Source organism: Hemicordylus capensis, chromosome 6 (genome assembly GCF_027244095.1).
Source record: "Hemicordylus capensis ecotype Gifberg chromosome 6, rHemCap1.1.pri, whole genome shotgun sequence".
Taxonomy (NCBI): Eukaryota; Metazoa; Chordata; class Lepidosauria; order Squamata; family Cordylidae; genus Hemicordylus; species Hemicordylus capensis.
In genome coordinates this window covers 50,567,994-50,856,351 of record NC_069662.1, presented here as the reverse complement: position 1 = coordinate 50,856,351, position 288,358 = coordinate 50,567,994, and the positions used below count along the sequence as shown (strand labels likewise).

At 44.6% G+C, this 288,358-nt stretch overlaps 2 protein-coding genes across 6 annotated transcripts; both read left to right on the top strand.

Annotated features, from left to right (window-relative positions):
- Nucleotides 1–56,925: 56,925 nt before the first annotated feature.
- Nucleotides 56,926–272,944, top strand: ZNF385C (zinc finger protein 385C). 5 transcript variants are annotated; one of them, XM_053265676.1, is made up of 9 exons: nucleotides 56,926–57,130; nucleotides 150,320–150,571; nucleotides 241,747–241,889; nucleotides 254,792–254,902; nucleotides 258,806–258,971; nucleotides 260,435–260,776; nucleotides 267,789–267,976; nucleotides 269,756–269,854; nucleotides 272,487–272,944. In XM_053265676.1, the coding sequence occupies exons 2-9, from the start codon at nucleotides 150,322–150,324 to the stop codon at nucleotides 272,706–272,708; spliced, it is 1,521 nt and encodes a 506-aa protein (XP_053121651.1). In that variant the 5' UTR covers nucleotides 56,926–57,130; nucleotides 150,320–150,321; the 3' UTR covers nucleotides 272,709–272,944. The 5 variants fall into 5 exon arrangements, with proteins under 5 accessions (XP_053121651.1, XP_053121649.1, XP_053121650.1 ...); XM_053265674.1 differs by having other exon boundaries at nucleotides 56,928–57,130; nucleotides 269,756–269,869; XM_053265675.1 differs by lacking the exon at nucleotides 56,926–57,130 and adding an exon at nucleotides 101,557–101,783 and having other exon boundaries at nucleotides 269,756–269,869.
- On the top strand, nucleotides 204,754–216,177 carry C6H17orf113 (chromosome 6 C17orf113 homolog). Its single transcript, XM_053265680.1, has 3 exons — nucleotides 204,754–205,158; nucleotides 208,849–209,504; nucleotides 211,938–216,177. Exons 2-3 carry the CDS (start codon nucleotides 208,982–208,984, stop codon nucleotides 213,473–213,475), a joined length of 2,061 nt encoding a protein of 686 aa, XP_053121655.1. The 5' UTR covers nucleotides 204,754–205,158; nucleotides 208,849–208,981; the 3' UTR covers nucleotides 213,476–216,177.
- Nucleotides 272,945–288,358: the final 15,414 nt, after the last annotated feature.

Here is a 288,358-nt window from a genome sequence, read left to right as displayed (position 1 = left end):
TAGTCAGGCAACAGAAAGAGAGAGAAAGGGCTTTCTTTTTCTCTTTCACTCTCCCTGTAGTGTTTGATTCATGATGGCTGTTTCACACATGTTTCTCAACCTTGAGCCCTAAGAAGCCCACCTTGGGCACAGTTAGGCTTGACTTGAAGCTGAAATTGTCTGAACATCACACCAGCAACCTCTAACGGGAATCAAATTATATTCAGTCAGAGAAGGAGGGAGGTGTGGCTGCTTACCTTTGAATCCCAGTTGGGCATTGGCAGAGCTGCCTAGAGTCTGATTAGCTTTTGGCTCTGTCTTGTGGATGGGCAGAGCTGGCCCACTAATGAGGCATAGAGAGGCAACCAGCTCAAGTGGCAGAATGGTGAAAGTGGGGGGGTTCATGGGGGGCACCCTTTGCCCACTGGCCTGCCCTCTCTGCTGGCTCCCCTCTCAGAGATGGCTTATTGCCTATTGCCACTTGAGGTGAGTCTCAGTGAGCCACCCCACCCACTGGGCCAGAGGCCAGCACTGATGCCATGCCTCCTTCCCCTCGGCAGCCTCACCTTCAGGCTGACACTACTGCTTGCTGTATTTGGGCAGCATTCGTCTAGTTCAGGGCTGCTCAACTTCAGCCCTTCTGTAGATGTTGGCCTACAGTTCCCATAATCCCTGGCTATTGGCTGCTGTGGCTGGGGATTATGGGATTTGTAGTCCAAAAACAACTGGGGGGCCAAAGTTGAGCAGGCCTGGTCTAGTTTCACTAGCTCCTGACTCTTGCTGCCGCCACCCACAATGCAGCCAGTTTGCATGCTCTCTTGCTCTCCCTCAGTGTTTCTCCAGCACCAAGCTTGTCCACTTTGTCTCTTGGGGGAGACAGCAGGAGAAATTGAGCCAGTTGCTGGTACTGGTGCAGTGGTAGCAGCAAGAGGCAAGGCCCACCCAGACTGGTGAAGTTGGATGGACGCTGCCTGCTCATGCGGCCACTGCTGTGTGGACAAGCTTGGTGCTGGAGGGGGGAGAGAGTGAGTCAGTCGTAGCAGCAACTACAGGCCAAGGACAGAGCACACACACACACTCCAGAAGATGAGGCCAGTGAGGGGGAAGAGAGGCAGCATCAATGCCGGACTCTGGCATAATAGGCGGGGCCAGCAACAGGAAGAGAACAGGGACATCAACAGAGGTGAGGCGGGCTGGCAGCAGCAAGTAGGGAGGTGATGCTTGTGTGGGAAGAGGAGCTCACACTCAGCAGTCCATGGCACACTTGCCACCTGAGGCCATCAGCTCACCTAGCCTCATGAGTGGGGAAGAGCAGGGGGTACCACACTGCCCCAGGCACTGGGTGTGTGTGTTGGCTTGCTCTGGGTATAGACTTTTGGACTTGAGGAATTGAACTGGAAGGTCAATTTAGCCGTAGCCCTTAGGTCCTAGGGTAAAAAAAAAAAAAAGACTAGACAACGTAAACTCCTGGTATTAAATGAAAGGCCACCATTAACCATGACTCTATAGATGTAAACAGAGATATTATTCTATCATTTCATCTCTATGGGGGAAGTCCTGTAGGCCTTTCATTGGCAATTTAGAGTAGCAGCTAGTTTAATTTAGTACTGGGATTGCCAATAAAGACTGTCTTGGTAGAGACTGTACTCTGTTTCCTTGAGCGATCTGTTTTTCTTTTAGCCCACGTCCACCCATCTGCACAATGACAATATGAATGACCTTTCTTTGACAGAATCAAGATTAATCCCACCCACTAAATATCTCTACACCCCTACCTCTTAATGTATGTGGCCACTAGAAAGGAAACTGTGTGTATGCATGTGCTTTTTTAAAAAAGGTATATATATGAAAAATAATGCCATTCTACCATGTATTATTGGAATAGGGCAGGCTGTGCATCTAAATGAGCACACCAATATGTTTTACATACAGAACCACACTGTATGGCAAAGCAGTTTAGCTTGCATGAAAGGACTTTATAAAAGGCAGAGAAACCAAAGGATTGTGTAAGCAAGAGCACCAGGAGACAAATCAATCAATGCCGCAAAGGAAGACTGTAATGTTCATTTTTTTCCCCTACTGGGTGTGAAAGTGGCGGGAGAAGGAGGGGAAAAGACTCTCGCATGCTCTGCTCTCCAGATGTTCTAATAATATTAGTTCTGCAAACAGAACTTGCCCTGGAGCAAAAGACGTTCCACTGTATGATGCAACAGGCTGACTGACTGGCATTCTCTCTCTCTCTCTCTCTCTCTCTCTCTCTCAGGGCAGTGGGGAGGCAAGGCACAGCTAGCCAGTGTAACTGTTGCTAGAAATCAAGGTGGTGTTTCCCCCCACAGTTAGTCAAGCATGGCATGAAACAGGCACCATTCCTCAGGATGTGTCCATCCCACAGCCATCCCTTCTTAAAAAGGTTTAGTAGATTCTTGCAGTGCTTTGAAAACTTGTTTGACTCAAGGCAATAATGAAACAAAAAACATGAGTGTATATGCCATAGGCAACCTTCAATTCATTTTCATAAGAACATAAGAACAGCCCTGCTGGATCAGGCCCAAGGCCCATCTAGTCCAGCATCCTGTTTCACACAGTGGACCACCTGATGCCACTGGAAGCCTACAGGCAGGAGTTGAGGGCATGCCCTCTCTCCTGCTGTTACACCCCTGCAACTGGTACTCAGAGGCATCCTGCCTTTGAGGCTGGAGGTGGCCTATAGCCCTCCGACTAGTAGCTGATGATAGACCTCTCCTCCATGAAGTTATCCAAACCCCTCTTAAAGCCATACAGGTTGTTGCCTGTCACCACATCTTGTGGTAGAGAATTCCACAAGTTGATTATGCATTCTGTGAAAAAAAACCTTCTCTTTGCTGGTCCTAAATTTCCCGGCAATCAATTTCGTGGGATGACGTTCTAGTGTTCTAGTTTTATGTAAGAGGGTTCTAGTGTTATGTAAGAGGGAGAAGAATTTCTCTCTATCCACTTTCTTCACTCCATGTATGATTTTATAGACCTCTATCATGTCTCCCCACAGTCGTCTTTTTTCTAAAGTAAATAGTCCCAGGTGTTGTAGCCTTGCCTCATAAGAAAAGTGCTCTAGGCCCCTGATCATCTTGGTTGCCCTCTTCTGTATCTTTTCCAGTTCTACAGCTGCCACACATTGAGTTGACACTTTCAACGAGCTGTCCACCACGACCCCAAGATCCCTCTCTTGGTCAGTCTCTGACAGCTCAGATCCCATCAGCATATACTTGAAGTTGGGTTTTTTTGTCACTTTACACTTGCCAATACTGCACTGCATTTGCCATTTTGTCACCCACTCCCCTAGTTTGGAGAGATCCTTTTGGAGCTCCTCACAATTTCTTTTGGATTTCACTAACTGAAAGGGTTTGGTATCATCTGCAATTTTGGCCACCTCGCTGCTTACCCCTACTTCTAGATCATTTATGAACAAATTAAAAAGCACCGGTCCCAGTACAGATCCCTGGGGGAACCCCACTTCTTACTTCCCTCCATTTATACCTACCCTCTGTTTCCTGTCTTTCAACCAGTTAGCAATCCACACATGTACTTGTCCCCTTATCCCATGACCGCTAAGTTTCCTCAGGAGTCTTTGATGAGGAACTTTATCAAAAGCTTTTTGGAAGTCCAGGTATACTATGTCAACTGGATCACTTTGATCCACACACTTGTTGACACTCTCAAAGAACTCCAAAAGGTTGGTGAGGCAAGATTTACCTTTGCGGAAGCCATGCTGGCTCACTCCCAGCAGGGCCTGTTCTAGGTGCTTTACAATTTTATGCTTGAGGATGCTTTCCATCACTTTGCCTGGAATGGACGTTAAGCTAACCGGCCTGAAATTTCCTGGATCGCCCATGGATCCCTTTTTGAAAATCAGTGTTACATTTGCCACTTGATTCTCTCAATCAACCTTGAGAATTGAGGCTTTTTGAAGGAACTGGTGATTTTTTCTTAGAGGTCTCTAACTGTTCACAGAACGACAATTTCCAGGGTGCTTTGACTGAGAACTATTTCTGCTAACTGAGCATAGACAGTTATATGAACCCTTTTTCTTTATCAATTCGTTGTTCCAATTAGTTTTGTGAAGCCTCACAGTTTAGGTATGTTCCCTTTTCCCCTTGTAAGTGTTTTGCATTCAGTCCTTTATATTTTTTGTAGTGTCATGGTTTCATGTTTTCATTTATCTTAGCTTTATTTATGGAAAATTGCCTCTGATGAAGCCTTTCGGCGAAACAGCTATTGTCCCGGGCCAGCTGTCGTTTGGCCATTCTCCTGGCACCACTCAGCTCCTATCGTCTGCTGTTATCAGCCACCTCAGCACATGTTGTCTGTTCCGTTTGAAAGTAAGCATCATCAGCTGAACTTCAGGCATTCATGACATCTTCCTGAGCACATTGGTCCCTTCCTCTGGATTTTAGCATTCACTATTTGCTCTGCATGTACATTTTATATTTCCATATTCGAAGACATTTTGGACTCCATTTGGACATCTGCACATATGGTTTTGCTTATTTTGTTGCTGCATTTTGTAATTTTATATGGCCTTATGTTTATCCATGTTCACATGTGTGTTACCGATGTGGCTGTCTGCTATAATGTTTGTTGATAGCTGGTTTTTCATATTTTCATAATACATTTATATATTATTCCTTACTGCATTTATTATTTCTTTTGTCCACGGGTTTCTTGCCAACTGAGCAAAGAGGCAATTTTTAAAAGTGGTGATCCTCTTTATTTAGCAGGGGGAGAGCAACTGGTCCTATCCATCCCTAGCACAGCATCCCTCCAGTGGCTGTTGCTGGTGTCTATCATATGTTTCTTTTTTAGATTATGAGCCTTTTGGGGACAGGAAGCCGTGTGTGTGTGTGTGTGTGTGTGTGTGTGTGTGTGTGTGTGTGTGTGTAAACCACTTTGGGAACTTTTTTTGAAAAGCGGTATATTAATATTAATGTATGCATGTTCTATGTCTTTACATTTAAGATGCAGACATGTTCTTAAAAGGGAGTGTGTGTGCCCCAAAGGGTTCTATGTGGCAGCTCTGTTATCTTCTGCATTCCTCCTCTTGCCCCCACCCCCTGCCCCTACGCCTCAGTTGACCAGGGACATCATGCCAGGCAGGGGCGTATCTAGGCAGGGCACGTGCCCCGGGCGCCACTTGAAGGGGGGGTGCCATTTCTTAAAATTAATTATTTTTTTAAAAAAAGCCTGCCGAAAACAAAATGGCCACTGTGCATGCTCAAATGGCCTCTGTGAGGCCCTAGGCCATACCAGGCCTCACAGAGGCCATTTGAGCATGCATGGTGGCCATTTTGTTTTCAGCTGCCATTAAAAACTTTTTTTTTAAATGGCCACCGCACATGCTCAAATGGTCCCTGTGAGGCCCTAGAGGCCAGCAGGGGGAAGGGGGAACCTTTGAAGACCCCCCATGGCCTTTAGGAAGCCCCCCAAAGGGGCTATGGGTAATTTTTTTAAAATAATTAATATAATATAAGTCACTGTACACATATTCAGATATGTGAATTGTATGTGACCTTCAGACTTGTATTTTTCAGCTGATATTATGGTAAAGTTATCTGAAAGATGGGTGTCAGATATTTGGACAGGGGGCGCAATTTCAATGCTTGCCCTAGGCGCTATTTTCCCTAGATATGCCTCTGATGCCAGGGGAGAGGGGGGGGTTAACTCTTCTCTCCCATGGCTGTTTATCTGATCTGAAAGGACTGCCACCTCCTCCCATGTGAACCTGCATGGGTACTAAAATCCTCCCTGGAGGCCCTTCTGCAGGTGTCCTGCCATGTGAGGTGAATTGTGTGACGACAGGCCCTTCGCTCTTGTGGTTCCCTGCCTGTAAAAGGCTCTCTCTAGGGAGGCCCTCCTGCTACCAACCCTGATATTTTTTTTTCTCAACACCAAGTGAAAATATTTTTGTTTACTTCAGCTCTTGAGTGCATCTTGGGTCCAAACCAAATCATGTTAAGTGCTTGTTTGGCCCTGTATGCCTGTTCTTTTGTAAATTAAATATCAACTGCTGTTGGGGGGGAGGTTATTAGAATTAGAGCCACAGCATGTGAGGAGGAGGTATTTAACTTTTCCCTGTCATGCTGCAATTCTGACTAACCACCCCGCCCCCCGCCGCCGCTCAGTACTCCAGCTGCTATTATCCCTGGGAGAAGAAAGCTTCCACTGAAGCATCCCTCCTGAGGCTAACAGAGCTTTGTGGGTGAAATTTTAATCAGGACTGCAGTACAAGGGGGAAAGTCTTCTATACCTTCTCACTGTAAATGGCGGTCCCACTCATCATTGGGCCTGTCCCATGATTGCTCTAACTCAGGCCTGCTCAACTTAGGGCCCCCCCAGCCAGGGGCGGAGCCACCATTGGGCCAATGGGCTCAAAGAACCCGGGCCGCACCCAATCAGGGGCCACGCCTCGTGGCCCTGACACACTCCCTGTGTCTGACATCAGTTGCGGGGGGGCTGGTTTAGCTCCCAAGTGGGTGCCGTGCAGCGCCTTCGGGAGCAAAACTAAGGCTGGCACTGCATTTGCAGTGCAGCCAGGAGTGGCTCTTCCCTGCAGGGAAGATCTGCTCCTAGTTGCACTGCAAAAGCAGTGCCAGCCTTAGTTTAGCTCCCGAAGGGGCCGCACGGCACCCGCTTGGGAGCTAAACCAGCCCCCTCACCCCGCATCTGATTTTGGAGCCAGACCATGCCCCCCGTGTCTGACATCAGATGCGGGGCGCGGCTAGCCCTTGTGTCTGATGCGGGGGGCAGGGTCAGCGGGGCCGCCACCGTGGCCACACTTGGGCCACTGGTGGTCAGGTGCCGCGCCTGCCCTCAGCTGTTTTTAAACTTCAGGTCCCATAATCCCTAGCCACCATGGCCAATAGCCAGGGAATAGCCAGGGATTATGGGAATTGTAGGCCAACATCTGTTGAGCAGCCCTGCATAACTGATGCAAACACAAAAGGTCAAGTATACATTTAACATGAAATGTAATTTGATCCTTGATGCAATTAATGTTTTGTTCTGGCTTTGGTATTTTTGTTGATAACTGCTTTTGTTTGTAAGTAAACCACTGTGGAATTCTATCCAGTATCCTTCACGTTTTGTTGTTTAGACATTTGTCCCAGTGGGGATCCTGTGGAGAGTGTGTTGCGGGAAGGCAGTTGAGTGAGAGGGAGGGAAAAGGGAGGGGAAGGGAAAGGAGAAAATGGAGTTGTTCCTGAATAAACACTTAGTTCAATCTATATAAGATTACTTTGTGTTTGTGAGGGAAGCAGCTATAAAACACTTTGTGAAGTTTTTACCAAAAGAAGAGGTATCTCACACATGCTCACCAAAGTTGCTATTAGTTCTGGGAAAGGAAGATGGCTACTGAGAGTGTACCTGTCTTTTCCCCTACTCTACCACAGAACTAATAGCAGCTGAGGGACACACACACAGAGAGACACTCATTTCCCCTCAATAGGATTAGGAGTCCCATGCAGCTACTTTGATGTTTGTTTGTTTTTTGTTTTAAATAGAGAATCCTGATTGTGGATTTCTCACCTCACCTCTAAAAGTTATTATGTTTCCACCAGCCTTATGTAACTTCTGTTCTACAGCACTGAGCAGTGCTTCCTTTCAAAAGATGAACAGTACTAGGGCTCCAGCCTGCCTCCTGCATGACTTCCACAATGCTCTAGGTTTTTCTGTCTCTGACCTCGGCTGGTTTTCTTCCTATCTGGGTGATCTCCCATTCAGCACTTTTATCTTTTATTCTGTACCTTCCCGCTGCCCTGACTCCACTGCAGTCCCTCGGGGATCTGTTCTCAAACCTCTATTATTTTCTCTTGACACACTGTCTTTGGGTTATCTCATCAAATCCTGTGGTTTTTTAAGTACCACCCCTCTGCCATGTTGATGGCTCTCCACTCTATCTGTCCACCCAGAACTTCCTTCCTTCCTCCAAGCATCTCTCCAGTTGCCTATCCAATATCACTGCCTGAATGCTTCACTTTGTTTGCCTCCCTGTCTCTTTGATGCCTCCCTCTTTTTTGCTCCCCAAACATTGTGTGATGTTTTTAATCATAAGCCACTTCAGCCCAGAATTGAGTGGGAAAGCAGCTGACAAATGCCTGCAATATATCAAATATGCCACTGAGTCCTACAGTGTGTTGCTGTACAACACAAAAATATGGACCTTTCCCTCTGTCTCCTCAGTGAAGAAATAGATTCACATCTAGTTTCCCACTTTGACAATTGCAGCCTTCTCCTTTCTGATCCTGTCAGGGGCATAGCAAGCTTGTAGTGGGCCCAGAGATTAAATGCTGACCCCCTCACTGAAGCTCAGCTCCTATGTGCCACAATAGAACATCATCCTAAATTATTGTGGACAATGCAAGTCATTTAATGATACTAGAGAAAGACATGCTGTTCTGGTAGCTCCAGGTCTTAACACTCACATCAATTCCAGAGGATGAATACAACTGAAGGAAGCCCGGGCAGGTGTGCGGCTGGAGGAGTCAGTCATCTGACAGTGGGTGGGCCCCCAGACAACTATCTCCCCTTGCCCTATTATAGTTATGCCCCTGGATCCTGTTTTCACACCCAGGAACATTCATAGATAACGGGCTTTACTGTGTGTTTTCTGCAAAGCTTTACTGTGAGTTTGAAGCTGCACCAAAAACCCAATGCAAAAAGTGGATTTTTTTTACTCTGGATATAAATCAGGCTACACTCTTAATGCGGAATGAAAAACCCGAATTGTGTATGAAGTGCTCCTTGATAGTTCGCAGGGACTTTGGGGTAAATTTGGCCGATATGTGAATGCACACCTCCATTCCGAAGGAGATGCGAACTAAAAGCCGGTTGTGAAAAACTTCCTGGCCGTCTCCCCTTTGTCCAGAACTCTGCTGCCAAAATAATTCATCTCTCTCATTGTTCAGGCTATGTGATGCCCCATCCTTGCCAGGTATCATTCCTCTTCGTATGGGCTCATTTTTGTTTCTGATGCTTAGTCAAACAGACCTTGCAGGTTTTTTGAAAGACCATTAATATCTGCAAAACCTAAGAACAGTGATGGCAGTAAAAAATAGAACACACACAAAATAGATAAAATTAATAAAAAGATAAAAAAGATAAAGATAAAAAGATTAAAATAGAACACACAAGGAATTGGTGTACACACAGCAGTGAATAATGCCTCTGTCATACCTACCTTCAACTCTCTATAAAGTCTCCAACAAGTGCTGTAGGTGGTGGTACTTTTGTTAGAAACATTTTCTTGCACTTAAGTTCATAAACAATAATGCATCTATTAATCTTGGTTTCACTTAACATATTCCCTTATTTAGCGGGGGGAGAGTAATTGGCCCTATCCACCCCCAGCACTGTACCTCCAGTGGCTGTTGCTGGTGTCTTTCTTGTGTTTCTTTTTTAGATCGTGAGCCCTTTGGGGACAGAGATCCATCTTATTTATTTATTATTTATCTTTGTAAACCGCCCTGAGCCATTTTTGGAAGGGCGGTATAGAAATCAAATAAATAAATAAATAAATATTCCGAACTCCGAAAACCCACCTACCCATTCCAGAAATGTGTCACATTTCTGTTTCAATAGTTCTCGGGAAGGGGGAGGTGGTGGGGAAAGGAATGAAATCAGGATAATTATAATGTCATAATCCACCCTGAGTCCTTATAACAGGACATGGAAAAACGTATACAAATTAACACCTCAGAATATGGCTGTTTAAAGATCCTGTACCAGTGGCTAGGCCCTCCTCAGCTCCAAGTGAGACAGCTCTCTACTGAAAAGTATGTTCAGCAAGATACAGAGCTCTGTTACCTCCCCTTGGGAATGAAATGGGCTCCATTTCAGTTCTTCGCTTCAGTTTCATCCTTGCAGTTTCAAGCTGACACAGACTTTTCTTCTTTTCCGTGGACAGGCCTGTCACTCAAGGGCAGCCACAGATGACCTTCTGCCAGAACGGAATGGCAGGTGCTGCTAATCAGTCATGACTTCCACACCAGAGAGGGGCATGCAGAGAGGCACGTTCTCATGAGCAGCCAAGAAAGGACTAAGGCAGCCAAACCTGGGCTTGGCTGCCTGTGAGAACTGCCAGGAGCAGACCAGACTATGAAGTCTGGTTGTTAAATGGCCCTGTTTAACTGACTGTGTGTCAGCACCAGTTGCTTTCAGTTGGCGCTTGTTGGAAGTGAAGGACTCTGCGCTGTCTCATGTCTCAATGACATGAGGGGGACAGACTAGTGAGTCAGAGGGCTAGAGGGGTCAAGACATTGGTCATCCCTTCTCTACTGCTCTGACACTATCCCTTTGATATGTAGATTGCTACTCTCAGGGACTTCCTGCCTGCCTGCCTGCCTGCCTGCCTTGCACTCCCTCTTCCTCTTTCCCTTTCTTCTCCCTTGCAACACCCACGCTCCTCTCTTCCTGCCCCATGTGTGCAGAGATGCAGAATTCATCCCTCTGCATCCAGCTAGCTAGCTAGATTAGAGATCCTATCTCTCCACTTTACTATCTAGAATGGAGTTCACCAATAAAGACTGCTTATATTGATTTGAAACTATGAACTGGCTACAAGTTTCTTTTACTCTCAGCATACATGCATGCCTAGGCAGACGCCGCTGTGATGTGCCTCAGTGCACTCTGCTGTATTGGAAGGGTATCTCTTACCGGAGAGAATTCCCAACAGTCCAGCTGTTAAACAGCCCTGTTTAACTGACTGTGTGTCAGCACCAGTTGCTTTCAGTTGGCGCCCACCCATTGCCTTGTGGTTACCCACAATGGGATTTCTGGGGGTTGGGACAACACATCCCAGGCCCCGCAATTCTGCACTGCCTGGGGTAGCAGTGGATCATCTGGGGGTGCGATCTGCAACTGGGACCCAATCGTTTGTGGGGGAGGTAAGCTTCTATAGCCTTCCTTCCTTCGTGCCCTTCTGCCTGGCTCCCTGATCGTGAGAAAGGGCCCTGACAGTTCTAGGGGAGATGGGAGAAAATCCAAGGTGCCTCTTTCTCTCTCTTTCCTCCAGCACATTGTATGCCAGACAAGCTTCCTTGGCATATGCTTCCAATGTCTCTCTATGCCAGCGGTGGTGGGGGCATCTACATATTACAGAACCTCACGGAAGATGCTGTTGAAGATCTTGGAACACCTGTGGTTACAATGCTAACAAAATATATCAGCAACAAAAGAAGCTGACGAGTGAATGACTTTAAGGTCCTGAAAAACTGCTGCTGCTTGAACATTTTTCTTTCCTGCAGCCAGTTGAAGTTCCCCCTTCCCCTGCCCTGCTCATATCCCTTCCACCCCAAAGAGGCAATTCAAAATTGACTGGCAGTTTGGGACAAATGGCCTTATTAATGGCTTTTAAGCAACGAGCTACAGTAAACATTCATTTTGGGATGTTTAATAGCTTTAGTTAGAGCTAAATCAAAGCTTAATAGCTTTAGTTTGACTGCCAGCATCTCTCCAGGGTCTAAGACAGGGGTCTTCCACAGCCCTACCAGGAAATGCCAGGGATTGAACTTTTACATACAAAGCATGAGCTCTACCACTGAGCTATACACACATGGACAAATGTGTTGGTACCCCTCCACGAAAAAAGAAGAACCCACAATTGTCTCTGAAATAACTTGAAACTGACAAACGTAATTGGCACCCATCATTGTTTATTCCGCATTTAACAAAAATCAGGCTTTGCTTTAGAGTTTTGATGCAACAGAATATTTCAAATAATAACACAAATGAAAATGGCATAGACAAAAATGATGGAACCCTTAATGTAATATTTTGTTGCACAACCTTTAGAGGCAATCACTGCAAACAAGCGATTCCTGTAGCTTTCAATGAGACTTCTGCACCTGTCAACAGGTAGTTTGGCCCACTCTTCCTGAGCAAACTGCTCCAGCTGTGTCAGGTTTGAAGGGTGCCTTCTCCAGACTGCATGTTTCAGTTCTTTCCATAGATGTTTGCTAGGATTCAAATCAGGGCTCATAGAAGGCCATTTCAGAATAGTCCAATGTTTTGTCCTTAGCCATTCTTGGGTGCTTTTAGCTGTGTGTTTTGGGTCATTATCCTGTTGGAGGATCCATGACCTGTGACTGAGACAGCTTTCTGACACTGAGCAGTATGTTTCGCTCCAGAATGTCATTAAAAAAAAAAGCCAGACTGGAATTTGCTAAAATGCATATTGACAAGCCACAATGCTTCTGGGAGAATGTCCTTTGGACAGATGAGACAAAACTGGAGCTTTTTGGCAAGTCACATCAGCTCTACGTCCAGAGAAAAAACAATGAAGCTTTCAAAGAAAAGAACACCATACCTACTGTGAAACATGGAGGAGGCTCGGTTATGTTTTGGGGCTGCTTTGCTGCATCTGGCACAGGGTGCCTTGAGTCTGTGCAGGGAACAATGAAATCTCAAGATTATCAAGACATTCTGGAGCGAAACGTACTGCCCAGTGTCAGATCTAAGTAGACATCACCTGTAGGTCACCGTCATTTCTCATTTCAGAAATATTTCCTATATTTCTCATTTTAGAAATACAACCTTGTAATGGTTTGAAAGGAGTTTCAGTGTCAAGCCTTTGTGCAAGGAATCCTAGGAATGGTAGCTTGATGGAGGTGCTGAGAACCCCTAGTTCCCAACCATCCCCAGGGTTTTGGAAAAGGACTATTCAACTGGTCTGTGATGAAGATATTGTTTGTTTGTTTGTTTGTTTGTTTATTAGATTTATATACTGCCCTTCCAAAATGGCTAAGGGCAGTTCACAGCATGATAAAAACAATTAAAACAAATTAACAATTAAAAACTGTTAAAACACAATAAAACAGCTAAATGCACTGAAAATCAGGGCAACAATTTAAAACAATTTAAAACAGTTAATCATTTAAAACCCTGGAAGGCCAGGCCAAAGAGGTAGGTTTTAAGGACTCTCCTGAAGGACAGCAATGATCTCAAATGACGAATTTCTACCGGGAGTGCATTCCACAGCCCAGGAGCAGCTACAGAGAAGGTCTGCCTCTGCGCCGCCACCAGACGAACTGGTGGCAACTGGAGACGGACCTCCTTAGATGATCTTAAAAGCATATCTTTTAAGAGTTCTTTTACACGATCCCCACTGCACCTTAAGAGTCCCATCTGGAAGGTTCATCTGGACTACTATTGGACACTCGTGTTCAAGAAAGACAACTCTCTTCAAAACATAAACATTTCTCTACAGCAGGGGTGTCAAACTCAATCACATAAGGGGCCGAAATCTAAAACACAGGCTAAGTCGCGGGCCGAATTTTTAAAGATACTTAGTCTTAGTAGTAGAAGTATAGATCCTTCCTCACCCTGAGACACCATATCACATGCCATCCTCGTGCATTAATCATGTTCTGAAAATAACAACAAGCTCCATACCTGTGTAGTTGCTACTGGCAGCAGGTGCAGGATCAGGACTCTGGCACGGTCGTGCCTAGTGCTGGGTCTCAGCAAGGAAAGGGTGTGCAGAAGCAAGGATATGAAGAAGCAACTTAGCTCACTGTTTGTGACTGGGTCCTTCTGCCTGTGGTGCGGTCAGGCACTTGTGTGGAGCGCCTTGCTCCTACCTAGCTTTTACACTGGGACTGGGTCCTTCTGCCTGCAAATGGGTACTGAGGCAGCGCGGTCAGGCGCTTGGATGCGGCACAGTCACCGCGGGCCACATAAAACGGCCAGGCGGGCAGGATTCAGCCCACGGGCCTTGTGTTTGATATGTGTGCTCGACAGGATTAAACCATCTATTCCAGAAACTCTGTTTTCAGCAGGGGTCAGCCAGATGGCTCTGGGAAGCTAACAAGCAAGTCTTGACTGTGATGGCCCCACCACCTGCTATGTAGAGGTATACTGCCGCTGGACTTGGAGGTTGACTGGACTTGGAGCACGCCAATCCGAATTCACCCAGGATCAGGAATCTTAAATCTGAACTCCAGCTCCCAATCCAAAAAAAGTTGGTGATCTCCAGTTGGCAGTGCGCATCACAGATGGATATGAGGTTAGCGCACTGCCAACTGGCGATCACCAACTTTTTTTTGTTCGTACAACATGCTCTGTGGGAGCACACATGCCGCACAAATCTAAGATTTAACAGTTACCGGTCATTGGTCATTGAACCAGTCCTTAGTTATCTTGGCTAATAGTAGTAATTGATTTATCTGTCATCCCACTGGAGTAGATGCAAACATGTGGGAGAGAGCAAGGAGCTTCACCAGATTAAAAAGAGAGAAGGATAAATTCACAGAAAATATCTTAGAACTTCTGGTGCTCCACGGTGAGGTGAGGAAGGCCCTTTTCCCAGGGAGTTTTGTGTCTGGATGTAAGAAACCCAGATGCAATCGCCACTCAGGGCTGGTTTTATACACTGAGAATCCAGAAGCTATAATCTCAGGATAATTGTCCTGAACTGCCAATCCTCTCTTCCTTTCTGCCTTATTTCTTACAAACTACTTTGGTTATAAAAGTCACCTTAAGTGGTACTGTGGGGAAATGCTTGACTAAAAAGCAGAAGGTTGCCGGTTCGAATTCCCGCTGCTACTATATCGAGCAGCAGCAATATAGGAAGATGCTGAAAGGCATCATCATCTCTAACTGCACGGGAAGAGGCAATGGTAAACCCCTCCTGTATTCTACCAAAGACAACCACAGGACTCTGTGAGCACCAGGAGTCGAAATCAACTCAATGGCACACTTTTTACCTTTACTTTGGTTATATAGGCCACTATGTTTATCCAGTAGGACAATCCCTGTTTCCTAGACAAACAGCGATCTGTAAATAAACCAAAGTGATTTACAAGAGATGAAATGGAAATAAACAGAGGTTTGACATTTCAGGATATGTATCTCAAGATTGTAACCTCTCATTGTGTCAAACCAGCCCTGAGTTTGCTATCTGCTCAAATTATTGTTATCCTGACATGAAATAGAAGCAAGGGAAGAACAACAAGGTGTGTGGATTGCACATTAGGATTGCTGTCAAATCCCACACACAATGGAAATTGGAGGGGGCACATTTGGATATTGCTGTTTTGTAAAAACCAGGGGGAGGGGGGGTTGTGAAATTGTGAGGGGGAGGGAATTTAATGAAATCCACATTGCTCCTTTGAGAACCATTGCTCATTGGCCCACAAAACGCCCTGTGTTCTTACAGTCTCCAGAATACAAAACCCATGATGGAATGTGACCATGAATGAAATAAACACATGTGAAAACATTGTAGTGAAAACTGTCTAAAATCAGAGCAGAAATATGTTGCTCTGTTACAAGGAGACTGATATTCGGACAGAATTCTCTGGGAGTTATGCAAATCCTTTATCAGACTACCAATTGCAATGCAGGGGGCAGGGGAGACTGTTCCGTATGAAAACATAGCTACTCTTCACTGGGGAGTTGTCCATACTTCCACTGCACAAGGATTATTTTAAAGAGTTTTGGTCCATTGCAGTCGAAACCAGTGGCTGCTAGGACACCTGCCTTGCTCCCATTCAGCTCCACTTCAGTTTCTTGATTTCTAGAAAATCAAGGCTGGCTGCAAGTGGGGGTGGGTGGGGGGATCTGCCTTTCAAGTGCCTTCAAGAGCAAAGATTTCTGAGCACATCAGGTTTTCTCACTTAGGGAAGAGAGCAATGCATAATGCCCAAACTTCTGATCAGCAATTACTGCCTTTAGAGAGACCTCATTTGTGTATTCTCCCTGCAGAGCCCCAGACACTTAGAAGCATTTTCTGTAGTTTTTGGAGGTTTCTTTTTTTAAAAAAATTATTTTAATGCATTTCTGGAAATTTGATAAGAGGTATTTTTGTTTCAGGTTCTTTCTCCCCTCCGCCCTCCTTTGGTGCATTTCACTTACCAAACACCTGAAACTGACTTGTTTTCTACAAGATAGAAGAAGGGTTTTGTTGTTGTTGTTTTGGTGTTTGGGGGGGGCATCTTTTTGCTGGCTGAAATCCTGACGTCCTATGGTATCTGAATATCAGTTTTTACCAGTCTTCTCTCTTCCCTCTCTGCCACCGATTCCCTCTGTGACCTTGAGAAGGTTACAGACTCTCTTCCTCTGACTTTCAGGAAATGGAGAACCAAAGCATTCTTGATTATTCTCCACCCCAGCCCACATTCTCTCTCTGCTCCATCCTCCTGCATTGTGTTGATTTCTCCTTCTGACGATCTTGTGATCCTGTAGTGCATTCCTGGCCCGCCTCCCCTCTCATTGTGTTCCTGTTATCTGAGAAATGAATTATTAATGGCGCATAAAATGGAGGCTGGCCAGGGGCCAGGGGATGGCGCTAATCAGGAGCTAATTGAGGAAGAAATGAGATACTGTTCCCAGCCGCCCAAGCGTGGGGTGCGCAGCAGCCTGTCACCAAAGGTGACTCCATCACAATTTCTAAGCTCCAGGGATGGCAGAAAACAGCCCGTGGGACACCCTGGGCATAGCTGGATAGAATCCAGCTCAACACTCCTTCCCTGGTCCTGCCACCTCTCCTTTACACTCACCTTCCCATTTATCTTCTCTGTGGTTTACCTTGCAGGCTTCATGTCAGCCAGTGGTCAGTGAGGTTTTGCCCTGGAATCTGTTTTCCAATGCCACAGATCACAACATATTTACCTGCGAGCATGTGCAAAATGCCTTTTGTTCCTTAGCAAATAATTACTGCTTGCCACCACATATCTGAGCTCAGGAATTAACTGAAGTAAGAGGATGTGGTACAGGACTGCACAACTTTGGCCCCCTGGCAGCTGTTGAACTACAACTCCCATCACCCCCAGCTAGTCAGGATTGATGGGAGTTATAGTCTAGCATCTGCAGGCAGCTGAAGTTGTGCAGCCCTAGTGTGGTACAACCTTCTTGGCCCACAGCACCTCTCTCTTTTAAGGAATCAACCACTGCTTACCTGGAGACATTGTCTTGATTCACACAATCATTTGAATCTAGGTTTAATGTGAGTTACTGGCATTAGCATAATTGTGTGAACCCAGACCGAGGTGGTTTTTGGCCTGAGATGAAACTGAGATCCCTGCCTTGGCATGGGTTCACACCATCATGCTAATGTTGTTAACCCACATTAAACCTAGATTCAAATGATTGTGTGAGCCAGGTCAGGCCTTTAGCTCTTAAAACTAGAATTTCTGTGATTCAAACTTACCTGGATCTTACCACATTAAGGAAAACTTTGGATGTACATTCTGGAAGAAACACACCTCAAATTATAAGCAACTAAGGATGGAAGATAGAGCCAGCATATTGATTCATCGACCAAGCTCTGCCTTGTGTCATTCACAGCTAGGCTTTGCTGCAACCTCTTTGTAACCCAGAATTGCCTAGAACAGGGGTGACTAATCTGAGGCTCTCCAGTTGTGGGACTACAAATCCCATCATCTCCAAGCACATATCCCAGCTGGGGGTGATGGGAATTGTAGTCCAACAACAGCTGGAGAGCCTCAAATTAGTCACCTCTGTCCTAGAGTATGTCTTGCTCTCTGTTGTTACGACAGACTTTGCTTACCCTCCAAAAAAGGTTTATCCAATGAGAGCTTTGTGGGTGGGGGGGTCTTCCCCTCCAGCAGACAAAAATCTCTGGCCATGCTGAGGTGTTAGAAGGAGCACATTTCCTCTTTGTAATGTTTGATTATTCAAGAGAAATCCTCCTCCTGGATTGCTGCTGTTATCCCCGTGTCCATTTAAAGGGAACACACGGATCTCCATTTTAGCATCATCAGAAGGGTAAAGGGAGGTGCTTCAATACATGGTGAGGATTGTTACAAATTGTGATATAAAATAAAATTAGGTTTATTCTGCTGGGAAACAGTTATTTCTGGAGCAGACGTAGATTCGTCCTGCCTGACATTTTCTTAGCCCCGAAGGCAGAGGTAACCTTCAGGAAACGGAGAGTAGGATCTGCTTGGCAGCAGAAAGTCTGAGAAGGGCACAAGGGAGAGGTGGGTGGAATCTAGGGAGGCAGGGGAAAGTGGGGCGGAGTGACTCTGAAAAGAGCTGGCTCAAGCTATTTTGCTACCCAGGGCAAAAATTTATTTTGCCATGCCCCACCCCCACAAGAATAGGGATGGGTCCCCCCCCTTCCCTGATGGGTTTCCTGATTGTAAGCACTTCTCCCACTACCCACCAACAGGCCCATACAAGTGAGTGGACCCCTTTGCTCTGCTTCAACAGACAAAACAGGCCCCAAATTGGGGAAACCGCTGGGGATAAGCACACAATTGCCCCCACACTTCAGATCTTGTTTTCCTAAGGGTCGAGATTTTAGGGAGAAGAGGAGGAAGAATGGTTTCTTCCCCAAAAAGAGGAAACTGTATTATTCTGCAGGCTCTGGAATTCAGTCACTCCGGACATCCACTTGTGGTGCCTCTTCACTGGGACCAGTGCTGACTCTAGAGGGAGAGTCAATGTTGCCTAGGAGTTATTCTTCAAGTTATCAGACAAGGTATGTACCTATAAGGGTTTATGTCAGTCCCCCAGTCCCCAAAACTGATTTTAACACCAGGGTGCTTTCCAGATTTCACATTACAACAGTGTCACTATGTGTTTGTTAAGTCACATCGGAAATGTGAACGGGACCTTGCTGACAGCGCAGGGACTGCAATGTCAAAACACAGGCAGTACGGAAGCACACTGAATGGACACATAGTGGCACTGTTGTAGCATGCAATCTGGAAAGTTGCAAGGTGCCGTTCACATATCCAATGCCTTCTTTTGGGTTTTATGTTTACATTACAGTGCTACAACGTTGCAAAAAGAAAATCTGTATTTTCCCATTGTAGGAGGTTTGGTTTGCGCAAGCTAGAAAAGACTGCTTCCCCTGCTGGTGGCTTTGCACAACAACCTTTATTTACAGTTTCAATATGATCCTGCCACGCCAAAGTAAACTACTGCTGTTGTGGCGTGTAATCTGGAAAGCACCCAGGGCTGTGACCTGGAATATGCGAAGTAGTAAAGCTGAGGAACAGAAAAAAGCAAGGCATGCTGATGAAGAGCCCCGAGAAGCCCAAAAGCTTGTATGGCCCAGTGCCCAACAGCAAGCCATTCATTAAAACTCTGGCTTACAAATCCTATATACCCCCACCCCACCCATCCAATCTGTCTTAAAACTTCTCCTGCTGACATTTTTAAGTTGCAGGGTTTGGGTTTTTTTTAAAGTTGCAGCAATCTGTGACTGAAATGAGGTCATTCCTAAGGCGGGGGGGGACGTCCCTCCAAAATGGGTCTGTCGTTTCGCAGTCAACGTGCACAATCGGAATGGAAAGGGGAGGAATGGAGGTCAGCAGTAATGAAGTCTTCTGGCATTATCGATTATATCAGGGAGATGCTAAGCTTGCCTCCTCTCTGCACCATTCTGATAATAGCTTTGCTGCGAAGAAAGTGAAAGGTGCCAGAGAGCTTTTGAACATGAAGGGAGCAAACCTGTGTGAGCCCGCCCCCTTTGGTTCTTCCATTACTAGGTCTTGATTGCAAGCCGTCCTAGTGCTGTATCCAGGAATGCCACTGAAGCAAGCTCCCGAGCGAACATAAATGTATTTTCCTTTGGGTTATTTGTGCATATGTGTGTCTGCTGCAAAGATGAGAAAGCAAAAGGAAGGCATTGCTGAGGAGGGAAAAGCACATTAAAAAGCCCTAGCTATGTTGCCCTGCACCCTGGCTGCATTTGCTGATGGTTCCTCCTCTTGATTTTCTGAGCCCACCCCCTGTGTTTCTATTTCTAATCTGCACACACCCCACAAGGTGCAAACCATGAGGACTAGAAAACTGTTTTTGCTGTTTGCGGGGAGTTGACATTCTTGGGATGTGATATTCTGAAAGTGTGTTGTATGGCTGTTCAGCACAGGGAGGAACAGGCAGGGCCAGCCTGACTTCTAACCAAGAGCAGCAATGCTGTCAGCTCTTTAGCTGCGGTGACAAAGAGAACTGATTTGCTCCTCCTGTTCCATTGTCACTTTCACGCCTGGGTGGGTATGTAAGCAGCAGCAGTCTGTTGAAATCTGGCAGTCCCGGTGAATGAGCTGTGGGAATGAAGAGAGTGAGGCAGGATGGGTGAAGAGGACACAGTCCACTTTTGCACCGTGTACAAGGATTAAATTGGCAATATTAAATATTACTGAATATTTATTAAATATTACTGAATAAAGTCGGGAAACCTTCCTCCTTGGGGAACCCTGTGAAGTGTAGTTCTGTAAGACTAGGGATTTCCAACAGAGAATCCACAACACCTTCAATCCCCAGAATTTACATATATCCACAAATATATATCAGCTTAACTGTCATCATGACTTCTCCCAAACTGATAAGTTTATTTATTTTTGCTTGCTTTAACCTTTCTATCCTTTTCTTCCTCCAAGGAACCCAGTGTTTTTATGTTTATGCCCACAACGAGCTTGTGAGGTAAGTTAGGTTGCGAGATAAGTGACTGGCCCACAGTCACCCAGTGAGTTTCATGACTGAATGGGGATTGGAAGTCAGGCCTCCCTGGTCCTAGTCCAGCACTGTAACCACTACATGGTGCTTTGTCCCTGTTGTATCAATTAATTAAGTTAATGCTTCAGTTACCAGCTCACATGCAGAGCAAGAATGCAATGGTGCAGTGAGAGAGCAGCCTATGGAACTTCCCAACTTGCTGCACCGATGCAATTGGGAAGTGGCCATCTTTTATGCCCTCCCCTTCCCCAGGAAGCCCTTGCTGCCACCCAAAAATATGTCCCCAAGGGCTATGCAACCCTCTGGGATACTGGTGCATCCTTGCTTTGTATGTCAACTGCCTGTTTAAGTATCCCTCGGAGTTGAGTTTCAGAAGCAAAATGTGGGGTGGAAAGATTAAAATCCTGTTTCTGAAATAGGCTGAACTAAATAGGCATGAAATTTCCTTTCAGTTGTAGTAGAGATCACTTGACCTTCCTTCCTCCATTACCCAGCATCTGACCTGCCTTGCTTGTTCTCTTACCTCCGTTTCCTGAATGGCTTTTCGTGTTTGGGCAAATTGACCAGAATGATTGCCTTCCCCTCTCACCTAGTAGGATCCCCTGACCCTCAGAGCTAAACTGGAGATGTGTGAGCACATCTTAAACGTATATATATGTAGTGGTTAGAGTGCTAGACTAGGACCGGGGAGACCTGAGTTCAAATCCCCATTCAGCCACGATACTAGTTGGGTGACTCTGGGCCAGTCACTTCTCTCTCAGCCTAACCTACTTCACAGGGTTGTTGTGAAAGAGAAACTCAAGTATGTAGTACACCGCTCTGGGCTCCTTGGAGGAAGAGCGGGATATAAATGTAATAATAATAATAATAATTAATATATATTTTAAAGCAGCTGGAGGAGGGAGCAGCCAAAATGAGGACTGTGGCACCACCCGCTCCCCTTTTGACTTTCCCCTTGCATCACAGCCAACCCCCTGCAACTGCTATTTGCTATGAAGGGGAACACCTACAAGGACCAGCCTTGGATCCTTTCGCTCTGTGTACCCCTCATCCAGCTGCCGGGCATCCTGCCTTGCAAGATTGGCGCAGGGCTTCCAGCAGTTCTGACTCTGCAAAATTAAACCTTGAGAAAACCTCCAAAACTTACGGTTCCCTCTCTGGCTCGCTCTGCAATGTGAGCTGTTGCTTGCATAAATATTTATACAGCCGATGTTCTTGCAAACCTAACGCTTTATCTGGAATTTTCATTTTGGCGATAAGTGTAGATAATGTATTTATAATTAATGGAGACCTCAAATCCCATCTTTGCATAGCCTACAAGCTTTCATCTATAACTGGGAGGTACGGCAGGCTTCCAGCATCCAGCTTTCCTTATCAGTTCTCTTTTTAATTTTTTTCTTCCCTTCACCCGTTCAACAAATGAACACACTGCAGTTTACCACTGCATCAGAGGGGATGCAAACTTGTTTGAAAATATCCATTGTGTGGAGAGATGTGTCCTTTAAAACAGCTTGGGTTTTTATCTCTCCCCCCCCCCCGCCCACTGCACCCTTTCTTTTAACCCACTGTGCACTCTCTAGAACCCAAAGGAAAGAGTTGTGATATGCAAGGACAAGGCAGAGGACTGGAATCAGGGATATTAATAGTTTAATGAGACAGATATTATGTACAGACAGGCCAGTGCAGACTGCTTTTCAGTGCTGTTTGTTAGCCCCGCCTCTACTCCAGGACCGGAATCCAATTAACTATTCAAAAGCTGGCCTGGATCAAGGAATGGGTTAACCAAAAGCACCACACACCCTACTTCCCTAGCCCTCTTCCTCTTCACGATATAATGCACAACAAGAACATATATACAGACATCTACCCACACACCCATATCTATGTGGGAGTGTGATGTTCTGATCTTGGCAGATCTCCAGCAATACATTTCAGAGATGGGGAGCAGCCCAGGGGGGTTGCTGAGGGGCACCAAATGCTGTATGGTGGGGGGCCAGCCCCCTTTCAAAACCAACCTTTGCAAGCTTTGAAAGTGCATGGGAAGCAGTGGGGGAGGGAATGTTGCTAGGAGCCTCCTCTCCTCTCCTCATGTTTCTTGCAAGCTTTGCCAGGGGTGTGGGGAGATGTTGCTATTCACAGGGGTCTCGAAGAGCTGCTCTGAGGGTGGCGGCGGGGGGGGGGACATCTGGACACCCTGCCTAGTGCCCCAATAATCTGCTGCCCGAGGCAAGTGCCTCATCTTGTGTCATGAGAGGGCCAGCTCTGGAGCAACCCCACTCAATGTGTCCCAACTGTGAATGGCTTTCTTCAGGCCTGTGGGTAGCTGAACCTCTGAGGAATACACTCCAGCTTGGGGGTTCTGAGGGTCATCAGCCTGAATTGGAGTCTGAAATGCGGCAAGCAGATATGTACTGCAGTGCCAGCCAGGCAAAGGCAGAAGGTAAGGTTTCCAGGTCTCTACAGGTAGGAAGTGGAGCCTGGTGGAAGTAGCCTCCTCTAGTGGATGACCTATGGCCAAAGCATGACAGGGCGAGTGCATCCCTGTTGGTTCTGCTAGACCTCTCAGCAGCATTCGATACCATCAAACATGGTATCCTTCTGGACCGCCTCGAGTAAGGGGACTGGAGGAACATGCTTTGGAGTGGCTTTGGTCCTTTCTTCAGGGGGAGGGTCCAGAAGATGGTGCTGGGGGACTATTGCTTGCCTCCTTGGCCATTGGCCTGTGGGATCCTGAAGTGTTTGGTTTTGTGCCCCATGCTGTTTAACATCTACGTGAAACCGCTAATCCGGGGACTTGGACTGAATGGTCAGCAATATGCAGATGACACTCGACACTATCTCTCCTTGTCACCTGATCCTAAGGAGGCAGTGGATGTCCTGAATTGGGGGGCTGGAGGCAGTGATAGGTTGGATGTGGACTAATAAACTGAGATTGAATCTGGGCAAGACAGAGGTGCTGTTATTAGGATCGGGTGCTGTTGGTCCTTAGAGTCAGGTGGTGCTCTTGGTCAGTGGGAAAGCCAGTCGGCATGAGGGGATTCGACTGGTTCTGAATGGGATTGTGCTCCCCTTGAAAGAGGAGGTGCGCAGCTTGGGGGTTTTGCTAGACCCAGCTCTGCTTTTGGAAGCTTAGGTGGAGGTGGTGGCCTTTGCACAGCTTTGACTAGTGTGCCGGCTGCATCCCTTTCTCAAAAAGGAAGATTCGGCCATTGTTACCCACACCTTAGTCACATCACGGCTGGATTACTGTAACATTCTCTAGGTGGGGCTGCCCTTGACAAATATTCAAAAAGTGCAGCTAGTGCAAAATGCAGCAGCTAGGATGTCAGTATTCATCCAGATACAAAAACCATTTAAAATAGCAACTCGGAGAGGAAGCAAAGGGAAAACTTAGAGTTATAAATTAAACAAAATTATCACCTTGGAATGCCTTATTTGGGTGGCACCAGAAAGAAATGCCTTGGTGTCATACCTTGGCAGCCTGATTGGTATCATTCATCAGAAAGAACACAAGAAACTGAAAACTCCGTGGAATTTTATAATCAGGAGCTATAAAGTTCTGCCTAGAATCTCTGTATAATGGGCACTTCAGCAGGACATGAGCAGTAGATTCAACCTGCCTGGAACCACAGAGGCAGTTTCTTTGGGCCAAAGGAATCTTACAGTATCTCCCCTCAGTGGCAGTTGAGGGGATAGATAAGCCGGTTAAATTACCAGCATCTCTGTGGAGCCTGAGTTCAAAATACTACACCTACTACCACTACTACTACAGTTCAACAGGCTTCACCTGGGTGGACATCTTTGCTGTTTTCCCCTAAGTCCCCACACCTTTTAAAAAGAAATAATCTGGCTGGATGAAATAAGTGAGTAAGAACTCTGTAACATGAAGAAATAATTAGTGCCCAAGAGCATATTCATTTCCTTCCATTGCTGAGAAGCCATCGTTTGATCCCTGTTCAGTTTATTGCGATCTTTGATCAAATATACAGAGTTCAACCCAGACCCAGATAAAGACAATATTGGTACCGATATATATAATACATATAGAGACTATTACATAAAAGTAGAATAAAATAAAATAAGAAAAGGGGGGGAAGGAGGGGGGAAAACACCACCCTTAATCACAGCCATACAGAATCCAGTTTCCTGATGCGAAACATTGGTGTGATTATCAGAGAGAAGCAAGTTTATATAAAACTCATCAGAATTATTTGGATATCTAAAAACAGGAGTAACATATCTAAAACTTAAGTCATGATACCAAGAGCAATACCAGAGCACATGGACAACTGTCTCAACATCCATTCCTGCAAGGGCATGGTCTCTCCAGATAGGGGACTCTCCTGAACCTACCCTCCAATACTACCACAGAGGGAGCTTGATCCCATGAATCTAGGATTAGGAAGAACTGTGTTCTCAAATCAGAGGGCATTTTTTGTCCAAGCAGGCTTGAGGCCTCTCACTGCTCATTTTCACAAGTCAACATTGCTGTGACATATTGTTGACTACTGCAACATGCTCTGTGTGGGCGGCTGCCTTTGACCGTAGTCCAGAAACTGCATTTGGTAGATAATGCGACTGTCAGGTTGGTCTCTGGGTCATCTTGGAGAGATCATATTACTCTTATATTAAAAGAACGACACTGGCTGGCTGCCAATAGGTTTCCAGGCAAAATACAGGGTGCTGCTTATAACCTATGAAGTCCTAAACAGCTTAGGCCCTGGGTGCTTAAGAGAACGTCATCTTCACCATGAGCCCCATCACCCATTGAGATCATCTGGAAAGGTCCATCAGCTATTGCCACCAGCTTGTCTGGTGACTACACAGGGACGGGCCTTCTCTGTTGCTGCCCTGAGACTCTGGAATGCCTTCTTTGCTGAAATAAGAGCCTTCCCATCTTTGACAACTTTATAAAAGCCCTTAAAGACTTATTTTTTCACCCAAGGTTTTTAACTTGATCGTGGTGTTAAATGGTTCTGTTTTTGTCTTAATTTGTTTTACATTGTTGTAAACCACCCAGAGACGGAAGTTTGGGGTGATCTACACATTTTATTCATTGACTGACTGATTGATTTGATTTCTATACCGCCCTTCCAAAAATGGCTCAGGGAGGTTTACACAGAGAAATAATAAATAAATAAGATGGATCCCTGTCCCCAAAGGGCTCACAATCTAAAAGGAAACATAAGATAGGCACCAGCAACAGTCACTGGAGGTACTGTGCTGGGGGTGGATAGGGCCAGTTAGGGCCCTGCTAAATGAAAAGAATCATTACGTTAAAAGGTGCCTCTTTGCCAAGCTAGCAGGGGTTTGATAGATAAATAAATAAATATCTGCACTTCTAAACAGACAGAAGGCCTCCTGTTACGTTCCTGAAACTAACTTCTCCATGTCAAATAGCTTTGCTCCACAGAATCTCAAAAATGGGACTACTAAGATTAGGCAATGCGAAGGTGGAGAGATGTTGTTTGTTCTGGAAGGAAGATCACCTTTGAACCCCTCTTGTCACTTTCCAGATGCTTTGATGATTACTAATAGCAGACCTCTGTCCCTGCTTTTCTCCTCTTAGCTGCAAGGAATGAGGAACCAATTGTCTGCCCTTGTCTCAATTTCCCCCCCAGGGCCATCCATTACTCAGCAAAGCCCCTCCAGCTTTTCAAGGTGTCCTCTGCGTGCTTTTGTCCCCATGACTTTCATTAAAAACCAGGCTGTGCCCAAGTCCCCAGGAAAATGGAAGAGGATTGGAATAGGAACGTGTATCAGTGCAGAGAGCCTTTGCTGATTTGAGAGATGGAAGATTTCTTTACACATCAGACTCAGCAGGTAGTGAGCTTGTAGTCCATTTTAGCTCCCAGCACTGGCACCCTATGGTGTGCTAGTTGCGTGTAATCCACCACCAGGCTTGTCAGAAGCTGGCCTCTGTAATACTGGCATCCTGGGCAGAGTGCCTTTTCCCTTTTAGGGGACAAAGTTTTACCAAAAGCTACCCAAGCATGTGCAGAGCATCTTCCCCACAAAAGCGTGATTTTTCTTTCAAAAATCTCTCTGAGCATGTGCAGAGTGTTTATTCTTTCAGTTAAAGTAACTGGATTCTCACTGCTCATGTAACACAAGCATGCCAGAGAGAGGGCTATGCTAGACCCTGATCCTTGCCTATGTATAGGAATGGTAGAGGATATGGAGAAACATTAAATCATGTAAACTCCAGCCACTAGTCTGAAGTAGTACAGGCCACACATGGCCCTGGTTCACACAATCATTCAAATGTAGGCTTAATGTGCGTTACCAACATTAGTATGATAGTATGAACCCACACCAAGGTGGTTTATGGCCCAAAATGAATCTGAGATTCCTACCTTGGTGTGGGTTCACACAATCATATTAATGTTGGTAACCCACATTAAACCTAGATTTGAACAATTGTGTGAACCGGGCCAAGGGCTTATCACCATAGTGAGAATTAGGACTTCAATTTAACTTGTAAGGTCTCATCCTCAGTGAAAATGAAGTTTAAGTACTCACACAACTGTGTTTACTCATTCTCATCCTGTATCTTTGCCGCTCTCCGCCCCCTGTTGTCTCTGTTGGGGTCCTCCCCGCTACCAAAATGTAGAAAGGAAGCTCCTCGTCAGGGCATTCCAGTTGTTCCAATCTAGGTTTAATGTGGGTTACTGTCATTAGCATGATTGTGTGAGCTCACACTGAGGTGGATTATGGCCCAAGATGAAGCTGAGATATCTGCCTTGGCGTGGGTTCGCACCACCACATTAATGTCAGTAACCCACATTAAACCTAGATTGGAACAATTGTGTGAACCAGACCAAAGTCAACAAGATTAAGTGAGATGGGGCAATGGTACATGACAGCTTGATATGTTTGTAGCTGTTCATTAAATGCTGTGCTACTATGCATAGCTGCCAACAAGTCACCTGCCTTGGAAACCTTTTCTCCAGTGACTGCAATAGCAGCTAGACAGCTTTCACTTTCATGAAAACAAACACCCACACATGAACAACAGGGTGGGCTGGAGCAATTGGTTAGTCTCCAAAGTGTGGGTGGGGAACAGTGGATTGAAGGTTTGTTCACTCTGTGCCCTGCTGTCCATAGCAACAACACCTTCTTTTCCCCTGGGAACCATCACTGGAGCTTTACTTTGGTCTCTGTTGGCGAGTCAAAATGGCAAGATTAAGGTACTCTTGGTGGCCTCTTTACAGCTGTGGAACTGAAGCCCTACAGGCATAGGTGTCCGCAGGACGTTTTCCAGAGGGGCAGGCAAAGCCAGCAATTCTGTACCCACTTGCCTGGGAGTACACCTCATTGAATTAAATGGGAACTGGCTCAATCAGGGGGCAACTGCCCCCTCCTGCTCCCCCTCCAGACGCCTACAGGAAGAAACAGGACACACAAATGAAAACAAGTATTTATCCACTCTTTAATTCTAAGAAAATATCTCCCAACTACTGGACAGCAAAAACAAAAATGCTTTGGTATATGCTAAAACAGTAAGTGTGCTACATGTTCCATGCAGTGTTTATTACAGGAAAGTATGAGTTTTTGGTTGGAAGGAGTTTTTAAGAGAGTTGAAAGTAGTTTGAGAGAAATATTGCTTTCCCATCATGTATACACATTTGTTGTTTCCCATCATTCCCCCATTCAAAGAAGTTTTGTTGGTTTTTGAAACAATACAACACATTGTTTCCAGCCTTATTCCTTTGCTCTTTTAAAAGGATATACTGGCTTAGTCAGACACCTGGAGAGCTGTTCTTCTTCAGATGACTCTCTTGCATTCATTTAGCATAATCCATTTGCCTTGTCTGTGTTGTTAAGATGGACCATCCCTTAGAAGGTGTATCCCCTGGTGAAAGCTTTCCCCTTATTATGAGGTAGGGAAATAGTTTCATTGATTTGAAAATCTGGGTAAATTCAAAATTGATTAATATTGTCATCAAATTGATTGACAACCTTGATCAATATATAAATAAATGCTCCCAGTTCACTGAGAGGCATTTACAAAAACCACAGGTGATAAGCCCCATCTTAACTGAGGCATTCTTTTTTGCCTCTTGCACACAGAATGTAATATCTCAACTAAGATGGTGCCTGTCATGACACAGGTGTGTGTCCTCTAAAAACAAAGACAACATGTCTTTGTCCCTCAGGGGGGGAAAGAGGGATATTATTTTATTCATATTTATGTTTATACCTATTTAACTGACTAATCTGTTCCAACTCATACAATTAATAGACTAAATGTCTCTTGTGACAGCCCCTAGCTTTCACTGTCTTTAGTGAAAAATGGAGTTCTCATAGTCATTTAAACCAGACACTGCATGGCAGGGAATGAAGCTGGATTTCCAAGCCTAGGTATTGATCGACTATACCTTCTTGCAATTGTGACCAAGGTGTCTGTTTCAGAGCTGTGATGAAGGCAGGCAGAGCTATGGACTGGCTGTTGGATAGTGTTTATTCATACAGCTAAATGGGTCGGCCTGCTCTTCTTGGCTTGCTGACTTGAAGAAGCTGGTGTCCCCACCCTCCCCTCTAGTTAATCCGGCTTTGAAATCGTGACGTGTTTATATCGTTCCCTATTTTTAAAGAAATTGCAAAGGTTATTAAGTCCCTGACAGCGTTCACTTTCCGCAAAATACATGACTCAACGAGCAATTAGGGGCTTAGCAGCACACACAGCACTGAGGAAGCAGCTGTCTTTAAGCTTGTTGGCAATGTCCGAGCACTGAGTGCTAGAGGCTGAAGGGAATGGATCGCTGCCTGGTGTGAGATTGTATTGGGAAAGGGCGGGGTGGGGAGAGATACAGGCAGGTCATGGACCCCATCAGATTAGCATTTGGGGACAATGGCAGTTTCTTCCTGGGTCATTTCCTGATTAAAAATAACTTCTGTACTCACAGGGGTGGGAGTACAGAGGGGGGCCAGACCCTTACCATGTGAGGTGGCTCATCTAGACACTGTTTTTAGAAGATTACAGGGGAAACGTGATTTGGCTGAAATTGCATGGAGGCCATGACACTGGGCTTCATAATTTTAGCACCAGGGACATTGCTGGATACTTAAAAGATCCGGGCCCGGGGCTCACAGCTCCCTACGCCCCTGCCCCCCGCCCGAGACTTAAACTCAGTCATTAGGGCTGCTGTTAAAGACACAGGATCCATTGCTGTTCTTGGTTCTATCACCATTAGGAATGTGCAGGAATCGGTTCAGAGGCCCTTTTATGGACCTCCAAACCGATTCGAAGGTTTGGCCAGTTCAACAGACTGGAGGTGCCCTCTCACGTGCACGTCACCCATACATACACAGCACTTCCAATCTGGAGGTGGCAAGGAGGTACGCTGCTGCCCCGCGGGACTGTTTGTAAGCACAGTGCCAGGGGGGCAGGGCGGAGGTGTATGTTAAGAACACCCTGCCTGCTCCTTAAAGGTAACACACACATCCCTGCCATTGAACCAGCCATCGCCAGTTCTGTGCACATCCCTAATCACCATCTCGACAATCTCTCAACAGTTTGTACAGCAGTGGCTTCATAGAGTATGTTCAGTCACAGAGAAGTTTAATGCTTAGGTCTTGGGAGGCCACAACTTTGCCTGGGACAGATGAGTAGCATGTAAATATGCATGCTGTGAGGAATGTGTAATGTCCCATAAAAGGGGAACACCAGAAAAATATGAACAAATCTGGTTGTTTGAACAAGAAGCTTTTGATTACAGTTATAATACTCAAAGAGATCCAAAGTTATAATCCAAACTACCTGGCTTTAGAAGGCTATTAATTTTCCTACTAATCCAAATGTTCTCTCTCTCTCTCTCTCCCTCTCCCTCTCCCTCTCTGCCCTTTCACTGTGCTTCCTGGTAGTATCATTCAGTCACTGCTTTTTTGCTTGGTGTTGCAAACATAATTGCATCACTACTTCCATAGCAGTGTGTTTCTGTGCACACTGCTCGCACTATCCAAAAAGCCTATAGTCTAGGTAAGAACAGTGGCACTAAAAGCAGTCCACATGTGTAGTCATTGTGCAGTTATACCACTGTTCTCAAAGTCAGAAAAACCCTGTTTCAACCTTGTTGAAAAACCTTGTCAGAAAAACCTTGTAAGAAAAACAGTTATACCACTGTTCTCAAAGTCAGAAAAATCTTTAAACCTTGTTAAAATGTGACAATTGTGTCATGTGACTGACAGTGGACACACATACACACCCTGTAAAGAGTGGGCAAACCAAGAGTGACTATCCCATACAGAATACGCCATCTGGAAATGCCTTTTCTCTTCTGTTGTCCCAGTTCAACTGTTACACTTCCCCTTTTCCCTCCCTTGTTCATACCCTTGTCTTGTTCATAATCTATATATATAACTAGTATTTTTAAGCCCGTTAAAATAACGGGCGCTAGCTGGGTTGTGTAGTTATGTCTGTTAGATCTGTATTTCCTCGGGCTGGTTCTTCCTCGCCCGGTCTCTGCCGCCTCTGTCCTCCCCGGTCCCCACTTCTCCTCCTCCGTTTCAGCGGCAGGGCCGGTCCTGCCGCTGCCGCATCTGCCCTCCCCGGTCCCCGCTTCTCCTCCTCCGTTTCAGCGGCAGGGCCGGTCCTGCCGCCTCTGCCCTCCCAGGTCCCCACTTCTCCTCCTCCCGGACCGGGAGCCAACATGGTTCCATCGCCGCTCCCTTTCCCTTCTCTGCAGTCTGGGCCGGACCCACTGTTGCCGCCATTTTGAATCCACCGCTGCCGCCTTTCCTGCAGTCGGGCCGGACCCGCCGCTGTCTTTTCTCCCCTTTCTTTTCTCCCCGCCGCTGCTGTCTTTTCTCCCCGCTGCTGCTGCCTCGTATGTTCCAGCGGCAGGGCTGGTCCTGCCGCTGCCGCATCTGCCCTCCCCGTAGTCCGTTCTCGGCCCGCCACTCTCCTCATCATGGCATGTGCTCCGCGCATGCCCAGAACAGCTGAGGAAGACACGGGCGCAGAGACACGGGTGCACACACAGGCTCTTTATTATAGAGGATTCTATGTGTGTCCCAGCGCCCAGCTGATTGGCTGGGCAGCAGACGCGCCTGATTGGCTGAGGCACACCCAGGAGGATTGGTCGCTGCGGCGGCAGCGGGCCCAGCCGCGGAGGCAAGGCCTAGGAGGGGAGAAAGAAAGTGGCGGGCGGCGGCAGAAGTGGCCATGGAGAAGAGAGGCGGATGGGCCCGGAAGTGGAGACTGGGGCAGAAGGTGGGGAAGAAGAGGTAACCGCCGGCCCCAAAGAGCACACAGATGCCAATTATTAATTGGAACTCATGTTAACTTACCTGGAAGTTTTAAGCACCACAGTTTTACGGCAAGGTTTTTCCTTTTAGCTATCTCCTCCGGAATGGAGGGTGCAAGTACACATATCGGCCAGATTTTTCCAGAAGTCCCTGCAAGTTATCGGGGAATAGTCCACACATGCAATTCGGGTTTTCCACTTCGCCTGAGTGTAGCCTGATTTATCTCCGGAGTAAAAAAACTCCACTATTTTCAGCCGTTTTTTTCAGACAGCTTTAGGTTTGCAGTAAAGCCTCCCAGTAAACCCGTGGTAAAATCTGCTGTGCAGAATACTTCCTGAGGTTGGGAGTTGGGAGGGGCAGCCTGCATATAGCACTGAAGAAAGATTACTAATGTTTTCATTACGTGCTGATTCTTCCAGTGGCCACTCGAAGCCCTTCTCTGCCAGCAGAGAAGCTGCTCATGAGCACAGGCTCCAGCTCCTATTTCAAGTGGTAGCTGGGGACCCTGCCAGCAGATCTACCCACAAGGAAGTGCCCAGCTGCCATTTGCCCCCATTGGGCTCTTGTTCCTTTATTTCCCCTGTGCTAATTGGTGTCCTTATGGACTGCCAGTGTGCAAAGGAGAATAGCACAGAAGCAAAGGACATCGACTGAGACTTAAAAGGCAAACAAAACAGGACAAGAAGCAAGAGCCAGAAGAGTCTCTTGCGGGGTGGGTGGGGGGAAGTGCTCTGCAGATGGCAGCACAAAACCCAGAAGCCAAAAAGGATGTTCCTCATAGGACAGGGCACCTGCTGTCATGGGGACCGGCAGCTCCTGTGGCTGGGTTTGTGCCAGGGCTGCTGTTCTATCCTGTGCTAATCCTGCTGGTACATTTGGACTACCCACAATTTGTGCAGAGATTGGCATAACTGATGTCTCAAGGTGACGACAGATGTCAAAATAAGAAGAAGAAGTCACAGTGGGTTCTGCACCCATAGCATGAGCACAACTTACTCTCAGCAGTGCAATTTACATTAAAGACAGGCATACTAGTGAATCTAGTGTTTGTTCAGCTGTCGGTCCTGCACTCTCTCCTATGCTTTTGATCACTTGCCCACCTTCAAATTAAAACAGTGCATGTCAACAGACTCATGGATATATGCAATGCATGTCAATTCATTCATGTATATCTTTTCCCTCCCCGCCCTCACTTTGAGGATTTGGGTGGAAAGGGGGGTTTGTGATGTCACAGGCACCAGCCAACAGATGCCCTCTGCAGGTAGGTTTTCCCCTTGAAGTGCTTCTACAGTAAAAACCAAACAAACTGTGTAACTTTTTCTTTCTTCTTAAAGGCTCACCTTAGGACAGAAGACAGTTTACAAAGCAGCAAAAGGGCTTCCACCAATTCCTTGGCAATACATTTGTATGCATTCTCACTTGAGAGCATCCAGCATGCTGAGTCAGTGTGCCAAAGCATTACAATTGCTAGAGAAAGCTGACATCCAGAAGCACTCACAGCAGCACTCTTTTCTGAGTGCAAGTTTTTTGCACTGTGTTCTGCCTCTGTTTGTACTGCTACTTTATCCAGTTGGGTCCCATTATCTCCTCTTAATCTCATCACCAGGCTGGAATCTAATTAAAGAAAGCTGTACATATATGCAAACAGTAAGCCTAACAGCCTGGATCCTGGCAGGGGTTTTCTAAAACAATAAAATTAACAGCTGCAAATAATTACATGTGCACCAGGTGGAATGAGCTAGTGCTGCTAAGCTGGTACTTACACCCTATATGCATTGGACACATGCTTTATTTGACATTGGCAATGCCAAAACTTAAAAAAAAAAAAAAAAAGAGGAAAATTTCTTATACTTTTTCACACAATGCATAATAAACTTGTGGAATTCTCTGCCACAAGATGTGGTGACAGCCAACAACCTGGATGGCTTTAAGAGGGGTTTGGATAACTTCATGGAAGAGAGGTCTATCAACGGCTACTAGTCGGAGGGCTGTAGGCCACCTCCAGCCTCAAAGGCAGGATGCCTCTGAGTAGGGATGTGCACAGAACAGTTCAAAGGTGGCAGGGGTCTCTCTTTAAGAACAGGGGAGGGTGCACTCCCCCCCCCGCCGCCGCTTTCCCCCTGCCAGCATCCGTGTTTTACAAAGTCAATTGGGGCAGCGGCATACCTCCTCCCTGCCGCCCCATTGCCCTTGTCTTCGGGTCATATCCGCTACTGCACCCTCTCCTGCTATTAAAGACAGACCCTCGCCTCCTTCGAGCCTCCCCACCGTGGTTCTGTGCACATCCGTACCTCTGAGTACCAGTTGCAGAGGAGTAACAGCAGGAGGGAGGGCATGCCCTCAACTCCTGCCTGTAGGCTTCCAGTGGCATCTGGTGGGCCACTGTGTGAAACAGGATGCTGGACTAGATGGGCCTTGGGCCTGATCCAGCAGGGCTGTTCTTACGTTCTTAAAAGGACTCAAGGGCCAATATTTGCACTATGCTATGACAACCCCAGGTTTGCTACCAAGGGTACATTCAACAGGGAGATGAAATAGACCTTTATGATACATATGTCTGCCAACAGGTGTTTGTCACATTCATCACAATAATAATACGGTAATAATATATGAAGCCACTCTGAGAAGCTAGGGGCAACATTAGAGGTCGAGTTATTACAAGTGCAATAAATGGGCCTCTACTACTTTTGTCATCACAACAATCTAAATCTATATCAGCAGAGGCTCAGCTTCCAAATAAAGCTTGAATTCTGGGTCAGTTCTTTTGGTTGGTTTTCTGTTGGCTCCAATACCTATTGCAAGCAACACCACTAGATGGTGTGCCTGTGCAAGGGGTCTTGGACATTCCTTTTCCTTTTTAGGTGTAGAACCAATGTTCACACTTAGAGAAGACATTCCAGCCACATGTGGTTAATTTGGGGATGTGGTGGAGCTGAAATTAAATCAAATGTGTTTTAAATTGTGCAACATTTAAAATGTAAAGGCTTAATCCAGCCATTTGTAAGCTTGCATTCGGAGCTTAGAGGAAGTGCCTATTGTAGGGGTGGAGCACTTGCTTTTTTCAATTATTATTTTAATATAACAGTTGGATATACAATGGATCCTCATCAAGGAGACATCCCAAGTCCCCTGTCAAATCACATCTGTGTCCATGGAATCTGCCAGAAACATCATACAACCATCACTTCTTGAGCTGCGGAGACACAAAAACGTGAATCCCATTCCTAGCACAGATTTTCATGTATTCACATTGTTATAGATGGGGATGTTCAATTAGATTTTGTTTTTATCCAGGCCCTTTAAAAAAAGAGATCTCAAGCCTCGCCTTCTAACTGATTGGCTGTGCAGAATTATTGCCTGGTTTCTCATGTTTTCAAAATGGATTTGAAATGGCTGGGCTGCCATTTCATCTGAAAGAGTGCTTGTTGAGAGCCTAGCCTGGCTGATTGATGTTTCTGCAATGAGAGTTAATGGTTGGGACATACCTAGAAATTTCTCTTGAGTGTTGTGAAGGAGAAAACTACCAGAAGGGGAGGAGGCAGGTGTGTGTGTGTGTGTGTGTGTGTGAGAGAGAGAGAGAGAGAGAGAGAGAGAGAGAGAGAGAGAGCGCCCAGACCAGGAGAGAAGCACAGAGTTAAGTGAAGGTACTTCAGGGGTACAGGCCACCCCCCTCTCTCTGGGGATCTGATGTTGGGTCCCAGGCCTGCTGCTACCTAAAAGAAAGTGCATGCCACTTGCCTCCTCTAATGCTCTCTATAAAGCAGGGCTGCTCAACTTTGGCTCTTCTGCAGATGTTGGCCTACAACTCCCATAATCCCTGACTATTGGCCACTACGGCTGGGGATTATGGGAGTTGTAGTCCAAAAACAGCGGCGGGGGGGCTAAGCTGAGCAGGCCTAAAGCAAGTATTACAAAAATTATGTAAGTCTCCAATGCCTCTTTCTTCCAAAGGAAACCAAAACTGGGTCTCAAGGCCCTTGGAACTTCTCACGGTTCTGGGAAGTGGGTTGTCTGCAACAATTCTTATATTGTTGCCCACTTATTTATTTAACATGTTTCTATACTGCATTTCAACAAAAGGTTCACAGAGCAGTTTATGTAGAGAAATGAAAAAATAGTTCCCTGTTGCAACATGGTTTGGAATCTCTATTTATTTATTTTTGTTTACGTGCCACAAGGAGATACCAACAACAGCCTCTGGAAAATATGCTATGCTGGAATGAATAGGAATCACTCTTCCCCTTGCTTAACATAAGAGAACCTCTGCTTGAAAGGTGCCTCTTTGCCCAGTTAGCAGGCTTATCAGTCATTTTTCCTACAAAAGGAGAGAAAGGTACTAAGACTGGGAGAACATATTGTTAAAGGGGGGGGGGGGCGGTTCAATTGTCCTCAAATAATTGAAAACACATCTTTTAAAAGGGCTTTTTAATGTTTCATCTCTGTTTATATCTAGTAGGTTCTTTAATTTCAATAGTTCTTAGTTTTAGCTTTAAAAAAAATTGTTGTGGTTTTAGCCTGTTTTTTAACCCATTTGTCTTAAATCTGGTTAACTTTTAATCTTATTTTACATTGTGTATTTTTATTAATGTTGTGAGCCCCCCCGATCAGTAGTGTACTGGAAGGGCGGGGTATAAATATTTTAAATACATAAATAAATAATAAATGGTTTAAACTTTAGAGTGGGAAGAGAAGGCTGGGAATGGGCAGAGGTGCACCTAGGTAATTTTGGAGCCTGGATCTAAAGACCTTTGGAGCCCCCTCCCCCTCCACTGCAAATTAAGCATCATCATCATGCTCTGCCGGGTGACCACCAGGGGCGTATCTAGGGTTGGGCAGGCAGGGCACGTGCCCCGGGCGCCACTTGAAGGGGGCACCATTTTTTAAAATGAAAAAATAAAAATTAAAAATGGCCACCAAAAACAAAATGGCTGCCACACATGCTCAAATGGCATCTGTGAGGCCCTAGGCCAGGCATCCCCAAACTGCGGCCCTCCAGATGTTGCTGAACTACAACTTCCAGCATACCCAGCCACAAAAAATTGTGTCTAGGGATACTGGGAGTTGTAGTTCAGCAACATCTGGATGACCACAGTTTGGGGATGCCTGCCCTAGGCCATACCAGGCCTCACAGAGGCCATTTGAGCATGCATGGTGGCCAAAAAAAGATTATTTAAAAAATGGCCACCACACATGCTCAAATGGTCCCTGAGAGGCCCTAGGCCTTGCCAGGCCTCACAGAGGCCATTTGAACATGAGTGGCAGCCTCCAAAATGGTCACCACACCAATCTTTGCAGGCCCAAACAGGCCCAAAAATCAGCCCATGATGGGCTGCGGTGGTGAATTAAGAGGCCAGTGGGGGAGGGGGGACCTTTGCAGACCCCCCCCCAGCCTGTAGGAAGCCCTTTGAAGGGGCTACGGGTAATTTTTTTAAATTTAATATAATATAAGTCACTGTACACATATTCAGTTTGGTACTATGTACATGTCTTAATAATATGGCTATTAATGGTGAGTTTGTCTTTGAATCAGTGTGAAATCCTTAGTATTAAGGCCACCGAGAGTTTCTTGCTCTCTTTCTCTCATTTTAACTGTCTTTCTGAAATACTAGAATATATTCCAAGCAGTGACACAGTTTACTCTGCATATCCTTTAATTATTTTCAGAGTATCTGGGAAAAAGCAAATTCTCCATTTATTTTTTAAACTTATGTAATAGTGATGCTACAATGCATAGTAGAGAATTAGACAGGCACTTCTGTTTAGTTTTCCAAGTACACCTCCACATAGTATTTGGGTATTTCATGAGCCCCAGCATACTGAAATTTGTAGTTTTCCAGCTAAATAGTTTTTGAAATATTAAAATATTAATGAGCTTGACTTGTATTTTTGAGCTGATATTATGGAAAAGTTATCTGAAAGATGGGTGTCAGATGTTTGGACAGGGGGCACAATTTCAGTGCTTGCCCTAGGTGCTATTTTCCCTAGATACGCCTCTGGTGACCACACCACCTGGGACAGACTAAAGAGGATTGGGGGGGGTGCCTAGGGGTGTGGAGGCCCTGGACTTTGGCCCTGAAGTCCAGGGGTAAGAGTGCCTCTGGAAATGGACCCTATAGAAACTGGCCTTCTTGCTTCTGGCTTCTGAGGTTTAACCTCTTCCCTTGGCAGGGACGATGACCAAGACATTTTGCTGCTCTTGGGGTCAGACAACCCAAGCAGCTGCCTAGGGTTAACTCCTGCTAACTTGGTAAAGAGGCACCTTTTTAACGTGGTGATTCTCTTTATTTAGCATGGATTAGTGAAGGGTGTGTCTAGGAGAATTAAATATATAGATGGCTCCCTGTCCCCAAAGGGCTCGCAATCTACAAAAAGAAAAAATAGACATCAGCAACAGCCACTGGAGGGATGCTATGCTGGGAACGGATAGGGCCAGTTGCTCTCCCCCTGCTCAGTAAAGAGAATCTCTACTTTTAAAAGGTGCCTCTTTGCTTAGTTAGCAGGGAGTGGCTTTAGGGTGATGTCTGCGGTGGCAACATCCTGACGAAAGGCAAGGCCATCTTGTGGGGGGAGTGGAGAAAAAGGGTTGTGCTGGCAAGGGAGGAAGGGCAAATGTTGGCATCAGGGGGTGAGGCTGGCACCATTTGGGCTAGGACTGACCCTGTTGCAGCCACAGGCGAAGGACAATGTGACACCCACCCCTTTGTGAGTGGGTGCTCAGCGTTCTCAGGATTTGTCAGGACAGTGACATGAGCACTCTCAGCGATCTTCCCAAGCTAGGCAGTTGTGGTGGGGCATTCCTAACTCAAGCCAAATAGCTGAAAGGAAAGGTGTCATCCAGCAGGGTGGGAAGGGGAAAATTAACAGGGCACTCCAGTGGGGCAAGGAAGGGCAGCACCAGTGAACTACAGGATGGCACTCAGGGTGGCAGGGGCTCAGCACTCATGCCTGAGTGAAGAGCTGGTCTTGTGGTAGCAAGCATGACTTGTCCCCTTAGCTAAGCAGGGTCCACCCTGGTTGCATATGAATGGGAGACTAGAAGTGTGAGCACTGTAAGATATTCCCCTCAGGGTATGGAGCCACTCTGGGAAGAGCATCTAGGTTCCAAGTTCCCTCCCTGGCTTCTCCAAGATAGGGCTGAGAGAGATTCCTGCCTGCAACCTTGGAGAAGCTGCTGCCAGTCTGTGAAGACAATACTGAGCTAGATAGACCAATGGTATGACTCAGTATATGGCAGCTTCCTATGTTCCTATGTGGTGACTGTCTCATGGAAGGGGTCCTGTTGTCCTTCAGAGAGCCTGAGAAAGAAGCTAAAGCCCTGAAACTGGGTCAAATCCTGAGAGCTGGCACCACTAGGATGTAAATGTGCAAAGAGAACACAAGAAAAGAGGAGCAAAGGAGGTGTACTGAAGGACAAGTAAAGCGAAAACCAACAAGGCCACAGGGGCCACTCCCTTAACTAGAGAGCACTCAGAGGCGTAACTATAGGGGGGGCAGGGGGGGCATGTGCCCCGGGCGCCATCTTTTCTGGTCACGTGGGGGGCGCCGCCATGACCAAATTCTTTTTTTAAAAAAATTAATTTGTTGTTAATACAAATGTTTCCTGCTCAGTGCAGCAGCGCTGCAGCAGTCAAGGGAACGCGTCGGTGCCCCCTTCCCCACGAGTGGTCCCTTCCGCGCCACCTGCGGGCCCCCCCCCCATTGCTTTGCTGGCGCCTGGCAGCCAGTCAGTGGCCTGGCTTGGCGGCAGCGGCGGGCGCTTGTGAGGAAAAACCTAAGTATAATGTAGTATGTTGGGGGGGCGGTGGGGGGGCGTGGTGGGGGGGCGCCATTTCAGTGCTTGCCCCGGGCGCCGTTTTCCCTAGTTACGCCTCTGAGAGCACTGCTTGTAGAGGAGCTGGAGGAGCACAAGGGCAGCAGCAGGACAGCTTAAGATGTAATCGCAGAGAGCTTGAGGTTAACATCCATAAAGAATCCTTTTCAAGTGTGCCTTGTAGATTTCTCCCACTTATTTGCAAGAGGTCACTGCAGCAAGCTAACTTTCCCCCAAAGCAGACACCGCTGATACCTTTGCAGCATGCTTCTGCTTTTGCCAGATATGCAGAGGAAAGTGGCCTGCCCAGATCTTGAAGCCCCATGAATCTGTACTGCAGAAGTGCCAGGTTGCAGACAGCTGCTTGAGACTTGCCATTATGCATGCTTGGAGAGATTTGTTATCAAAATAAGGTTCTGCAAAGCAGAAATGAAATGACATCTCTGCAAATAGGATGTCAGAGTGAAGAGGCAGATCAGTGAAAGAACTAGGCCAGCCCAAGGAGACCGTGGACGGCACAAAGCAAGGGAGTGTGTGACGCACCAGCAAGATCCCTGATTCTCATATTCCTCTCTTCATTTGATTCAGGATACCTGTTGGAATGGAACTTTATTTCCTTACTCTATGAACACATCTGTTTCCCCCCTTTGTGAGAGCTTCATGTCAGTCTCTCCACATCACCTTCAAGCTTCTAGTCCTCATTTAAAAACAGCAGCCAAGTTCTTCACCACTTTTTATAAGAATATGCTGTATTCTACCAAGAAAACCACATGGCTCTGTCTGTGGTCGCCAGGAGTCAACACCAACTCGACAGCTCTCCTTTCCTTTAGTTTTCAGTTTATCCGAGGTGGTTAAATTTATCAGTTCTGAACCTTGAAACTGCATCTCCTTTATATCCCCTTCTCATTCTTTGCATACCAGACTAGTTCATGCAGTCAGCCCACTTCATCTCCTTGTGCCAACCTTGTGCCATCCTGCTCCCTGTGCCCAAAACAGCTCCCCCTTCTCTATTGTCACCTTCCCCTTGCTTTGCTTCTGCAAAGTTGCTCTTGAATCACATTCGCTCCACCTGCATCTCTGTTGTCCACGTGCATCTCTTTTTCTTTGCCCCATCATCATTCATAAATACACAAGACAGACCCTTGCTCAGACCAAAAAGGACAAATATAGCCCAGCATCCTGTTTTCAGCAATGGCCAGTCAGATGCCTCTTGGAAGCCAACAAGCAAGTCAGGAAAACCCAAACCCAAATCAAATTTGAGTAAATTTGCCCCAATTCCATTCGAAATCACCTGAATTTGAATTGATTTGAATGGATCTCCGCTCTGTTCCATGGTTCCAATTCAAATAGATTAGAATTTGATTTAAATTCGAATCAATTTGTGCAAATTTTGTGTACATCCCTAGTTGCATTTACAGTCTAGTGGGACAGGACTTTTCACAGTGCTTTATTTCTTGGGAAAGTGGCATACCAGGTCTCAGGTCTGTCTTGGAAAGAACACTCCCTGATGTGTGGGATTCTGTTTACTCAATGATGAGAAAAATATGCTCTGCACCTCGTAAGGAGTACTTTCAGCTATTATTTATATATATAGCCCAGGGTTATGCCCTGGCGCTGACAGCAGATGCTGTGGCTGAGCCCTGGTGCAAATTAAACCTTAGGAACATAATTAAGCCTTAGGAGCCATATAAGAACATAAGAACAGCCCTGCTGGATCAGGTACAATGACCATCTAGTCCATCATCCTGTTTCACACAGTGGCCCACCAGATGACTCTGGGGAGCCCACAGACAAGAAGTACATGCATGCCCTTTCTCCTGCTGTTGCTCCCCTGCAACTGGTACTCAGAGGCATCATGCCTCTGAAGCTGGAGATGGCCCACAGCCATCAGACTAGTAGCCATTGATAGACCTGTCCACCATGGATCTGTCTAAGCGCCTTTTTAAGCCATCCCATGGCAAAGAATTCCACAGATTAATTATGTGCAGTATGAAAAAGTACTTCCTTTTGTCAGTCCTAAATTTCCCAACCTTCCGTTTCATAGGGTGACCCCTGGTTCTAGTGTTGTGAGAGAAGGAGAAAATTTTCTCTCTGTCCACCCTCTCCACTCCATGCATAATTTTATACACCATGCCTCCCCTTAGTCCTCCCCTTTTCCAAGGTAAAGCGCCCCAGATGTTGTAGCCTAGCCTCATAAGGAAGTTGCTCCAGGCCCTTGATCATTTTGGTTGCCCTCTTCTGCACCTTTTCCAATTTTACAATATCCTTCTTAAGATACGGTGACCAAAGCTGTACTCAGTACTCCAGATGTGGTTGCACCTTAGATTTGTATAAGGGCATTATACAATTATATTAGTATTTTTATTTTCAATCTCCTTCCTAATGATTCCTAGCATGAAATTAGCTGTTTTCACAGCGGCTGCACACTGACCAGGCGCGTAACAATGATAGGGCAAGGGGAGACAGTTGTCTGGGGGCCCCACTGCCTGGAGGGGCACCCCAGAGGCACCTCATGTGACTCCCCATTGCCCCCTGCCCAGCCCCATAGCCTCTCAGCCACTTGCCCTCTTCGCCCTCTCTCCTGCTTGTTCTGCTGGCCGCAATCGAAGCAGCAGGCAAGCTGCAAAGAGCTCCTTTTCTCCCGCCTCTCAGCTGATCGGCGGGTGGGCGGGGCTTCCACGGAGGCCTCCTTGTAGGCCGCAGTGAAGCCTGAACTCGAGTAGGGCCCAAGCCAGCCAGGAAGGAGGAGGCAGCCAGAGTGTTCTCGGCAGCAGAAGACCCCTTGCTGCCCTGCTTAACCCAGACCAGCATTTGCCAGGTAGAGTGTGAACTCCTTTTTGTGGTTACCTTTCCCGCCCCCCCCCCCCCATATATAGGGATCTGCTTGCCATAGGGCTTGGATGGTGGGGGGGAGGGACTGAGAAGTCTCTGAATATTTATTTTGAAACAGCTTGGAAAATTTGCTGACTTAAAAAAACTATCTAAAAAGTCCTATAAGTGGCTTGTTTCATGGCAGAAAATTGCAAAAACTTCTGGAACAGTATTTTATTAATTTTATTTATTCATTCATTCATTTATAAATGCACTTATGTTCAAGTTGTTTTGCAACCCAGAAGGTCTGAGTGAGAACTGTGAAGCATGTGTGGTGCTTTTATTTTATTTTTCTTGTGTGTGAACTGCTCCCCAATAACTTGCAGGGACTTCAGGGTCAATCTGGCCAACATGTGAATGCAGCACCTCCATTCCAGAGGAGATGTGTCTTAAAGGGCTTTAAAGGCCTCCTGTGAAAAACCTCCTGCAATCAAACTTGACTGAATTTGTTCAGAATTCTGAGAAAACAAACATAGGTTCACCCTGCATGGTTGAAAGTCTCCTTTGCTAATCTGCAGCGAGGGGGCCATTTTAATCATTCATCTTTCTAGTGTGTTCTAGGCATTAAAAGTAATACAAATGTATAGTACTCAATGTATATCACTATATATTGTGACGTGTGTGTGTATTCAGTGAAATGTATTTGCAGGCAGCATACTTATTTTGGAATATCAGACTTAAATCCTTGGGGGCCTGGGGTGTGCGGAGGCCCTGGACTTTGGGGGGGGGGGGGGCATTTTAAAATCTTGTCTCTGGGCCCACTCCAACCTTGCTACGCCCCTGACACTGACGACGCTTTCTACTAACTGTCCACCACGACCCCAAGATCTCTCTCCTGGTCAGTCACCAACAGTTCAGATCCCATCACCAACTATGTGAAGTTGGTGTTTTTTGCCCCAATGTGCTTCACTTTACACTTGCTTACATTGAACTGCATTTGTCATTTTGTTGCCCAGACCCCCAGTTTTGAGATAATCTTTTTGGAGCTCCTCACAATCTGTTTTGGATTTCACTACCCTAAATAGCTTAGTGTCATCTGCAAATTTGTCCACTTTGCTGGTTACCCCAACTTCTAGATCGTTTATGAACAAGTTAAAGAGCACTCGTCCCAGTACCGATCCCTGGGGGACCACACTTCCTACCTACCTCTATTGTGAAAACAGTCCATTTATTCCTACTCTCTGTTTCCTCTCCTTCAACCAGTTACCGATCCACACATGAACCTGTCCCCTTATTCTATGACTGCTAAGTTTACTCAAGAGCCTTTGATGGGGAACTTTATCAAAAGCTTTTTGGAAGTCCAAGTAGAATATGTCAACCTGATCACCTTTATCCACATGCCTGTTGACATTCTAAAAGAACTCCAAAAGGCTAGTGAGGCAAGACTTTGCCTTGCAGAAGCCATGCTGGTTCTCCTTCAACAAGGCCTTTTCTTCTATATACTTAACAATTTTGTCCTTAAGTATGCTTTCCATCAGTTTACCCTGCACTGAAGTTAAGCTGACCAGCCTGTAATTTCCCAGATCCCCCCTGGATCCTTTTTTGAAAATCGGCGTCACATTGGCTACTTTCCAGTCCTCTGGTACAGAGCCCAATTGTAGGAACAAGTTATATGTTTTTGCTAAGAGATTGGCAATTTCACATTTGAATTCCTTCAGAACTCTTAGGTGGATGCCATCTGGCCCTGGTGATATATTGATTTTTAGTTTTTCAAGACAGTTTAGAACATCTTCCCTTCCCTTGTCACCTCAAATTGGCCCAGTTCCTCAGCTGCTAAATTTGAAAAGCTAATTTCTAGAGAGGGTATATGGTCAGTATCCTCCACCGTGAAGACAGATTCAAAGAACTCATTCAGCTTCTCTGCAATCTCCTTATCTTCCTTCATAATCCCTTTCACACCCTCATCATCTAAGGGTTCAACCACCTCCCTGGCAGGTTTTCTACTTCTGATATATTTAAAGAGGTTTTTGTTGTTCCCCTTGACACTTCTAGCTATATGCTCCTCAAACTCTCTTTTTGTATCCCTTATTGTCTCCTTGCATTTCTTTTTCCAGAGTATGTGCTCCTTTCCTGTTCTCTTCATTTGAACAGGACTGCCATTTTCTGAAGGAAGTCTTCCTCCCTTTTATAGCTTCCCTGACTCTACTTGTTAGCCAAGCTGGCATCCTCCTGGACTTGGTGGTACCTTTCCTCCTTCTTGGTATACATTCCAACTCTGCTTCTAGTACTGTCGTTTTAAATAAGTGCCATGCTTTCTGGAGTGATTTGACCCTCCTGGTTTTCCCTTTCAACTTCCTCTTACCAGTCCCCTCATTTTTGAGAAGTTTCATCTTCTGAAGTCCAACTCATCTGCACCACTCAGTAGGGATGTGCAAATCAGCTCAACATCGAGGCAGTTTGACATTAAACCAGTTCGGTTCGACTGTTCAGGGTCAAACCAAACCACTTCCTGTTCGGTCCGACCCTGGACTGAACACCTCCCGACTGTTTGGGGGTTCGTGGACCTCTTTTTTTTAGGAGGTGGCAGAGGGGTGTCTGTGGAGGTTCCTCCTCCTTCTGCCAGCCCTCGCTATGGCGGTCAGCTCTTTGACCGTTCGGCCACTCTTTAGCCATTTTTCGGCCTTCTCCCCTTGGCGCAGTGGCCATTTTGAAGGCCGCAAGCCTGTGCAATTGGCCTCTGCATGGCACACCTCTCTGCCTCCTTGAGCTTCTCCAGGTCAGCCACCTTGACCTCAAGGGAACAAACTTATTCCCTGAGAACCAAGAGCTCTTTGCACCAAGCACACACTCACAACTTCTGCCTCTCAGGCAGATAATCATACATGTGACATTCTGTGCAGTACACTGGGAAGCAGCCCTCCCCTGCTGGCATTCTACCTTCATAATTAGTTTTATTGGCTATTTAGAGTATATGGGGTTTGAAGCTGAGTTGGGTCATTGGTCCATCTAAGTATTGTCTACACAGACTGGCTTTGCTCTAGATTTTTCTTTGGTCTTCAGCTGATTGGTAATGCCCTGACCCTGGGTTGACCAACCTGAAGTTCTCCAGTTGTTGGACTACCAACATCCCCAGCTACAATATGTTGCAGCTGGGGATGATGGGAATTATAGTCCAACAATACCTGGAGAGCCTTAGGTTGGCCACCCCTGCCCTGACCTACAACAAGTCACACCAGTAACACCACCATCATGACTTTCTTTTTATTTCTTCAGTTGTGTTTTTTTCCACAGGTAAAATGAAAGGAGAAAGGAGAGGTGGGGTGGGACCAGATGCAGTGAACAATTAGTTCCTTTACCTTTCATGGCTGTGCAAAAGAGGGACTTTCAGGGTGTGCAACTTTTCTCCCTTCTGTATGACAAGCTGCATCTGTTGCAGATGGAGTTCCAGTGCATCGACCTTTTGCACCAACTATCCTAATGACCACTAAGGGCATTGGTAGTTAGTAAGGGTCTCCTTACCTGTCCCTGCTGGCCTCTACTCTATTACCCCTGTCTTGACTCCTCAGGTGAGTCAGTCCACTTCCTTTCCTCCTAGAGAGAAGATGGTAACATCTCTCTCCCTACCTATTCTGATAGATAGGATAGATCTTTCCTATCTTAAGGGAGTTGGGTCTTCACATAATGTGTCCAAAGTATGATAGTTTGAGCCTGGTCATTTGTCATGGCATCTAAATATCCTTTCCAAGGCCTTCATTGCAACCCTACCAAGTGCTAGTCTGGGGCATATTTCTTGACTGCTGGATCCTTTACTGTTTACAATCCTAAAAGGCAGAAGCTATCCACCACTTCAGTGTCTCCATTGTCAGTTCTGAGGCTGGTTGCTGTACCTGTTGTCACTAGTTTAGTCTTCTTTACATTTAATTGTAGCCCCATTTTCACTATGCTCCTTGACTTTCATTACTAGAGCTTGCAGATCATCCACATTCTCACCTGTCAGAGTGGTGTCATACAGTACTACAGCCTTTTTCGGGAAACAATGGCATTGCTTCAACTGTAACAAAGCAGGGCATTTGCATGCCAATTGCCCAGAACCTAGAGGCATAAAATACAGAAAGAATCATAGAGGAGGAAAACAGACAATGAATCCAAAGAATCTGTGCCAGAACCAGAAGCAGGTTCAGAAGGGGATACAGATTCAGAAGGGGCTGGACAGCCTGAGCCAGAACTGAGGTGCTCACAGAGGCCCAATAAAGGTGTTCCACCAAAAAGTCTCTCACCTTTGACCAAAGGAGGAGAGATACAGGAACCCACCACATGGCAAGATATAGAAAAGATGCCAGTTGATGAAGCTGAGAAATGGAGAAAAGCAGCATTAGAAGAAATTGATTTCCTGCACAAAAATGAGACTTGGAGACTTGTGGAACTTGTGGAAGAAAGACTGTGGGATGCAAGTAGGTCTTCAAAGTCAAGCAGGATGCAGAAGGGGATACACAGCGCTACTAGGTAAGGCTAGTAGCCAAAGGATACTCTCAAATCGATGGTGAGGACTACTATGAGACCTTTGCACCCGTTGTGAAACACACTGCAATTAGGACACTGCTCAGCATGGCAGCAGCCAGAAAGATGCAAGTTGACCACTTGGATGTAAAGACTGCCTTCTTTCATGGGGAATTCGAGGAAGACATTTTCATGCAACAGCCACCAGGCTTTGAGCTACTTGGAAAGAAAGGGCTTGTGTGCAAACTACAAAAGAGCATCTATGGCTTAAAACAAGTAGCCAGAGCATGGAATGAGAAACTGAATCAACTGCTACTTAAGGAGGGGTCCACACAAGGAAAAGCTGGCCCCTGCCTATATTCAAGATTCAGAGACAATAGATGGACTTAATCCTGACTTTCGTGGATGACTTGATTATTACACATGAGGAAAAACAAGGCAGCCATGAGATTGAACAGCACCTGAACAAGGAAATAGGGGTGAATGAACTTGGAAGTATCTCCTATTACCTTGGCATCCAAATAGAAAGAGAAGGGGATGGGACATTCCTTCTCAACCAGAAGCAAAAGATAAAGGATCTGCTAGAATACCTGGGACTGATAGATGGCAATGAAGTCAGTACACCAATGGATGCTAATTTCTGGAAGCAAGATGAAGACAGCGAGCCTTTACCAGCCAACAATCAATACAGAAAGGCAACTGGAAAGCTTCTGTATATAGCTATAGTAACAAGTCCAGGTATTGCTTCAGCAGTGGGAATCCTGAGCAGAAAAGTAAGTGCACCAACCAGCAATGATTGGATTGCAGTCAAAAGACTGGGAAGATACCTAAATGTTACTACACACTTCACAGTGGAGATTCCAGCAAGTAGCAATCCCAGACTAGTGGATACATGGATTCAAACTGGGCCGAAGACAGAACAGACCGTTAAGTCCAAAAGCGGACACCTATTCTTTTATGGAGATGGAGCCATAAGTTGGGCTAGCCGCAAGAAGTCACTTGTTGTGCTGTCATCCACAGAAGCAGAATATATTTCCGCAGCTGAAGCGTGCAAGGAAATGGTGTGGATACACCAGCTGCTATTGGACTTTGGGATTTAGGTGTCATGGGCATGCTGGAAGACTCCGAGAAGGAGCTGGAGGAGGGGACAGAGGTTACAGCAGAGGAGGGAGGGCAAGGACCAGAAGTTACAAAGGAGAGTGGGTCCGACACACAGGGAGTTGAAACTGAGTTAGAACCGGGTGAGGCAGCTCTAAGTAAGTACATTCCCATAAAGTATCACTATGTTTGAGACATACAAGAAAAAGAGGCAGTCCATTTTGACTACTGCCCAACAGAAGAGATGGTGGCAGATAGATTGAGTGAGCCACTGCCCAGAGACAGATTCCAGATGCTTTGTGAGAAGATGGGAGCCATGAGCTGGCGTGACAGGCAATGAGAAGGGGTGTTGGAGATGGAGTTCCAGTGCATTGACCTTTGCAACAACTATCCTAATGACCACTAGGGGCACTGGGAGTAGAGGTAGTTAGTGAGGATCTCCTTACCGGTCCCTGCTTGCCTCTACTCTATGACCGCTGCCTAGACTCCTCAACTACTTCCTGTAGTGAGTCAGTCCTCTTCCTTTCCTCCTATGGAAACATATATCTCTCTCTCTCCCTACCTATTCATTATGTAGCTGAGAGATAGGATAGGTCTTCCTATCTCAAATGTAAGGTAAAAGGTAAAGTGTGCCATCAAGTAAATTTCAACTCCTAGTGCCCACAGAGCCCTGTGGTTTTCTTTTGGTAGAATACAGGAGAGGTTTACCATTGCCTCCTCCTGCGCAGTATGAGATGATGCCTTTCAACATCTTCCTATATTGCTGCTGCCCGATATAGGTGTTTCCCATAGTCTGGGAAATGTACCAGCGGGAATTCGATCCGGCAAGCTTCTGCTTGTTAGTCCAGCATTTCCCCACTGCGCCACATAAAGTGACCATATCTCAAATGTTCTTCACCAATAAATCAATTTAGTTTTAGACTCTACAGTGATCTCCATGCATGTTACAACTAATGCTGTAACAACTAAACTCTGCACTCTGTAACTGGAGTGGTAGCTTCCTTGGTGCTTTGCTAAATAATCACAAACCCCAACAGCATCTGCTAAAATTCCACTCGGGGGTGAGAGACCAGGACCTCTAATAAAATACACAAAGCCCCACCCCCTGACTCCCTCCAGTTCTTACTAAATTGCCTTTAGCCTCCTAAAAACAGTTGCTAAGGGAACTGGCACAGAAGGTAAAGGGGGCTGGCCCCCCTCTGCACCTCCTGCAATCAAAGCACTGTTATTAACACAAAGTAGGACTTGCCCTGGACATAAATGGTTGTAGAGCATTTTAAAGGAGTGAAGCTGCATACAAGCAGCAGTTCCATCTAACTCCCAGCTCTGTAAGTAAGGCATTGTACAATCTTGCTGTCAGCCTCCTGACAGCTAAGGTATGAGGCCCATTACAGCATCTGTAATTATTTATAGAGAAAGAGAAAAACACATTGCATAACTTAAACAAAAAATCAGATTACACAGCAAAGGGACACTCCCTGTTTCTAGGGAAGGGGTTTTAAATGATGGTGATGGTGATTATGATAAAACAATAATTAAAAACAATAATGAAATTATTTCTAACTGCCAGCAGCTCTTTATTTCCTTGCTGGTGCACTTAATTTCACTTTATTGCTGTTTAATGAACTCTAAAGTACTTTAAATGAAACCACATAAAATGTGGAATTATATTTAGGGACTCTGGAGGAAGTATAACATGTCCTCCAATGTATGGTGGTACAGGCTTGGAACACATATACCTAATTAATGTAACAATTTTTGTGCCATCTGGAAACTGCACCTTAGCATTCTTTGTGATATCATAGAACATGCTAGGGCCCATCCTTCAGGCTGCATGCTTCAACTGATCGCAGAAGCTGTACCCTAATGAGAAAGTTGTGTGCCAGCATCTTTCATGATGTTTCAGAGGTTGCTTAGGTGCACCTCTGTGATAATGGGCTGCAGCTGCTAATGTGAAGCATCACATTACCAGTATCACAAGGGATTCTAGTGCATATCTTTTAGTCTCCATGCCATGTCTTCTTTGGGTCCAGCCCTGCTCCACCAAGAAAGGAGATAATATCATTTGTGCCCACCATGTCAATCAAGAACCTAGAAGCCAAGTAGGCAGGCATACACAGCATTAGCATTCAGTGACTGGGTTGGAAGAAAGAATATCTAGGTTCAAAGGCAGTGTGCCAGTGGATTCCAGTTGTTGGGGTACAACAGTGAAGGACGGCTATTGCCCATACCCTCCTTGTGGGCTTTCTAGAAGCATCTGGCTGGCCACTGTGCAAAACAGGATGCTAGACTAAATGGATCTTTGGTCCAATCCAGCAGAGCACTTATGACAACAAGGCCATCGAGTCTAACTGCTCCCCCACCCCTGTCCGTCCAAAATCTCCTTGTCTGATCCAGACCACAATGTGCCACAAGCAGGTGCCCCACCCAAAGTATGGCTGTGCAGAACCGGTTTGGAGGCCCTTTTACGGGCCTCCAAACCAGTTCAAACCCTCTCTGGCTCAAAGGTTTGATGGTGGAGGGATGGCTTTAAGGGTGAGGGTGGGTGCACTTACCTGCCCCATGTTTCCCCTGCTGGCACACAAGTCCATAAGAGCCCGTCAGGGCGACAGCGAACCTCCCTGCTGCCCCATGCCACCATTTACCAGATGTAGCCGCAAGTAGGAAGTGCAACTGTGTGCGTCGCTCATCTGCGTGTGCACATAGCACTCACGTCACCCACCCCCACCCTTAAAGCCACCCCCTCCCCGCCATCGAAATGGCCCCCGCCAGTTCCGTGCACATCAAAGTCCTTTCAAAGTTGGTGGTAGTCTCTGTGTGCCCTACACAGCCACTGGTAGACATGGAGGAGGGCCTGCTTCCTCCTCTGGTCTCTTGAAGGATCACTGTGTAGAAATGGTCTTCAACCAATCAAACTGCTTGCTAACTTTTTTTTTTTTTTTTGGCTTTCTGATGGTTGTGATGATAGATATTTAGTGTACTGCAAAGTATCAGCCAATGTATTAACCTATGTAACACACACAATTTATGTAGCATTTTTATATATTTTTATGCATCTTTATGAATTTTTCATAGTATGTAATGTAAAACTTTTGTAACTTTTAGGGTTGTTTTTTAAAAAATGTATTTCATGCAAATTGTAAATGATTATTGAGAGTGCTATGTAGAGTAGTTGATTTTAATAAAACCATTATGGGTAGAATTCAGATGGAATTCCTTCCTGACTCCAAACATGAAAATTATTCTGAATAAAAGCAAATTGAGTAAATCTCACAAAATTCCACAAGTGTTAAACGTCACCCCCAAACATTTTATTTCAGTTCAAGGAAGTATATGATGCCTCAGAGGAAGAGGACTCCTACAAGAAGTCTTGAGTGAGGGTTGACTCCAAATATTCACTACAATTAAGGCACTAACATTTAATTTGAAGCTGTGGGCCTTCAGGATGCAGTCATCTAAAATGTAACCATGAGATGATTTGTTTGTATGTTTGTGTGTATGTGTTGCCTGATATGTGTATCTCTAGGTGGGTGTACACAATTCAAAACACAACAAATATAAAACAGAGTAAAAACAATTAAAACAATTTAACAGAATAAACATTTAAAACAATGTCATGGGATAAAAACAAACAGTTTAAAATTAATTTCAGTTAAAAACCTGAGAAAACAAGTGTGTTTTTAGAGTCTTCCTAAAAGCAAGCAGTGATGGAGATGCTCTTATTTTGACAGGGAGCATATTCCAAAGCCCCAGGGCAGACACATAGAAGGCCCGGTCCCAAGTCAGCACCAAATGAGTTGGTGGTAACCATAACTGGACCTCTCCAGATGATCTTATAAAAGGCTGCTCAACTTTGGCCCTTCTACAGATGTTGGCCTACAACTCTCATAATCCCTGGCTATTGGACTCTGGGGATTGTGGGAGTTGTAGTCCAAAAACAGTTGTGGGGACTAAGTTGAGCAGGCCTGTCTAAATAGGTGGCAGAGTTCATGACAAAGAAGACACTTTCCTAAGTACCCTGGAGCCAAGCCATTGAGGGCTTTATAGGTAAAAATAAGCATTTTGTATTTTGCTTGAAAACAAACTGGTAGCCAGTGCAGTTCTTTTTTAAACTGTGTTTTGTGGTCCCTTCTGGTTGTCCCAGAGACCAGTCTGGCTGCCACATTCTTATACCAATTGGAGTTTCTGGACTATGTACAAAGGCAGCCCCACACAGAATGCATTACAGTAGTCAAGCTTGGAGGCTACCAGCATAACACCACTGTTAAGGAATAAAACATATTCATAATATATTAAGAGAATAATGTATTTATTATTAATAATAATTATTATTTTTTTTTCAATAAAAAGGTTCTCAATGTGGTTTACACAGCAAAAGGAATAAGATGGTTCCCTGTCCCAAAAGGGCTCACAATCTAAAAAGAAGCACAAGATAGACATCAGCAATGACCACTGGAGGGATGTTGTGCTGGGGCTGGATAGGGACAGTTTCTGACCCTAACCCAGTTAGCAGGGGGTTTGAGAACTGAGCAGAGATTGGTTCATTTGCCTATGGGGAGAAGGGGATTTGAGGGGGGGAATTGTCCATCCAGTGGATTTTTAAGCATTGAACTTTTGGACGCTGTAGAGTAATTAATAATGAAGCAGCTCAGCAAAAGGAGTCAGTGGAAGGAGTTTTAAATAAAACATTTAGTAGCCAATTTACTCCTACTTAAAAAGCAAACACCCTCTTTCCCGGAACAAGAAAGGGCAATATATACACATATAATAGGGATTCCAAAGCTGGTTGATTTATTAGTTGGTTTTGCAGAATTTGTTATGCCTGAATGGAAAACTGTTGGCTACTCCCAAATGTGTTACATGTTGGAAAACATTACACACACACACATACACACAATCACACACAGTAGCACCCAAGTCAAGACTTTAGAAGCCTGAGTGTGGTTTGCTAAACTTGCCAAAGGTGCCTGTTGGGTCAGCGTCAGCAGCTAAAGATTCTGGAGATGTTTGCTTGAAGTCCTGGAGGGCAGTGCGCTTATGAAAGGCCTTTCAAAACAGACCCTGTCACTGTTCAAAATTATTGAGTGGCTCTAGTCCAGCACAGTTGATATAATGTGAGCCTTTCATCACCTCCAACCACACAGCTCAGAACTCCCAACCCCAACCAAGTCATCCTGGATTGTCAATGGCAGACTCTGTGTGTTCTGCACAAGCTCCTTTCCAGTGAGGGTCAAGTATGTTTTTCCCTGGGACAGTATTTCCCAAAAGCACGCTCTGCTACCGAGGCTGGAGTTTCTTCCTCCAAAAGATCTCACCTTTCCCACAGCATTCAGAGCAGGGCTGTAGCAAGGTTGGAGTGGGCCCTGGGGGGAAAGTGAAGATGGGATGGGCTCTGCCCCACTCCATCTTTTTCAGAGAGGTGTGAGAGAGATTTTTTAAAAAAGCAAGGTGGAAGGCAGGGGCCCAGGGGACATTTATCCCCACACATGTAGCTACACCCCTTATTCAAAGTTTGTTCTTTCCTATAACCAACAACCAAAAGTATGTGTGGCATATGGGTTGTTTTTAACAGCACTTTGATTTGCAGGCATTTGTGTGTGACCATGTTTATCTCTTTCCCATGAAAAGCTTCACCTGCTGGTTCCACAGATCAAGGTGCTGAGACACAGAAGCCGGCCAGGCAGTATTTTTCTGGACTACTGGCAACTGTAATAGATGGGAGACTGGCTGTAGATCCTTCTTGTCCCTCAATAGACAAAGGAAGGATACACTTACATAAATGCAGAAAAGGCAACAGAATGCAGTAGCTAGTGCAGCATTCTACTTCAGATACAAATCAAAATTCCTAGCCAGGTGACAACGTAAAGCTGGGCAGGTAATGGTGAGCCCCCATAATAGGAGGACACTTTGTTTCCGCCAACAACAATGTATACCCATCAGGACGAAATAGCTACCGAACCTATTAAAACAGATATATGTTGAAAGGTTTGCAACTTCAGCCAATTTATGTAATGCATACATATTTACATAAAATAAATAAGATTCAGAGAATAAGCTTTGTGGTCCAGTGGATTTTGAGCTGGACATGGACTTTGGATCCCACCTCTGGCATGAGTTTACTATATGACCTTGGTCATGCCACTCTCTCTCCCACCCATCTGTAAAATGGAAGAGTAATCTACGGTGGGGCTGGGTGGTGAGTAGCAGGGCTTCTGTGTAGCCCTACTGATGAGTGCTCAGTGATGGAAATTTGCATCTGTTGAATGTTGACCTGTCACACAGCCGTTACATGCAAACTGCTTCTGACAAAAAAACCCACAGGAGGGGTGGAGCCACCATTGGGCCAACGGGTTCAAAGAACACGGGCTGCCGACCAATCAGGGGCTGCTCGCGGCCCTGACACGCTCCCTGCGTCTGACGCGGGGAGGCTAGTTTAGCTCCCAAGCGTGGGCCGCGCAGCCCCTTCAGGAGCTAAACAAAGGCTGGCGCTGTGTTCGCAGCGCAGCGCAGCCCAGGAGTGGCTCTGGGAAGAGCCGCTCCTGGGCTGTGCTGCGAAGGCAGCTCCAGCCTTTGTTTAACTGCTGAAGGGGCCATGCGGCCCCTTCGGCAGTTAAACTCTCTCTGGGCCGAATGGAGTCTGGGCCGAACGGAGCCTCAAGGCTCCTTTTGGCCATACCACGCCCCCGCGTCTGACGTCAGACGTGGGGACAGGGTTAGCGGGGTCGCGGCGGTGACGGCACACAGGCTGCCGGCGGTCCTGCTCCGCCACTGACCCAGAGTTATTATTATTAATAATAATTCAATTTCTATATCGCCCTTCCAAAAATGGCTCAGGGTGGTTTACACAGAGAAATAACAAATAAATAAGATGGATCCCTGTCCCCAAAGGGCTCACAGTCTAAAAGAAGCATAAGACAGACACCAGCAACAATCACTGGAGGTACTGTGCTGGGGGTGGATAGGGCCAGTTACTCTCCCTCTGCTAAATAAAGAGAATCACCACTTTAAAAGGTGTCTCTTTTCCAAGAAGCAATTCTGCTTCTTAATAATAATAATAACAATAATAATAATAATAATTCAATTTCCATACCACCCTTCCAAAAATGGCTCAGGGCAGTTTACAAAGAGAAATAACAAATAAGATAAGTTCTTTAACAAGAACTCTGCCAGATTAGACTAAAGGTCCTAATCTAACACCCTATTTCTTGCTCTGTGGGGTCGACAGAGACACACAGACTGTGGAGCTGCCATTATCCAGCTCCCATGTTCCAAGGCGGCCCCCTCCCTCCTCAACTGCCACCAGTGTGACCAGGGACCATCTTTCTCTGAGGGGAGGGGAGGAGAGGAGAGACACACACAGACAGTGGAGCTGCGCTGCCTCCATCCAGCTCCCTTATTCCAGCTGATGGAAGGAGACTCAGTGCCAAGGGCTCTGACTTAAAAACTGTGAGAGTGCAGAGAGACCATCTTGTTCTGAGGTGGAGAGTCAGACACGGGCTGGGTGGTTGCCTCCTCCATCCCTCTCCCCTGTTTCATCAGAGGTGCTCCTCCTCCCTCCCCCAACTGCCACCACAGAGTGACCAACAGCGACCATCTTGATCTGAGGGGACGAAAGAAGTGTGATGAGATCAAAGCCTAAAGAGCATGGCACGTAAAGATGTAAACATGTTGCTTGTATGATTCTTTACTTATGCTCTTATGTAAACTGCTTTGGGAGATTCACCATATAAATGCCAAGAACAAACAAACAACATGGGTCAGTCAGTCAAACGCTTCTGGGAAGTCCAGAAACATGGCATAGAGACAAAAGCCACGTCCCATTATTTGTCCTCCAGAAATTTACTCAGGTATGCTGCTTCCAGGGGCGTAACTATAATCGGGCAAGGGGAGACAGTTGTCTGGGAGCCCATTGCCTTGGGGGCCCCCCCAGAGGCAAGTCACATGACTGACTCCCCCAGCTGCACACCTGCCCAGGCTTCCTTCAGTTATTATTATTACATTTATATCCCGCTCTTCCTCCATGGAGCCCAGAGCAGTGTACTACATACTTAAGTTTCTCTTTCACAACAACCCTGTGAAGTAGGTTAGGCTGTGAGAGAAGTGACTGGCCCAGAGTCACCCAGCTAGTATCATGGCTGAATGGGGATTTGAACTTGGGTCTCCCTGGTCCTAGTCCAGCACTCTAACCACTCCACCACGCTGGTTCTCAGTTGTATTCATCCTCCGAAACTGATGTGAGTGTTAAGACCTGGAGCTACCAGAACAGCATGTCTTTCTCTAGGACCATTAAATGACTTGCATCGTCCACAATTTGCAAAATCTTTTAAAAAATAATTTAGGATGATGCACATTTAAGGTTTCTTTACTTCATGAGCTGAGCTTCAGTGGAGGGGGGGCATTTTAAAATCTTGTCTCTGGGCCCACTCCAACCTTGCTATGCCCCTGGCTGCTTCTGAATATGGAGTTTCTATTTCACTATCCTGGCTAATAGCTGTTGATAGACCTCCCCTTCAAGAATGTCCCTAATACTTTAAAGCCTTCTAAATCAGTCATTACATCTTATGGCAACCAATCTTGTGGCGACATGTAAGTTAATTACATGTTCTATGGAGACGTGCACGCGTTTGTCTGTCTCCATTTCATAGGGTAACCCCGAGTTCTAGTTTTGTAAGAATGGGAGAGAAAATACATACAATCCCTATCCTTTTCCAGCACTCCATTAATAATTGTATAAACCTTGATCATATCTGTAATGATATTTTTTTCTTAATTAAAAAGCCTTAACCACTCTAGCTTTTCCTTGTAAGGGAAGAGTAGCAACCCCTCGATCAGTTTGGTTGTCCTTTTCTGCTCCTTCTTGGGTTGTTAGGATAAACAACCGCCGCCTCCGCATTTCCTTGCTTGTTGCATGCATTGCAAGAAACCTTTTTTGCATGCACTATGCATGTAAACGGTTACCCCCATCATCGCTAATTGGCGCAGCTGTTGCGGCTCGCGTGCTGCTGCCCGGGTCAACATTCCAACGGCAGCGCGAGGCGGGGGATCAGCTACACCCCCTAAGAACGGATAGCGCGCGTGCGCGTCCCCAAGGGTCCAGAGAAGGAGGCAGGCGCGCGGCGTTTGCACGCGCATACTGCCCTAGTGCGAGCAGGGCTGCTGCTACCTGCTTTGCCTAGGAGGCAGGCGAAGATGTTGCAAGCGATGCCTAGCTGAGTAACAGCTGGCCAGGTAAGGGGACGCGGGGTTGCAAGGAGTGTCGATCGTTAAGGGAGGTAACTGTGCCAGGTGATGGAGGCGGAACCGGCTTGCTTCTTCATTAAAGAGAGGGTGTGCGTGGAAAAGTGGTTTTTTGGAGCACGCGTGGGGAACGGACTCTCATATGTCCTACACAAAAAGGAACGTTTAAGGGGAAAGAGTCAACCCACCGACTTACCTACCCACACACACCCACACACGCTCTCTCTAATCCGTGTCTTAATCGGTTCGTTCTCTCTCTCTCTCACTGCCGATTCTTCCTCTGTTTCTCTTTATTCCATCATCTCCCTATTCTTTTTCTTTCTCAGTCTACTGTCTTTTTCCACTGTCTTTCTTCCTATTTTTTTATTTTCAGATTGTATACATCTGTTTTTGTTCTTTGTCCTTATATTGATTTCTCTCTCCTGTCTTGTCTCTCAATCCAGTTTTTCTTTCTATTCTGTCTATCTTTCTTATCCAACCATCTATCTCTTTTCCTCTCTAGTATTCCTTATTTCTCTCCTATTTTTTCTTCTATTGATTAATCCAATTTTTGCAAGAAGTAAAGGGAACGTCTTTAAAAATCTTCATTTGTTCCTCTCTTCCTCTGGGATGTGATAGAGTTGCGTTTTCTGGTTTTGATATTTGTTTTATTTTTATTTTTTAATTTATGAAATATTCTGATTTTGTATGATTCAAAAGCCATGTTCCAGACAGCGACTGGAACAAGTATGTATTGGGAACAGTTCTTTATACGTATGTGAACTTTAAAATATTTTAAAATCACTTTGGGGGCACTTTTACAAGATTTGGCTACACTTGCAAGAGATATGGACATTGGATAGTCATTGAACTGAATGGCCTGGCTTAGGCCTGATGGAAGGATGTGGCCAGAATGATGGGGATAGATGGTCCCCCATCTGTTGGTGTCTTGCTCCTTACAAGACTAATTTTATATAGATGATCCAAACTTTGATTTCCCATTCTTAATTCTAAATATTGAAATCCAGCTTGTATACCAGGTGGGATATAAGACCATATCACTGCATCAGAATCCTCCTTCCAAAAAAAGCTTGGCAAGGTGAAATGTGTAAGCTGGAAAGCTGCATATTCTTGCAAACTGCAAACTCTTGCTTGCATTTCTCATATGGATGCTTGATACAAGAGTATGTTAGCTTTTGATTTAAACAACACTCTTCATCAGGCACCCAAAATAAGGCAAGCAATTTTCTTTTCTTTTTTTTTTTAGTGTACCTACTTCTATTAATATGTGACTTCTGCAGTATTTGAGTTATACAAGCATGTCCAGAAAGGCACCAGTTTGGTTAAAGTAAGCTTAGTGTCCTGGCACGTTGTTTGTTTGTTATAGATGAATGCTGTATAAGTTTTTTGAGTTACTTAGAAGTCTTAGGCAGCACCTTCACAGAACACTTCAGCTGCCTTTGGCAAGCATCTGTGTAACTCAAACCCCCTGGATAGTTCTGTGCCAACAGAAGCTTTCTGTACCTAGTTTGGACATGTAGGCCACCTTATGAACAGTTGGGTATAACTCAAAGGGCAGCATATTATTACAATAAATAGACCTTAATTCAATAAGGATAGTGAAGAGGTTTTAATAGTGTCAGTGTCAGAGCTTTTAGGTAACAAACTGGCATAATGGAATCTTTTTATACAGTCATCTCCTATTGACATTGAAATATGCATGCTTTGAAAACTGTCAGGCAGGCACTGAACTGAAATTCTTTATTAGGTTGATGAAGAATTTTGTGCAGCTAGAACTCAATAACAAAGTCCAGTGAAACTGAAAGACAATGTATTTGAAGACCATGCAAGTGTTAATATTAAGCAACTCTTCATGAGGCCAAAATAGGTTGGATAGTGTCTAGGATCCAAAGAGTGGAAGCATATGTCTGTTTTCACACCTGACTGCATTCTCTTGCTTGGGAGTGGGTGACCCTTTGGTGAATATGCAAAAGGGAAGCAGGAAGCTGCTGGAAGGAAAGCGAGGCTGAAGAGTCCTGGTACATGTACAGCCCTATGTACATGTGCAACCAGATATTCTGCTCAGTATCTTCTGTCAAGCTAGTTTCTGTCAGACCAGAGCTGTACAGAACTCTTAGTCATCCTGATGAACAGTGTTCTGCATAATTTCTCCCTGAAGAAGAGTCCAGTGTAAAACTTTTGCTTAGGTCCTCCTACTTCAACAATAGCTGTTTCAGACTAAATCATCAGCTAAACCTACCTTATATCACTTGGGCTCTGAAACCAACATGACAACGGTCATCTTGCATTAGCAATAGCTTGTAAATATCTACAGAAACTTGTCATTTTTTGTACGCAAGAATTCATCTGGCTAATGACAAGTTTGCTTTCCTTTCCCCCCCTGCTCTCTTTATTTGGGTCACACATTGCAGTTGGGAAATCTCCGACATAATATCTCTAATTCTTTAAACATTTTTTAAGAAGCTGGGGAAATATCTCCTTCTCTCAAGGGCATCTGTGGAGTGAACTGTTAATAGTGGAGTAACAACTCTGGTGCAGATAGGGATTGTTACAGAGCAAAGCTTTGACACATTTATTAACCTTCCAGAAGAGCTTGTCCTTGATTGGGATTGTAGGCAGCCTGTGTGAAGAAGCTACCCCTTACAGCAGTGTTCTTAATTGTAAAGCCCAGGGGCCAGTGGTGGCCCCCATCAATCCTGTGGGGTTCCCTGACTAATTGTTTGTTTGGCCAAAGCTGAATACTCTGCACAGACACCACCACCCCTCACCACCACCACCACCACCCCCGCACCATGAGGAGATGACCATTCTCACCATGCTTTACTCAGGGTTTGGGGAGGGGGCTCCTTTAAGGGAAATTGATCCCTTTTGATCCCTTGCACCATCCTGGAAGGCATGCATGGAGTGTTGAGAAGTGTAGCCCTTCCCAGTGCTTTCCCCACAGAACTCTTAAAACTCTCTGTCTCTCTTAAAGGGCCCTCCCAGCACTGAGAAAAGCACAGTACTCTGCAGAGGTCAGCACAGTGGGAAATGGCTCTCACACTGAGGTTTTTTGCCAAAATAGTCCCTGTTTGAAAAACAGTGAAGATGACTCCCTTATAGCAACATTTCCATTTCCTTCAAGAGCACTTCATAATTGTGAATAATTGAAAACTTGTCACTTAGCTCCATGGCAAAGGACCACCCCACAAACCTGCTCCATTGTAGATGTTATGGACATGCTCTTCTGTGTGGGAACAACTTGGCATAGGGATGGTGGTACTCAGAGGTGTTAACTGCCCAAGAGTGGAGGCTAGTGGTTCCTGGGACTGAGGGGACACGAGGCAGGGCAGGTGATGGGTGGAGCCACAGATAGTGAGAGATGGAGCCAATTGTGGGCAGCTGCAGAGGTGGAGCCAGGACTAGGTGAGTGCCTTAGCAATAACTGGCAAAGTGCAGATCTGTAGCTAAAGAGTGGGATCAAAATACAAACACACACACAAGTAAACAAATATCAATTGTTAATCAGCAGAGATACAGAGAAATATGGAAAACATTAGTTGCTTTATAATGCTTAACGGGACTACAGTAGTGTGTAGATTTATATCTAACATGGCAGGATCAAAACACAAGCACACAAGAAAAGAACTGTACAAGCGACAAGTAAAGCACAGACCAGCCACAAAAGGCTGCTTCTTAGTAAATGCATTCTGAAGTCACCAGGGCGCTTTCCAGATTAGCTGCTCAACAGCAGCAAAATGCTTCCGTTCAGGCAAATTGCATTTGAAACGTAAACAGCAGGAGGCGCAGTCTTGTGGAAACTAACAACCTGGAAAAGCAGCAACTTTTTAACGCCAGATACGCGACATCATCGCACCATATTGCAGCGATTAAATTTGAAACAAGGCTTCGGAAATGTAAACAGCACCCTGCTGTTAGCAGAGGGACTGTGGTTTCACAACACAGGAAGTGTGGAAACACATTTCCGAGATCCGCCGTGACCTCATTGCAGGGTGTAATCTGGAAATCGCCCAGGGCAGCGGGGTTCATAACGAAGAAGGCGTTCTCTTAAATACCCTGGGCCCAGTGGCACACCTAGGTAATATTGGCACCTGGACCACCCCCTCCACCGCGAGGCCCCCCTTGTAGACAAACCAACCAACCTGCTGCTGCTGCCCCGCCGAGGCCAAACCACTGATCTCCCCCCCCTTTAAGTTTAGCCGCCATGGCCGGGGGGGGTGAGCCAAGCCCTCCCAATGGCAGTGGCGGGCAGAGCAGCTGCTGCGCTGGGCCTGTCCATCTGGCCCAACAGCCCTTGAGAACTGCAAGGTGTTCCAGCGCACCTGAACAGTTGGAATAGATTGTCTTAAGCCCATGACGGGGGGAGGCCTGCTCAGCTCACCCCATCCCCAACCACACACATGGCAGCTAAAATTATAGGGGAGAGATCGGCTGTTTGGCACACCAGAGCAGCGGTGCGGCAGCACAGGGTGGCGGCAGGAGACCCCCCTGGACATGGTGGCCCCCCAGACCTTGGAGGCTACAGACCAGGGCTCCAAGGTCTGGGGGTAAGAGCATTTCTGCCTGGGCCCAAGTCATTAAGGGCTTTATAGGGACTAAGGAGCACTTTGTATTTTGCCTGGAAACCTACTGGTAGCCAGTGTTGTTCATTTAAAACCGGAGTAATATGGTCTCTTCCGGACATCCCAGAGACCAATTTGGCAGGACCATTTTGCACCAGTTGCAGTTTCCAGACTATGTACAAAGGCAGCCCCATGTAGAGTGCATTACTGTAGTCAAGCTTGGAGGTTACCAGCATGTGCACCACTGTCTTAAGGTCACCCACTTCCAGGAAAAGGCACAGTCGGTGAACCAGCTGAAGCTGATAGAAAGCACTTCTGGCCACCGCCTCCACCTGAGGTATCAGAAAGAGAGTTGGGTCCAGAATCCCAAACTGCAGACCTGTTCCTTCTGTGGGAGTGTAACCCCATCCAGAACTGGCAGATCTATCCCATTTCCTGAACTGTGGCTTACTACAGTGAGCACCTCCATCTTGTTTGGGTTCAGTCTCAGTTTGTTATCCCTCATCCAGCCCATTACCACCTCAAGGCAGGCATTTAGGAAAGTTATGTCATTGCCTGATGGTTGACATGGAGAGTGAAACCATTCAAAAGCTCTTGCTTTATAGAACACCACTCTCCAAGTAACACCTTCTGAAATCTGCCCGAGAGGTATGAGCGGAACCATTGTAAAGCAGTGCCCCCTATGCCCAGTCCCCCCAGATGATCCAGAAGGATACCATGGTATTGAAAGCTGCTGAGAGATCTAAAAGGACCAACAGAGTCACACTACATGTGTCAATTCCACTTTGGAGATCATCCATCAGGCCGACCAAGACAGTCTCCACCCCATAACCTGCCTGTAAGCCAGTTTGAAATGGGACTAGATCAGGCCTGTTCAACCTTGCCCACCCCTCGTGGCTGTAAATTGAACATTCACCAGGTGGTGGTCATTTTCCCCATGATGATGGGGAAATCATAGGAGTCCTCACTACCACAGAACACCTCCCTGATCAGATCATAAATGGAGTGTATGACCAGCAACATGTATCAGACCTGAGACCACTTGGGAAAGACCCATAATTGTCATGGCCACTATGAGCTCCTGAGCGTCTCCTGCCAATTCAGTCCCAAAGTGCACATTAATGTCACCCACCACCATCAACCTGGGCATCTCCAATGCCAGCTCCGCAAACAAATCTGACAACTCGGTTAGGGTGCTTGGTACACCAATGGAAGTCCCAATCTATCCCTGGTCTCAAGACTCAATATGTTGAACATTTGGCATATTGTTTTAAAAAAGAAATATTTTAAGCAAGTAGCAGAACAATTCCATAACACATTTGATTGCATTTCTTAGGCCTTGAATAAGGCCCATGTGTAGTTGACCCACTACAAAATGTAGCTGCTTCCTGTTTGGATGTGCAATACATATACAATATGCTCAGTGTGCCAGTAGTCAGCACACTTTATATTTTTGCTAATGAGTATTACCCTTCCATGTACCTGAGCCCATGGGTACTGAGCCCACGTGTACATCTTCTGCTGCCTTAGTCCATTCATGCCTCTGATGGAGTAGACTGTTTCCTGGGCAGTCACCTGCCACAAGCATTAATTAGTCTCTAAACCACTTTCTTTCAAATTTCCAATGACCAAGGCACACTTTTTTCTGAATTTAAACTAGCAGCACATGTAATCCATACAGTGGGGAAAGGTTACTTTTAGAGTATGAATGAGTAAGATCTACCTCTCTTCAGAGTAGTCCCTCCATGTGCTTTTTTCTGAGTTTTTGTTCTGAATATGCCTCCTGCCTGAAAGGAAATGAGTCCAGAGCGTCTCCAGACAAGTCCAGATCATCTCCAGCAAGCATCTTCTCTGCTTGTTGCAGAGAAGCAACAAGCAGCCTCCTCAGTGAACAGGTAATTCTGCTTACTCTCCTCATGCGGAGTGATTGATCCAGTCACAACTGATAGAGCAGTTGTGGAGGCTGATTTGAAGGAGACAAGGCCAGAGAGCAATGAATCATGCAGAGGACATCTTCTGTTGGTGGGTAGGTTATGGTCTGAGATGCTTTAGTGAATTGATTTTTTATTTCTCATGACTTGCATGTATAATTGAGCACACAGATTGGGGATTACTACTCTAAACTGCCAGGGAACTTGTTGATTTCTTCCTGCTACAGACTAAGATTTAGCTTATATATTAAGATTGCTGTGTGGAGGCTCCATTAAATCTGCAAATATAGAAATATATCCACAAACTGTTTATTGGGCACAGTGTATCACCATGGGTGCCTCCAATTTCATTTGTGGGCCTAGATATGAAAGGCCCATGACCACCCAGAAAAGCTGTATTGGGTGGCACTGGCAGATGCAGTGAAGATGAAATGATCTTTCTTAGCCAAAATCAATGCCAAGATATGGGCCCTAAAGTGACCTCTTGTTCACACTGAGATTTGTCACAGGTTTTTTGCCACTGACACTCAAGCAGCTGTTTCATCACCTCCAGACTCCACTCAGTAAAACAAAGGACAGATTGGACCCTCCTTTAGCAGTGATTGTGTCAACTGCTCCAGTCATCTTCTCATTCCAAAGGTCAGCTGGGGCTTTGAAGGGATCACCAGCCATGTCACCAGCCTAATCTCTTGGTAAAGTTAAAGTGTGCCATCAAGTCGATATCGACTCCTGGTGCCCACAGAGCTCTGTGGTTGTATTTTCTAGAATACAGGAGGGGTTTACCATTGCCTTCTCCCACACAGTATGAGATGATGCCTTTCAGCATCTTCCTATATCGCTGCTGCTCAATATAGGTGTTTCACATAGTCTGGGAAACATACCAGCAGGGATTTGAACTGGCAACCTTCTGCTTGTTAGTCAGTCCCTTGGAGCTAATGGCAATTCAACAGGATCCATCAGTTTTCAAGGGGAAACCATTTTAATAGGACCCCCAGCCCTGCGAGGTATCAGAGTCCCCGTGAGTCCAGACTCCATTGGCTAACAATCTGTTTGTTTCAAAGGAAATATATTGTGGGCTCACATTTCCAGATCATAATCCTCACAATTTGGGCTGAACACCAAATTGAGAGTATATCCTCTTCTATCTGTATAATCCTGTGATTCCCATGAAATTATGAGATTTAGCAGATGAAGGGTCTAGTGCCACTCTGAAACCAGCAGAATCCTTTTTCTGTTTCAAGCACCCACACCAGATAAAGACTCTTTAAATCTGAGACTACTCTATTGGATACCTGGGAATGAGATGGCATCCTGATAGATCACAGTGAGTTCCCTCCCCACTTACTGAGTCTGCTGCTGCTGCTGGATTGAGAACCCAGGTGAACACAATTGGGACCAGGGGTGTAGCTATAACTGAGCGGAAGTATTCAAAGAACACCCCCCAGTTCCACCCCTCCCTATTTTATTGATTATCTCCCTCAGTCTGAGGAGCTGCTGGGAAGAGGGGCGTACACGGGCCTCCTCCTAGCTATGCCCCTGACTGGGACACTGGAGCCCTATCAGCTGTGTCCATCTAGATTTCAGGTCAGACTGCTTGCAGGAACAATGCACATCAGGTTGGCCCACTAATCCAGGAAAAAAAGCCAAGTGGTTGCTGTTTTCCCATTTACTAACCTGATGAGACAAAGATACAAGAGGCTGGGGACATGGAAATCTGGTCTGGAAGAGGGAATTATTGCCTGCAAATATCTGAACTCTCTTGCCTGATCATGACGTGTTGTCCTCCCAATATCATATCTCCTGTTCCCCATATACTATTCACAGTGACCACAATTACCGGAAAGACATGTAAAGAAAACTCAGAGAAGAAGTCAGGTGGCCCCTCCAAAAAAAACCCCTCTAATGCCCCTCACTTGGTCTCACATGAACAATGCAACACAATAAAACAGCAGGTCTGTTCAACTTTGGCCCCCCCCAGCTGTTTTTAGACTACAGGTCCCATAATCCCCAGTCATCGTGGCCAATAGCCAGGGATTATGGGAGTTGTAGGCCAACATCTGCAGGAGGGCCAAAGCTGAGCAGGCCTGGGGGCCATGTGAAGTGGCCCTTAAATAGTAGTTATGATGTGTCAGCTTTAAAACATTTTATCTTGTGGAATTATTTCCCTAATGAAGATTCAGATTCTTAGGATGGGGCTGGTCATCTTGACTTTTATTACATGTATACATATACATGTATACTGAAGTCAATGTGGCTTCAAGTTGCCTAATGAATCTTCGTGTCTTGAATCATATTAGGAATGGAAGGATTTTGGCTTGCTGTGTCCTGGTTCAGCCTGAACTTCTTGGACAATAACTCTTTGAATCCTGCCTCTTGGTCCAATGAAGATACATGTTTTTGGGAGTTGTGGGTGAAGCATGTGTGTCCTTAGTCACTGCTGGCATTTTATCTATAACTCATTCTGAGGAATTTTACCTGGCTTTCCAGTTATCAACCAAGAGATAAGGGAATGCTAGAGGGCATGATCTTCTAGATACTGGCTAGGGCTCCATATTCGAGGAAAATTGAACCTCTACCCAAATCTAAGATTGCTAGAACTGAAACATTTATACACACTGAAACATGGCAAAATTTCAGAATTGATGTGCTTTAACTGAGTATTTTGAGGTTTTTGCTTCAAAATTTGACATTAAAAAACAAACACACACCAAACTCATTTGTAAGGTAAAAGGTAAAGTGTGCCGTCAAGTCGGTGTTGACTCCTGGCAACCAAAGAGCATTGTGGTTCTCTCTGGTAGAATACAGGAGGGGTTTACCATTGCCTCTTCCATGTAGCCTTTCAGCATCTTCCTATATCGCTGCTGCCCAGTATAGTACCAGTGGGGATTTGAACCAGCAACCTTTTGCTTGTTAGCCAAGCATTTCCCCACTGCATCACTTAAGGTGACTAAACTCATTTGTAGACTAGTTTAATTCTTGTTAATCCCTGTCTTAAAGTTAATCTCTGAACATTAGCTTGCCAGATTCAAAGTCTGGCATCTTGGGCTTTTTACTTTTGCTAGAGCAGTTTCAGTCCAGTCATTGGGAATGTTATGGAGGAAAGCTTACAGAAGTTTGCAATTAGAAGTTGACTCAACTTTCCTCCACCTGCCACTTGTTTCCACTCCAAAAATTGCTGTTAAAAAAAAAATTGTGACCACGTGTGTGCATGATCATGGTCAGTTTCTGAAAATACAGACAGACTGCAATTTCTGAACAGAAAAGTTGAACCTTGTCACAAAAAGCAACCAGCTAGCAAGTCTGATTCTGTTGTGTATCTGAATTCTCGGGTACATATGGGATGTTTTCAGCTGAATGAGAAAAGTATGAGCCACCCTGTGGTGGGGGAATGCTGTTGCTGTGTTGGATTGGTTTTGTTCATGGAACCTGTTTGCATATTTGGAAGAAGTCCTCCATTTTGGGTTTCCTGCTAGATGCTCATGAGGGAGCAAGATCTGAGAAGCTTGGCAATAATGCTGGTGGCATTCACATCCTTGAAACAAATAATGCCTTTGGCAAATTAAGCTCAGTGATCAGAAGTGGCAAGCTAAGAGTGATAATCCGCAAACAGAAGATGTCAGCAATCCCCTTGTGTCTTCTGATACATTATTGAATTAATTTGGCTACTTATGTGATGAAGGGTGGTGCTTGTAGTGGTTTTAAATTCCTTTTAAAATGATATGGAGTGGACTTTTGAGTGTCTGTGTGTGTTAGAAGTGAATCTGAAATGATTATTTCATTATTTAGATGAAATAAGCAGCATAGAACTTCAGAATTGCTGCTATTGTAGCAAAAGTTGTGCTCTCATCTGAAAAAAAAGGCTGTCTGCAACTAGCTCATCACTGAATTTCAAGGGAAGCTATAAGAGTTTCAAGAAGACTAGTGAAATTTCTCAGAGGGATTTCTCTTTGTGGCACTTAACATAGGGGTGTGGGTATATTTTTGAGACAGAGGGGCTATGTTTGGAGCAGTGGTCAGGCTGGTGTGGGTATGTTTGGAGCAGTGGATAGACTGGGTTCAGGAGCCATGCGTGTTCCATATTGACCATTGTGAGAATTGTGAGAACAAGCAAGGTAGGAGGAGGGGGAAATGGTCATCTGCAAGCTGGGTACAGAGGCAAGCAGTGGCAGCAGCAAATCCAGAACTTGTGCCCAACTCGAATAAGGCTTGGGGGGGAAAGCAAACGCTGTACTTCCATACGCAGCTCGTAAATGAGCATTTCCCCTGCTCCTATCTTGACTATAGAATTCTTACAGTGGCCAGTCAGGAGTGTACATGGGTCTCGAACTCAGCCTGGCCACCCCTCCTGCCCTACAAAGGATTGTGAGAATAGCCCCAGAGACAGAGAGCAAAAGTGCACTCATTATTCACACATGAGGAGGGGTATATGTTTGGGCATATGTGGAGAGAAAGGGGGCAGAGATGTGGCTGTGAGGAAGCCATGGGCAGAGCAAGGTGTGGGAAATGCTCGTGCTATTTTATTTATGTATTTATTTAACATATTTCTATATCACCCAAAACTTGCATCACATTTGCAAGTGTGGCCATTTGTCAAGGGTTGTAAAGAATACAGCTGAATTCAAAGATGTACTGTAGTTGCTAATCTGGACATCAAGGCAGGAGATTCAGGTGCCCTGGATAAACTCTTTTAATGTGTTCTTGAAAAGGAGTAGTTTCTGATCCCCGAGGACAACTCCCGTCACAGAAACCAGCTGTGAAACATAGCAGCCAAGGATTCTAGCTTGTTAGCACATATTTCCCTACCAATGAATGAAAGCCACTTGGATGATCATCGAGAGGGACAAATGTATCTATTTATTGGAATAAGTATCTGCAGGTGCATTCTCTTTTTAATAGAACAGATGAGCCAAGCAGTTGTCTTTCTGGAAGCTGATGCTTGAATGACTTGTGCCATTTGCCAAAGATAGTTACGATGGGTGTTGTAATTGAGAACAAGATGGGTAAGATTGCACACTTTCATGAACAGAGCCATTAGTTAGAGTGTTGCTAGGCTCTCGGCAAGTTCTGCGATTTCAAAATGTGTCGTTCAGTTCTTATGTCAGCAAAGTATTTCCTGGAATTTTTGTCCCCACCCGTCTTTAAAATTTTCAGTTTTACCCTTGTACCTCCTGTATACGCAAAACAAGCCATTCCCTGCGCTCAGCCTTTTGCCTTACACAATCCAGGCATTGAGATCTTGGACATGGCATGCCTTTTAAGTTGCAGTCTTGCATCTGAGTACATTTTTGAAAGTTTGCCTGCCTCTTTCCCGCAAGCTGTGATTTTTATACGAGTGAAATGGCTTGCAGCTCCCCCTGCCCCGCCCCCACCATTTGAAACATCTGATTTCTCTGCCCGGAACCTAGAAGGCTTTAATCATGCAGAACAAACATCCAGAAACTTACTACTGTGGAGCAGTGCAATGGAGCCTGCCAGGCACTGTCTGTCAACTTAGGACTGATTGAAACATATAAAGGCTTTTCTTGTCCTGATGCTCCTCTTCAGTTGCATCTAAAGTAGCAATTGCAACTTCTTTATCTCCTCTCAAGGATTATGTTGATGCTCTCAAGGAAATATGGTTTGCCCAGGGTGAGGACAAACAAGTGCTCCTTCTTTGCATGTTCCACCACAAATGAGCCATAAAGAATGCCTGTATGTTTAAGAAGCATCTTGGATGTCTGTCTGAAGGCTTAATGGTTAAACCCTGTAAAATACTCCAAAGCTATTTATTGAAGGAGGGAACAAACACCAAATGCCATCCACACTGAGTGCCTGCCTGAGGGCAGGGTCCTCCAGTCTACAATCTGTTTTCCTCTTGCACTGAAGACCTTTACTCATGAATGGTTCAGCCCTCAATAGCTACAGGCAAAAGGCTGTCCTTGGTTACTTCCAGACGGGGTGTTTATTCTGGGATTGTCACACCTTGTTCACTTACTCTGTACAGAGGCAGGACAGGAGGGTGTTTAACACAATGAGGTCATTCACACAACCCAAAACTGTGTTCTACCTAGGTTTGGAAGCTGTGTGTGCTCCCAATTTTCGGTTGTGTGGAAGCAAGGTAAGAGGAAAACCCGAGTAGACATGATTGTATGGAAGCAAGGTAGGAGGAAAAGCTACCCAGGTTTTCCTCCTACTTTGCCTCCACACAGCTGAAAATTGGGAGCACACACAGCTCCTAAACCTGGGTAGAACACAGTTTTTGATTGTGTGAATGACTTCAATATCATTGTCCACCTATTGTCAACCTGCACTTTCCCCATGCTTAAATCATCACATTTCTGAATGGAGAAAATCTTTGTTGAAAACAATGATACACAGCTATGTGATGACTGCACATGTGGACTGTTGTTAGTGCTTCTGTTCTGTCTTGTCTTTTCTCTTTTTCTTTTTTTGGAGAGGTGCACGGCCATTTAAAGCAGAACACAACTCCTCCTGTTTAAAATGGGAAGGATCAATCTACTGTGTCCTCAAAACACATGTATCTACTGCAGTGTGAAAGTAGTGATGCAGTTCTGCTTACGACTCATAGCAGAAAAGCAATAATTAGGTGGTACTACAAGGAGGCAGTCTGGAAAGGCCACTGATGGGAGTTGGTTGGGACAGGACAATCACCTCCTAATAATGGCTGCCAGAGAGTAAGCCAAGTGTATATGCTGCAGAATGCCATAGTACTTGAATAAGAATTGGGGTGAGGGGTTTTCCAGTGCCAGCCATGAAATGGGACTTTCCTCTTCACAAGTGTTAATAATTATTACATTGTGGGGTCTGGGGTCCAGTGGCAGCCAGGTACATATCTGTGCTTGTTATGCAAGCTGTGTGTGGCCCTTTTTTTCAGACATATATTTCTGGCTGCAAATTCATTCTCCCACAACTCTAGGATAGTTGAGGAGCATCATTGATCCATTGGGGTAGGAGTTCCCGACCTTGGGCCATGGGCCAATATGGCTGGGGATGATGTGAGTTGTAATCTGAGGACCCCGGGTTGGAGACCCCTGCTTTGGGGAAGTCGCACACCTATCCATTCCTCACACATGTATTAGTTGCCTTGTTTTTCAAACTGCTCCTGCAGCAAATCCTGCTCCCTGAGTCTGAGGTTGGTACTGATGTGTGAAGGGAAACCCAAATCCATTTATTTTCTTTTTTGTGGCTTGTTTTTTCCTCTCCTAGGGTATTTACCTCTGTAAGGAGGCATACATTGCCACACATTTTGAAGTAAACGTGCAGAAATGTCTAGTTTTCGGGCTTTCCTAGTAATTAGGGCAGGCCTTGACAGTTTATCTTTGGACCTAGAAGCCAGCCCAAACATGTAGGAGCCAGACAATGGACACAGCAAAATTACTGGGCTTAGTGACAGACATTGTGATGGGGGAGGGTAAATGGGCTTCTCTTTATCCCCTTTACAAGTAACATACTTGGAACAGAAACAGGGCTGTCTGGGGCAAATAAAGATTTTAGTGAATAATTCTGCCATGTCCTCTGAATATCCTAGTCTAGGTACCACTGTTAAATTTCTAGGCACCAAGGCTCCCTGGTAGCTGGTATTTGTCAAGCCCTGAATTAGGATACCTAGCTTTGTGTGCCAAATTTTAGCTGTTAGCCCATTGTGGAAGTACCTAGCCACCGTGATTGCTATGAACAGTGAGGCACAAGTGTCTAAATAAATATGATGTATCTTTCAAACTACCCCAATCCCCACATCAACTTGCTTATTAAGCTTAATCCTAAAAATACAATTTTTAAAATCCAGCATTTTTAATAAATAAGCAGTTATTTTCATTATTTTAATGTCATTAAGAGCCCCTGGTGGCGCAGTGGTAAAACTGCCGCCCTGTAACCAGAAGGTTGCAAGATCGATCCTGACCAGGGGCTCAAGGTTGACTCAGCCTTCCATCCTTCCGAGGTCGGTAAAATGAGTACCCAGAATGTTGGGGGCAATATGCTAAATCATTGTAAACCGCTTAGAGAGCTCCGGCTATAGAGCGGTATATAAAATGTAAGTGCTATTGCTATTGCTATTTTCTCAGCCCTATATAAAAACCACTATAAAAGTTAAAGAACCATGTGCATGCATACCAAATACATCTAAAATCACTTCACTGAATTCCTTTTTGTTTTTAGCCATTTTTAAGAGAATATATTTTTGCTTTTAATGTAACAGCAGATTACAACAGGTTGGGCTTCAGTGCATGTTTGTAAATCTTATGAAACAAAAGAGAATACTGTTTTTCTAAGGTTCGAATGTGTGACTGGCAGATGTGTATGCAGCTCTTTCTTACATGGGGTTCCCAATGGTCTCCCATAGAGCTTGCTGCCTACGTCTTCTACTGCTTAGCTTCAGCAACCACATGTGATGTTCTCAGACTATTCCCTGAGCCATTTATTTAAATTTTGATTTGGCCAAGATTAGTCAAAGTTTTAGTTTTGCTTTCACTTGCAGTCTGAACTTTTTTTGTTTTGCTTTCACTTGCAGTATAAACTTGCAGTATAAAGTTTTGCTTTCACTTGCAGTATAAACATGTTAGTTGTGTATGTTTTTAAAGTTTTATTTACATTTTATATCCCACTCTTCCTCCAAGGAGCCCAGAGCGGTGTACTACATACTTAGGTTTCGCCTCACAACTACCCTGTGAAGTAGGTTAGGCTGAGAGAAAAGTGACTGGCCTAGAGTCACCCAGCAAGTTCCATGGCTGAATGGGGATTTGAACTTGGGTCTCCCCAGTTCTAACTACTATACCACGCTGGCTGTTTGGCTGTAAGGTAAAGATAAAGGGTGCCGTCAAGTCGATTTCAACTCCTTGTGCCCATAGAGCCCTGTGGTATTCTGTGGTAGAATACAGGAGTGGTTTACTGTTGCCTCCTCCCGCGTAGTATGAGATGATGCCTTTCAGCATCTTTCTATATCGCTGCTACCCGATATAGTACCAGCGGGGATTTGAACCATCAACCATCTGCTTGTTAGTCAAGCATTTCCCTGCTGCAGTCAATTAAAGAGCAAACGTGTGAATTCGTAACTTGATATTTAGTTTGGATTACCCTAGTTGTATTTGTAACTGGTTTGTAAACAGAGGGATAACCCTGTTTACAAACCAGTTACAAATACACATGCACTCTTCCTAGGGATAATCACCTGAAAACTGCTAATTACAACTTTGAATGCTCAGTTTGCCTAATATTCTATTGGTTGCTGATAATTACATTGCATTATTGTATAAAATTAATTAGTATATTTTAGAGATGGATTTTTTAAAAATGGAAAATATAGCAGTGGGGAAAATTCCAAAAATATTTGTTCAGAAAATTTTCTGTCCCATGTCACTGGCTGTTATGTAGTTTGAGCCTAAGAATGATAGAGAGAGGGTTGTATAGTGTGCCTACATGGGCACTTCTAGAGAGTGCAACCCTTCAGACATTTCAACACATGAGGCGAAAACTGATCTACACTTAAATTGAGCCACAATTCATTTATGAAACCTTTAGGAGTCAGAATATACGTTTGACTGAATGGTTATATTTTGACTGAGCCAGTTAACATGAATCCAGATCTTGGATGGATGGAGATTTTCTCAGCTAAAGTTCCTGGTCTGAGCCTAAAGGTCTGAGCCTGAGCTACAGCATGCAGGAGGTACAGCTCTGTTGACCAGGGAGCAGGGGCGGAGCCACCATTGGGCGAACGGGCTCAAAGAACCTGGGCTGCCACCAATCGGGGGTCGTGAGTGCGGCCCCAGACACGCCACCTGCATCTGATATCAGATGGGGGGGTGTTATTTCAGTCTCAAATGGGGCCCGCGCGGCCCCGTTTGGAGCCGAAATTGGCCCGCTCTGCATTGGCAGCGCAGCCGGAGTGACTCTCCCTGTCTTAAATGCAGGGAGCACTGCGCCTGGTCTCACTGCCAACACAGCAGGGCTGATTGATCTCCTTCCCAAACGGGGCCGTGCAGCAAGTTTAGGAGAGAGATCAGCCTGCCCTGCATTTGCAGTGCTACTGGAACAGTTTTCCTCGCCTTTAAGGCAGGTAGAGTTGCTCCAGCTCACACTGCCTGATGCAGTACAGGCCGATCTCCCTTCCAGACGGGGCCGCGCAGCCGAGGAGGGAGACCCTGTCCCCCGTGTCTGATGTCATACATGGGGGCGGCTAGCCGGGCCCCTGTGTCTGACGTCACATGGGAGGATCATGGTGATGCAGTGGCGGCCACACACGGTGCCACTGCCAACCTCCTTATGTTGCTGCCAGGGAGTTCTTCACACAGCGGGCTTGACTGTGAGTTTTCTGCGAGGCTTTACTGCGAACCCGAAGTTGTCCCAAAAAACAGATGCAAAAAGTGGATCCCCCCCCCCACCACTGCGGATATAAATTGGTAGTTCTTACTCATTCACACTCTAAAAGTAACCTTTCCCCACTGTATGAATTACATGTGCTGCTAGTTTAAATTCAGAAAAAAGTGTGCCTTGGTCGTTGGAAATTTGAAAGAAAGTGGTTTAGAGACTAATTGATGCTTGTGGCAGGTGACTGCCCAGGAAACAGTCTACTCCATCAGAGGCATGAATGGACTAAGGCAGCAGAAGATGTACACATGGGCTCAGTACCAGTGGGCTCAGGTACATGGAAGGATAATACTCATTAGCATGTGCGGTGGCCGTGGAAACGCCCCCCATGGCCTAGACCAGGGCTGCTCAACTTCGGCCCTCCTGCAGATGTTGGCCTACAACTCCCATAATTCCTGTCTGTTGGCCACTGTGGCTGGGAATTATGGGAGTTGTAGTCCAAAAACAGCTGGGGGGCCTAAGTTGAGCAGGTCTGGCCTAGACGAAGGCCCCCAAAGGGGCTAAAAGTTAAGAAAAATGAATTTTAAAAAATCGTGAAACCCCCGAACCATCGGGGGGGTTCGGTCCGAGGTTGGACCAAACATGGGGTGTTCAGTTTGACCCCAGAACCGTCTAACTGAACCGGTTCAATGTAGAGCCGAACCCCCTTCGAATAGTTCACACAGCCCTAGAACAGAAGCTGAATGTCAAGCTTCTTCTATCAACAATGTGTTCTTAAGGGAATGCAAAGTAGTCTGTTTTCTTCTGTCAGTGATTATTATTATTTTGTGGAGCAACAGAATTTCTGATTTAAATTAAGGCTTGTTTTCTTTTTTATTGGTAAGAGGGAGGTGGGTTGGGATCAGCTGAAGGTGAAAATAAAACAACCTTTTTTATTGGGGCTGAAACCTGAGGGGCCTACATTACTTTTAAAAGTTTTAATTTGGCTCCTGGATGATGACTTCAGTACGCAATTACAAGGACTAGGAAATAAAGACCTCCTTTGATGTTTAGTCCTGGGCACCAGAGTTCTAGGAGAATGTTGACAAGCTGGAATGGATTTGGAAGAGAGCTGTGAAGATGATCGCAATTCAAGAAGACAAGCCTTGCGAGGAAAGGCAGAAGGACTTGGGTATGTTTAGCCTGGAGAAGAGTCAAATTAAGGATGGAGAATAATATGCTGACAGTTTTCTCAAACATTTTAAAGGATATTGAACAGAAAGTGGGGGGGAATGATGATTTCACTTACCAGCTGAGGAGACAGCAAGATGTCATGGGTTTGCAGCCCCTAATGTTGTTTTTGTCTGTCATTCACTAAGCCAAGGAGCAAGCATGTGTTAGAGAGGAAGGCAGATAGGAGGGGGTACAGCCTGACTGCCAAAGCCAGGACCATAGGAAGCTGCCGTGTACTGAGTCAGACAGACTCTTGGTCCATCTAGCTGCCTTGGTCTATCTAGCTGCCATTTAGCTGCCTTGCTCCATCTAGCTACTGAGTCAGACCTTTGGTCCATCTAGGAGAAGAGAGCTGGTCTTGTGGTAGCAAGCAGCATGACTTGTCCCCTTAGCTAAGCAGGGTCCACCCCAGTTGCATATGAATGGGAGACTAGAAGCTAGATAGAGCGATGGTCTGACTCAGTATATGGCAGCTTCTTATGTTCCTATTTAGCTTATTGTCTACACAGAGTAGCAGTGGCTTCTCCAAGGTTGCAGGCAGGAATCTCTCTCAGCCCTATCTTGGAGATGCTGCCAGGGAGGGAACTTGGAACCTAGGTGCTCTTTCCAGAGCCGCTCCATCCCGAGGGGAATATTTTACAGTGTTCACATGTGGGGGTTGTAGACCTACCAGTTTGCTCTTTGAAGAGGGGGGAGGTATCATCTCTCAAGACAGATCCTACTTCCCTGCACTGTTGAATCTTATGTACCTATGAACAACTTTGTATTCCCCTGGTGAGCCCCTGGTGGCGCAGTGGTAAAACTGCCGCCCTGAGCCCCTGATAAAACTGCCGCCACTGAGCCCCTGGTGGCGCAGTGGTAAAACTGCCGCCCTGTAACCAGAAGGTTACAAGTTCGATCCTGACCAGGGGCTCAAGGTTGACTCAGCCTTCCATCCTTCCGAGGCCGGTAAAATGAGTACCCAGAATGTTGGGGGCAATATGCTAAATCATTGTAAACCGCTTAGAGAGCTCCGGCTATAGAGCGGTATATAAATGTAAGTGCTATTGCTATTGCTGCTATTCCCCTCCCCGCTCCTAATTGGGTTCATTGAAGCACTCTCAAGTAATTCCATCTCTTTATGGAGCCTTGCCAAGCAATTTTAGTGACTTGGGGTGGTGGAGCAAAGAAGCTTTGCACAGGGTTGAGCTTCTTGGTCAGAATCTAACATGTTGCAAAAGCTCCATTGATCCATGAATCTGCATGGGAAGGTGGCGTTTGGCTTCCCTTTCTAGCTTGTGCTGCTCTGTTGCATTTTCCTATATCTGTGGGGAAAGGATGTTGTAGATGAGGGGGTAGAGAAGAGAGTTCAGCAGTTGGTAGGGGCTGCCATTGTTGTAAATTCTGGCTCCTTCAGACAGCCCCTGACTTATAGTTAGCTTGGGTGTTTGGCTTGGGCATAGGTCAGCTTTCTGCCACAGTTATGTGGGATTGATTCCTCAGGTTTGTGTTTCCATATGGAGAGATGGTTTGGAAAGCGTTTCTTTTGATAAATCTACTTGCAGACTCAAGGAAAGTTGATCTAAAAGCCCTCAATTTATGTCAATAAACTACATTCTGGATATTTTCTCCTCCTCCGGTCAAACATCTCTTTTTATTTTAAAGGAAACCGCTGTACCATTTTGGCAACAGCTGATGGATCAACTCACTCTTCTTGAAGGAGGACTGTAGCACTCTTCTTTCTGCTTGCCCTCCTCTCCACGCCTGCTAGCTTCTCTTTCCCCCACCCCAGCAGTTGACCTCTGTTAGTTTACACAGCTCTCCTCAGCTCCTTGGGAAACAGAAAGTGTTCAGATAGAAGGGAGGGGCAGCAAAGAAGCTGTTTGCTTTTTCGGTCAAGAGAGAAGTTATTTTTCATTCATCTGAACTTGCAAAAGCATTTAATCAACACAAAAGATTTACTGTGCTGTCTGGTGGTGGCTTTTGACTGCATTTGGGAAGGCTTAAAATTTGGAAAACAGTGGGTCAAACTTTGATGCTCTTTGGGGTAGATTTGGGGCTTTGAGACCCAATTTGCAAAATTCAGCAGCATAGCAATGATATCTATCTATCTATCTATCTATCTATCTATCTATCTATCTATCTAATGTATACACCACCCCAAACATTTGTCTCTGGGCAGTTAACAATAATATAAAGCAAGTTAAAACATACACAAAAAACTTAAAACAATTTAGACAATCTAAAAGTCAAACACAGATTAAAAATTTAAAAAGCTGAAAATGTTTGGATGGTGGATTTTCAAGTGCTTTTTAAAAAATGTCAGAGATGGGGAGGATTGTATCTCACTAGGGAGCTCATTCCACTTGAAGCAAAGATTAGGGGTCTTCAACTTTTTCTGGAAAAATTTCCAGGAGGGAATCACATGCAAATTTCCCCTTTATTTGAATAAAAGTTGCCTTAATTTTTTTTTCTCCCCTCCCTTCCCCAAAAGCTATACTGGTTTTCCTGATGCCACAACGTAGATTGTGATATTATCTGGCATGTTACTTGACCTATTTATACTGGGTGTGTGTGTGTGTAAATAAAACTGCACTATATTAATTTCCCTTCACTGTCTCTCAAAGATTCTTTAACTAGCCAAGCAGATTTCCAATTCCATGGAAAAATAAAGTATGGGAATTTTTTTATTCCCTCTCTCCAAAAAGGCCCTTTAGTCTGCTTTCCACCAGAGATACTGTTGGAAGGGCAGTGGAGGCAATTACAACCACACCCTAGTATTTTATACTACATGCAGTCATTCCTTAAGATCACCTATATCCCTGGTTATTTTATGATGTATAAGGAAGTAACTACAGAAAAGCTCTTAAAATACATAGTGTGCTTGCATTTTCATTTTCAAGCAGACTTTGAACCTTCCTGTAAAACTCTTCTCTACTGCACCAACACCTGACGCTTTCTAGATTACACACTGTTCAGTGGTAGTTTACTTCAGCTTGGTAGGATCCTCTTGAAACTGTAAATAAAGGGTGTTATGCAAAGCCACCAGCAGGGGGAGCAGACTTTTCTGGCTTGTGCGAACCTCCTACAACAGGGAAAATAGAACTTTTAAATTTTTTTTTACAATGTTGTAGTACTGTAACTCAAAGATAAAACCTGAAACAAGGCATTGGAAACAGGGATGTGCGGACCGGTTTAGGGGTTTGATGGGGGCCTGAGGGGATTTGATGGGGGCTGGACCGAACTTGGCCGGTCTGGTTCGAGTCCAGTCCCAACTCAAACCGAACTGGGCCAGCTGGTTCCGTGCACACCCCTAATTGGAAACGGATGTAGCTAGGGGAGGGGGACGTGTTTACCCCTTTCCCCAGTGACCCCTTGGAGTGAGGGAGATAATGAAGAAATAGGGAGGGGTGGAGCTCGGGGTCCTTCAGGAGATGTGGGGCCCAGGTTCTTTGAACCCATCCGTTCAATTATAGCTACACCCCTGATTGGAAATGTGAACAGCACCTTGCTGACAGCACAGGAACTGCGATGTTGAAATACAGGCAGTGTGGAAGCACACTTAACGGACCTGAAGTGACAGTGTTGTAGGGTTTAATCTGGAAAGCGCACTGGAGTGGTGTTTCCTCTCTCTCTTCCTTCAAACTCTCTCTCAGAGCTGATCTATGAGATCTATATTGCTCAGAAGTAACTTCCACTAAGTTCCATGGGATTTACTTCCAGGAAAATGTGCAGCCAAGTCATTTTGGATGGTGGGGCATGAGGAAAGGAGAACAATTCAATACAATTTCAAAAAGTGGTTAATTGAGTGGGATTTTTTAAAGAGAGACTGAAACCATATTCAAACATGCTGTTTTCCCCATTCCTCATCCTCAAGCTCTGCAGGAGTTTTGGCAGAAGTGTGTGCTGCAGAAGTTTGGTAAGTTTGTGCTGCAGATGTTTGGCAAGCCAGAAGTGTGCTAAACTGGAATTGTGCAACAACAAAATTTAAATTTCAAAAAATTAAACATTCATGGGAATTGTGTAACAACAAAATTTAAATTTCAAAAAATTAAACCTCAGTGGGGAGGGCCAAGGGAAAGGGCCTAACCTGCAGTATTTCCTGATGTTCCTTCCTTGGTGTAGAGAGAAAATAGTAGGATAAGTTAGCACTAAAATTGCTAGATATACACCCAGCTATGACTCCTTGTGCAGTTCTTTGCACAAGCCCACGTCAGCTCTCTTGAAAAAGCCCTTCCTTTGGAAACCCTCCATGATTCCCCAGCTGAAAGAATTGGTGGCTTTTATGTTGGTGTATGCTCAAAACAATGCAAGGCGTTTCATAGCCCAGAACTGCTTTTAAAAGTTGTAACCTGCAGAAACTGTGGCAGCTCTTGCAAGTTGTATTTTTAGTATCCAACATGTGTGCAAAGAAAAATAAAAATAAATTAAAAAGTTATAAATAGGTTGGCTCCAAATTTTCAAGCGGTATTAGAAGCCTCTTCTGGGAGCTTATTTTCCAGTGTCATTATGAAAGAGTTTTAAAGGAGAGATTAAAAGGCAGCCAGATTAATCCCTACTCCAGTCTGGAGTAGAGAGAAGATTGCAGAGCTAAGACTTCTGGGAACCATAGGGAAATATTGGCTTAAAAAGGAAGGGGCTTCCTTTGATACCTCCACCATCACCATATCACATCTGTATGGAGATCTGGTAGCTTTGTCTTGCAGTGGAGAAGAACAGCAGGATGCATCTGAATGTGCACTGCACTGATCCCTTCCAGTTTTGATTGTGTGAACTCTACCTTTACTGCCTGCTGTCCTTTGGGCAAATGTCTTAGGGCAGCTGCTGAGGGGTTGTGTGGTTTCATATATGCTGTGGAGGAACTGTGCCTTCTGCGACTTCCAGGAGTAGAGAGTTTTAGAACTAAGAGAAACGTGAATGTTGTCAAATACAGGTATCATATTTTTAACCTGTATCAATTTTATGCTGGTCTCTGACCATAATAAAGGATTGATTGATTGAATGATTGACAAAGACAGGTACCTCACTCCTAGCTCTCTTCCAAATGATGATATATTTCTGCTTCAGTGCAAATTAATGATGGTGTCATTTGCTGGCAATCTGCCGTAATCCATGAAAAAGCCCCCTCCCCATCCCTTTTATCCATATTAGGGAGTGGAGAACAAGCATGTATTGTCCTCTTTTCTATGAAGTGTTCACATTGGTATGCATTTGGATGGGTGACTGCATATGAGCACTGTCTGCCATAAGATGTTCCCCTTAGGGGCTGGGGCTGTAACTCAGTGGTGGAGCATCTGCTTCACTTGCAGAAGGTCCCAGGTTCAATCCCTGGCATCTCCAGGTAGGGCTGAGAGAGACTCTTGTCTGAAACATTGAAGGCCCATTGCAGTGTAGACAGTACTGAATTAGATGGTCTGAAATGGTATAAGGCAGCTTCCTATATTCCTATTGAAAACAGCAGCTTTTTCATGGATAGCCAGGACGTTTTTCACACCCGGCTTTTGGTTTGCATCTCCTCTGGAATGGAGGGGGTGCATTCATATAGTGGCCAAACTTACCCCAAAGTCCCTGCAAGTTATCGGGGAGCGCTTCACACACAATTTTGATGTCTTTGATGTTTTGATGAACACTGTCTGGAAGAGCCCCAATGTGCCAGTTTAACATGTAAGGTGAAGTGTGCCATCAGGTCGATTTCGACTCCTGGCGCCCACAGAGCCCTGTGGTTTTATTTGGTAGGAGGGGTTTACCATTGCCTCCTCCCTTGCAATATGAGATGATGCCTTTTAGCATCTTCCTATATTGCTGCTGCCCAATGTAGTACCAGTGGGGATTCGAACCGGAAACCTTCTGCTTGTTAGTCAAGCATTTCCCCGCTGTGCCATTTAAGGTGACTTGTTTAACATGTACAATAACTATTTTATTGCTATGTCAGCATGGTTGTTTTAAATTTTCTGTTTTACTACTTTCCCAGGGCTCAGGATTGACAGCAACAATTGTGGGTGTGGGGAATAAAAACAAAACAGAATAGTTAATTAAAATATACAGATATGTACAAATGATAATCAGTTAAATTTGGCATTACCAGCCAGCTCAAACAGGAACATCTTGGAGTGCTTGGAAAAGATGTTGTAGATGCTGAAACATCCTCTTCTCTTAGGCTGGTGGCTTGCTAATAGTCTGGTTGATGTTTCATCAACAAAAACTAATGGCAGGAGATGTTCCCCTGGTAGCTGGGCCATGTTGTCCCAAGACTCTGGGGTGGTATATTATGCAGGGGCGTAGCTATAATTGAGCAAAAGGGTTCAAGGAACACGGGCCCCCAGCTCCTGAGGGCCCTCCAGCTCCATCCCTCCCTATTTTCTTCATTGTCTCCCTCACTCTGGGGGGCTGCCAGAGAGAGGGATGAACACGGGCCCCCTCTCTCCTAGCTACGAGTCCCTGGAATTTTACTGCCTCAAGGCCGCACCTGCTGGCTGTCTTAAAGGTTCAGCAGCCCTGTCAGATTGAATGTAAAGTGTATGCAGTTATAGTAAAGGTAAAGTGTGCTGTTGAGTCGATATCGACTCCTGGAAACCACAGAGCCCTGTGGTTTTCCTTTGGTAGAATACAGGAGGGGTTTACCATTGCCATCTCCCGTGCAGTATAATGTGTTGCAGTATGAGATGATGCCTCTCAGCATCTTCCTATATCACTGCTGCCCGATATAGGTGTTTCCCATTGTCTGGGAAACATACCGGTGGGGATTCGAACCAGCAACCTCCGGCTTGCTATTCAAGTCATTTCCCCACTGCGCCATTAGGTGGCTCTTGAACTGGAATAAAGTTGAAAATTAGAATTAAGGGGTTAACGCTAATGTTTCCGACTGTTTTTCCTGTGTGTGAATGTTAAGGTGAAAGGGGACACTTTAAAAATTGTACATTTTTCCCCAGTGCAAGAGTTTCATTTGCATTACAAAATGTTCACATGCCAAATTTGCTGGAAGTGAAAATTCTCAAGCATTGCTCTTAGCACCGCAGTAACCTCTTCTGGCCACTAGAGCCACGAGGAGTTATGTTAATAGGTCTCTCTTGTCACTTAAGAGTCCGTTAGAATTGTTCAGTCGTTGAAAGCTAGTGCCTGCTTGAATATGTTGCTCAATGGCTCTGTTACTATGTGATGTTTAGTTTCTTTAAAAATCTTTATTTGTTTTTGAACTCAACCTGTCTCCAGATAATCTGTTGGGCTAAACCTCTTTACTACCAGAGCATGCACTGTTGTGTGAGGATTTTAATGTTTCTCCTCACGCCCCTAAACAAAAGCCACTTGTATATTGTGTGCAAATGCCCTTCATGTAAAGCAAGCATTTCTCTTGCCCAGTGTTGGATGTTTTGCATATGATAGTCTGAGGTGTCATAAGAGGACAAGAGGGAGGGAAGTCTGGATGGGGCCAGAGAGCCAAAATCTCCCAGAAGTATTAATAAAAACAAAACAAAACTGTACGGTTAACACTCTTTTATCTGTTGCATCAACATGCAGTACACAAGAGTTGGTCTTGTGGTAAGGTAAAGGTAAAGTGTGCCATCAAGTTGATTTTGATTCCTGGCACCCACAGAGTCCTTTGGTTTTCTTTGGTAGAATATAGGAGGGGTTTAACATTGCCGCATCCTGCACAGTATGAGATTATGCCTTTCAGCATCTTCTTATACCATTGCTGCCCGATATAGGTGTTTCCCATATCAGCAGGGATTTGAACCGGCAACCTTCTGCTTGTTAGTCAAGCATTTCCCCGCTGTGCCGCTTAAGGTGGAGTGGTCTTGTGGTAGCAAGAAAGAATTGTCCCCTTTGCTAAGCAGGGTCCACCCTGGTTTACATTTGAATGGGAGACTTTGTGTGAGCGCTGTAAGATATTCCCTTTAGGGGATGGGATAGCTCTGGGAAGAACATTTGCATCCTTGCATACAAAAGGTTTCAAGCTCCTTCCCTGGCATCTCCAAGATAGGGCTGAGAGAGACTCCTGCTTGCAACCTTGGAGGAGCCGCTGCCAGTCTGTGTAGACGATACTGAGCTAGACGAATCAATGGTCTGACTCCGTGTAAGGCAGCTTCATATGTTCCTATAAAGTACTGTGCTGTTAAATGAGAGTTGTACAAAGTGCAGTTAGTGGTTGGAGAGCTGCACTAGCTCTTAGTTTCTAGGTTCAGTTCAAAGTGGTTATGTTATGTTGACTTTTAAAGCCCTACACTGTTTGAGGCCAGATTATGTGCAGATGTTAAGATTTGCTTTAGGTGCTGCTTTTGGTGATAACAGTAAACAGGGCATTCTTGCTGGTGACACCTTCTCTTTGGAACTCCTTGCCTAGAGAGCCTATTTAGTAGACTTAAAGAAAAAGAGCTTTGCTGGGTGAGGTGATTGGATCCACCTAGACGAGCATTCTGTTTTCAGCAATGGCCAACCAGATGCCTCCACAAAGCCCACAAGTGTGGCCTGAAGGCAGCAACCTATTCATCCTTGTCATCTGTCCCCAGCATCTTATATTCTGAGGTATACTGCCTGTGAACAGAGAGGTTCTTTGTGGAGCTTTAGCCCTCCAGCTGTTTTTGGACTACAGCTCCCATCATCTCCAGCCTCATTATACAATAGTCCTGGATGATGGGAGTTGTAGTCTGACATCTGCAGGAGGGCTGAAGTGTGCAGCCCTGTTCTAGAGTCATCCAAGCCACTGGTCATTGCCATACCTTGTGGAAGCAAATTGCAGCGAGTCAAATGTGGACTCATTGCCAACCTTTAGGTGTGTAGCTGAATTTTAAAAAAAAACTATTTAGGACATTCTTGCTATGCTGTCCAGTCGTGGTTGTTCATTTTTAAATTTTTAATGGTTACTGGTTGATTGGCATGATGACCTATTATATTTGTGCTTTCAGCTTTTAATGCTTCCAAAGTCCCCTCTAGAGCCTACATAAGCTTGTGGGTGAGAGAGTCATTAATGTAAATAAATCTTGTAGCATTTAGAAGCGATGTGTTCCAGACTACATAGTGCTCTGAGCGCTTAAATTTGTTGTTGCTTTCATCTCTTTATAATGTGACATTTACATTGGCCAGAATGTCCATTTGCATTACAAATGCATCCCCTTTTTTGTTCCATATAAGTAATGCTCCAGTTATTTTTTAGTTCTACCCTTGTCTAATCCAACAACTTCCAGCGATTCATGCAAGTTACAAATCTTGGATTTGCCCCTGAGCCAGTAGCTCTCCATTTGGATTCTGCCCCTGACTGGGCCACCTATGATAGAAATTTTTTACACATTCCTCATTTATCTTTGCTTTCCCTCTTTCCACCTCTCCTTCTTTAGTGGCCTGCAAAAGAGTTGAGATAACCATTTTCCCCTTCAGTGCTTTTCTCTTCTCAGATGCAATGGAAGCTCTTCATTTGGGGCAGAGGAGGCATTGCCTTCCTCCTTGCCAGCCCCACATCCTCTCACCAAGCATATCTCTTTCTGTCCGTCCGTCTCTTTTGCTTGAATGTTGCTCTCGCATTTCTGCTGCTTGCCAGTAGGTGGCACTGGCTCTTGGTCCTTTTTCTAAATTCCTTTGTAAAGCCATTTCCTCTCTCAGGGTGTTCAGTGGGATCGATCCATGGGGGGTGGGGGCAGAGCCACCATTGAGCGAATGGGTTCAAAGAACTCGGCCTGAGCCATGGAAGGGCTGCGCGAGCCCGCCGGAGTTCATTCCCAGCCAGCGTTGGGAATGAAGGAACCCACCCATGTTCAACGCCTGGTAGGACTGGGGAAGGGCCCCTGTTTGAAACTCTGGAGAGCTGTTGCAAGTCAGTGTAGATCAGGGTTTCTTAACCTTGGGCCCCCAGATGTTGTTGGACTACAACTCCAAAAATCCCCAATCACAAAGGCCATGTCTGGGGATCCTGGGAGTTGTAGTCCAACAACATCTGGGGGCCCAAGGTTAAGAAACCCTGGTGTAGACAATACTGAGGTAGGTGGACCCAATGATCAGTCTTGGTATAAGACTGCAGTGTGTGTGTGTGTAGAGTATATACACATATACATACATACATGTGCACATACACGATCAGGAGAGGTCAAGCTATTGCAGCTTAAACAACAGCAGCTCAAAATCTTTGTGCACGTGAGGCGGGGTGCCAAATGCCCCCCCCTTTGCACACACTTCCTACCCCTTTAAGTGGGGAGCAGGAGGGCATCTTGCTGTCTCACTGACACCCCAATAATCTGCCGTCTGAGGCGGCTGCCTGACCTTGCTTCATGGAAGGACTGCTCCTGAGTGTAATCAGATATAATCTACTGCGGAAAGAGTAAAGCCTTAGCAATGCATAATAATGGGGGGAGGCTCAGGCATTGCTCCTTGGCATGAAAACATATGGGTGTTACAAGTGTGCCCCTTTTTTCATGTGGGAAGTGCTGGAGGCTGTGTTAATATCCTCCGAATGTGTCTGGCTCGTCAGCCTAGCAGGCAGTCACCTGAGATTTGTATCTTGCATGAGGCATCCTTGGGCCATTTCTCTTTCCGAGACTGTCTTGTAAAAACAGGTCAAGAGGGAGTTTGCGGGCAACAGCTTCCAAGAAATCTGGACAAAGAACAGACAAGCTGTAGTGAGGCTTTACCTCAGTACAGGAAAGCGCCTGTGTGCAGGAGGGAGGGTGTGTTCCATGGGTGCACAGAGAGGTTACTGAGAAGGATGAGAGAGGCATTTTATATACTGGACTCAAGGCCCTTGCTGGGGCCACAAGAGTTGCCTTGATTCCTCTACAAAATCAATCGTTTGGGCCTTTGCCACTTTGCAAAACGGCCTGCTTGTGGCTCCAGCTCTGCCTGTGGGCCTTGGCTGAAGCAAAGAAGGTATTGATTGGAGGGCAGCCTTCACTCTGGAAAGGGCATTTGGAATGGCCTCAAAAGGGCCGCTCCAGCAGAGGAGAGAGCTGACACTTTCTCTGGCTCCCGTGCCGTCCAAAGGCAGGCCTACTGTGAATAGCAGATTTTGGGTGCAGAATGGGAGTCAGCTCTGAATGTCATGAATCAGGAACATCTCCTGTGCAGTCAAATTGCAATAAATACGGAGGAGCACAAGAGTGCAATGGAACCCCCAAAAGTCATCAGAGAGGCTTGGAGACTCTCAAATCACAATTAAAATCATCATAATATCTCAGTATCAAATGAGGTTGTGGTATCTCATAGTGTGAATTGACTTTTTTTAATCACCTCCTCCAAGAGGTGTAAAATTTCAGAGTGAGAAGTCAAAAGCAATGGGGCAGACTTTTCCTCTCAACTTTTGCTCTTCCTCTTACACCTCTGCTAAGGTGGCAGCAAAGGCAGCACTTTAACTTTTAGTAATCAGAAGCTTCTGGGGATGGGAAATAGTTGATCCTGCAAGGGATATTGTGCTGCATGGTTGTTGACTTTGTTGCCATTGCCATTTGGGGTCAACTAAAACTCTTCTCGCTATACGTCACATTCTGTGTCTGATTATAGAGCAACTGAAAGTATGCAAACTGGAATTGATATAAATCAAATAGATTAGAATCATGATCTAAATCAGGGTTTCTTAACCTTGGGCCCCCAGATGTTGTTGGACTACAACTCCCAGAATCCCCAGCCACAAAGGCCATGTCTGGGAATTCTGGGAGTTGTAGTCCAACAACATCTGGGGGCCCAAATTTAAGAAACCCTGATCTAAATCACTAAACAAGACGACCTGATTTAATAATTGTTTACTACTGAAAATGCATTCTTGTTGTTTGATATAACATTAATACATATTCTTTACTACTCAGAGATAGAGATAGGTTTCATTTTTAGAACAATATGCATTATTCCCATCAACATCTTCAAAGCTTCTCATGATGATGTTTCATTTGGGCAACCAGGCCTTGTCTGTCTTTGTTGCTCTGTCTTGTATTTTGCACACATTGCTGTCTTACCCACAGGTAGAAGAGCTTCATTAAAATATTTCCAAATGGGATTTCTCTTATGGTCTGCAGCCGTGATAGGTTTTCCCTTCTACAGTTCTCTCAGATCAATGGAGGATTCACTAAGAATTGGAAACATATCCCTCAAGACTTCAGGAATAGTCTGTCAAACAGTTTTGCATTTGTTTAACTTCTTGCTTCCTCTCCCTACTTGCCCAGATTTACTTAACCCCCCCTCCCACACACACAATCCAATATTTGTTGGCCTTTTTAATCTTTGCATTTTAGAGAGAGCTATGGGCCTGACTCTGTGTACGCAGACTTGCAGAAAGGGCTGATCAGGTCTGTTATCTCTTATCTCCATATACTAAGCATGTTCATAGTATATACAAATATGACTAATATTTATATATCACTTTTCAACAAAAGTTCCCAAAGCGGTTTACATATAAATAAATAAATTAAATGTGGCCCCTGCTCACAATCTTAAAAAGGAACAAGATAGATACCAGCAACAGCCACTGGAGGGTGGCTGTTACAGTATAAGTACTATGTAGAAGCTGCAGTCCCTAATCATGGATTTCTCTGAGCAGTGCTGGCTCATTGCTGCTCACAGCCAATGGCAACATGCTACTCTGCTCCCTCGCTGGTTCTGAGAAGCACCAGCTTGCCTCTCCTCTGTGCTGGGAAGAGAGAGAGGGAGAGAAGTGCTGCACCAACAGCAGCTCTTTCCCCCACTCTCTTCCCGGCACAAGCCAGCCGGTGATGCTGGAGAACCAACCCTCTGTGATGGGAAGAGAAGGTGCAGGGGAAAGAGTGAGAAAGAACTGCCTGCACCAACAGCAGCGTGCTCGCTCTCACTCTCCTCCCCCAGGAAGGGCCAACTGGTTCTTCTCCAACAGCTGGCGCAGGTGGCGAGAGGGATGGGTAACACCTGGGACAGCAAAGGGCGTAGGGGCGGGGGGAGACAGAGTTGCGTCTGGAGTGGTGGCAATGCACAGGTGAATCCTTTGGGAATAATAGTATTCTTCCCATTCAAGAACCCAGAGAAGATGGAAGTGATGTTGATGGGGAACACTTGAGACCAGGGAGGATGGTTGTACCCAAGATAAAGGGCTCTGGAGCCTATTGAGATGGGGGCCTGACATATTTGCTCTAGTAACAGCCCCTTTGAATTGAGTTCCTGCAACTCCCAGCTCTTGTTTCCAGTACCTACTCTTTCTATTTGAATCTCATCCTTGTTCATTGCCTTCCTCCTTCCCTGTTTCCCATTTCCTGCTCCCTTATTTTCTTCATATCGAAACCTGCCTTTTCCCTGAAGCCTATTCTGAAGCAGACATCACTGCTTGTGGGGTGGGGTGAGTGACTTTGATCAGAAAAATGGGATGTGGGAAGATAATGAAACTTCCCATCCACTCTAGTCCTGGTTAGGTTTGTACAACCCCTCATGCTGCTGGTTTTGACAGGAAAAAAAGGCGCTTCCAGCTAGAAACGTACCTCTGTGTATTTCTGTGCATGTTTCCTTCCTCAGTGAGCTGCTGATAACTGCATAATTGTTTTGCTGGCTTGATTTTGTTTGTTGGTGCTATTTTTAATTGTGTGTTTAAATTTCATGAGCTCTTTTGGAGCATTTGGAAATGTAGCATCAAAATCATAAATATTATTCCAGTCTTAGACTGGAAGGCTCTCGTTTGAACCAAGGACCTCCCTTCTCGTGGCTAATACTCTGAGATACGGCAGCCGGATCTGGTTTTTTTCTGTGCAGCGCACAGAATCTCTAGCCTCTGAGCACTGGTGCCTTTTATAGGCCTATCTTCAAATTAATCTCCACAATCATGAGGTTTTGAAACTGGCTTGCTTTGTTTAGTCAGTCAAGGTCACAAACAGGGTTCCATAAGGACAGTTGCTCATCATGAAATCACAAACAATGAGCACTAATTCCAAAAGCAAAGGGATTTTTATTTCCAGTGTTTTCCTAGGAAAATGATACAGCAGCACACTTGACTGCATTTATGCAGCAGGTCCTTGGAAATAAGCAATGAATGCATTGGTTTTCCTCCCCTCAGTCTTGAATAAATATTTTGCTCAGGCAGCTGTCATTTAAGCTTTGTCTGTCTTAGAAAATGTCGAGTGAAATGAAGAATTGATTTTCTCCAGCTTGAGCAAGGCAAAGTGGCTCTTGAAGCCAACAAACAGCAGAAAAGGTCCATTGTCAAGTAAAATGGTGGTGAGGGAAATAGTGTGTGGGGGAAGGATTCTTGAAAGGGCTGCGTAAACTTGACTGGAGATGCAGTCTGCTTCTCTGCCATCCACCATTTTCTGCAACTCGTGTGGTTGATTATAACCTGTAGTTTTGCACATTTCAAGATGGGTACGGCATTGTTGTAAGGCATTAAGAAACCTGCTTAGTATGTAATTGCTTGCTTCTCATTTCACATCAGGAGCGAATATCGTCTCTTCTTACACAACTGTATTCTGTGAACATTCTTTACAACTGTTGGATCTCTCCTGCTGCTTCATTATAGCCTTCCTGCCTGTAGACCTTGAAAGGGTGCCATTATTATTTCTTGTTTACACAGTCAGACAGGTGTTCTTGACTGGTTTGTTTTATTCCAGACATCGAGTCCTTCCCAAGGGCTCGGGATGGCTGAGTTTTATTATCAATATTGTTGTTATTATTATAGATATTGTCGCAAAATATAGACTGTTCCCAGTAAAGTTGCTTTTTGTGATTGGCTGATGGTGATTTCTGTGGCCCCTATGGTGTTGAGGTGCTCTTCAAGTTGTTTTGGAATTGCACCTAGGGCACCAGTTACCACTGGGATTATTTTGGTCTTCTTCTGTCACAGCCTTTCAATTTCAATTTGTAGATCTTTGTATTTTGTTGTTTTTTCTATTTCTTTTTCTTGTATTCTGCTATCACCTGGTACTGCTGTGTCAATTGTTATGACATGTTTTTCTTTCTTCTTGACTACAGTTATATCTGGTGTGTTGTGTGGTATTCTGTTTGTAGTCGAAAGTCCCATAATATTTTTGCATCTTCATTTTCTACAACCTTTTCAATTTTATGGTCCCACCAATGTTTGGCTACAGGTAGCTTGTATTTTTTGCAGATGTTCCAGTGTATCATCCCTGCTACCTTGTCATGCCTTTGTTTGTAGTCAGTTTCAGTCTGTGCAATCTTTTTACAACAGCTGATTAGGTGGTCCACGGTTTCATCTGCTTCTTTACAAAGGCGGCACTTGCTGTTTGTTTATTTTTCTACTTTTGCTCTTATTGCATTTGTTCTTAGTGCCTGTTCTTGTGCAGCCAGGATTAAATCCTCTGTTTCTTTCTTCAAGTTGCCATTCTTAAGCCACTGCCAGGTCTTGGTGATGTTTGATTTTCCACTTATATTGTGCAAATATTGACCATGCAGTGGCTTACTTTTCCATTTTCTGCTTGGTTCTTGACTTGTTCTTTTTTGTAGGCCTGCTTTGTTTCATTGGTGTTTAATAGTTTCGCATTATTGACCATTTTAAGTGCATCTTCTTCACTGTCCTTGATATATTCTTCAAGGCCTCTTTTCTCCTCCTCTACTGTTTGATGGACTTGCAGCATTCCTCTTCCACCTGAGCTGCAAGGGAGGTATAGCCTATCTACATCACTGTGGGGGTGCAGAGCATGATAGATGGTCATTATTTTCTTGGTCTTATGATCTATTGCCTTCCTGCCTGTAGACCTTTTAGGGGTGCAATTATATTATTATTATTATTATCATCATCATCATCATCATCATCATATTCATTCATTCATTCATTGCATTTATAATGACATTCTTGAATGGAGCGTCTTGCAGCTGTTTGGAAGGGGCTTCCAAGGAATGTGCCAGGTGCAACAGAACTTCTTGTGGAATTCACAATTCCAGTTGAGCATCTGTTGTTGAGCCCCAAATAATGGCAGCCATCTATTATGAGGAGTTCGGGCTTTTAGTTTTTTGGTTGTTTTTTACATCCCACCTATATAGCCATCATGAATAGATTAGTTGCATTTCCCATGCAAGGTCTGACTATAAAGGATGGAGTCCATTTATGATATAATAGGTAAAGTGTGCTTTCGAGTCAGTGTCGACTCCTGGCGACCACAGAGCCCTGTGGTTGTCTTTGGTAAAATACAGGAGGGGTTTACCATTGCCATCCCTCACGCATTATGAGATGATACCTTTCAGCATCTTTCTATAACACTGATGCCTGATATAGGTGTTTCCCATAGTCTGGGAAACATACCAGCGGGGATTCGAACCAGCAACCTCTGGCTTGCTAAACAAGTCATTTCCCTGCTGTGCCTTTAAGCTTTTCTGATGGAAACTGGAAACCTCATGGGAAATGCTCTTGTGGGGTTTAGCAGATAGGAACAATTTGGATTCTGGCTGGATTGTCCCACATTTTTGCATTCCAAGGACATTTTTAACACATGAGACTTACAATGATTCTTCTACAGACAGTTTGCATTGTAAAAGTAGATCCTAGATTGTCCAGAGTGCTCACTTGCATTACAAGTTCCTCTCTTTGTAATTAACCATCAAATCTTCACTTAGTTTTCATGAGCCACAAGAGCAATTTAGGTATGAAAAGCACAGTCTTGTCTTGGCCTGGCCTTGCCTTGAGATTGTTACTTGTCTGGGTTGCCTACTGCTTTCCTCTTGTCCTTCTAAAATCCATACATTTGTAAAGAACAAAATTTTTGTAACAATACCAAAAGTCTTCAATGTGGTCTCATTATTCCAAAGAAAATAAATCTTGGTGGAAGCTGCCCAGAGTTTCCCACTGTTTGGGAAAGGGGAAGCAAAAGGATCCTTTTTCTGGGCTTGACAGACCATGCCTATGACCTATTCTGACAGTTCTTTATTTCCTAGAAGGAGGAGGTTGATTTCAGTATCGCTCTTGCCTTACATAGCACAAGAACTTTGTGCTGTCAAACTGGATATCTTTTCTGAACATAATAGTATCACTGAACTGATGAGAATGGACTCGTGCCCTGACAGAGCAATCTCAGTGGGTGGTTGTTTTCCACCTCTTGCCCCTTTCCTTCCAGAAATCTTTGCTAAAATTTTAGTCGTGGGATTTGTGGTAAGAAAGGTGGACAATATAGAAAGAATGAATATCAGAATAATAGTACGTGTGTGTGTGTTAATTTCACGGACCTGTAAGAAGATGACCACAATTGGGGAAATTTTTTTTTAAAAGGAGCCACAAGAAGAATCACCTTGGGGTTCCTTAACAGCTTATTGGGGGCTCCTCAGTGAGAAAATTAGTAATGACAGACAGGTTTTCCTGAGAGAGAGAGACTGCCCACCATTCTTGCACTGTGCAACTATGTGTGTGTGTGTGTGTGTGTAGGCATATAATTCAAGATGTGTGTGTGAGAGAGAGAGAGAGAGAAGGCATATCATTCAAGCAGGGCAAGGCTGAGATTCGACAGTCCTGACCATGCCTGAATGATGAACGGTTCATGCACTCTAGAATATGCCCTGGAACCATCTATGACAGGCGTCCCCAAACTGCAGCCCTCCAGCTGTTGCTGAACTACAACTCCCAGCATACCCAGCCAGAAAAAATTGTGTCTAGGGATGCTGGGAGCTGTAGTTCAGCAACATCTGGAGGGCCGCAGTTTGGGGAAGCCTGATCTATGACATGGAGGTGTTGAGATGAATACGCAGAGCTCCTTAGCAGACAATCTGATGTAGAAAGGGATTATCTCAAGGTAGAAAGTTTGGAAACCCCTGGCTCGGAACAAATCTGTAAGGTCAAGGCTGTTCTCACGTGCAGCCTAACCCAGCCTAGGGAAGCATGGCCTGAGGGAGGCACCGCGTGAAAACTGCCGGGATTGGGTCCAGTCCCAGCAAGGCAGCACTGCCTAGTTCCGCTTTCAAACCTGGCTCTTGGTCAGGGTTTAGGCATGCAGTGTGGATCGTCTGGGAGCACAGGCTATGCTCCCAGCAACATTGGAGCAGTTGTCAGGGGAAAGGTCAGCTTAAGCAGCCTCCCCCTCCCACCACCTACCCACTTCCCCGCCTGCCCGGTCATGTGAATGACCTTGTAATGTTCCTATTCCTATATTGTAGATGAAGAGTATTGAGACTGATGTGCCTAAGTCACTACTGGGTTCATGGCATGAGGTGAAATTTCAACTAGTGGCTTTCTACCCTATAGTATCATTATTCTTTCCTGAATTACAATTGCTGAGTTATGGGTTATTTTGGCCTCTGTGGCAGCATTGCTAAGCGTGGTTTATGGTTATTGTGGATAACAGACTGAATAGGAGGCCACAGTGTGATGCTGTGGTCCAGAGTGACTGTACTATTGTGCTGGTTCACATTTACTAGACTAGAGCATCTAGGACAGCAGCAGTCTACCTTCCAATGAGTGCTGTCCTTTCCCTTTTGATCCATTTCAGCATCTAGTTGTTGGAGGCATACGACCTCTGGACATGCAGGGTTGCATGCCCAGCTGACCTGGTTAATAACAACTGGTAGACCTTTTAAAAGACCCATCTATGACTGTGGCCATTGCAACATCTTCTAGCAATGAGTTCTATAAGTAGACTGTGAAGATAGCATCTTGAAGAAGCGGCTACATTACGTATTTGTAATACACATGATCCGTTTTTGTGGATGACTTCCAAATCCCTTGCATTATGAAAATACTCAAGGCTCCAAAGTGATAGCACCAGTCTGCTCTGGACGTGTAAAGGCATCATTAGGAGTGTGGTGTTTATTTATGGGTGTTCACAGGGGAGCTTGACAGAGTTTTTGTGCATCATTGGATGGAAACTCCTGGTGAAGTTTAACCTTGAATGTTCTTGCCTACATGACATGTCACAGTGTACCACCATTTTCTGTTAGCAACAGCTGCCACAAGGCCTTAAAAACTCTTATCACTTGGATCTCGGTGAAGGTAAGGAGAAGAGTCTGGAGTCAATGACCAGTCTTTTTTAAAAGGAGTGGCAAGCCCTCTGCGGGAGATGACACTTGTACAAGTTCTATCTGTATGTAGTGCTTCAGGAGACAAAGCGAGAGAGAGAAGCCAGGAAGGGCGGCAAGCAAAAATTATCAACTGAGTCACCACTGATAATGCGCTTGCTGCTCTCGTCTTTGGCAGAGTCTAAAGCGGTATTAAGTGTGCTGTTCAGGGAGAGCATCAGTGGAATGCTAATCATGTTAAAATGGCATGACTAGCAGGAAAGGAGAGAAAAATGCTCGCTCTCAACTCCAGATGGCTTGAAAAGCGCAACCCACGGCTGTTGAGAGATGCTCAATTAGCAATTGCTCCTTTTAATCAGTAGTGGTGTTGAGTTGCACAGCCTGAGGAGGCTTTTGAGGTGCCCACGGCAGCTAACTGTGGCATCTTATGGTTTTGCAAACATTGCATTTACGCTAATAAATAATATCCTAATGTGTCACGGTTTGAATTCCCACTCCCTGCATTTGTCTGTTGTCCTGATCCATCTCTTAAGATGTCCCTTTGCTCATTAGAGCAGCCGCCATGCTCAGCTTGGCCGCTCCTCCCCCCACCCCCAGCTCCCTGCCAGAAATGGCAGCAGATCAGGGGGGAAGTCCTTTAATCCAGTGGCAATTGCCCAGACGATCTCCGGCCATGGTTAAGCAAACCACAGGTTCACATAACTTTGGCTAAATGCTGGGTTTAAAAGTTGGGCTTGGTGCGGGACAGTGCCAGGAGCAATCTCTGCTCCCGGCGCTTCTCTTGCGCAGGCTAACCCAGGCTAGGGTGCGCATGTGAACACGCTTCAAGATTGCAGCAGGCATTCCCATGCATTCACTTCCACAAGGACTAAATTATATAGGCAAGTCCTCATTCCAGTCTTGAATTGAATTGTAGGCATACGTACACTATAGGATTGTGGCATACATACCTTCCTCACTATAAAAGGATACATCTAAGTTAAACCTTTCTGAAAGTGAGATTCTCTTTTTTCCTCTGGGGGTTTCCCTTTCCATGTAGAATTTTGTCTCCTTTTTCACTAATGGTATAACTTAGTCTTTTGCAGAACGTATAAGTATTGCTAATAACTACAATGGTGTTTGGAGGCCAAATTAGACAATATGTGGGAGAACTGAATTGTTTCTCTATTTTTATTTATTTTATTTTCTCTCTCTTTTACTAAAAATCAGCATTAGAGACTGTGATAATGAGCAGAGTGGTGGAGGAACTGCTTAAGTCTTTCCCCTCTTGCCATTTCACTCTCCCCATGCTGCATCACGCACCCCACCCCACCCCTGGCGGAAAACAGCTGTGGATATTTTTGAGCAGAAAATGGATGGTGTTTGTGACAGGAGGGAGTTAAGGACACTGTATCTTATAATGTGGGGAGGACCCTTTAAATTTCTGCCTGGTTCTTAGACAGGACACATGCATACTTCGCTAAGTCAGGTGAAATTCCATTATAGTTTATTAGGTGAGATTTACATCACTTCAACACACAAATCTGTCTTTCAGATTGGTGATCTTTAACTACAGAGAGGTACTCTAAGCCTTGCCCTGGAAGTTTCCCAGATGTGGAGGCTTTACTGCAGGAGGAAGTGGTGTAAGTTAGGACTAAAGCATATAAAGCACACATATAAGCATGTATAAGTGTAAATATGCATAAATTGGGGTTAATCTGGGCCATTCACATTGTTCCGTTTAATTGCGGTTTATTACAGTTTGTTACAGTTTTTCAAACCTTGGCTTGTTCATATGGCAGGCTTTCCCCCATCCATCCCACCAATTCCTGGTCAGTACAGTTGCAAAGGAGGTGGGGGCAGCCTGCCTCCTGATTGCTATTGGTGCATTTACCTGTGCCCAGGTAGGCAAGGTGTGAGTGTATGCACATGTGTGATTTCCAGTCATTTATTGGAATATTTATTTTTTAAAATATTTTCTCTCCCAGTACTCTTGTGGAAGTACATCTGTATGGGAGCACAATCCAGTGTTCCACATTCCATCAACTGTCATTAAGCACTGCTTCAGCTTTGGGTCTCTCACTCTTCTATTGAATTTCAAGTAAATTGGTCCATGCGTTGATTTTGATTTTTTAAAGATTAAGCCAAAATTGTACAGAGAACCTCAGCAAAAAATAACTTCCCATCTAAGAATCAGTGAATTAAAAAAAAATTAAAAACTAAGAGATGGGCTGATTTACTTGAAATCTAGTACACAGAGTCTTGCCATCCTCCACTACCTGTGTGCCAATTTTCAGCTCTCTCTGCCCAGATATTACTTCTCTCAGAATTTTTTCTGTTTTCCCCATAGACTGACTTTTTGTTTGTTTGAGATGGTGCTCTTGCGCAACTGTACTACTTCAAAAGGATTTCTGAATTGTTTTCTTCCTTTTATACTAGCAAAGTTGTGCAAGACCACCTTACTATACTGAGAGGGGGGGAGAGAGAGAGAGAGAGCGCACTCAGATAAAAGTTATTGCAGCTGAGCCAGGGGTGGGGGAATTGCTAGACCTGTGGAAAGCGGCTGTGGACACCATTTTATATTTCCACCGCCATTTCCTATTCCAATATTTTACTTTATTACAGAGCATGACAGCTACTATGGAGTTTGGATTTGCCTGTGTGGTATGTCTGTCCATTGTTCTAGTACACTGTTGGTAGTCTGAGAGCACCAGGGAAAAATAAACAAAAAAATTAATATTGCTTTGTAGACCAGGGTACAGGAGACACGTCTGCCTGGTTAGGAATTGAGAGGAGTGGCAGGCAGAGCCGACATCCCCCAACGTCACACTCAGACAGGTAGCCACACCTCCACCTCTTGTGTTATCTGCTTTATCCATGGCGTCTCTCCACATGGCTCTACAAAAATGCTGGAGTATACCACACAACTGTTTGCAACACGCCTCCATTGTATGAACCCACCCCTACCATAAGTGTTTGAAGCAGGAGTAAATTGCTGTTTAGGAAGCCTCCTGGAGACCTTCTCCACCTCACTGCATCTTTCTCCACTTACGCCAGTATTCCTTCAGTCCTTTCCTCCCAGAGGACATCCTCTGGGTTAGAACATGGTTATCCACCAGGCGTTTCCTCCTCCAGTTTTGCTGGAGTATACCACGCAACCGTTGGAACACTGGTACAAGTGGAGAAGGATGCGGAGTGGGGGAAACGTTCTCCAGGAGGTTTTCCAAACAGCTATTTCCTCCTTCTTCAAAAAACCTATGGTAGGGGTGAGTTCAGACAAGGGAGCAAGACACAGCGGGCTTTCAGAGGTAGAAAAGGCGGCGGGGGGGAGCCCACTGTGCCTGGCTGGGGGGAGGGAGGGAGGAGGAGGCCCAGCCAGGGAGGGGGGAAACGGGGCAATGCTTCCTGGCTGGGGAGAGGGGGAAATTGGGTGCCAGGCAGTTTGATGACAGTGGCGGGCACAGCAGAGACTGTGTGCCTGCCGGGGGCCTGGGGTTTGTGCGTGCACATGCGCATCTTAGAAGGAACAGTGCACCAGACCTTCCTGCCTCCCCTTCCTTTTAGTCCTCTTCCGTTTGTGCCATCTATTGATTGCTTCTGGCGACTTCTGCCAGAAGTCCTTATTCTGGGTAATTATCTTCTGTCCGGGGTCTATGTTTCTTTTCTGCCTCTCTAAGTTTATGGCTGGGAATCCCAGTGACCATGTTACAGACTGCAGTGGAATTAGCACTGGTGTTTCATGTATGTATGTGGGTCTGGGAATAAGGTATATATTTGAGGCCAGAAAAGTGAAAGTGAAAAGAGGAGTTTGGCTCTTTTCCTGCAGGAGCTCTAGTACTGCTTCCAGCTCCAGTGAGTGATGAGAAGCTTTTTATGCAGGTGTCAACAAATGACACCAGCTGGGAATGTTAATGGTTGCTCAGCAGGGCAGAACTTGTTTGCTCTCCAGCAGACCATCAAAACTGTCACTAGTGAAGGAGGTATCAGTGGGTCCCATGGAGGGTATCCCCTTGCTAGATGCACTTCTCAAAATATCTGCTTTGCATAGTCTGCCTTGGGAAGAATGAGGAAACAGAGCCCACCAATTCTAAGGAGTTAAGAGGGACTTGTTGCTGGTTTCTGCCCCCCAAGCCTCCCCACTGTCCTGTCACTAGTGAGAAGCAAGAAATGCCTCCAGGGTGCTTTCCAGACTAGATCCTACAACGGGGTCAGGACATATCTCGGAAATGTGCTTCCACACTTCTTGCATCCTGACACTGCAGTCCCTACGCAGACAGCAGGGTGCAGTTCACATTTCCAATGCCTTGCTTCGAATTTAATCACTGCGAAATAGAGCTAGGACTTCGTATATCCGGCATAAAGAAGTTGCTGTTTTGTCAGGTTGTTAGTTGCTGCGAGACTGCTCCCCCTACTGTTTACGATCCGAATGCAACTTTCCCGAACGGAGGCATTTTGCTGTTGAAGAGCAACTAGTCTGGAAAGCACCCAGGCAAGCAACTCTTGGCTCTTTCTCTCTTCTCCCTTCCGCCCAACCTAGGCCACAATGGATAACACGAAGGCAGGCAAGCTATCCAAAATGCCTGCAGATTTAAAAACTTATTGTTCTCTTATTTGTAAGGATGGAGAAGAGAGCACGTGATGATTTGAGCCTGTTCCTATTTTTCTTCAGTTGAGGGGTCAGGATCACTAATACAAAGGCTTTGGCTTGCACCATGATATGTCTATCCTTTAAAAAGAAAGGAAGAAGTTAAGCGCTGTGGGGGCAAGCAGGCCACCCAAATCTTAGCCTCCTTGTTGGAGTATGAGTTGCAGAAGCCTTTCCTGTAAGGCAAGCATGAAATCAAAGCTCATTCTCCACATGGGATCTTCATAAGTAATTTCTTTACAACCTGCAAACAGGAATAGACCCTGGATCCAAAACAATTTGCTTTCAACCTGTGCTCTTTCTCGCACTCTCTCACTCACTCATACTAAAATTTGTTGGGAAGACCTGAAAGCAATCTTCCTGGACTCAAAGAGCCTTGCTTACAACACACAGAGCATGCTTGCACTGAAAACCTGAATTGTTTTAAGTATAATGGTGCCTTCCTAAGGAACTTTGAAGCAGAAGTTCCATCTCTTGTTGGCTTTTGTTGCTATATATATCTGGCCCATTTTAGGGCCAGAAATATACAATAAAATGTTGTTTAGCAATGTTGATTTATAACTTATACTCACCCATTTAAAAAAGGGAAGAAATATAGAATATGATTAAGTGAAACCCAGCATTAGTAGTAGCCACTGAAAAAACCTGTTGATGTTGGGATCATTGTTGAGGTGAGGATAAAAACTACCCCCCTTCTCACCCCTTGGGTGTATGAAGGAAGTATGACACCAAGCAGAGCACTTGTTTTGTATTTAGGAAGTCCCAGGTTCAATTCCAAGGTTTATGCTGGTCTGGGATGGTAATAAAGATGATTGATTGATTGAATTCCCAGGTTAAACCTAGGAGGTCCCAGGTTCAATCCAGAGCCTTCAGATAGGGAGGTATAGAAATGTAATAAATAAATTTCTGGCAGCTCTAGTTTAAAAGGCTTTCCAGTAGCAGAACTGGGAAAGATGTCTGTCTGAGTTATTGGAGATGGTGTGGTGATCTTTGGGCAAGGTAGCACCCTCTAACCTGGAAGAGGCAAGGTATGCAAACCTGATAATTCTCTCCCACTGATTTTGACCATTTTGAATACTCTGTACAAAGTGAGGGTGACGCACTGTTGAGGTGGCTAACCTTTTGCAGTTTGCGAACCTGGATAATGCCTGACCTTGTCCTCCTTTAGAACCAACTCTGCTTGAAGAGCAGATAGTAGTGGGATGAATAAATCACTGCTTACTCATGATGAGGTTGCATGTTGCATTGGTAACATGGAAGATCTGATCAAGTAGTTACCCAGATCCCATGTAGTAAGACAGGTAATGCCAGAATGGAAATAACGGTGTAACCCTCTATGCTCTTTTGCTGGAGGATCACTGTGCCCTTCAGAGTTGCTGTGCAGCCTAACACAGTCTGCTTTCCTTAGCTGTGCTGAGCACTACTCTGGGTCCAAGAGGTATAGAGGGTGTATCTTCCAGTTGCTAAGAGGCCAGGTAGGACATGAAGATTTTACACGCAGAGACAGTCCTTGTTTTAATCCCTGACATCTTCAGTTAAAAAGCTTTTGGATAGCAGGGCTGGGAAAGACCTCCTAGCTGTGACCTTGAAGACCCTGCTGCCTTTTGGAGTAGATGGTCATTTGGAGTAGACTAGCTTATATAGATCCGATGTACTAAAAGGAACCTTCATATGCTGATGCTTCTCTGTGTTCACTGAGCTGCAGCTCACCATGTCCTAGGAATAATTTTGAAATGGTTGCTTTGCATTTGCACTGCATACACAGATGTGGAGTTTGTGTTAAATACATACCTGAAAGTGTCTGTGCCCATGCATGTGTGTTCATACACACAAACAGACATGCAGTGTGGTATTCTTTATTCTAGGGTGGGTGGATCTCCTTCCCTCCCTCCCTCTCTCTGCAATCAAAATAATAAATACAGAAAGTCCCTGCAGGCACTTACAACTTTGGTATTTTGAAATAAATTGAGAAAGCTGATATCCAACAGCCGATCAGTTCAGGACTTGCATTATTCTAGAAGTGATTAAACAAGGGGCTTCCCTTCCCTCCCTCCCTCCCTGCGACCTTTTTTCTTTCCTCCAGCTAAGGGTATGTATAATTTTAATAGTTTATCTGGTTTATCTGGCATTCAAAGACCCAAACCATTAATTACCAGCTGACTGGTCTAATTTTCCCTGTGTCTCTGTCGATGGCTTTGCTAGAATTCAAAGACCAACCCGGCTTTGAAAAGAGGAATAGATAAATATGGGAAAACAGCATTTGTAACCATTGGTTTTACCAGGAGAATTCAGTGATATTGGATCGGGGGGGCGGGCAGGGGAGTGTATTGGCAAGTAGTTTTAAAAGCAGGTGTTCCATGGTACCCCAACACTGCCTCTCTTTCTTCCCCCTCATTCTGTGGCTGAGCTCGCACATAGTGTGGCACCAACATACAAAGTGGATAACCAGCTCGTCTGTGACTGTCTGAACCTATGCAGAGACAGGAACTCCTGGTTCTTGTGGGGCTGAAAACTGACTTCTGTAACCAAGATTTGCTTTAATCGAATTTCCTTGTTTTTTTTAAACAGAAGCTGCCATAGTAGCGTAAAAAGGTCAGAGAGGGCCTGTGTATTCAATAGATGAACATTGCCCTCTCCCAAATTTTCCCCCACTCCAGTGAGGAAACAGGCCTTTCTGCTTCCTACTGGCAGGTGAGCTGGCTGGCAAATGGATGGTGGTGGTGACAGCAGCAGCAGCAAAAGTGGGGTTGGGGGCAAGAGTGGGGGCAAGAGCAATGGAGGGTGAGTGAGCAGGCAAGAGAGCAAGGAAGTGGCAGCGGGAGGAGCGGTGGCAGGGATGGGGCTGGAGCGAGGCCAGCAGTGCAGCTAGAGTGGGGGTGGGTGGGGAGGTTCCTGGAGTGGAACTATTACTTGCTTCAGTTCTGTCACGTAGCTGAAGTAGAGGCAGAATATCAACAGGTGCTGCTTGCACCCTCATAGGCTAGCCAAAGTAGTACCTTTTTAGTGTCTGCCTGTTACGCAGCTGCTAAATGTTCTGGGCCCTCCGGCCCTTACATAGAAGCCAGCCGCCCTTATGAGGAACAAGGTTAGAAGGTGGTAAAAGGCTTACAGGAGCACTGAGGCATACCAGTTCTGAGGTCAAACAGAAGCAGCCAGAGGTAAGAAGCAAGGCCTGTATGATCAAGGCTGTTCTTCTATTTACCTCAGCAACGTGTTAAACCAGAGGTGTCAAACTGTGGCCCCAGGGGCATGGGGACAATGGAACATCCCCACACCCAGGCGAGACGAGCGTCCCTCAGCGGCCAGGGTCTGGGGGAGCTGCCAAGGCACTCCCACGCCCAGAGCACACCCCTGCTCCTGACCCTCCCATGCCCAGCTGGAGAGTTCACTGGCTGGGAGTGCGAGGCATGTCCCTCTCCTTCCCAGCCAGCGTTTCATTGAAATGCTGGCTAGCTCAGGGCTTTCTCCTCCCTGTCTATCTCTTAGTGAGGCAGAGAGGGGGGGGAACGGAGCCAGCCAGCATTTCAATGAAATGTTGGTTGGGAAGGATCCCTAGTGGCCACTCCCCCTGCATCTGACATGGATGAAGGGGGAGTGGTCAATGCCTGGACAGGGCTATTCAGCTCCCTTGCAAAGTTTCCTCACCCCCAATAAGCAGTGGGGCAGAGAAAGGAGATCCCAGTCAGTGATTCAATCAACTGCTGACTGAGGAGGGGAAACTTTGCAAAGGGGATGAATAGCCCCATCCTGGCCAAGACCACCGCCCCCGTGTCTGATGTGCACACAGGGTGTGGCTTGGGCGTCCACGCTACTGCACATGCAATAATCAGTGAAGAAGGGAGCTTCCAGCGGGACCTTGTCCCATGGCCACCAGCGGGCTCCCTACGGACCTGTGTGGCCTGCCAGCAGCTGTTGGCCTACAACTCCCATCATCCCTGCCTACTGTCTATTATGACTGGGGACGATGAGAGTTGTAGGCCAACAACAGCTGGAGAGTCTCAGTTTGACACCTCTGAGTTAAATCATTCAACTGTAATGGCTACCCTTTCAAGACATTTCTCCTCTGGAAGGGGAGATTTCCCCAGCCAACCCCTTCACAGCTGTTTCCAGGGCAACAAAGGGCAGAAGCTGTTTACTCCCCCTCCCTTCTTTGTCTACTCACTGCTTTTTTCTGCTCACGAACATTCCAACTCTCGTAGGCATGTGCAAATGATGATACAGGGCCTTCTTTTTTCTTAATTTGTAGAAATACAAAACTTATTTATTTCAACAAACCCATGGAAGTGTGCTGTATAGAAGACAGACAGTCTAAAGAGACTTTTCCAAAATAAACAGGAGAGGAGAGGAAATAGGAGAGGAGAGCTGGTCTTGTGGTAGCAAGCATGACTTGTCCCCTTAGCTAAGCAGGGTCTGCCCTGGTTGCATATGAATGGCAGACTAGAAGTGTGAGCACTGTAAGATATCCCCCTTAGGGGATGGAGTGGCTCTGGGAAGGGCAGAAGGTTTCAAGTTCCCTCACTGGCAGCATCTCCAAGATAGGGCTGAGAGATTCCTGCCTGCAACCTTGGAGAAGCCTCTGCCAGTCTGTGTAGACAATACTGAGCTAGATAGACCAATGGTCTGACTCAGTATGTGGCAGCTTCCTATGTTCCTATGTAGCTCTGTATTGTCTACACAGAGTGGCAGAAGCTTCTCCAAGGTTGCAGGCAGGAATCTCTCTCAGCCCTATCTTGGAGATGCCAGGGAAGGAACTTGGAACCTAGATGCTCTTTCCAGAGTGGCTCCATCCCCTGAGGGGAATATCTTACAGTGTTCACATGTGGGGGCTGTAGACCTACCAGTTTGCTCTTTGAAGAGGGGGAAAGTATCAGTCAGTCAGTGCTTGCCTATTTGAAAGCAGAAAATCCCATTTTAAAGATAGGAGTGGAAAGGGCCCAATTGTGGTCTTGAGGTTTCATGTCTGCTTTTCAACTTCTCTTTTCAATCCACTTTTTCACAGATTTGATTTAAAAAACCCGAAAGTTGTTGAGCAGGTCATTCTGAGTGCAAAAAATGCCCCATTCAAGTTTGAATAGTGTAAACTGAAAGTTTTGAGAAGCCACAGAAAGTTGAGTTGGGGTAGGTGAAATAATATGACAGAATGCTGTTTTGCCTCTCCGTCCATAATACACAAGCACTCCTGTGCCTGTGTAATTTGACATCCTCCCAGGAAACACCTATTCAGGGTTGAATTCTGTCCTATGCCCTCTTTCGTGAGAATAATTAATTCAACTTCTCTGCAATTTCACTATTTACTTAACATTCCTTTTGCTCCTTTGCTATCCAACAGACGACTGTTTTCCTGGCCAGTTTCTGGTTCTGACATATTTAAAGAAATATTTATTGTTAGTCAATATTTTTTAGCAGTATGTTCCACATTTTTAAAATCATTTTTGTTACATTCATTTACATTTGTTTCATCGCAATTTGTTCTTGTCTAGCAGCACCAAGCGTTCTAGCTTCCCTCGTCTTGGCTTGGAGGCTTTTAGAGCATTGGAATCTAGATTTAAAGTTGGTAACCAACATTAGCATGATCGTATTAACTTTTTATGCCGGATAAACAATGTCATAGCACTAAATTTAAAACAAGGCATCGACATATGAACAACACCCTGGCACTTTCATCGGGACTGCGGTGTCATGACACAGGAAGTGCGGAAGCCCCCGTTGCAGGGTCTTGTCCGGAAAGCGTCCTGGTTCACAAAATCATTCAGATCTAGGTTTCAAGTTAGTAACCAACATTACATGATTGTGTGAACCAAGACAGGAGTCTCAGATTCAGGATACAAACTGACATCAGTAATTGTGGCATGAGTTCACATAATCATGTAATGTTGATTACTGACTGTTCTAATGTTGGTTACTGAATAGCTGTTCATCTGCCTTATGGAACCTCAGCCAATCCCAGTTGAGGTTTCATTGGCTGGGCTTCATTTGACTCTTATGCCTACTGAACTTGCAAGGCTCTCACCTCTTTGTAGTGAGACTCCAGCTGCATTTGGGAAGTTTCCAGGCTTACTTTAAGGTATTCCAGTTGATGCTGAGGTTGCTGTCAGGCCACTCTGACCTTTCAGAAGTGCTATTAGCTATTCCACCTTAACTCCCTCACTAGCTCACAGTTTGTCTCCAAAGAAACAATAATCCAGTTCCTGATGCCAGTGCTATGCACTCCCCATTTTCGAGGGCGAGTGCTACAGATTTAGTTTCCTTTGGGTAAGAGAGCATTGGAGACTTAAGATGCCTTGTAATATCTGTTTTATTTACAAAGATACAAGCAGGGCTCATTGAGCAGGGAGCAAAACTGCTGATTCTGCCTCAGATTTCCAAAACAATAGTGTGGATCCCCCAAATGTTTTCTACTTCAGCTGCAGTCCAGTTCTGAAATGCCTAGCTCTTTGCTTCTGTCTGTTTTTAAATTCAAAGTGCAATAACACACCATTTCTCTGTTCTTTCCACTAGCTGAAGGATTTTACCTGTCAAAGTTAAAAGAGAGATTTCCAGTTATTAGCTCAAATACAGGGAATACCAATTGATCATCCCCTGACTATTCATGAGACAGCAGCTTAACCAGGGATAGTAACCCAGTAGCCATAACACTACTGCCTTAGAATGTTGTTCGAAGGACCTGGGATGTTTGGGATCAAATCCTTGCTCAGTCTTAGATACACCAGGATAACTCCAAAGTAAATTTCCTCAGGGATAACTCAGATGGGAATAGATTTCTGAAGGATAAGTTTGCAGGGTTATAGTTGAGCTTGCTTGTGTCAAGGTGGGGACACCTCCCCTCCCCTCTCTTCCCCTTGGTCACCACTCTCTGAAGAGGGAGGCAGATTTTAATCATGGTGGCCCTACCATTCCTTTATTTTCTCCTCTAAAAGTCAACAAGGGCATTTACTTTTATTGGAGAAAGCAAATCTAGGACACATTACCGGGCTGGCTAATTCAAAGTTCCACTTCTTCCTTGAGAGTATCTCTGCAATCAGCTAGCTCTCCCCTATCTACTACTCGCTTGAGACCCCCAGTCTTGTCTGCCCCACATTGGTTGCAGGTCCTTTGAGCAGGGGGCATGTCAGTTCTGGGCTCTCTGTACAATCCCTGGCATAGTGTTGGTGCTAATGAAGTGCTTGGTTGTCATAGGTAAGTGGGTCTACACGATGATGAGTGGCTGGGCCAAAGGCGAGGAGTGCTGAGAAAGATTATAGCAAACAGGGCAATGTGGCGACTCCCTCGGACTTTAAAAGCCCTGAGTCATACATTTTCACGCCCATCTAATCATTTCTGGATTTATGTGCCGGTCACCAATGAAGGTCACACATCTTTATTATGCTGATGAGAGCGAGCCAACTCCAGCGGCTTCCAGCAGAGCTGATTGCCATCTCGCAAGAGGTCTGAGGGATTTAATTTCGGAGATGGGGTGGGTGGTGTGGGAGAACAGGCTCTCATAGTGATTGAGCAGAGTGCTTGGAGGAGCCCAGTCTGCATGGTTGGTTGCATCGGGTTGCACGCCCACCGTCCTATTTTAAGCACAGAGTGGTGTGGATGTTGGGAAGTGCGCCAGCGCCATCAGTTGTGAATATACTGTAGCAATCAAAAGGTTCTGTCAACAGAATTGCCTGCAATTGACTGAGCTTCTGGCAGGAGGAAGGAGGCTGCAACACAGCCATTCCTTCTCTCCCTCGTTGAAAGAAATGCTAGTTCATATGTATGTGTTCAGATGACAATCTTGTACCGCAAAAGGTTTGTAGAAAAAGTTAACAGGTTCCATAACTGGCATTTGAGTTTTGCCACCACATTTTACATTGTGCAGTGAAAGTTGTTTTCCTTCAGCAGGTTTTTCAGGGGAGAAATTTGTCTCACAAATTATTCATGTTCACTTGCACATGCTTAAATCTGGTGCCTGCGAACTTGGGGTCTGCATCAAATGTTTATTTATTTTTATTTATTTGATTTGATTTCTATACCGTTCTTCTAAAAATGGCTCAGGGCGGTTTACACAGAGAAATAATAAATAAATAAGATGGAGCCCTGTCCCCAAAGGGCTCACAATCTAAAAAAGATAGACACCAGCAGCAGTCACTGGAGGTACTGTGTTGGGGGTGGATAGGGCCAGTTACTCTCCTCCTGCTAAATAAAGAGAATCACCATGTTAAAAGGTGCCTCTTTGCTAAGTTAGCAGAAATGTTTTCATTTCCTTCCTCACATTTCAGGTGAACTTTTTGTGTCTGTCAAAGCTCTGTTATCCTATTCTAGAAAGTCCTTTTAATAGTTGTTGTATAAGACCCATTAATCTGCAGAGGAATCCTTAACTCAAGCCTTGACACAGTTTCTTTGGATTTAGAAACCAGAAAGTGGACACTTGACAAAATTACTGGACTTAGTGATGGACATTGTGGCAGTAGTGAAAGGGTAAATGGACTTCTCTTTGTCCCCAGTACAAGTAACATATTTAGAACAGAAACAGGGCTAATAAAGATTTTATTATATACTCTCAGCTGCAGTGGCCCAGAAGGCTAGCTTAGAGTGCAAGAGGCTGTTAGTTCAAATCCCCACCGGTGTGCTTCCCAGACTGTGCCTAGTAAATACATTTGTAGTCACCTATATTGGGCAGCAGTGATATAGGGAGATGCTGAAAGGCATCATCTCATACTGCGCGGGAGGAGGTACTGGTAAACCACTCCTACCATGAAAATCACATGGAATGTGATTGCTAGGAGTCAACACCGACTCAAGGACACAACCTTTCCTTTCCTTTTTCCTATCTCTGAATATTCTAGTCTAGTTACCACATTTAAATTTCTAGGCACCATTTAGCAAACCTTGCATATTTCCATGCGGAAAAGGTCACTATTATGGCCATTTTACAGAACTGGAAACTGATGCTGAGTATGAGAAATTGGTTCAGAATTCCAGTACTTTGGAAAGTCCTTGACAAGAAAAGTACCCCCAAACCTGTGGTTTTTGCTTCCCTTAGGTTAAATTCCTTCCACCACTGTTAATGGGAGTAGTTTACCATCTCTTTAAAAAAAAAAAAAAGCATTAGAAGTGTGTGTTACGGGGAAGCAAAGAGCCATGGCCTTGTTTTATGAACCTATTCATAGTCCTGTTTGGGGTCTTCAGAAATTGAGTTCATAGTGGCAAATCTTCACCCAGTACCAATATGTGTAAAGGCAGATATCAGTTGCTGAGCTCGTCTGTTCCACCCCAGGGTTGCCTTCAGTCATTTTACTTGATGCCAAAGGTGTAACTATTTAATGTATTTGAACTGGCTGAACAGCAATTCCCAGCTAACAGAGGTCTAGCCGTTCCTTGGGACAGGCTTGCTGGTTGGGAAGAGCTCCATTATAAGTGCCAGGCTGGAGCCCTTCCCTGCACCACACCCCATCTGCCATTTCACATGGTAGGCAAGGAGTCTCACAAATTATTCTTTGTGGTTCTGTTCATGGGTGCAAATTGCACATCCATAAAAAGCAGCATAAGAAAAGTGTGGTTTTTTTGGGGGGGGGGGGAGGAAGGATAATTTTGTCCTTCTCACGGAAAGTCCAAATTGTGCATTTATACCCTCTGTGGTGCATCTGTGGTGTTTATTTAAGGTTGTCATTTGAATTTGGACCCCCAAAACCTTGGTCTTGAATTTTCACAAGTGTTTTCATTCATTTTGCTCAGTTAATGGATTGTAAAGTATAAGGAGGATGATCCTTGACATACCATTTATCCTTCCGATGTGTAAAATCTCTCTGGCTTTGGTGGGTTCTCTGACATCCAGCATGGAACTTAATGGTAGAGAACCATTTTTTTCTTCTCGGCAGCCTCTGTGAAGTCCTTCTGTCCTTTGATTTTTTAGCTCTGCTAGGTTTATGTTTGTTTTTACTCCTTTAGGATTCCTCATTAGTGAAACTGGGGCTTAATCACATTTGTTAAGCAACAGAGCACTTTCTGCTTCCAATTTATTAGATGAGTCTGTGAAATGTGGTGGCGGTGGTGGGAGAATCTTCCTTATAAACCAGACTTGGAATTAATTTGTAAACCTGTTTCAGAACATAATGTGTGTGCCAATAAAACCTGTTGCTGTGAACTGAAGCCAGATGTCTAAGTCAGGGTTTCTTAACCTTGGGTCCCCAGATATTGTTGGGTTTCCAATGGCCACAGTTGGGGATGATGGAGTTGTAGTCCAACAACATCTGGGGACCAAAGGTTAAGAAACCCTGGTCTAAGTAGAAAGTTTGTTTTTCTTCTGGATGCCTAATATGGGTATTGTCACCTTAAGTGGCACAGCAAGGAAATGCTTGACTAACAAGCAGAAGCTTGCCGGTTCGAATCCCTGCTGGTACTATATTGGGCAGCATCAATATAGGAAGATGCTGAAAGGCATCATCTCATACTATATGGGAGGAGGCAATGATAAACCCCTCCTGTATACTACCAAAGAAAACCACAGGGCTTTATGAGCACCAGAAGTCGAAATCGATTTGACTGCACACTTTAAAATAGGCATTAGGTATGTTCAGTTCTCCCAGCAAACAAAAGCTGGCAGTTGAGAGGTGTCTGTTTTGTTGTTAGTTTTTTTAAAAAAGAAAATATTTCCACAGCAAGGAGTAGCTGCAGAATCTTGGGATGAAGATAACTGCAGTAACTTCTTTTTGAGTGGTCACAGCGGATTCTTCACCTACAATATAAAGTTGACTTTGCTGCTGTTGCTATAAACACTGTAAATCAGTCACATATGGTGGGCCTTTGTTTTCTTCTTTGTTCTGAGTTCAAGTGAAGAATTTGTGCCTTTCATATGTAACTTTTTTCCAGGCGAACAGTATCCTTCATATTTGTTAAGGGCAACCTTCAGTTTAGGATAATCTGCATTGTCGTCAAACTGAGAAGTATTAAATAGCTCTCTTGCTATTTTGTCTGCCATATGAAGAAACAGTACTGAATCTCTCATCTTCCTTATTGGTTCCATTTGCAAAATAGTACCACTCAAATCCTTGCATCCACCTTCTCCAGTTTTGTTAATTATGTCTTTCATATGCGAACTTTCTTTGAGGCTTTAGCTGATCCATTTTTTGCTTTACTTTACTTTCATTTTATCTTTTGACACCATGTAATATTTGCCTCAGCAGATTTTAGAACAATATTCCACAGAAAAATGAAATGAAGAATGAAACAAATTCATTCACAACTGATCTCTCGTGACTGCTGCCCTAAATGTCAGTGCCCTGCTGATGAGTCTTAGAACTACTTTTCTCTTTGCACCTACTCATAGAAAAAAATGATACTTACTATCATTACACTAGCTGTATTTCTTTCCAATATTTCTTTCCCCTTGCCCTGGTTGTCCTTTACTTTGCAAAATAAACATTTGTGGGTGGAGAAACTGTTTCTCAGACTGGGGAGGGAAGTCTGGTGGTGACATCACAAGCATTGACCAATACAGCCTAAGACGGTGAAAAGCTCTAGAACCACTTTCCGCCCCAACCCCAGAGGAATACAAGAAAAAGTATATTTTGAGAAAAGTGGAAATGTTATCAAAGTGCCTTTGCCACTCTTGTGACTGCCTTCACTCTTTGTTCTGTAGTAGGTCTGCATTTCTTATATGGTATATTATTATAATAGTAACACTGTACAGTTTAAACTGATCTCAGCAATATTTATAATATCACACAGTGATAGGTTAAGGCCATATATTGATGAGTAGCCATTGGCCACTCAAGCTGGCCTTGGAACATCCTTCTCCCATCTTCAAGTACTAAGTTGGTAAAAACTAAAAAGAGAAAGATTACATGTTATATCATTCTGCTTCCCTCTTTCCTTAAGCAATGCTGAATCTACAGAGTGGATTTTCTGTGGAGGAGGGAAAGTGTTCTAAAGACTTCTTCTGGTATAAAATCTGTTTCATTTACTAATGTACAAATTGAGCCAGTAATCTGGGAGAATAACAGTAGACACCCAGGCAGTGCTATTACCTTCCCACTGCACAGCTGGATTTGCAAATGATGGGGTGGGCCAAGAAACCATCTTAAACAGCAAGGACTAGAGGATGGTATGGAGCACAAACTGAGAAACCGCTCCTGTAACCAGATGTGTCGTGCAAGCAAGTGTGGTGGATGTTTTCTTTGAAATTTCCCCTTCTAACTCTCTGGTATAACTGCAAGCACAGCTTCATTATTATCCACTAGTGTTTTCAAGCCTGTTAAAATAACGGGCACTAGTAGGGGAGAGTTCCACCGCTGCCGCCAAGAGTGCCGTCCGCCCCCGCCATCTTCTCCATCCGCCTGCGCGCCCCCGCCCACTTCTCTTCCTCCCGGTGCCTTTTTTTGTTTTAGCAGCAGGGCCGGTTCCGCCGCTGCCGCATCTGCCTTCCCAGTCCCCTCTTTCTATGGCTGTTGCTTCCTCCTTTATCTCCGCTGCCCCCTCTGCCCTTCTGGTCCTCTCGGATCCGCCTCTGCCTCCCGGCCCCCCAGATGCCGCTTCTGCCCTCCCCGTAGCCGTTCCACGGCCGCCTCTGCCCTCCTCATCAGTTGGCCGCTTCTGTACTCCTTCCCCACGCTCGTTCCGGTCGGGCCGCTCTCTGGTCGGGCCGGTCCTGCTGCCGCCGCCTTTTTCCGCCGTCCGTTCCCCCCCCCCCCCGCGGTCAGGCCGGTCCTGCCGCCGCCTTTCCCTGCCCCACGTCTTTCCCTGCTCCCTTCTCCCGCTCCGGGAGCCAACATGGCCGCCCGCTCTCTGGTCGGGCCGGTTCCGCTGCCGCCGCCTTTTTCCACTGCCGCCCCCCCCCCCCCGCGGTCAGGCCGGTCCTGCCGCCGTCTTTCCCTGCCCCGCGACTTTCCCTGCCCCGTCTTTCCCCGCTCCCTTTTCCCTGCTCCCTCCAGGAGCCAACATGGCCGCCGTGTCCCTGCGGCCGTATCTTTCTCGGACGTTCTGGGCATGCGCTCCGTGCATGTCCAAAACGGCCGAGAAAGACATGGGCAGGGACACGGGATTACACTCAAGGGCTTTATTATAGAGGATGGTAGTGTTGCCCAGAAACTGTGTAACGCATACCTTCCTTAGTCTCTTGAGCTGCCCACACAAGACTACAACTTTCTAATCTGCAATAAACTAGACTATAAAACAACTTAAGAACAACCTTGCTGGATCAGGCCCAAGGCCTATCTAGTCCAGCATTCACCCAGTCCAGCATCCACCCTATCTAGTACTCACAGTGGCCCACCAGATGCCTCTGGGAAGCCCACAGGCAGGAGGTGAGGGCATGCCCTCTCTCTTGCTGATGCTCCCCTGTATCTGGTATTTAGAGGCATCTCTCCTAGGCTGGAGGTGGACTATAGCCACCAGACTAATAGCTTTTGATAGACCTGTCCTCCATGAATTTGTCTAAGCCCTTTTTAAAACCATCCAAGCTAGTGGCCATCACCACATCCCATGGCAGATAATTCCATAGATTAGTTATGCGCTGTGTAAAAAAGTACTTCTTCTTGTTGGTCCTAAATTTCCCGACCTTCAGTTCAGTGGGATGATCCCTGGTTCTAGTGTTGTGAGAGAGGGAGAAATATGTGTCCACTTTCTCTACTCCATGCACAATCCTGAGCAGCCCTATTTAAAACAAGGAAAAGCAAATATAACAGGTTGCTTTTGTTGGAAAACTTTTAATAGCTTTCTCTGACATATTTAGTGGGTCCCCTCTTGGCCTAAGCGCCCCCCCCCCCCCCCCGGAACTGCCTTCCATTGTGAGCCTCTGCAGTCAGCTAGCCGTCCATTTCTTGAAACATCTGGTGAAATGAAAGTAAACAGTTTCATGATCCACCACCACCTGCCCTGTACTTCCCTGCAGGGCAGACTCGAAATATTTTATAAGTCTGGGCAGACAAACTAAATGACGGGTTCTGTGGCATATTCGTATCACCATTTAGGCCTCATCTATACATGAAGGAGAATGGGATGGGCATGAAGAGGCAGAATGGACTGTACCACTTCAGAGTGTAGGTAATTCCACATTTTTAAAAAATCCTTTGAAATAACACATCAGGGAGAAATACTCCATCACAGTGCTTTTCCAGCTGTTCTGTTTTATTTGCAGGGAGTTGTTAATGCAAGAGAGCATCCAAAAATTTCCTTGTCAACCTGTACTCTGAAGTAATGACAGTTCATTCTTTTATTGTTCTTAACATTATTTATATATTGCTTTAAAAAAAAAAAAAGGTCACAAACCACTTTGCAAAGAAAAAGATGATTATTCCCTGTCCCAAAAGGGCTTACTTTCTAAAAAGAAAGACAAGGTAGACACCAACAGCTACTACTGGAAAAACTCTTCTCTGGGGTCTGATAGGAACAGTTACTCTCCCCCTGCTAAATATTCTGCCACCTCAACCCAATACCAGCTTATTCTGCTGCTACATGTGTAGAACAAACCTTAGAGTCCTGGTTGGTCCTACACTGTCTAGGCAAGGTAAAGTGTGCCGTCAAGTTGATTTTTGACTCCTGGTGCCCACACAGCCCTGTGGTTTTCTTTGGTAGAATACAGGAGGGGTTTACCATTGCCTCCTCCCATGCAGTATGAGATGATTCCTTTCAGTATCTTCCTATATCACTGCTGCCTGATATAGTACCAGCGGGGATTTGAACCGGCAACCTTCTGCTTGTTAATCAAGCATTTCCCCGCTGCACCACTTAAGGTGCCTGGGTAGCTTCACTTAAATCTGTGTTGGAGTTCAGCCCTGGAATCTTGTTTCAGATATCAGAGCTGAGTCCTGGAATATGTAAAGTAATAAAGGTCCCTCTGAGCATATGCAGAATTCCTTTCTCCTCACCACTGAATGTATGTTCCCCATATACAGGATTAAGGAACCTTTTCAGTTAGGCAAAAGCGGATGGGATAGGTCGTTCCAGTGCATTTCCAAGGAGTTTCCATAGTCTCAGTTTTTTGTAATGGCAAATGTTGTCCGTGTATGACCTCGTGATGTGTGGCCTTTAGGGGACGGTGTGAGACGACTTCCCATTTGTCTCTCTCTCTTATAGGTCTGATGTCAAGTGCATTCTGTGTGTTCTTGGCAGGCGGCAATTTCTACGGTTACAAATGAGCACCAGTTGGCACCTGTTCTCCCTTGTAACCAGTCTCAGGACTGTCGGTTTTTCTTGCAGGCACCTTATGTCCAAGGCTTGCCTGTGGAAACCTCTCTGGCGAAAAACCAGGCTGTTGATTTTTAGTTCGCACTATCAGAACTTGCACTGAAGCAGTTTCAATCTGCAAGACAAAAAAAACCCCCAAAACTATCGGGAAATCTTGACTAGATCTGCGATCACAGTGCCAACTCTTCCTCCCTGGCTTCCGTTTACTTAGACGAGGTGGAGCAGGCAGCCCCAACTGAGGGGTGGAAACTGTCCTGTTTGGCAACGTTTACGGTAAGGCAGACTTCTGGCACATTAGGCTAACGATTCTGAGACATCCGCCTTTCCACAGTTTGGCTTGAATCAGCTGGGAAGTCTGATTCTGACTGCCGTTCAAAGCTAGTCTAGTGAAACTAATGATGGTTCCTCTCCACCCCCAGCTAAATGACCCAAAACATTGCTAGTTAGAGAGCTGCTCAAAATAGAGTTTAAGATGAGTTTTTCTATTCTGCTGAATTTAAGCATTTCAAGGACTTTGCTGGGGACTGCATCTGTTGAACTGTAAGCATGCCTTTTCTCTTGTCATGTGCTATGCATGTAGTGAGGTGGGTGAAGATGTTCTGATATGTTTTGAACAGCATTTCAGAGAGTTGTAGAATCCCCTAAGAATGATTCTACTGGATCAGGCTGAAAATCCTGTTTGTCAGATTGACTGGCCAATTGCTACAGGAAAGAATACTGGAAGGCATGAAGAAAACAGCCCTCCTCCATTGTTTGTCTCCAGGAAGTTTTTCACATAGGGCTTTTAAAGCCCTTTAGCTCGCATCTCCTCCAGAATGAAGAGGGTGCATTCACATATCTGCCAGATTTCCCTGAAGTCCCTGTGAGTTATCTGGGAGTAGTTCACACACAATTCGGGTTTTTCACTATGCATTAGAGTGCAGCCTGAGTCAATCTAATTAATTAATCTAATTAATTAATTAAATAAATAAATGCTATCCAGGGTTAAAAAAAACACCCCACTATTTGTGTTGGTTTCATGGGGACAACATTGAGTTTGCAGTAAAGCCTCCCAGTAAACTCACAGTAAAGCTGCTGTATGTAAAGGTCCCAGCAGAGGTAGACTGCCTGGGTACATTGAGGTTCTGATTAGCTCTTATGGCGAATAACCATTCAGTTCACCCCCCATGAATTTGCCTTGCCCCTTTTAAAACCATCCAAGCTTGTGACCTTGCTACATCTTTGGTGGTTGTATGAATAGGTTTGATTTCTTTAGTCTGTCTTGAATTTACTGAACACCAGTTTCAGTGGATGATGTGCTTTGGTTTCTAGTGTTACGAGAGAGCCAAAAAAACCTTCTCCCTCCCCAACTTCCTTCATGATTAAATATCATATCCCTACCCCCACCCACCCCCCCAAAATCATTGTTTTTTCTAAGCCTCATGGGCCACAATTCCTTGATTATTTGTATCACATTTTAATTAAAGGGTTTAAGGGATCCCAGATGAATTGGAAGTAAGAGTGGGAGGAGAGTGGTGAGGATCCTTTTAATCTTCATGGCTGTGAAACTGAAGTGTCTTGTGTTACAGAAGAGCTTGTGTGTCCAACTACTGCTGCTAGAGAAGAAAAACTGAAAGATGTATTTTGACCCTATAGAAATGCTTAGCAAAGCCTGCAGATGTTGGTACAGTTCAAGGTTGATGGGGGGGCTTTGGGGCAAAGCCACACACTGGGGCCCCATGGTACCATGCACTTCTATTTTATTTTATTTTATTGTTGGATTTATGTGCCGCTTTTTATTTAAAATAATCCCAAAGTGGTTTATAATATAATTTTTAAAATGCACAATTAAAATACAAAAAGTTCAGATATTCAATCTAAATATAAAAATAATATCTCTCTATTTAAAAACTTAAAAACCTATATAAAACAGTAACACAAAAAACAAAGCAGCAACAGCAAAAACTGTACTCTCATATAAAAGCCTGGGTGAAGAGCCACATTTTTACTTGTTTTCTAAAAACTGTAATGGGGACTGAGGAGTGGATGCCAGTCAAGAGAGCATTCCAAAGCCTGGGGGCAGTGACTGAGAAGGCCCTGTCCCACGTGTTCAACAACCGAGCCACTCTCACTGTCGGTATGCGGAGCAGAGCCCCCTCCAATGATCTTGTCAAGTGGGCAGAAACCCTTGGGAGCAGGCAGTCCTTCAAATATCCAGTGCCCAAACCATTAAGGATTTTAAAGGACAAAACCAATTCCTTGAATTGGACCCAGAAACAAATTGCTAGCCAGTGCAGCTCTTTCAAAATGGGAGTAATATGATTCCAGCACTCGCCTCTGGATACAATCCTAGCTGCTGCATTTTGCACTAGCTGCAGTTTCTGAATATTCTTCAAGGGCTGCCCTGCGTAGAGTACATTACAGTAATCCAGCTGTTATGTGACTAAGGTGTGGGTAATTGTGTCCAGGTCTGCCTTCTTGAGAAAGGGCGTTCAGGATTTTTGTCCTGAACCAAACCAAAGTGGTGATCTTTATGCCCAGAAGAAGTCACACTAGGGAGGAGTCCTCACACTAGCTGGCACACTAGCTGAAGCTGTGCAAAAGCACCCCTGGCCACCACCTCCACCTGAGCATCCAAAAGCAGAGTCGGGTCCAGCAGTACTCCTAAGCTGTGCACTTGCTCTTTCAAGGGTAGTGCAACACCTTCCAGAACTGGTCAAATCCCTTCATCTCAATTAGCTCTCCTACTGACCAACAACACCTCCATCTTTCCTGGATTCAATCTGTTTACTGGCCCACATCCAGCCCATCACGGCCTCCAGTCCTTGATTCAGGTCATCCACTGCCTCCCTAGGATCAGGTGATAAGGAGAGATGGAGCTGAGTGTCATCTGCATATTGTTCAGTCCAAGTCCTCAGATGACTTCTCACAATGGTTTCATGTAGATGTTGAAGAGCATGAGGGACAAAACTGAACCTTGCAGGACCCCACAAGTCAATGGCCAAGGATCCGAGCAATAGTCTCCCAACACCATCTTCTGGAGCCTTCCCCGAAGAAAGGACCAAAGCCACTCCCAAGCAGTGCCTCCAATACCCATACTAGAGAGGGTATTCTATCACTCCGAAAAGGGAAGGTTAGAAACAGATCTGTAATTTTTCAGGTTGGAGGAGTCAAGGGAGGGCTTTTTAAAGCAGTGGTCTCACCACTTCCTCATTGAGGCACGATGGCATCCTGCCCTCCCTTAATGAAGCATTGATAATAGCCTCCAACCACCTGCCTGTACTCTCCCTGGAAGATATTATTAGCTATGAAGGGCAAGGGTCTGGAGCATGTGATGTTGCCCGCACACTATCCATGATCTTGTCCACATCCTCAGGCTGCACCAACTGAAAATAGGACCAGATGGTACCTGAGGCACATCCGATGGAACTGCCAAAATCCTGGCATCCAAATTGGCATGGATGCAAGCGACTTTATCTGCAAAGTGGCATGCAAACTGGTCACTGTAGGGGTGATAGATGGTTCTTCCCCCATTATACAGGGGGATGTGTGAAGCAGTAACCTTGCTACATGAAAAAGCTCTGCTGGCCTACACTGAGCAGATGTAATGGACATGGGGGGAAATGTTTCTTCACCACCCCCACGGAGTAGTCCTGAAAATGGGTTCTAGCCTGTTTGGTCAAATTAGTGATGACTTCTTGCAGCATTGTTCTAGCCATTGTACAAGTTGTTTCATTGCCCTAAACTCCTCAGAAAACCAAGGAGCAGAATGGGCTCCACCAAGCCAGAGAGGGCATTTAGGAGCAACTGTGTCAGTAGTCTGGACTGTTTCCACATTCCAAAGATTCACCAGGGCCTTGACAGAATGCCAGCTCTGGACACTAGAAATTCCTTGAGGGCTCTCTAGAAACCTAACACATCTAGAAACCTCCAGGGACAGACCATTCTAATTGGTCCACACACCCCTACAGAGGGTAGACGAAGGAGTCAAACTAAACCCCGCCAGATAATGATCTATCCATGACAAGGGAGTTATCTCAAACTCCCCCACCTCCAGGTCATTCATTCCCTGGTCAACAAAAACTAGATCCAAAGTATGTCCTGCCATGTGGCTATGGCCTGATACCAGTTGAGATAGGCCCATGGTTGCCTTGGTGGCTATGAAGTCCTGAGCTGCCCCTACTGGAGGGGGGGGGCTCAGCATGGACACTGAAGTCCCCCAAGTCAAAAGTCTGGGGGAACCCAATGCCCTCTCTAAGACCACCCCCATCAGCTCAGGAAAGGATACTGAAGTGCAGTGGGGTGGCAACAGAATCCCCAGCCTGGAGACCCATCCACAAGGACAAACATTCAAAATCTGGAGATTGTCTAATCAGGCAACTGAAAATATAATAGATTACCCTCCCCAACCCTCAAGGCGGGGCTGCTGCAGTATCAGGAAACCTGGAGGACAAAGCTGACAGAGAACTGGTACGGAGACTGGATGGTTTGGTTCGAATTTGGTTCATATGTGAGCAAAACCACCCAGAGTTGTTCTGTGCACACCCCTACTGTATATTAACTAGCAGTGAGGTTTTCTATGCAAGGGCTATGCAGATCTTTCTTATCCCACTAGCGTGGTTTATCAAAATGTTTGAAAATAAGCATGGAAAAACCTCCAAGGAAGGAAATCCTAAGAAACTTACTCTAGGGAAAGGGTTAGGAAACTTCTTAATGTTTGTCTATGGTCTGTTCTAACACATCAGCTCTTTCATAGAGTTGGAAGAGGCATTTTGGCCATCTAGTCTGACCTGCTGCTTGATACAGGAAATTCAAAGCTAGAGCATCCTCAACAGATGGCTGACAAGCCACTGCTTAAAGACCTCCAGCAAGGAAGAGCCCAGTCGCATCTCCCCAAGATGACTCCATTGTCAAACTGCTCTTATCGATAACTTTCTCTTAATGTTCATCTGACATCTACCCTCTCATTAGATCTAGCCTACCCTTTCGGGTAGGAAAGAACAAATCTTTGTCCTTTTCTATGCAATAGCCCTTCAGGTGTTAAAAACTTCTATCATTTCCCATCTACCCTTTAGTCTTCTCTTCTCCAGACCAAACTTACATCATTCCCTCCATCTTTCCTCCTAAGGCTTGTTTTCGAGATCTCTGACAATCTTGCTGACTTCCTCTGAACCCATTCTAATTTATTTACATCTTTCTTAAAGTGTGGCACCCAGAACTATTCACAATACTTCAGATGAGGTCTGACTAGTATAGAATAAAGTGGACCTATTCTTTCGTGTGTCTTGTAAACTATGATTCTATTAACGCAGCCTAAAATTATACTGTCCTTTTTTTGCATCTGCATATACTAATGATTCATGTTCAGCTTGTGATCAACTACAATCCAAACATCCTTTTCACATGTACTGTGTATCTCACAATGTATATTTTCCTTTGCATTCAGTTTGTGTGTGTATGTACAGAACTTTGCATTTGTGTCTGATGAAATTCATTTCATTCGTTTCAGTCCAGTTTTCCAATCTACCAAAGTCACATTGAATGTTCTTTCTGTGTTCATTAGTTAATTATTCCTCCCAGTTTTTTTGTGTCATCTACAAATTCGATGAGGATTTCCTCCACCCTTAAATAGATACCTGTGCATGAGGAGGTGTGGCTAAAAGTCTGATGCAATGAAGTAGATAGCTCCAGATGACAGAAGTAGTGAGGCAAGCAGCATGTGACATGAAAAGAACAAATAAACACCAGAAAGTATACATACATGTGCACTATATTGCATTGATATAATGGGACTTTGGTCCCAATTTACCATTGAGGTATATAGAGGTCCAGCAATAAGTGACTAGCCTAAGATCAGTCAATGAATTTATGGCCAGAATTTTAAAACAGAAATGAGAGATACTCTATTGAGCATATATAAAGTGCTTTTCCTTCACAACTGACCAGTTGTAGCCTCCCCTTCTCCCCACATAGTTAGAAATTAAGAAGCAGGGGTTCTACCATTTGACTCGCTGAGGGGTGTGTGTGTTGTGCTTCTGCTCCCTCTCTCTCCCTCTGAAATTGGGTTGAAATTGCTAGGCATGAACCCACTGTGGCTGCTGCTCAAACAACATGATTGTTTTCACTCATAGATTCTGATAATAACTCAGGTATTTTCAGTCCAGCAGTCTATCCTCTAGTTTATACAGGCTCTCAGTAGTATTAGTAAGTAAGAGCTCTGTGTGTGCGTATGCACATTTTCATCCTGTAGCTTTTTCCGTGATTCTAATTTACTTGCTGAGCACATGACTGTTCGGGAGCTGGAGGTAAATCCATCGCCCAGCAGGGGTGGCAGAGGAGAACACCAGGCCTTGTGTAGTAGCTGTAACTTAGTCTTTATTGAGTGGGATGACACACTTGTCTTGAAGCTGCATTTATCTCCAGCCTACACAAGCCGGGCATATTCCTTCCCTAGGGGAATGCTGGAAACCTATAAAATCCGAGAAGTGAAGGGGAGTTCTGTTTTCAAGAGCTGTTTGTAACACTTGATCCTTTGCTGTCTTTGATACAAATGGCAATAGAGAATTGCTTCACCCAAGATAGAACCGTGTGTTGTTTTTTTTGCAGGACTGTCATTTCCCTGCTTGTAGAGCTTGTCCACATCCAAGACATAACTTTGAGGCAGGTTTCAACCCTGACTCTTGTTTTTGGTGCCAAGGCTTTCCCCCTTCAAATCAATGAAGTGAAACCATGCACTTTTTCTAGACAAATCCTTTTTAGCTGTTAGAGGGGTAAGACTAATAGTGCCCACCCTGGAACAAAGAACTTTTCAGGGTTGAAGAGAGAGTTGAAAAAACTTGTGTGATTGCTTCTTAAGCAAAGTGGGTTCAGGTGTGTGTGTGTGTGTGTGTGTGTGTGTGTGTGAGAGAGAGAGAGAGAGAGAGAGAGATCCTTCTCCCATAGGATATGTCAGGTGCACAGGCCAAGGGCCAACAAATAGGCTAAATGTAGCTGGAGGATCTGGGTGGTCTCCCTCAGCAGTGAGTTGCTCAGACTGAGGAAAGTAAGCAGGAGTGCAGTCTTGGTATCCCTCCTCAGCACCAGATTGACTATCCAGCATCATGTGACTTCCCAGGCCAAGAGTGTAGCAAACTCCTAGCTGGAATGACCTGCAGTCCCCTCCTCAGACCAGTGGCCCTGGTGTTCAGGAAGCCAGTATCTGATCCAGAGGTTCAAGCCCCATGGCACTGGGCCAATAAAAGCCATGGAGTTTTCTAGAGCAGGGCAGCACAACTTAAGACCTCCAGCTATTGTTGTACTACAATTTCCATCATCCCTGCCTATTGGCCACTGTGGCTGGAAATGATGGGAGTTATAGTCCAACAACAGCTGGAGGGCTGAAGCTGTGCAGGCCTATTTTAGAGGGAATCTGAGATGGGTTAGAGAATCCAGACAAATGCCGGGAAGGAACAAGAAGGTTTTTTTATTTTCTATTTTCTGAGGCTTTACGTTCATCAACTTTTTCCGTTCTCCACTATTTGAAAACAGCTATATCACCCCTTTGCTATCAGTCCTCACATGCTTGCACACACAGTGTCCAAGGTGGTATAGGACAGCAGTTAGAGGTTTCCTGCCGCTGCTAGAGTCTCTTATGGGGTCTTATCTGTCAGGCCTCTCCTGCTTCAGCCTGCTCCTCACAGCCATTCAGTCCCTCACTGGTCTGATGGCTGATGGTTTGGCCCTCATAGAAGAGCACCTCCCTTAGCCTCTCAGAAATCACCAAAATACCAGCTCCTCTCACCTGAAATCAATCCCTTTCCCCCTTATCTTCCCCTCCACCTTCCTTCCCAACCATCTTCAGCTGCCCTCCTCCCAACATTCCACACCCCTTGGCAACTGTTGCTTAGCACCCGTTGCCTGGACTCACGTTCTGACATCAGTCACAGCCCCAGATAGGATCATAGAGCATTTTCTCCTCTTCCTACTCCTTGGTCAGCAAGGACAGGATGTTAAGTGGTACAAGGATGGATAGGGTTGCCATCCACCCAGTTCTTAATTAATCCATCCAATAAAACTTTGTTTTGTTGGTAACCAGTATTAGGGTCTGAAAAACCAATGCATTCCATATCCTTAGAATTGCCAATTGACGCACAGTTATGTCCATGGTGTTTTACAGGATAACAGACAAGATGACAGCTCTATACCCCAAAGAGTTATAAAGAATCTAGCACAAGAAAATAAAAATAAAAGAATCTTGCACAAGGGAGGGGAAGAAGAGGAGGGTAAAGGGGAAACCAGAGAAGAGTATGCATTTGGTTCAGTTGCATATATTTAGTTTTGGTTGGTGTTGAGGATTAAGGGACTTTGCCAAAGGTTTCACATTACTATCTAATAATATTGTTCCATCACTATGTCAGGGGTTGCCAACCTGTGGAGCTCCAGATGTTGCTGGACTACAACTCCCATCATCACCAGCAACAATAAAAATGTACACATTTGCTCCTACTCCCCCTGTGGTCTGTAATTGTTGGGTTACCGTTTTTACTATGGCTTTTTTATTTTGGGGAGGGGGGCCTTTTCCCCACCCACTGGTCTCCCATCCAAGGGACTGATTTAGTGCACACCTGCCCAGCTTAAGGAAACATTCTGAGAGCCTTAGTCCTGCCCACTGTCCTCCCTTGTACCCAATTGTACTGTTTATTTTATTTTGTTGCTTCAGATTCCATGGCTTCCCTACAAATTCCATGACTGCCCTAACATTGCATCAGCTTAAACAGCCTGCAAATTGTGCTTCCCTGTGTAGCAGGTGCTAATGTTATGTGGTACTTGGGTTGCACCCAATTGCACCCTCTGGATCACCAGTTTGGGCAGCAGAACTGGTTCATCCGCGGGAACCGTGAAGTATCCCTGAGCATGTGATTGCAGCACCAGAGCCTAGCCTTGAAATTTGTGAAGCCAGAATCCATAGAAGTGCTCTTGCGCATGTGCAGAGTGCAACTGCGGACAATACTCCCTGCACATCAAGAGACTAGAGGGAAGGACTAGGGTGTGGGTGGTGCTGTGCCGTACTGAATTATCCTGTTATACTGTGGGTTGGGGTCTTGGAGTGGCTGGGGGAGTCAGGTGTGAGAAAGAGTGTGATGGTTCTCAAAGAGGGATCTGTTGCTTGCTTCAACTGTTTTCTGGGTGTGTTTGTGTGGGGGTGGCAGCAGCTAGTACTCATTCCCTGCTTCTGTTAAAGTGAAACCTCTTCTCCATCAAATAAATAGAAATAGATGTGGAAAAAATGTCTCTGTCCTCAACAATGGTTTGGGAAAGAAAATAATCTGATCCATTTTTGCAAGATTCCTTCCTTCCTTCCTCCCTCCCTCCCTCCCTCCCTCCCTCCCTTCCTTCCTTCCTTCCTTCCTTCTGCTTTATCTCTTTCTCTTAAATTCTTTATCCATTTTCATTTTTCCTTCTCTTCCCTGCCCCCCACCCTCCAAATTAGAAATAGTTTGGGAGATGTTCACAGGTTGGGATGGAAAGAGGATGGACTGGCTACAATTCAAATACAGGTGAAACTCGGAAAATTAGAATATTGTGCAAAAGTCCATTAATTTCAGTAATGCAAATTAAAAGGTGAAACTGACATATGAGACAGACGCATTACATGCAAAGCGAGATAAGTCAAGCCTTAATTTGTTATAATTGTGATGATCATGGCGTACAGCTCATGAAAACCCCAAATCCACAATCCCAGAAAATTAGAATATTACATGGAACCAAGAAGACAAGGATTGTAGAATAGAACAATATCGGACCTCTGAAAAGTATAAGCATGCATATGTATTCAGTACTTGGTTTGGGCCCCTTTTGCAGCAATTACTGCCTCAATGCGGCGTGGCATGGATGCTATCAGCCTGTGGCACTGATGAGGTATTATGGAAGACCAGGATGCTTCATTAGCGGCCTTCAGCTCTTCTGCATTGTTTGGTCTCATGTCTCTCATCCTTCTCTCGGCAATGCCCCATAGATTCTCTATAGGGTCAGGTCAGGCGAGTTTGCTGGCCAATCAAGCACAGTACACTGTATACTTTTCAGAGGTCCGATATTGTTCTATTCTACAATCCTTGTCTTCTTGGTTCCATGTAATATTCTAATTTTCTGGGATTGTGGATTTGGGGTTTTCATGAGCTGTACGCCATGATCATCACAATTATAACAAATTAAGGCTTGACTTATCTCACTTTGCATGTAATGCGTCTGTCTCATATATCAGTTTCACCTTTTAATTTGCATTACTGAAATTAATGGACTTTTGCACGATATTCTAATTTTCCGAGTTTCACCTGTAGAATAGAGACCTTGCTGAGGTTTATGCCCTAGACTGTGATTGGTGGTGGCATTTAGTAAGGTTTCTATCCAGTTTGTCACCAGTTTTGTTGCCGTGCTCAATAGGGCAAGATGCTGAGTTTCATTTGTGGTGGTAGTTTAGTAAGCATTTTATATCAAGTGTGTCACCTGCTTTAATCCAATGTTGGTTGGTCAGTATTGTTATTTACTTGCACAGTAAGGGTCCCTGTGCCTTTCAAAGATAGAAATTGATGAAGCTTTTCCTGCTGTGAAAAGCTTACATGATGGGGAATGAATGCTTAACTAGTTCAATTTCTGTCTTCTAAGTACAGATTTTCTTCACTTGGTTTAGAAAGGTGTTTTAAAATAATGCATGTCATGGTGTATGTGTGGGATGATGATGCTTAACGCAGCGGGGGGGGGGCTACAGAGGCCTTTAGAAGAGGATGGTTAACTTGGGGGGGGGGCTCTGGCAGGGGGGCCTCCAAAGGCCTTTAGGTCCAGGCTCCAAAATCACCTAGATGCGCCCCTGATCCTATCAGATTCTGACATGAACCTCCACCTATAAGGCATTAAGTTGTGCTCTGCTCCCACAATATGGTCTGAGCCATCTTGTTTTTGCCCTGTCAGTTCAGAATTGGCTCTAAGCAACCCTGCAGAAAGTGAGTCACTCTGGCTTCCTTGCGTGGAACCCACTTTATGGTACCATTTTCTCAGAGGTTTCTAGTAGGTAACTTTTCCAGCTGTCAGTGCATTAGCCTAGTAAGCTGAACAGGAAGTCTCTCAAAGATAGAGAAGTTCTTCGATGTGGTCTCTGTGCTCTTAAACAAATGGTCTTTGCGCCTGCACAGAGACCACATCGGAGCTTCCAAGCTAGAGAACTGCTTTTTGGCAGTAGCCCCGCCACCTCGATATATAGGCGGCTGCGCAGGCTTCCCTCTCCAGTCTTTCTTCATCCGCAATCGAAGACACATCGCTGAGGTCTTCCTTGCTAGATCCTTACAAGTACTGCATTCTCCTTCCCTCTTTTCTCCTCATTTTAGTTCAGTACTTCCCTTCTTTAGTGTTTTTATTTCACCCCCAGTCTCCCCTCCCCCCCAGATAACTCTTAGTTTCGTTTGCACCTCGTCGCGGCCTTCGGGCCCGGCATTCTGTGGATCCTACACCTCCACTTCTCTGCATTTACCTTCTTCGGCCTATGGCAAAGACTACAAAATTTAAGCAGTGTGGTCACTGCAAATCCAAGATCCCTTCGACCAACAGCCACAAACTCTGCCTTTTTTTGCCTTGGTGAGTCACATAAAGTTGGCTTTTGCATACACTGTGCGGCCTTTACCAAAGAGGCGCGCAAGAATCGGGCCTCTCAGCTTCGTTCTTGGCATTGGGAACAGTCGTTCCAACCTACGGGCTCGGACAAACTGTCCACCATGCAGGCTTCATCCAATACCTCTCTTGCAGCCCAGGGCTTACAGCCTGTTTCTGTCCCTCTGGAAGTCTTGGCGACTGACTACCCCCAAGATGAATGTGCCCGTCGATCCTGCAGCTCGGGCTTCGACGTCGATACCGAAGAGTTCGGTGGCAGTGTCAATCTTGACGACGGCCTTGATTGAACCGCGTTCCATCCAGCCATCCAAAAAGAAGAAGAGAAAGAAGGACCATTGCGTCCCTTCTAAACCTCCAGCAAAAAAGCACAGGTTGACGCACGATGCCAAACGTCGATCCCGAACTCTACACACTGAAACGGTCTTGGATACCGAAGTGGTTTACGACTCCAGCCCACACGATCCCATGTACGAGTCTGACCACGACTCTCAGCCTGAGGAGCTCCCTTCCGAACAACCATGCTGCTGGGCCAACTGGGACTTGGAAGCTGCTCTGGACGAGCGCTATGCCAGACAAGTTGAGGAAGAAGCTGACTACTTCTACACTCATCAGGAGGTTCGCCAACGCCGTCTGGCCTCCACGGCTGCGGAGCTGCCCCTTCGACATTCGGCCTCCCCTCGCTCCTCCATACCGGCCTTCTCGGCCTTGGCTCCGCACCTGAACCCACCTTCGGGATCGACAACTTTGCCCCCTCCTCCTCCTCCCCGGACCACGTCTCTTCTACCCCCACAGGTTCCACCCAGAAACCAGGTAGCCACGGCTACTATTGCCCCTGACTCGAGGCCAACGCCTCGACTCCGGATTCGACCTCTTCAACCTCCGGTATCGACCAACTCGTTGGACTCATCTTCGGATAAAGAGGGAGGACTTCCGTGTTTATACAGACTTTGTCTCATGCATGGCAGCTTCCCTTGAAGTCCAACTGGCTCAGGGAGACAAATCTGAGCCTGGCCCTCTTTTTCAATTAATCGATGAGGATGCATGCCCGTCGGTATCGTTAACATTGAACCCGTCCATTCTTAAAGTGGCCAAAACCTGTTGGATCAAACCGTCCTCTCTCCCACAGATTTCTAAATGGCTGGACTCTTTTTACAAGGTTCATGCCTCCATGGAACAGGATGACTCCTTCTTGAAACAGCATCCTTCTATGGATTTGATTGTGGTCGAATCCTCCTTTTCCAAATTCAGGGGCTATACCTCTTCCACCCCACCCGACAAGGAGGGAAAGAAATTAGACTGGTTTGGAAGAAGATTATACTCTATTGCTTCTTTATTAACCAGGATCACAAACTACCAGGCATACTAGGCCAAGTATCAATCCTTCCTTTGGGACCATGTTGCTCCTTTCTTGGACCACCTTCTGGAAGAACAATAGGCCCCAGCCAAGGTCTTCCTTCGGGAGGCCACACAGGTCTCTAAACAAGAACTGCATGCAATTCGCCACTCCACAGAAGGGGCCGCCAAAGTAATGACAACTTCTGCCGCCATGCTTGGCTTAGATCTTCGGGTCTCACGCCCGCTGCCAGGTCCAGAGTCGAGGATCTGCCCTTCGATGGTTCCTCCCTATTTGGAGAGAAAACGGATGATACTCTTCAGAAAGTACAGAAACTGCGTAATACAGCCTGTTCCATGGGCCTTCAACATTCCTCAACCCGCCACTATAAATCTCAAAAATGGCAACACCAATCATACTGCTCTAAACAACAGTACTATCAACCCCAGGGCAAGTCCTTTCACTCCAACAGATATCAATGCTACAGAAAGCGCTCCACCTTCACCGGATCCAAATTGCAGCTCCGATCCAAGGGATCTCAACCCCCAGCCAAGGGACAGTGAATCATACCCTCTGCCCCGTTGGGGAACCAGGCTCTCCCCCTTCATTGCCACTTGGGAGAATATCACCACGGACTCCTGGGCCTTGACCATAGTAAGGATGGGCTATGCTACAGAGTTCGCATCCACCCCTCCATATAATCCTCCATTGTCCAGACTACCCACCCTGGCTCTCCTGCAGGAGGTCGACTCTCTACTTTCCAAATCTGCAATAGAACTGGTTCACAATCCACAAACCCCAGGATTCCATTCCTGATACTTCACTGTTCCCAAGCTGGACGGCTCCCTTCGCCCCATCCTGGATCTCCAGGAACTCAACTCTTACATCACCTACTGCAGGTTCCGTATGGTCACGATTCCTACTATCATCTCCCTTCTGCAAAACAACCAGTGGTTCGTTTCCATCGCTCTCAAGGACGCATATTACCACATTACTATCAGACCTCAGCATCGTCGTTTCCTCCATTTTCAGATAGCACACACCACTTAACAATTTCGCGCACTTCCTTTCAGACTGGCTTCTGCGCCCTGGGTGTTCACCAAATGCATAGCCCTGGTGGTGGCAGCCCTGCAACAATGAAATATTCAAATCTTTCCGTACCTCGACAATTGGCTTGTGATGGCTCACGACCCACAATCCCTCCTTTGAGACCTTCACATGGTCATCACCCTCCTCTCCAATCTGGGCCTGCAAGTGAACTACGACAAATCAAAGCTCACACCCTCCAAAACCATAGAATTCCTGGGGATCCTCTTCAACTTTGTGCAGTCCAGGATCTTCCTTCCCCAATGCAGAACCCAGGCTATCCTGGACTTATCGACCCACCTACTCTGCCACCTTACCCAATCAGCATGCACGGTGCAGTGCCTTCTAGGACATATGGCCTCCACCACCCATGTCCTCCCTCACGCCAGGCTACAAGCCAGATCTCTCCAGCACTGGTTTCTCTCTGTATTCTCTCCCCACGAGGACTCCCTCGCCATCAAACTGATGCTTCCGCCTCCGGTTCTGCGCTCCCTTCTATGGTAGACAGACACAGCCAACCTCATCGTCAGCTCCCTCTTCCATCCTCCCCGTCCAGCCCTCCTACTAACCACGGATGCATCCCTGGACGTTTGGGGTGCCCATGCCAACAATCAGAACATTCACGGCATCTGGACCCCAGCAGAAGCCTCCCATCATATCAGTTATCTCAAACTTTTAGCAATATTCAAAGCCTTGAAGGCCTTCCTTCCCCTGATACGGGGCTCCCATGTCCTCGTCCAGACGGACAATACTACCACCAAAGCTTACCTGAACAGGCAGGGCGGCACCTCTTCCACCTCCCTCCTGTTCCTGTCCATGGACCTATGGCTTTGGTGCATTCACCACGACATCACGCCCCTGGCGGTTCACATACAAGGACAGGACAATGTCATGGTGGAAAGGCTGAGCAGGACTCCAACTACATCTCACGAGTGGCAGCTGCATCCCCCCACGCTCCGCTCCCTCTTCCACCATTGATTCCTCCCAGAAATAGACCTCTTCACGTCAGAAGCAAACGCGCAATGCCACCAGTATTGCTCCAGGTCTGGGATCGGACCCAGCTCCCTGGGAGACGCGTTTACCCTATCTTTGACGAACCACTTCGTCTACGCCTTCCCTCCAATCCCTCTACTTCCTCGAGACCTTCAGAAGATCTCTCAGGACCTCCTGCACTGCATCCTCATCACCCCGTGGTGGCCCAGGCGACCCTGGTTTCCCCAACTCCTTTGTCTATCAATATCACCACTTCCCGGCCATCCCTTACCTCCTCTCCATGCAGAACAGTCGCCTTCTCCATCCAGACCTGCAACATCTCCACCTCACAGCCTGGCACATAGTCCCGCCCTCCCGGTGGACCTGCACAGAATAGTCCAGGCCTCACGCAAACCTTCCACAGTCTCCTCTTACTCCCACAAGTGGACCCATTTCCTAGCCTTTCTACAAGACAGAGACATTCCCCTGCTCTCTGTTTCGGTGGAACGTATCTGTGCCTACTTACTATCTCTCAAGCAGGCCGGACTTAAAATCCCGTCATTGCGTGTCCAACTGACAGCCATTGTGGCTAACTCCCCCGCCTCCACACCTTCGTGGTTCCAGCACCTCACCTTTATCCGGATCCTCTGGTCATGGCTCCGGCTTGGGACCTGACGTTGGTTCTCTCTTCACTGATGAACGGTCCCTTCGAACCCATGGCTACAATTTCTCTTGACCTCCTTTCCTGCAAGGTGGCCTTCTTCACGGCTATCACCTCAGCCAGACGGGTCAGTGAACTCAGGGCTCTTAGTTGATCCTCCTTACCTCACCTTCTACAAGGAAAAGTTTGTCTTGCGGCCAAACATTGCCTTTCTTCCAAAAGTAGTCACTTCATTCCACCGCTCCCAACCTATCTCCTTACCTGCATTCTTCGCTGAGCCGACAACGACGGCCGAACGCCGCATCCACACTTTGGACGTCTGAAGGGCGCTCGCCTTTTACGTCGACCACACCTCTACCTTTCGGACCTCTAATTCTCTCTTTGTGCTCCACTCTGGCCCTAACAAGGGCAAACAAGCCTCTGCACAGACTATATCCAGATGTGTGGTCCGTACCGTCTCCCTGGCATACCAGATCACCAAAAAGCCTCCTCCGCCCACTCTTAAAGCACATTCGATGTGGGCGGTTGCGACATCTACTGCCTTTGACAGAGCCATTCCTCTAGATGTCATCTGCCAGGTGGCTATGTGGGCATCTAAGCACTCTTTCATACACCATTATGCTCTGGATGTTCAAGCCAGAAAAGACACGACGTTTGGCAGGGTGGTGCTACAATCCATCTTCGCCTGATCCCGCCTCCAGTTGAGCATGGCACGGGTGCAGCTTGCTGTGCGCACATTCGTGTCAAGCACAGAGACCACGTCAAAGAATGACAGATTGCTTACTTGTAACTTGGGTTCTTCTAGTGGTCATCTGTGCTCTTACACACCCACCCATCCTCCCCTCTTCTCATGTCTTTTCTGCTAGTCTCTCTCAGATTGCGGACTCAGAAGACTGCAGAGGGAAGCCCACGCAGCCACCTATATACCGAGGGGGCGGGGCTACCGCCAAAAAGCAGTTCTCTAGCTTGGAAGCTCCAAGCAGGCACAAAGCCCATTCATGTAAGAGCACAGATGACCACTAGAAGAACCCAAGTTACAGGTAAGCAACCTGTTGATACTTTCAAGTGGAGCACTAGAGCAATTAATTACTTTCCTAAGGGTTTGGAGGAATCTCCGTCTGTGTAGACCTTTAAGAACAGCAAGACAAGTGTTTGGTTGGATTAACTTACAGGAGCCTTGAATTCCTGAGACAGTAGGAGTAACTGGAGAGCCTCTTACAGTTAGTTCAGGCTGCTTATCTTAGGGTATCCATAAGTGGATAGGATGTGTGCTCCTTTGACAAGGATAGTTGCAGTTAGAAGTCATGCTTCAGGCTTAGGCAAGTGGACTTGATGGGCCCATTTGGCATATTCTTTCTGCTCTGTAGTGTAGTGGAAGCGCCAGCATAGCGTAGTGGTTAAAGTGTTGGACTAGGACTGGGAAGACCTGAGTTCAAATCTCCATTCACTTAACCTACCTCACAAGGTGGTTGTGAGGATTAACATATCCATGTACACCGCTCTGAGCTCCTCGGAGGAAGAGCGAGATACAAGTGTAAGAATGAATGAATAGTCCTGTGATTCTGTAGTCGGCAATCCTTTATGCTGTGGCCCACAAGTCTAGTTTGCTGCTTCTTTGTGGAACACCACATTTGCTCATCTTGTGTCCATCCTGTGAGTGGGAACTTCTGGAAGCCACATGAAAGATCTGTGAATTGAACTCAACTCTTTCAGCATACCAGTGCAGCTGTGATGAACTTATGGGGCAAAAGGGAACACGTTGCTATGGGTAGCGGGCAGGTGTTGCTAGGTTTGTGCATCATGCTTTTTGAGACTGTGACAAGTGTCATGGCTGACAAATGTCTCAGTGACACAAAGCGTGTGCAAACCTAGCAACAGATCCTTTTCCTTTCACCCTGCGTGTTCCAGTACAGCTACATCTGAGTGCAGGGATTAGTTTTGTTTTCATTTGACATTTATCATTGTTTGCTCTAAGAAAGGCAGTCAGCATTTCTCTCTGTTTTCATGTTAGTCATATGCACCTTCTGAAATTGCACCTTTGACAACTGATGATCTACTTGGGAAGAAATAAAAATACTGCTTTAACATCAGGAGGCAGCCAATAATTCTTCAGAGAATTGAAAGTGGTTTGAGAGCAGCATCTCTTTTCATGTTTTAATACACACAGACATTTATTTAGTCCTTCTTTTGCCTCTGATCAAAGAGGTTTTGCAGGTTTTAAAAGTATAGAAAAACCTGCCATTTTCCCCCTAGAAAGGCAGCTTATCCAGCACTGCTTGCTTTCACATTTGATATGCAATTGTGGGGGGAGTGTTTGGTGTGCTTTAGGATGCACTCTGAGTTTACATGAGGGCAATTCCAAGGGCAACAGAATCAGACTTGTGGCCATTTTTTTCAGTCACTGTAGCCATAAACAAATGCTCAAGATTATATTATTTATATTCACTGGCAAGAGAACATCTACTATAAGCCCACTTTTTAAAAAAACAACACTTACATATTATACTGTAGTGTAGAGAGTGCCTGAAACATGCAACATAAGAACAGCCCTGCTGGATCAAGCCCAAGGTCCATCTAGTCCAGCATCCTGTTTAACACAGTGGCCCACCAGATGCCACTGGAAGCCACAGGCAGGAGCTGAGGGAATGCCCTCTCTTGTGCTATTACTCCCCTGCAACTGGTGCTCAGAGGCATCCTGCCTTTGAGGCTGGAGGTGGCCTTTAGCCCTCCAACTAGTCGCTGATGATAGACTTCTCCTCCATGAAGTTATCCAAACCCCTCTTAAAGCCATCCAGGTTGTTGGCTGTCACCACATCTTGTGGCAGAGAATTCCACAAGTGGATTATGTGTTGTGTGAAAAAGTACTTCCATTTGCTGCCCCTAGATTTCCTGGCAATCAATTTCATAGGATGACCCCTGGTTCTAGTGTTGTGTGAGAGGGAGAAGGATTTCTCTCTGTCCACTTTCTCCACACCATGCATGATTTTATAGACCTCTATCATATCTCCCCGCAGACGTCTTTTTTCTAAACTAAAAAGCCCCAGGTGTTGTAGCCTTGCCTCATAAGAAAGGTGCTCTAGGCCCCTGATCATCCTGGTTGCCCTCTTCTGCACCTTTTCCAGTTCTACAATGTCCTCTTTTAGATGTGGTAACCAGAATTATACGCAGTACTCCAGGTGTGGCCTCACCATAGTTTTGTATAAGGGTATTATAATATTAGCACTTTTATTTTCAATCCGCTTCCTAATGATGCCTAGCATGGAATTGACCTTTTTCACAGCTGCCGCACATTGAGTCAACACTTTCAACGAGCTGTCCACCATGACCCCAAGATCCCTCTCCTCGTCTTTCATCGACAGCTCAGATCCCATCAGCGTATACTTGAAGTTGGGGGTTTTCGTCCCAATGTGCATCACTTTACACTTGCCAACATTGAACAGCACGTGCCATTTTGTCACCCACTCCCCCAATTTGGAGAGATCCTTTTGGAGCTCCTGACAATCAGTTTTGGATTTCATTACCTGAAAGCGTTTGGTATCATCTGCAAATTTGGCCACCTCGCTGCTTACCCCTACTTCTAGATCATTTATGAATAAACTGAAAAGCACCGGTCCCAGTACAGATCCCTGGGGAACCCCACTTCTTACTTCCCACCATTGTGAAAACTCTCCATTTATACCTACCCTCTGTTTCCTGTCTTTTAACCAGTTAGCAATCCACATATGTACTTGTCCCCTTATCCCATGACTGCTAAGTTTCCTCAGGAGTCTTTGATGAGAAACTTTGTCAAAAGCTTTTTGGAAGTCCAGGTATACTATGTCAACTGGGTCACCTTGTTCCACACATTTATTTACACTCTCAAAGAAGTCCAAAAGGTTGGTGAGGCAAGATTTACCTTTGTGGAAGCCATTCTGGTTCACTCCCAGCAGGGCCTGTTTTTCTATTTGCTTTACAATTTCATCCTTGAGGATGCTTTCCATCAATTTGCCTGGAACAGATGTTAAGCTAACCGGCCTGTAGTTTCCTGGATCGCCCCTGGCTCCCTTTTTGAAAATCGGTGTTACATTTGCTACTTTCCAGTCCTCTGGTACAGAGCCTGATATCAGGGATCAGTTATATATTTTAGCAAGGAGGTCGGCAATTTCACATTTGAGTTCTTTGAGGACTCTTGGATGGATGCCCTCCGGCCCTGGTGATTTGTTAGTTTTCAGTTTTTCCAGACAGTTTAGAAGATCATCTCTCGTCACTTCTATCTGACTCAGTTCTTTAGCCTCCATCCCCAAAAAGCTTGGTTCAGGAACAGGTATATGCTCAGTATCCTCTGCTGTGAAGACGGATGCAAAGAACTCATTTAGCTTCTCTGCAACCTCCATATCCTCCTTAATAATCCCTTTCACTCTCTCATTGTCTAATGGTCCAACCGCCTCCCTGGCAGGTTTCCTTAAAGAAGTTTTTGTTATTCCCCTTGATACTTTTAGCTAAATGTTTCTCAAACTCTTTTTGCTTCCCTTATTGTCGCCTTGCATTTCTTTTATCAGAGTTTGTGTTCCTTTCTGTTCTCTTCATTTGGACAGGCCTTCCAGTTTTGGAAAGAAGTCTTTTTCCCTTTTATGGCTTCCTTGACGGTACCTGTTAGCCATGCTGGTATCCTCCTGGACTTATTGGTATCTTTCCTCCTTTTGGGTATACAATCTAACTGGGCTTCTAGTATTGTGGTTTTGAGTAAACTCCATGCATTCTGGAGCGAAGTGACTCTCCTGATTTTCCTTTTCAGCCTTCTTTTCAACATACTCCTCATTTTGGAGAAGTTTCCTTTTCTGAAATTCAAAATATCTGTGTTAGACTTCCTTGGTGATTTTCTCCCCGCATGTATGCTGAATTTGATGTCACTATGGTCACTACTCCCTAAAGGGTCGATGACACTGACATCAGAAGAGCCCCTGGTGGCGCAGTGGTAAAACTGCCGCCCTGTAACCAGAAGGTTGCAAGTTCGATCCTGACCAAGGGGCTCAAGGTTGACTCAGCCTTCCATCCTTCCGAGGTCGGTAAAATGAGTACCCAGAATGTTGGGGGGCAATATGCTAAATCATTGTAAACCGCTTAGAGAGCTTCGAGCTATAGAGCGGTATATAAATGTAAGTGCTATTGCTATTGCTATCACGCACCAGGTCCTGGGTGCCACTCAGGATTAAGTCCAAGGTTGCCTTCTCTCTAATTGTTTCCAAGACCAACTGTTCTAGGACACAATCATTCAGCGTATCTAGAAATTTGACCTCTTTGTCATTACCTGACTGTGAATTTACCTGGTCTATGTGTGGGTAATTGAAGTCACCCAATATTACAGCCCTGCCTTTTCTCGACGCCTCCCTGATTTTCTGCTGCAACTCCCAGTCACTGTCAGCATTTTGATCCAGAGGGCGATAGCATGTCCCCATTAGCGTGTTCCCTTTCAGGCCTTGTATCGTCACCCACAGGGTTTCTGTGGAGAACTCCAGTCCACCTAAGTTTTCTAGCTTGTTAGATTCTATCCCTTCTTTAACATACATTGCTACCCCTCCTCCAAGGTGCCCCTCCCTGTCCTTTCTATAGAGTTTATATCCAGGCACAACAGTGTCCCACTGGTTCTCACTGTTCCACCATGTTTCTGTTATGGCCACTATATCTATTTTTTCATTAGCAACCAAGCACTCCAGCTCACCCATCATGGCTCGGAGGCTTCTGGCATTGGCATATAAGCACCTATACAATGAATCTCTCACCTGATATGTGCTATCTTTCTTTTGACCCTTTGACCAGCTGGCACAGGCTCCTGTCTGCTCTTTATGTGGTTCTGCTCTGTCCCCTTCTGTTTTATCTGAATCCTTTGCACCCTCACACTTTAAAGGATGGCTTTTGCCAAACCGGATACTGCCCAGCTCCCATCAGCTATTCCCTAGGCGTCATTTTAAAAGCTGCTCTGAAACCTTCTTGATTTTAAGTGCCAGCAGTCTGGTTCCATCTTGGTTCAAGTGCAGCCCATCCATTTTGTACAGACCTTGCTTGCCCCAAAATGTATCCCAGTGCATAACAAATCTAAACCCCTCCTCCCAGCACCAACGTCTCATCCATGCATTGAAATCCCTCAGCTCTGCCCATCTCACTGTACCTGCACATGCAACAGGTAGCATTTCTGAGAATGCTACCTTGGGGGTCCTGGACTTCAATACACTACCTGTCAGCCTAAATTTGGCTTCCAGGACCTCCTGACTATATTTCCCCACATTGTTGGTGCCAATATGCACCACGATAGCCGACTTCTCCCCAATACTGCCTAGGAGCCTATCTAGACACGCTGTATGATGTCTGCAACCTTCGCACCAGGCAGGCAAGTCACCATGAGGTCAACACACAGGTCACAAACCCATCTCTCTATACCTCTAATGATCGAATCACCCACTACAAGGAGTCCCCCACTCCCCAGAGGAGTATCCCCTGTGCGAGAGGATATGGGCTGATCATCCATGGAAGGGGTCCCTTCTAAAGAAGCATTTCCCTCTTCCTCAGACCAATGTCCTCCTTGCCTGAGACCTTCATTCTCCCTGACAGCAGAGGAGCTATCATCTCTCACATCCCTGAAGGTCGCGTCCACATGCCTCTCGGTCTCTCTGAGCTTCTCCAGATCCGCCACCTTGGTCTCAAGGGAACGAACTTGTTCTCTGAGAGCCAGGAGCTCATTGCACCAAGAACACACCCATGACTTCTGCCCATGGGGCAAATAGTCATACGTGTGGCACTCTGTGCAATACACTGGGAAGTGCCCCCTCCCCTGCTGACTTTCTATCTTCATACTGTTTTTGTTGGCTGTTTACAGTATTTAGAGAGAGTTTATTAGAAGGCTAGATCTCAGCTGTAATGGTGAGCTATTTAACTGTCCAAACAGCCTTTCCCAAGAATATGAGGGAGGGATTCTCTTCTCCACCAGGCTCCTTGTGATCACTGAGGTTCATTCCAGGCTCCCCCTCACACTTCCCACTAAACTCCTGCAAAACACCAACATCCTGTTTGCTATCCCTGTTCGCTATGTTCTCAGGCTTTTACCTCTTATGTAGAGAATAGTCTTCCAACTGAGACACAGGATGTGAGTCAAAGGAATGTGGGGCCTCCCCCAGCCCTAGATGACTTCACCCCCTCCAGGCAGGGACAAACTAAAACACTGGAGTTTGCTAGCCCTGGCAAATCACACATGCACGCACGCACACTTATCCCTTAGATAAGAGAAACCAGCCCCTGAAAATCTCCCCTCCTCCTGTTAGTTAGTTTGAAGGGGGGAAAGGCTAGATGTTTATCTAGATGTTTAAAATATATAAGAAATGATGTAAAAAAATTCTAATTCTGTTGCTAATGCATTTTGCATGTTTCATCATACACTATCTATAATATTTAAGGGTTTTGTAAAAATATAGCCTTAGAGTAGATGTTCTCTTGCCAGTAGATATATAATATCAATTTATGGTTACAGTCATAGAAAAAGTGGTAACATGCCTGATTCTGTTGCCCTTGGAATTGCGCATGAGGTAATTTTGGGGCCTAACATGACACACAAACTGAATGTGCACCCAACAACTTGCACAGAATCCTATGCAACATGTTAGTGTCCTGTGCAAATAGTTAAAGCACTATAATAACTCTAAATGTCATTCTACACACCCAGAGAAATAATTTTTAACCTAGCAGGAAAATCACACTGGAATGTGTCCATTCTGAAGACCACTCCTGCCTACATAGACAAAAATTAATAGACAGATTCATGGAGGACAGGTCTATCAATGACTACTAGTCTGGTGACTATAGGCCACCCCTCCAGCCTCAGAAGCAAGATGCCTTGAAATTCCAGTTGCAGGGGAGCAACAGCAGGAGAGAGTAGTGATGTGCCCGGACTGGTCCGGAGACCATTCTACAGGCCTCTGGACTGGTCCGGACATGGGCGGTTCAGATTCAGGTGGATTGGGGTGGGGGGTTCCTTTAAGGGCAGGGGAGGGTTTACTTACCCCTCCCGCCACTTTCCCCCATCTGGCACCTGTATTTTCTTTAGTAATTGGAGAGGCAGGATACCTCCCTGCCGCCCCTTCTCCCGGCGCTTGGCTGCAGTGCAAAAGGCTTTTAGAAGCCTTTTGCGCTCGCGCCCGTACTTTCTTCAGTAATTGGGGCAGCAGGATACCTCCCTGCTTTTGCAGCGAAGCAGAAGAAAGGGCGCCAGGGAGGTATCCTGCCGCCCCGATTACTGAAGAAATTGCATGCGCACAAAAGGCTTCTAAAAGCCTTTTGCACTGCAGCCAAGTGCCGGGAGAAGGGGCGGCAGGGAGGTATCCTGCCGCCCCAATTACTAAAGAAAATACAGGTGCCGGATGGGGGAAAGTGGTGGGAGGGGTAAGTAAACCCTCCCCCGCCCTTAAAGAACCCCCCACCCCAGTGCCGGACCGCAGCTCCGCGGATCCATGCACACCCCTAGGAGAGAGGACATGCTCTCAGCTCTTGCTTGTGGGCTTCTCAGAGGCATCTGGTGGGCCACTGTGTGAAATCGAATGCTGGACTAGATAGGCCTTGGGCTTGATCCAGCAGGACTGTTGTTATGTACATGTAAGGTAATGTGTAAGTTTGCTCCATGTGCTTTTACTTTCAAGCAGGGGTGGGGGTGGAATCTGATAACAGAACTTTTAAGAACTTTGACAGGGGTTTTTTTAAAATTAGGGATGGGGTTGGTATTTGATTCTGTTTTGAACTCTAAAATGCAACAGCAAACTGTACTTAGAATCATAGATTTCTAATTATAATCAAGAGCAGATCCTGTTGGCTATCGAATCCAACCAACTTGGGATGGGTTCTATGAAAGGGAGTATATAAATTGAACAATAAATAAAATTAAAACACCTGCTCAGTGCAGGAAATTCAAAGTCAGACCATCACCTGCTTGAAGAACTCCACTAAGGGAGAACCTAATTATACTCTGGCTCCTGGTAGTTGGTTTCTTTGTCAAACTGTTCTTACTAGTGTTAACATTATCCTAGTGTTCAACCGAAATCTACCTTCCACCACTTGAACGCATTATATCTGTCCCTTGTGTGCACCAGAGAACAAGTGTCTGACCTCTTCTATGTGACAGCCCTTTGGGTGTTTGACAAATGCTGTAGCACTATCATGTTCTCCTTTGGTCTTAGTGTGGCACCCAGAACTTGACACAGTACTTCAGATGAAGTACAGTGCTGATTGCAGTGGAACTATTGTTTCTCACTATCTGGAAATGATGGTTCTATTAATGCAGCCTTAAACCATATTAGCTTTTTAGCAGCTGCATCACATTTCTGACTCATGTTCAGATTGTGATCAATTGCAATCTCAAGATCTTTTTCACATATACTGCTGCCAAATCAGGTATCCCCTCCCCCAACCTGATTTTTTTGTTTAAGTGGAGTAGTGTGTATTTGTGTGTTGTATTTCATTTTGTCAGTTTCAGCCCAGTTTTCCATTCTGTTACTATCATTTTGAGTGTTATTCCTGTCTTCTGAGGTGTTTGCTATCCCTCCCAGTTTTGTCATCTGCGCATTTGATGAGGATTGTCTCCACACTTTCATCTAACTCACTGATTGGGGAGGGGGTATTGAATCACACTGGATCCAAGACATTACCCTGCAGCACCTCACTCAAAATGTCCCTGAAATTTGAGGTAAAGCACTGATGGGCACTCTTTCAGCATGGTTTAAATCCAATTTTTCACCTATGTTAAATCCAATTTATAATATTATAATCTAGCCTGCATTTGACCAGTTTACAAACCTAAATATCATGGGGAGCTCTGTCAAGTGCTCATTTGCTGAAATCAAGATAAATTACTTCCACAGCATTCCCACAATCCACTAAGTTAGTAAATTTTTTGAAAAAATGTTAGGCAAGGTTTAATTTTGACCAGTCTATGCTGGTTTGTACTAATCATTTCATTACTATCAATGTTTACAGAGTAAACTGCTTTATATGAATATGATGAATATTTTGTTGTAAACCACCCTGAGCCATTTTTGGAAGGGCGGTGTATAAATCAAATCAATAAATAATAACAATAATAGTTTATATACTGCTTTTCAACAAAAGTTCCCAAAGCAGTTTATATAGATATAAATAAACAAATGGAGCCCTATTTTCAAAGGGCTCACAATCTCTCCTCTAATATCATCCCTGGCTACCAAAGTCAGACTTTCCCCCCTTTTTTAAGACTGGGCCAACATTAGTTTTCAGTCTTGTAGCACCTTTCCCATTCTCCAGGATTCATCATAGATAGAGCTTCTGAGAGTACACCAGCAAGCTGTTTTAGTATCCTAGAATGCAATTCATTTGACTTCAAAGATTTGACTTCATTTAAGGTAGATGAGTTTCCTGATCAGCTTTTTCACGCTGCTTTTGTTACTGTGTTCCCCTTTTGAGAGAAGATGGAGGCAAAACACTTTCTCTTTATTTTATTAATTGATTGATTTGATTTGATTTCTATACCGCCCTTCCAAAAATGGCTCAGGGCAGTTTACATTAAAATAAAAACAATTAAAATCAATGAACAGTTAAAATCAAAAACTATAAAAACAATATAAAACCAATTAACAATTAAAACATTTAAAACAGTTTTAAAACACTGGAAAACCAGGCCGAACAGTTACAAAAAACAGTATAAAAACCCTGGAAGGCCAAACCAAACAGATAGGTCTTAAGATCTTTCCTGAATGCCAATAATGAATTCAGATTACAGGTTTCTGCAAGGAGTGCATTCCACAGCCCAGGAGCAGCTACAGATAAGGCCCGCCTTTGAGTCGCCACCAGATGTACTGGTGGTAACTGGAGACGCACCTCCTCAGATGACCTTAACATGCGGGGGATCATGTAGAAGAAGGTGCTCTCTAAGGTAGCACGGGTTACCGAGCGCCTGGAAGTTACTTTCTAAGGTAATCTTTGTCATTCATTAACATTTCACTATCCTTATTTGACAGCACTTGGCAGGAAAACCCGAGAATTGTTTTTCTGGATCAGGCCAAAGTTCATCAGGTCTACCAACGCTTGGCAACTGTGCCCAACCAAATGCCTCCAGAAATCTTAGGCATGATGAAGATGCCTGTTCCTTGGCATCTGGGTTCCCTCATGCATCTTACCTCTGCACATAAAACTTTTTTTTCTTAGTTATAATGCCAAAAAATATTGATCGAGTTGTTCTTCTTAATTGTCTGAGGAGCAGAGAAGCATGCAGTTCATGGAAACCCAGTCCTTTAATAATTGGGAATGCAGCTAAGCTATGATTTCATCTGGCATTGCCTGCATACACTTTTCAACAGATCTTTGCACTTTTACAGGCTTAGAACTTAATTTTTTTTTTTAAAGGCTGTGATTCTGAGGATGCTTAATGTTGAGTACAATGCTAATTTCTGCATTTGCAATGTGCAGTCACTAAATGTGCATTGCAGAATATGTACAACCACTTACATCTTGAAAGAGATTGAGCAAATGGATCTTTGCTACACTCCCTCCTCCTATCCTAGTAAATAAAACCTTATAGGCATACACTTGATGGTTAAGGAGTTGTCCAAGGTTCTAAAAATACAGCTGCCTTGAGCCACCAAGAATTACTGTTCATAACTTTCCCCTTAAAAGTGTGTATTGATGCCCCGGAGGGAGCACCCTCCTTCCCTTATCCACTTGTGCCTTGTCTATAAGCCAGACCCATTTCAGATTTATTTTTGCCTTTCTGAATTCTCACTAGCATTTGTCGCTGCTGTGCACCTGCTCTTTCTTTTTTTCTTTTTAAATTTCAGCAGCATTGTGTTTTATGACATTATTAAGATTAAAATAGAAAAAAGACCTCAGGTTATGGACTGCATTATGAGAGCTATAAAACTGACCTTAGAGGATTATATATGAGGTAGCGAGGTCTCTCTTCCTGACAGCTTGCTTACCGTTTTCAGATTTACTGCTGGTTAGTGTAGTTAGGGGGCTGTAATTCCTACAATCAGCCTGTTATTCCATGGGACAATACGTGTGTATTTTAAAGTTAGTAGTAGCTGAAGAGGAAGAGAAAAGTGAATTCTCCACAGTATTAGAGAGTTGGGAAGAAAAAAGCCATTTCAGCAAGAGGTACAATTTTTCTAGCAGTGTGATTGGGTTGCCGAGTATCTGTATGGGTCATTTATGTTGGTTTTTCACTTTTGAGAAGAGAGATACCAGGGTTTAATGTATTGTTTGTAGTTAGTGGTGAAGAAAGGCTCTCTGCACATGCTCAGTGCTTCTGAGACATGTTCCAAGACTTCAGTCCTTGTACTGAACACATATTCCAGGGCTTTGCCTAGTCATAGTATAACATTAGGCCACTGAGAGCGAGGTATTTGAATTCATGTTTGTCATTTTCTGTTTTTGGATATCTCCCTTGAGGCTGAAATTCTGTATGTACATTCATGAGACAATTGTACACTTAATATTTGAAACCTGGCCCAGTCTGCCCATCTGTCCTTCAGGGGAGTGGCAAGAAAGCTGTATAACACTATTGCAGTCAGTCATAAACTGTCTATACTTGGGTCAAGCAAGGCAGGCTGGAGGCGTGAAATCTCAGAGGGAGATGCTGAACCAGTAAAACTGGTACCAACTGAGGGTTTAGGTAGTTGGCGAAAGCTCTGCCCCTTCCTGGATCTTCAAGCCAACCCTAGGCACCTAGGCTGCCTCCCTCCTCCCAAGTATGCCCATCAGGAGAGAGGCGCTGAGCAGCCAAGCAAGCACTCTACCTTTGGAGCTTTACAACTCCTCCAAGAGAGCTCTTGGTCCAGTTCCTCCAGCTCTGAAAGACCTGGAAGGCTGTCATCAGGGTTGGGGAAACAGGCTGGGGTGGGTTCCTCCTTCTCCAGTTGAGTATCTGGGTGAACTCTGGCACTGTTCCCACACTCATTTCTACAAGTGGAAGTAAGAAAGGCTGTCCAGCTGGGAAGGCAGGTAGAAAAGAACTGGATCAAATAGTGAGGCACTAACATTATATTTTGTATGCAAGATGTGGAGGGTTAGCTGCAGATAGTTTTTTTTATCCTTACTGTGAAGCAAGGCCTCTTCACCCATAATATTTACCTGTCTGCTGGGTGGGAATGAGGAGACACAAACATATTCAGATTACTGGATGTTGGGATAAAGAGAAATGTGGTTTAGATAGGCCTTGGAGAAGACCAGTTAAAATGCAGAATGGATCTCATGGGCTTGGTGTCCTGTTGCATGTTGTGTTGGGTGAGGAGGGGTCTGTATATCTACATCTTTTGCAGTGGCAGTTAAATAGGTTTGCCAGCAACTTTTATAGAGAACATGTGACTATTTTGGGGACCAAATTACTTTTTTGCATTTGTTGTGGTGTCTGAAATTCTGGGGGTGGGGGCAGCTGGAACATTTTGTTGGCTTAGAACACTTTGCTCTCATTAGCAGCTTCTCCTCTGTCTCCTTCCCCTGCCAGCATCCTACCGACCATCCAGTGGAGAAGGCAGAGGGCAGGTTCTGTTTTAGTGGCAGGTTGCAGAGCCACACGATGCAGGAGCATGGATAGGCAGGTCTGGCAGTTGCAGCTTGCTTCCTTCATTTGGTGGTGGAGCTGTTGATGGAGATAAGTTAAGAACATAAGAACAGCCCTGCTGGATCAGGCACAAGGCCCATCTAGTTCAGCATCCTGTTTCACACAATGGCCCACCAGATGCTACTGGGAGCCTACAGGCAGAAGTTAGCAGTTAGCTAACTAAGTTAGCAGTTACCTCTGCTAACTGAGAAGGCACTTTTTAATCTCTTCTATCTAGCATGGGGAGAGCAGCTGGCCCTATCCAACCCCAGCACAGCATCCCTTCAGTGGCTGCTGGTGGTGTTACCTTGTATTTCTTTTTAGATTGTGAGCCCTTTGGAGACAAGGGAGCATCCTGTTATTTATTTTTCTTTGAAAACCACTGTGAAACCTGTTGAAAAGCGCTCTATAAGTGTTTGTAGTCGTAGAGAACAGCAAGCAAGTGGAAGACCGTGCATGCACTACTTCACCAGCATGCAAAAAGGCTGACTCAGTATCTAGCGGGCAGCTCTGCCTCGAGCCAAGAGGTGAAGTTGCTGGCCCGGCTGGGGAAAGCAGGCTGGGTGACCCATGGGGGAAGAGGACAGAGGGCTGAGTGTATGATCAACTTAACCAGGGAGTTATTCACACTTGGCTTCAGGGTAAACGTTGAATGAAGCCACTTGGAAGTACACTGATGGCATTGAGGTAAGCAGCCCCTCCCCTCTGCTCTTGGTTTTCTTTTGAAACAAGTCCACATAGCATGCTCCATGTTTTCCTCCTAGCCAATGGGTGGGGGGGGGGGAAGAGCTCCTGCAGAGATAGATCTGCATTTCTCAAGAGACCATGCCTCTTATCATGCTAATGATTCTATGTCAGTGCCTCTCTCATTTTTTCCCAGCATTTTCAGAAAAAATAGCTTAAAACCAGCATTTAAAAAACCCAGACATATGTCAAGATAAGCTAGAATTTGCATCACAAAACCCAGGTTGTGTGTGGAGTGGGTCCAAAAATCTTGAAGGGACTTCGAAGTAGGTTTGGCTGGTGTGTGAATGCACACACTCTCTTCTGAAGGAGATTTGAGGAAGAAGCCTTGTGTGTAAAGCCTAGGGATGTGCACTGGACCGGTCCGGGGCCATGGTAGAGGCCTCCGAACCAGTCTGGATTGGGGCCGGTCGGGTGGGGTGGTGGTGTATGTAGCTTTAAGGGCGGGGGGGTAGTTCTTACCCCTCCAGCTGCTCTTCCCCCTCTGGCGCTCGACTTTTTGGCAAAGTTTTTGGGGCGGCAGCGTTCCTCCCTGCTGCCCCTGCCCCCGTCGTTGCCCGGCAAAAAGGGAAGTTGAGTGCATGCATCCGCCCGTTGCGGCACATGCGCGCCCGTCACCATCATGTGCGCGCGCCGCACACGTCACACGTTGTGCGGCGCGGTGGCGCCTCCGTGGTTCCGTGCACATCCCTAGTAAAGCCTCCAGGAGATTAATTTAAGGCCCCTGAGAACTCAGCACTGAGACAGAAGACATACAACTCACCTGGTCATCAGCTTTACAGTGGTGAGATGTACGTATTCTCAGATTCTCAAATTGTTATCAAAATATGCATATATATATTATACCAATAAACATACACAAATGTTATGCAAAGTGGAGATTTTCTGGAGACCCTTTTTAGTGAAAAGCGTCCTCTATTTCCACTTTTTTAGTGATGGATATCAACCTTTTTCACCATCTGGACCAGGCCAGCCTATGTAGCCCAGGTTGGGTGTGCTTGAAAAGTATTAATGTGAAGCGTTCTTTTAGAGTTGACCTTCAATTTGCGACTTCTGACCTTTTATTCAAAGAGATGTAGACATCTGTCAAGTATCTCTTGCCATCCATCATCCACATTCAATCTCCCTGTGCTGCCTCCTGCTTCAGCATTGCTACTTAAACAGCTGCTCTTGGAAGATCTCCCATTTTCTTAAACCTAGGCCACTTAAGGCCTTGGCAGGGTATAGAAGCCTGTCTGCTTGAGCTGCTGGGGAAGCAAACCTACTCAAAACCTCTTGGCTGCCCAGAGCTTTGTTCTGGAAATCACTGACATGGTAAGAAAGAAGAGGATGGCCCTGAGTGAGCATGTGCAGAGTGACTCGCTGTAACCCCTGAGTACGTAACTGCAGCTACCCCTACATATCAAGCTTTTTAGATCAGAGTTTCCAAGAAAGCTTGAGTCACACTACCTGTCTTAGAAATGGACCCTGAAACTGCTTGCTATGGCTTCCCAGACAAATTACATGTTTGCTCTTCTGCTTTAACTACAGATAAGTCTGTGGCCACACTGGAAAAGGTTGGGGTTTGCCTTGGCTGTGCACTTTGTACCTCACATGTTTCAGAGCTGGAGACTGGCACTGGAAATAGTGTATTGAACTCAACCCTGTGCAGATTAAAGATCAAATGACACATCGTGTTAGTTGCATGTACTTTTTCCTCATAGTGTATTCTTCTCTTATTTAAAACAGTGTGAAGGGGTGACGTGGGGTGGAGTGGGGTGTAGGGAACCAAAAGCAGCTGGGGAAGAGGACTTGGAGGTGGGAAACCAGCAGAGAGGGAACATTTGGTATCCCATTGGAGATTGCGATCTGGACAACTGTTTTATGTTAATCTCTCCCCTAACCCCATTTTAGACAATAATATTGGTGTAGGGGAGAGAGGATTGTGTTTAGCAAGTATCATGTTTGAGCCTAAGTACTGGGATGAGGCTATTAGTTTCTCAGGCCTCACAATGGGAAGTTCTCCTTCTAACACCATTGGCCAGACCCACATTGTGAGCAAAATTTCACCCACTGAGTTATCCCAGGGAAGTCTCATTGGAGAGTGTGCCGTTTCCTCCTCCACAATGTATGTGGAGTGTGTATAAGGTAATATATGTGGCCTCATTGTGGCAGAGCTAATGCCACTTTCATTATCACAGCCCTGGGGTTCTCTTGGTTCATTCTAATGACCTGTTTGGGGAGAATGTCAAACTGCTGAATTGCTCTGCTTAATATTCTGGGAGGGACGAATGGGCACCGGAGAGATTAAGTGAATGAGACGAGAGCATCCGTGATGGAGAACAGTTATTTAAAACGCTGAAACTGGAGCCATGATGATGGGCCAGGCTAATTTGAGTGGCTGTGTGTCCTTTTTTTAGAGAGCAGCAGCCTTTTGGAGATATTTTGTCCAGATAGCTTTCCAGTTTTAATTTCTGCCTGTATTAAAAATAACCTGGTCACCCGTGGGAAAACAGTTAACAAAATATATGCACTGGAAACTGAGTAGCACACCATAGCACATCTGGGTCAAAGGTCACCTAAGACCTTGGCAAGGTGCAAGAGAGAGTTGATATTCCTTGGATCTGGCAGCACATTGACAGGCTTTACCTTTTCAATGTAGTTTTAACCACTGCTGGATCTATTATTAGACCACATTATTATTAGATCCCCATATTAGCAAGTTCACTCACACCAGGGTTCCTTGCAGAAATGATTTATGTACTGGCCATTTGCTTTAAACTCTTGCACTATCCCATCTCAAAGATTTGGGAGCAGTGGTCCCTATAATTTTTTTTTCCATTTCTGTTCAGAATGAGTTTTGTTCTGGCTGGCAGTATCAAGGGAGTGTGTGCACACCTGCATTCAGAATGGGGCCTTCCTGATTCAACCTGAGCGGGATCTAAAATGAACTGAGCAGACATCCAAAAACTTGTGAGCGTGCGCATGTGTGCACACCTTAAAGGGAACAGTGTTTGGGAGACACGACCATCTCCTCTGTAGGTGTCACTGACTGTCTGCTGTGCACTTGCTCTTTGCTAGTGGCACATCATACCTTGGAATTTGTAGGATGCTCTTTATGGAGATGATGGGTAAATCATCCTTGTTTGGGGCAGCCTGAGTATTGCTAGGGTGTGAAGTTGAGGTGGGGTATGTAGTGTTTATGAAGGTTTCATTTCCTGACCCCAGCCAGTGTTCTGATGTACCCTGCGCCAAAATAAATGTGACAAGCATATCCATGCAGAGGTGTAGGAAGACTGGACTGGGCTCTGGGCCAAAAAGTGAAGATGGGGCCCCTGCCTCCCACCTCTTTATTGGGAGAGAGAAGAATGGGAGAGCAAATATGAAGCTGTTACCCTGCTGGTGAGCCCGCTTCCCCAAGAGATCCAGGGACATTTGCTCCCCACCCTTGCTCAACTATAGCTATGCCCTGTATCCATGCATAAATCCACATGTTTTCCCCATTCATATATGTAATGGAAGGGTAGCTCTTATTTTAACACAAAAATGTGCAGAAGAGGAAAGCTATACCAGCCTGTGATATTTGACTGCCTGAAGTGGAGGACCAGATGACACCTTCCCCTCACCTCTCCTATTAAAATCACACTCCCATTTCCCCTGTTAAAATTCACACTCCCATTTCAGATCTCTCCCTAAGAGGGAAAGCAGCATGGTGCCATTTCACTTTCCTCCCTTCTGCTGGCCATCCATTGCGGGGTGCTGGTGAGGCTGTTATGCTGCTCCTGAGAATTGACTACAAACTGATGCCTGAAGCAGCCTGCTTCACTTATTTATTATTACTTTATTTATCAAACTTCTATGCCGCCCAAGCTTTCGTCTCTGGGCGGTTAACATAAAACAATTAAAACACATGTAAAAAGTTAAAACAATTCAACAATTTAAAATCAACCATAAAATTAAAACAGACAATTTTTAAAAGCTGGGGAAAGCTTGGGTGAAAAGATGGGTTTTCATGGTGCAGCTAGCCCTGAGAATCATCCTCTCTGTGCCTCTCTTATCTAGGAGAAAAGTGCCTGAAGAACAAGGCATTGTGAGGGGGGGCGTTTAAGCTCCTCTCACCCATGTGACCATTTTGATGTTAAAAAAACCCAAAACAACAGATTTCCCCAACCCACTTTAGACACAATTGGGCAGATCCACCAGTTGACCCACCACTACCAATGTTCCCCTTCGATCACATCTTTAAAAGGACATTGTTGAACTGGAGAAGATACAGAAGAGGGCAACCAAGATGATCAGGGGCCTAGAGCACCTTTCTTATGAGGCAAGACTACAACACCTGGGGCTTTTTAGTTTAGAAAAAAGACGACTGCAGGGTGACATGATAGAAAGTGGAGAGAGAGAAATTCTTTTCCCTCTCACACAACACTAGAACCAGGGGTCACTCCATGAAATTGATTGCCAGGAGGTCTAGGACCAACAAACGGAAGTACTTTTTCACACAATGCGTGATCCACTTGTGGAACTCTCTGCCACAGGATGTGGTGACAGCCAACAACCTGGATGGCTTTAAGAGGGGTTTGGATGACTTCATGGAGGAGAGTTCTATCAGTGGCTACTAGTCGGAGGGCTGTGGGCCACCTCCAGCCTCAAAGGCAGGATGCCTCTGAGTACCAGTTGCAGGGGAGTAATGGCAGGAGAGAGGGCACACCCTCAACTCCTGTCTGTGGCTTCCAGCGGCATCTGGTGGGCCACTGTGCAAAACAGGATGCTGGACTAGATGGGCCTTGGGCCTGATCCAGCAGGGCTGTTCTTATGTCCTTACTCAGGGACCATTGTGGGTGCTTCCAGGGTGCCCTTCATTTGCCTGGGGTGGCCCAACAGGCCTGACATCAGTGTTTCCTCTAATTTTTATAATCAGTGAGTGGAAAAAGTTTTGTTCTGGGCAGCAGTATCAAGGGTGGGGGGAGTGCTGCCCCCTCTCATCCTCCTCTGGCTCTGTCTGCCAGAAGTCTTGCGAGATCTGCAGCCAGAACTGGTGGAGGAGGTGGCCCGACCAGGGGCGGGGAGGAGGTATGCTGGCTGCCCAGCCAGGGAGAGGGCTAAATGGGGTGCCTTGCAGTTGGGTGGCAGTGGCGAGCACAGCAGGGACTGTGCCCTGGCCAGAAACTGCTGCATGGGGGCCTGGGGGTTGGTGCATGCCCGCCTCTTAGAGGGAACAGTGTCTGACATGCATTTCTTGCAAACTGAATGTATGTCTAGTTGACTGAACTGCGTGTTAGATTCCTTCCTGGTGCACAGAAGTACAGCACAAGGGTATGTGTGCTCTGGTGCTGCATTGTACCTGCTTCCACTGGAGCCATCTTCCCTGGGTTTCCTCTGCTAGCAACTCAGGACCTCTTCTTGCTCTATGTGTTTTAGATGTAATATTTCTGATGTTTTGAGTATACACCTAAAAATGTGTGGATTCCCATAAACACAAGTGTCACAAAGATACACTTATTGGGAGCTTGAATTGACTTGGATTCCCTGTCAAGCATTGGAATGGGGCCGAGTTCCAACCACACTGGGATCTGGGCTGCAAACTTGGTGTCTGATGTGGACTGGAAACATTCCTGGAGCAAACCAAGGGCCCACTGCTGCGCAGAGGTTCTGGACCCCCTTCTGAAAGAAGGGGAAGCCTCCAGTGCAGAAAGGGATAGGAATCTTTGCTCTCCCAACTTGCCACAGAGGAACTGGGGCATGTGAGATTGGGACCTAATCCAGCCCTTCAGCTTGTATTCCAAAGATCTCTGATCCAGCAGCTTTGCTCCTGGATATACAGGTGACAGCAGTGGCCAGGAGTGCCTGTGTAAGCTTCAGCTAGCACGCCAGCCATGTCCCTTCCTGGAGTCAGCAGATCTGGCCACCAAACCCCATGCACTCTGCCTTGAAAGGTGTTCAGACACTTCAGGTAGAACTCAGCAGCTAGTTACAGGGAATATGTGACTTCGCTGCCATACCATCTACACTGGCTCCTGATTTGTACTATCTAAACTGACTCCTGATTTGTTTCCAGGCACAATTCAAGGTGTTGGTCATTACTTTTAAAGCCACAAACAAACAGTTTAGGACTTAGGTACCTAGAGGACTGGTTTAAACATATGAACTTTCCCAAATGCTAAGATTTTCATTGCCCTTGAATATCTGGCTGCAGGAATATATACCTTTTAGATAGCAGAGCAGACAACGAACCAACTGAAAAGGTCTCCAGTGCTCTCTCCTCTAAAGAAAAATTATCCCTTAAAGGTTACTTTGAATTTCCATCGTGCAATAAAGAAGTGTGCAGTGCTTGTGAAATCAAGGTGTTGGAATTCTTGCAGTGCAATAGAGTTATAGTTTCAGGTGAGTTAAACTGCAGTGCGAGCAAAAGCAAAGGTAATTTACTCCATCTAGAGGCTGCTTATATGTACTGTTTCTGGGTTTTGCTACCAGATCAACAGCATCACAAGGAACTGTATAATTGATGTATACACATGATGAATCAACTGGCAGATTCTAGGAGCTATTTTTCCCCCTTCTCCCGTAGGGATGAAGCGGCCCGTAAGCCCATCCCACCCCCCTGGGAGCAGCATCTGTGGGAGCCTTACAGAGAGCCTTGGTGCAGGATGTCCACCAGAGCAGCTCATCAAGCGGGAGAAGAAGCACCCATCCTTTACATTGTGTGAGGTGTGCAATATCCAGCTCAATTCAGCTGTCCAGGCCCAGATCCACTACAATGGGAAGTCCCACCAGAAGCGCCTCAAGCAGCTCAACAAAGGCAAAGGCCCACCAAACAAAGGTAAGGACCAGACTACACACTAGGCTTCCTAGATGTGTGATGGAGAGCCTGAAATAAGATGCCTTTTTCTTTTTCTTTTCTTTTCTTTTCTTTTCTTTTTTTACAAAAAACACAAAACCACCACAATATTCATTTATCCTGTTCCCACCAACTTAGGAGCAACCTGCCAATTGTTTTTTCTATACGGCAGTAAAGTACCACACTCAGCTGTCCAAAATCTTCCTGCTTCCTTAAATAATATTGACTTTTTTCATTGCTGTCCCTTATGCTTGGAACGACCCCATACACAAATACATCCACATGGAGCTGCTTCCTTCAGATTCCTGCTCAAAACTCAGCTTTTCGGTGAATCATGTGGCTTTACCCCTAAGTCTCATCTACAGGAAACCAAACCTAACTGAACCAGATGGGTGTCCTTGCTTTATTTACCACCTTCCTCTCATTCTCCCTCTCCTCTATTGCCTTCATTGTGCCAAATCTTAGATTGTAAGGTTCTCAGTGCAGGAGCTGTCCTATTATACTATAGAATGCCATGTATATTGATGGTGCTATATAAATAATACGCAATATGTTACTAATAATCTTCAGTGTATTTTGTCCTGGAAGGGAGGGTTTCTGTTTTCTTCCTCCCGCTATCAAGAGAGCTCCAAAAAGTCCTTTTAAAGGTGTTTAATTTCGAACCCTGGCTACTTAGGAATGTGGGGTATACTACTTGGGTGGCAAGCTCTAATCCATGGACTAATCAGCTAAATCTTTAGTTAATTCATCTGTGAAGACAAATTTGTATTTGTTTCCTTGTTTTAAGCCCACTTTGGTTTTGAGGAGTTAGTAGGCATTACAAAAGAAAAGAAGTAAAGATGGCCTTTCTTTCTAACAAATAGCTTTTCTTTACTAAACTGTAAGTAATCTCACAAAAACTTGATATTGTTATGAGTTTGGGGTGGTTAGCTGGCTGGCCATTCTTTTGTAAATTTATCCCTGTTAACTACTCTACACCATCCTGGATGGCTCCCATCCTTGAGAGAGATGCTTCTGAGAAATGTAACACACACACTTCCCACCTCCTGGCAGAGACTGATGGGAAGGTAGAGGATTACCTGGTCCCCTTCCCCTTCAAGGTGTAGGTGTGTGGTGGGGGGAGGGTGTGTGTGTGTGTGTGTGTGTGTGTGTGTGTGTGTGTGTGCACGTGCACTTTAATGTGGTCAGCTATTCTAGAGCCACCTACTCTTTGCCTGTTAATTCCCTTCTTGGCCTTTGTTTCTGGACTATGAGAATATCTCTCTGGACCAAAGTCCCACCGTCCACATCTGGCCTGGTTGGAGGTAGTAGAGCTTACCCAGTAATGAATAAGACCATTTTTACAAAAGCATGTACATCTTCATTCAGCAGCTGAATGTGTGAACTGCCTCTCTCGAAAAGTATCTTATGGAGGTGATGTAAAAGTTCTTGTCTCTGGTGTATTTATCAGTGATGACTATTTCACGCATGCAAACCATCACTTAATGTTGAGCCATCAAGTGATGAATGTACATGTGTGAATTTACCCTCATACACTACATGTCCATTTTTCCTTGAGCACATGTTACCTTTTAAAGATACATACCTAAAAATATGTGGGCTTTCAATTACCTTTATGGTTGGGGTATTTGGACTGTAGCTAACCTGTGAAGCACTCCCAGGAGACTATCTGCTTTGGCGGCATTGTGTCTTGTTCTTCACCAACAGCCTGCCCCATTTCTCAGTGTCTCTGCAGAGTCTGCAGAGGGCAGCAGAGTTATACACAATACAACTTGACTCACTCCCCAACATCTCTCCCACTTCTTAAACACTTCTGTATGGCTGTTAAGGATATTATATAGGTTACGGTACTCTGTTTCAGGGCATCAAAAGCTGATTGCAAGGGATGAGTACATCCCTGTGGCTTGTGCATTGCTACATTCCTTTTTTCTTTCCAGAGAAAAAGGAACATGTTTTTTCAAAGGATACTGCCCATACCCCCTGCTGTGCACTGTACTGCTGAAATCGGGAGTAGGGGAGCTGTTTCACATAGCACACAGGTTTGTTAGCCTGAAAGATTGCAGAGGATTTATTTTCAGAGAGAAAAAGCTCCCATCTTTTGCACACACAGGCATGTGGCCTGAAGTGGCTTGTGTTTCTTAGCTTGCTTCTAGTGGAAGAGATCTGGTCTTGTGGTAGCATGCATGACTTGTCCCCTTTTGCTAAACAGGGTCTGCCCTGGTTGCATATGAGTGGGAGACTACATGTGTGAGCAGTGGAAGATATTCCCCTGAGGGGATGCTCTGACTTGGCATAGGGCAACTTCCTATGTTCCACACTAGCTGTTTAGTATGGAATTGCCATCCATCATTAACACTTTTTATGGAGAATCCAGACATTTTTGTTGCCAATCCATCACATTCCGGTATTTTCTGCATTATTCTTCAGTTGTTTCTCAGATCTGATTTGTGGTGATTTTTAAAAAGTAAAACAGGATTGCAGTGCCATCCTATCCAATGTGAATAGACAAAATGGTATTGAGACCTATTGAAACTACTGTGCCTTTAATTAAAATCTTCCTCCTCTGGCAGGAATAGCTCCTACTTTTCCTTTTTTCTGTTCAGTACACTTCAGGATTACTGATTAACTATCCCTTTAATCCATGTAATTAATTAATCACATACTTCTTGCATGCCTTGTAATTAGTCAGTTCCTGTTCTCCAGGGGGTGGGGCTTTAATTACTGGTTTCCTCTCTCTTTTTGTTTTCTTTTATTGTGGAATAGTACATTTTCTCTATAAAATATAAAAAATAAAAAAAACAGGGCCAGCTCTTAGCAAAGAATGACTTTGGTGCATGCTCCCCCCCCCCCACATTCATTATAGAAAAATGCAGTCTAGAGTGAGCTTTTACATGTATTTATTTGGCATTCAAAATGAACAATATAAAAATAAAATACTTTATTTTACTTTTTAAATTACTCCTAGCACAATTATAATGTACAGGGTAAATCTCCCTGTTGCTGATACCTTAAGAATTTTTTTGCTGACTATTACATATAATTTTTAATTTTTGATAACTCTCCTGGGGTGCCATTGTCACTTAAGTCACAGCAGTCTTGCTGGCTCATGCCCCTAACAAAGAACTGGAATGTTCAGTACAGTGTTTTTGCTAATTATACAAATATGATTTCATTGTATGCACAGTAACTTACCATAAAAGCTTTCAGTAGGTAGAGAGCAACATGCTCTATTGTCCCGTGACCGGTGGACTGGCAGTCTCTCTCTTTCTCATGTGCAGGCATCCAGCATTGGTAGTTTCTTGCTGTGCAGCCACCAGGTGACTAGCAGGCTTTCTCGTGCGCATGTGAGAGCCAGCCAACCAGTGTGGTGAGAGAACTACCAACTGGTCAGTAGAGCATGTGCTCTCTACCTTTTGAAACTTTTGAAAGAAACTCACTGCACGTGTGATGACATTCTCTCAGCTGAGAGCTCGCATCTGTGTGTGTGTGTGTGTGTGTGTGTGTGTGTGTGTGTGTGTGTGTGTGAGAGAGAGAGAGAGAGAGAGAGAGACCACAGCCATGTTTCCGATAAACAAAGAATATATACGCTGATCTACAAAATCTTCTACCATTTTTATTTACATAGAAGATTAAATTCTATATTCTTAGGGGGAAATCACTTCCATCGAACGTGGCGCTCCCTGAAACTTAGTGCCCTAGGCGACTGCCGGCTCTGTTAAAACAAACAAACAAAAAGAGCATCAGTAATTAAAGCTCCCCCTCCTCTCAAATGGGGAAAAGGAACTGACTAATCATGGGGTGATCCATCAGTAATTAAATATTACTTTATGATGCATTTGTGAGAAAAATGAGATACACATACTACCAGTATTAGGTAGAAAAATAAATAATAATCAGTAATGCCCTGCTGAACAGGAAGGAACAGGGGCAGAAGCCACCCAAGGCAGAAGCTTGCTTTTAAAGTTTCAGGGGGGCTTTTCTGAATGAGGCTTACTTCTGAGTAAACATTGTAGCAGGATCTTCTCCATGGGGGTGGGCCTTGCTGAATAAATATATCACTATAGAAAGTGTGGTGAGGAACAATTATTTTAATTCTGTGTCCAGCTGATTGAGGAGAAGATGCATTATCCAACAAAACCCACCCTCATGGACAAGATCCTGCTATAATGTATACTCAGAAGTAAGTGCCTCAGCAGTGCTTTAAAAAGCTCTCACACTGAAGCAATCTTGGTCATTCTGGAGTGTGACAAGCAGAAACTGGAAACTTTTAATTATAACTGATACCAGTTGTCCTGAAACCAGTTGTCACAAATGACCTTTCTGTGACCTGCAGTGTGGCATACATACAGGGTGTCAGAGTGTCATCCATGTGTGCCTCTTTCATCTCTGCCTGCCCTCCCCAATCCATGGCCCCAAAAAGTCAGCGAACATCTACAGCCGCCACAGCTCAAGTTCCTCAAGCAGGCCTGCCTTGGGCCCTGTCAGTTTGCATCTCACTGATCAAGTCAGCAGTGTAATATTGCAGGGAAGGATGTTCTCCTAGGGGCTTGTCTACATTGCAGTCTATTGCAGTGTTACTTTGCAAGGATGGCTCACCTTTTACATCTGAGCATCTGCTTTAAAAACTGCTGCTGAATTAAGCAGGCCCATTGTTTATTCAGCAGCAAGATGTCCCTCAGAGACTTTTCCCCACATCTCCCCAGTTGAACATAGCTGTGGCAGCCACCAAGAGCAACAACTTTGCATCCCTTCCTGCAAACTCCGGCCCTAATAAAAACATTACAAAGAGAGAAATAAGGAGTAATCAGGAGCTGCCACTCTTTGAGCTGCCATGTGATCGCCTCAATGTCTAGTTTTAGTCCAGACTAGGCATTGCTGGGATGTATAGCTGCTCCATCTCTGGAGAGCCCCAAGTGAGCTCTCCCCTGCCCACACCCAGGCTCCGGAGAGTCTGAGCCTTGGGCTGCCAGCTGAACAGTGGCCAGTGGCCCTGCTTGGTGGCTCCTCTAGTAATGCCCCATACGCATGATGTCACGTGCATGGAGGTGTGGCTTGGGAGAGCCCGAGCGAGCTCTCCCCCGTCTATTTCAGGCAGCATTTGCTGCCTGACAGCATTTATTTCTCTTTCTCTCCCTTGCCGGAGGGAGAGAAATGGAGAGGGGGGAAGGGCTTGCTCAGACTCTTCGGAGCCTGGGTGTGGGCAGGGGACAGCTTGCTCGGGGCTCTCTGGAGCCCGAGCCACACCCCCGTGCATGTGACATCATGTGCACGGGGGCTTTCAGTGGCCTTTTTCATTGGCGGCCCAGGTTCTTTGAACCTGTTTGCACAATGGTGGCTCCGCCCCTGCAAGTAGCAGGAGTTAACTAAATGATGATGATCTGGGAGGCTGTCTAATTTCTTAAAATACTTGAGCAATACCAGATGTACTCTAACAGATATTGAGGGCAGCCTTACCTCCATAAGCAGCAGGAGTGCCCTGGGGAGACCCAGAATTTTCCTTAGGAAATTGTTTGAATTACTTCCAGCAGAGCAGTAACTTTCTCATCCCACCCCCAGACCTCAATACCATTCAGCATCTGTGATTATACTGGAGCAATAGTGCCAGTATAGTTAAACTGGAGAGTGTTTTCAAGGTTGCACCATTATAAGCCCTGAACATTCTATTGCTTATAAAATCAAAACCATTTATCTGATCTGCCTGGCCATCAACACACATTCACTAGGTGACAAGAGACACCTCCCTGCAAATTTGGTGAAGATCCATTGGGAAATTGCTTAGATAGAGCAGTTTAACCTTTTTCTCTTTTGAACAGGGGTTTAAAGGGTTGGCGACACTTTTTCGGACTAAGGGAGTGCTCTTAAAATGATTTTGTAGCCATTTGCATAGCTTCAGCCTAGACTATATGCCAGAAACGTGCCTTTTGTATACCCTACTAAGACCCAACTGATTGTTACTTTACAATTGATCCTCACAATTGGGCTTTAAGAGGCAGAAAAATGCATTTTAGTGCTAACAGAGACTATGCAAATAGCAAGTGAGGTTACAGTGCTCACAGTGCTGCCCACAAGAAACATGATGGCTGACTTATTGTCCCGATCCTGCTGTCCGCTGCTGTGCTCCTGCCCACTGCTCTCGCCCACAGCTTCGTCCCGCTGACTCGCTGCCAGCAGGGAACTCTCTTGCCCACTACTCTGTTCTGGTACGCACCCCTTACCCAGTTGGGTGCACGCTTTGCCCCAGAAAGCTGGTGTTCCCTGCCAGCTGCCCTGGCCTCCGCTCCCAGATGGGCTCTGCACATGTGTGGACTCTGCACATGCTTGGAGGCCATCTGAGCCCTGGGAACGGAGCAGCCAGCAGGGAAGGCTATGTCACGTGTGTGTGTTTCTGTTTTTAAAAAGTGAAATGAAGATTTAAAGTAAACACAAATGACCTGCTTCTTATTGTGTCCTTATTCACTTCTGAATAATCATGAGGTGGAATCACAGTGTCACTATTACTGAATCCACTAATTTCATTTATTTGTGTTTTTTTCAGATGTGGGGGTAGTATGACTTTTATCTTAGTTGAAGGTTTTACAAAGTTTTTGGTATTCAACATCAGGAAGTTTTACCTTGTGGTTTGGGTAAGCTCTTCCCCATAGTGTCTAATTATATTTTCCTTTTAAAAATGCCTGAAAATCCAGTAATCCAAAAACTTTCAGTTTAAAATGAGAGTTAAGCTTCCTTACATTTTTACTCATACTCTAAAAAGAATAGAAATTGAAGTTAAGATGCCCATCTTAACTTCCACACTGTATAAGATGTAAAGACTTTGTACAGTCTGGTATATGTTGATGCCTTTAGAAATGAGGCTCCATGCACACATACTTTGCCTCGATCAGAGATACATCAGGCAGAAATTCATCAGGGGCGTCTTTAGGAAGTGATTAGGGAAACTGCACCTGTTAAATGTCTGCCTGGATGCACCCCTCTTGAGCCAATTGTCCAACTGAAAGACAAAGTGTGGGTGCATGGAACCTCATTTCTAAAGCCAACATCATATAACAGACTGTACACAGTCTTTACAGCTTATAAGGTGTGGAAGTTAAGATGGGCACCTTAACTTTCAATTTCCATTCTTTTTAGAGCACAAGTGAAAATATAAAGCAGCTTAACTCATATCAACTTGCCCTGCAATATTTTAAGTGCAGGAGCTATTAACTGTCCCCCTCTTTGGCATACTTTTTAAATAATAGCCTTCACAGAGCGTTGGGCAATTATTAGAGCAATGTTAAGGTGCACCTTCCATACAAGACACTTATGGAAAGAAACATCCAAATACCTAATAGAAGAGCATTGCTCTATTTGTTGAGCATTGATTGACCACCTGTGCTTAATGTTTCTGCTGCTGAAGACTACCACTTTTGTGTAGACATAATTAATCCTCAGATTCTCCTTTTTAAGATAGTTGGCCAGTCTAACACACATTCTTCTAAGTCCGATCTCAGCACAAGAAATAAGTACCATATCATCGGCATACATTATGATCGAGACTTTGTGTCCATTGAGAGGGGGGGATTTGATTCCATAGCCAATACATTATAATTGATACAAAAACTAAATAAAAAAGGAGTCAATAAGCAACCCTATTTAACACCTCTCTTCCCCCCCCCAAAAGGATCAATAGAGACCCTTGTCAGCCCATCTTATCCTAGCTTTGATATTAGAAAGTTATTCAATCAATAACCTAAGAAGTCACCTATCAATATCTGTCCTCTCAAGCTTCTCCCGCAATCTAGATCATTCAGTTGAATCAAAGGCTGATGTAAGGTCAATAAATGCAACATTCTGCCACTGGTTGGCACCCACAAATTATGGCTGGCTAGTGAGCTAAGCTTAAATTGGTGGATCCCTGAACATCATCATGTTCAGAGTTTCCCTGCCCACATTTCACTTCATTGATTGTTGCAGGCAGGGGCCAGAAAAACCCTTTAAATGTAATGATGTCACCTCATGCATCATCTTTGACATTATTGGGAAGATGAAGGAAGGGAGCCACCACATTAAGGCTGTTCACACTTGCAGCAAAGATCAGCCTTAGCCTGATCTTTGCTGCACATGTGAACCATCGGGAGCTGTGCAGCTCCCAGTTGCAGCATGGTGGCAATCCCGCACCTGGAACCTGCCTCCAAAATGAGGTTAAGGGAGCACGTGCTCTCTTAGACCCATTTGTTGATAGTCTGCCAGCCCCGGTTGTTTGCAGCAGGGGCTGGGAGACTGTGGGGCATCAGGGGGATTCCCATAATGCACTCACATGATTCATTATGGGGTTTTCGGGGGGGGCGATGCGTCCGAGCCCTGACCTTCCAGTGTTCCTGGGGAAAGCTGGAGTCCATTTGGGCACACAATCTGTGCAATTGTCTGGAGGGGAAGTAACATTTTACAGCCTTTTCCCCTGCACCCCCCAAGCCCTTTCTCATGGATTGCGAGAAAGGGCTCATTCGTTCTCCTAATGTCTGCTTTTGCCTACTTATGATTAGGACTGCTGCTTGACCCACTTTTGCCCTTCTGTAAGGCGCAGCAGGGAAATGACCTGACTAGCAAGACAGAGGTTGCCGGTTTGAATCCCTGCTGGGATGTGTCCCAGACTATGGGAAACACCGATATTGGGCAGCAGCGATATAGGAAGGTGCTGAAAGGCATCATCTCATACTGCGCGGGAGATGGCAATGGGAAACCCCTCCTGTATTCTACCAAAGACAACCACAGGGCTCTGTGGTTGCCAGGAGTCGACACCGACTTGACAGCAGACCGCCTTTAAGCCAAATGCCTCATTTTCACCCAGTTCAATATTCTTCCCTTTCTTCCCCTGCTTGAAGAATAGCTTTCTTTCTTAAGCTATTAAACAAGTTAAACTAAAGCACAACCAAGAAAAAGATGGAAAGGTGCCAAATCATACCACTTATTGGTCCTTTGGAGGAGGGAAGTAATAATCATTACTTTGCTTCCCTCTGAATTTCCAAACTCATTTGCTTATTTCTTGCTCTTATTTTGGTTCAGTGGGGAGGGCTGTATGTGTGTGTGTGTGTAAAGCAATTTCATTTTGTTTTGTGATGAAGGAAGAGTTTTTGGCAGGAATAGCAAAGGGTACAGCTGGCCTGTGAGAGACGCTGGGAGGGCTCATTTGCCTGTGATGGCTGAGCGCGCCTGTGATTATAATGCCAGCTGACAGGTTTCGTTAGATAAAGGAATTTTTTAAAATAAAGAGAGAGGGTGCAGGGGAAGGACCACCACCGTTTTGTAAGTGGAGCGATGGAATGGAGATGGTGCAAATGAAAGATATGGATGCTCCTGGTGGGAAGGGACTAGGAGTGATGACTTCCAAAGCGGTCCCCAGAAGCATGGCAGTCCAAGATGTCTGATAGAGGATTGGATGTGGGAAATGGCTCGGCTGGTTGCAAGAGTGGTTTTGATGTCTTGGAAAAACAGCCCTCCGCCACGTATTGAGCCAAGGCCAGCTCAGTTACTGCTCTAGGCAGAATTTAACTTCGGTCTCTCCCTCTGCTGGCATCTTTGTATGCAGAATGTGGTGGGGGTGGGTGGGGTTGTTTTCCCTCACTGAGGGTTTTCCTTATGGCAGTTGCTTTTCCACGCTCCAGAAATGAATGGAATGAGGGAAAGGGACTGCAACTGGACAAGTTATAAGGTTGGTACATCATTGTATCTATTTCTGCAGTGTGCAAGAGAATAAAAACAAAGACAGGAACTACACAATATGAAAAAGAGGGGCGGGGAGAACACATTACTAAAAAATGGGCAAAATAATTAAAACCTATCTGTGTAATACCAGCATAAAAAATCAGCTAAAAGCTAAGTAAAATAAAAATGCTTTTACAGCTCATTTAAAAACTGCTAAGGTGGGGGCCTGCCATCTCTCCCTGGGAAGAATTTCTGCAATTCAGCGCTGCCACCAAGATGACCCTGTTTCTGGTAGCTGCCAAGTAAATATGACTGAGAAGCGGACCAGAGAGCAGGCAGGGCCTGAGATGCAAATCTTCATGCCTGGGTAGGTCTTTGGAATAACCTGGGTCTCAGGCCATGTAGTTTTACCTGCTCTAGGCCCTTACTCTCCAGAAGTTGGGGGCAGATGCAGCAGGTGTTTTCCCCCAACCACCCATTGAGGATTTTCCAAAGTGGCTTGATGCTCTTGAATTCTGATGCTTTAAGCAGCCACCTAAAGTGTGTCTTTTGCCTGATCCTATATTGTGCAATGAAATTTGGGATTTGTGACATCAGCAAAATGTGAATACGGTAAGTGATGTGTTTTTTAAAACAAACACAGAAAAGTATAATTGCGTCCACAAGCATTTCTAAGGGCATAGCTAAGAACAGTGTGGACACATCCCTCCCTGGACACCTATCCCTATACTTCCTTAAACAAGTATATCCATACACAAAAATGCTAAAAAGAAGCTTCCTTTTGCATCTTGTGAAAGCTTCAACAAAAAGTGACCATCTCTCCTTCTTCAATGCAGTCCAGAAAGAACTCACCTCAAAGCTGATGTCTCTCTCTACCTTGCTTTTTAGCATTTTCCCTCTTGAATGCTTTAAAGCAGCATTTTGTTTTTGTTTCTGTTTCTGTTTTGTTGTTTGTTTGCTTATCATAAAGTGATAAGGCAGGATACATATCTTTAAAAGGCAAATATCTGTTTGACCTGATATATTTAAAAGGCAAATAACTGGTCGGCCTGATGGATGATCTCTACCAAGGAATGGACAGAGGGAATATGACTCTGTTGGTTCTTTTGGACTTCTCTGTGGCTTTCATTACTATCGACCATGGTATCCTTCTGGATTATTTGAGGGATTTGGGAATAGGTGGTACTGCTTTGCAGTGGCTCTATTCCCATCTCTCCGGTAGATTCCAGATGGTATCTCTAGAAGATAGTTGCTCTCTGAATTGAGAGCTATTATATAGTATCCCTCAGGGCGCCATCCTATCTCCAGTGCTTTTTAACATCTTCGTGAAACCGATGGGTGAGATCATCAGGAGATTTGGAGTGGGATGTTGTCAATATGCTGATGACACCCAAATCTATTTCTCCATGACATCATCATCAGGAAATGGCATAACCCCTCTAAATGCCCGCCTGCAGGCAATAATGGACTGGATGAGTGATGGATGAAGGGGCCGACCTGGTATGTATTACCAAGACTTGGTTGGGGGAAGCTAGTGGTCCAGTTTGGTCCCAGCTTCTCCCTCCAGGATATTCTGTAGAGGAGCAGTCGAGGGGTCGTAGGGAGTTGTTGGAGTGGCTGTCGTCTATAAGGATAACATTCTCCCTTACCAGGGTCCCTGTTAGGGTATCAGACCATATTGAATGTGTGTACTTGGGTTTGGAGACCAGGGATAGATTGGGACTACTGTTGGTGTACCGATCGTCCCGCTGCCCAGTGGAATCCTTTACTGAGCTCATGGACTTGGTCACGGAACTTGTGTTGGAGTTTCCCAGACTCTTGGTACTGGGGGACTTCAATGTTCATTTTGGGACCAATCCGTCTGGGGCAGCTCAGGAGTTCATAGCGGCCATGACAACTATGGGCTTATCCCCTCTGAACATATTGTGCATATTGCAGGTCACACACTTGATTTGGTATTTTACTCTGATCAGGGTGGTGTTCCATGGGTGGGGACTCCTGTGATTTCCCCATTGTCATGTATGGACCACCATCTGGTTAAGGTTGGACTTGCAACCACTTCCCACCTCCGCAGGGGTGAGAGGCCTATTAGAATGGTCCACCCGAAGAGGTTATTGGATGATCCAGTAGTATTCCAAGAAGCCTTAGAGGGATTCAGTGTTGGCTTTGCCAGTGATCCTGTTGATGCCCTGGTTGAGAATTGGAACAACTTGCTCACCAGGGCAGTAGACATGTTTGCTCCCAAGTGTCCCCTCCAACCCGCTTCAAAATTGGCCCCTTGGTATATGCAAGATCTACGACAACAGAAGTGGCAAGGCAGGCGACTAGAGTGCAAGTGGAGAACGACTCAACTCGAATCCAACAGATTGCGACATAGAGCACATTGAAACATCTATGCTCAGGCAATTTGTGTGGCAAAGAAGCGGTTCTTTTCTGCCTGTATTACCTCTGCGAGTTCACGTCCTGCAGAGTTGTTCAGGGTTGTGAGGGGACTAGTATCTGCCCCCCATCCCTTGAACCAGAATTTGGAGTCATCAGTTACCTGCTGTGATGTGTTGAAAGAGCTTTTCGCAGAAAAAATCTCTTGGATTCAGGCTGACCTAGATGGAGACTCCACAACTAATCTGATGTCTGGACTGGAGGTGCCCAACAACTCCTCTTATGTGATTCGACTGGATCGGTTTCAGTTTGTGACTCCTGAGGATGTGGACAAGCTGCTTGGAGCGGTGAGGCCTACCACTTGTTCTCTTGACCCTTGTCCAACATGGTTTGTTCTATCTAGCAGGGAGGCTGTTGTAGACAGCCTGGTGGAAATCATAAATTCTTCTCTGAGTGAGGGCAGGATGCCTCCTTGTCTTAAGGAGGCAATCATTAGACCTCTTCTAAAGAAGCTTGCAGTAGATCCCTTGGAGTTGAGCAATCATAGGCCTGTTTCCAACCTCCCATGGCTGGGCAAGGTAATTGAGAGGTTGGTGGCCTTTCAGCTCCAGGCAGTCTTGGAGGAAACTGATGATCTAGATCCATTTCAAACTGGTTTTCAAGTGGGCTATGGGGTGGTAACTGCCTTGGTCAGCCTGATGGATGATCTCCAATTGGCAATTGACAGAGGAAGTGTGACTCTGTTAGTCCTTTTGGATCTCTCGGCAGCTTTCAATACTATCGACCATAGTATCCTTCTGGAACGTCTGAGGGTGTTGGGGGTGGGAGACACTCTGCTCCTACCTCTCAGACAGATTCCAGATGGTGTCGATTGGAGATTGTTGCTCTTCAAAATCTGAGCTTAAGTATGGTGTCCTTCAAGGCTCCGTACTTTCTCCAATGCCTTTTAACATCTACATGAAACCACTGGGAGAGATCATCAGGGGATTTAGAGCTGGGTGTTACCAGTACACTGATGACACCCAGATCTATGTCTTCATGTCAACTTCTTCAGGAGCTGGTATATCCTCCCTAAATGCCTGCCTAGAAGCAGTAATGGGCTGGATGAGGGAAAATAAACTAAAGCTGAATCTAGATAAGACAGAGGTACTTATTGTGCGGGGTCAGAACTCTAGAGGCGATTTTGATCTACCTGTCCTAGATGGGGTCATACTTCCCCAAAAGGAACAGATTTGCAGTCTGGGAGTATTTCTGGATTCACACTTCTCCCTGGTTTCTCAGGTTGAGGCGGTGGACAGGGGTGCTTTTTATCAGCTCCAGCTGATATCCCAGCTGTGCCCATTTCTCAAGATCAATGACCTCAAAACAGTGGTACATCTGTTGGTAACCTCCAGACTTGACTTCTGTCATATGCTCTACATGGGGCTGCCTTTGTACATAATCCGGAAACTTCAATTGGTTCAGAATGCGGCATCCAGGTTGGTCTCTGGGTCATCTCAGAGAGACCACGTTACTCCTTTACTGATGGCTGCCAATAGGTTTCCGGACAAAATACAAAGTGCTAGTTATAACTTATAAAGCCCTAAACGGCTTAGGCCCTGGGTATTTAAGAGAGTATCTTCTTCACTACGAGCCCCACCGCCCATTGAGGTCATCTGAGGAAGTCCATCTCCACTTACTGCCAACTTGTTTGGTGGTCACACAGAGACGGGCCTTCTTGGTCACTGCCCTGTGATTGTGGAATGTGCTCCCTGCTGAGATACGATCCTCCCCATCTCTGGCAATTTTTTAAAAAACACCTGAAAACCCATCTTTTTGCCCAAGCTTTCTGAGCTTTTTAAAATTGTCTGTTTTAATGTTATGGTTGATTTGAAACTGTTGATTTGTTTTAACTTTTATATGTGTTTTAATTGTTTTATGTTAACCACCCAGAGACGAAGGTTTGGGCGGTATGTAAGTTTGATGAATGAATAAATAATAAATAAATAAAATAAATAAATAAATTGAAACTGAACCCAAACAAGACGAAGGTACTCATGGTGGCGGGGGGAGGGTCATACTTCGATGGACGTGATCGATCTTCCTATTCTGGATGGGGTTTCACTCCCCAGTAAGGAACAGGAACATAGCTTGGGAGTGCTTCTGGACCCAGGCCTCACTCTGGTTTCTTAGGTTTAGTCTATGGCCAGAAGCACTTTCTATCAACTTCAGTCAGTACGACAGCATCCATTCCTTTAAGACAATGATCTCAGAAGAGAATCTGGGTTCCACGTTCCCTTCCTGGCATCTCCAAGATAGGGCTGAGAGAGATTCCTGCCTACAACCTTGGAGAAGCCACTACCAGTCTGTGTAGACACTAGTGAGCTAGATGGACCAATGGTCTGAGACAATATATGGCAGCTCCCTATGTTCCTAACTATGGTGCACTATTGTGACCTCTAGGCTTGACTACTGCAATGCGCTCTACATGGGGCTGCCATTGTATGTAGTTCAGAAACTTAAGTTGGTCCAAAGCGACTAGATTAGTCTCTGGAGTTTCTTGGAGAAACCACATTATGTCTGTCTTAAAACTGCATTGGCTGCCAGTAGGTTTCTAGGAAAAATACAAAGTGCTGGTAATTACCTTTAAAGCCTATAGTGATCAGACACTCCTCCTATAAAGAAGTAACTGGAAGTGAACCCTGTCCTGATGACAGGCTGGTGAACTCCAGGAATCGGCCAATCAGCACACCAGGTGGGTGGGACCTAGAGAGCCATGAGGAGATAAGAGTTTTTGTTAGAAGCCACTAAGTTGGAGGTGAGAGAGGCATGGGTGGAAGGCTTAGTGAGGAGCAATGGAGTTTTGTTCTGTCATGGTCAAAAGCTACCCTGGAGATTTCTCTCATGGAAGAACCTCTACAGATCCTTGATTCCCATCAGGAGTTGGGTGAGTTCAAGGAAAAGGGGATTCAGCATAGGGTTAGTCCGCATAGGATTCAGCATTTGTTAGTCCGATTTTGCATTGGAAACTTATATTTCTTTTGTGTGTTTTGCATATCTCTGAAATGGTTCTGTTGTTGTTTACCTGTGACATAACTTAGCTAAGCCTGCGCCCATCCAGCTAGGGCATTGCAAAAGTAAACTTTAAACTCTGTAAACTTTAAAAGATGGTTTTGTATTTTCTTACATCCATGTTCTTTGCAACTGGGTAACCACGATTTTTAAAGTGTGCCACCCCAATATCACCTGGGGTGCTTTCTGAAGTATTCTTGTAACTACTGATTATTGCTTTTGTTTACCTGTAACTAAAAGCTGAGAGAGCCTCAGACAAAAGCTGTCTGTAGTATTTTGAATAAAGCTCCCCCCGACTTCTTGTTCTTTGCATTTTAAAAGTCTCTCTGAGTGGATTTTTGCCTCAGAAGAAAGGGGGCTGGAAGGGGATCTCACTTTGGTGCACACACATGCCTCAGGAGCTTGACAGTTTTCTCACCACATGAAAGCTTGCACATGGAAGGTTTTTGTATACTTTTCCAGTATGAAAAAGGAGAGTTTCCCTGGGTTTTCCACCCAAGCCCAGGGCGGGGGTGGGGTTTAAACACTGTCAATAATTGGGTGGTGGTGGTGGCAGCCTAGATCATACCAAGATTATTGGAAAGTTTTGGGGAAAGCCTTTGTTTGAAAAGCATAGGGGGATGTTTCAGCATTTTTCTTCCCCTCACGTGGGCTTGCTCTGAGACAAAGGCTTGTAATCCTCTACAAAGCCCTAAACGACTTAGGACCAAGTTACCTGTCAGAGCACCTACTTTTGCATGATCCCCACCGCACATTAAGGTCATCAAGAGAGGTCCATCTCCAGATGCCGCCAGCCCATCTGCTGGGAACTTGGGAGTGGGCCTTCTCTGTAGTCACTCCTGGGCTGTGGAATGCTCTCCCTATACACATTTGTGGTTTTAACATCTTTACCAGTCTTTTAAAGAACCCTTAAGACTCACTTTTTAAGCCTGTAATAACAATTTAGTAATTGTTGCTGTTTTAAATGGTTAAATGGTTTTAAATTGTTTTAATAGTTCTGTTTTGTTTGTGTGAACTGTTTAGAGCCTTTGGAGTCAGGTGGTATATAAATTAAATAAATACATACATACATAATAAATCTGACTTAATGGCTAAAGACGTTCATGTGGATTGGTGCAAAAATGCCAGATTACAATCCTGTCAGCCACATCACCCAATATTCCATCTGTCATAGAAGGAAAAAGAATTCTTCAGCCAAACTGCTTTTCCAGTCTCAGTGGGTCACAGATCATAAAAAATCTGTGTCCATATCAAATCAAGTCAAGTATCATATCAATATCATATCAAATCGAGTAAGGGAGATTTATTTATTATGTATTTGTTTATTCATTTAATTGATATACCACTTGACTCCAAAGGCTCTAGACAGTTCACACAAGCAAAACAGAACTATTAAAACTATTTAAAAACATGTAACCATTTACACAACTGCCAGTTGAGTTATAATTTCCACATATTACAACTATGACTACAACAAATGTTTATATACTGCTTCTCAACAAAAGTTCCCAAAGCGGTTTACATCCTCTCTAATAAAATGCTTGGTGTCCGTCCGTGGATGGACACCAAGCGTGCGTTCATGCCTCGCCTATTCTGGGCATGCGCAGAGCGCATGCCCTGAACAGAGATGGGAGACACGACCGCCAGCACCCGGCGGCCATTTTGGGCGGCCAGAAGCAGCCGCCCCGAAGAAGCCGGGTAAGCGCCAACCAGAGGACGCAGCTCGGCCAAGGCGGTGGCGGAGCCATGGCCGCGGCCTGGCCGTGCCGCCGAAGCCGGGCAGCTGGGAGTCCTTGGGGCCCTTGCCCGGCTGGGGAGACTGGCCGGGAATGTGAGGTGGGGGCGGCCCGGCCTGGACCGGCAGCGGCGCCCCCAGAGTCCGCCCGGCCGCTAATTTGCCCTTCCCTTCCTAGTGCCCGTTATTCATCGGGCTAACATTTACTTGTAGATATATACAAATAATAAATTAAATTGCTCCCTGTCCCCAAAGGACTCACAATCTAAAAAAGAAACACAAGAGAGACACCAGCAAAAGCCACTGAAAAGATGCTGTGCTGGGGTTGGATAGGGCCAGTTGCTCTCCCCCTGCTAAATAAAGAAAATTGCCAGTTTAAAAAGATGTCTCTTTGCTCATTTGGTAGGGGACATATATTGTACAATCTTTATTTTAGATTTTAAATGAGGGTTCCATAAGTATACATAGAATTAAAATGTTGGGAGTTAGAATAAGTGCTTTATTAGCTTCTCTGTGAGACAGAAAAGGATTTTGTATTAGAAGGATTTCAGGTAAAACTGATTGTTTCTTTGAAAATACTCCCCAGTTTTAGAAGTGTTTCTAACCTGCTAAGAACCTGAAATGCCACCATACTTTGTGCTGTGTGCTTGTTTTCCTGTTAAGGATGACACTGACAGACATGGAAGAGAGCAGCCTCTGAAATTTGGTGAAGGGCAAACGCCGTGGGAAGCAGCTGATCCATTCAACTGCAAGCAGATCTATCCGGAAATAACTTTGCACGGTGCAGTTGGCTAGCACAGATTCTCTGGAGGGGAAATGGATGCCCTTTTGCATGTTGGGAAGTGGGTATTGGGGGTGGAGAAAAGAGTCACAACTGACTGAAGGTGATCTGAAGTTTTACATGTATGAGAAAAAATCTCCTTTAGGTTAGTTCTGTGTTCATGTCCTGATTCCTTTGTGCTATTAAGGAACTGGCAGTTGTGTGACTTTCCCCCTTAAGGAGTACAGGTGGCCCTTGTTATCTGCAGCCCTGGCACCTGCAGTTTGGGTATCTGCAGCTGGGCAATATAGACCCAACCACATTATGTGCAGTTATAAAAACAGTGGAAATTCACCCATTTCCTGGGTGGCCAGAAAGGGATTGGGACAACTCACCGCAGGGACAACTTGCCGCAGGGAACAACACAAACCCCACCCACCCACCCCCGCACAAGCCCTTCCTGTCACTTTAGCTTTCGATCGGGAGGGGACAAGAGGGAAGGAGGCGAGAGGAAGCCAGCCCTCTCCCCTGCCCCGAGAGAAAGCTCACAAAACCTTTTAAACACAATGGAGTTTTTTTTTAACACAGAACGGAGTTTGTTGCAAACGAACAAGAGGCGGGCAGGAAGCCTGCGGCGGCGGCGCTACCTGCGCCGGATCGGAAGCCAAAGTGACAGGACGGGCATGCGGAGGGGGCGGGTGGGGAGGGAGATGTGTTGTCCGCCAAGCAGAAGCTGCAGGGAGGGCTCTCTGGGCGCCCTTCTGCTTTGGACAGAGAGCCTCCCAGCGCTCTTCCTGCCCAGCTGCCCCTCGGTTTTGTCAGGAGAAGCTCCGTTTTGCAGGAGAGTTGCAGCTTTCTCAGTGAGGCTGGCAAGTTGCCTCCAGAGGAGGGCCATTTGCAGGGGCGTAGCTAGGAGAGAGGGGGCCCGTGTTCATCCCTCTCTCTGGCGGCCCCCCAGAGTGAGGGAGACAATGAAGAAAATAGGGAGGGGTGGAGCTGGAGGGCCCTCAGGAGCTGGGGGCCCGTGTTCTTTGAACCCTTTCGCTCAATTATAGCTACGCCCCTGGCCGTTTGACTCGAAATGGGTAGAGCCCACATTGCTGCTCTCCGAGCCCGCCTCCCCCACCTGCCATGTAAGCAGTTTTATGCTGGGCCATAGGGTGCAGCGAGTTGTACTTTCCTGCAGAGAATTAAAAAACAGCAATACAACATGCACTCACACCTTGGCCAGGAAATCTCCCCCTAAGCGTTTTGCTAAACAATTCAAAATTCAACTACACACCAGATCCCCCAAGTGTTCTGTTAATATCCCTGGGATACACGTGAGGTACTCTGCTTTAATAAGAGAACTCAGCAGCAAGGTCTGCTGCTGCTTTGAGGAGACCCGCAAAGGGGCAATATGAAGAGGAAGATGGCAGCTCGCCTGCTCTAAAGCTCGGTGCAGGTGTCGCACCTGACATTTCACTTCTCATTAGGCACATCCCCACAGGTAGGAATGCAGAGAGATTCTTCCTTCCACTGCAGAACGTGAAAGACTTGCTTAGGTGGGTGGTAGGTGGAAATTTAGCTTCCTCTTGCCTCCCTCCCACTTGTCCCCTCCGGATTGAAAGCCGAAGTGACAGGACGGGCTTGGGGGGGGGGAGTTACGTTGTTCCCTGCAGCGGGTTGTCCCCACAGTGAGTTAGCCATGGTGAGTTGTCATAGACCCGCCAGAAATGATCTGTGATGTCATTTCCGCCCACCATTTTGCTAAACAGAGCTATTTTGTGGCTCTTTTGACCCCCCCCCCCCCAAAAAAACCCACCATGATTTTTCATGGAAAATCAGTGGAATTGGGGGTTTGGGGGGAACATTGCTGGACAGTTAAATACCTGCAGAACATGGTATGGCACTTTATTTCTATTATTTCTGCCTTTTAGCCCTTTTTTTCACTTCCAGGAAAATGCATGGCCTTATTATGCAAACATCTTAAGAGAAGATGCATATTAAATTATGGGAACGGGATTTGGGCAGGGAAGTTTCTTCCTCGGTGTGTTCCAAGCTATTTGGTAACTTATCTTTGAATTATATTGAGATGCAATATAAATGTTTATATTGATTGTATCTTGCCCTGTGAAGGCTAAATATGATCCCATGATAGGAGCCATATTAATTGTTGGTAAGGTCAGGCAGCAGGTGTTACTTTTATGCATAAATGGTGGAAATTTCCACCTGTTAATGAATGTTGGAACAAGTGGCATATATATTCATCATGTAGCAGGAGTTATATTGGCATTTCAACCACTTGGAATACCGCAAAGCTTTTATTATTTCTTGAATAACTAAGCAGAAGATGCTGGTAGCTCCAAAGTTCTAATAACTTTGGAATACCAGTTATAATAACTTTGGAATACTCGGATTGGCTTAAGAGAGCTTTGAAAGTAGCTAAAATGGACACATTTGCAGGTTTAATACAGCTCCAAGAGGGAAGGGGAAATTGTAATAAATTAATGAATAGATGATCTCTTTTTATTTCTTATAGAAATAATTATTGTGATTATCTTTGTTTAGTGGTACATCTGTTTGCTAAAGTATGTTTGTAATGCTAGTTATGTTTATATTGTCTGTGTTATATGTATATATTAAACTTTCTAATTAGAAAAGGTTATTGTGAACCCAAAGGACTCATCCACACAGGAGGTTACTTTCTGCAACTCTGCGTAATTCATTGATCTGGCCTTGCTTCCTTTCAAAATGTCTCCACTGCTGGTGGATACTTTTGTCCCATATACAGCAGGCGTCATTAGAATATCCAATCATTCCCAGTTTAGTTATGCAGTATAATTACCCTCTGATGGTACTGCCTGTTGACTCTCTGCATGAATTGCTGTTCTAGGCTTGCCTCCTCCCAGTTGAGAAGAAGAGCCGTGTTTCAGTGGCAGAGCACATGCTTTACATGCAGATGGCCCCAGGTTCCATTCCCAACAACACTGCCAGTTAAAATATAACATGGTGGGAAAGACTTCTGCCTGGGACTCTGGAGAACTGCAGCTTGTAGGAGTAAATAGCTCTGGGCTAGATAGATAGATGGGCTGACTCAGTGTGAGGCAGCTTCATGGGAGTGACTCATATAGAAACAGGGGATGCGCTTATCTGAAGGCAGGTAATTCTCACTCTTAGACACTCAAAAAGTAAACCTTTAGGGTGTAAGTCTAACTCAGAAGAAAGTGTGCCTTAATTATCAAAAGTTTGGGAGTAACTTTTGTTTACGCCATCTAGGCTAGTGGCCATCATACTACCCAATGGCAAATGAATCCCATAAATTTAGTTGTGAGCTATTCCACAAGTTAGAGATATTGTATCGTGTGGAAAAATACTCCCTTTGGCTTTTTTTTTTTAGACTATAGTCCTGTTTCCTCATTCAACAAAGCGTGGACAAGACACAAGAGCTTACAAACAAGTCCTGCCCCACTCTGATGAACTCTGTAGTTTTGCCCCCACACATTTGCCCCAAGTACACATTGCCCCAAGTACATTTGTCTGAGGAAGCAAATGCTGTATGCAGGGAGAATTTCTGGGGGCACCAGTTTTCCTAATCATGGGAAGGATCTCTCTGAGTACATAATTTGTCTTATCAGAGACAGCATGGGGGATGGGAGAATGGAGCACATTAGTACACTTTTGTGAATAATGTTTCTGGGCAGCATCCATGTTTTGCTGAAATAACTGATGACCCCTATGTTACAGGGGGACATGTGGCAGCCACCAATTTATGTCCACCACCACTCTGCCTATTTCCCAGGTAATTTTTTGTTTAAAAAAAAAGTTTGATGTGATATTTTTACATTCAGTATTTCTCTTCCCTCATTCCATTCCATTGGCTATTGCTTCTGGTGGGACAAGGAAATGCTAGAGGCAATTATATGATGTCATACATTTTTAAAAACCAAATGTTACCATGCATGGTTGAGTGTGGAAACGGTGTTGGTAGCAGCCATGCATTCCTGTAACTTGGTTCGATTCAACTGATTACTATAGCTGATATTGGAAGGGAAAGTATGTTTACTGTTTTGTTTTTCAACCATTTCATGTCTGTGGTTAGGTTTTGGTGCTTCTTTACTTACAGGGATAAATTTTTAATTTTATTTTATTATAAAATAAAATATCTCCATTGTAAATTCCATGGAGGGATTGATGGTGCTGTATAACGAATAATAAAAATAGTAATAATCTGGTTGTCCTAAACAGCCTTGTGTGTCTAGGTCGGCTACAAAAACAGAACTACTACTAGCTTTGGGAAGTTTAATTTCTTCAATGTTTGCTGCAGTCAGTTTCCTCAGGTATCAAATGCTGATATCTGAATCAACTACTGTGTGCCTGCAGGTTGGTTGGAGGTAAGTGATTCTGAGAATGAGTGGAGTGTCTTCCTTTCACCACTGAGTAATTACCAACTCCTGTGCCTTTGAGTCAGAGGGCCTGGGTCTCATCACTTCTCATATTTGCAAATTAACATCTAGTGACAAGGGCATACAGATTTGCCATGGAAGCAGAGAGTTAATGGGGTGTAATTTTTCCCAACTTGACACATGGGTATGCTTCAATCACGCTGGGTCAGTTTTAGGGTTTGGGGGACCTGTTAACAAGATACTATGAGTGGACTGTCTTAACTTGATAAGGGTGGAGGAGATGAGACCCATAAACATTCTATGATCAGGCCTCCTCTTTGGGGCCCTTTTTGGCCTCAGTGAGGAATCCGCCCCTCATTTCATTCTCTGAAACTATTGATGTGACTGTGATTTCTGTCAGAGTTGGCTGAAAGCTGAAAATAGTTGCTGGTGGCTTCCAGTCTGAAGTTTGTTTGTTTGCTCACACCTGGTGGGACAACAATTATTTAGCATGAAGGAAGATTATCCTTTTTATTCCCATCTTTAGATTTAGGAAAGATCTTTAAGAAAGAATTTACCACAGTAATTAACTCATCATAAGCAGCAAAGATGTGAGTAAAGCACTTCACTGTCTTTTCCATTCAGCCTCAGAGAACTGAGCCATCTTATATGCCCAGATGGGAAGTTGCATGTAATATACAATCTGGTGATCTGTTCAAGTCACGCTATCTTCTTGTTACTTTTTCTCAGACTGAAAAAAGGAAGGCAGTAAATGCTGATGCTAAATGAGAAGGTCACAATAGGAAAGAGGTGTGGAAATTCAAAGAGAGAAAATAGCTTTTTTTAAAAAAAGTGTCCTCCTTCTTTGCTGTTTTGTTGTTGTTTTTAAATGTAAGCCACCTCTGAAGGAGGCAAGCAGGGGTGCAAGCCTGCAATCAGCACAAAGGGCAGCAAGAACAGAGACCAAGTTACTCAAAGCAGCCAGCAAGCTTGACCTGGAAACCTTTCTAGGGGTCAGAGAGGACCGCCTGACTCACTTTGGCCTATTGATGTAAGGCAGCTTCATTGGCTGCATCTCCCTGCTTTCCCCTCCTTTGGCCAGAGCTGGGTGGTAGTGTACAAACAGAATCCCCTATCTAATATGACATACAATCTCTTAGGTCCCAGATTCAGGACCCACTGAACATTCAATACCAAAACAATGGGCCATTAATTGGGAAACAAATATTTATCCCCCAATCCCCAATTCATTTATTCGATTTCTATACCGCCCTTCGAAAAATGGCTCAAGGTGGTTTACACAGAGAAATAATAAGAGAGAGCCAGCGTGGTGTAGTGGTTAGAGTGCTGGACTAGGACCGGGGAGACCCGAGTTCAATTCCCAATTCAGCCATCAAACTAGCTGGGTGCTCTCAGCCTAAACTACTTCACAGGGTTGTTGTGAAAGAGAAACTCAAGTATGTAGTACACCGCTCTGGGCTCCTTGGAGGAAGAGCGGGATATAAATGTAATAATAATAATAATAATAATAATAATAATAATATAATAATAATAAACACAATAATAAACACAATAACACAATAATAACACAATAAACACAAAGTTACGTCTCACAATATGGTGAGACGTAACTTTAATAAATCTATACCGGATCGGTCGTCGCCCGGGTCAACAAGGACCACGCCAGATGCTGTAGTCCCTGGACATCTGGTGGCAAGTGGGCAACAGGACTCAGGATCTTCAGTTGAGCAACCAGGGCTGGAGACAGCAAAGTTACTAGAAGAAACATCGCTTAACCAAAAAAAAAAATACAAAAAATGCCAACAAGGAAATAATGATCTCCTATTACAAGTCTAGTCCAACTAGAAGAGGTTATTTAAAAAGAATGTACCAAATTTGGAAAGAGAAGCATCCAGACACAGAAATAACAGAACAAAGGCTAGCAGACCAGAGAAGATTCATAATAAGAAATAAAGTATTCACAGGAGTTGAGCTGGAAGAACTGCAAAGAGCAACACAGGCTCAAGATATGGAAGAAGAATTATCACCAATTGAAGAAGTTGCTCAGGCGCAGGTGGAGGAGGTGTTGGAAACAGAGGATGCCACTGTTGCTGAACTGTTTCAAAATCAAAACCAGGCAACCTCCCCTTTGCCTTCACCTCAAAAACCCGAATGCCATTTAACAGAAAAGCAACAAGAACTAAAGCAAAAAATAACTGAGCACATGAACCAAACAACCACCAGGGTTCGACTTCCAGCTCTAAAAACAGTTGCCAAAAAACAACTTGCTCAGGCATTAAAAGATGTCAATGCTGCACTTGCAGAGATAACAACCAAGAATTTGCAAGAAACAAACCAACTAATGTACAGTGCAGCAACAATAACAACACAAGAGCTCAGACATAAGATCAGTCAAAAAAGAAAGCAGTACATCACCTAAATGGAAGATTAGATTAGAAAATAAAATCTCCAGGCTTAGATCAGATGCTAGTAAATTGAAAGATATGAAAGACAAGAAACTGAAGAATGAAAACACCAAACAGTATCTGATCCAAAAATACCACCTAGATTCAAGGAAAATTAGAGAAGTCCTGGAAATAATAAAGCAGCAAATAACAGCAGTGTCAAAGAAGATTAGCAGATATGAAGCCAGAATTACACAACACAGGCAGAATCTCCAATTCCAGTCAAATCAGAGACGTTTCTACCAAAGCATAGAAGGAGAAACTGCAAGAAACCTAGAAACACCAAATAAAGAAGAAACAGTGCAATTCTGGGGGAAATTATGGGACAGTCCAATAGATTATAATAAAAAAGCAGGCTGGATGAAAGAGGTCAAAAAATGTAACCAGCAAATGCAAGATCTAATAATAACACCAGAATTAATAAGTGAAAGAGCAAAGAAAATTAAAAATTGGACTGCGCCAGGCGACAATGAACTGCACGGCTTTTGGCTTAAACACCTAACAAGCCTTCATAAACAACTATCAAAACAGTTCAATCACGTTATGAAAGGCGGTGATATTGAACAATGGCTAACAACTGGGAAAACTCATCTCATCATGAAAGACCCAGCAAAAGGTGCAGTTCCAAGTAATTATAGACCGATAACCTGCCTGCCAACCATGTTCAAATTATTGACTGGAATAATAGCAGATGAAGTGATGCAACACTTATTAACTAACAAACAGCTTCCAGTTGAACAGAAAGGAAATTGCCCAAACACCAGAGGCACAAAAGACCAGCTGCTGATTGACAAAATGATTTTAGAAAACTGCAAGAGAAGAAAAACCAATCTAAGTGTTGCATGGATTGACTACAAGAAAGCCTTCGATTCATTGCCTCACACATGGATACTAAAATGTTTAGAAACAACTGGTGTCAGCAAAAACATTCAGATATTTATTTAAAAAGCAATGAGCATGTGGAGTACACAGTTAAAAATCAATGGTGAGGCACTTGGACAGGTTAGCATTAGAAGAGGCATTTTCCAAGGGGACTCACTATCCCCTCTATTGTTTGTAATCGCCATGACCCCACTTTCACAAATACTAAACAAAACAAGCCTCAGATACCAAACATCTAAAACATCCAGTAAAATCAACCATCTGCTGTACATGGACGATCTGAAGTTGTATGGAAAGTCCCAGTCAGAAATCGAATCACTGCTAAACACTGTCCGTATATTCAGTAGCGATATAGCAATGGAGTTTGGACTAGACAAGTGTGCTGCATTAATAATGAACAGAGGCAAAATAAGAAAAACAGAAGGAATAGAACTGCCCAATGGAAGCAAGATCAAGAACCTGGAAAAGAAAGAACCTTACAAATACTTGGGCATTCTCCAGGCTGATAACATTGCACACACTGAAGTTAAAAGAAAAATTGGAAGTGAATACATCAGGAGAGTTAGAAAAATCCTCAATTCCAAACTCAATGGCGGGAACACCATACAAGCCATAAACACCTGGGCTATACCTGTTATTAGATACACTGCAGGAATAATAGACTGGACCCAAGCAGAGCTAGAGACGCTAGATCGTAAGACCAGGAAAATCATGACCATCAATCATGCTCTGCACCCCCGCAGTGATGTAGATAGGCTCTACCTCCCTCGCAGCTCAGGTGGAAGAGGAATGCTGCAAGTCCATCAAACAGTAGAGGAGGAGAAAAGAGGCCTTGAAGAATATATAAGGGACAGTGAAGAAGATGCACTTCAAATGGTCAAGAACGGGAAACTATTCAACACCAATGAAAGAAAGCAGGCCTACAAGAAAGAACAAGTCAAGAACCGAGTAGAAAAATGGAGAAATAAGCCCCTGCATGGTCAATATTTGCACAATATAAGTGGAAAATCAGACATCACCAAGACCTGGCAATGGCTTAAGAATGGCAACTTGAAGAAAGAAACAGAGGGTTTAATACTGGCTGCACAAGAACAGGCACTAAGAACAAATGCAATAAGAGCAAAAGTAGAAAAATCCACAGCAAACAGCAAGTGCTGCCTTTGTAAAGAAGCAGATGAAACAGTGGACCACCTGATCAGTTGTTGTAAGAAGATTGCACAGACTGACTACAAACAAAGGCATGACAAGGTAGCAGGGATGATACACTGGAACATCTGCAAAAAATACAAGCTACCTGTAGCCAAGAATCGGTGGGACCATAAAATTGAAAAAGTTGAAGAAAATGAAGATGTAAAAATATTATGGGACTTCCGACTACAAACAGACAAACATCTGCCACACAATACACCAGATATCACTGTAGTCGAGAAGAAGGAAAACAAGTCAAAATAATCGACATAGCAATACCAGGGGATAGCAGAATAGAAGAAAAAGAAATAGAAAAAATCACCAAATACAAAGATCTACAAATTGAAATTGAAAGGCTGTGGCAGAAGAAGACCAAAATAATCCCAGTGGTAATTGGTGCCCAGGGTGCAGTTCCAAAAGACCTTGAAGAGCACCTCAACACCATAGGGGCCACAGAAATCACCAACAGCCAATTACAAAAAGCAGCTTTACTGGGAACAACCTATATTCTACAACGATATCTATAACCATTGACAATAAAATTCTGGCATCCCAGGTCCTTGGGAAGGACTCGATGTCTGGATAAAACAAACCAGTCAATAACACCTGTCTGACTGTGTAAACAAGAAATAATAATAATAATAAGCAGAATAGAAGAAAAAGAAATAGAAAAAATCACCAAATACAAAGATCTACAAATTGAAATTGAAAGGCTGTGGCAGAAGAAGACCAAAATAATCCCAGTGGTAATTGGCGCCCTGGGTGCAGTCCCAAAAGACCTTGAAGAGCACCTCAACACCATAGGGGCCACAGAAATCACCATCAGCCAATTACAAAAAGCAGCTTTACTGGGAACAGCCTATATTCTACAACGATATCTATAACCATTGACAATAAAATTCTGGCATCACAGGTCCTTGGGAAGGACTCGATGTCTGGATAAAACAAACCAGTCAATAACACCTGTCTGACTGTGTAAACAAGAAATAATAATAATAATAAGCAGAATAGAAGAAAAAGAAATAGAAAAAATCACCAAATACAAAGATCTACGAATTGAAATTGAAAGGCTGTGGCAGAAAAAGACCAAAACAATCCCAGTGGTAATTGGCGCCCTGGGTGCAGTCCCAAAAGACCTTGAAGAGCACCTCAACACCATAGGGGCCACAGAAATCACCATCAGCCAATTACAAAAAGCAGCTTTACTGGAATCAGCCTATATTTTGCGACGATATCTATAATAACCAACAGTATTGATGATAAAATCCAGCCATCCCAGGTCCTTGGGAAGGACTCGATGTCTGGATAAAACAAACCAGTCAATAACACCTGTCTGACTGTGTAAACAAGAAAAAGTAATAATAAATGAATAAAATGGATTCCTGTCCCCAAAGGGCTCACAATCTAAAAATATACATAAGACAGTCACCAGCAACAGTCACTGGAAGCACTGTGCTGTGGGTGGATAGGGCCAGTTACTCCCCCTGCTAAATAAAGAGAATTACCACATTAAAAGGTGCCTCTGTGCCAAGTTAGCAGGGGATCACTGGCCCACACATAATTGTTGGCCCACCAGGTGTGAGCAAACTAACTAACTGTTAGCAGGAACTATCAAGGCAGTATGTGAGCATGTACATTCAGAATCTGGCTTTCCTGATTAAACCTGCACACCTTAGAGCGTATACTGGCTTATACTTTCTGAAATCTCAGAAGCCATAAAAGACAGCTGAATAAAATTTCTGGATATTGTGGGGCAGGGGTTCAATATACTGCATAGACCCTTACCCTTGAATCATGATCAAGAGTAAATTATGTAAAATAAGATGAACTGTGGAAATTTGGTCAATGTATGTAATGCATACAGGTTGCAGAATTCAGCTTTTCTTGGTGTAGAATTTGAATTGCCTGGTCATGGAATTTAAATTATTTTAGCATGAAGAACCCACAGCCTTGGTCTTGAGGAGGAACTGAAGCAGGAGAATCAAGTTGATCGGAAATAGCAAGGATATTTCTAGGATTAGGAGGGGGGATTCTAGAAGACCCAGAGACACAACAGGGGATGAAAGCAAAACAGGGAGCTGATAGTGAATACTGCTTGTGTAATGGAGAGCATCTACACCTTATAAAATTCCTCCATTCCCTGCTAACTTGGCCGGTCTGCAGCAGGCGATGCTGTTTTCATATATTTTGTTTATTCATGACCCATTTTTCTTTTGAAAAGAGAACTCAAAAGTGGCTAACAAAAAGATAATACATCAGTCTTAAATATAGGTAGGCATTCAGATAGAATACGCCTAAAGATGAGAGAACAACTTAGCTGATAAAGAGGCACCAAGCTTCAAAAAAGGAGCTAGAAGTTGCCAGACAAGTTGTGATTCATCAGAGTATGCTCACAGTGGGATAGATGCAACTTTAGATATGCCCATGTGCATGCTTGACACATTAATGTTTGAAGCACCCCTGAATCATGTCAAGAGAAATATTGTTAAGGTAAAATTCCAAATAAGCCAGCATTTTGTCTCTAATGAGGCCCTCTCTCATCTCAGCCTCATGACCCAGCGCACAACAACTGAAGCACCACATCTGTATGTGATGGCTTTAAACCAGATAGCTACCAAGCTACAAATAGTTGAATGACACGTTTTGCTTAATGAGTCTTTAAAAAGCTTTCTTGATGGGGAGAACAGTACATTTCCCTTCTAATTTATCTCTTTTATCATGAGGACTAGAACCTTTTCTTTTAAAAACTGGAAGCTAGTATCCTTGGGAATCTATCAGCAGCCTATAGGCCACAGAGAAATGCTTTGGGGGGAGCAGCCCACCCCTAGTCTAGCTAATGGAATGGAAATCGGTTATCATCCGAGCCGTTTCCATGCCAACCTGTTCAGCAGAGCAGATACCATTGAAATGCAATGGATTAAAAAGCCCCTTGCTTAACTGACCCTTGATACCTGTTAAGGGCCAGTGTGATTATAATGAGTGCTAATTACGCACACTTAGATCGGAGCCATTTATCTTTGCTGTGCTTATGAAGGCAGTGTCTCAGCTTGGTTTCTCAATAAGCAATAGAGATATTTCTATACTAGAGATTGTGTACACGTCTGTTTTGTGGCTGTTACCCTGGAATAAATTATTAGTTACTATCTGTCCCTACATTATGCTATCAGGCTGTCCTTAATCCCTACACTCACACTCATGTAAGTGGGAGGTTTGTATAGATGCTTCCTACTACTTTATCACTTGGATAACACCTTCTTGCCCAAAATGCCAAACAGTCTTCATTTCGGGACCTTCTCAATGGAAGGTCCTTTACCAGATGAAGTCCTATTCCCATATAGACTTTGGTTTGGGGCGGTATATAAATGGAATGAATGAATGAATGAATGAATGAATGAATGAATGAATGAATGAATGAAGTAGAAAATGTGAGGTTGCTGAGAAAGAGTCAAATTCCTCACACGCATGCAAGCATTAGGCAAGGCATTTTGGAAGGACACACTTTCAGTTAATTTGATCAAAATAAAATCAAACATTGTGGCATGAAGGGGAGACTACAAAGTGGGAAGAAGATAGGTATGTCCATACTTCTTTGGTAATTGGGCTTGGAGCTGGTGACATCACTGCATTTGAATACAGAACCAACACTAGAATGACAGAAAGACATCTGTGCATGGACTAGAGCCCACTTTGTCCAATGCACAAAGCATTATCCTCCATGTGTGAGGTGTGTGCGCTCACATGTACATTCACACTGAGGATAGTACTTCATGCACCTGGCAATGTGCATGCACCTGGCAAAGCCCAGAGATGAAAGTTTGGGGCGGTGTACAAATTTGATAGATAGATGGATAGATGGATAGATGTGAACATTGTAAACAGTAGGGTCAAAAGAAATGCAAGAGCTATAAGCAGGACAGAGAGATTTCTTGTGGCGTGTTCAAATGTATACAAGACAAGCACAGTGGCCATTCATAGCAGCAGTAATTGGCGATCATGCTGTTTTCCTACCTTTCCTGAGCTAATTCAATAGCTGAAGTGGGTGTCTGTTAAGTAATAATAGGCAGAATACAGAGTAGAAATTCTCACTAAGGTGGAGACTGACTCTACCTGATTTCTTGCAAGTTGCCCTGTCTTAACCACACAGGCAGTTCATTCATAGTCAAGGAATGTTTGCCTTTCAGCAACCTGCCTCACATCCGTTACCTGGTTGGGCAGCTGCATGATTAGGGGAAGGGGGAGCTGGCTGGCTGGCAGCCTTTATCTGATAGCAAAGAAGTGATTGCTTCTAGCGAGTGGGGGGAGAATCCCCCACTATTGAAGAGGATAGTCTCCTCCTCTTTTATGCACACATATGCTTTAAACCTAAGCAGGTATTCCCATCCTTTGCTTTTTTGCTGCCACACAGTACACCAGTGTTCAAAGGATCTGGACTGGCTACCCTTCAGGTTTTGAAGGCATTAGAAATCCCTTAGCAGATCGTGCCCTCTCTGGTGCTGCCTTTCCCCTTTTGCACGGTACAGAAGGCTTTTGAGCACTTCATACAGCAAATCTCTGCTGCAGAAACCTATTTAATAGACCTGCATTTAGTTGATTGACTAACTGCTTAAAAATCTTTCTTTCCATTAGAAAGATTGCCCCCAAATTTAATCAGGAAGCTGATTTTCAAAATATAATTATATCTTTAATAATACCTATATTTTTAAGTTCATAGTTAACAGGCATCATCTTAGAAGAAGCATTCCTCCTCTCTGTCACACAAGAGAGAATGCCTCTCCTCAAGATGCTGCTTGAGTGCATCATCTAAAATGAAAGTAGACTTTTCTTCAAGTCTGCAGAGATATGCAGATTTAATGGACTGATTAAAACTCTTATGAATGATTAAGATTTATTTAACTGGATGGCAATTCTAATATTTAGCATTGGGATCATGTTGCTGAACCAGAGTGTAAAGCATTTGGGAATGAAAGACAGGATTTGGTTTCTGCTTTCTATTCTTTCTTTCTCTCCCCACCCCCATCTTCAGTGTTTTTGTTTTTAACTGCATAGTATCTCTTTAAATAAGTTTTTGTATCTCTTTTTAAAAGGCACAGGCTAATTCCTTGTGCTTTTCATGATGAAAGACAGAATATCGCCCTTCTCCCTCCTTCCCGTTCAGCACCTGAGTCTTTATTCTCTCCAGTTACAGAGACAGCAAAAAAATAAGGGGGGGGGGAGTGAGGGGGAGACACTCCCCCCATTTCTTTCAGCTTTATTAATTTGGATCCTAATCTTCTCTGCCATAGTCCTGCTCTCCTTCCTATGGCCCCAGTGTTACTCAGGGAATAAAATTTGCCTCGGAGACACTGATGAGCTTGATTGACCCGAGGATTACGAGACCCATTTTAGGGCAGAATTTTTTTAAAAAAAAAAAAATCAGTCAGCTAATCTCCTCCAGATGCATTTGTTATAGAGGTTTTAAGAAAGGATGGAAAATACGGCAGGCATTTCTGACCAATTTTTGTCTTTTAAAAAACATATAAAGAAGATGTTTATGGCACACTTAAGTATATGTAATAGAAAATACAAGCTGTCTCAGATTTTGGGGTCTCCCCTGGTGTCTTGATGTGTTTCCAGGTTGTTGGTTTTATAAAAATCCCTTAATAGGACAGTTCCTGGTAGGTTATCACCGTGCAGAGATGCACAGGACTAGCTGGCAAGCCTTGAATACACAAAAGTTGCAGAATTCTTTGCTCATCTTGTGACTTTAACAGCAGCCTGATATACAGAAATGTTGCAGAGGACTCTTTTCCTGGCATATAGACAAGGTGATGGGGAGAATGTCACCTGCCAAATTTCTCCATGTAGGGCTGCTCTTAAAGGCAACGGAGCAGGACTGATTTTTCAAAATAAGGACTTGGTTTTTCAAAACAAATCAGAAAATTTGTTCTTCTTCTTTCAAATTCTAGTGAAAGGTGTTCCTCCATAACCCCATTATAATTAGACTACTTAAGGGGTGAGTAAAATCAGAATATGTTATAATATACTTCCATGGCTCTTGGGCCATTGGATCAAAGGCATTGCTGGGCATCATGCATGGAACTCATTGCCACATGAAATTTAAAAACAAAAAAGGGGAGAGAAAAGTCATCAGCAACTGCCAGCAAGAGCCCAGCTGAAATGCAGGAATATTAACATGTCAGAGACTGTTAAATCACAAGGATATTTTGAGGGGAGCAGGTATCTGGCTAAAACTATTTTGGTTTTTTTGTTTATCTTTCTTAGCTAGGGCTTGTTTAGTGGGGGATATAATATTACTTGTGTGTTCTTTAGGCTTTGAAGATCAAAGTGGGGGGGGGCAGGGGCTTTTTCCCTCCTGCCCCCTCCTTTCCCCCAGCCCTCCCCTTCTCCCCCCCCCCGCCCGTCCAATTTCGATGTTAATACCTCATCTTTGTTTGCACGGACCTCTGCTGAGAGCAGTTACGGAGGCTAATTTTTCCATCTGTCCTGCTTGCGCCAGTGACTGGGAAAGCACGGCTGCTGTTGCCTCCTTTAGGGCACTGATCAGTTGAGCATTAAGCTTTTAATTGAGGTGTAAGTGTATCAGCACACGGGGGAGGCAGTGGTCGGCAGCGGGGTGGGGGCTGGAACGCCAGTTGCACGGCACACGGCTTCTGGAGAGGCGAGAGCTCTTTTGCGCGCAGCAGCGCGTTGGCAAATACGGCGAAGCGGCCAGCGCTGGAGGGACGCCAGCTCCATCGCAATGCTGCTAGGTGAGTGCCACGCAACTTTCTTTCGCTGCCTTTCGCTTCTGTGCGCCTTGAGGGAGAACGGTATGTGTCGCTTTTTCCTTTTACTGATGAATGGGTAGCAGCATCGCTTTTATTTCGAAGAGGCGTCTTTTCCTTCCCCTGCTGTGCGGTGTAGAGGCTTCAGCAGTAAGAGAAAGGCGTCAAGACTTTTACCTGCTTTGTCGTATTGCCGACACAGTGACTGGTCCAGAGGTGTGTGATACAGGCAAAATCTCACCCAGGATTTCCTAAGTTTCCATTTGAAAGGTGCGACTAGCATCCTACAGGCAGAGAGTAGGAGTTGAAAGGGTTTCTCTCTTTCAGCCACCTGCAAAGACAGAGCGCTTTCTCGGAGTTTCCAAAGCCAGGGGTTAAGCCTGCTGTTAAATCAAGATGTAAATCACTGTTTGTTAAGCATCCCAGGCAGGAGGACAGGGAAGGTATTGGCTGTCATTCACAAATGGGTATCATCCCCTGAACTGTTTTATTTGGCAAAATGTAGGGTCCTTTGCTGCTGAGATGAGCATGTCCTCCTTGAATCTGCCTTATGTCTGCTTCACGTAACCATATTTTACGCGTCGAGGACCCGTTGACTTTTCCACTGGATGCTGCCATCTTCCACCAGTTTTGTGAACGTTCCTGCACCTCTTTAGCTGGCAAGTTGCCAGATCATTAAAAACCTTCAGGAAGTCAGTTGATTCCAGGGTGCCATGAAGTGCAATCCAAGTAGAAGTAGAGGTGAGGATATTTGCAAGACCAATTCAGCATGCTGAAATCCACTGAAAAAGTCAACTTGTGATTTTGACATCCAAGACACTGTGACATGAATTGACCCCTGAGGTAATGGTGTTGACTCTTTGGATGCTAATTTTAATATCCTTTTATGTGTGTGTATATGTGTGTGTGTGTGTGTATATACACACACATATATACACTCCTCTCTGTTTTCCTTTCCCCATTTTTTTCTCTCTTTTGGATAACTGTTCTTCTTTCTGTTCTTTACTGTTGCCATAATTTTTTTCCATTTTCTCAGCACAGTAGGATTATCTTCTGCAATGGGAGAGCAATTGTATTTGCATAAATTTTGGAATGCAGTGTATTTAAAAATAATTGCAGTCTCAGTAAGAAACATGTCTATATTGGTTCTAAATTAAAATAAGATCAAATATTTATTTAACAAACCAGCACGCCAAGATTAGAAATAAACAATTTTTCCTTAGCTAGCTTGGACATTTCAGATTAAGAAATGTCTAAGGAGAATATCTGGAAAACGTTTGACTTCTACAACATATTCTGCATTTGTGGTAGAGAAAAGAATCAAGGAAAGTAATTGCCCTCCTTGATGCCACCTCCATTTTAACATGTCTGCTTTCCAATGAAATGGAATGGGTCATGTCACTTTGGGTGAAACCTCTGCTTCAAAACCCTTTTCTGTGAAAAATGCAACAATACACTTTAGTCTTTTCATATCTCAATTACACGTAGGGTTCAAGTGGGGCTTTTGTTTGGCAAACACAGATTGTAGTCCTGCTGTAGGATCAAAGCAAAAAGCAGCACCAGCTACACTTTGCTCTCTGCTTTTTCTGCATAGTAGACAAATCCTGCAGCATTGTCATTTTGGGGGTTGAGGTGGGGACGGTTATACATTGGTGATGATGATTGCAATTATGTATTGATTATTTGGCCTGGGATGGAATGCAGCTCTGCAGTAGGGTGTGTGTTGCGGTGTGGTTTGTGTGTGTGTGTGTAGGGGGGGTGTTATCCGCAATGAAAATCCAGAAGGATACAAAGCATACAGACCCCTGTGTGATGAAAATATGATTGGACAGCTTGAGGTCTTAGTCTTTGTTTTCGATTTTCCTTCCTTCTGTGGCCACACAAGCCTCGCTGAAGCTGCATGGTCCAAGAAACCAAGGCGCACGTGCTTCAGTGCATGCCAGTGTGGTTGTCCGCTAGGCTTTGTACTTTCTCCTAGGTGGCCAACGTGGCTTTTCAGGATGTAAGATTGTAGTCCTTGCTGTGCTGAGAAGGTTACCCTGCGCTTGAGAGTCCGTTGCCTATCTGGACAACGTGTGTGTGATATGCAGGGAAAGCGGTATAAATTCTCCTCCTCCTCACACTTTTTGTCCTCATTTTATATCGTTATTAACACCTTCTCCCTGAATCTGTCCAGTTGTGCATCTGTGTCTTTTATAAGACCATCAAGTCTAAGAAAGTCAGCTGTCTTGTTCATTCGGGTCCGTTGGACAGGGCTATTTTTCACTGGCAGCGTTGCATGTCAGCTGTTTCGCATGGCTCGCTTTAATTTTTCTAATAATCTGAAATGTAATCCGTTTCCTCCCCCACCCCACCCATGAAGCTGCCTTTCCTTGTATTTCTGGAACATGTAGCCATTGATGAGAGAATATATCTGGAAATATTTGCTAGTTGTTGTTTGCTTCAGCTTTCCTTTGCTAGCTTGATACAGAGAGAAATATGTCAGAAAACCAATCCTGGACCTTTTAAAGAAAAGAAAAGATGGGAGAGGGGGTTGGTAATAAGGCAAAAAATAGGGACATCTTTTTATTGTATGTTATAGTCTTTTAGGATTACATTTTTTAAAAAGAGTGCAGGGTAACATACATGACCTTTTGTTTAAGAAAAATCCATCTCTTGTGTTGGAACAAAACAACTATTTTATGTCACATAAACAAAAAGGAAATAGTGTGATTTTCTTTTATAATATTTTATCTGAAAAATGACTGCAAATTCATTTTTCTCTGCAATACAGTGAATGCATTCTGTGTGCAGAACAGTATTTTAGCACATGGATTTGCTAGACTGAATGTTCAAATTCAGTATTGGGATGCAGGAGCAGTGACTGTATTCAGCATTCTAGTAATGCCTGCGAAAACCCATATTTTACACCAATAGGGATGTTTGTGCTGCTCTAGTTCATGCACCAAACCCTGTGTCTTTCTAAATACAGTAGCGTGCCTTTAGACTTCCATTCTCTGGATCAGGACCATCATATTGTGACATGCCTCAGCATCTCAGCTTGTAATGTGGTGTGCTGTAATCTCTAAAGGAGCAAAAGAAGAATGGACTTATTGTGGGAAACTATCTGGATGCTTTTGTATAGGTCAGCGGTATACCCACATTTAGAATAATGCTGCTACTCTGGTCGGCCTGTCTCAGAAAGGTTAGACATAGCTGTGTGGAAAGAGCAGTGAAAATTGATTATACAATACTTGCCAAAGGTTTGAGCCCAGTGTGATTTAACAAATTAATGTAAAATGTACTCTCAATGGGTAAAAGCAACAAAGTAGGCAAAAAACATGATATCTCTAATCAGGCTAGCTCAGGTTGGTGTGTCAGTGTTCAGCTTAAGTTTGACAGAGCTGTTTAGGTAGAATAGCAAGGTACCAGAATTTTCAGCATTCGTGTGTAATATGCATGTTACAGTATCTAAAAATAAATATATTGAGAGTTTAATTGCTTGCAAGCAATTGTTGCAAGCAATTGAAATGCCAGCATTACTTTTTAAAAATATAGATTTTATGCAGTTTTTAAAGAAATTCCTTCTCCAGCAACAAAAACAACAACAACAAATTTTATCTACAAATGAGAAATATCAATTAAATACAGTCAGGCAAATCAGAAAATTCAAAAGAAAACAATCACAAATATACATCCAGACTGACATTCAGTAATATCAGTGCCAAATTAAATATATATTTACACAGTTCACTATTACAAGATATAAAATATGCAAAACATAACTGGCATCAAATGTTTATCATGCTCATGTGCTATAGTCATATAACAGAAATGTTGATTTGGTTCCCAATTTTATCATATTTCTTAATCTGTTTCAGAACATTTACTTTTTTAAAATCTGAAGCTGTATTTGAGTTGCATGAAAAAGAATTCCTTTAAATGAGAAATCCCACTAACAGATCACTTTGATATTAGTTGCAAGCCTGAAAGCTTTACATTTCCTATTTATTTATTTTTTAAGATTTGGGAGGATTTGAATATTTGCCCGATTGAAAGAAATTCCAGCCATTTGGATTATAGTCCCTTCCTGTGCATGTTTACTCAGATGCGAGTCCTGCCACACTTAATGGGAATTGTTCTCAAATTAGTGTGCACAGAATTGCAACCCAAATTTCTGAAACCGTTGTTGTAGTATTTGATTAAGATAGCACAAATTTGGGGCGGTATAGAAATATGTTAAATAAATGCATAATTAATGAATAAGTGGGAACGCCAGCAAAATGTTGCAGTGTATCCTCAGCCCCTAACAGCAATGCTACTGTTCAGGGCTCCAGCCAGTTCAGAGCAGGAGCCTTGTATGACGCTTGGGGCTTGCAGAGATGAGGGCAAAGGGGAAGAAAGCCATTTCTTTTTCTTTGCTACCCTACTAACCCCCCCCCCCCCGTTGTGCTACAAAACACAAATGGGTTCAGGTTTAGGTCTGAGTCTGAGCTCTTTATTGCTATATGATGGCAGGGGGGAGGTTTTTAACTCTACAGTGTTTGTCCACACAACCTTAATCCCTCTATTTAGGAGATTATAAACTGTTAGGGCCGCTAGCAGACCATTTCACTTTGTTATTTATATATCACTTGTGAACATATGAAGCTGCTTTCTATTGAGACAAAACTTTGCTCTGTTTAGCTCAGCAATGACTGACTGGCAGTGGTTCTCCAGGGTTTCCCAGCTCTAGAGGGAGATGCAAGAGGCTGAACCTGGGACTTTCTGCACACATCTCTCTCTTCTCCATTTTCCTTTCTTTGTCAGTTGAAGAAAGAAATAAAATCTCAGCATACTGTGGGACATCAAAGCTCATAGGTCTTCCTCAGGATTTCTTTTGGCTCTAACATGTATTCTTTAGATTTGCAAACTTACTATACTCCTGCATACTTGTATGCAGAAGCCACTACCTTCTCTTTGGGTAACCCTGCTTTCCTTCCAAACTGGATCGCTATGGAATTGCCCCAATCTGGCATTAAAGGGAATGTTATCTCTGGATCTTTTTATCTTTTGCCTATGTATCTTAATTGTAGTGTAAAAGCATTCTTGATGCTTGCTTTTTCTTCCAAGTCTGAACAAATAAACTAATCCACAAAGGTTGCCAAGTTTCCTCTTTTCTGTTCCTGCAGGTGCTCTTCTTAATCTTATAGAAGATTTACTTTACATTATCTAGCTCCTCAATTCTATCAGACATTTTTGCATGATCCTATCCAATTTCTGTTTCAGCATCTCTTGTTTGCAGTTATTCTGATTGAACTTTAACAATATTGGCAATCTTGCTTTCTAAACTTGAGATGTGCAGAATAAAGCGTTCTCTACAAAGGATCTTCTAAAAGTAAAGTCTATGCATTGTTAGACTGTTTGTAAAGTTAGGTTATTAGCCTGCACACACCTTTTCAGTCATTTGTAACCTAGCTTGCTTTCTGTCTTATACAGAGTATCTGCCTGATAAAGAATTCATTGACACTTGAAAGCTGGTGCATCCCTTATGCCAGCCTAAGTGGTGAATAACTAAATGAAAATGTCATCTCAATGTGCAGCAGCTATGAAATAGGTGGATTCCATGCAAGAGATCACTAGGAAAAGAAATGATAATAAAACTGTCAATAGCATGATGCCTTGATACAAATGAATGATGTGGTCTCACTTGGAATACTTTGTAAAATTCTCACCACGACATCTCAAAAATGATATTGCAGAGCTGGAAAAGGTGCAGAAAAGGGAATCTAAAACTATCTGGGGACTAGAGCACCTTCTGTATGAGAAAAAGCATTTGGGACTTCTTTGTTTATTAAAACAAAATGACTAATATGTGCAGAAGTGATAGTTTACAAAATTGTATGTGGAGTGGAGAAAGTGGATAGAGATACTTATTTTCCCATTCTCACAACTCTAGAACCCAAGGTCATCCAATGAAACTCATTGACAGAAATTGACAGACAAAAAGAAGCATTTCTTCTCACAGCAAGTAATTAATTTATGGCAGTAACTGCTACAGGATGTTGTGGTGGCCACAAGTCAGTGGCAGCCAGTGAACCTGGGGCAGGTGGGGTGATGAGAGACGGAAAGGAGGACTTTTTGAAATTAGCAGACTCATGGCTGGGCTGACCCCACAAATGACCACTGCGTATGCCCATCAGCCGGCTGAGAATCCAGCTAAGTGCACAGGATGCTGGATTGGGCACTGGGTCTGCCCAGCCAGTGCCAATGGCGAGTTTGGTAATTTAAAAATTCTCCATTCCGTTTCTCACTGCCCCAATCACCTCAGGGCTTACCAGCTGCCAGTGTCACAAGCCTAGATGACTTTAAAAGAGGATTAGACAAAGTTATGAAGGACAAGTCTGTCAGTTACTACAGCAGGTTACAATGGCTTTATGCTATCTCCTGGTTTGGATGCTCTATGCCTCTGAAAACCAGTTGATGGGAAACAGTGAGAGAGAGTATTCCCTTCATGTCCTGGTTGAGGACTTCCCAGGGCAATAAAGTTGGGGATATCGGATGCTGGACTAGATAGGCCTTTGGTCTGATCCAGTAGGGTTCATCTTGCATTTTTACTTGGTTTGTTTCTTCTCTCCTTGGATTAGGAGCATAACTGTACTTCACTGCCTTCTAAATTAAGATCCTATAGAAAAGGCCAATTTAAAATACTCTTCCCTTCTGCCCACTTAGGGTTGGCCATGTGTCCAGGCTTTAGGCCTCCCACAATCAAGGGGTCTTCTCTCCTCCAATGAGTATGCCCCTCCAGGCAAGAGACCTGCCCCTCCTCTAGTGTGTGCTTGCTCACTTCCATGCAGGATGGATTGATTTCAACCAAGGTGGTTTCAAATCAGCAGTTTAATTATTTAAAACATCAAGCCTGGAAGGAGGGGAAGTTGCTGTAAATATTTCACTTACACTTTTAAAAAATAATTTATTATTTAGATATTTCCTAAATCAAAATCCATACCAATTGCTTGCTTATAACCATTGAATCATAATGTTTTTATGTTGCTTCATCCTGACAACCATGCTTTGCATCCCTTTTGTATTGTTCACATTTGTGTTTTGTTTTTTACCTAGTAAAGGGATTTCTTCAAAATATTTCCAAATGAGGTCTGTTTATAACCTGCAGTAATTTGCGGTCATGATGGGTTCTTGTAGACAAGTGCTAGTTGGAACCCATGCTACCAAGTGCTTCTTCTTTCCAGTGTTCCTTTCTGTATTAGTCTTCCACTTTGTCATGTAACAGCCCTGCCCTTCCCCCCAAAAAAGTAATTACTGGGTAACTCAGTGTTCTCCATAAGCGAGAAAGTAAACATTATTCAATAGAGAGTCATCTATATTTATAATTAGAATAGTGACTCTGAACCCATTTTAGAGACCAGGTAGTTAAGTGGCGCAGCAGGGAAATGCTTGACTAACAAGCAGAAGGTTGCTGGTGCAAATCCCCGCTGGTATTATATTGGGCAGCAGCGATACAGGAAGATGCTGAAAGGCATCATTTCATACTGCGTGGGAGGAGGCAATGGTAAAAGAACACAAGAACAGTCCTGCTGGGCCCATCTAGTCCAGCATCCTGTTTCACACAGTGACCCACCAGATGCCACTGGGAGTCTACAGGCAGGAGTTGAGGGCATGCCCTCTCTCCTGCTGTTACTCCCCTGCAACTGGTACTCAGAGGCATCCTGCCTTTGAGGCTGGAGGTGGTAAACCCCTCCTGTATTCTACCAAAGAAAACCATAGGGCTCTGTGGGCGCCAGGAGTCGAAATCGACCTGATGGCACACTTTACTTAGTTACTAGGCATAAACTGGGACTAAAATGTCATCCACTAAGAAATTCAGGTGACACCTAGTAACCTGCCAGTGCCTTGCCTTCAGTATCAAACTATAATATAAGTATAGGAACTGTTATGCTGTATGATAAATGGCAAAGATATTTTCTCTACATTTTTTCTTTGCAAAGGAAAGCAGCCTTTTATAAGAGGGTCATAGGTTCAGTTTTAAGAAAAGATGTGTTTACAATAAGTTTAGATCTCATTTTAAGCCATGGTTGTGTGTTTTTTAAGGCAACTTCTTATAGTTGGAACTTTTTTAAAAATTTAGAAAACAAAAAAGCCCAACCTGACATTAAAATGTCATTTTAAAAAGAAGTCAGTGTGGTTCCATGACTCTTTAATCTACCCTGCCCGTCTGGCCAGGAGAGCAGAAGAAATGGTGAATATAAGGGACAAGCTGGAATGGAAGTTACGTGAATAGCACACACTAGCAGGAAAGCAGCCCCTCCTTGCTGTCATGACCTAGTGGTAGGGTTGCCAGGTCTCAGAGTTTGGCTTTAAAATTCTGGGTCTAATTTTTTTCTTTTTCTCAAGGCCTCCAGGTGAAGGAGCAAAATCTAGAAGAGGGAATAGAGCTAAGGGGGCAGGCAGCCTGGTTTCTGACTAGCTTGCTACCTTTTGCTGTTCTGCCCTTCTGCTCCCCAACCATTATCAGGCTGATTCCACTGCACTGACCCACCAGGTGGTGCCTTTTGCCCTTATTAGGCTTCACAAGACTCTGCCTTATCATAGGAACATAGGAAGCTGCCATGTACTAAATCAGACCACTGGTCTATCTAGCTCAGTATTGTCTTCACGGACTGGCAGTGGCTTCTCCAAGGTTGCAGGCAGGAATCTCTCTCAGCCCTATCTTGGAGAAGCCAGGGAGGGAACTTGGAACCTTCTGCTCTTCCCAGAGCAGCTCCATCCCCTCAGGGGAATATCTTACAATACTCACACATCAAGTCTCCTTTTCATATGCAACCAGGGTGGACCCTGCTTAGCTAAGGTGACAAGTCATGCTTGCCAGGGCCGGACTGGGGGCACTGGGAGGGCGGTGGAATGTATGTGGGGAGGGTGCCAGGTTTTGAGCAGAATGGCTGCTTAAGGGTGAGAGTATTCACTGCTGCCAAGTGTGGTGGGGTGCAGGGGCGCCTCGTGGGTGGGGCGCACCAGGAATATGCCCTGTTGCCCTGTGGGCCAGTCCGAGCCTGATGCTTGCTACCACAAGACCAGCTCTCCTCTCCAAACAGGTCTGCCAAGCACCATCCTTGAGTTTCCAAGCTCCACTTCCTGTACTTTCTGAGCTTAAGGTAACCTGGTCACCATGACTAGTGAGTAACTCTATCTAAGCGGCAGACCCAATGAGTGTATGCATTGCTTCCTTATTCCCTCTTCTCTGTTGGTTTCCTGACCCATGTCAACCCAAATGGATAATTTTGTAATCTTGCTTTCTAGTTTTATTTAACTTTGTTTTGGATTGCTTAAAGAAAAAAAATTTTAAGCCGCCTCTTAGAACTTTAGTCAGGAACCAGAGTAGAAAACTGAAAGGATGAAGTCCCTGGAAAATGCTCAGGCCAGTTGTGAAGAGTTCCATATTACAGAAGCAAGCAACCACCAAGACATCCTTGCTCCATGTCCATCCCTTTGAAATCCTCGAAGTTTTGAAATTTGTGTAGTTAGCCAAAAAAATTATTAAAAATCTCTGTCTGAATCTTACATTTTAATATAAGTTTATGAAGTTCTGGTTTACTTTTCAGTTTTTAGTGGCATGCATTTCAGCTTATATTTAGTTTGTGTCCATCTCAGATTTTGTTGGCAATGCAATATCTGTGTTTCTGTTTTAAAAATACAGTTTCTTAAACTCAGACATGAAATGCATCAGTCTTTAAACACTCAGTATTCTCAGCAAACAATTCTGTGTTGAAACTGTCACCTGTGTTGAAACTGTCACCTTAAGTTTGGTCAGAAAGATCAGTTGTTACCTACTCCAAGAACTCATGGGGAACTCTCACTCAAATAAGTTTGCAGAATTTAGTTTGTTAATTCTAATCTATTACATCTGCAGTTTGTCCTTCCTCCACTTTATCCTCACCACAATCCTGTGGGGCAGGCTGAAGTGCAAAACAGTGGCTTGCCCAAGGCTGCCCGGTGAACTCAGTGGCTGGGAATCTGAATTCACTTCCGAGTCTAATGCTTCATATGCGTTCTTCATGCTGGTCCCTGACCGAAATAAAGAGATTTGAGAATCATATGCTGCACTGGCTCACAAAATGCACTGAATTCTGAATGTTTGTAAAGTTCCATTTGGATTATTACCAACAGCAATAGCATAAGTAGTAACTGCTTTGTGATCTCTTTAAGAGGAAAGGCAGAGTAGAAATTACTAAAATAAATCAACATACCTTTATTAGAACTACTTGAGAGAGACAAAGTAGTGTGCTAACATTTGAATTTCAGAGAACTCATCCTCTGGTTTAGATGTTAAAATTGTTTTTAAAATAGCATATATTGAGAGTGATGTGTTGCTGGTAAAGGGTATGGTGGAAGCCCTGCCTGTAATATGTAACAATCTTACAATTCCTTTCATGGTAACTGACTGCTTCCAGGGGGTTAGCTGTGTTGATTTCCACTGTCTAATTGGAAGACAGAAATCAATCTCTGTTTAAACATGACATTATTCAGAAACCAGCAGAAGCATAATTCAATATACCTGGATATTCTGCTGCTAACTTGAAAGTTGCCTTTCTTCAAGAACAAGATTTCAGAGGAAATACTCCAGTGTGGAGCAGTTAAACTCGAATTTATGAAGAGGTTTGATTCTTTTTGTCCAGGATTGAATTGAGACATTGGGTTCCTATCACCTTAGAGCAGCGGTTCCCAACTAGGGTTCCTCCAGCTCCAGATGTTGCTGAACTACAACTCCAAGCATCCCCAGCCACAATAAAATGTAGTTGGGGATGCTGGGTGTTGTAGTTCAGCAACATCTGGAGGAACCCTGGTTGGGAACCACTGCATTAGAAGGTTAATTAACTTAGCATAGTTAAGAGGATCTTATTATCACCAGTTACTGCTGTTGTGAATAGTCACTTAGGTGCTTCACATGAAAAAGGTGAAGCACCCAGAGGAGGTTTGCAGGGAGAGCAGCTTTGACCTGCTCTTGATGCAGACGATCACTTACCCGTCACTGGGTGGGCAGATTGCCTGCCCAGACAAGTGGCAGCTCTCCTGCAGGCTGCCTGTGCCTCACCGTGCCCCTGCCGGCAGCTCCAGGGGTCAAGTGAAGGAAAGCACTGCCATGTGGTGCCCCACCCCCCAGAGCCCCAGTAATGCATTGCACAAATGTGCTGTGCCTTCCTGGGATCCTCCCCCCGCCTCCACAAGTGTGCGCACTGCAGCTGCAAGCAGCCGCGGCTGACACACAATTGTAAAAATGGGGTTAGTGGAGCACCCGCTCAGTTAACCTCATTCAAGAGGGTGTCTAAACTGTGGGCTTGCTGCTGTGGAGCCACCGGCCTCACCCTTGAGCCTGCTGGTTTTCACGAGCGTGCAAAACTGGGCTAGGATCCCTTAGCTCAGTTTTGCTTACTCATGAGAATAGCTTCACTGTGTTTCTATTATATACATTTAAACTTTTCACAGACTATACCTTTTTCATTTTATGACTGTCTGGCACCACTACAAAGTCATGCACAATCACAATTATTGATACCCCAGGATGGCAAAGGGCACTTCCAGATGGCAACGGGGGAGAGATGCAGGTGGTGGGTTGGTGACTGGATGGGTGCGAGAATGGATGGACCACCATAAAAATTAATGCCGTGTTATATTCATGCAGCTGCTCTCAGAACCTAGGGCAGATCTCATGCAAATCAATTGTGGTTGGTGTTCCTGGGAGCTGTTACCTGCCTGGAAAGGCAGAGCCTGGCAAAGCCATGTGACTGCCAGCTTTGGTCAGGAGGAGTGACCTGCGTTTTAAGCATCCAAACCTAAAGAGAAAGGATTTATGCATGTAGTTTATGTGAGGTCCAAAACACGCAGGGGGAAACGAGCTTGCTCCGATGTGGTTCTCTCCCTTTAAATGCATGAACTCTAGGGAAGCAGCATCTCTGTTGCCAAGGAGCAGCAGGAGGAATAAGGAGACAATAGAAGATGGAGCATCAGCTCCAAGAGGCGGCAAGTGAGAAATGCAATTGCCCTAGGAGTTACGCATTTCTAGACTGCTCTGAGCCAACCGCTCTATGGTTGCGGGAGGAGCTTGCCCTCAAAACCCAGGTTATAGTGGCAGCAGAATTCAGACAACACAAAGGTGCTTTTGAACCTCAGGTTTCAGCAGTGAAACTCACTACAAACCAAGGTTTGGAGGTTGGGTGACAAAACTCTGGCTTCACGCATTTGGACGATCACTGGTACATTAGCCTGTGGTTTGCCGTTATGTCCAAACAGGGCCTATATCTTTCTGTTTATATACCTGCCAATGTAGGATAACCATGCATCTGATGAAGTGGACTGTAGTCCCTCCCTGAAAGCTTATGCTATGATGAATTTGTTACTGTAGTCTTTAAGGTGTCATGAGTCTGGGTCAGACGCAATGCAGAGCCAACTTTGAATTTAACCAAGCTTCTAAAAACAAGCAGCGATTCACTCTGCAGATGATCAAAAACGGTGCGGTTTGTTTTGCCTGCTGGTGGCTTGTTTGGCCCTTCCCTTTGCCCAGCTCTCTTGAATGCAATCCCAGAGCTCCGAGTCTGCCTGACTCCTGGCAGTCCCATAACCCCCTCCCTTACCACTGGCTGCTAGCTTGGCATGGGCATGGAAAAGCTGCATGAGCCACTTCAGCTCTTTTCAGCTGTCCTCAGCTGCTCTTCTTGGCTGGTCGGAGCCTAGCCATGGCGTGGATATACAAGGAGGGGCAGCTTGGAGCATCTTGTAATAGTTTGGCAAACAAAGTGGCCGCAATTAACCCAAAAGATGGGTTAACCATCCCTTCCCCCGCCATCCCCATGTGTTCCATAGCGTAGTGCTCTCAGGAGAAAGTGCTAATTCCCTTTCCTGATGGTTCCAGAGGAAACATGGTGTTTCAAAGAAAGTTACCACCGCCCTTCTCATAATGGTGGGCTTATTGCTTGTCCTGTGCTGTCCCATCATCTTTGCCTAGCATGCAATGAATGTGGGACTGTTGCTGTATGGGAAAGGCTGTTGTGGAGAGGTTATGGTAGTGGTGATGTCAGCAGTAATTTTTTTATTGTTATTTCAGTATTCACATAATAACATAGAACAGTAACACATAATAACACAGTACATTTAACAATCATATTTTCCAAATATCACAAGAAAATCCAAAATCAGATCTAGTACTGTTAACATAATATAATGTCAGTAGTCAATAGGATGTTTTGCCCAAGTGCATTCAAACTATGGAGAGGTATTGGACACAGAATGGTTGCATTACTTGGCTACTTCTTGCGTGCTCTGTGCTGGTGTCTCTGTGGGCAGAAGTGACGCTATTGCAACAAGAAAAAGCCACCAGGGTGGGTTGAGTCCCAATGTAATGGTGAATTGAAGTGTGCCTAAAACAAACAAGCCAACTACAAACATTGGTTACAAAAGTCGGTTTGTTGGGCCAAATTGAACCTCGGTTGAATTAGAGAGGCACATTTGGACGAAAAAACAAACCAGGAATGCTCAGGCTTCTGTGTTGGGTCTTAATGCAACCTTAGTCCTAAATGGTGGTGAAGAAAACTCTTAATTAGTCTGCAAAATTCCTCACACCTGAGGAAGGGTTCTGTAAAACTCAAAAGCTTGCTCACTGCTTCGTGATGTTCCATTTGTCTAGTAAAATGCTTATGCTTCTTTTGCTAATTGGACTTTAAAAAATGGATCAGCAAGGATGACTGCATTTGGATTGTCTCCTATGTTTATTAAAGAACTGTAGGCAGGGTATGGATGAATCCTGGTTCCATACTCAGTCATAGCATCTGTGTGGCAGCATTTGCAAAACAACAAGGTCCTAAGTTGTATAGGATTTTGAATTTGTTTGTACTGTGCCACCTGTGCTGCTGACCTGCTTATTCTCTGTCATCTGTACTGGCCGACGTTGAGCAGCTGTGATTGTACAAGCAGAGAATCAGCGCAGTTTGTAGGTTCTTTGAAGATCTTGGGCTGGAACAGATAGTTTTCCGTTTGAATGTTGAATCAAATGTTGAAGCATTAGACTTTTTCTAGATTGTGGTGTGAATGCTTGTTCATTGGACAGAGAACTGAATTATCCATAAGTTTTTGGTTTTGCACTGCTGCTCACAAAATCATTTTGTACATGTTGAGAGCAGGTTTGAGGATCTCTCTCTGTATTTTTCAAGGACTGAGCTGGTTGTGTGTTTAGTCACATGCCTAGATGCTGACCCTCCACAATATGGGAAATCTTGGCAGGACTTTTTTCTCCTGCACACAACAGGAAAATAAAGAGAACATAGGAAGCTGCCATATACTGAGTCAGACCATTTGTCCATCTAGCTCAGTATTGTCTGCACAGACTGGCAGCGGCTTCTCCAAGGCTGCAGGCAAGAATCTCTCTCAGCCCTATCTTGGAGATGCCAGGGAATCATAGGATTCCAGAGTTGGGAGAAATCTTGGAAATTTTCTAGTAACCCCAACAAGTTCATAGCCATTCTGGCCTATGATCTTCAGTTCTAATTCCACAAGCCATCACCAAACCTCGCCTTCGTACCCAGTTAAATTGGAAACCCCCCCATAGCATTTGTCTAGACCTGGGGAGAGGCAGGTTAGAGGATGCGCAGAATTGTTTTTCCTCATAGAAGTTAAAGGGAGCCATTCTTCCAAATTGTCAGCAGAATTTTCAGAGAACGACCGGAGCAAAGCCCACCTTGATGGATTTGTAACTAAGAGCACATCTGATATTCTTTTGACAAAAACGGTTTTGTGTTCATCTTTGTTGGCTCTCAAGCATCAGGTGACCTTGTCTAAAAAGATGGTTTAGTAGCACGGGGGAGAAGAATCCCTGATGTCCAAGCCAGAAGAATATGCACAACTTGCCAACTATTATACCAAATAAATTCCTCCTCACTGGAATCATTGAATTCCTGGCATGCCCAGAAACTTAGTGCCACTTAGGGAATTATTGTCATGTTGGTTCCCGCAAATGCGAGGAGATTATGTGGGCTGGGGTGGAGGCAGTCAGGGTTAATTATCAGGTCTTGGGAAGGATTAATTGCATTGTACTCTTATGAACATTTTATTCTATTGTAATAGGATTTTGAATGTGCATTTAACCATTACTCATCCTGAGCCTTCAAGGTGGGCCAGGTTATAAATGTAATAATCATCATCTGAACTTTAGCTAAGAAGTCTCACTAAAGATTCCCATTTTTAGTTTAGTGGTTTGTTTCCTCCTTGGAAAAATGGTTGGAAATGTTTTAGCATGAGCATCTGGTTGCTAATTTCAGCCATTCAATTGGCATCCTGAGAAAAGGGAATGTTTAGCTCCTAGCAGTTTCCTTTCTAATAAGGGGAGTTTGGCTTTTAACAAACAAAAATGGCCATAGGAATTGTCTCAGTACCAGAATCCTTTATTATAGGCATTTTTTTTTTTTTAGGTTTTCAACAATTTAGCAATACTAGAGGAGCATAGGAGCCTTATCTCATTTGCTCCACGTATTTTACTGTGATTGTGCTAAATGTCTTTCTGTCCTTTTGACTTTTCTTCTCTTTCTATCCACTATCCCTTTTGACTGTAACAAATGGAGAAGGTTATACTTTACAGATTATTCTTTTCCTTGTTTTAGGAGTTGGATCCTTGGCCCTGGGGAGAAGTGGGGATGTCTCTTCCTCTCTGTATTTGCATCCCCGCCTAAGGAAATTGGTGGAAAACGCAGTGTTGCTAAAGGGGTTAGAAGAGACTGCACTGGAATTAGGCAATTACCTCCTCCCCCCCCCCCCCAGCTTCCTGACTCTTCTGCCCTCAGGTCAGGATTAAGCTTGCTCCCCTCTTCTGATGGGTTCCGCATTATGTACTTGTCACCGAGTTACATTCTTCAGCACAGATAAGACTGATCTCTGGTATGCTAGTTCCTGTGAATGTTGAAGATCTTAGCAACATGTTGGGTCTATCAAGGGACACAAACCTCTTTGGATCCTGGGGCACCATAAGGTGCTTCAAGAATTTCCAGCATTTATTATGTGCCTGCCTTGTGGTGCTGGAAGTAGAGCACTTATCAGTGGAATGTGCGTCTTAATTTATCTTTCTAGCTAATTAGAGCCATTGCTTTCATACCTACAGCCTTGTGGCATTTACTTTGTAGGGTCCCCCCCCCCCCCCGAGGTGGCTTCACTTCAGTAATTAACCCAAAAACTACAACTAATTTTGGATCCAGTCAGCTTATCTGCAGTGCAGACTTTTATTGCATTACTTTATTTACTCGAATCCAAGTCTAGGTTTTCCCCAAGTTCCTTGTTTTTAAAAATTGGAGGGTCATCTTAAATTCAGAGTCCTCTTCCTTTTGGGTCAATACAGGTATAACCTATATTTGACCTGTGTTTTTAAAGAGAGTTGTCTTAAATTCAGAATAGTCTTCTGTGTGGGTAGGTACAGTATACCTACAATACAAACTTATTTTTCATTTTTACCAGTTAAACAGTTATGGCTTCCCCCCAGAATTTCTGGGAATTGTAATTTGCTGAGAATTTTCTCTAAAGTGATTCCTAACCTCCATTACAGAACTATACTTCTCAGCTTCCTTGGGGAGAGTATTTAGTTTTAAATCTGTGGTGTAGACATGCCTTCAAATTCTCTTCTTTCCCAGCTCATAGTCCTGTAGGGCCCATGTGAGCTCTTTCAAGGAGCCAACAAACTTTGTATGTGTGTATAATATATAGATTTATTCCACTTGGCTGCAACAGAGGGAGAGATCAGAAAGCTGGGCCCTCTCCATCAGCCTGGTGGAACCAATTGTCATTCTTCTCCCTGAGAACTATATCTATCTGCAGCCATTCCACCTGCAGCCAGCCGGGCCCCCTCTATCAGATCTGCTGATGATCGAAGAAAGAAGCAGAGATCAAAGTTTTATATAGTTTTGTTTTTGTCAGTTGCCTTGAGAGCTTTTTAAGTTTAAAAGGAAGAGTAAAAATACCTTTAATGATAATAAAGATATGCTTTTTCTAATTAAGCTGTATTAGAACAGCAAAAGAATCTAGCTGAAACAAACCAAGGTGCACCTAGTTTGTATCCTGACTAGGGATGTGCATGAATCGTTTCGGCAGGGCGGGGAGTGGTACCTTGAAGCACAAGTAAAGCCGGTCCTTACCTGCTCCACTGCTGCCCCATCGCATTTCCTGGTGCAGTGCTGCGCCACTCAGAAGTCCGCATGCAGCTGCATCCATGTGTGTCCCACTGCCACACACAGACTTCTGGGTGCAGCACCACAGCTGCGCACAGACATCTAAGCAGTGCAGGTCCGCACCAGTAAATACAGTGGTGCGGTGGAGAAGCAGGTAAGGACCAGCTTTACTTGTGCTTAAAGGTACTGTTCCCTGCCCCACTGAAATGAGTCTATGGGCTGCGCCAAAGTGATTTGGTGTGTCCCTACTGGTCGTACCGAATCAATTCATGCACATCCCTAATCCTGGCTCCCAACAGTGGCAGCCTACAAAGCAGAGCATCAAGGCATCTGACGCCTTGTTTTATTCCAGAATGTGGTGTTCAGAGAGTTACTGACTCTAGATATAGAAGCTTTACCTCAGTTTGGCCTTTGATAGACCTATCCTCCATGATTTCATCTTACCTTCTTTTAAAAGCCATCAAACCAGCAGCCATCACTACATATTGTGGCACTGAATGGGACGTGTTAATTATGCATTGTGTGAAGAAACACTATAGATTTATTATATATTCAGTGCTGAATTGGATGCACTGTTGATCTGGAGTCCCGCAAGGTTTTTGCTCACTTCTGTTTCTGCATCCTTTGACCATTGCTAGTAACTGTTTCTGCTGTTTCTGCTTGAGAAAAAGAAGCCACCCAAGACTGCATTGTGGGGGAAAGTTTAGGGAGGTAGTTTACTGCCCAGTGTCCCTGTCAGAAATGTTCTTTGTTTCAAAGCTGCTTCTGTTCCATACTGGCTTGACAGAATGTGGCCAGCAGCCCTTGTAGCTACACTGAAGTTGCTCTCGCACGGATCACCGAGCCTGCTGCAACTAGTCTTCTGCTTGGGACCATGTGATGCAGTCTGAGAGCATCCTCTGAATCTCTGGAGCAAACATTACCAAGGGCTGCAAAAATCTGTCCCCCAGTACTCAAGGTGCATGGGACATCACTCGGGGAGCGGCGCGAGTATTTAGAGGGTGGAGTGCCATTGTTCAAAGGGGAGGGGAGGCAGGCTCCCAACTTGTCCTTGATCAAGGGAAGGATACGAGCACGTGCCCCCTCCATGCTGCAGTGCACCAGCTCTTTTGTTGGCCCCGCTGCGTCTGTTTCTATGAAAATCTCTTGTGACAAGCTGCAAAGGACAGGAGGGGGAAGGAGAGTTAGATTTTTCTCTCTACTTAATGCCTTCAAATATAGAAGAATCCTGTTTTTATTATATCTGCACATAGATATTTGCAACCTTTTGAAATGAGCAGTTACAGCAAGAGTGGCATTGGTCTGAGATCCCAAATTAGGTCAAAGAATCACTTGCCCCTGAGAAAGAAACTAGCAGAGCATAATGGAAGATACTATCCCTGGATGTTTCTCCCCAGCATCGGTAATTGAGACTAATACTGTCTCTGAACTCAAAGGTTTCATCATAGCTACTAAAGAGGAAATGACTTGACTAGCAAGCCAGAGGTTGCCAGTTCGAATCCCCGCTGGTATGTTTCCCAGACTATGGGAAAAACCTATTTTGGGCAGCAGCATTATAGGAAAGATGCTGAAAGGCATCATTTCATACTGTGTGGGAGATGGCAATGGCAAACCCCTCCTGTATTCTACCCAGAGGGTTCTGTGGTCGCCAGGAGTCGACACTGATTCGATGGCACACTTTACCTTTACTAGCCTGACAGACCTACAAATCTGTCTCATATTTTAAAAAGCCATTAAGTTAGTGCTGTCACTCTATAGCTTGTGGCAATGAATTCCACAGAATTGTGCACTGTCAATTGCATTATGCAAAATTCATTAGCAGTACCATTTGAGTATCAAAAGAATCTTCTGAGTGTCTGATTATTAAAACCTACCACTTGAGTTCAGGGATTCTGTTCAGGTTTAAGCCAACCAGGAGTTTTTAGATTCAGGTTCAGTTCTGGTTCACTGTTTTGTTTTTTGTTTTTTTGTGGGGGAGGGACTGGACCTCTTCTGAACTATGGTTTGGGTTTCATTTGACTCTGAAAACAGCCATAACCATTCTTGCCAGAGGTCATAGCTGGGGTTGGGGACTGGATTTATGCTATTCTTTTCTCCTCCATTCTGGCAGGATACTCAAAACTAGACAGTGAGCATCTCATGGAGATTCTATTCTATTAGCTGACTAGAGAAACCCCTTCCAACTCTGTGAAGCTGTGAGTGGGGTCCATACAAGTTAATCCACTTTAATTATACCCCACCTTCTATTTCCTGCATCTGATTCGGAGTCTCAGCTTTCTTACCTCCAGGGTTGATTCCTGTTTTCTTTTCCTGTTTTGTTTCCAAGGCTTTGCTTCTCTCCGGTCTTTTGTTTCCTCCTAATCCTTGACCTTTTCTGCTCTGCCCCTTTTTGCTGACCTCCAGGAAACTCTTTCTATACTTATATATCCTTCTTAAGGCTCAGGTGGGTGCCAGTTCTTCCTTCTCGATTCTGGGAAAGATAAAGCTGGGACCCCTTGCTTAGCACTCTCTAGGTGTCTGCACCATAGCATCTTCCACAGAGATTTCCCAACTTATATTTGTACTGCCATCTTGCCTCTCAGTAAGTGCCTTGCAGAATAGTGGGATAAAGCAGCACCCTGAAGGTGAAGGCACAATGAAAGACATCCAGTTTCTTTAAATAAATAGAAGCTTGTGCTATAGAGAACTTGTGGTTCTTGTATGAAACTAGGAAGGAAGATCTGGAGAAATCGTTTTTCTCTCCCCCCACTCCCGCCCCAGGACACACACACATCTTGAACTCCATGAGAGGTTTTTGTTATATCCTATACCCTTGCAATTTTAGTGCAGCTTTATTAATATCTGTAGTATTAACTTTTAATTGTACCCTTGATAATATTTTGATTGGAAAGAAGGCTCTGCTCTGCAAATAAATAATACATGCCATTGGGGGTGATATGAGCAGGAAAACGTGTGGTGTCCCTTCCTCTCCAAATAAACTCTGCTCTGTGACCCACCCCCTCCTTCCAAAGCAATTTTTCATACACAAGAAAGGCCAGTGCTACACATTGGGGAAATGCTTGACTAACAAGCAGAAGGTTGCCGGTTCGAATCCCCACTGGTATGTTTCCCAGACTATGGGAAACACCTATATCAGACAGCAGCAGCAGCAGCAAACTAGAGGCACAGATGCTCTGTGCCCGGCCCAGCTAGTTTACTTAGAAAAAGTCTAGCCTGTCAGCCTTAATCATGAGCTTAATGTAATGTTAATTTGGCCCAAAGTTGTAAGCATGTCTTCTTAAGAAGTCTTCATTCATCAGTGAGCAAGTGCAGGGGGAGTGGAGGAAAACATGAGACTAGAGCAGGTGTGACTCTCTCACAATCGGCTGTCAAAGGGACATTTAAAGGGACCAAATTTTATCCTCACAGTGGAATAACACGTGTGTGTGTGTGTGTGTTTTGGTATAAATGAGAGCGAGCACATAGTTAGATGCTCTCTTGGCTGCCACTGCAAATCCATCTCCCCAAATCTAAGCTTGGTTCAAGTGTTTGTGGAGAACTCTCACAGCCCAACATGAATTTTTGTCCCATTTGTTTCTTGCAATAATTTTATATCTTGCCATTCTACAGCAAACTACTCAAGGAAGAAGCTTCATCTTCTAAATTCTCCTCCTCCCCCTCCCTAGACTCCCCCCCCCCCACATCCCGCTGCTTCCCAGACTGCCTGCTCTCCACTAGTGGCCACTGCAGCAGCCAGTGAGCATCAGAAAGGAGAATCAGAGGACTTATACAGTGTAAAAATGGCTGCTTCCATAGCCCAATCGGTGTGTGTTTGTGTGTGTGTGTGTGAGAGAGAGAGATTGTTTGTGTGTTTGAGTGAAAGAGATGGTGAACGTGTACACAGGGCTTTTGTCTGCAAAGGTCTATGCCCATCTCCTCCTTAAATATCTTATTTATTTTCAGCAGAGAAAAACAGGAAGAGTGAAGAGCTGGGGGAGAAGGCTGACTTTTCCTTGCAGGCTTTACAAACCTGATGCACTCCCTTCTGATGGGGCGGTGGGAGAGAGAGAGAATTAAAGTGCAATTTTTGCCTTTCCCCTATATATTAATTAAAAGCAACCAGTGAAGTTTTCCAATGGCAGCTTTGCAAAAAACGGTATGTATCCGTCATAAAGGAGGCGTGTCAGGGAAGAGGGTGGGGGAGTTCTACTTTTGAGAGGGAGCAAGGTCTTGTACTTTGGGGGTGGGAGGGTTGCATGTCTTCCCTCTCCACCCATATGTATCAAAATAACATACTAGGGGGATGGAGAGGTTTTGATTAGAAAGAAAAGGGATGTTCTTGTCTAGGGCAATACGCAGTATGTTGGCAGGTTTTATCTAAGATTATGTCAGAGACACTTATCAGAGAGTAGAGATTCTTCCCAAATATTGATTATCTTGTTGAAAAAGCCAGGGTGCAGAGGACCAAACTACATGTGAGGCTGGGAGATCTGTGATCAATTTCTAGGCATCTTTTGGGGTGTGAGGAAAACAGGCAGAGGAGGACTGTGAATTGGATTGCTGCAACAGTGCTGAAGAGGAAGTGTTTACTGGGGGCTGTTTTGTAATCCACTCTCCCCACAGTTGCTTTCCAACTTGCAGGAGAGAAATACAGATACTCGTTCCTCACCTCCAGGGGGTGATAAATTAGCATGATGGGGAACAGTCTTGCTTGTGGGAAACCAACTAAGAGTTGTCTTTCCCTTTAAAAAAAAGCTACCATGGGGCGGGGGAGAGGGATCTCTGTGTCACAAGTAGTTTGGCTGTGATGTTTTCCCACTTTCACCAGTAACTTTCCCACTTTGACGGGAAATATATTGATTGGTTGTGGTTGTTGTTTTTCAGTATATAAATTTTTTAACATAGACCCACAGAGATGATCACTTTCTATTCATTGTTAAGCTTTTTCTGCCACCATTTATAATCCATCTCAGCTTCTCCAGTCTTGCTTGCTTTTTAGCCAAGATGGTAATTTGAATGCTCTGTTTCCTTTTCTGAGATTTCTTTCTGCAATATGGAAGAAGCTCTGATGATCCTCAGCCCCAGTTCCTTGTTTCTCATGTTGGAACATACAGTGAATTGGGATTTTAATGCAATTTTGTGCATTGTCCAGCTAACAAAGAATAAATCTCTTCCAGCCCCACTAGACCTTTTGCAGACACTTCTGGTGCCTAGAATAGGATCCACCTATCCTAAAGGAAGGGATTGCACACACAGCATTAGGAAAACAAAAATCCAGATTCTGCATCCAAGAAAAGTTGTAATCTGTTATTTGTGTAAATTATGCAAAAATGTGCATAATTTTCCTGCTTCGCACCATTTCATTTGCTTCTGCTTATTGATATCTTGTTAGTTTTGTTTATGGTTTTTATCCCTGAGTAGTTTAGATTGTTTTAATTGTATGCCTCTTCACATGCTGTGTATATGGCAGATAATCTGGCTAAAATGAGCCTTAAATAATTATTGTAGTTGTGGGAAGAGACAACCAATGGAAATCCTAGTTACGCCTACTGTACCTTTTAAAGCATTGCCTGTATGCCTTAAAGCCTATTTTTGCAGCCTTGAGGGCTAGAATCTTACTTTTAATTTAGACAAGCAAACAAGTCAATAGGGCTGAGATTCTCAGGATGCCAAACTGTGTGCTACATACCGAATTCTGCATGTGGACAGGGCAATTGTGGCATGGAAGATAGAATGTTTGTCAAGGAAGATAAAATCTCCTCCTGTCAAGCTGATGCAACCAACTTGTTCAAGGGCCACAAACTGGAGGCTGGCTTCAGAATATCAGTGCTGTTTTCAAAATTCCATGACGGTAAATCCAGGTTTGTCGTTGAAGAGGGAGCCACAGGCTCTCTAATAAAAGTGTACCCGATATAGTACTTGTTGGCTGCATTCACATGTGTATTTGCAAATATATAATACATGTTTTTGCAAATTCTTGTTGGCTGCATTCATACTTTATATTTCCAGTATCTCCAGTATACACCTAAACAATGTAATGTGTAAAACGACCTTCAGAAGCTCTGAAACCAGAATCTTTCATGACGTGTTTTATTAAGTCTCTTGTATGCCATCACCTTCTCAGCATGTTCCTGGTATCTTCTTTTCCTCTTTGCTGAGTAATTAGTCCCCATGTATTTGTGAATAGTGGGGATGAGAAACTGTGTGTCAAATCAACCATCTTTTGAGGGAGGGAGGCAACAATACAAGGGATGGATGTTTTCTTTCATTCGTCTTCTCTCTCCTGGTTTAGCTTGATTCCTCCATCTCCACACACACACACTTTCCTTTTGCACCAGAAACCAATTTCATTTGTTGTTAGGACAATGTTGGTATGTATTAGCTATTAAGAGAAGCTTTGCAAGACCTGAGCTGCTGTCTCAAGCCCTAGTTGCATGCAAGAATTCCTATCAGTTTACAAGCAATTTAAGCTTTGCATCTTCATTCGAAGATGCCACATACATACATAGAGGGGCCTTGACAATCTATTCTGCTTTTAAACAAATACCTGTATGAAGTGGCTTGGCATTCTAGACTGTACACATAGGTACAATTTTGTTTTTGGAAGATTCTGTCGGTGAATGGAAATGCTAAGCTAACAGAATCATGTGTCAGGATTTGATGAGTGTAACTTGGGGAAGGAGTGTCTAATGTAAGACTTTCCAGGCCCCATGGGATGTTTCCAGATACCAGCTTTGTGGGGGCAACAGTGGGACCACAACAGGAGGTTCTTCAAGATAGTAATAAATATTAGCACAGGGAAGGGTTTAGCGATCGCCATGCTTCTTATGCATCTGTTGTGCACAACTACAAAAATGCTGCCCTTAGCAGAGGAAGGTGGTGAACCAACTTAATCTACATCTTTTCAGTTGTTGGGTGCTGGCAGGTATGATGCTACTCCTCTTGACTGCACTGGGGAATGGATCGCATTCTCCAAGTGCATGCTGTACCATTGGAAACAATAGCAGCTCTTCAATTTTGGCAGAGAGATTTGATTGTGATAGCTCAGTTTAGCTGGTAATGTTAAGCTCAGGAGTTATCCATTCCTACTCCACAGTAAACATGAGGTGGACAAGTGACATTCTAGCTCTGTTTGAGCCTCTTTGGACATTTGGACACAAACAACTTTTTAAAAAATTACTTATTTTTTCGGCTTCTCTGGCTGTTGGGGTGGCCATGGCCATGGGGGCTGTCATGGAAAGTCCCTGCACTTCTGAATTTGCAACTACATCACAGCATAGGGCAAAATCCCCTGGGAAGTTCTCTACAGAAGACCATTGAAATAAATGGGAGCTGCAAAAGGGCAGTGTTGGTTGGTGTTCTTTCCTGCCTTTTTGATCCAAAAGGAGACTTGGCACAGCATCTTCCATCGCTCCTGCTTATTTCAAAGAGTTTTACTGCAGAACAAACTTCCTGCTGGATTCTGTCTGTGGTGTTTCATTTCTGTACACACACACACACACACACACACACACACACACACACCGCCCCCACCCCCTGCTGGCTTCCTGCTAGGAATCTGGTTTTACATGTTTCAGGGAGCACAGAATTTCAGGCCTGCTGGATAATAGATGCCAAGAAAGTGGGTGATTACGACATGGCTTAAGTGGAGAGAAAAACCTTGGCACAGATTTACTTCCTCTGTAAAAAGCTTCGGCACTGAGGGAGTTTTGCTTTTTGCTCATGTGGTCTAGTAGGTGTTTTGTCTCGGACACCTTTTGACCATCCCGAGAAACAGCTGACTAGCAAAGCGCCCAAGATCTGCTCGTTCCCTAATCCCTTTCCCCCTTGTCTCTTTCATCTCCAGTCAAACCAGGGAAGTGGTAAATAGACCTTCCTTTCTAAATTAAATGTAAAAAGGCTGCTTCTCCTCCTGCAAGGGAGAAAAAAAATTCAGTTCCTCCTCCGTAGCATTTGATTCCTCAGCCCGGAAGCCAGTTATGGTGCCTCCTGGAAAGAAGCCTGCCGGGGAAACTTCCAATTCAAATAAGAAGTGCAAGCGGTATTTCAATGAACACTGGAAGGAGGAATTCGCCTGGCTGGAGTTTGACTATGAACACAAACTGATGTTCTGCACCGAGTGCCGTCAAGCCCTTGTGAGAAACAAGCATGGCAAAGCTGAGAACGCCTTTACCGTGGGCACGGATAACTTCCAGCGCCACGCCCTTCTGCGCCACGTCACTTCGGGGGCTCACCGACAGGCCCTGGCAGTCAACCGTGAGCAGCTGGCTTCTGAGGCACAGCTGCAGAGCCCCCAGAAGCAGGGCTCAGCAGTCAAAGTAGAAGCCAGTCCCATCAAGATTGCTGTCCTCACCACTGTCTATTGGATGGCAAAGGAGGAGGTCCCTGATGAGAAATGTGCCTCCTTGCTTGAGCTGCAGAAGCTCAACCGCTGCCAAGCCCTGCTGACCTCTGAGCACGGCAGGTACTACCATCCCAACAGCATCCAGGCAATGCAGGTGTGTATCTGTTAGTGCGTGCCCTTTGTTTTGTGCTGCCTCACCTGCTTTGTGGGTGTGCGTGGGTGTGTTTATGCATGCCCTCGTCCTGTGATCCAGAAATACATCTATGCCTACAGTAACCAAATGTATGATCAGAATAAAATATGCAACCAAAGGGTGTGTGCATTAATTGCTTTTGCATACTTTATTCTGTGTCAGTTTATTGGATTGTCAAGTAATTCAGGGGCACAAAAGGGGAGTGTTGGTAATAATGCTTAGCCTTAGCATTTATATTATAGCACTTTAAAGTGGTCAAAGGGCTTCACATATATTGCTGCATTTATCTGTATAATAACCCTGTAAGATAGGCCAGTATTTCCACCTTCACAGCTCTGTTTGTAGCCAATAGACTTCAGTAGATTCCTGATGGTAGAAGAGAATGGGAGAAATGCAGAGATGGCCAGAATGATCAGGGTAGTAGCAGTACGGTGGGGTGGGAAGTCAGAAAAAAGGATTATATCCGATCTCAAAGCCTGTTCACATTGCACATTTAAAACTAGTTTCCAGTGTTTTATCATGGTTTCTAAACAAGGAATTCTTGAAAGGAGGTGGGGTTTCAATTTGCAGCATACTCTCAAAACAACAGTTCTCAATGGATATATTAATTTGAGCATAGATTGTGGGTTGATACATATTGTTCAGGTTTAACACGCAGTCAACAACATACTCATAGTTGATTTTTATGAGTGGAACTACACACACATCTTCCCAGGTGCTTTTAATGGCTGCATAAGGAAATTAATGAATAGAAAGAGGTTTCAAAACCAAGACTTCTTTCTTTTTAAATGACAGACCTAGAGTAGTTAAATGCTGAGCTCTTTAATGAGAAAAATGTCATAAACTAGCACAATAGACAAATCTGCTTTGGAGGTTTCCTCTTGAAAACAAATTCTGTTTCCTTTTCTCAGCTGGTTCATGAATGCAATCGCCAAGCCAAAGCTACAAGAGCTCACGAGTAGAAAAAGAGGAGGAAATCTTAATTTTACCAGCATTTCATGCCTGTTAAAATCAAATTAATTTGTTTGCCCTATCTTGGGTGTTTGCCAGTTGCTTTGCATAAATAAGGGTCTCTGTTTTATGGCAGATAAACACACTAATTAGATTTCTCACCCCCCAGTGGATCTTGCAGAATTTGCTTTTTTCAAAAAAAAGTTGATTGGGGTGGAGATTAGCGGTTAAAATATTTTAACAAAATTGAATTCAAGACACCCAGGCCTCAGAGCTGTACTGCCTGGAAAAAACAGATGAAATTATAGATGAGCAGAAACAGTGGGTCTTTGGTATGTAAATTAAGGCAAATTAATGCAAAATGGGACATTTTGCTTTTGTATCTGCAGTCGAATGCACAAGGCAGGCATGACTTGTGAAAGCAACCACCACCCTATTTTTGTTTCTGTGATGTACTTGGATATTCTGACTCTGAAATATAAATCAGAATATCTAGGGAATGGGGATGCTATTACAGTAAGAAAAGGCACCAAGACTGTGGTCAGGAGTTCCTGAATTCCTTCACTAATATGTTCCCCACATCTGCAACTGTGCAGTGAAAATGAATTTGATTTCCATACATCCTTTTGTGCTACATGCTTAGTATATATGTGGGGATTTTATAAAACATTGGGAAAGTCATTTGTAAGCAGAGGTAGAAATAGGCAGGGCACAGAAGTGGAGACATTCTCTTGTGTTGAGCAAAAACCACCCGCTAGCTTTAAAGCTAGAAACTTGTATTCATGGCCCAGCAAGTGCAATTTGCATGCAAAAACAAGCCTCTGATTTCTACAGGTGTATCTGCTATAGTGGGCAAATGCTTGTTGTATAGATGGGGGTGAAATGGAATGACACAAGCATCACTTCATGCCTTGTACCCTAGTGATTGCTATACACCTCAAACAATGTTATTGTTTCCTGTGGGTGCAGAGGGGTGCTTGCCGCCTTCTCCTCCCACATTCTCCCATTCTGAGCCAGTTGCTTTTAACAATAAGAACAGAATTATGGCTCAGAGAATTAGGAAATCTACACTGTGTGGACTGTAGCTATGCCTAGTTTCTGATTCCATTCTCCACCAAATGTTACTCTGAAAAACCAGATTTGGCTACCGGTCCTGATTCTTCCTCCAAGCACGGGAGAAGGACTTATCAAAGAGAGGGAATAGGGTCACATAACCCTGGCTTAAGATAATTATGGGAAGTGAAATCAAAGATGCAAGAAAAAGGAGGAATTTATCCATCATCTGAACAGCTTGGGCCTCTTTTAGGAGACCTGCTTCATTCTTGTGAGAACCTGAGTTTTAAAGCATACTGCAAGTCAAAACACTGAAAATTCATATATGTATATATATTTTTTCTTTTTCTTCTACTCTATCCCCCAAACTTTGGTCCTCATCGATACCAGGCAGCAATCACCAAAGTCCTACACAACGAGGACAAGCTCAAGCTGAAAGCCTCACCTTTCATTGGACTGGTGGTGGATGAGACACTGGATGCGCTGGACCGAAGGAGTCTGGCAATATTTAGCACTACCATCTCCCCTCATGAAGGCCAAACCTCCATCATGTTCCTGGGCACCATTCAGCTTCTGGACAGTGAGGACTACACAGCAGCAGACAAAACAGTCAAGGTGATGCGTTCTTTTGGTGTGCCAACCATGAAGGTTGCATGGTTGAACTCTGGGGGATCTTCCCTGTTGACTCACAGACTCAGTGGTGTAGGATCTAAGGTGAAATCTATCTGCCCTTTGCTCACTGAGATGCATTGTCTCTCCGATCACTGGAGTAGTTTGCTGCTGGTGGCAAAGGAAATCTTTGACATGGAGTATGTGCAGAAATATGAGGCTGTGGTGGATGTTGTCTACAGATTCTCTGTCAACTTCACAGCAGAAAACAGTAGCCTCCAAGAGTTACAGAGTGTCTTTGAGTTCTGTGAAATAGACATGGAAAGGCCCAAGGCCATTCACTGGAGCTCTGTTTTACCAGCTGTGGAGGCTATTGATTCCTCTTGGCTTACCTTGCTGCTTCAGCTAGAGAGTGAATCGGAAAGATTCACATTAGCATTTGGTCTCTGCGAAGAGCTCAAGAAATTCCATTTTGTTGCCTTCACTAAAGTACTTCTGGACATCTTGCCCATCTTCCAGAAACTAAACCGTTTCCTCCAGTTGGAAGACTTAGATCTCTCTATCTTGAAGCCCATAGTCTCTGCCACCATAATCAATCTTGAAAACCAGAAGAATTCCAGTGGCCAGAATTTCCAGAAGTTCCTTAATGAACTCACTGAGCACCCCTGTGAAGACCAGGATGTACAAAGTAGGTTCTACTACAAAGGAATGGAACTGACCGGCTGTTCCAAAGTACACCTGACTAACTTTGAGCATTTCAAGGAGACTTATTTGGAGTGTATCCAGTGCAACCTGAAGGATAGATTTCCTAGTAACTCTTTGGAAGTGGTCAACTCTTTCTCTGCTATCTTTAACCCCAAGTGCTATCCCCAGTCTTTGGATGAGATTGGAAGCTATGGTATGGATGAACTAAACTTCCTTTTGCAGGCATATTCCTATGTGGTGGTAAGCGATCGGGCACTGAATGATTTCCCCCTCTTCAAACGGATAGTATTTAGCCTTAATCAGCTCTCCTACAAAGATCTTTGTGCTAAGCTGGTCTATGGAAATTCAGAGATGCATGAATTGTTCCCGGACTTTGCTGTCCTGGCTGCAGTTGCTCTGGTGATGCCTTTTGGCTCTGCGCTCCGTGGAAAAATCAATAGAGGAAGGGAGCTCCTTAAGCGAGGCCAGTGGGGTTACTCAAAAGAAGATCAAGGCTTGTGCAGAGTTATGAAAATTGCCATTGATGGACCAACCCTCAATGAGTTTGATTTTACTTTAGCCCTTGAGTATTATGAAAGCATGAAAGAAACAGATTTTATAACTGCACAAGTGAAATAAGGTTTAGAAAGGGACATTAAAAACATTTGCACAGATTTGCTGGAAAAAAATGTGAAAGTGTTAAATCTTTAGTGATTTTACCTGCCTGATCTGGGGAGGATGGGGAAAGAGAGGAGTGCTATCTAAAGGTTTACATTCTTTCTTCCTTTTCCTCCCACCAAACACTTGCCTTGTTCTGTAGTGAGTTGCAAGTTCTCGAAGTGTATACAGCTAGCCACAAAATGGATTTCCTGTTCCTTCAACATCTGGGAAGTGTCAGTTGTGGCTGGAAATAAAATGAGAATGCAATGTCTCTTGATCCATGTTGATTCTAATCAGCCAATTGGTTGAAAATTTGATATAGCACTTCCCAGATTTTAGGAAACTCTGCTTCATGTGTAGCAACTGAGCACAACTGGTAGATTAATCTGTTGCCCATCTTGGTAAAGCACAAAAGCCAGGTTACCCCTGTGTATGAGGACCAAAACTTTGTGTGGATGGAGGAAGAAACGGAACTTCTGTGTGTGGTGGGGATGGGAGAAGAAAACACAGTATACATGGATAAAGGGCCATAAAGAGCTATGAGGTGCTGAGAATGGATTCCTAGTTTATCTCTGGCCTAAATATTGTTCTGTTTACTGCTGGGTTGGAAATTCACAAGTCCCAACCCACTAACCAAATCTTCCATGTCCCCTCTTACAAATTTGCCCCAGAGCTCCTATTTGGCCACATTTTGTCTTCTTTTTACTGCCATCCCGCCTCCTACTTTGCCCACACATGGATTCCCCACAATCAGCTGGAGAAAGAGAAACACCAAGGTTCTGAGGAAGTGCAGGGGGTGTGGCTGGCATGCAGAGTCGAGCTTTAGAGTTTAGCTTATTTGTAGAATTTTACACATGGCTTAGCAGGCACTGTCATGTGTTTTCCTAAAAAGGAAGTTACTACTGCTTCATCCAGGATGTAGGAAAGAAGAGGAAGCACCTCATGATTTCTCACTCTACTCTTGCTTGTATGGAGGAGAGCAACAGGACTTCTTGTAGCAGGAAGAATGGAAGGTGATAGGGAAGACAAGTACATACGGAGCTACATATGCGCAGGAGAGCTCTTTTCATCTTTGTATGTGACCCATTGATCAGTGTAGAACATCTTACCCACCAAGTTTCAGGGCTGGTGGTCTAGAAGCACACAGGCACTGAAGATTTAGTAGCACTTTGGTGTATTCCTGAGTGAAGATTTGCTCAGACTTGAGGACCCAACCCAAACATAGCAGCTTTAAAGACCCATGTGAAATTCTATCGGCTCCTTGTGTCACCTGATCCCTGCTGGATTTCTAGCTGCAGTAACACTGTCTGGCCATCTCTAGCAGTGGTACAGCAGACAGCAGGTTAACAGCTTCTTTATCTGACAGATAACCATGGTGCAGAAGTAAGGTGCCTGGTTCCTATTGCTGGAGTCCCTGGTTTGAAACTTCTGGAGCCACCCAAACAACCAAAATATTTCCCCTCCCTGAAATACTCCCCAGCAGGCTCACCTTAACTTTGTTTTTAAATGCCTTATTGGAACTCTTCCTACCAACATTGTCTGCTGCAGGAAAGAATGGCTACAGTCCTGCTTCATTTAAAAAATAAATAAATGGGGGAGAGGATTTCTGCTAATGCATTCAATGGTAGTAGCAGGATTGTGCCCAATGCATTAATCCACCAGCAAATAATGAAAAATAATGGTTTATTTTAATGCTGAGTTTAAAATGTATATTACTGTCTTCATTCTAGCAGCAACATGAGAAAGTGTCATCCTTAAACATTCTTCCTGTTGTCACCAGGGACTGACAGACACTCTCTCTCTGAGGGACAGAGGACTAAATCTTAAAAACTTACTGTCACCCAAGTAATGAACTGAATTTTCTTCTAGAAAATTAAGCAAACTTTGAATGCTTTATTGTATGTATATTTGCAATGTATATAACTATGTAAGATAAATTTGTGTTAACATTCCTAGCATGTTTTTTTTTTCTTAAGTAAAGCTTTTTGCTCTCTCTCTCTTTTTGTAATAACAATGTATACGTGGGATCCTAGTATTAATCATTTGTCTGATTTTCTTTGCATTTTCCTTGGTTGCTGTGCTATAGCCCAAGAACTTTTCATTTGAGTGTGGGATTTTAAGAGAGCAGTGTGCTCAACTTTAGAACTTAGAGGGAGATTTGGCTTCCTGCCACCAATATTTGGGAACAGTAAAGCTAATAAACATGTTTACTTTGCTTGGGGCTGGGTGAGTGTGATAATTAAAAATGGTCGCAGTGTGGCTTGGTGAATGCGTGTTGTAGCCATAGAGTTAGAAAGACTAGAGCAGGGGTGGCGAACCTGAGGGTCTCCAGCTGTATAAATTAAAGCTATAGATGATGTGAGTTGTAGTCCAGCAACAACTGGAAACCCCCGAAGTTGGCCACCCCTGGACTAGGGAAACCTCCAAGTTTCCTGTTTAATATACTCCTGCTAACTTGGCAAAGAGGCACCTTTTAACGTGGTGATTCTCTTTCTTTAGTAGGGGGAGAGTAACTGGCCCTATCCACCGCCAGCACAGGACCTCCAGTGACTATTGCTGGTGTCTATCTTGTGTTTCTTTTTAGATTGTGAGCCCTTTGGGGACAGGGAGCCATCTTACTTGTTTGTTATTTCTCTGTGTAAACTACCCTGAGCCATTTTTGGAAGGGTGGTATAGAAATCGAATGAATAAATAAATAAATAAATTGGAACTTCTGTTTTACATGGTTGGGAGGGGGTAAGAGCACAAAAGGTCTGCATCCAGTTGGCTTTGGGTTGGGGAGCAATAGAGGTGGCAATTGAAGAACTACAACGAGCTCTTCTGAATCCTGAGGTATGTCTTTGTCTAGGATATATTTTGTTGGAAATCTAAAACAGTAACTGACAGACGGTGACCAAGTACAGGGTGCTGGTAATGATGTAAATTTCCACTGCAGCATTTTAAGCACGATTCAGTTGTTATTGAAATGGGTGGCTATGGTGTAATAGAAGTTCTAAGCAAGAACAGCGGTAGATCACACTGGGTCCTGGGGCAAGACCTTGCAAATGGGCGATGGTGGGAACAAAGAGGAGCTACCCCTGCCAGGGATGGGGCCATAGGTCAGTGGCAGAGTATCTGCTTTGCATGCTGTAGGTTCCAGGTTCAATCCCCAACATCTCCAGATAGGGCTGGGATTGATTAGAGCCTGACTGAAATCCTGGGAAGTTGCTGAGGATCCGTGTAGATCAGAGCTATACAACTATGGCCCTCCAGCTGTTTTTGGACTACAACTCCCATCATCTCTAGCCACAGCAGCCAATAATTAGGTATGATTCTAGTCCAACATCAAGTTGTGCAGCCTTGGTCTAGATAGTAGTGAACTAGATGGGCAATGGGCTAATTAGATACTGGCAGCTTCTTTGCCTACCAGTTTGCTTCCAAGCCAAATTCAAAGTGCTGGTTTTGTCCTTCAAAGTCCTACATGGCTTGGGACCAGGTTATCTGCTGAACCACATCCACCTGTATTAATCTGCTAGGGTCCTGCAAATGCTGCTCTTGGCCTTATTGCTGATACAAATTTGGTTGGCTGGAACTAGGGACAGAGCTTTTTCAATAGTGGCCCTCTGTCTTTAGAATGCTGTTCCAGAAGAGTTTCCCTTCGGAAGAGCTTTAAAATCTCCCCATAAGCTAGCCAGAACCACTGCTGGTACTTCACTTAACAAAAAGAAGGCCAGCCTGTATTAATAGTTAAATCTGGTTTTAATCAGTTTCCCAGTTTCCCCATTCTAGCTTCTGTGTCATTGCTTTTAATTGCTTTTTAATTTTTGTTGCAGTTGTCTTTTATTTGTCTTGTCTCTTGTTTTTGTTGTTGCTTTTGGGGTGAGGTGAAAATGTTTTAAACTCCTGAAGGTGTCCCTAAAGACCTCTCGGTGCTGCAGGGGCTTTTGCTGGATGCTCCCATTTGCAGATTGGGAGTGCCTGGCAATGAAGCAGTGGCAGCACAAGTTTGTCAGCTGACCCTTGCCACTGCTGCCACTGTAAAGGAGTTGGCTGGGTCCCAGTTAGACTTAGGTCAACAGGCCTCCACCTAACTTCGCCTACCCAGAATGCCAGCTCTGTTCTATGTATGCTACTTGCGTTTTCAGGATAGATTTTAAGTGTTTAAAAATCACATTCTTCATATTAAATATTTCACATGAAATAACACCTGGTTTAGAGCATGAATCCCTGCCTTTGCTGCTTTGTGTTTGGGGGAGGGAGCACATTGCTTCCCAAATGCTAAAGTCCTTGACTTCTCCATTTCCCCCCTATGGCCATGTGTCACAGGCAGAAGTAAACGTCATTCAAAGTAACCAAGTTTCATCACCAGACATATGAATTACTGTATTAGTCTTGTGTTTGGTTTTATGTATATATGTATGTATCCTTTGGTAGTCTCTTCCCTTACCGTTTGGGGGCAGAGTTTCTGTGGATGAGGACAAGGTACAGAGCTGTCAACCATGAGATTTTTAATATACCAATTTGATATTTCCCCCTCTGCTATCTTGATCATGTAAATCAGATATTTAGAACCAGAAGTTGTTTTTCTTATTGATCCTTAAATAGAAAAGCTCCACTCCTTGACCCACTAAAACCGACTAGGCCCCACCTCCTGATGAGGCAAACACACACCCTGGCCCCACTCATTGCCATGGTCGTTCTGCAGACCCATTTTTTTAAAAGTACAGCTTGGCAGCCCGAGAGAAATAGATCTTTTCACACACCAAGGCTTGTGGAGGATTCAAGGGTGGGTGCCAGCGGTGGGATCATCATCTTCCTCCCCAACATTTTACTCTCTTGTTTCCATTATCTTGCATACAAAAGAGAACTTGGGTGTGAAAACTTGATTTTATTTTGTTGCCATTTTATTATGTTTCCCTCCCTCCCATCTCAGTGCTGTGCTTAATGAAAGGGAAGGTGCTGGGGTTTAAGCCTCCTTGGCCACCAGGCCCACTGCCCTAGAAGCCTTTCCTCCTAATCTTAAATGTGAGGACGACACAGGCATTGTGTCTCAGTATCAGAGGCTGGAGAGCAAGCTCATGTGTCCTGCCTGTGAGCCTCCAGAGGCCTCTAATGTCTGCTGTTGGAAACAGAATGAATCCTTGAATAGCAGTATAAGGTCACTGCCTCTTTGCAGCTTGGGAGTGGAGAGAAGCAACTAAGAGGCCGAGGAGGGGTCCATGCTAGCAAGGGGGCATTCTGACATTCTTCCCAAGGCCCCAGTTTCTGTGCATCCCATCTTTTTGTAATATGTGAAATGTAGGAGATGAATTTGATGGGTGTATTTGGGAAGAAAGGCAGGATGAATGAAAGAGAGGTATTTCTTAATGATTTTTGTATTGATGTTGAAAACTGAAGGAGGATGTTATGTCTTCCTGGAACAGAGTACCAGTCCAGATACTTGTGCTGCACTTATAGCTGGCCCCATTCCTCTCCACCAGTCATCCTGCCCAACTTGCAAATATAACATAGGGTGTCCAACATTAAGGTATCCCTCTCCTGGCTTAAACCTTCTCACCCAGCAAGCTTCTTCCTCCTTGTGGCTGAGTAGTTCATCTCCACTAAGGTCGTGTCATTCTATCCAGGTCTCCAGAGGCCTCATCGTTCTTGTTGAGACAAATCCTTTTAATTGAGTGTCTAAATTAACAGCTAAAAATACATCCCACAGCTGCTCCATTGGAATATCACTGACAAGAAATTGCGGTCAGGGTGAGTAGAGGGGAGGACAAGCTAGGAAGCACCAGTCTGCTAGGAAAATAACCCTAAAGGTTAACTTTGTTTTGAAGCCTCGAACCAGGAACCAGAGAATCCTCAAAAGCCCAACAGGCAACCTGACTGGCAGCACAGTTTTTAATTTATTAACCGTAGTGCCTCTTCCTTGTTATGTCAGCAGGGGAGTGGAGCAAACAAGGTGCAGGTTCCTGGCAGCTCCAGTTGCTCCTCAGTCTCCCATCCGCCCCCACCCCAGGGTGGTCATTCACCAGGTAGAGCTGGGTAGGTTGCTCAATGATTAACCACCTTGCATACCCTATTGCTTCCAGCACGGCTCTCACTGGAAAAGAGAAGAGCAACTGGAGCTGCCAGGAACCAGAGGCAGCTGTGCCTCATTTGGCGGCCCCTAGCTCGTTAAGACGAGCCTCGTTTATTAAATATGTCCAATCCTGGCTCTAAGCAGACTGGAATAACATTATAGCTTCATAACTACCTTGTAAAGAGGAAACAATAAGAGTCTTGTGGTAGCCTGAAGACTAACACATTTATTATGACATAATGTGTCATAAATCAGAGCCAGTTTATTGGATGCATGCAGATTATATCCTAAACTGGCAGGGGCGGGGGGCGCTTGTACACTCCCCTATACACATGGTGCAGAAGAAGAGACAGTACTGAGATGCAGGGAGGCTATACCAACAAAACTGTTCCTGTCTGCATAGTCCTGCCCTTCATTTGCATGGCTTCATGCTGGGTTCTGTATCCTGGTCATACGAATGTCAAATGACTTTGGCCAGAAATAAGCATGGCTTCAGTGGAAGTGATTTGACATTGCTGGTATGTGGATAGCTGAGGCGCAGGCTGGGGTAAGAAAAAGACTTCCCTAAGATTGAAGGGGAGGGAAGGGAGCCCTGGCAGGTCTATCACCAGAGCCAGCAGGACTTCACTAGTCTGCCTGCATAGACAGAAGTGGCAGGAACTGAGTGAGAATAAGATGCTCTTGATGTGGGGCGGAATCCAGTCACAGGAAAGGGAACCACTGGTGGAGAGGTGAGACCTAACACACTGCCTGGAATCAGTGGTGTAGCCACCATCAAACTAGGAGGGATAAAAAACATGGGTCTCTGGGGGCCGCTTGCTCACCCATCGCTGGCTCCGTCAGCCATCATGGAACTGCCCCATCCCAGCAAGAACTGGCAGCCCCTTGAAGGCACGGGACAGCATGCTGGCGCAGTTGCATCATCAAATTGCATTGACCTGGCTGGCATGAAGTTACATAGGCAAAGGCAAATTGGTGGGGAAGAGGACAGTGGGGCGGGGGGCTGCGAAGGCAGGTAGTGGTGGTGGGCCACTGCCTCAATCCTCACCCCAGGGCCACCTTCAAGCTTGCTACACATTTATTTATTTATTTATTTATTTATTTATTTTTACATTTATATCCCGCTCTTCCTCCAAGGAGCCCAGAGCGGTGTACTACATACTTGAGTTTCTCTTTCACAACAACCCTGTGAAGTAGGTTAGGCTGAGAGAGAAGTGACTGGCCCAGAGTCACCCAGCTAGTTTCATGGCTACATGGGGATTTGAACTCGGGTCTCCCCGGTCCTAGTCCAGCACTCTAACCACTATACCACGCCGGCTCTCTACCTAGAAGAGTGAAATGGGCAGGGATTTGGGTGCCCAGAGAGTGGTTTCTGAGCTGGGACTGAGGTGGCTGGGGGCAATTTGGGGGCCTCTACATCATCACTAGGATGTGAGGAAACCTTAGGACTTGGCTGTTGGATAATACATATGTTGAAATGTACTTGTGCTTATGTCTCCATTTTCAGACAATTTAGGGCCTTTGTAGACAGCAAATTTTTGCACTTACTTTAGTGGCTTTCCAAATTGCACTGGATGTAGAAGAGAAACAGAGCATCCACACACCATAATTATTGCAGATTTTTTTAAATGTACTCATGTAACTATTTTCTGTCTTGTACTAACGTACACCTAATGGCACAGCGGGGAAGTAACTTGCCTAGGGAGCAAGAGGTTGCCGGTTCAAATCCCTGCTAATATATTTCCCAGACTATGGGAAACACCTATATCGGGCAGCACCAATACTGGAAGATGCTGAAAGGCATCATCTCATACTGCATGGGAGATGGCAATGGGAAACCCTTCCTGTATGCTACCAAAGACAATCACAGGGGTCTGTAGTCACCAGGAGTCGACACCGACTTGATGGTACAGCTTTACTTTACTAGGGGCAGAATGTCGGCAGTTGTTTTTACTTGCCCCTTAGGAACATAGGAAGCTGCCATATACTGAGTCAGACCATTGGTCTATCTAGCTCAGTAGCAGCTTCTCCAAGGTTGCAGGCAGGAATCTCTCTCAGCCCTATCTTGGAGATGCCAGGGAGGGAACTTGGAACCTTCTGCTCTTCCCAGAGTGGCTCCATACCCTAAGGGGAATATCTTACAGTGCTCACACTTCTAGTCTCCCATTCAGAGGCAAGCAGGGCAGACTCTGCTTAGCTAAGGGGACAAGTCATGCTTGCTACCACAAGACCAGCTCTCCTCTCCCCTCTTTGCCCTTATGCCTCTCACTGCCCCCACCCAGACTGTCTCTTTTATTTAAATTCTGTTATCGGCAATTCTGGTTTATCAAACTTCTGCAGCATCCCTGTTATCAACTTTCTGACAAGACTCCCATGTAGCTTGGAATGGAGGAAACAATGTTTATTCTGGTTTAAAGTATCTCCTTTATAATTATAATTTATATTTGTGGGTCCATAATAGTTTTCTGAAATTTCTCCTGATCGTTCCCCCTTAAAGACTTGGCTCCAATGCTATGTGTACTTTCCTGGGAATAAACCAAATGAAACATAGTGGGACACACATCCATACAAACAAACATACATACACACACACACACATATTGTGCTTTTGAGAATATCATTTTTTCTTTTTCATTAAAAAAATGTGTCAAATTTCAGTTACTGGGAATGGGGGGGAAATAGGCAATATACCACACAATCATCATGTAGTGATAAACAATTCTTGACTAAAATTATACTCTTGACTAGAAAAGAAATCACCAAAATGCCTGTAGTTTGTTCATTTATTTATATATATATATATATATATATATATATATATATATATATATATATATATATAGGGTAGCCTATTATGTGAGGGCATTATATCACCCAAATTTCAAGCAGATAGGTACAGGGGTTTATGTAAAAGTAACCCTTGAAATCTGATGGGGTTTTATTTTTGTTTTAATGTTTTTATTTCTTGTCAATATTATATAACAGTTGCAAGCAAATTAGTTCTTCTGGAGAGCATGATGCCACCCAATTGCATGCAGAGAAATTGGGGGGTTTCTGTGTACTCACACTTAAATGTTTGGGGTCAGCTCACCCCATACAATTTTCATTTATTTGAAAAATGGGCTGAAACTTGCATACATGGTAGACAATTGTGAGACCATGATACCCCCCTAAATTTCAAAGAAATAGCCCCCATGATTTCTCAGTAGGCATGCTTTAAAAGTTTGAAGCTTGACTTCTTGCCATGTGCTGGAGCAGTCAGGATGGGAAGTTTTTTTAAATACTATTTGAATATATACACATCCCTACTTCTTTCTCCAAAACTTGTGGCTCCCTCCCCCCCCCCCACTTTCTCCAATATTTGTCGTCGTCTTCATCACTTCTTGTAAGGAAGTCCCATGGAGAACAGTGAGGCTTACATCTGAGTAAACACACCTGGGGAATAGACTTATTTTTGAAAATAAAAATAAGAGGGGATGGTGGAATATTGTAATAGTGATAAAATTGACCTTGGTTTTAAAAAAGAAGTGCACAGAACAATGACCAGAAGTGAAGTGACAAAGTGGCAAAGGTATGTGCAGGTGCAGAAGAGGAGGAGTAGCACCAAATGTCTACAGAATACATCTGCTGTCGTATAGATGCCATTCAAAATTTCCATGCCATGCAAAAATAAAACATAAACACTTGTCTCAAAGGGACCTAAGATGTTTCAACAGCTTACAAACAGTGAAAAGAGGCAAGCAAGATGCACCATAAAACTTCAGTTTTGCAGGGCAAGAGCAGATTCACTCAGAGTTGTCCAGGTTCTTGGTGGGTCTAGAATGTCTGAGGGCCATTTTATTCATTTATTTGGTAACAAGGGGCAGGCTTCATCGGCCTGCGCTAAGGTCCTTAGCATAGAAAAACATCTTCCCCCTGAAAACCATGAGGAAGAATGTCAGTCCGTTCTGCTGAGTCCTGTCAAGTTACCTCTGCTAAGCGGGCAAAGAGGCACCTTTTTAAAATGGTGGCTCTCATATAGTTAGCAGCTGTCCCTATTCAAGCCCAGCGTGGTATCTCTCAAATGCCTTTCTGGTGCCTCTCTTGTGTTTTGTTTTTTATACTCTGAGCCCCTTTGTGACAGGAAGCCATCTTCTCGTGCTTTTTATCACTCCTTTTGCTGTGTAACCATTTGCTAAACATCTTTTGTTGAGAAGCGGTAAATATAATAACAATTAATAAAATTTGGATGGGAAATGTTTTAAGAATAAGACAGAGATAAAGCAAAGCCAATTAGTTGGAAGCAACAGAAACAGCAGAACCTCTTGTTATGTGGACTAGGGAGCTTGCCTGTTCTGGAGGTTTTTATAGGGGTCAGGGCTTACCAAATGACCTGTTCTGGCTTATTGCTGTTCCAGTGACTTATTCGCTGGTCTGGCTTATTGCCCTGTAGATTCCTCATGTGGCCAGACCTTGGATCATGTGCAAGCCAGATCCCAACCTGACATCCCTGAGGTTCCAGGTTAAGGAACTGCACCTGCAAAATATCCATCTATAAGTACTTACATTAGCTTTTGCCTTGAGGAGACTTTCTGCACTAATCCCATAAACAGAGGAAAGAAAAGAATAATTGCACTGCGAGTGTTCCAACAATGAGAAAGGTGATGGGATTTGTTTTAATAAAAGGAATCAAATCACGTGTGTCAGCCTGCATTGCGAGATGTTCTGTGTTATGTTATGGTATTCGTGTTGATTGCTCAAATATTTGCATATGAAAGGGCACAGTGGCGAAACCTGCAGGGCACACATGAAGAGCCAGAAATGAGATAGAGGGTGCAATCTTGCTTTATGTGATCTAAGAATCTTGCTCTAAGAACACTTTTTAGTTCTGCCACTGCAGTTCTCTAAATTGGTCTACGTGATGCAAATAGGGTACATTTTGCACCAGCTGATTTAGCGTGCTTCGTTTTGAGCAGTATTTTGGATGCTTTGGTGGAGCATGCAAACTTTGAGTTTTATGCTCCGTATTTTTCCCTTGGGAGCTATGAAGAAAGAGTTAGGAAGTGTAAGAAATTTAGGGGGACAAGCTGGATGACATGTGGTGTGTGTGTGTTTGTGTTTTACTGCATCATCCAGACATTGATGCCTAGAACAGCAAAAGCTCCTTGAGTTCCATACATTATGCAAATGGCGCAAGGTATTGTGTAGGTTTGCTTATTTTGCATAATTCTGCTTTCGTGAATCCTGGGGAGGGGACAAAGAGTTATGCAGAGTAATAGAAATGCTTCTCAGTGTCTCTCTGCTGTGGGAAATTTTGATCATGCGTTGCCAGCCTCCTGTAGAATGCTGAGCAATATGCAAGAGAGAGCAGAGAGCAACTGAGTAGCCGAATGCAGGGAACAGATATCTCCCATTAGCTAACAGGCCTCCAGTTAGCCAATTAGAGTTATGACCTTTGAAAGCTCACCATGTTCAGATATTGCTTCACAAAGTCTATGTTCCCAAGCCCTGCACTGCAAGTGGAGGCATAACATACGGAATTTAAAGAAGGTGTCACTGTGGCTTGAAGGTGCATGGTGTGGTACTGTTGAAAGTCCTAAAATTATGTCCATTTGCTTTCTCCCACAGGAGTTTCAAAGGAAGTAAAAAGTCTTGGGTGGGTGGTTGTTGAGTGTTCAAGCTCCTCACTTGAAATGTTGAGAATCTGGCAGCATGCTCTCCAGCTCCTCAGAGATGAGGTACAAAGGGGAGTTTCCCCACGATTGCTATTTCCAGTGTATTCAGGGGGCTGTATGACCTCTAGGGCAGACAATTCTGGAATACGGTCACTACCAGCAGAATTCAGGTCATGCTTTACACATTTTCAAGCTTTTCTTCACAAGCATGAGAAATTTTTCACCATGAAAACGTTGACCATGGTGGTACTAAAAACTGCTATGGTGGTACGGAAAGTACTTGCATCCTGGAGAAGGGAACCGGGTGACTTTTATTAGAGGATGTTTAACATATGGTTTACAAAAGCAATAGTGAATAGAATTTCCCGATAAAACACGGCTGCATACTAACGAATGTGTGGTTGCAAAGGCAGAGAGGGTATAGCACTGTACGCAAGTTCCTACGGGTTTGGGTAGAGTCCGGTTAAAGGAGTTCCGTGAGAGGAATGTCCAAAAGGTCCAAGGGAGGGACGGATCCCATCCTCACCTTGCGAGTGGCCGGCAGGGCAGGACCAGTCTTCTGCCAATTGCAGCCTCTGGGCGTGGGTCCTTGACGGCGGAGGGTCTTCTCCAGGTCCAGGGGGTCCTCCAGGGGTGTTGTCAGCAGGAGTTCCTGGCGTGGTCAGCCGCTGTGCTGGCATGGTTCGTTTAGCATGCAGATATGTTATATATCACGTTCCCGAGGCAGGAGGTTACATACATACGTACATACATACATGTAGGTCAAGACAGCCATAAGAAAATAAGTGTCCATCTGAGTTAGTCGCGAGCTGCAAAGCATCGCCAATGTATGCAAGTCCTGCTTCGGTTCCACGCGTATGTGAATCTGGACAGAGTCCAGGATAGGGTCCAAGCCAGGAGAGCGGGGGAACCCGGTCTCAACTTGTGTGAGGGAGGTGACACATCGTCCGGGGTGTCCTCTGGGGGTTTCCAGGTGGTCTGACGTCCTCCTGCAGGGGAGAAAAGAAACCTCACTGGGCTTGTCCGCAGCTCTGGTGGAGCTCCTCTCTACCAAGGTAGGGTGGAGTGTGTGGTGGCTTGCCCCCTGTGGGCATGGCGGGGCAAGCCGTAGGTGGCTCCCCTCCTCTGGGTTTTTAGGAGGGCGAGCTGTTTCCCCGTGGGATGCGGTGGCTTGGCTTGCCCCCTGTGGGTCATAGTGGGGCAAGCCGTAGGTGGCTCCCCTCCTCTGGGTTTTAGGAGGGCGAGCCGTTCCCCCGTGGGATGCGGTGGCTTGGCTTGCCCCCGAGGGCATAGCGGGGCAAGCCGTGTGGGTGGCTCCCCTCCTCTGGGTTTTAGGAGGGCGAGCCGTTCCCCCGTGGGATGCGGTGGCTTGGCTTGCCCGCCGTGGGCGTAGCGGGGCAAGCCGTGTGGGTGGCTCCCCTCCTCTGGGTTTTAGGAGGGCAAGCCGTTCCTCTGAGCGCTCAGTGGCCCCTCCCCTCTTGGGTTAGGGGAGCGGGCTGGTCCGGCTCCCCCCCTGGGATGTTAGGGGGGCGAGCTGGCTCCTGGTACTGGCGGTGTCCTGAGATGTGTTCTATGTAGATGTCTCGGGACCACCGGATAGCGTCAGACACCATCAGTTTGCGCATGAGCTTGGCGTAGCGCTTGCCCATGCCACAGGCTCTCAGAACTGGCTCGTTGGCGGAGTCCCAGCCCTCCAGGGCCCCGACCAGCAGGGCGTGGACAGAGACCTCATAGCCTCGCTCCCTGAGTGCCTGTGCGAGTGGGGCATACTTCTGGTGCTTCTTCTCTCTGGCCTCCGTCATGGCTACTTTCCGGTTTTCAAAGGGGATGGTGACATCAACCATGATGATTTTCTTCTTCTCCTCATTGCAGACCACAATGTCAGGCCGGTACTACAGCTTGGGTATACACACAAGGTCACAGTTTTATTCTAGGTTACTAACCACAAGGGCATTGCTAGTGTGCCATTAGAAAACTAAGCAATAAAGGCTCCTGTGAGGCCAAAATCAACACCAATGGAGGAGGCTGCCCGTTGCATCTCTGTCCAATCGATTCACTGTTCTGGCCTTATCTCCTTTCACCCAGCCTCTGCTGAAAGCAGTCCTGCAGCTGCATTTTTGCATTGGGTGTGGCTGGATCATAATGTTACTTCTGATGCAGATGCAGCTTATCTGTTCTCAGAAGAGTCTGCTCATTGTGTATCTGCAGGAGTCACTTCTCTAAGCTGTCTTCTTTTAAATTACAAGGCACCCCTGGGTCATACATCATGCAGAAACAGGTGGGAGCGACTCCTCTGAGAACAACTAATTCTTATTCTTACATACAACAAAAGGAAACTTGTTGGGGCATAAGTGTGAATCATGTTTCCAGTTTTAATTAAGAAAATGCTAGCTATCAAAAGCATAGGAAATGCAGCTATAATGTATCCAGGATCCATCCCTAATTGGAGCACACTTTTAAGCATCAGTTGTATGTTGGAAAAGGTAATTAAAATGCAGCAAGGTATGACAAGCTACATTAAGTATCTGATTTAAAGGAAAGAGGGGCTGTTATTTATACCTTGCCCTTTAAAAAAAATGTTCAGGGCAGCTTGCAGAAAGATAAAATAAGTTAAAAAAAAGACACAAAAAACAATAAAATATAACTGGCAGCGGATAAAAACAGCAACATAAAACCAAAAGCCTGAAAAAATAAGTGTTTATTCAGTACTAAAATGACACCATGATAGTAACTGGGCCAATGTGGGGGAAGACCTGGCAGCTGTGCAGTTTGGTGATATCCCACCTCCTGGACTATTCATATGTTCTGGTGTTATTATGCAGTTAGAAAATAAATGTCTATACATTTTATGGGTGTCTTACTCCACCTTCCTGAGATCTGGAAGCTTGCTTTTTAAAAATGAAAAGCAGCCACATTCCACATGATACTTAGATTGCCTCTTTTCTTTTCTTTTCGCTTGAAGCAGAAACATCCTCTCAAAGTTTGGAAGACAATATGTGCTTACACACAGTCTCTTACATACTATTTAAAATATATGTGGTGGTTTGTCTTGTTGCTTTAAAAATGGATAAATGAAAAACATTTGTTTTGGATTATCCCCCCCCACCCCCACTGCTGTTCCCCAGATTTCCCTTCTGGGTGACTTTGGCATTAATTTGATCAGTACATGCCTGATGAAGCAAGCTGTGGTTTAACCCCCTGGAGTCAAAACTGGTCCGGGGGAACAGTTCCCTCTACAAAGAAGGGAACAAATTTGTCCAGTCTGCTAGAAAGAGGTCACTTTCACCTTCCAGGCATCTTCAGGCACATTATGCTACAATCTGTAGAAAAATGTGCAAACTGAGGGTTGTTGTTTTTTTAAAGCTTTTTGAATGGTCTTTGATCCCTGCCCTTCCCACCCATCCTGCTTTATACTGGCAAATAAAGTTAATAATAGGGCTGTGGGGTAGGGCAGTGTATAAGAATTAACTTAAAGTATTGGGGGGTAAAGAGCTAAATGAATGACGAATGGGAAATCTGAGGGTATGTTTTGAAGTATTTTATTATTAATTAGCAAAATGTCCATTGTCATTATGACAGACACGATGTGTGGACAGAGGAAGAAGCTGTATGTTGCAAGGACCCTGGAGTATGCAGTGCATCATTCTATGCACAAAGATGCATTATACATTATATTGTCTAGCAACTTGCCCTCTCTGCAATGGAACCCTCAGGTGCCATGCATTACATTTCCCTTTAGGAGCAAACAGCAGCTGCCATCTTGCAGTCAGCAACAGGATGCAGTCAGGGACACTATTGGGATTATCGGGTTATACCTGGGCGGTCTTCCATTTCCTGATAGGAAGAACATTAGGGTACCAGAGCAGCAACTCTTGTCACACTTCTTTCAGCTCTGCAACTCCTTGGAGTACAAGAAAGTCATGCTTTCCTGTTGCTGGATAGTCATCCAACCAGGAAATGGGAAATTGCCCAGAGGCTTTCTAGGTGATCTTCTGTTTCCTGGTGAAAGGATCATTGAAGAGGAACTAGAGCAGTAGCTGTTTCATACTTCTTTTTATTTAGCCCCACAAATGTAGGATGCAAGAGTTGTGCTATGCTGCCTAGTGGAAGGGTTATCTGGTGGCAGCAGAGCTTTCAGAAGTTCCTGCAGTGCTGCAGAGGCCTGTGAGGTGATAATTCATTTCTTGGTGGAAAAGGTTTCTCTAGGGGCAGAACAGCAACTCTCTTGTGTCCAAGAAAATCCCAAGAAAATTGTTTATCTTCTCCTGCTTTCCGTTGGAAAATGGGCACTCACCTCAGATGCCCCTGCAGGGATGGAGGGTTGCTAAGGTAAGCTTCCATTTTCTGGTGGAGATGACTTATTATGGAGCAGGCCACAGACTAGGATCATCCAATGTGTGGGAAAGCCCAGTTGCTACCTTATCTTCTCCTCCTGCAAGCTCTCTGTGCCAGAGAAATTGGGGGAGGTGGTCTCTCATTGCACTAGACTCTCGCAGGGGCAGAATGAGCTCTTTGCCACCTCTTTGCCAGCCAAAGATTTACCACCCCAGTGGCAAGGGTGGAAGGAGTGGGGGGAGTTAAAATCAAACTTTTTAATGTTTAAAACTGCTGCCACACAGGAGCACGGCAGCAAGAGCTCCCTCATACCTGCCAGCCCGCCTCCGAAATTATGATGGCAGCAGGTCAGGGCAAGACAAATTTGTGGGTGTGTGGTGCCAAGAGAGCGGCGATAGCACTCCTAGCCCAAGCCTGCCCACCTCCCAAATGACTGCAATCGCCCAGTTTTGGGCCTTTCTGTGCATGCGCGCGCACGCACGCATGCTCAGAAAGGCCCAAAGTCAGGCGATTGCAGTCATTTGAGAGGTGAGCAGGCTTGGGTTAGGAGGGGTATCGCCGCTTTCTCAGCACCACAAGCCCGCAAATTTATCTGACCCGCTGCCATCATAATTTGGGAGGCAGGCTGGCGGGTGCAAGGGAACTCTCACCACTGCGCTCCTGTGTGGCAGCAGTTTTAGACGTTAAGAGGAAAAAATTCAATGAACAAAATTTGCTGCTGGGGGAATTTTGCCGCCATAGGCAGTCACCTCTACTGGCTCTCCGTTAATCCTCCGATGGGCTCTCGGATGGCAAACCTGTCTTTTGCTTGCTCCAAAGCTCTGAATGACATGAAAGGCCCTCATCCTCATTTTTCTGTGTGTGTCAGAGACCTCAGAAGAGGAGAGGGGATCTGTCATAGCCCACAGGACTGCGAAACAGACAGAAGAAGCAGGAGGCTCTCACAAGAGAACCACACCTATTCCTCATTCGCATGGCAGAGGGAAGGGTGTGGACTCATTGTTATTGTTACATGGTTATATTGCTTTTCCATTTAAAAAAAACGTTATCAAAGCCATTTACTGGTAAGAAAATTGTTCCAATCCCACAGGGGTTCACAGTTTAAAAAAGAAATACAAGGGAGACAGAAGCAACAGCCACAGAGAGGAACACTATGTTGGACTGAATAGGGACAGTTGCTCTCCTCCTGATAAATATAAGAGAGCCGCCATTTTAAAAAGTGCCTCTCTGCCCAGCTAGCAGGCATTACCCTTGTCACACTGAACTTTGGAGTACGTAGACGCTTCTGCCTGTTCCAAAACTCAGCACAAGAAACCTCCCTGAGTTCACTGCAAATGAACTGGCAAGGAGACTTCTGGAGGCAACCCTAGGAATGACTGGATTTCTCTCATTCTGTTCCTTGTGTTCGCCTTGCCCCCCTTGCCCCAGGGGTGTAGCTATAATTGAGCAAATGGGTTCAAAGTACCTGGGCTGCCCACTCCTCAGGACCCCCCAGCTCTAGCCCTTCCTATTTCCTTCATTGTCTCCTTCACTCTGAGGGGTCTCCAGGGAGAGGGGCAAACAAACACGGGCCCCCTCTCCGCTAGCTACACCTCTGCCTTGTCCTGTGTTCTGTTCCTCCTAAATTCCAGTATAACCAGGAGAATTTCTAAAACTAATGCCAGAAATTGAGCATGCAGCATTGCTCTCTTTCCCCCTCCCTCTCTCCCCCCACCCCCTCCTCTCCCTGTTGTGCAATATTTTATTGATATGCGCAGGCATATTGCTAGAACACTACACAAAAAGGATTTTGATATATGATATGCTTTTTAATGGTGTTTTACATAAGTGTGCACTGGTAGACACAACAAGAATCTTGATACAATTATGTGTATAATTACATAGGTCCAACTCAGGGGAGCAGTACAGGTAGAGACAGAAGCATCCTTAAAATGTATGCATGTTAAATAAATTGTAAATAGCTCGAGATTTCAGCTGATAGTAGCATCTCTGGGGTTGTCCTGCCCAATCTGCCTCACCTAGGACATCACTGTAACTGTATCCGCTCTTATGCATGCTACTTGGAATAATGGAAATGGAGTGTTAGGTTGCACCTGCTGCTGGAAATAGATGTTGTTACAGCAGCATGTTCATGCCATGTTCCCCAGACATCTCATGTTCCCACATCCCATTCTTAGACATGAGGGAAAGGCTGTCGTATTCTGCTTCACAGGAGTCAATGAACAAAACAGTACATGAGCCAGCTGGGCTGGTCAGAACCGTGGGGTGGCGGGGAAGGGGTGAACGCTCATTGTGATTTTTGATAAGGTCTATACCCCTACAGATGAAAAATAAGTAATAGCATGGCAATGCTTTCAGCTTTCAGGGTGTTATCATGCTTTTATTGTCCTGACCGTCAGGCCTGCAGCGGGCAAATATGCAACAGTGTTTTAAAAACTACGCGCACATGAAAAGCTACTATAAAATTTAATTGACATCAGAGGAATGGAAATGGAAATGGAAATGGGGAGGAATGTCCTCCAAGGATTACTCCACTGAGAGAGTACAACAGTTTGCTCATTGCTACCCTAACGCTTTCCTTTCTGCAAAAAATGGCTGCAGTTTTACCCTAATTGCTTGGGGGAAAGGATAAAGAAGAAAGACACAGAAAGCTGCAAGTGCAACAATGCTGTCACCTATATTCCAACTTGTGAGGGGGAGGGTTTGACTTTGCCAAAAATCGCTATGAGTATTTGCCCCCTGGAATTGTACCAGTGCCCAACATTTGGGGGCCTGGCACATGGACTAAAAATGCCCACTTACTAGTGTGGAGCAGGGGAAATGTAACCACTGTTTGCAGTATCTTGAGATGTAATTGTTCCGTGTGAAGGGCTTGAGGAAGGAATAGGTGTCACTGTCCATCCCTGAATGACTTTCCCAGGTGCAGCCCATGACCACTTCTAGGCTTGGGTGGGGGAAGCTCTGCAGGTAAGGTTGCCATCTCCCTCGGATTTCCGAGTGTTCGGGTGTTTACCTGATTTTAGGCATGTCTCCAGACACCCGTTTTGTCATTAGCTGGCCTGGATTCCCAGCATTCATTTAAAAAAGAAAAGAAAAGCTCTAGGCCTTGTAGAAGCAGAGTTAAGGAGCAAAACAAGCAGTCAATAATTCTGTTCAACCACTGGACTTGGAGAAAGGCAGGTGTAGCACATTAGCTTGGCTGGGAGAGGTTCACAATAAGTAATCCTCAGGAATGTTGCCTTTGTATTTTGTCAGCAGGGGATCCCTATAGGGCAGTTGAGAGGATAGCTTGATCTTGACGTAAATCACTGCCTACCTGTGCATTGTGAAGTTTAAGGTTTTTGGCTTTGTGCTGCTACTATATCAGGCAGCAGCGATATAGGAAGATGCTGGAAGGCATCATCTCATACTGCACGGGAGGAGGCAATGGGAAACCCCTCCTGTATTCTACCAAAGAAAACCACAGGGCTCTGTGGGCGCCAGCGAGTCGAAATCAACTTGACAGCACACTTTACCTTTAGTGCAATCTATTCTATGTGTGCATACATGCATGCATGCCTACCTACTTAGCAGTAAGTACCATTGATTTTAATCAATTTTTCTCCCGTGAGTGTTTATAGAATTGCAGCCTTAACTGAAAAGCTCAGTGTATTTTTTTGGTTCTATTTCTGCTATTAATATCTCAAACTTAACGTAAGGTAAAGTGTGCCATCAAGTCGGTGTAAACTCCTGGTGCCCACAGAGCCCTGTGGTTTTCTTTGGTAGAATACAGGAGGGGTTTACCATTGCCACCTCCCTCACAGTATGAGATGATGCCTTTCAGCATCTTTCTATATTGCTGCAGCCCGATATAGGCACCAATGGGGATTCAAACCGGTTGCTAATCAAGTCATTTTCCCACTGCTCCATTAGGTGCTTAAACTAAACAAAGTCTTCATCCATTTTGCATAGATATTATTTTTTCTTTGTGTGTGTTTTTATTTTGCTTTAAGCCACCATGAATTCTCCCTGCCTCTTGCTCTTTCCCAGCCTATACTAGTATTCTAAATCAAAGAGAATAATTTTGGTGTTACATTTTATGTACTTATCTCAAGATGTAAATGGTGACTCTGACAAGGCACAAGCGAGAAAGCCTTAATCCCTAGTGCCAGTTTTGTAGGGTCAATTGTAGAATTTAATGGTGATGAAAATGCACTCAGCACTGCTCCTCAGCATGAACTTTGAATTGGTATCTTCACCAATCTTATCTGGTATCTTCAGCTTCACCAATAAATAGCATATTTATTCACCAATAAATAGCATATTCAGGTACTGGGAAATGAAGTGGGGTGGTGGTCTGCAGTCCGTGAGGAATCTGTGACATCACTACACACAGCTAATGAAACAAGGCTGCATATGAAGCAAACATGTCTCTTATACCAAAGCTGCAAAGAGATCTGCACCAATGTGGAAACTATAGACCAATATCATTACTAAATGTTGATGTCAAAGATTTTGCTACACTTTTGGCAAGCTGTCTCAATAACTGTGTGCATACTATTGTACACCCAGGACAGTTTGGCTTTATACCTAGGCAGCAGGGGACAAACAACATATATTTGGTGCACATCTCAGAGGAACCAGCAGGCCCTCCTGCTGTCCCTTGATGCAGAGAAGGCCTTTGACAAAGTCCAAAGGGACTTCCTCCTGGCAACCCTTGAAAAATTCAGGTTCCCAACTAACTTCCTAAACTGGGTACATACTATTTATACAATACCTACAGCAAGGATTAATACTAATGGCTGGTGGACAGGACCCATTTCTTTAAAGTGTGGGGTAAGACCAGGGTGCCCCTTATCTCCACTGCTCTTTGATTTGGTCCTCGAACCCCTGGCCTGCGCAGTGAGGCAAGATGTAGGTATTAAGGGGATCAAGGTGGATGGACAAGAACTTAAAATTGTGCGATGGGCTAATAACACCCTCCTGTTTCTTGCTAAACCTCAGGAATCCACCCCTAAACTCATGGAATTACTATTCCAATTTGGGGACCTATCTGAATACAATGTTCATTGGCACAAATCTGAGGCTATGTCCATATGGAAATTAGCTCTCTCTAGCAGGGGAATGCCCTGGCCCTTTACATGGAAAACAGACTCCCTGAAATACCTAGGAATTCTGATTACTAATACTAAGCAACCTAATCTGGTAGCCAAGGCTAATTTAGATAAAATATCTACACAGATTAAGATTGATTTCCTTTGCTGGGATGACCTCCCTCTGAGTTTGTGGGGCAAGATGAATGTGATAAAGATGAATGTTATGCCCAGATGTACTTCTACTTTAAGAGGACTTCCACTGCTTGTTCCTGAAAGATACTGCAGAGAAATCGACAGAGCTGTGAGGAGGTTTCTCTAAGGAAATAGCAGGCCTCTGATTGCTTATACCAAACGCCAACTAGCTACAGACACCAGGGAAGATCTAGTGAATCTTAGATTGTATCATAACATGTTTTTAATTGCACAAACTAAACATTGGCAGGCCAGCACAGAAGGGGAAAGGCCAGAATGGGCACAAGTGGAGCTAGCAGAACTGAAACCCTTAGAGGGCTGGGAAGTGCCACTGGGATCCAGATATCTTAAACAACGCCATTACCAATCCCCTACAATAGAAGTAGCCTGACATGCCTGGAAGGAACTGGCAAGACAACTAAACTTTGATCCTTCTGCCCACATGGATATGACACTGTGGGGAAACCCGTGCATATTGATAGGTAAACAGCCAATTTTATGGAAACACTGGGTAGAAAAAGGAATCAGCCAGTTATCACAGCTGATAAATGAAGATGATAACTACAAAGCCTTCGCAACCCTGCAAGAAGACTTCCACTTACCACCGCCAAGTGCCTGGCAGTATAGGCAATTGAAACATAGTATATTTACTCAATTTGGACCGGACGCCCTGGTGGCCCTGCAACTGCAGATATATTAGTGCATGCCTCTAAGATGTCCTCTCTCCCAAAAATAAATAAATACTTAGATGCCTCTGTGCATGGAGACATGGACCCTGGCTTGGATATACTTAAGACAAATGGAACCTGGAACTTACAGATAAACTGTCAGTGGCATGATATTTTAGGTAGTGTTAAATGCAGCTCAATGGCTCTTACATTGTGCCTTATCCAACAGAAGATTATTTATAGGGCCTGTTTGACTCCTCTACGTCTTAAGCGATTAAAAATGGCCTCAAATAGTAACTGTTGGAGATGCAATAACCCTCGCTCTGACCTAATGCATACGTTCTGGGACTGTCCCATAGTGCAAGGCTTGTTAGAACATAAGAACAGCCTTGCTGGATCAGGCCCAAGGCCCATCTAGTCCAGCATCCTGTTTCACACATGACCCACCAGATGCCACTGGAAGCCTACAGGCAGGAACTGAGGGCATGCCCTCTCTCCTGCAGTTACTCCCCTGCAACTGGTACTCAGAGGCATCCTGCCTCTGTGGCTGGAGGTGGCCTATAGCCTTCCGACTAGTAGCCGTTGATAGACCTTTCCTCCATAAAGTTATCCAAACCCCTCTTAAAGCCATCCGGGTTGTTGGCTGTCACCACATCTTGTGGCAGAAAATTCCACAAGTTGATTATGTGTTGTGTGAAAAAGTACTTCAATTTGTTGGTCCTAAATTTCCTGGCAGTCAGTTTCATGGGATGACCCCTGGTTCTAGTGTTAAGTGAGAGGGAGAAAAATTTCTCTCTATCCACCTTCTCCATACCATACATGATTTTATAGACCTCTAATATGTCTCCCTGCAGTCATCTTTTTTCTAAGCTAAAGAGCCCCTGGTGTTGTAGCCTTGCCTCTTAAGGAAGGTGCTCTAGACCCCTGAGCATCTTGGTTGCCCTCTTCTGCACCTTTTCCAGTTCTACAATGACCTCCTTTAGATGTGGTGACCAGAATTGTACATAGTATTCCAAGTGTGGCTGCACCATAGTTTTGTATAAGGGCATTATAGTATTAGCAGTTTTATTTTTGATGCCTAGCATGGAATTAGCCTTTTCCACAGCTGCCGCACACTGAGTCAACATTTTCAGTGAGCTTTCCACCATGACCCCAAGATCCCTCTCCTGGTCAGTCACCGTCAGCTCAGATCCCATCAGCGTATACTTGAAGTTGTGGTTTTTCATCCCAATTTGCATCACTTTATACTTGCCAACATTGAACCACATTTGCCATTTTGTTGCCCACTCCCTCAGTTTGGAGATATCCTTTTGGAGCTCCTGACAATCAGTTTTGGATTTCACTACCCTAAATAGTTTGGTATTATCTGCAAATTTGGCCACTTTGCTTCTTACCCCACCTTCTAGATTATTTATGAATAAATTTAAAAACACCAGTCCCAGTACAGATCCCTGGGGGAACCAACTTCTTATTTCCCTCCATTGTGAAAACTCTCTATTTATCCCTATCCTCTGTTTCCTATCCTTCAACCAGTTAGCAATCTACACATGTACTTGCCTGCTAAGGTTCCTCAGGAGTCTTTGATGAGGAACTTTGTTGAAAGTTTTTTGGAAGCCTAGGTATACTATGTCAACTGGGTCACCTTTATCCACACATCTGTTGACACTCTCAAAGAACTCTAAAAGGTTCGTGAGGCAAGATTTACCTTTGTAGAAGCCATGCTGGTTCTCCCTCAGCAGGGCCTGTTCTTCTATGTGCTTTACAATCTAATCCTTTAGAATACTTTCCATCAATTTTCCTGGAACGGGCGTTAAGCTAACTGGCCTGTAATTTCCCGGATCACTTCTGGATCCCTTTTTGAAAATCAGTGTTACATTTGCTACTTTCCAGTCCTCCAGTACAGAGCCTGATTATAAGGATAAGTTATATATTTTAGGAAGGAGGTTGGCATTTTCACATTTGAGTTCTTTAAGGACTCTTGGATGGATGGCATCTGGCCCTAGAGATTTGCTATTTTCCCATTTTTCCAGGCAGTTTAGAACATCATCTCTTGTCACTTCTAACTGACTCAGTTCTTTAGCCTCTGTCCCCAAAAAGCCTTGTTCAGGAACAGGTATATGCTCAGTTTCTTCTGCGGTGAAGACAGATCCAAATGACTCATTTAGCTTCTCTGCAAGCTCCATACCCTCCTTAATAATCTCTTTCACTCCCTCATTTTCTAACGGTCCAACCGCCTCCCTGGCAGGTTTCCTGCTTCTGATGTATTTAAAGAAGCTTTTGTTCCCTTGATGCTTTTAGCTAAATATTCCTCAAACTCTCTTTTCGTCTCCCTTATTGTCACCTTGTATTTCTTTTGCCAGAGTTTGTGTTCCTTTCTGTTATCTTCATTTGGGCAAGCCTTCCAATTTCTGAAGAAAGTCTTCTCCTCCTTTATGGCTTCCTTGACTTTACCTGTTAGCCATGCCGGCATCCTCCCCACATGTATGCTGAATTTGATCGTGCTATAGTCACTGTTCCCTTAGGGGTCCATGACACTGACATCACACACCAGGTCCTGGATGCCACTCAGGATTAAGGTCGCCTTCTCTCTGGTTGGTTCCAAGACCAACTGTTCTAGAGCACAGTCATTCAGAATATCTAAAAATCTAACCTCTTTGTCATGACCTGACTGTGAATTTACCCGGTCTGTGTGTGGGTAATTGAAGTCACCCATTATTTCTGCCATGCCTCTCCTTGATGCCTCCCCGGTTGCCTTTTGCAACTCCTGGTCACTGTCAGGTCTTGATCTGGTGGGCAATAACACGTCCCCAGTAGCACATTTCCTTCCTTTCAGGCCTTGTATTTTCACCCACAGGGTTTCTGTGGAGGACTCTGGACATCCTAGATTTTCTACCTTGTTAGATTCTATCCCTTTAACATACAGTGCTACTCCACCTCAAAGGCACCCCTCCCTGTCCTTATAGAGTTTATATCCAGGGATAACAGTGCCCCACTAGTTCTCACTGTTTCACCATGTTTCTGTTATGCCCACTATATCTATTTCTGCACAGCAACCAAGCACTCCAGCTCACCCATCTTGGCTCGGAGGCTTCTGGCATTGGCATATAAGCACCTATACACTGAATCTCTTACCTGGTGTATGCTATCTTTCTTTTGGTTCTCTGGTCTCTTTGACCAGCTAGCACAGCCTCCTGTCTGCTCTTTATGTGGTTCTGCTCTGTCCCCTTCTGTTTTATCTGAATCTTTTACACCCTCGTACCTTAAGGGATGGCATTTTCCAAACTGGATATTGCCCAGCTCCTGTTGGCTATTCCCCAGGTGTCATTTTAAAAGCTGCTCTGCAACCTTCTTGATTTTAAGTGCCAGCAGTCTGGTTCCATCTTGGTCCAAGTGCAGCCCATCCCATTTGTACACTCTTTACTTGCCCCAAAATGTATCCCAGTGCCTAACAAATCTAAACCCCTCCTCCTGGCACCAACATGAATTATTACACAAATTAACTTAGTGATGGATTCATCTCTTGCATTGAAAGACCTGTATGCACTATTGGGGTATATCCCAACTGACTGGGGCCTAAAATCAAGTTCTAAACAATGGCTATGGAGGAGCTTACTGGTAGCCAAGAGATTAATATTGCTGCAATGGAAATCTCCCAATTCCCCTAGGAATGAGGATTGGGTGTGTGACCTGCTTGAGTTAGCGACACATGAAAAATGGGCCCTCATAAAAGTAAATAAATCGCATAAATGGTCGGAAATCTGGGACAACTTCCTTGAACTATTCTTAAAATAAAAATCCCTCTGATCTATCGGCATCTACTGGTGCCACGGTGTGTATCCCTTCTCCTCTTCCCTCTCTCCCATTCCGCTCTCCTTCTCCCTCTTTCTCTTTCCCTCTATCTCTCCTTTCTTTTCTCATCTTCCCCCAGACAGCGCTGGCTCAGGTAGGTTAGGTCAGGCTTGGGGGTGGCGCAGGGCAGGGTGGAGGGACTAGGAAAGACGTTTGTAAAATACAAAATGTCAAAAAAACATTAAATTTAAAAAGAAGTGTTGGGATATAATGTCTGGTGTTTAATGCTCAGATCAAATGTCAGGTAAAGAGATCCTTCCCAACTATTGTAGGTAGATATCTGCATCAGTTAATTTGCATAATATGAAAATTATTTGCCAGCTAATTTGTATATCGTGAATTAAGGTGCCCAGATTTGGAGAGCTAGAATATGGCAGCCCTATCCGCATAGCATCTCCAGTGGGCCCCCTCCCCTTACCTTAGTGGCATGATGGGTATTTATTTGTGATCCACATAGTATATCACTGTACTGTGTTGGGGGCATTGTGGGGAGCGGGGAATAGTGCCTGCCAACTAGAATTGCATCTTGCTGCCAAGGGGAGTTGGGGCTACCTAGCTGCCTACCATTGTCTGGGCTCAACCCTGCTGGGGTGGCAGCAAAATAGATTGAGCCAGCTCTGCCTATAGCAGCTGTCTTGTGGTGGAGGTGGCCAATTTCCATTTTGTATGGACTGGCAGCAAACCTAAAAGGGTTAAGACGGGAGCTTTGAGGATGAAAAGGCGTATTTGGGAGAGCAAATTCTTTTGAGGGAAGGTGGAAGGAGCTGGCAGTAGCCAGCTTAGAGGGGGGAAAGCTGAGGAGTGATGACGCTGATGATTTTCATAAGCGGAAATACACAGGAAACAGCTGCTCACACTCCTTCTTTGGGTTTGTACATCTATCCAACCAAGGCAGCTGAGATATTGCCACAGCCCTTGCTTCCCTTATACATTTGAAGTTTGCATTCTGCCAGGTGATCACTTTCTGACTACACAGCATCCATTTGGTGTTTTCCTTTGTATGGGCCAAAGGAGGTGGGCCATTTCTGTTCCAATCAGCAATAGCATTGTTTGACTAGTGCAACGTTTAAAATCTGGCTGTGGCCTTCCCAAGGACAAAGCAAAGCCTCTTTCTTTGTAAATGAGGCTTTAAGGCTGCGTTTCCCAAACGTCTGATAGTGGAGATCCTTCCCACCCCCTCTGAATTAAAAGTGGAGGCACACTTTACTCTCAGAGTGGAAAAGGTTTACCTGTAGTCCGAAAGAGTAAGAATTATCTGCCCACAGAGAGAACCCCTCTTTCCTCGAACCTATTCCAGAATGAGTCACTGAACACAACTCATGATTGGAAAGAGGCTAGCCTAGGGCAATAGCCCATACAGAGCAGTAGTGTTCAGTCCCCTTGGGCAGTGAGTAATTCTGCTGTATCTCTGGGTTGGTAGTGATGGAATTATCCAGTTTTATCAGTGCAGAGACAGAGCAGAATTAGCCACCCAGAGACATGAATTGAAAGTAGTTCAGGCCAAAATTTTAGTTTTGTATTGATTTAATTAAAACATTTATACTCCCAATTTTCCATCCAAATTATAAGGTGGCCAACAATGACAAAACAATGACAAAAAGAGAGCCAGCATGGTGTAGCAGTTAGAGTGTTGGACTAGGATTGGGAAGACCCAAGTTCAAATCCTCATTCAGCCCTGATGCTAGCTGGGTGACTCTGGGCCAGTCACTTATCTCTCCGCCCTAAACTACTTTGCAGGGTTGTTGTGAGGATAAATATAACCATGTACATTGCTCTGAGCTCCTTGGAGGAAAAGCAGAATATAAATGTAAAATTAAATTAAATAATTATAGGTGATGTAACTGAAAAATGAAATACATGCAGTGGGCAGCCTCTTCAACAAGTGGGTATTTTAGGTTCCCATGAGCCTTTAATTATTTATTTCACATGGTACCTAGCTATTCCTGCAACATGTTGAGTGACTGCTTTGGGTATAGCATTTTCAAATCTTATTTCTTTTATCTTAAAATGTGTATGTTGCCTTTTTTTCCAGAAAGTCCCCCACCCTGAGTCAGCTCACAATATAACAAAATACAGCAAACTTCAAATACAATATTTTCTCTTTAAACAACAAAAAGCAGATGCAAAAGCAAAACAAAACAGCAGTGCAGTAAACACACATGAGGCAACAAGCCTCAGCGAAAACAATCCATCAGGCAATCAACAACTTATTAACTATTAAAGGCCCACTGAAATAAGAGAGTTTCCCCAGCCTTTCTAAAACTCGGCAGAGAAGTTTGCCTACCAGCCTCCCTTTTGATGGGACACAGGGCAGAGCCTCACTTGATGGTTTCAGTGGGGTGAGCAGAATCATATGAGAGAATTATCCCCATATCAGCCAGTGTTCACACAGAGTTTTTCATCTCTCTTCTTTTCCTATGGCACTTAGGTCCAGCTGGTCACGACAGCTCCCTCTTAACATCACTTCCCATCCCAGGACGATCTCTGCACCCACCATTGGACATCAAACACTTTCTGACCTTTCGCCTCAATGGGACACCCCCGCTCAATCTGTTCCCCAACTTCAACACGGTGAGTTTTTCTTGATTTGGTCTATGGATTGTATGCCCAAAGGTAATACGGCAAAAGGCATCCTGCTGGACAAGTACCACCCCCTACAGAGTGCTGCCCTAGGCAGCCTAGGCAGCCACCTAGGGTCAGCTAGTGGCAAAGCTGGCCCTAATCTCCTGGGTCAACACCTGGCACAGGTCAAAGCCTGGCACCCCTGGCCCTACAAAGTTCCTGCTAATGTGCCACCACTTTCTGTCCTTTTTTGTTCATTCGTTGCATAATTTCTCTTGGTTTGCTGATTTCAAGGTCACCCAAGCGTCACATGCAGAGGGATTAAGTTATGTGCGGTATCTACAGAAATACTGCAAGTACAGGATGCCTTCGCACACCCGCTCATGCTCATCAAGTTTTGCCAGCCCTCTTTTATTACAGATGGAAAGTTTAAGCTGTGTGACTGCATTTAACAAGGGACGTGAAGGTCACCGAGGGTTGTTGCGGAACCATGGGGATGGTCATTTGAGAAGGTTGTAGCCATTGAGAAACAGCATCTTTGAGTGGTCAGGGGGTAGCTGAGGATTCCCAGAAAGTGTGTTCAGTTTATTTTTCTCTTCCACTGACTCCCTGTAGCAGTCTCTCAAATTGCCTTGTTTCTTTTGCAAATTCAGTTTTCCCTGTATTATGGAAAACATAAATTTTAGCTGGAATTTCTGCCTAGAGTTTTGGAACAGATGCTCTCAAAGGACAGTTTCATGTTTTTGTTCTCTCGGGTGTCTTTCATAAGGGCAGAAGAAGAGGAAGCAGTAGCTTTAGAGCATGGTCTAAGGGTGCATGATACAGCCAGCTTGCTGAAGCTAAGTGGGTCTTGGTTAGTCAGTGCCTGGATGGGAGACCCATGTATGCCAGCTTTGGGGATGGGGCTGCAGCTCAGCGGTAGAGCATCTGCTTTGCATGCAGAAGGTTCAACCCCTGGCATCTCGTCTGAAACCTTAGAGAGGTGGCTGCCAGTCAGTGTCGCCAATACTGAGCTACATGGACCCATGGTCTAACTCAGTATAAGGCAGCTTCTTATGTTCCTAAGATGCCTGCTGGATTGTATCAAGCATCCATTTAACCCAGAGGCAACCAGTTTCACACAATGGCCAACCATGTTTTCAAGAAGCACACAAGCAAGATAAAAAGGAAAAAGCCTTTCCTTATTATTGTCTCTAGTACCTGGCATTCAGAGATGCACTTCTTCTGAATATGGAAGATCCATGTAGCCATTATGGCGGTTAATAAAAGGTGTTCTCCATGAATTTGCCTAATCCAGTTTTAAAGCCATCTTCGCCAACAACCATTATCACATTCTGGGAGCAAATTCCATAAGCATTTTGTGAAGGTCCCCCCACCACACCCACCCACCCACACACGCACACACACACACACTTTTTTTGGTCTGGTCTGAATCTCCTGCCAATCAACTTTGTTGGGTGACCCTAAGTTCTACTGTTATATGAGAAAAGACATCAATCAACCTTCTCCACACCATGCATGATTTTGCAAAGGTCCATCATATGTGTTGAATCCCCCCCTGTGTTATTAAAAACTGTACAGGATTAACAGGTATTGAGGCTGTTCTCACAAGGAGCCAAACCTGGGCTTGGCTGCCTGTGAGAACCGTAGGGATCCACACGGAACCCGGTGGCCCTGCAGCGTGAAACCCAGCTCTTAGCCAAGGTTAAGGGTGCAAATGTGCCCTTAATCTGGCTGCCAGGAAGCAGACACAGAGATGGGCGCCTCCTGGCAGTGCAGGTTGTGTGGGTGCGTGGCTAAGAGCGAGCTAAAAGCAGTCGTCTGGGGGAACGTAGGTTGAACCCTGCCTCCCCACCGCCACCTGGCTGTGCACACAGTCATGTGAACAGCCCCATTATGTGGTAGTAGCCACACAAATCTAGTATAGGTTTTCCCATATTCAGACCTCCTTACTGTGTTTGCCCTGTCCCCACTCCACATCCTTGACTTCTGCTGATGGTGTCAGGGATGCCCACTGCATCATGACTTCTGACTTAGGGCAAGTAATACAAGGTAGAGGAATGAACTCAGCATGGGGCTGCTGTTTTTTTGGTGGTGGCCCTATGTTTATTTTGACATTATTTCTGCCCTTAAGTGTTCAGAGTTTCCAGATATGTCTCTCCTTCCACACGATCTCTTCCCACAAAAAAGCTCTCATATGATTTGTTAGGCTGGGAGCAATTTCCCCAAGGCCAAGAGCAGTAGCAAACCTGATCAGAATGGGGTGTGTGGAGGGAGATTCGCCCTTTCCCTGTGCCTCATTTCCAAAAAATTGGTCTCTCTAAAGTGCTAAAATGGCAAGTTTGTCTCAAAAACAGTGATATCGCTTCAGGAGCAAATTGTTTCTTCCAGGGGTTGGAGAGAGTGATTTTCAGCAGGAAGACAAGGCATGGAGAAAGATTGAATCTCCCCTCTTCCAACATGGCCTAGCCCCGACTGGGTGTTCTCACACAGACACACATGCAGAACTGCAGTGCTGTTTTTGACAAAACCAAGACACACTTTCAGTTGGAAACATACCTCCTATAGCAGGGGTAGGCATTTTCAGAAGCTCTCCAGAAGCATTTTCAGACAGCAAGCTTTACCACGAGCTTATTGCGAGGCTTTACTGCAAGTCCCAAGTTACCCCCCAAACCCCCGATGCAAAATGTGGATTTCTTAACACTCTAATGCGCAATAAAAGACCTAAATCATGTGTGCTCCCCAACAGCTCGCAGGGACTTTGGGGTAAATCTGGCTGATATGTGAATGTACACCCTCCATTCCAGAGGAGATGCGAACTAAAAGCCCTGTGTGAAAAAGCTCCAGCCATTGCTGAACTACAACTTGCATCATCTACATGAACTACAGCTCCCATCAATGGGAGTTATAGTTCAGCAACAGCTAGATAGCCAAGGTTACCTATCCCTGTCCTATAGCATGTGTAGTTTGGCCTTCAGATTTCATAACAAGATAGTGTAATGCAGGTTAGTTCCCTGAACATCTTTGAATCAGCTGACCCTGAATGCCCGTGTCATTAGCTAACGAAGAAGAAACCAAGTGAAGAGAGAGAAGGAGGGGAGAGCACACACTCCTTAACGTCTTGCAAGCCGTGTGCTGAACTTCACAGTTACTTTGGAAGACTGAGAACTGGAGACTGATTATGTCTGTGTAATAAGCTGATTATTCACCATTGTATGGGCTGAGTAGGTATTACATCTAGAAGCTAGCACACAGTCTTGTCAGTGGTAGCCCCAAAGCATAATCAGTCTAGATCCATCCAAAATCTAAACTACTGATGATTTGTCTAGGCATATCTACTCCCAGGCAGGACTGGTCAACCCCAACCCTGGCAGATGAATGTTTCTCACATTCCAGGTGCTCCAAACAGGGAGCTGCCCATTATCTCCTACCAATAAATCTCAGGGGAGGTTTGCATAAAAAGATATTGTGGTTCACAACATCTGTGTTCATTAGTGCTTGCTCTGCTGGAAGAAATCCGAGTAGTGTTCATTTTATCTTCTTCCTGTGCCTAATCTGCTGCAAGATAGATTGGAGATTCCTTCTGGCAGCTGGAGCTCTTATCTAGTTGTTCAGGTAGTGATATTATGTCCTTAAGCAGTGCTCTGCTGCTGCTGTATACAGAATCAGAAAATTGGAAGAAAGCTCCTGCAGAATCATCTTCTCCGAAGTTCTGTACCCTGGGGTAGAATATCTGTTCCAAGCAAGCCAAATAAGTGAAAGTATGGTGATTCTGAGTAGCTTGCTTTGCAACACACACACACACACACACACACACACACACACACACACACACACACACACACTCCAAATTTAATCAATGCTAAATTGCATTTCAAGGTTCTCTAGAGCATCTTTCCCACAACATGTGCACATGGCATATTCTCCAGTTTGGATTATGTAGCCAGCTAACTGGGAACATATAAAAGAACCAGAGATTCAGCATTTCATTTCAGCTAGAGCTGTTTCCAGAGCAATAGAATATGTGTTCAAGGCAAGGGTGCAGCTAGGTAGTTTCAGGCTCTGGAGCCAATGACTTTACTGGGGGCCCTTCCTTGTTACAGGGGACACTCCCTTGTTCCAGGGGTGGGGGGGTGTCTTATCAATAAGAGTTATCAAAGCAATTTACATAGAAAAGTAAATAAATAATAAATTGATATGTCATAGATAAGATGAGAATAAAGAAGGGGTTGTCTGGCCAGCTACACTCAAGGATTTGGCTTAGCATGAATTTTCCATCATGTTCAGCAATGACCACCCTGCCCTGGACATGTGTTATAACCTATATCTAGCAGGTTGTAGCAAGATAAGGAAATTCTGCAGCAGGGAAGGGTACAGCCTCTTCTTCCTGTAAGAAAAGTGTCCAAGTCTTGAAGCAGAAATCTCAAGATCCAGAGGCTGGAACATAGCCCAGAAAACATCTGTGGACTCCCTGCTCTGGTCTCAGAAACCTCTTCAGGTATGAGAGGGATAGGAATGTGCTACATCAATCCCTGTCATTGAAACCTCTAGATTGGTCAGGCCTAAATACTAGGAGCCTATAAATACTAGGAGCTGAGTCTTCTTATCTTGCCTAAGGAACAGAGCAGCATGTCCTGCTTCTTGTTGCTACTCATGCTCCAATTTTCGCCTTCCAGCTCAAAGCACTGAATACAAGGTTTAGAAGCCACATGAGCCCCCCACACACACATTCACTTCCCACAGCCCTTTCTCTTTTCTCCAAAACTTACTAGGTAGCCGTGGTGTTGTTGCAAGTTTAATTAGGCTTTAAAATGCTGTAGGAACAGCATCCTGCTGCATGCCAGAGTCTGTGAGAATTGTTGAGGCCAGGGTTTTGAGGTGCTTAATAAGACTAGATTTTCCAAGGTCTTGGGGCTTACAATGCCGATGCAAGGCCTAATGTATGCCGGAGTAGTATCCCTTCTCATTACCTCCACTGACAGGTCAGTTTCAGCAGGAAAGGAAAAGGGGCAACTGGGCCTGAATTAATTTTGAACTGGACCTGACATTTGGAGAGATTTGGGCTCAGTTCCTAATTAGCCCAGAAGTTCTGAACTGGGGAAGTTTGAATTCTAAATTCCCCTATTCAAAACTTTGGCTGTATCCCTGCTATTTTTCGCCTACTCGCATCTCTTTCCCTTCCCTTTAACCACCAAGAAGCGAAAATGACAATGATGCTACTGGTTTGATCTGCCTTAGTTGGTCTGCAGTCTGCTTTGGGGTCCTCACCCATCAGCTGAAAACCATCCACCTGGGTAAGGCTTCCTGGTCAATAATTATTTGGGGACCATTCCAATCCATTCCATGCTTAGAAGGTGCCCTGAAGTCCTCTCAAATGTGCAAATCCCCTGGAGATTAAGAATAATTTGCAAAAAGTCACAGTTTGAGCTTGCCCTGCGTCTCTTTGCCTTCCCATCTCTGACCTCCAGTGTCTTGACAGGAAGTTCAGTGCAACAGTCTATTTATATATCAGTGCGAATATCCTAGGGATCAAACAGAAGTAATCTGAGTCAATGCAAATTGGCTATAAAGCAGAGATTTTCTCTCTCAGAATACATAGTCCTCAAAATATGCTCTTGGGTTTTCCAAGAGTTCTCTGCCAGAGCTGGGGGAGGTGGGATCAGAAGGATTTTAAGACATTCCAGCAAGCTTTCTGGAACAGAAATGTCAGCAACCAGAACAATTGGTAGGTAGGTACCATTTTAAGAGCAGGAGACAAAGCTTTGTCAGGATTGCAACAGAGGTTTTTTTAGAGACAGTTTTTCCTTAAAGATGTACATAAAACTTTGCCTGGGTTTGGCCATCCAGAATCTTTGTAATGGGATTTTGTGCATATAAGAAAGATGGGGAGAGTGGAGCTGACTGTCTACATGTTTTTAAAATGAAAGGGTTGCTTGAGAATTCCACACCAAAATGTCAGCAGTGCTTATGGGTTAGTACAGTAGTAGAACCATTTGATTTCCAAAAGGGACAGTACAAGATCAGTACAGGATGAAGTATCTTGCTTTTAGGGCAAAGGGGGTGGGCTGTCAAAACTAGGAGGACTCTGTTTGGAGCGTAGAATTAGGGCACCTTTAGGACATGCTATGAGCATCCCTGGTGTTATCCAATGCACATCCTTCTGGCACACTGGATAGCTCCAAATTGATTCCAGTAGATTTCTTGATCTCTGATATTCCTATATAAGAACTTGGTACCACCTAATGAATTTGGCAGTAGGTTCAATTTAAAAAGTACCATATTTACCTGAATACAAGATGACCCTGAATTGAAGACAGGTGGCTCAACTTCAGCCCTCCTACAGAAGTTGGCCTGCAACTCCCAAAATCCCTGGCTATTAGTCACTATGGCTGGAGATGATGGGAGTTGTTGTCCAAAAACAGCTGGGGTGCCTAAGTTGGCAGGCCTGATTTAAGACAACCCTCTTTAAAATATGGGTTAAATATTGGTTATATTATTTACTCAAAAAGAAGAGGACCCTGAATTTAAGACAACCCCTCCCCCAACTCTCTAAAATAAAAGAAATTGGGGGGAAACCTGGTCTTGGATTCAGGTACAAACAGTACTTCATACAATGTGTACTCCACTTATTTGAGATCTGTTGGCGATGCTTTGCTCCAGGTCATTTTGGTGCATGCTGTAAAATCTTGGGGGGGGGGTTAGAGTAGGCCTTCTATTTGTGGCACTACAACTTTGAAACTAGCTGCCCCTGAGAAGCCTGTCAGGCTACCTATCTGTTAGATCTCAAGGCAGAAATGTCTGTATTCACCCAGGAGCTTGCAGCAAATATGCACTTTGGGGGCAATAAGCGGCTTTATTGGGAGGAAGCAATTTCCAGTGGGAAAATGGTGCTAGCGGTTAAACCCCATGTTCCTGTGCCCAATCTAGGTTGGAGCCCTTCGTGACAGCTTCTGTTTTAAAAAAGTCATTGCTAGGCTAAAGATTGTATCATAATTGTGCATTGTATGCAACTTGTAAGGTAAAGTGTACCATCGAGTCGGTGTCGACTCCTGCTGCCCACAGAGCCCTGTGGTTGTATTTTCTAGAATACAGGAGGGGTTTACCATTGCCTTCTCCCGCACAGTATGAGATGATGCCTTTCAGCATCTTCCTATATCGCTGCTGCCCAATAGAGGTGTTTCATACTAGTGTGGATTCGAACCAGCAACCTCTGACTTGAAATGACTTGAAATCAAGTCGTTTCCCCACTGCACCGTTAGGCAACTTTACTTTGAACCTATTTAGAACTGATGGAATGGCTGTTGCCATTTGCTTTCCCTTGCCCGTTTGTTATTAACTATTTGATTTTTCTGTCATGTTTGATTTTTTAGAACAGGAAAATAGTAGACCATCTTGGTGCTTTTGCGGAAGGGTTATACATTTTGTAAATATTATAAATGATGACATTCACTGTTGCAAGAGGCAGTAATAGCCACTTGCTAGGGTGCTGATTGTTTATTGCAGTTGTCTCTGAAAATCTAGGCACTGCACAAAATTAAGAACACAAGACAAGCCTTGACTTCCGGCATATAAACTGAAGCAGACTTTTTGAAAATACTAGGCAAGTTTGTGGAAGACAAGTCTTTCAGTGACTATTAGGCATGAATTATAAATGGAGCTTCTATATGCAGAGGCAATATATCTCCAAACAGGGGCATAGCAAGATTGGAGTGGGCCCTGGGACAAAAAGGTGAAGATGGGCCCTTACCCCACTGGCCTCCCCTTTCCCTAGTATTTTTTACTAAAGGATTGTAAGGACAGGGTTTTTTAAAAAGACACTCTCTTTCTCCTGTGCAGATAATATTACACTTTCGCTCACTGTTTAGGGAAAAGTGGAGGCTGAGGAAGAGGTGCGCTGACCTGAGCGACATAGGGACATAGGAAGCTGCCATTTACTGAGTCAGACCATTGGTCTATCTAGCTCAGTATTGTCTTCACAGACTGGCAGTGGTTTCTCCAAGGTTGCAGGCAGGAATCTCTCTCAGCCCTATCACTCTCTTTAAGGAGAAAAAGGTCCCTTTCCATTTATGGGAAACAAGGTGGCGTTTATACCACCAAGTACTGCCGCTTAATGCGGCTAAGCCATGGCTCCCAGAGGACCAGCAAGAGTGTCCTAAAATCACCTGTAAACAGAAAGCTAGTGAGCTAGGCAAAACATTCAGGGAAACCCATTCACATCCCTTAAAAGAGTGTGTGGTAGCCAAAAGAGTGTGGCAGGGAGTAAGCAAGCTGTTAGAGTGGCCTGATTTGGAAAAACAGACTTGGGAAGAACTAACCTCGGGTTTGAGCGATAGAACCTTTTCAAGGTCCCAGAAAGAAACCTTTAAGGAAACGGGATGGAACAGGTGCCGTCATACTAGGGAATTGGAACGTTCCCCTTCTTGTAATCAGGTTAGTAAACCTGTATGTCATTTATGCAATGCTCCTGCATAGGAATAGGGAGGGAAGACGTGACCAAGAGGTTCACATGGATGAGACAGTAAATCTCTTCTGGAAAAGTTTGTATGGTTATGTGCAAAAAGACAAGTGCATCGCTTCTAAACAGCAATGGGACAAATTATGGAAATGGACGTTGGACATAACCCCCCCCCACCCCGATTACCTGATGTACCATGACATCCCCCATCCCCGAGTTACAGTACTGCCTGCATATACTTTATAACCCTGTTGGTTTCCAAATCCTTGTGTGTAAATCTTTGTAGATATATGATGTACAAACAACCACTTTGTATATAATTGTGCTTTGGCAACGTACTGTATGCTTTGGTAGTTTGTTGGTTCAATTAAAAAAAATCTTGTCCTATTAAAAAAAATAATAATAATCTTGTCCTATCTTGGAGAAGCCAGGGAGGGAACTTGAAACCTTCTGCTCTTCCCAGAGCGGCTCCATCCCCTGAGGGGAATATCTTACAGTGCTCACACTTCTAGTCTCCCATTCATATGCAACCAGGGCAGACCCTGCTTAGCTAAGGAGACAAGTCATGCTTGCTACCACTAGACCAGCTCTCCTCCTGTGTGCTATCCAGCCAGTGATGAGGAGGGAGGGATGCTGTCTGCTGCTCCTTCCTCCTCCCCTCCTGAAGAGGACTTGTCTCACTTGAAGCCTGTTCAGGAGCCAGCAGCCAGGCAGGGAGGGGAGAGCAAAGAGTGAGCTGTCACCCAACCAGTGATGCAGTTGCAAATTCAGAACTCCATGACAGCCCCCATGGCCATGCCCACCCCAACAGCCAGAGAAGCCGAGGAGTACTGGTGCTCAGTCCCTGCATGTCCCCCCTCCACTGCACCCCTGCACCTAACCAGTGGGTCCCTCTCCCTCAGGAGCCCAGGAACATTTGGCTCCCACTCCCTTGCCTCTGGATGCCAGTTGCTGTAGAAAGAAGAGCCAAGAGAAAGCCATCATGCCTTGCTTGTGATCTTCCCAGAGGCTTCTCTGACTGGCGGCAGCTGCTGCTGGAAACAAATTGCTGGACTAGATGAACCTTCTGGTCTGAGACAGCAAGGCAATTCTTATATTCTGATTGGCCACATGTTTTGATTGGAAAGTAGTGTCTGTAACAACTGAGGATGGGCTGGGCTGTATATCCTCATGACTCAATGGCAGAGAATAAATGATTGCTCAGATTCCTTGGCAACTCCCCCGGCACACACACAGTTTCTTCCTGTGATCAGATGTTGGGCCCGCTTCCATAGGCAGCAGCCCTGCAGCAAGCGGATGTTGCCTTGAGGGCTTGAGCTTGCCTTGCCACTGTATTCATCTTCGAGGGTGGGATAGAAGGTTTATTTCATCCCTCGCAACCTCTGATCCACTAGTATCATCACCACCCTCTCTCCCTCAGACCCTGAATATCCCTCTTCATTTTTATTCCAGATGAGTGAGTAAAAATTTCATCACGAGCATAGGAAGGCACCACTTCATTAATCACATTCTGTTGCCAATTCCACTCCCTTTGGGGATGGAATTTAGGGGTCCAGATAATGATTCCCTTGTCCACACACTTGCCTGCTAGACCGATGCACCTGTCTGGACAACTAAATAGCTTTTCTGAGAAATACGATCACCTTCAAACCTCAATCTCTTTCTCTCTCCCCTCTTCCTGACAGCCAGCTTCAGATAAGATAATCTTCCAGAGCCACAGGGCCAAGAGAACAATACTTGTATTATAAATTGTCCTTGTGCTCAAACAAACACATTATTCTTATATTAGGGTTTTTTTCCCTTCCTCCTTTTCACCTCCCCACTCCCTGCTCTAATCTCTTCCCACATTCCTTAATACAACCATTTTGTTTGAAATTATTGTAAATTTTCAAACATCTTCTAAGAGCCAAAACTGGGGAAACAAAATGAAACTGAGAACCAGAGCATATGCAGTTAGGTGTCAAGCACTGAGCTTTGATTGGATCAGGGGGCTCACTCAAGTCCTGGGAATAGCTGGAGGGGGTCTCAGGAGGCACACAGGAGTCAGACGGGGCCAGGAGTTAGAGCAGGAGACCTGAGGCTTCAGGCAGGAGCAAAGAGTCAGAGATCCGGGTTAGGAACACTAACAAGGCACAGGGCAGCTGTTCAAGAAGTAGGTGCTCTAGTGAGCTGTGGCTTCCAGCAGAGACTGTGAGCAATGAGAAGGGATAAATAGGCCAGGAAAAGGCCATGCCCTTGCCTGCCTGAATTATGTTTGCTGGAAATTATCCTCACTAGGCCTTTCTGGCTCTTACTCCTCCTCTGAGGAGACCCATCTTGTGGCAATTGCCGGGCTGCCAAACATGCACTCCTCCACCTCGCCTGCAGGGCTCCCCAATTGCCGCTGGCACCTGTTGGTTGGAGGTCTGGGCAAGGCCTCCCTCAAGGAGTGTGAGGCAGTTGGTGGAGGCTGAGGGCGGGCGGGCTTTGACTCTCTGTGTCTGGAGCAGAGCCAGGATCCTTGAGGTTCTGGAAGGAGCTGAGGTCTCCATAAGTGTCTATGCCTCTAGACTTGATTCTGATTCTATGAACTCCTTAGAGTCAACAGCAGGTCCCTGAGAATCAACAGGGCTGTTTGACTATCCAGGAGTGGGATGATCTCCATGGCGCTGCTGGGGAATGGCTCCTCAACAGACGAGGAGTCCCCTTCCTCTGGCAGGATGTCCAGGAAGTCAGGACTGATTCCAGAGGGAGTCATCCCCACTTTGATTTGCCAAATCTCATTGATTATGTAAACCCTGTTTTTAAGCTGTTGTTTCCTTGCTCTTACAACAGACAGCCATGGAGGGATTATATGTTCAAACTCTGTTTCCTGCCATTGTGCAAATGAGTTATCTTTCAAATTAGTGATTCTCACACTGTGTTCTAGAGAATCCTTGTGTTCCTCAGGAACCTGTTAGGGGCAGAGGTACACTTTGGTGGTTTTGGAGCCTGGACCAAAAGGCCTTTGTAGCCCCGCCCCGCCCTGCCCCACCGCTGCAAGTTAAGCATCATCCCCCTACACACACACACACACACACACACACACACACACACACACACACTTGACACATGCAGTATTTTTAACACGTGGGTTCTTGATCTCACAAGAATGTAAAACAGGTATATTTATGCAAATATGCATTAGCAGAAACATTTCAACACACAACTTAACATATTTCCATCTCACATATTTCCAGCGGCGGAGCAGGACCGTCGGTGGCCTGTGTGCGGCTGCGGCAGCCGCTCCACTAACCCCGCCCCATGCGTCTGACGTCAGATATGGGGCTAGCCACGCCCCCTGTTTCTGACATCAGATGCGGGGGGGAGGTCTGGCTCCTGAACAGAGCTTTCGCAGCGGCAGCCTTTTAACTCCTGAAGGGACCACATGGCCCCTTCAGGAGCTACTTAGGCTGGCGCTGCATTCGCAGCGCAGCCAGAAGCAGCTCTTCCCTGCCTTAGCAGGGAAGAGCTGCTCCTGGCTGGTGCTGCGAACGCAGCGCCAGCCTTAGTTTAGCTCCCGAAGGGGCTGCACAGCCCCCACTTGGGAGCTAAACTAGCACCCCCGCGTCTGACATTAGACGCAGGGGGCATGTCTGGGCTGCGAAGCGCAGCCCCTGACTGGGCGCGGCCCGGGTTCTTTGAACCCATTCGCCCAATGATAGCTCTGCTCTTGCATATTTCTTTCCCCACTACCCCCGCCTGTCTCTAAATCAGAGGTCACACTCGACCGCCCAGCATGAGACATTCACGCTTGGCTGCCCAGTGTAGCATGGGCCAGCAGCACAGCGCAATGACCACACCACCCAGGATAGACTAAAGAGGATTTGGGGGGCCCCAGGGGGTGTGGAGGTCCTGGACTTCTGCCCAAAAGTCCAGCGGAAAGAGTGCCAGTGATTAAGGGTCCCTCTATTAGAACACCAGTAACAGGCTTCCATGGAAGGCAGCTTCCCTAGCTCACCACTGCTAATCTTTCCATGCAACATGCAGCACAGGAAGTACTGGAGGTGTCCTAGGACTTTATCAACTGGTGGTACTCCAGATATTGGTGAACTACATCTCCCATCATCATCAGTTACAATTTATTGTGGCTGGGGGTGATGGGAATTGTAGTTCAGCAACATCTGGAGTACCACCAGTTGAGTAACCCTGTTCTACAGTATGTTTTGGAATTCATATGAGGCAGCAATGAGGCCAAACAAGTCTGACCAGCATCCTGCAGAAACATTATGCACTTTGGAACATTCTCTCTCTCTCTCTCTCTCTCACACACACACACACACCCTCTGAAAAATACACAGCAGTTCTGTGGCAAATGTGCAAGGTTTTCTCAGCAAGTAAGTAAATGTGAAATGGGTTCTTTCTTTTTCCTCGAATCCAGTGGCTCTCTGAAGCATTGGCTAACTAAGTCTGCTTCTCTCCACACCCTCCCCTCCAGATGGATCCAGTACAGAAAGCAGTGATCAACCACACTTTTGGTGTACCCAACCCACTCAAGAAGAAGCAATTCATCTCTTGTAATATTTGCCATCTCAGATTCAACTCTGCGGTAAGTTTTGCCCCAAGGGAGATGTGGCTAGCAAGTGGGTGGGCAAGGAAGGTACCTGGAGGAAGGGAAATCCATCCCACTCATTCATCATATGAGTTCCTGGAATGTGGCGGTCTGGTGGAGTGAAGAGGATTGTGAAATCTCATTTGGAGACCTGTTCTGGGTACCCCATTTCAGGAAGGCTGTTTTGCCCCCTAATTTATTTCCAAGCGTTTATCTGACACAAACAGCTAAATATATATTTATTATATGTGTATAATAGGTGGTTTACAACAAAAAAAGTATTTAGAACATATATACTGTATTACCCCCCCCCAAAAAAAATTACATTACAAAAATATATTACAAAATATATCAAAACAACATACTACAACAGCAGCATTTTGTAAACAGATATAGAGCTGGTATCAAAAAGCCCACTTGAGCAATAAGATTTCTGCATTGTCTGTGAAAGGCCAGTAGTTGGTGCTGTGGCAGGTTTCAATCAGGGCCAAACTAAAGTGACTTCAATAATCACATTATTGACCCTGGTGTGTTTGGTTTTCCCCGTCGCACTTCTGATTCAGATCGGGGGCCCCTACATTTATTTATTTATTTAGTTAGTTAGTTAGTTAGTTAGTTAGTTAGAGATTTAATATACCACCCAATCCACAGACTCAGGGTGGTATACAAACAAGAGCAGCATCCGAGAACAACAACAAAAATTAAAGGGCACACCTGTTTACCCTGGAAAAAACGCTTCCAATGGCTCCAATTGCCTCCCCGGGGCAAATTGCATGTGCCGGGGGGCCCAATTCAGACTGAGACCATGATGGGAGGAGTAGGGTTAAAGCTCTCCCCACACACATTCAGTATCAACTGAGCTCTCCACATGTGCTAATTAGAGGGGTAAAAAGCAAGCACATCAGGACCAGCAATATGATTAAAGTCTTGTCTAGTTTGATGACTGGTGATGACTGGTGACTGATTCCATTGGGCGAGGCCATAACTGAAAAAGCCTTGATCCAGGTGCCAATCGGTCTTTTCTATACATGGTCATCATGATCATCATCACTTGTATAGTGTTTCAGAGCATTCAAAGGGCTTCACAAGCCTTTTTGCTGAAATCCATTCTGCAGATGGTGGTGGCTGAGACAGAGAAAATACGGTTTGTCTAAGGCCAACGGTTTGTCTAAGGCCAACATGACTTTGTGGTGAGATGAGATTTGAAGTGGGGAGATTCTGATTTCTCAGTTTTTTGCCCCTATGCTACTCTGGGCCCAAAATGGCTTCTGAATAGGGGCTTTCCTTTCAGGGGCCAGTGGGTTCAGTTTTGGGAAGAGTTGCTCTCTTGGCTGTGCTGAAGCTATCCAGATGAGAAATTCTATTAGAAAAGGGCTAAGGAAATGGATGTGTTTGACTTAGAAGGGAAATACTTTTGACAGTTGTCAAGAATATTTACATGGATGTCAAAAAGTCAAGGAAGAAGGGGATGGTCAAGTGTTGCCCTCTTTGCACAAGGCAGATAGGTGTATATTTCCAAAAGGTGTATATTAACAGGTATATATTTAATAATAGGTGTATCATTCCAGAAGGTAGGTTTCAACTAGTCATTCCCAAATTGTGTGCCAAGAGAGAACTGCTAGTCTCCTGTAAGGTTCAAAGCATCTGCCCACAGAGGAGGTTGCAGCTGTGACTGTGTGGGTCACTGCTTTGGGTGTCCTGATCGGTTTCCTCCAACTGAGCAGTTCTGCTCACTCTCTCACACACACAAATCTGCCAGGAACAGCTTAGAGTCCAACACTGCCAAGAGGGTGCTGCAAAACCCCAACTCTAGATGTGTTAAACAATCCCAAGCATCTGTAGCATAGATCCAGCCTTCTCTAGTCTAGGTTAGTCTCCATTCACCCAACTTCTTGAGACCCAGCCAAACAGGACATTCTCTGTGATCTACACAGCTCCTTCCCTTTGTGGGTGTGTCCCCCCCCCAAGAAAGCCTAAACAAGCATCTCCTAGGGGTGCTTTAGGTATGATGTTTCGTGCCTTACAACAGTGGATCTGTGCCAAGAGAGGCACCCGCAGTGAGCTTTAAGCCGCAGCCAGGAAGGGATTCTGCCTGTCCACCACCATCTAGGGCTGCCTAAAGGAAAGAACTGCAGAGAGATCAACTATACCAGCCGAGCAAGGTTCTTATCCCAATACACCAGAGCAGATCTCTGGCCCCTAAAAAAGGCTTCTGGTTCAGCTTACTCACTTGCCCTGAGAGCAGCAAGGAGATTTGAGTCTGCTGAGTTATAAATCAGTGGTTGCCTTGTTTCTCCTCTGCTTTTGCCTCACCCTGCCCTTGACAGCCCAGGACCCAAGCCTCGCAATCAGGGATAAGTGACCTTCAGCTCTATGCTATAGTAACCATCTAGCAAAGCGATGTGTTCTTTTTGATTTTTTCTTTCTTTTTCTCTCCCCCCCCCCCGACTTTTTGCCGTAAGCCTCCCATTTCAAACTGTCATTTCCTCCCCCCACGCCATGCACCCATATAATTCAATTCCTGGCATTGCTCACTGCCTGGCAAAGCAGAGATAAGACACGTCGCCCCTGATTAAATGCAACCCATTGCTTGTTTCAAAAGCAGCTTTCGGGCAAAAGAAAATAAAAATGTGCAGTTTAAAACAAACAAATATACAGTTAGCGGCTTTCCCAAACAAAACAAAATAAAATAATATAGCTAAATTTATTCACTGTAGGTGGGGGGTGGAGGAGAAGGATGTGTCAACCATTGTCACTTCCCAGGATGCATGTCTAACATGCTGTGTGTATTCACAGGCGTGTGTGTGCGTGTGTGTATATGCTTTCCTTTATCCTTCCCCACCTTTCTTTGGGAAGGAAGGGTGAATAAATGAAGTGTGTGTTGTTGTCCCCTGCCTGTTCAATGCTGATAAAAAAAAAAGAATAATACAAAAGAATACTGTCCCCCTGAACGTTTGTATACTTAGCAGTCAAAGACAATGCCCCCCCATTGTCGTTTGAATGAATGGCTCTGCGGCAAATTCATGGAAACTTAAATCCACTCTGAATTAAAATGAGGATGTTATTCAGTGGTTCATCCTAGTTTGCATAATGTTTGCGGGGGGGGGGGGTTGCAGTCCCCGTGCAAACAGAATGTGCAAACCCATGCGCTATTTCCTCCCCCCCTCCTTTTTCTAGGGAACATTTTAGCAGATGGGAAACTCCCTATCACCACATTTTATCCCCATATTCTTAAGGGCAAGTTTTGAGATCTGGGTTAATTTTACTTTTGTAGAGTTAGATGCCTATCAATTTTGTGCCTGCTGCCTATGGATTGGACCTTCGGGCATTCAATGTTTTTCTAAGGGCAATGCTTTCAAAGTGAATCCAGAAGTGAGAGGAGACTAGGAACACAGGCAGCAGTGATGATGGTGGGATGAAAGCATTGCTGTGGTGCTCACCAGTAACCCAAGATAAATAATAGAAAATAGGAAGGTTCTGCAAGTCAATAGAGAAAAACATGGTGAAGTAGCAGGAAGGTATATCAGCCTTTTAAAGTGATACTCTAATAACTAGAAGGATGGGCTTCAGGTCTCTTCATGTCATAGCCTTTACTGGGTCTCTACCACACAGAATGACTTAACACTGCCCTGGTTGCATATGAATGGGAGACTTGATGTGTGAGCACTGCAAGATATTCCCCGCAGGGGATGGAGGCGCTCTGGGAAGAGCAGAAGGTTTCAAGTTCCCTCTCTGGCTTCTTCAAGATAGGGCTGAGAGAGATTCCTGCCTGCAACCAGTCTGTGAAGACAATACTGAGCTAGATAGACCAATGGTCTGACTCAGTATATGGCAGCTTCCTATGTTCCTAACACCGCACTTCCCTCCTTCACTTCCCCTCCCCTTATCTGTCTTTCTCAGAATCAAGCTGAGGCACATTACAGAGGCCACAAGCATGCCCGGAGACTCAAAGCCATTGAAGCAGTGAAAAACAAGCAGAAGATGACTGACAGGAGCAGCAGCCAAGAAAAACCAGCTGACTTGGATGCCACACTGGACCTCAGTGGAGACACCACCAGTAACACAGGTGGTGGCAAAGTCCTGCTATATGGTCTGCAGGGAAGTGTTCTTGGGGGTGGTTCTCAGGTTCTGAAACCCTCTCCCCTTGAAAGCTGAATTGGGTCAGAGTCTGTGTTTTGGAGGCAGTGCAGCAGAGTGTGGTGTTTGTTTGCCAGACTTGCTCCCATTAGCTAGGAATAAAGGTGATATGTGGTTCATTTTGAATGCAGGTTTTTCATTTGTGATGATCTTGTGGACCATTTAAAAATCCCTTTAATGTAGCCTTGTAAGCATCGCATTTTAGCTGTTAAAAGTGGTGGTATAGAAATAGGTCAAGAGAATTTTCCTTGAATGGCTGCAAGAATGCTTAACAAAGGCTCATGGTTAAATCCAGCTTCATTCCAAATGAAATGAAAACAGAGCCACAATTTCATTGGTTTCATTCACATGGACAAAGTGGGTATTACTTCTCTAGAGGTTTTTGTGGGAAGTGAGGAGGCCAGAGTTCTTTGCTTGTGCACTGCTTAGACCTCAGTTAAATTCCAAGGTCTTGAACGTGGGGCTTCAGCAGCATAACCTTAGGTGTCTTACTCACGGTACCATTGTGGTAGCTGCTTGAAGAGAGCACAGTGTGCCTGTTCTCGACACTGCTAATGCTATGGATGGCCAGAAGGTAATATTGTAGTTACCATCTCAGCAAGAGTCAGACGACTAAAGCGGCCAATAAGGGGCCACCTGGGGCCTATACAGTTTCTGACTGTGGCCTGTTTCTTCAGTTTGAACAATTCATTGTTTAGATAGTTGAACAATGAATTGCTCAGCACAGCATCCCTCCAATGGCTGTTGCTGGTGTCTACTTTGGGTTTTCTTTTTAGACTGTGAACCTTTTTGGAAGAAGGAACCTTCTCCTCCTGGTTGCTCTTTTTCTTTGCAAACTATTTCAAGAACTTTTGCTGTTGTTTGTTGGGAAACGGTATATAAGTTGCACCAGTCGTAGTAGTAGATAGACTGACATGGCCTGTCCCCATTTAGCCCCTTGCCTACCTGCCTGGTTGGTACTTGCTTGGCTCCGGTCTGCCAGCCCCAAGACAATTCTTGTGAGCAGAGTTCCTCAAGGGCCGCTCCAGTGCTGCAGGAAGTGATTCACTCCATTGTTTCCTGTAAGGCTTCTACCTAAAGTTGGGAAAAGGGCACTCTGGATCTGCAACTGTCAGGATCCACAGCAAAAGTAGCAGTTGTTTCTGGGGCATGAAGGAAGTACTTTCCAATCACCAAGTGAGCTTTGAGTGGGTTGTGCCTGCCTCATTTACAGACCAGAAGAGTTGATAAAGTGTGCTGAGGTCTGTACAGTAATCCCACAGTACTGTGGAAGAAAAATCTTACTTGAGTTGTCCCTAGAATGAAAATAAAGTCTTTTAAAGGTCTTGTTGATCTACAAAAGTGGCAAAGTACTTCAAGGGAAATATAAAACATATCTCCTTTCTTTATTAGCACAACCCAATGGCCTGCTGGAACTGAACCAGCCAACAGCAGAGCACTGCAGTCTCATGCTGATGTCACCTCTAGAGGAGTCATCTGCTGAACTAACTAGCAGCGTCCTCTCCTTGGTTTCCCCTCCGGTTTCGGAGCCCTCGGAAGGAGCTCCAGACACTGCAAGTGTGGCATCGTCTTCTGTGGCACCTGGAGCAGAGACTCCAGCCACCGAATCAGGAAGCACCATTAGTTCAGCGCCTGACATGGAGAAAGACGGGAAGAAAAATAAGCAGCACCTGTACTGCCCTACGTGCAAGGTGACAGTCAACTCTGCCTCTCAGCTGGAAGCTCACAACTCTGGTAAGGAGCCCTTCATTGGCTCGTATCTAATTGTTTCCTGGAGAAGCTGATACTAGCCCCCAGAAGCATGGGCAGTGCTGCTTTAAGAGATGTGTATATATTTTGATACGACTGTTGCAGATTGGATGCAACCAATTTGTAGATACCCAGATGAGTCACACGCTCATCTAGATATCCACATGATCATTCATGATTTTAATATATACTAGCTGGACCGGGCACAGAGCATCTGTGCCTCTAGTTCCCCCCCCTCACTGCCGCCATTTTCTCCCGCCATTGTTTTCTCCCCCCACCCACCGCTGCCGTTTTCTCCCTGCCCACAAGCAAGCCTGTCTGGCGCCACCGCTTTCCTCTTCCCCTGCCAGCAACTCACGAACTCTCGCAGGAACTGCCACGCATGGGATTAGCAGCGTGTATGCCTTAGAGAAATAGAGAGAGAGAGATTTTAAAGCGCTTAATATATATATTTTAAAGCTACCTCTCCCTCTCAGCAACACTCCCAATTAAAGAACTTTTTAAAAAGTTTCCATTGAGAGTAAAATTGACAAGCTCAAAACCTGCTTAAATTTTGCTCTAGTCAGTTTCACCACTCTAATGGTTTATAATAAAAGATATGGGGAAACAGCAAAAATTAGGACTTAAGAAGCATATCGTATTTATCTTGCAACAAGGCTTCTCCCTCCATTGTTTTTTATAGTTATACATCTAGTAATGCCGGAGTAAAAAATATCCAGATTTTGCCCCTAGAAATCCCACATTTTCTGTGAAAACTAAAGATTTCAGATTTACATAGTTTTAAACAAATCTCCTCATTGTCATGTGTAAACATCCAAGTTCTGTCCAGCTAATTTCAACTAAATTTGAATTTTGGCATAGTTAGATATTGGGGGTACACAGGAAGAGATCTGTGGGGAAATTAAGAGATTTAGGGTACATATCAGGCCTGTAGCCAGCTGGTGGCATGGTGTGTACCTGCCACACCAAAAAATTCTCTTTCCTCCCCAGCCTCACTGACAGTTTTCACTGAACATTTTATAACCTGCCTCCCCTGACTTCTGCAAAAAACAAACAAACCCACTTTTTGTGAGGCTGGTTACAGGCCTGGGGCATATAGAATAGAAAATGCAATGAGAGTGAAATACAGAAACCCCTTGCTTTAAATACAAAAGCCTTTTTCAGATTATGCCTGCCAGATTTCCAAACAGTCACTCACCTATTGTGAGTCAGAATTTCCTTCAAATCACTAGGTAGGGGAATTGTGGTGACAACTGGTTTCCCCCCCCACTACCGTTTTGGGTCCTGGTCCTAGGTCTGGACACAACTCAACTGGGGAAGGATACATATAGTTCAGGTGATGAGTTGAGGTGGGAGCTCCAGCCACATCAGGCCCAGCCCCTCCACTACAGCCAGAAGAGATGCCCTTCTTTCAACTTCAGATTCAGAGGGCCCCTCTAAGGACCAGTTTGCCCGAGTGGAACCTCCACAGCCCTGTCAGAGTCAGTGTGTATAGGATAACTTTGCTCTTTTAAGATCTAGCCATTTCTGTAGGAGTAGGTGAGCTAGAGAGATGAGTTGGAGAACAGAGCTATTTTGAAGGTTCAGCTAGGACCAGAAGTCTGCTGAAGCCACATTCTACATTCCTCCATCCCTTGATGGATGTACTGCATACAACCCTCAAAACTCTCCAAATGCTGAGAGTTTGAGAGCCAGCCTTGGTCCTGCTCCTCTGTCATTTGCTTGCCCACATCCAGTCCTTTTCCACTGCCACCGTGGGTCTCCTGGAGCCCACTGACCTCTTGCTTGGACCGGGATGCATAGATGGGTTGTGAAAGGGCTAGTAAAGCAACTGTAGGCTAGTAACTTTTGTCATCTTATTTGGAAAGCTGTTGGTTGCATATTTTCACATGTCCTAACCCCATAACTCTAGAATTTATAAAGAGAAAATCTTGGATTCCAAATTCTATGCAGACACAAACTGCTTTTTAAAAAATATTTTCAAAGAGAGAGTAGCCATACCTCTTTGTATGTCCCTATAGCGTATGGTGCCAACCGAGACCTTTTCTCACCAAACACAGCCTCACATAATGGTCTCTGCAACACTTCCTCCATTCCAATTTAAACTATTGCAAACTTTAGATTTAGACTGTTCATCATGGGTTGCTTCCATGGTAGGGGCCTTTAGGGTTCCTGAGACACTACTTTTCCACACTTGGCTGGAAGAGAAATAGAAACAGAGGTTCAATACATCGGTTAATATAGCACAGTATTAAACAGCAGTATCATTCCCGATGGGCAAGATCTGTTTATAAGGTCCACTAAGTAAGTCCCAATCAGCAAACCTGCTTTCCAGTGCTAATGAAAGAGTGCCTTTCTGCAATTTCAGCCTGTTTTATTGCTTCCTAGATCAGCACAACTGAGAGATCAATGCTGAATTGCCCCTTATTTAGCCAGCTTCCCCTGCCCCCACCCTTGTGTGTTTTCAGATGCTAGTTTATTTCCATTTTGTTTTTTTTACTTTTTCTTTGATGGCAAAATAACTATTTTGCTGTAAAAGAAAAGGAAAAAGTGGAAAGAAATCCACCTCTCCAAACTGTCTCAATAAGGGGCAATTAATGAATTAGTTTTATTTAATACATTTGTATACCACCTACAACAAAAATTGGTTAACAAACAAGTAAAAATGGCTTAATGGATATGTTCCTCACCCTTTTTCTTCTTTTTGCATAACATGCAGCCTGATGAACTCAAAAGCTTGCTTACTACCTTATAACTTTAGTTGGTTCTTATAAAAGCATTATGCTACTGTGGCTTTTAAATTTTATAGAGACTTTCCTCTTAGTGGAATAATGAAGAACGAACAGCTTTGCTTGCACCCTTAATATTTAGGGCTGTCGTTTTTGATGTCCTATATGTTCAACAGAACAAGGAATTGCAATAATGAGGGCATCTAGAAATAAATGGATTCATTTGGGATGTGGCTTTGCTTTCTTGATAGCTCTGTTCTGTTTCAGCAACAGGGAAGGAAGATAATACAGTGGTGACCCCTAGAGGATGTTTGAAACCTCAGTGGATGTCAGGTCTTTATATGTATTTTTTAATTGTTATATTAAGAAGACATAAAGGCAAAGTGTGCCATCGAGTGGGTGTCGACGCCTAGCGACCACAGAGCCCTGTGGTTGCTTTCGGTAGAATACAGGAGGGGTTTACCATTGCCTCCTCCTGCGCAGTATGAGATGATGCCTTTCAGCATCTTCCTATATCACTGCTGCCCAATAGAGGTGTTTCCTGTAGTCTGGGAAACATACCAGGGGGGATTCGAACCAGCAACCTCTGGCTTGATAATCAAGTCATTTCCCCGCTGTGCCATTAGGTGACATAGATACACACTATGTTGTTGTTTTTTAAAGATAGGAAGGGGGCACTTCTGTTTTGAATTTAGTAAAAGAGAATGCAAAGAATCTATTCCCATGTTTCCAAAGTTGGAAGTGTGACTGTGAACTGTATGTATCCTAGAGCCAAACTTGTCATACCGTGGATCATGGGCAGCTAAGGACAGCAACTGGCATTGGTTTTATTTATGTTTTATGTTAATATTTAAATGGTTGTACTTTTTATTGTGAACCACCCTGAGCCATTTTTTGATAGGCAATATACACTATACTTGATTTTAGCAAAAGGTAGAGAAGCAGTACATAAATGAAATAAATAATGATAAAATAAATAAAGTTCTCAAACTCATTTTTATCTTCTACAAATTTTCAGTCAATTCCAGTCTGGCTTTCACTCTTTACTCCTAACTGTGACTGCTTCAATGCTTATTTCCAGTTATCTTCTTGCAGCACAATCTGAGAGCTTATAGTCTTTTGGATTTTTACCCTTTGATATAGTCAACTGTTCTCTTTTCCTTTCTTCTGTTAGTTCTCTTGGTTTTCAGGTATTGTGTAATCTGTCATATCTTTCTTGCTCCTTTCTTTCAATTTCTTGATCTTTTCCTCTTTCTGTAGGAGTTGCTCAGCTCAAGGATCAGTTTTAGGCCCTCTTTTTCTCTTGAATAAAATTTTCTCACAAATAAAATTACTTATTCACTTGGTCTTCAACAGAGTCTCTTTGCCAGTGGCCTTCAACAAGATTATTCTTTACCAGATCTTCCACATTCCTCTCTTGCTCTAACTTCTGCTGCTTCTCTGCTGTCTCTTATTGGATGAATGGCAGTTTTCTCAAATATAACTCTGCTAAAATGGAACTTTCAGTTTTTCCTTCTAAACCCTTTTCAGCATCATTCTCTCTTGTTCTTGATAATGTGGGTGTTTGTTTTCCTCAGGTTCTGGTCCTTCCAGGTTTTTAAAAATTATCCTCTTTTTCCCCCTCCCTATATCCAGGCACTTGCCAAATCATGTCATTTTCAATTGATTGAGATAGATAGATAGATAGATAGATAGATAGAAAGATATTATTTATTTATTTGATTTTTATACCGCCCTTCCGAAATGGCTCAGGGCGGTTTACAATTAAAAACAGAAACCATTAAAACCAATAACAATTAAAACAGAAATATAAATATGAACACCAATTAAAGCACATCTTAAGAAACAATTAAACTATCAGAACAATTAAAACCCTGAAAACCAGGTTAACATTAAAACAATTAAAACTAATTAAAAACCCTGAAAGGCCAGGCCAAACAGATGGGTTTTAAGGGCTCTCTTGAAGGTCAGTAAGGAATTAAGATTACAAATTTCTCCTGGGAGTGCATTCCACAGCCCGGGAGCAGCCACAGAGAAGGCCCGCCTCTGAGTCGCCACCAAACAAACCGGTGGTAACTGGAGACAGACCTCCTCGGATGACCATAACATGCTGTGGGGATCATGTAAAAGAAGAAGCTCTCTAAGAGATCTCAGACCCAAGCTGTTCAGGGCTTTAAAGGTAATAACCAGCACTTTGTATTTTGCCCGGAAACATATCGGCAGCCAGTGTAACTGTTTCAAAACAGGCATAATATGGTCTCTCTGGGTTACCCCAGAGACCAGTCTGGCTGCTGCATTCTGAACTAACTGAAGTTTCCGGACTACGTACAAAGGCAGCCCCAAGTAGAGCACATTGCAATAGTCAAGCCGGGAGGTTACCAGCTGATGCACCACTGTTTTGAGGTCATCCTCTTCAAGGAATGGGTGCAGCTGTCGAATCAGCTGAAGCTGATAGAAAGCACTCCTGGCCATGGCCTCCACCTGAGAGGCCAGGGTGAGGCCTGGGTCCAGGAGTACTCCCAAGCGGCGCACCTGCTCCTTCTGGGATATAGATATAGATACACACACACACACACACATATATATATATATACACACACACACACACACACACACATACACACACACATACATACACAGCTGGTTCACATGAGTAAAACTGTGTCTGGTAACAGAAAATCTAGCAGTATGCATGCTCCCACAGACTATGTCTTGTGAACCCAGGGTGGGGGGGAGGGGAGGTAAGGTTGTCACTGTGCCAACCCCACATTTACCCTGGATTATAAATCTTAGATCTGAACTCTGGCTGTCAATTCCAGGTAAGTGTTGAGTTGGCATGGTGTCACGCTAAGATTGCCAATTTTTTTCTGGGTTCACAAAACATGCTCTTGTGGGATCTCAGGTTTTATTTTATCAGACATAGCTTTGATCGTGTGAACCAGCCCATAGAATATGCTCTTTCCTTCTACAGACACTCTCCAAATTTCAGTTAATTCTCTTATTATTTTCCATGTTTACTTTTGTAATTTTTTTGTCTCCCTGTTCCTGCTCTTAAGCCTCTTCACTCTGCCTTAAATGCTGCTGCTTATCTGATTATTCATTTCTACTGTATTATTCATTTGTACCCTTTACAGCTTTCTCTTCACTGCTTGTTTTCACTTTAAACATCTTGTACTTAGTTTCAAATGTTTCTGTGGTCTTGCTCCTCTATATCTACCTGTGCTTCTTTCTCTTTAAAGTTCTCCTCAAACCCTTTGCTCTACAGGTACCAGACGTCTTGTCCATCCTCTCCTTTCCCCACCTCTGTCTCTTTTCCTGTGCAGCTCCTTTCCACTGGAAAACATTTCTATCTGATCTCTGACTCTCTTCATCTGTTTTGATGTTCAAGCACCTCCTTAATACACATCTCTGTTCATTCTGCCTTATTCCCACTAACCATCCTCCCCTTTTCCTTTCCTTTCTTCCTTAATGTGCCTTGTCATCTTAAATTGTAAGCCTGTGGGCAGGGACTGTATTGTTTTGTTAAGTTTCTGAACGACGCTTAGAAATATAGTGCAATATTATGGTTGACATCTTGGCTAATGCTTTGCTTGTGCAACAAAGCTGGGCTAATACAAGAAGATCACATAGTTGGACAAACTCACAGGGATGCTCAAAACTGTGCTATTGTGCAGACGTTCCCTGTAAAACATATGAGCTGTGCCACAGGGTGTACATGTTTGTGCTAGCGCAACACTAATCTGGCACACAACAAGCTTCTACTAGTGTAATATCCTTGTGCAAATGCAGCATTCGTCAGGCCATTGGCCACTAATCGTAGTATGCAAAACTGAGTGCTTGAAAATGAAAATAAAAAATCTGCTTACAAATTTAGAAGTCAGAGAAAGGGACAAGCAAATAACTCACACTTTTTTTGACTACAGGAAAAAATGCACACAACATGCACACACAAAAGCGAAGGAGAAACACTGTTGACAGATGAGCGTCTGTTGTGAAAGCTCTTGGCAAGGCGAAATCGGAGTCTCTCTTGTCTTGTGTTTCAGTCAGTATGGGGTTTGCTTTGCAACTGCTGCAAGAACAGGACTGGTTAGAATTACTGGGTGACACCCTGGTAGACTGCCAAGGCTACAGTTTCCGCTGCTACTGCTGCAGCAACGAGGAGAGGAGAGGTTCTTCATACAGCCACCTTCTTTTTGTCGCAGAACAACTCATATTTAGTCAAGTTTGTTGTCACTTCTTCTAAAATGAGTTTTCTCTTTGTTTCCCAGGAGCAAAGCACAAGTCAATGCTGGATGGCCAGGCAGTTCTGCCAAGGCGAGGCAGGGGGAAAGTCCTCTCACGTGTGGGGCACAAGCCCAAACGAATTGGCAGCAAAGGCAGCCTAAGCATCCAAAACAAGGCCTTTCAGTGCCAGGTGTGCGAGATTTTTGTCAACTCAGAGACTCAACTCAAGCAGGTAAGGAGACTGATCTAGGCAGGAAAGGCTTTCCTCTTCAGCTACACTGACTGGCTGAAGTGTTTGATCAATGGCTCACTGAATCATGGCCACTTTTGATTGTTGGGATAAAAGAAGCATTTTGTTTCCTGGAAAAAATGTTTCCTGGGGGGAAACTGTGCATAAATTTTTTTTGTGGTGATTCATGGCTGTTCACAGTCATTCCTACCCCACTTTGTAGCTACTTCAGTGTCTGTCTGTCTATCTATCTATCTATCTATCTATCTATCTATCTATCTATCTATCTATCTATCTTTATTTATTTATTTATTTATTTATTTATTTATTTATAAGGGCTGCTTCTCTTTTCAGGAGCAATCCCAGCCAGCCAGGGATCATGGGGTGATTGGTACCATCTGGGGAGACAAGCACTCATTGTGATTTTTGACAAAGTCTATTCCCCTAGAGATGGAAAATAGGTGATAGCCCTGCAATACTTTCCATTTTTAATGTGTTAGCATGCTTTTATTGTTCTGGCCATTGGACCTGCAATGGCGAAATATGCAGTGGTGTTTTAAAAGCTTTAAAGAATTTAAATAATGTTGTCAGAGGAATGGAAATTGACAGGAAGCGTTCTTCAAATATCACTTATCCACTCTCTCTGGCAAATGCTGCCCATGCACCTCCAGCAGTGTTTAACTGGTCTGCAAAACTGGAAGTGGGCCTGGCTGAAAGGGAAAATGGCTTGTGGGGTTACATGTGGAGGTGAGAATCAGCAGGCATCCCATCCTTTTGATCCTTTTCTTTACGTACCCCCCATCCTCCATATTGCTGATAGTGGGGCAGAGTCTGAGAATTTGTGGTTTTGTCAAAACCCATCTAGTGAGTTCATAGCGAAGGTGAGATTTGCATCAGGGATTTCTTTAGAACATGTTCTTAGTTACTGCACTACAGCAACTTTCATATGTGCTTTTAATGTTTTTGAGCCCAAAGGATGGAAGCGGGGGGAGGGGGCACTGTTAGATTATATCAGTGGTTCCCAACCTAGTTTCCTCCAGATATTGCTGATCTACAACTCCCAGCATCCTCAGCTACAATTTATTATGGATGGGGATGCTGGGAGTTGTAGTTCAGCAACAGAACCAGCGTGGTGTAGTGGTTAGAGTGCTGGACTAGGACCGGGGAGACCCAAGTTCAAATCCCCATTCAGCCATAAAACTAGCTGGGTGACTCTGGGCCAGTCACTTCTCTCTCAGCCTAACCTACTTCACAGGGTTGTTGTGAAAGAGAAACTCAAGTATGTAGTACACCGCTCTGAGCTCCTTGGAGGAAGAGCGGGATATAAATGTAAAAATAAAATAAATAAAAACATCTGGAAGAACCCCGGTTGGGAATTACTGAATTATATGATAGGTGAGCAGACTTCAGTCTTGTGTGGTCTACTTATTTTATTGTTATAATTCCTGTGGGCTACTGATATGTGTTAAATTTTCATAAGTAAAGGTGCCAACTTAGGAACTCTTAACCATCAAAGCATGATCAGTCTGCTTTAAGTGGTCCTGAGTCTGTGCTCTTGCTTAAGAACAGAAGGAGTGCCTGTTGGATCTAGCCAAAGTCCAGCATTCTTTGCAAGGTTCCCAGCAAACAGCTGACATGTTGCAATTGACTGGAAACTGGCCAGTGGTCTACCACAAGTTTTAACTTCTGCCCATACCTAAGCTAGATTATCTTTTGTAGGAGACCTCTAGATCTGTTATTTAACTAGTAATTCTGGGAGGATTTTTATTTCTCTATCCACAGCACATGAGCAGCAGGCGGCACAAGGACAGGCTGGCAGGGAAGCCGCCAAAACCCAAATACAGTCCATACAGTAAACTGCAGAAGAACACGGCCCTGGCAGTGAGTATTTTGAAGGTACTTGTCACTGAAGTTGCCAGCCGGTCATGGGATCTATCAGAAATGATGTGTGGGGAGGTGGGGGGTGGGGACGGAATTTCTCGGGGAATTTGATTTATTCTGGGAAGCCTAAGCCTTCTTGGTCTGTGGAGAATTGGATACTGAGCAGTCTTGAGCCCTATTCAGACATTCACATGTTGCAGATGTTTACAGATGTCTGTACACGTGTACATGTTTTTGTGTGAATGGCTGTACATGCATTTATTTTAAAAATTAGCCTGGGCACAGGCCCTCTTGAATGAAGGGTACAAATGAGTGTACTACAGTAAAATTGTGAGTATTATTGCCAGCAGCATTTGGAAATTCAAGACTGATAATGGAGCTCTTCTCACAATCACGGAAAAGAGCTCCCTGCATTTCTGTGGGGAGAGCAGGTTTACCCAACCCTCCCTGCAGATGATCACTCACCCTTCCCGGGGCTCGCCTGGCAGCTTGGGGGGTCAGGCGCAGAGAACAGGGGCAGAACCACCATTGGGCGAACGGCTTCAAAGAACCCAGGCTGCCGCCAATCAGGGGCCATGGCTTGTGGCCCCGACACACACCCCACATCTGATAACAGACGCGGGGGTGCTGGTTTAGCTCCTGAGCGGGGGTCGCGCAGCCGCCATTCAGGAGTTAAATGGCCAGCATTGCATTTGCGGCCAGGAGTGGCTCTTCCCTTCCTTTAAGGCAGGGAAGAGCTGCTCCTAACTCCCAAACAGAGCCACGCAGCTCCATTGGGGAGCCCAACCACGCCCCCTGCATCTGATGTGGGGGCATGGCTAGCCCCCATGTTTGACATCAGACACGGGGGGCAGGGTGAGCAGGGCTGCCGCTGTGGCTGAGCACAGGCCACCGGCAGTCTGGCTCCGCCAGTGGCAGGGAAACACCGCCGCGTGGCGCCCCAAGCCCCAATAATGCACCATGCAAGTGCATGGTGTGTTACTGGGAGCCCCCCCCCAACTGTGCCCGCTGTAGCTGTAAGCAGCCACACGATCATCAAAATGTGATTAAGGGAGCACTCATTCCCTTAACCTCATTTAACGAGGAGGCTACTTTGGCAGGTTTGCACAAGCGTGCACAACCAGGCTGGGCTCCCTTGGACCAGTTTTGCACACTCGTGTGAATAGCCTCAATGTCTTACAAGAGAGGAGGGGAACTCTTCAGTGGTCAGTTGTTTTGACAATAGATCAGGAGGTTTCAAATTCTTGTGCCTCCTTTTCTTTTCCAGTCTTAATGCAATGCATAATTGCATGACTTTATCAAATCAATTTACAGCAGGGCATTGTGATGGCCACTAACACAGATGGTGGTTTTAAAGATAAGCTTCATGAAGAATGGAACAATCAGAGACCTTGCCTTCTGGGGACTAACAATAGGGAATGGATACCTCCCCTGTGCCCTGCCTAAGAGGGTAGCAGAGTTCCTATACTTATATTAATAATTTGCAGAAGAGAGGAATCTCGGCAGGTTGTGAAGGGTGAGGATGCTTGTAGTGCAAAGGCGAAGAAATCTGCCCTTACTGAAATTCTCTTGTCTGCTCAGCTGTTAAAAGTAGATGAGCCTTGTCTTCCTTTGCATCTGGCCATCCTACTGCTGGGCTGGCAGGACTAGATGGACCTTTGGTCTGCTTCAGCAGGACAGTGTGTTAAAATTTTCACTTCACCTTACACAGAAACCTTATGGGATCCATTATGGAGTCATATCCCCACTGTATTATGTTAGCCAAATGATGTCAGAGACCTCTAGCATGCTGTGGGAGAACTGCTGATATGCAAAAATAAATTCATTCAGCTTACCTGCAAAAAAATAAGTGCATTCAATGATTCAAGGCAGTTATGAACCCCTGTACAGAGGAAGCTGCCTGCTTCAGCTCTGCAAGAATGATGGAGCTTGGCTCCTTCTAGTCAGCCATCATTGGAGTGGGTCACTGTTGCATCTCCACAGTGATTGTTTCATCCAATCATTCCTAGTGCAGAGATGTGGCAGAATTACTGCCTTTAGAGGAGGCTGCCTGCTGTGTCTCTGCATGAGTTACTGTCTGGGCGCTTTCCTTTCTTGTTAGGAAGGCCAGCCCTGACGTAGGAGACAGATTCCTCCTCCTGTGTGTGGCTAAGTCTAATTCTTGCATGCTCTAAACTCAAGCTGCACCATTTTGGCCCTCCAAATGCTGTTAGAATACAACTCTCATCATCCCCAGCCCCAGTGGCCAATAGTCAGGGATGATGAGTCATGGCCCAACAACAGCTAGAAGGACTGAAGTTGTGCAGCCCTGCTCTAAGCACAAACCTTTTCAGGGGTTATCGTGATGTCTGCCTCAGATTTTAATCCTGTCCCCCAAATGTGCTAACTGTCAAAAGTCTGAGACTTCCTGCGCCAACCCCACTTGCTTAGTCAGATTTTTGAATAACAGTTAAAGGTTAGAAATCAGTGTCTCCAAAATAGCATTAAGCACATGCCTACTATAACATGTCATTTGATCCTTAAAAGTTGTGGCATCCTGCATTCTCCTCTCCTGATGCAGTTCCTTGGCTCACAGAGTCTCTCTCTCTTTCTCTCTCTCTCTCTGCCCTCTCCCTCTTTCTCACCTCCACAGTCCAAACTGGCTCTGCAGAAGCACCTCACAAAGACCTTGGCTGCACGATTCCTGCCGAGCGCCCTCACCCCAGCCACCGTATGTGCTCTGCCTAGCCCGCTCACACTTCGACCAGCTGCCGCCACTCTCTTCCAAGCTCCTATCTTTGGACCAGCGCTTTTCCGAACCCCTCCAGGCCCTGTGCGAGCAGCTGCAGGTCCTATCATCTTCACTCCCTACTAGAGACCCTCAGCACTGTTTTTGCTTCAGTTAGTTAACAGATGTGGTGAAGATCAAGGGGAGACTGTACAGGGAAACTGGGGCAGGAGGGGGCCTTGGCAAACTAGTGCCCTATACAAAGGCGAATTGGAAACTTTCTATTATTTTAAGCAATTATCTTTTTGTTTTGTAGGGGTTTCTACCTGTTATCATGAACTGGATTATGCATTGGGGTAGGGGATTAAACCCTCTGCCCTTGTCCTGTCTGATAACTTTGGATCATCCCACAATGCACCTGGCTTTCTGTCATTTGCCACCTACGCAGGAGCACAATTCCACTTATCTAGAGAGCCTAAAGGGGTTGTCAAAAACATTTAGATAATTAGAAGTGCCATTTTACACAGGGCTGCTGTTATCTGGGAACCAAATGAGTTCCAGCAGCTGGGACTTCACAGGTAGGTAACTGAAGCTGTCCTACACAGATGCCCTTCAGAATTTCATGTTCTCCCGTTCAGTGGAGGTACTAAGATCTCCCTGTACTAACTAAGGAATTGAGATGGTTCTTCCAGACAAGAAAAGGATAAAACTGCAGAGGTTGTATAGAGGGAATTCCTCCCATTCCAGCAAAATTACTTCCACCAAGAAAGTAGTGTAATTAAAATTCCCCCCTCCCCAAGCCTTAATCTTTAATCCCAAAATGAAAGCCACATGGCAAAAACTTTAAACTTTTTAGTTTTCAAAATGACCAAATGGTTTTCAGTTTAGAAGCTGAAAATCCGAGAGTGAGGTAGGGTGTATGGGTGGGGCGTGTCCATGCATGACAGGATATTGCATGAGTTATGGTGGATGAGCCAGAACTATGACTTTTTACTTTAAAAAAAAAAAAAAAGAGCTTGGGGAAAAGAACAGGATTTAGAAGTGTGGGGAGGAGGCAGACCTAAGATTTTCTCAGTTGTTAGGGCTGTTCTGTGACATGGTAGCCATGTTTGTCGGGATTTGCTCTGTTGAGCATTACAGAGCAGGAAGGGAAGACCAAGACAGTAAGAAGACCTTTCTGCTGCCTTTCTCACTGCCCCCCCCCCCCGCCGGCCACTCATTTGACTCCAAACTAATCTGCCAGAACTTGGCAGGGCTTGGTTCGGTTTGATCACGGACTGGACCGCCCCCGGTTCAATCTGCAATCAAACCTCCGATCCGGCCCGGTTCAAGGCGAATGGTTTGGAGCCGAATCATTCATGCACATCCCTACTGTATGAAACAGGATGCTGGACTAGATGGGATGGGCCCCGGGCCTGATCCAGCAGGGCTGTTCTTATGTTTATATGTAAGGTCTATAAGCACAGAGTGGACATGCACCAGGGAGCCCTAAATGTCCACCATGTGTCCTTGACTGTTAGAGATGTAAGTTTCCCCTTTGCATGTTCACATCATTGAACAGTAGTGTGGTCCAACTAAACCTAGTGTCGCTTAGTTGGACACCATCCGATGGGGATGTTTGGAGCTAGCACCCATAGGTTGATATCCTTTGGTTGAAAGGTGAATGCCAAGAGATGTTCTTCTTGCCCAAATGAGGATATCTGGATTTCTGCTTCTGGTTGCAGAGTCCAGCAGAGAGAAGGCTGCTCCACTGCCTTAGCAAGAACCAGTTCCAGTGTAATATTTTTCCATTCATGGCAGATTATATCCAGGGCAATTTCCTTGGGGCACACACACTTGGGCACGCACACACAGACAGATAGAGATACAGATATGTTAGGAGTTTTAATAGATACAGGCAAAAAGATAAAATTGACAGCAGGTTGATATTGCAAGCCCTTCCTTCTCTACCATAAGACAGAACATTAGCCCACCCCACACAATCCAAACCACAGCAGTCATCGCTCCAAATATCGAATATCCAGCAAGTGATCTAAGCCACATGCTGTAAGGAAGGCAAGAAGAGAAACCTCTAGGATCACTAGCCAGTTTAACCTGGGGACAAATTATTTCTCTATTCCAGTTACGGAAATCAGCCAAGTACAGAGCATGAGCAAAATCCATTTGCTGAATCTCCCTTGAAGGAAATGTTGATTGTCTACTTCAGGTTGTTACAATTCCTGATTTCCTGAGAGGGACAGCAAGAAGTTGCATGGCCAGTTTATTTGCCTGTGCACCCCTTTTTGGGACTGGGTGCAAAGCATTACATTGGAACTGGCCCTCACTTTCCCATGTGCATAGGTTTGTGTGCTTGTTGGAAGAGATGCTGTGAGGCTTTTTTCCTGGAATTTCTGCAGAGCCCTTTCAGATAATCCAGGAAAATCAAGATGGGGAGAATAATCTTATTGATGAGGACCTACCCAAGAGATGCAAGACAATTAATACAGACAACTGTTTACCAAGTCTCTGTTGAACTACTTAATAAGCTGGTTGGTCATCAGTACAGGTGAAACTCGGAAAATTAGAATATCGTGCAAAAGTCCATTAATTTCACTAATGCAAATTAAAAGGTGGAACTGATATATGAGACAGACGCATTACATGCAAAGCGAGATAAGTCAAGCCTTAATTTGTTATAATTGTGATGATCATGGCGTACAGCTCATGAAAACCCCAAATCCACAATCTCAGAAAATTAGAATATTACATGGAACCAAGAAGACAAGGATTGAAGAATAGAACAATATCGGACCTCTGAAAAGTATAAGCATGCATATGTATTCAGTACTTGGTTTGGGCCCTTTTGCAGCAATTACTGCCTCAGTGCAGTGTGGCATGGATGCTATCAGCCTGTGGCACTGATGAGGTATTATGGAAGACCAGGATGCTTCATTAGCGGCCTTCAGCAATTCTGCATTGTTTGGTCTCATGTCTCTCATCCTTCTCTTGGCAATGCCCCATAGATTCTCTATGGGGTCAAGTCAGGCGGGTTTGCTGGCCGATCAAGCACAGTACACTGTATACTTTTCAGAGGTCCGATATTGTTCTATTCTTCAATCCTTGTCTTCTTGGTTCCATGTAATATTCTAATTTTCTGAGATTGTGGATTTGGGGTTTTCATGAGCTGTACGCCATGATCATCACAATTATAACAAATTAAGGCTTGATTTTTTTCTCGCTTTGCATGTAATGCGTCTGTCTCATATATCAGTTTCACCTTTTAATTTGCATTAGTGAAATTAATGGACTTTTGCACGATATTCTAATTTTCCGAGTTTCACCTATATTGTCTTTCCAAGTGACAAGGAAAATCTTACAACATTTTTATACCTGATCAGAATTCCAGGGAAGCAAGATGGGAAGTGGTAAGAGTGTATTGTCTTCTGACCACTTGGCAGGACAATTAAGACAACCAGTTTAGTAAGTGCTAATGTGTATACTGTGGTAAATTGCCAATAGGTAAACAGTTGTATTTGCCCTATAACATGCAGGGTCAGAATCAGAAATCCTTTTTGGTTAGCCAGACAATCATGTATTTTTAAAAAGTGCCCTAAAAACTGTTTTTGGAAACTTAAGAAACTGGGAAGGTGCCTGAGGCCCCACTATCTCCCACCCAAAGTCCATTGCTACACTGAGAACTGCTGGTGTTATACTGGATCACACAATTTAAAAATCATTGTTTGAAGGTCATTTTTGTGGGACCAGCAGTGGTATTTTATTTCATTGGTAAAATCAACAAACATGAGTCTTACAAACTCGTAACTGAGACACTCCTCAACACATCTGTATCCAGCAGTGCTGGATATTGTACTGAGTGCTGCTGGAATCAAACAGACAAGGTTGCTGGCCATGATGGAGCGATGAACCATTCCAGTCTATGCAAAATACTAATGGAATGGCTCTGTCCTTCCTTGCCTCTTTCTGATTCCTGCACTGTGCTTATTTCTACCCAGATGACAAACTGTGACATCCGGGGCAAACATAAGTATATGTAAGGCAATAGTGGTCTCTTTCTTGCGGATATGAAATGCTCCTTATGTCCTAGGATACAGACATCTTTCTCTATTTTTGACATGCACAATCAGAAATTGGAAATGTGTTAATTGGTTCAAAGAACCATGTGTTTCAGGATAGATTCATCCCAGATCCGTCAACAGGAGGCCAAGTGAAATTATGGTTGCTATAATAAGCACATACGAGGTCTCAGGGTCTAGACCTCACAGGACCCTTCATGTTTCAAAGGATGCACACAAATGACATTTCTCTCTGCTTGCATGGCTTATCAGTTGTGGGCTTCAGCACTTGCCAAGCCAGTTGCTCAAGCTCACAGGACAATATTACCACCCAGCAAGAAGCAGCAAGCAATTCTGATGTGTGTCCCCTTCTCTCAGGTGATGAGAAATTCAGTAAAGCTTCTCCAGTTTCCAGAGAGAAACCACAGCTGGAGACTTAGGAAGAGAACAGAAATAATAGAGGGGGCAATTGTCCTCACTGCATTCAAGGCAAACGTATCTCCCCTGCCCCCCCCCCCATGGCCACCTGTGGATGGGGGGTGGAATTGTTCTGCAACTTTGCAGCAAAACCTGACACTGGATGGTGTCAATTGGCTAGCACTTGTGGTATCATCAAAACACGACCACCCTTATCTCTATATCAGTTTTGCAACTTGTTTGTTTTGGCAAATGTTCCCTTTAATTTAAAAAAAAAAGACAGATATATATATATATATATATATATATATATATATATATATATATATATGGCACTTTTAAAAAACATGGTAAAAGTGGGTGCATGAGGGGAGGAGCAGGACTAGCAGCTGGACTCTTCATTCAGCTTGGTAGAATGTCTGCCTGCCATGCTGCAAAACTGAGCTCACAACACCATGGGTGAAGCACTTTCTGAGACTTCTCTTTACATTTTGTGTCTCTCTTAGAATGTTGTCATGAAGCTTTGTCTATACACTTGTGAAAGAGCCCTTGGGGGAGCACACAAATCTCAACATTCAACAAATCAATAGCCCCCTGCCAAGATGTTCTACACACCAAGCCTAGGTTTCCCAACTGCTCTTCAAGCTGGTTCCCCAATTCCCCACGTGTAATCTCACAATGTGGTTTCCTGGAGCATTCCCAGATGGCAATTTTACAACGGAAGGGCAGGTGTGCGTTCACATATCATCTAGATTTACGTCAATGTCCCTGCAAGTTATTCGGGAGCACTTCACACACGATTCGGGTTTTTCATTATGCATTGGAACATAGCCCAATTTATGCCTGGGTTTAAAAAATCTACTTTCTGCATTGGTGTTTTGGGGCAAATTTGAACTCACAGTAAAGCCTTGCAGTAGACCCACAGTAAAGCCTGCTCTCTGGGAAAGCTCCAGGAGACCCTGAACAGGTCATGTGGCTCACTAACCAATTGGATTTGAATGATCTCTTTGTGAACATCCACTTTAATTAAGCTTAGTTTGTGTTGACGTGGGATATGGCTTTGCTTTTTCGCTTTTTTTAAAGGAAATCTCAATTTCTCAGGATTCTGTGGCAGCTGTCTATGGATCTCCACAGTGTGATCGCAGCCTTCCGTCCTAGTTTCAGTGCTCCCAATTCTCCAAAGTTAGCTGTGATTAAGTCCTATTGAAAGCAGTATAAGACTTAAGTCAGTTGTCTTATTGGCTTCAGTAGGACTTAGTTAATGTTAACTTTAGCTGGATCAGGCTACTAGCTATGGTAGGTTAGACATTATAGGAGGTTGCAATAATTACTATTGTAGCCGTGTATTAAGCTTAATCAGCTATAGAGGACTGTAGTATTTTTTGATGGATTCACTCCAAGATCCTAGCCAGCATTCTGGATTATTGCAGGCTAGTCCTTTCCAGGTTTCTTCAAGCCTCAGTGCTGTTTCATACATGGCATGTTTCCCTACACAGAGGGAAGGGAGAGTAGGGCTGCCACTTTAATCAATTAATAGTTGGATTAATCAATTTCAAAGATTTTGACTGACTTAAAGAGCAGAAGATCCTTTTAAAAATATATGTTTTAATGCAAGTACTTACAAAAACTGCAGGTGGCAGCCATGGTTTTAGAAAAGGCATTCCCCTTCCTCTCTCTCTCACAGGAGAGAATGCCTCCCGAGTCCCAAGGCCAAACTCTACACGATGTAAAATGCACAGTTTGGCCCTCAATGTTTGCAGTTTTCTTAAGTTAACTCAAAGTTGCACAGGAGGGCAATCAAGACTGGTAATGTGACATGCTGAAAGTACTTAACCTTTTCACACCATACCTCCCAAGCTGCTACTGGTCCTGGAAAGGGGGCTTCTGTTGGGACCAATGGAAAGTACTCACTTACGAAGAGGAGCCTCAGGGGCAATACTTTGGTCAGGACCATGGCATGACAGGAAAGGGTTGAAGCCACCCCCCCCCCCTTTCCATTCACCATGGCCCCAATCCTGATATCAGCCCCCTGCAGCTATTTGGCTTTTTAACACATGTAACTTAAATGTGTAATTTGGCCCCAAAATGATGCCAATTGGAAGATATGTGAGCATGCAAATATATTCACATTTAATTAACTAACCAACCAAGATTTCTTCAATGGGATAACAGCCCCAAAGCTAAGCCTTCCCTATACAGATAAAAATATGTTCATTGTTCCACATAAAGTGCAATTGGATGACTTTACCATGCCTGTTGCCACTCCTGCTGCCACTCACCAGCCCCTGGTGGCGCAGTGGTAAAACTGCCGCCCTGTAACCAGAAGGTTACAAGTTCGATCCTGACCAGGGGCTCAAGGTTGACTCAGCCTTCCATCCTTCTGAGGTCGGTAAAATGAGTACCCAGAATGTTGGGGGGCAATATGCTAAATCATTGTAAAACCGCTTAGAGAGCTTCCAGCTATAGAGCGGTATATAAATGTAAGTGCTATTGCTATTGCTATATGGCTTCCCCATCCATGTATTCAGGGTAGAAATAAATTATTATGTTACATTTAATACAGGCTTGTAAACAGCCATTTGCCGGCTTGCCTGTGGCAAGTACCACCTTCAGGTGATCAGGAAGGAAATGTCTAAATTGGGAGAGCGTTAATCCTCTTCTCCTGTCAGTAGTGGCATAGAATCTTATATTAGTAATCTATGCCATAGATTACTAATATAAGTACATAAGGGCAGACTGTTGAGCTGATAAACACTTGCGGACTTGCAAGACTGGCCATACCCAGGGGATGCTGAAGTGTAACTTGCCGTTTGAGCATGTTCACAGCCACAGTGGGCAATCCAGAGGCACTCTTCAGCATCCCACTGAGACTGCAGATGATGCTGAGGAGTGCACCTCTGGAATCACCTGGGACTTCCAGCACTGCCTGCAACATGGAATCTCAGAGACAAATCTCAGTATCCTTCACAACATATTGCAAAGGATTCTGGGGCATACCTCTCCATTTGAAAATATGCCCATCTACCCAGCACAAATTTTCCCAATACCAAAGAGTTGGTACTGTAAATGGATACAGATTGAGTGTATGCAGCACCACCCCCAGAACAGAGGAAATTTCCATCTGGGCAAGTGCTGAGTAGTTGGCCTTGTGTGCAAAAGGGCTCCATGCTGGCTGCTGAGAAGGAAACTGGGGCAGGAAAGTTGTATAACTGTGTCAGAGAGTGGAGAAAGAGCAGCAATGGGGAATGACAATGGGTAGATTTTGTACACTGCCTAGAGATATACATATCAGGTGGTATAAAAAATATGATAGATAAATAATAAATAAATTAAATTAAATAGATTCTGTAGGAAAGCAGATAGAAGAGCCAAAGAATTAAACTCAGGGCTCGGAGAGCTTGTCTCAGGACCCCAAAAGCTTGAAAGGCTGTGATAGGCAGCTGCATACAATTTGATGTTATTTGTTGAGGCATCGCGCCTCTTTTGGTGGGACAGCCACCTCCAGTTTACCCATTTGTGAGGAGAACCTGAACCATTGAACTGGGAATGCTGGAGGCTGGTAATGGTGGTGCTCATGGAAAAAGGTACAGGTATACTTTACCTGCAACAACACCCAGATGTTTCGACAAGATCACCAAACAATGTTAGGGGTGTAGATATTATTTTAAATGGTGTTTCCCACATTTCTTTTTGGAGCCATGGCTGTTTGCCATAATTTTAAAAATACCTTTAGTTTGTATTTTCCCTTATTTAGGGGGAAAAAGTTCTTGCACAAAGAAAATTGTTGGGCACTCTGCAAAACAAAGTCTGTGAAAATTTGCCTCATTCGCAGAGATATTGCTTTCTTTAAAATCATAGCAAAGTCATGGGATTTCTTCCCCTCTGCACAAAGCAAAGTGTCAAAGCAAAGTGTATTACATTGCCTCGATCAGGATAATTGATCTAATTTTGGGAGAAGAAAACTCACATTTAGAACTAGAGGGCTTCCTTTCTAAATTCAGAAGATGCTATGAACCATTGCTGAGGATCATGACATTCTCAAAGCCCCAAATGAATTGACAATATAATCTAGCTCCAGGCAGTGCTACGTATTCTCGATTGCTTGTTGAATCAGCTTCAGCTTTCCACTGGATGCTGCTGCTGCTTCCTTCTACACTTCTGGGATCCCGTTTGTGTGCTTCCTGAACCTAAACTTCCTGTAGAGTTCTTGATTTATCTGATGCAACTTTTCCTAAATGGCTCCCGTGTCAGCAACCCACTGGCCATTCACTGTGCTTCCCCTACTTCCCTTCTGGCTATGAAATGAGCCCATCATTTGTTCTCTTCATGTATAATTCTCAATCCTTCAGCCATCCGGCTTATCACTGTGCTTTCTGTTCTAGGTTTTACAATGGTGCATCACTGTGCTTCCCTTTCTGGAGATACAAAGCAGGTCCGGACTGGGGGCACTGAGAGGACGGTGGAATGTATGTGGGGAGGGTGTCGGGTTTTGAGCAGAATGGGTGCATGAGGGTGGGAGTATTCACTGCTGCTGAGTGCGGCAGGGCACAGGGGCGCCCCATGGGTGGGGCGCACCGGGAATATGCCCTGTTGCCCTGTGGGCCAGTCCGATCCTGATACAAAGTAGGTAAAATTGTATCTTTTTTGGGCCAGCCCAGGGTCACTTCACACTTTTTGTTTTTGTAATGTGCACACGTAAAAATGCAGTGTGTGTGTGTGTGTGTGTTTTAAAAATGTGTGTGACACAGATACACAAACCAGAGAACTCGCTGTAGCTTTCTACAGTTTGCCTTCACACATTTGCTGCCATGTAATGTGAAGAAGTCCTCAGGTTGGCATAGAAGTATATTGATTTTTGAGTTTCAGATAATTCCTCATCAGGCAGGTATACAGAAAGAGGGTTCCAAACAAGTGAAATATTTACATCCCTGATAATGGGCATTATCATTATATATTAGATTTTGCACAAAGCTGCAAAATATGTCATTGTGGACTATTTGTAATGCTAGATTCCAGAAGTGGCTGAAGGAATTTGCACTGCTGATAACAAATATCAAACTATTCAGCATTTGTAGAGTACTGAATATACAATTACAGTGAGTCAGATATCTCTGGCCTTAATTGAAATAATTTATTTTCTCTCCCTAAAAGAGTGTTCTAGGTTTTTCTGCAGTGGCCCATCATTTGTGTTTAATTTTCTGTATGGTTCTAGGTTCACCTACCATTGGCCTATCACTGTGCTTCTCTCCTCCTTGATTCTAGGTCCTCTTACAATGGCCCATCACTGTGCCTCTCTTTCTGCACAGTTCTAGGTTTGCCAACCAGTTGTTCCTATTACTGTGCTTTTTCCTTCCAGTTGGAAATCCTTCAGTCATAGTTCCCCAGCTGGTTTCTTTCCTGCCTGCGCTCTTCATTGCTCTGCTCACGACGGTAGCTTTGGGGAATCTAGGGAGTTGCACACAAGGCACTAGGCGCACTTCAATCCCCAATGGAGATGCCCGCCTGTGGCTTCATGTGTCATATTACCATTGTGTGAAGCCATAAAACTCTCCGTTGGACTCTTGGCCTAAAGGCAGCTGCCCTCCACTGCCATTCTGGCGCTGGTGTTTTGATATACTAGGCACTTTAACCCCTTGAAAGCCATTCCTTCTGCTGATAATAATATAGCAAAAGGCTGCTTTAGGAACACAACATGGATGCTTTCATCTATAGCGTTTTTCCTTTGTATCCAAAGCATTAATGCCTTTGAACGTAGCATATCACGTACTCCAGGTAGTAGGTAGGGCGCCTAGGCCATAGCTCTCAGTAGTGTGTGTGCCCCCCCCTACACCCCAGTGTAAATAAAAAAGAGGATGATGTGTGACAAAGTTTGATTTTTTTAAAACAAAAAAAACAAAGCAAAAGGAAACTCAAATGATAGTAGGGACTTGGCCAGTATGTTGTCCCCACTCCACCCTCTGATGGTTCAATGTATATTTTTGATGTACTATATATATAATACTGTTGAGATTTAAGTAAAAAAAATATTTTGATAATCAAATTTCATTGCTCTACTGTGTTACTTGATCAATAAATGGAACACGGATAAATGAGGACAAGTTTGCGGCTCATCTGGTTTGTTGGTGGGTGACGGGGCAGAGCATTCGTGTGAGACCTCAGCTAGTCCACAAACAGGACTTGGATTGGGCGATTGGTCATCTTCTTAAAATTGCGTTGGGAGCTTTAGAATGTCTTTAATAAATTTTTATGCAGCCATTGGAGTGTACCACTTTGAGCAGAAATCATCTGAGTGAATTTTCCTGCGCAGTATTAAAAAAAATAACGGGTTGATAGAAAACTAGACATTAGGGTGAAAGGTTCTCTCCTAAGCGTCTCCCTTACATCCTAGTTTTCTGTTTCTGCCCATGGGGGAGGATTCAAACATACTCTCCCCCACACACACACACATTAGACCCCCTTTCAGCTGAAGAAGTAGAGACCATGAACGATTTCATGACCTCATTGGCTGTTTGTGTAGCCCAGCTTGCTAAAGTGTTGGGAGCACTGTTCCCTCTAAGGCGTGTGCGCCCTCACAGGTTTTCTGATGTCCACTCAGTTAATTTTAGATCGTGCTCAGGTTGAATTAGGAAGGCCCCACTCTGAATGCACATGCACACACATTGCCTTGATACTGCCACCCAGAACAGAACTCATTCCGCACACAGATGAAACGAATTAGAGGGACCACTGGTTGGGAGAGGCAGCCTAATCATGAGGCACAGTACAAAATGGCCAGCTCGGGCAGTAGCAGCCGGTGAGGGCGCCAGTGGAGGGGTGGCGAGAGGCACCTTTAAGAGTAAAAGAATAGGTGCTTACCTCCGCTCTCGCCACACCTGAGCGCTGCTTGGAGAAGCAGCGTGCTGCCCAGCACCCCCTGTGGCACGGGATCGCCTCCGCCACTCATCTGGCTGCGGGTGGGGGTCAGCCCCGTGGAAGCCAGGTGAGTGGCGGAGGTGATCCCCTGCCACAGGGTGCTGGGCACGCTGCTTCTCCAAGCAGCATTCAGGTGCGGCGAGAGTGGAGGTAAGCACCTGTTCTTTTACTCTTAAAGGTGCCTCTTTCTGCCCCTCCACTGGCACCCTCACTGGCCACTACTGGCCTCAGGTGATGAATCTGACGTGTCATGGAGGGCAACAGAATGGGAGAGCTGTGAGCGATGGGGCACAATGTTCCAGGAAACCGCTCTGCATAAACTTATTTGTGATGAGCCAGAGCTGCACGAGGGCATGTGTTAGCTCCCACAGATTCAATGAGGTTAGCACAGAATTTCTTGATTCACTGTGTGCTCTTTTAATGTGTGGAAATTACATTTAGGATTTTCCACCCTGGACATCAAAAGTCTCTTGGACTAACTTCAGGTGTTAGTCTGTTTTGGGATCCCAACAGGTCTTGGAGCAATAGAAGCTTGGAACCCTCATCAGGCCTGTCTTATTAACTGGAGTCTTTGCTATGCTTAGGATTGGACAGTGGGGGGGGGGGGAGAGATCAAGGAACTCCTCAAGGCAACACTTTGGGCACCTGTGAAAAATACATGGAGTTTTACTACCCTCTTGTGGACAGAATTCAATGCACAGTCTCACCATTCGCACAGCAGGTAAAATTTGTAAAGTGTCACAGGGGAGGGGCTAGACGCCTGATACAGCTTTGCACATTATGATTTTCCTCTTAGCTGTCAGGCAACCAATGGTACAGATTAAGCAGTACTGGGCACCTGACTCCTATCACCCTTCTGTATCCACAATGTGCAAGGGTACAATGGTGTGTTAAGTAGTTGCAAGCCTTCCTTCTAAGTCAGTAGTTCCCAATCTTGGATCCTCAGAGGTTGTTGGACTATAACTCCCAACATTCCCAGCCATGATAGCTTTTGATGGGATTGGTAGTCCCCCAAAACATCTGGGGACTGGGAACCCCTGGTCTAAGTGGGTACTTAGAAGTCAGTGACCCACACATACAGTATGTCATATCACCTGCAGTTGACGTCAACTGCAATCTATCCCTGAAACTAACTGCTTGTTTGGATTCTGTGTCTCCTGAGTAGGCAAAACATGTTGGGTCTGTTCATGGCTCACAGATTTTTCAGCTAATTGTCTTGTTTAATAAAAACCATTGATTTACATATATTAGCATATTGCTCCACCCAATGCAAGCCAGAGGTTGCCGGTTCGAATCCCCGCTGGTATGTTTCCCAGACTATGGGAAACACCTATATCAGACAGAAGTGATATAGGAAGATGCTGAAAGGCATCATCTCATACTACGTGGGAGATGGCAATAGTAAACTCTTCCAGTATTCTACCAAAGAAAAACCACAGGGCTCTGTGGTCATCAGGAGTCGACATCGACTCAACGGCACACTTTAAAACCACAATAGAAAGCAACTTGGGGAGGGGGGTTAAAGAAGGTGTGAGGACTTGAAAAACAATTATAAAGCTATAATATTTCACTAATTCCGTAGTGAGGTATTACACATTAGAGCTAAAGGGGTTGCAAAGAATAAGCTAATACACCCTTCATTCATGTCCCCAACTGATCACCCAAGCTTTAGTTACGGGGTTCCGAACTAGTACTGCTACCTAGGGGTACTTGAAGGGCTCCTGGGGTTCTCTGAGCCCTCCTGCCTCCCTGTGCTACAGCCACACTCCATATCTGAGGATCACCAGCTTGAAGCCCAACAGGGCTTCATCAATTTATCCATTGCAAAGAAGGAAGGTGAAAACTTTCTTCTGCTCCTGATTGGCTGGCTACATGCTGACACTCAGCATATCCCTCCTAGGGTTGCCATATGGTGAGTTGGTTCACAACCGGTGGTACTCCAGATGTTTCTGAACTACAACTCCCATCATCCCCAGCCACAAAAAACTATACCTGGGAATGATGGGAGTTGTGGTTCAGCAACATCTGGAGAACCATAGGCTAGGAACCCCTGCCATATGGAAAAGAGGTACCTCCTTAAAAAAAAAAAGATCTGTGCCTTTAATAGATGCACAGAAGAGGGGATTTCATCAGGTGCCACCTATCTTTTCCCTGAATAATAAGCTGCACCTGCTGAAATACCTTCTTCTGTGCATCTAATACAGGCACAGGAGGCCTGTCCTTTTCTCCATATGGCAGCCCTAGCCCCTCTCCTCAGCCTGACTGACAGAGTTCAGAAGATTAGCACCGAGTGCTCCCACTGTAATCAATGGGATGAATAAAATTGCCCCATGAAGTAAATAAGACTGTTTATGAGTAACTTAATCTGGGTGTGAGCCAGTGACTGGAGTAGCCTGTCTCTCTAACTGCAACGCTTAAATTTGGGTTTTCATGTATATATGTGTATACATACACACACAAAAATCTAAACGTTAACAGTCATGACACAGGTTACTCCTGTCACTGGATCATATCCAGATTACATTACTCATAAACAGTATTATTGAAATTAATGGGATGAGTTTATATGTCCCATTAACTGAAATGGTCAGTCAAGTCATTTTATTACAGTCAGTGACCAGACCAAAAGTAGTTTGGTCTGGTCGCATTGGAACTTGATAGGTTCGAATGTTCCATTTGTTTCCAATGCCTGCATAATTTCTTTTGCAATTGTTTAAAATGACGGGCTCTCTTTTTAAACAGCATTGCCCCCCCATCCCCAATTAATTAAATGGGGAAAAGATTTTTAAAAAAATTAAAAATCACATGCTTGCTCATTACAGAGATGCCCTGCAGAAAGCAAAGGATCCAGGAGGAAAGATAACAGCTGGAGGATGCTGGACCTATGGTGCTGACGCAGAGCCAGTCAGTGGGGGGAAATAAATCATGAGATAATATCACACAATGGAAATAAATAATGAAATAATATCTCACACACACACACAAACCCGGCAGTTCTCATGCTCAGCCTAACCCAGGCTAGGCGTCCCTAACCCAGATTAGGCTGCACATGAGAACAGCCTCAAAGTGTCTTTATCAATACAATAAATTTAAAACAACCAAAAAAAGGATTTAATTACGGATATTAGAAAAATCTAAAAAAATATTTTTGAAATTTCTATCATGCTTTCTCCCTCAGGAACCAAAGCAGCTAGCAATAATTCATAAAAATAATTTTTAAAATGATGTTTTAAATGGAAACCAAAGTCCTAGCTTTTATCCTGTACTCAGCATGCCTTTGATACGCAATAAGCATTACAGTGCAGCAGAGCTGTGCTTGGAATCCATTTTTTAAATCAGTGCTTACATCATGATTAATAATGTATTCACAAAGAGAAATCCGAGACAACTACTGTATTAAATCTGAGTCCAACTGGTCAGGACATTGCTTTGATTATAAGTTTCTTTATGTGTGTAATTCATATAAAGATAACAGCATTTCATATAAAGATAACAGCTTTGCTAACTGGGCAAAAAGGCACCTTTTAAATGTGGTGATTCTCTTTTATTTAGCAGGGGGAGAGTAACTGGCCCTATCCACCCCCAGCACAGTACCTCCAGTGACTGCTGGTGGTGTCTATCTTACATTTCTTTTTCGATTGTGAGCCCTTTGGGGACAGGGAGCCATCTTATTTATTATTTCTCTATGTGAACCGCTTTGGAAACTTTTGTTGAAAAGCGATATGTAAGCATTTGTTGTTGTTATTTGGAAATGTTATTCATGAGACACTTTAAATCATACCCATCCTATGCATTTGATACTTTTAAATATATGAATATGTGACTTAAATAGACTGCCCAAAAACTTAATCACCATTGCTGTGATAACATTTCTCCACCATCCTTAAAAAAAACAAAACACTTTTCATGGTTTGAGAACTGGGTGGGAGAAAAACAATCATATGTTCTTTTATGATAAAATCTTTCTAGATCTTCTGCTAGCTCAGAAATTTTAGGTCTTTCCAGTAGTACAGTCAGTCTTTTTCGCTGATTCCTACAGGCAATGTTGCTGGTCGTTAATACCAATACTACATTTAATAAATTATTAAAGGATTTATTAATAATTGGGTGATAAGGAAACCAATAGAGGCATCAACAATCGCTGCTTCCATTCAACAACAAAATATTTATATACTGCTCAGATAAAACCCTTCCCCAGGAACTACTAGAACCATGCAGTCAGATCCAAGCACTTGAACAAAAATAAATTCCCTGACATATCTGGCTAAACTGTTCCCTATCACTGCCACTTACTTCCAGATAAGGAACTCCCAGTTGATTCCCAGCCCCAGTCTGTTAGTCTCCCCTTTTCTTACAGTAGTTGCTGATCAGACCTCACTTAGTGACCTGCAGGGAAGAACTGAACACACCCCTCTC

Coding starts and splice junctions, on each gene's coding strand:
- C6H17orf113 (XM_053265680.1), top strand. CDS start 208,982: ATGGTGCCTCCTGGAAAGAAGCCTGCCGGGGAAACTTCCAATTCAAAT. Junction 209,505..211,937: donor CATCCAGGCAATGCAGGTGT/GTATCTGTTAGT, acceptor GATACCAGGCAG/CAATCACCAAAGTCCTACAC.
- ZNF385C (XM_053265674.1), top strand. CDS start 150,322: ATGAAGCGGCCCGTAAGCCCATCCCACCCCCCTGGGAGCAGCATCTGT. Junction 150,572..241,746: donor CAAAGGCCCACCAAACAAAG/GTAAGGACCAGA, acceptor TATGGCACTTAG/GTCCAGCTGGTCACGACAGC. Junction 269,870..272,486: donor TGGCAGTGAGTATTTTGAAG/GTACTTGTCACT, acceptor TCACCTCCACAG/TCCAAACTGGCTCTGCAGAA.